The sequence below is a fragment of the Bubalus bubalis genome, chromosome 1, assembly GCF_019923935.1.
Source record: "Bubalus bubalis isolate 160015118507 breed Murrah chromosome 1, NDDB_SH_1, whole genome shotgun sequence".
Lineage (NCBI taxonomy): Eukaryota > Metazoa > Chordata > Mammalia > Artiodactyla > Bovidae > Bubalus > Bubalus bubalis.
Window position 1 is genome coordinate 130621372 of NC_059157.1, and position 288358 is coordinate 130909729.

The following is a 288358-nucleotide window of genomic DNA, read 5'->3' on the forward strand; positions in this document are numbered from 1 at the left end:
ACCTCCATGGAACTGCCTGGGTTAAAACCTGGACAGGAGAAATGGCTTTTTTTTTTATTTTCCTTTTGGCTGTGCCAATTGGCTTGCAGGTTCTTAGTTCCCCAACTAGGGGGGTTGAACCCAGGCCTCAGCACTGCAAGTACCAAGTCCTAAGCACTGGACCACCAGGGAATTTCATATATATATATATATATATATATATATATATACACACATACACATATACATGGTGACTGCAGCCATGAAATTAAAAGACGCTTACTCCTTGGAAGGAAAGTTATGACCAACCTAGATAGCATATTCAAAAGCAGAGACATTACTTTGCCAACAAAGGTTCATCTAGTCAAGGCTATGGTTTTTCCTGTGGTCATGTATGGATGTGAGAGTTGGACTGTGAAGAAGGCTGAGCGCCAAAGAATTGATGCTTTTGAACTGTGGTGTTGGAGAAGACTCTTGAGAGTCCCTTGGACTGCAAGGAGATCCAACCGGTCCATTCTGAAGATCAGCCCTAGGATTTCTTTGGAAGGAATGATGCTAAAGCTGAAACTCCAGTACCTTGGCCACCTCATGCGAAGAGTTGACTCATTGGAAAAGACTCTGATGCTGGGAGGGATTGGGGGCAGGAGGAGAAGGGGACGACAGAGGATGAGATGGCTGGATGGCATCACTGACTCGACGGACGTGAGTCTGAGTAAACTCCGGGAGTTGGTGATGGACAGGGAGGCCTGGCATGCTGAGATTCATGGGGTCGCAAAGAGTCGGACTCAACTGAGTGACTGATCTGATCTGATCTGATATATAGAAAACTAAGAAAAACATAAGAACATATGCTTCGCTAGTTTTATTTTTCACCTGATTTGTTGTTGTTCAGTTGCTAAGTCATGTCCAACTCTTTATGACTCCAAGGACTGCAGCACTCCAGGCTTCCCTGTCCTTCACAATCTCCCAGAGTTTGCTCAAAATCTTCTCCATTGAATCAGTGATACTATCTAACTATCCCATCCTCTGCTGACCCCTTCTCTTTTTGGTTTCAATCTTTTCCTGATTTCACCTGATTACAAAGGCTATGTCAGGTGAGTGTATGCTCCTCGGTTCTGTCTCATCACAACAAAGATTTGGAGTGACGGACATTAAAGCCCTCGGCGCATCTCTTGGGTCTTGGACAAACTGTGTTACAGCTCTTAGACAAATCAGTGCTACAGCTCTATTTTATTTAGAAGATAGCAGGAGAATCCACCCTCGAAGCATGAGGGCATGCCAATCCAAAGACGTGAAAAGAGAGTGGAGGAGCGTGCCAGCATGCAGGAGAGAAAGAGAGCTCACACACTGGGTTGGGGATGGGGCAGGGGGAGAGAAAGAGCGTTCGCACACGGGAGAGAGAGAGATAAAGCACTTTGGCTCCTCCTTTTATATGTTTTTTTTCCTCCCCCTGGGCCTGCCCTATGCAAATTGGGCTTAGCCAGGAGTGCTGTTTGTTCTACCTGAGGTCTTCACTCCAGTCCTCGGACCTTCCTTTGTTCTATTTTTGCAGGCTTTTCCCTTCCTTGTCTTTTAGCCACCGCCATTTTGGACTTCTTTTCCCTATTCTAACTACCTAACAGGTAATACATGCAATGAATAATTGAAGCAGTTTAACAGAGACTACATCTTTCATAACCCCACCTGCAACTGTGGTATATATCACCTCCAAATTAGACAACTAGATAGGAAATAGATAGGCAGACAGATAACATTAATCCACATATATATAAATAAATAAGCAGTATATGCTGTTTTGCATATTTTGTGGCATTTTCTTTCTTTCTTTATTGAAGTATAGTTGGTAAACAATATTAAAGTAGTTTCAGGTGTATCAACATAGCATTTCAACATTTAAATATGTTATGAAATGACCACAATGATAAATTTAGCAACACTCTGTCACCAATTATTATAATATTATTGACTTTTATGGGGAAACAGTGGAAACAGTGGCTGACTTTATTTTTGGGGGCTCCAAAATCACTGCAGATGGTGATTGCAGCCATGAAATTAAAAGACGCTTACTTTTGGAAGGAACGTTATGACCAACCTAGACAGCATATTAAAAAGCAGAGACATTGCTTTGTCAACAAAGGTCCATCTAGTCAAGGCTATGGTTTTTCCAGTAGTCATGTATGGATGTGAGAGTTGGAGTAAAAAGAAAAATGAGTGCTGAAGAATTGATGCTTTTGAACTGTGGTGTTGGAGAAAACTCTTGAGAGTCCCTTGGACTGCAAGGAGATCCAACCAGTCCATTCTAAAGGAGATCAGTCCTGGGTGTTCATTGGAAGGACTGATGTTGAAGCTGAAACTCCAGTCCTTTGGCCACATGATGCGAAGAGCTGACCCATTGGAAAAGACCCTGATGCTGGGAAAGATTGAGGGCAGGAGGAGAAGGGGATGACAGAGGATGAGATGGTTGGATGGCATCACTGACTCAATGGACATGAATTTGGGTAAAGTCTGGGAGTTGGTGAAGGACAGGGAGGCCTGGCGTGCTGTGGTTCATGGGGTTGCAAAGAGTCGGACACAACTGAGCGACTGAACTGAACTGAACTGAACTGATGTTGTATATGAACATCCCAGTGGCACATCACTGCTTGATCTTTTTGTCTCTCAGGAAAAATAAAGACAGAAACAACTGTATCATTTACAGTGCATAGTTTCAGAATGTGGAAATATTAGTCAGATCCAGGCATCTGGATTGGTAAAGGACTTTAGTTTTAGGCAGGAGATTGAAGAAGCAAGAGACCTTGATGGGTGGAGAAATGCTTTTCTATAGCAAGTGACAATGTTCTAGTTTGGAAAGATTAATTTGGAAATCTCTAGTGTTCAGCTGGAAATTTTACAGTGTTTTAAAAACTTATCTTGGGGGCCACTACATAGAATACATTGTTATCAGACAAAATAAGTACTTTTGTGGTTAGGTAAGGCAGTGCTAGAAACTCTGAAGGGCAGCTTTTCTCTGGGAAATCACACTTTCTTCAAACACGAGAGCTGGTGGCTTTGTGCCACCAACACTCCACAGTCACATGGACACTCCTGCACCTAGAGGCCCCAAAAGAGCAGAGAGGAGAGTGCAACACGTTGGTCAATCAAGTGGAAAAGCCTATGACTTGGGTGACAGCTCAGATACTGGCTGACTGCGCAACCCTGGACAAGCCACTTCACTTAGCAAAACGTCTGTCCCCTTCCTTATAAAGCGAAGGCATTTGTAGGATGCTTTCCAAGGTATTTTTTAGCTCTGTAAACTGCCAGATTGTAGGTAAGCTAAAAGTTACTAATTGTCAGAGCTGGTGTGTATCAGATTGGCCTGGAGAGCCAGTAAAGAGCACTGAGGGTAGTACCTGGCCCTGCGATTTTTGTAAAGTTCCTGGGGGATTTTCATGCTCACCAAGTTAGAGAACCACTGAGTTAGGGAAAGGGTGAGAGCAGAGTTTTTTGGAAATATGTAGCTATTGTGAGAATTAGTGGAGTGATACAGTAAGATGTTAAGTGATGTTAAAATATTTTTTATCCTAGGGGCCCTATTCATTGAACGACTTTACTTCTGGGAAGGATAAATTTTATTTTTTTTATTTTTTAATTTTATTTTTAAACTTTACATAATTGTATTAGTTTTGCCAAATATCAAAATGAATCCGCCACAGGTATACATGTGTTCCCCATCCTGAACCCTCCTCCCTCCTCCCTCCCCATACCATCCCTCTGGGTTGTCCCAGGAGTATTACTCAGCCATTAAAAAGGATAAATTTTAACTTGTGGTCAGGTCTTTGTTAACTGGTAAAGGTGTCTCCTGCATTGGGTAAACCCATACCAGTAGACGGTTTGCCCATCTGGCCCTTAGTCATCACTCTTAGGTGCTATCATTTCCTTACTTCACTTGTGTTTATAGGTCTCTCCATTGCTGAAAATACTAATATCAACTCTTCCAACGTTTATCTTACTTTGAAGCTTTCAAAGCACTTGCAGATTCATTTTATTTGATTTCACACAAATCCAGTGAGGTAGCAGGACAAGTATTATTATACCCATTTGGGCATGCTAATTTCCCAGGGCTCCCAAATGCCTTTTAGAGACACTGAAAGACATGCCCATAGAGAATAGAGGAGGATATCTTGTTCACTGTTGTATTCTAATCAGCTGGAATAGATACACTCACATATACCTACTCACAAAAGAGTAGATATTCATAAGAATCAAATATAAATACTAATTTTTGCTACTCTTATTTCCCAAAGATGCTATATTTTGATCTCAGCTAAGACTATCTCTTATTAATCTCGACCAGAACTTAACTCTGAGAAGGCGAAGGCAGAGATTTTTGTCTGGTTTGTTGATTTCTATATCCCAAATGTCTAGAACACTGTCTGGCACATGCTAGACACTCAGTAATTTTTTTTTTTAATAAACAAATACATTTTATCTGTGATGCCTAACTTACTGCTTAGACCAGATATAAGCTTACTAAGTATGTGATGAATAAAATACTATAAGAGGAAAAAATCTTAAATATTAAAGCCAAAAAGATAAAATTTTTTCATCTATAATTATTAAGTATTAGGGTTATTATTAAGTAAATAACCACTGCTGCTGCTGCTGCTGCTAAGTCACTTCTGTCGTGTCCAACTCTGTGTGACCCCATAGACGGCAGCCCAACCAGGCTCCCCCGTCCCTGGGATTCTCCAGGCAAGAACACTGGAGTGGGTTCCCATTTCCCTCTCCAATGCATGAAAGTGAAAAATGAAAGGGAAGTCACTTAGTCGTGTTCGACTCTTCGCGACCCCATGGACTGCAGCCTACCAGGCTCCTCTGTCCATGGGATTTGCCAGGCAAGAATACTGGAGTGGGGTGCCATTGCCTTCTCCGCTAGGGACTACTAAAACATCAATAAAATGATTATGTGCTGTTTAATTTTTAAACATATATACTTATTTCTTTCAGTGTTAGTCACTCAGTTGTGTCTGACTCTTTGCGACCCCATGGACTGTAGTCTGCCAGGCTCCTCTGTCCATGGGATTCTCTAGGCAAAAATACTGGAGTGGGTAACCATTCTTTTCTCCAGGGGATCTTCCCAACCCAGGGATCAAACCCAGGTCTCCTGCATTGCTGACAGATTCTTTACCATCTGAGCCACCAGGGAAGCACCTCCAAAAAAACAAAAAAATACTCAGTGGAGGAACTAATTCTGAAGCTGAAGCTCCAATACTTTGACTACCTGATGCAAAGAGCTGACTCGTTGGAAAAGACGCTGATGCTGGGAAAGATTGAGGGCAGGAGGAGAAGGAGACGATAGAGGATGAGAGGGTTGGATAGCATCACCAATTCAATGGGCATGAGTCTGAGATAGTGAAGGACAGGGAAGCCTAGCATGCTGCAGTCCATGGGATTGCAAAGAATCAGATATGACCTACCAACTGAACAACAACAATGTATTTCTTTGATTAAAAAAATAAATTTAAAAATAATATGCTTGTTTTTTTTGCAAGGTAAGTGAAAAGGCAGCTTTACAATATGATTAGAACTAAGTAAAATACATAAATGTTAAAAAAGACTGGGAAGTTTATGTCAAGATAAATGAGTTAGTGGCTAATTTTTATGTTATTTTCTTATCCATATTTTTTTAATTATATATACTACACATGCACTGTTTTATTAATAAGAAGAGAAAGGAGAAAACAAAAGAAGAGATGGCAGAAAATGTATTAAAATTCTAACAATGGTTTCATATAGCAGTGAAAAATGGGTTATACTTTTAAAAATTATTTTCTCTTTCTTTAAACATTTTTGAATTTTTCAACATAATCAAAATTATTACCAGAAACTTGCAAGAACCTGATTTGCTGTGCAGTCTGAGACATACTCTGCAAAATCAAATATTTGTCAGTAACTTGAAGCACACACTGAGTGTCAAGTTTGGAAAAAGGAAACTTTTACAGGTTATCAGTAAAAACCATAGTTGTGGCTTCCCAGAAAATCCTAGGAACTTTTAGCTATGGGCACCAAAATATGCCCAGAGTGCTGCTGGTAGGGTGGGGAGTGGAGGTGGGGCCAGGTTGGGGAGGATCTGTGGAATCCTTAATATTCCCATAGACCTTCTATGGCAGGAATGATTGATGGATGATATATAATTAATTTCACTTGACAAGCATAAAAGAAAAATTTTCCTGAACCACTGTAACCTGAGCTAATGAAACCCTATTTAACCAAGGGTGTGTATTTAGACTGGATCTTACCTTAGTGACTTAGCCATTAGTAGGAATTCACTGTTTACCTTTAGGATTCTTATCAGGACTTAGACTCTGTTTGCATGTGATTTTCACCTGATTGCTCAACTTGCTCAGCGTTATATGATTTGGGAAGAAATGAGAACTTTGCAAGATCACAAAAAGCTAATTTCAACTATCTAATCTACTTAAAACTTTATGATTTTCTCATCTCTTTCAGGATGCACTATGACTTTCTCTGAAAAGATTCTATGAACAAACAAGACACCTGTTTCAGGTTTTGTAAAATACCAAATCCTTCCAATTCCTTTAAGGCTTTTGGAGACAAGGGCCATGTCATGACACATAAACACCCCGCCCCAGTTCCTTTTCCAATCTTACTGGGGCAATTTCTTTCAAGAATCTCCCCTGGGGTCTGCTATCCATAAGATCCCTTCTATAGAAGGTTCCAAAAAAAAAAAAAAAAAAAAAAGATGAATGAGCTCTAAGAGTTTCTAAGGAACTTTTGGGGAACCCAAAACTGGTAAACCCCAGACAAGGAACCCAGCACACCTGGATTCTGGTTGTACTTTACCCTGTCTGTATGACATTGGATGAGTTGCCCAGCTTTTAGAACCTCCATTTCCTAATTGTGCAAGGACAGGATTGAAGTAGATAACTTATTAAGTCTGTTTCAGTTCTAAAATTCTGTGACTCAGAAGAAATTGCCCTTGATGGTCAGTGGCAGGAAGACCCAAGGTGGACTGATGGGCCCTACCTCACAGTAAGAGAGATGGGACCTTAACACAGGCTCTAAGTCTCGGGGGAATATGAGGTATTCCCATGCAGCTCTACTCTTGGAAAACTGGGAAGTAAGAGTGTTAGATTCAACTCTCCTTAAGGCTCCTTGGAATAAAAAATCTGGATGCATCAGGTGAGTTGGCATTTGTCTTTCTCCTGGATGGCTAGAGCTGTGTTTTTATTTCCATGGCAAAGAAACAAGATCATAGCTGTGCCACGCAGAAGTGTTCATGAATAATTAGGGGGCAGTGACAGCAGAACACCAAAAGGATTGTTCTGTGAGCCCTTGGATTTGGGCAGCCTTGAGAACCCTCCACATGAAGACCTAGTCCAGAGTTGCTGTAAAGTCATCCAGCGCCTGGGGCCAGCTACAAGCCCCGGCATTGCCTTGGCTTAACCCCACCCAAACCTCAGTCCTCTGCCAGGTGTGTTCACAGCGGGTGGCACAGATCTGTGGCAGGGGAGGAGGGAGCCCTGCTGGAGCAGCTTTCTCCCCCAACTCCCTGCCCAGGAACCACTTGACGGCCTGCCTTGGTCTCCAGGCTGAAGATGGCTTTTGGAGGACTGCTTAGCCCTCATCTCTACCCATCCCACCTTTGGTGGGATGAAGGAGGGCCTGCATCCCTCCCTCAGCCTTTCTTGGAAGCCTTTACTCCCTGCCTTCTGCAATCTGCAGGTCCCTCAGAACTGAGGGAAACCCTGGAGTCTGGCCCTGTTTCCCTTCCCCCTCCCCCCCATCTGGTCTCACCTCCACAATACTGAGTCAGTCAGCCCAAAGCATCACATGATATCACTTGCCAGTTCAAAAATCCAGTATCACCTATTTCCTAGCAAATGAATCCAGATGTCTTAATCCAACCTTCAATGTTATATTACGAAATTCTATCATATGCCAGGCATTCCAACTCAAATGGAAAATCCCCCCAAAGCAGCCCAGACTTCTGCACGTTTTGCCCAGTCTACACACACCCCTTTACAGAGCTCATTCATCCTGCTAAGTCTAGCTTAAATGATTCTTCTTTAGGGAAGCCTACCTACCATCTCTCTGCCTAAAATCTTCTTAACTCCCTTAACTCTGATTCACACATGTTTGGAGACATTCAGCATTTTCTAGTTAAAATCACAGTATGCTTTTTAAGGAACAAAGAATTGCTAACAATTACAACCTTTTAATCCTTGTATATCTGTAGCAGAATACATGCTACATTGGGGGTTCTCAGTGAATGCTCAATGAATCAAGAGGCCACCCAGATACTGCAGGTAGTTATTACACACCTCAGGGAGGTGAAAGATTAAGCTGAAAAGCAGATGTGAGTACCAGAAACTGGAATCCATAAGTTGGAAATACAGTAGCCTGCCTCCCCACACACCCTGCAATCCTTATCCACAGGGGATATGTCCCCAAACCTCCAAAGGATGCCTGAAACTGCAGATAGAACTGAATCCTGCATACGCTATGTTTTTCTATAAACACATACCTGTGATAAAGTTTAATTTATAAATTAGGCACAGAACGAGATTAATAACTAATAATGAATTAGAATAAGTATAACAATATACTGTAATGAAAATTATATATATTATATATGTAATCATACATAAAATTCTTTCTCAAAATACCTTATTGAACAAATATAATGTCTGTTCCATCTTAACTAAGCACTTACCACACACTGTGAACTGTAAGTTTTGCAATTTGAGGCGCAACAGAAAAACAATCATAAATTCCTTTTTCCTTTTTCATAATTTCACAGGTAGAAGATTTGTTTTTACTGTAGATCTTAGCAATTTCAACATACAATTTCTTTCTTTCCTTATTAAGTCAAGAACTTTCACCTACAGAAAATATTTTATGACTTCTCTGGCCAATTGCCAGCATCACAACTCTCTCACTTATGGGCCACCAGTAAGTAAAATAAGGGTAACATGAACACAAGCACTGGGATAACTCAATCTGATAGCCCTGTGATAGTCAATCTGGTAACCAAGATGGCTACTAAGAGACTAACCGGCAGCATACACTGAGCAAAGGAACAATTCATGTCCTAGGTGAGACAGAGCAGGCTAGTAAGAAATTTCATCATGCTACTCAGAACAGTGCACAATTTAAAACCTAGGAATCGTGAATTTTTGGAATTTTCCACCTAATATTTTGGACTGCAGATGCTCACAGGTAATGGAAACAGGAATGGCAAACTGCTGCTAAGGGAGACTACTATACGTGCTCTTTCTGTTAAAGAATACACTTCTTTCCAGTGGAAGATGAAGTCTTCTTCACAAATCAAGATGCTGTATCTCAGTCACTTTTTTCTGTCACAGATTCTTACAAAATCTAAGGAAACTGATGGACCTTCTCCCCATGAAAAGGTACATGTACACTTCCAGACAAATATCCATGTACAATTTATTTTTTGGTGATCATTTCAAAAAGATAATTCATAAAAAGTTGAGAAAAATAAATGTGTTATAGAAATATCCATATATTCTTTACCCAACCTCCCCAACTTGTTTTATCATTTGATTCATCCAGCTCATTCATTCCTGCTCTGTGTATATGTGTATACAAGTACAATTTTTTGTAAACAACTTATGTAATCACAGTAGTTTCCACTTTATAAATTTGTATGTTTTTATCTAATTCACCCTCCCTGTTTTGATTGTGCACTAACACTATCATTTATAGCATTGTTTTTCCCTCCATGACAAGATCCAGTCTAGGGCCATGTACTGCATTTAATTGCCATGTCTGATTAGCCTCTTTTATCTAGATTTCCATAGCTTTTGTCTTTTTTTGATATTAACATTATTGAAGAATAAAGATCCCTCATCTTATTTTTTTTTTAATTAAATAGAATATTCTTCATTTTGCATTCATTTGAAGTTTCTTCCTGGTTAGATTGAGGCTCTGCATTCTTGGTTGGCAAACTATCTAGGGGATGCTGTGCCTTTCACCGTCCATCCATTCCTCATCAGTAAGGTTCATTCTGACCATCCAGAAAAGGTCAGTTCCTCCACTGTATATTTGCTGTGCTTTTTTCTCTCTTGCACCTATAACAGACAATCTGTGAGGGCACACTTTAAGACAATGCAAAGATTCTGCTCTCCATCAAATGTACTTTCAGAATAGCTTGAAGGCATCCCTCTCTGAGGGCCATCTGTGCATTCTGAGTTAAGAACACAAGTGATGTGTTTACTGTTTTTCTCTAGCAGGGGCAGTGGGTTTGCATAAGGTGAATCACACATATGTTCCTAGCACTAGGTGGACACTGAAATAAGAAAAACTCCACCTCTTGCCAGCTCTAACTTTTCGCCCAGGTTGCTGGTGAGCATTAAATGAGATCAGAACAGAGAGCTCCTCCCTGAGTCCCTGACATATGGTCTGTATTTAATCAATGCTAGTCCCCTTTCCCTCCTGATGAATAATTTAAGGCTACTGAGATAGAATAATCTGTGCCCAAGGATCCAAAGGAAAACTTTGTCCTGTGAGAGGCACTCAGCCACAGTCTTTGTTGCAATGAGAATGTGTGGGACCTTGGGCAGACTTCTTAACCTCTTAACCTCTCTGGACATCAGTCTCTGCATCTGTTAACAGGGTTGACAACATCACCTAACCTGTGGTGTTGTGAGGGTTAAATGAATTAATACATGAGAGTACATGGCACAGAGCAGGCACTGTATAAATGTTAACTCTTACAAATAAAATATAAGCTCCATGAGGATAAAGATTTTGCTCCCTGACATACAACTGCCTAGAAGAGAGTCCTGCACATAGGAAACAATGATACTCCCAAGAAACGACTCAGAAATGCTAAGAAATCAGAACAGGCCTTGGACTCTCCAGCTGATGTACCGTTTTCCTGTTTGGCTTGCCATTGCCTGTAGCTGGCTGAGACCCTGGGTAGGACAAATCTCTTTAAAGAATACTTTGCTCCTACCAACTCCTGGTAGGCAGTTCCTCAGTTGGAAGCTTTGTGCTCTTATCACAGGACAGGAAAGCAAAGGCCAGAAGCAGGTGCAGCCAACCAGGGCAGGCTCAACAGTAACTGGAGGAGAAGCTCCCCCCAGGCCTCACCTCCAGCAGAAAGAGGGAGATAACCACACAGTAGCCCTGCCTCATGTGCTGCCTCCTTCCAAAACACTTTGACCTCTGGATTAAGCAACTTAACTGCCAAGTAGGGATTTCCAAGTAGGCTACTTTAGGAGGTTGTAGTTAACAATTGCATATTGAAAATAACAGTTGCATAAACGGTGAGTCTTTTAAAGATGAGCTCCATCTTCAGAACTTGAAGGCAGAAATTAGGATTTCTGACAGAACAGTTTCCCATCAGTCATCAAAACTGCTGAAAATGCAGATTCCAGGGCCTCACTTCAGAACAGCTAAATCAGCATTGGTGGGGGAGGGGAAGCTGGAAGTGGTGATGGGGGTGAAATGGAGATGGGGGGAGGTGGAGAGGTGTAGCTGAGCAGGAATCCGCATTTTTAAAATTAATTAATGAACTTTATTTTTTTAGACCAGTTGAGGGTTCACAGCAAAATTGAGCAGAAAGTATAGAGTTCGCAGATACTCTCTGTCCCCCACACACTCACAACCTCTCCCACTATCAACATCCCCCACCACAGTAGTCCATTTGTTACAATTAATGACCCTACCTTGACACGTCAATATCACCCAGCGTCCATAGTTTACTTTAGGGTTCACTCTTGGTACCATGCGTTCTATGAGTTTGGACAAATATGTAATGATGTCCACCATCATAGTATCATATAGAATAGTTTCACTGCCTTAAAAGTCCTCTGGGCCCCACCTATTCATCCCTCCCTCCCCACTAACCTCCAAGAACCAGTGATACTTCTATATCATAGTCTCCATAGTTCTGCTTTCTCCAGAATGTCATATAGTTGGAATCATACAGTATGTAGTCTTTTCAGATTGACCTCTTCCACTTACTAATATGCATTTAAGATTCCTCCATGTCTTTCCATGGCTTGATAGCTCACTTCTTTTAGTACTGAAGAGTGTACCATTGTCTGGATATACCACAGCTTGTTTATCCATTCACCTACTGAAGAGTATCTTGGTCACTTCCAGGTTTTGGCAATAATAAAGCCACTATAAACACCTCTGAGTAGGTATTTGTGTGAACATAAGTTTTCAACTCATTTAGGTAAATACCAAGGAGCATGATTGCTAGATTGTGTGGTAGAAGTATGTTAAGCTTTGTTAAAAAAAACAAAAACAAAAAACTGCCAAGTTGTCTTCCAAAGTAGCTGTACCATTTTGCATTCCTACCAGTGGTGAATGAGAGTTCTGTTGCTCCTTGCCAACATTTAGTGGTGTTAGTGTTTTGGATTTTGGCCATTCTAATATGTATATAGAGGTATCTCATTGTTTTAATTTGCAGTTCTCTAATAGCATATGATGTGGAGCACCTTTTCATAAGCTTACTTACCATCTGTTTATTTTCTTTGATGAGGTGTCTGTCCAGGTCTTTTGCCTACTTTTTAACTTAGTTTTCCATTTTCTTATTGTTGACTTTTAAGAGTTTTTTGTATATTTTTGGATAACAGTCCTTTAACAGATGTATCTTTTGTGAGCATTTTCTTTCTCCAGTTTGTGGCTTGCCCTCTCTTTTTATTTGCTATATGCAATAAAGTTCGTGCTTGTGCTTTCTGCTCAAACTAAAGAGTGAAGAAATCTCTCCTTCAGTCACCAAAGTGTAGCAATGCACTTTAATTTTGTTTTTAAGCACAATCCTATAAATACTCAAAGTTATAAGTGTATAATGAATATAATTCAAATGTACACTTGTGAACATGCCCAAAAGTATCTTTAATCTTTTTAATCCAGTTTTATGAATATGGACAAAGCATTAGAAAAAGTCAAGAGATCCGGGTTCTAAAAAAAACCTGCTTGCTAATTAGCTTTGTGACCTTGCACAAGTCTCTGTCCATCTCTAGATCTTTTTCCTCAAGTGTAAAATGAACAGAGTGAATTATATGAGCTTTAAATTTCCCTCTGGCCCTGTGGTTCTAGGTTTTTCATCAAAGCCAAAGCAAGGTGCATATTATTACCAATGAAACTTCTGAGTAAACATAGGTGGGTACATATTAATAAGAAATGCTTTTGACTTGGCATCCCCTAGACTGTGGGTAACAGTCTTCAAAGTCAGGACTTAACACAGATTTGTCTAATGCATAGATGAAGCAAGGTTAGTGTCCCCACAAAAGTGCCACTGTGGTCGGTAAAACAAACCCAGATTGATAATGGCTAAATTTAAATGAGAAACTGTGTGTGTACATATACACAATTACATATAGGGCAGAACATAGGAAATTTCAGACTCAACAGAGTTTGTGACTGCAAAGAGAAACAAAAATAGAAACCATCAAATAGCCAGATGGCTGAGCTTTCTATTTTTACATATATCATGAGTTCTGTGGGAGTATGTCAATGAGCAGCACTAAGAAAAATGTGGTAACCTTGAAGGCTTCTATTTTTTAAACAAAACAATATCACACAGGGTGTCAGATAGCAAAGAAATTATATAATGAAATGAAAGCAGTGAATGCTTTTAAGTTTGCGAAGCCCAGCCTTTAATATTACATCGTGATTCAAAGCACTAATCAAACATGCTTCATGCTTGAAGCTACAAGTTATTTACAGTGACTGTAAAATTTCCAAGGAACACCTAAATTAGTAGGTGAAGTTACCTTTTTTTTCCTGCTCTCAAATTTCTACACTCGACTTCTTTTCAAATGTCCTAATATAGTCGTGGCGTAGCCACCAAACGTGACAGAATAAACACATCCGCGGGTCATCGATGAGCCTAACTCTGTGAAACATCTAAGAAAATGTGTTTGGAAAAGGTCTGCACAGTTTAGAAGGATTTTAGAGTAACTCACGAATCAGCTAACCCAGTCAAAAGATTACTCACTTAAGAATGATATAATTACTTTCAGTTTGCTTAAAGCCAGGGAAGAGTTGACACAGCGATTAAAGGAAAATGGGTGAAAAAAATAGAGTTACATTATACCGACTAAATTCAGGCTGTTCCAAGGAGTAGGCCCAAGGCTTATTTGAGGAAAGATTATCTTGACAAATTGGATAAACATTTTCTGCATGACGGGACGCTGATGGAGAGTCTGTTCAGCAAGCACACCTGGCGGTGGTTTGCTTCGTGTTTGACCAAGGTGTTCAGCTCGCCCGAGTTCTCCCAGGGGCTTTGTTTACCGTTTGGCAGGTAGAGGCAGAGCCGAGGTAGGCCTTGGTAACGGTTGTTGGGCTCTGCAGATGTCTTACCCCACCCCAGCCCCACCCCCATCTCCCCATTTGGGCTAAAACAACTCTTGGCTAGACCAGTCCACAAAAGCCAACGCCAGACTTTAGCAAACAGTCCATGCTTAAGGAGACCTGCAGTCTAATGTCCCTGAGGCAAATAAAAATGGCAAATGCAAATAAATGCACTGGCACCATCCCCCCTCCCTTCTTTGGTTTCCCTCCATAGTCTGGGATGGCGAGATCAGGTCCCATACAGGGCATTGCTATGGATGTGAATTTCCAGCACACAAATCATCCCAGTATCAGGATGGAGAAGGTGTGAATTCCACTCAAGGCCATGCTTACCTGAGCCCAAATGACCATAGAATATGAGAGGTTGGTGGCCTCTTCTAAGGCCTTTGGGAAGACTTTCATGCTCTCAAGTTACCTAAAGATCTGTAGGCAGGCCTCCAAGTGTCTTTGCTATGACTTGGCATCCTTGAGAAGCCTTCACTTTCTGGAGGCAGTAATTTGCAGAATGGCTTCCGACAGTTGTCTTTCAGTACTTTTTAGTGCTGCTTATCATTCAGGGAAGCACTAATCTGGGGAGCAGCATAACCAGAGATGTCATTAGACAGTGTAATGTCTAATTAGACTAAAGGGAAAAGAACAAGCAAACCCACTTCCAGGATGAGTTGGCATTTTCCTAGGTCAATTTGGTTCATCCAGAATTGCTCTGTGTCAACTAATTTATGTCAGTTTGTAGCCCATTCAGCTGTTCCAAGCATAAAGGCCTCATGTTACCATGTAAGATACGTTGGTTAGAAATTTCATTAGAGGTAACAGTGGTTTTAATTTGTTGAGTCTATAAATCCTTGGGAAGTCAATCCCAGTGCCAGGACATGAAGCACCATTGAACTTCACCCTTGAGCAGCATCCACTTTGCTGTCCTAAAGCTAAAACTTTGGTTTTATAGACTATAAACCATAATCCACCTGATAATGTGAAAGTACCTCGTTTCTTTCCCATCTTCATCTCTCTACCCATCTTCTTAACTTTTTTTTTTTTAAACAAGTAAACAAACCAAATTAAGTAAAATAAAACCCTGGGGGAAAGCCAGAACAATGAAAGTGTTTGATTCAAAATTAAACATTTAATATGTGTCTACATTCCCTATTTTGTATAATCCTCACCTTGGAGTAGGTATTATCTACCTGTGCCTTAAAGATGTGAGATCTCAAGTCTAGAAAATATTATATGACAAGTCCAGGTTCATACAGCTAGAATGTCCAGAAACCAGGAGTGAATTTCATCAACTTTCTGCCTGATTCAGTCTTAGGGCTCATTTTACAAGACTCCAACTCCTATGTCTTTCAAAGATGGATCAAATCAAAGCCAATGATTTTTCTCTGCTAGTAACTTAGGACACAAAAACGAAAAAAATATCTTTAATGTTGTATGTTAATTGTACCTTATTTTCTAAGCCTAACATTTGAAAAAATTTTACAGTGTATTTTTCTAGTAGATTTTTTTTTGTTTTTTTTTTATATTTTTTCCTAATGAGAGATGTTTTATTGTGATTTGGATCTGACTTGAAATTCTGGTTATAACTCTGATGAATTCATGAATTCATCACTTAACCTCTGGTGGCCTCATTTACTGAATTTATAAACTGGGAATAAAGATACTTACCTCCAAAGAGTGTTAATATTACATATTACTTCTTCTGCTCTTTCTCCTTAGACATTATCTGTCTCTCTGTAGACTAGGAACTCATCTTAAACATGAACTTTGTCCTCATTATCTATGTATCTTCCATTCATTTCATTAGATTGTGCATATATTATTTGTGGAGTCAATAAATGATTTATGTGAGGGTACTTGTCACATAGTAGGACCTCAGGAATTGTTCATTTTTCTTTTGGCCTTGTTTCTTATTGAGAACTGAAAATCTGTCTATTGTAGAAGACAGGAAATTGTTCAAATAAATAACTGTAGGCACTGTAGGCAAAAATAGGAGAGATATGCAATTGACTCCTTTGTCATGGAGCAAAGGATTTTCTCCAGGTGACCCACAGTAACAGAGGTACAAAAGAAGCCAAAACAACATGATTTAAGGTAAAATTTCTGTACACATTTTACACATGAGTAATATAGGGAACCCCGTTCCTTGTTGATATCAGCCTGGGTCTGAAAGCAAATCTGATTTCAGAACTTGCTAAAGCCTTTGATGCAACCTTGAATTGTTTGCGTAGAAGATGCTGAGAGGAGACATACAATTTGGGGAAAGAATACTAATCTTTTTGTGGTATCTAGTTCCTCCACCAAGAATCAAACCTTACCCCTGGTAGTGAAATCACTAAGTTCTAATCATTGGACCACCAGGGAATTTCCAGAATACTTATCTTGAGGGAACAAAATGTCAGTAATCACATGATTATACCAATGGATATGGAAAAATTTGACAAAATTCAACACTCATTTTTTTATTTAAAAAAAAAAAAACAAAAAACTTTCAGAAGAAGATTAGAGGAGAGCATCCTCCACTTGAGGAAGAACATCTACAAAGGTAATGTTACACTTACTGGAGAAAGACTAAATGCTTTTCTTCTGAGATGGGGAACAAGAGAAGGATGCTTACTCTCACCACTCTTATTAAACATAGTGCTAGAAGTTTTAGCCAGAGTAAAGAGTCAAGAAATGTAAATAAAAGGTATACCTATAAGAAAGGAAAAGGTAAAACCATTTCTATTTGAAGAGAGCCAACCTTCTTCATTGAAAATACAAAAAAAAAAAAAAACCCATCCCCAAAACCCTCCTAGAACTAATAACTGAGTTCAGCAAGATCACAGGATATAAGATAAACTACAAAAATGGTATTTTTAAATTCTAGCAACGGACACTAAAAAAAAATGTATATGTCAATCTAACAAAATATGTATAAGACTTTTATAATGAGGATTACAAAACACTGATAAAACAAACTGAAGATGCTCTAAATAAAGAGACATATGGTGCTGATGAAGTGAAAAGACTCAACACAGTAAAGATATTCATTCTCCTCAAATTGATTTACAGGCTTAACACAATTCCTATCAAAATCCCAGCAAGATATTTTTATAAATGTTATCAAAATTGCTCTAGAATTGATAAGGAGAGGTAATTTGTTGACAGTTACTGTGTGCCATACACTGTGTTAGACAGTCTATTAATGCATGCTGTCAGGGCTTCCCCTTGTTAATATAAATCTCCCCCACCCAAAAAAAAGGACAAAAATATTTACTCACTCTGACTCCCTGTGACTTCTGTACATACCAAGTGGCAGAAGTCTATCACCCCTGCCCCTAACTGTAAGAGGGGTCAGCATCAGTAAGAGCACTAGAGCTTGCATTAGAAGGGACTTCCCAGGTGGCACCAGTGGCGAAGAACCCACCTGACAATGCAGGAGACATAAGAGATGCAGGAGAGGGAAATGGACACTCCAGTATTCTTGCCTGGAGAATCCCACAGACAGAGGAGCTGGCAGGCTAGAGTCCATGGAGTTGCAAAGAGTTGGACATGACTGAAGTGACCGTGTTGAATACTCAGCCAACTAGCTGAGGGCAAATCATTCAATCTGTTTCCTCATCTCTAAAATGAGGAAAGTGACATTAGAAGTATTGTAAAGCTCAAATGAGATAATAAAGGGAAAAGTACTGCTTAAAATGTATATAATTGTTATTTGTTATTAATAAATAAAAAATAACAAAACGGAATAATTAAAGGCTCTGGTGATGTCTAAGTTTGTTAAGGGCACAAGACTCCTTGGAATCTCATTCTGTTGGCATTTCTTCTCTCTCGCTCAGGCACACACACACACACTACACTCAACACACATTAGGTTCACTGCTACTGCTTCCCTTCTTTACCATCAGTTCTTACAAAAAAAGAAAAAATGATCTTTTAGTATATGAAAACAAGCCTAAGTTTTCTTGGCTCATGTTGTTCTGTCACTAAGTTGTATCTGATTCTTTGTGACCCCATGGACTGACCCCATGGACTGCAGCATGCCAGGCTTACCTGTCCTTCCCTAGCACCCAGAATTTGTTCAGATTCATGTCAATTGATTTGGTGATGTTATCCAACCACTTGGTTCATACACAGGGATAAATGTAAAATAAGGAAACAAGGAAAAACTGAGGGATGTATACTCCCTTCGCTTCAGTGAATACTAATTGCGTGCCTAGTGGGTATTTATACAATGCTCTAAGAGGGCTTCCCAGGTGGTGCAGTGGTAACGAATCTGCCTGTCAGTGCAGGAGACCTAAGAGATGTGGGTTTGATCCCTGGGTTGGGAAGATCCCCTGGAGTAGGAAACAGCAACACACTCCAGTATTCTTAACCAAAAGATTCCATAGGCAGAGGAGCTTGGTGGTCTACAGTCGATGGGGTCGCAAAGAGTCAAACGCACACAATGCTCTAAGAATGCACAGCTGAAGAAAACACAATCCCTGCCCTGAAGGACTTCACAGCATAGGAGAGGAGACAGAACAGTGTAAAAATAATCTATAAAATGTTATAGAGGGGAAATTACCTGGCAGTCCAGTGTTAGTGGGCTTCCCCAGAGGCTCAGCAGTAAAGAATCCACCTGCAATGCAGAAGACACAGGAGACAAGAGTTCAATCTCTGGGTCAGGATGATCCCTTGGAGGAGGACATGGCAACCCACTCCAGTGTTCTTGCCTGGAAAATCCCATAGACAGAAGAACCTGGCAGGCTACACAGTCCACAGGGTCACCAAGAGTAGGACATGACTGAAGCTACTGAGCACACAGCACACTGGGTTCAATCCCTGGTTGGGGAACTAAGATCCTACAAGTTGCTCAGCAAAAAAAAAAAAAGTGATAGAGAAACACAAAAATCCCTCAGCAATTCCTTGGTATGTCAAGAAGGACACCTGAGCTGAGCACAGTGAGAAGGGACCAGCAAATGAGCAGGGTGCATAGGTGATTTCAGGTCCCCTATGTCACTAAGTATCAGCAAATATTCTCTTAAAGAGAAGACCCTATGGAGGTGGATAGAAAACAGGTCAAAGAAAGGTGTGTTTACCATGCTGAAAGCATGGATTTTACTCTCTTAACCATGAGAAGCCACTGAAGAGCTTTTAACCCCAAGAGCAACATGGACAGAGTTGGTGCTCTAGATAGATTTCCTAGTGACAGTGAAAATAAAAGACCTGAGGGGGATAAGAATAGAGGTAGTAGGAGAGGGCTGTGGGTTAGGAGGTGGGCAGGAAGTGTAGGGAGGAAAGAATCAGGCAGTGGCAGTCAAAAATATAGGAAGGATAAAACTGATAAGACCGTGATTGATTGAACATGGGGATGGAGGCAGAAATGAAGAAAAAGGAAGTAGTCCATCAGTTCAGTTCAGTTCAGTCACTCAGTCGTGTCCGACTCTTTGTGACCCCATGAATTGCAGCACGCCAGGCCTCCCTGTCCATCACCAACTCCCGGAGTTCACCAAACTCACGTCCATCAAGTCAGTAATGCCATCCAGCCATCTCATCCTCTGTCGTCCCCTTCTCCTCCTGCCCCCAATACCTCCCAGCATCAGTCTTTTCCAATGAGTCAACTCTTCGCATGAGGTGGCCAAAGTATTGGAGTTTCAGCCTTAGCATCATTCCTTGCAAAGAACATCCAGGACTCATCTCCTTTAGGATGGACTGGTTGGATCTCCTTGCAGTCCAAGGGACTCTCAAGAGTCTTCTCCAGCACCACAGTTCAAAAGCATGAATTCTTCAGCACTCAGCTTTCTTCACAGTCCAACCCTCACATCCATACATGACCACAGGAAAAACCATAGCCTTGACTAGATGGACCTTTGTTGGCAAAGTAATGTCTCTACTTTTTAATATGCTATCTAGGTTGGTCATAACTTTCCTTCCAAGGAGTAGGGGTCTTTTATTTTCATGGCTGCAATCACCATCTGCAGAAGTAGTCCATAGTGTCCCCTAAGTTTCTGTCTTGGATAATCAGGTAGGTAAGGTGAGGGTAGAAGTGGGGGGTTCATTTGAGAGCACTTGCATTTGGAGGAGTAGAATGGGACAGGTAAATGGCTATGATGCATCCATTCGGGTGAGCCTGGGATGGTAAAGGAGACAAGTAAACAAGAGGAGTCCCTTGGAGGTTTCTTCCTATCAGAATAGCTGGTGAATGACAGCTAGCTTGGGTTTATACAAGAAATGCTCAAATACTAGAATTCACAGAGACAGTGATGATAAATACCAAGAAAGTCAAAATCTCCATGCTTGCCCCCAGAATACTATCATTCCATCATCCAAACACATAAACATTTAAGAGACCAGCAAAAACAAAACTGTGACGATTCCATCTTAAAATGGCCCAAAGCAGAATAAGGACACCAGTGTGGTTGGTGTGCTCGCATCAAACATCTACTCCTCACAGAGCCCAGAGCAGCTACACACAGGCCACTGCCTTCCTACTTTACCATCTGAATAAGGAACAAGGAAATGCCACATATATGATATGACAGGGTGCCAGCTGAGAAGCCTCAGAGTCACTTGTGTAAAATAAACACAACCCAGTACTACAGAGTCCACGTGGTCTCAAAGCCCTTGTGACTTTCTGCCCCCTAACTTCTCCCTCCTCCCACACCCTCCATCTCCCTTAGATCACTGAACCTTATTCCTCTTGTCGCAACTCTGTCACCAACTGGGTTGTTTATTGTGTTTCTGTTTGAGGATTACAGAAGCAAAACTCCCTTTAAAAAAAAAAATCTGTTCCTCTTACTGCAGGTGCCCCTTACCTATCAAATAACTCATTTGCCCCCATGCACCAAGCAGCTCTGTGCTTTCCCTCTGCTGTTTGCAGTCTTAGTCACAGCTCCATGGAAGGATTAGGTGCAAATGTCACTCTGCTGTTTCCTTCAGTAGATTGTGCAAGTGTAAGTTGGATTGTGTAAGTGAATATTAGCTCTTTCCCCTCCAATGTTAATACTGCAAGCAGTGTTTGAGGTTTTTTTTTTTTTTTTTTTTCCTTCCTTGCAGAGGAATAGAATGAGCAAGCAAAGAGTCATGCCTTTCTTTCCCTTGGCAGGCAGGAGTAGTGAACTGAGAAGCCTGCCAAACTGCCAGCCCACGTATGGAACGTGTCCAATGACCCAGGAACTGAAATTCAGAATGGCTACTAACTGTTCCGACGGGTTTACTGGAAATGATTTCTTTAGGAGGAAAATCCTTTTGGGGGAGGAGGGAAGGGCAGTGGCGTGGCACTTTCAGTGAAGTTGTGACAGTAAGACCTCCCTTGCACTAGAGGGAGCACTGCAAAGAACACTTTTACTAGAGAACAGTAATTGGCAAACTGGACAAGTGGTATCTTTCTCTACGGTACCCCAGCAGATCTCATCTCAACTTTGATTCGTCTCATCACTCTTGCAAACTCAGATCCCACTGCTCCTTCAGATCTGTGTGGACCAGAGAGCTCAAATTTGCTCTGGGGACAAGTGCTTATATGCCATCTGATTGATCTGTGGGTTAGCCATAAGTATAAAAATTGGGAGTAAGTCTTTAGAAACATTTATAGCAGTTCAACAGGGTAGTTTACCTAGATCCAGATGGTTATTTACCTGCCTGCCAATGCAGGAGACAAAGGAGATGCAGGTTCGACCTCTGGGATGGGACGATCCCCTGGAGAAGGAAATGGCAACCCACACCAGTATTCTTGCCTGGAAAATTCCATGGACAGAGGAGGCTGGTGGGCTACAGACCATGGAGTTATGTCTGACAAAAAGTCAGACACAACTGAAGCTACTTATCTAAAGGATAGTTTGGTGCCTAATAACTTAAAAATTAGGTTTGTCCTTTTAAATATCATTTTTCTAAGAATTCACTTTTATTTTATAAAAGTATAAATCAGCCAAGGTTTAGAAAAAAATTTTAAGAAGATATGGATTCCCACAGATTGATAGAGAAGTACTGATAAATAAAGAGCACCAGACAGAATTCAGGTGTCCTGGGCTCCATGCTTTGCTCCTTCATCAACTACGTTGTTATTGTTGTTCAGTTGCCAAGTCGTATCTGATTCTTTGCAACCCCATGGACTGAAGCACGCCAGACCTCTCTGTCCCTCACCATCTCCCAGAGTTTGTCCAAGTCCATGTCCATTGCATTGACGATGCCATCCAAACATCTCATCCTCTGACACCCTCTTTTCCTCCTGCCTTCATTCTTTCATCAGCCATGTGAATAGACAATTCACTTTGTCCCAAGAGGGTAAAAACTCATATCTATAAAGGCCAGGGGAGATGAAGAAGCTCTATACAGTCAGTAAAAACAAGACCAGGACCTGACTGTGGCTCAGATCATGAGCTCCTTATTGCCAAATTCAGGCTGAAATTGAAGAAAGTAGGGAAAACCACTAGACCATTCAGGTATGACCAAAATCAAATCACTTATGATTATACAGTGGAAGTGAGAAATAGATTTAAGGGACTAGATCTGATACAAGGAGTGCCTGATGAACTATGGACTGAGGTTCATGACATTGTACAGGAGACAGGGATCAAGACCATCCCCATGGAAAAGAAATGCAAAAAAGCAAAATGGCTGTCTGGGGAGGCCTTACAAATAGCTGTGAAAAGAAGAGAAGTGAAAAGCAAAGAAGAAAAGGAAAGATATAAGCATCTGAATGCAGAGTTCCAAAGAATAGCAAGAAGAGATAAGAAAGGCTTCTTCAGTGATTAATGCAAAGAAATAGAGGAAAACAACAGAATGGGAAAGACTAGAGATCTCTTCAAGAAAATTAGAGATACCACTGGAACATTTCATGCAAAGATGGGCTTGATAAAGGACAGAAATGGTATGGACCTAACAGAAGCAGAAGATATTAAGAAGAGGTGGCAAGAATACACAGAAGAACTGTACAAAAAAGATCTTCACTACCCAGATAATCACGATGGTGTGATCACTCACCTAGAACCAGATACCCTGGAATGTGAAGTCAAGTGGGCCTTAGAAAGCATCACTACAAACAAAGCTAGTGGAGGTGATGGAATTCCAGTTGAGCTATTCCAAATCCTGAAAGATGATGCTGTGAAAGTGCTGCACTCAATATGCCAGCAAATTTGGAAAACTCAGCAGTGGCCACAGGACTGGAAAAGGTCAGTTTTCATTCCAATCCCAAAGAAAGGCAATGCCAAAGAATGCTCAAACTACCCCACAATTGCACTCATCTCACCCGCTAGTAAAGTAATGCTCAAAATTCTCCAAGCCAGGCTTCAGGAATACGTGAACCGTGAACTTCCTGATGTTCAAGCTGGTTTTAGAAAAGGCAGAGGAACCAGAGATCAAATTGCCAACATCTGCTGGATCATGGAAAAAGCAAGAGAGTTCCAGAAAAACATCTATTTCTGCTTTATTGACTATGCCAAAGCCTTTGACTGTGTGGATCACAATCAACTGTGGAAAATTCTGAAAGAGATGGGAATACCAGACCACCTGACCTGCCTCTTGAGAAATCTGTATGCAGGTCAGGGAGCAACAGTTAGAACTGGACATGGAACAACAGACTGGTTCCAAATAGGAAAAGGAGTACATCAAGGCTGTATATTGTCACCCTGCTTATTTAACTTCTATGCAGAGTACATCATGAGAAACTCTGGGCTGGAAGAAGCACAAGCTGGAATCAAGATTGCTGGGAGAATTATCAATAACCTCAGATATGCAAATGACACCACCCTTATGGCAGAAAGTGAAGAGGAACTAAAAAGCCTCTTGATGAAAGTGAAAGAGGAGAGTGAAAAAGTTGGCTTAAAGCTCAACATTCAGAAAACGAAGATATGGCAACTGGTCCCATCATTTCATGGGAAATAGATGGGGAAACAGTGTCAGACTTTATTTTTTGGGGGGCTCCAAAATCACTGCAGATGGTGATTGCAGCCATGAAATTAAAAGCCGCTTACTCCTTGGAAGAAAAGTTATGACCAACCTGGATAGCATATTGAAAAGCAGAGACATTACTTTGCCAACAAAGGTCCGTTTAGTCAAGGCTATGGTTTTTCCTGTGGTCATGTATGGATGTGAGAGTTGGACTGTGAAGAAAGGTGAGCGCCAAAGAATTGAAGCTTTTGAACTGTGGTGTTGGAGAAGACTCGTGAGAGTCCCTTGGCCTGCAAGGCGATCCAACCAGTTCATTCTGAAGGAGATCAGCCCTGGGATCTCTTTGGAAGGAATGATGCTAAGGCTGAAACTCCAGTACTTTGGCCACCTCATGCAAAGAGTTGACTCATTGGAAAAGACTCTGATGCTGGGAGGGATTCGGGGCAGGGGGAGAAGGGGACAACAGAGGATGAGATGGCTGGATGGCATCACTGACTCGATGGATATGAGTTTGGGTAAACTCCGGGAGTTGGTGATGGACAGGGAGGCCTGGCGTGTTGCGATTCATCGGTCGCAAAGAGTCGGACATGACTGAATGACTGAACTGAACTGAACCTTCTTGCCTAACAACACCACTGTCTACCCTGGCTAAAATGTACAGATAGTTCTTTAGTTTTTTTCCCCTTTAAACATATCCAACTGGCCAATGTCCTGTGGATTTTATCCCTGAAATGCACCTCACACCTCCTCAGCCTGCCTTCAGCCACATTAGAAACTGAAAATGAATTAGCTCAATCGTGTCTGACTCTTTGCAACACCATGGACTGTAGCCTACCAGGCTTCTCCGTCCATGGAATTCTCCAGGCAAGAATACTGGAGTGGGTTGCCATTTCCTTCTCCACATTAGGTCTCCTCCAAATTGAGCCTCCTGTCTCCAGGTTTGGTTCACATCATATTGTTGTTAGAGGGACCTTAATGAAATAAGATGCGTTACTCTGCTTACAGGGCTTCCCAGGTGGCACTAGTGGTAAATAACCTGCTTGCCAATGCAGGTTAGATGTAACAGACACAGGTTCGATCCTTGGGTCAGGAAGATCCCCTGGAGGAGGGCGTGGCAACCCACTCCAGTATTCTCACCTGGAGAATCCCATGGACAGAGGAGCCTGGCAGGCTGCATTCCGTAGGTTCGCACAGAGTTGGATATGACTGAAGCAGCTTAACATGCACCTCTGCTTACAGAGGAGTGCCTTGTTGCCATATACAACACATTCCAAACTGTGCTGAATCTCCAAAGCTGTCGTTAACTGACTCCAGACTACACTTCTGGCCTCATCTCCAAATACCCTCCTAAACCACCCTAAGCCCCAACCACTCCAGGCTCCTTCCTATTCCTCAGAACCCTTGTTACACCTCACCTCCATGCCTTGGTTCACACTGTCCCCTCTTCTTCCTCTTCCGTGTCCATCTGTCACTTTCATCCTTCAAAGCTCAGCTCACATCACTATCTCTATGGATTTTCTCTAGCATTGCTCTTCTTCTACCAGATATTATTACTTCTATATGTAAATCTTTCTTCTCACTTTATATTTATATTTATGTAAATATTTCATATAGCTATTAGTTTACCTGTTTTGTTTCTACTTTCCTTTTCAAAACAAAGATGCCTTATGAATTTTTTTTCTTTTTTTTTTTTTTGCCGTGCCATATGGCATGCAGAATCTTAGTTCCTCTGACCAGGGATCAAACCCATGCCCCCTGAGTAAGTGTGAAATCCTTACCACTGGAGTGCCAGTCCAGTCCCACAATTTCCTTATGAATCTTAATTATGCCAGCAACTAGTATAGTACCCCACCTACAGGAGACAGTTGTTTATGTCCTTATTATAGGTTGAGACACTTCTTTATTCATTCATTGTGGACCATCATGTGCCAAGCTGTCAAGATTTAATGATGACTAAGATAGACAAGGTCACAGCCATCATGGAGCTTACATTACAATGTAGGAGACAGAAAACCAACAAATAGGATGATAAACAAAAACAAATAAGCAAGATAATTAGAAAGGATCACTGAGATCATTGCTATGAAGAATCTAAACAGATTGATGAGATAGAGCCTGCCTGGGGAGGCACATCAGGAACAGCCTCTTTGAGAAAATAACCCTTGAACTGAGATCTGAAGACAAGAAGAGCAGAGAGGGAAAGGGCCCAGCCTGTTCAAGGAACAAAGAGAAGGCTGACTTTTTACATAACGAGCATGGTTGAGTCATATGAAATGAAGTTGGAAAAATGGGCCCCAGTATGTAGGACCTCACGAGGGTGTAGTAAGGAGTGTAGATTTTACTCTGGGCTAAAAGTCTTTGAAGATTTTTAAGCATGGGGGTTACCTTGGAAAGAATGAAATCTTAAGAAACTTACTCTATAAAGATTGCATTAAAGAGGAGCAGGGACTTCCCATGTGGTTCTGTTCAGTTCAGTTCAGTTGCTCAGTCATATCCGACTCTTTGCAACCTCATGACTGCAGTACGTCAGGCCTCCTTGTCCATCACTAACTCCCGGAGCTTACTCAAATTCATGTTCATCAAGTCAGTAATGCTATCCAACCATCTCATCCTCTATCGTCTCCTTCTCCTCCTGCCTTCAATCTTTCCCAGCATTGGGGTCTTTTCAAATGAGTCAGTTCTTTGCATCAAAAGGCCAAAGTATTGGAGCTTCAGCTTCAGCATCCATCCTTCCAATAAATATTCAGGACTGATTTCCTTTAGGATTGACTTGTTTGATCTCCTTGCAGTCCAAGGGACTCTCAAGAGTCTTCTCCAACAGCACAGTTCAAAAGCATCAGTTCTTCAGCGCTCAGCTTTCTTTATGGTCTAGTTCTCACATCCATACATCCCAGGTGGTGCTAGTGGTAAAGAATCCACCTGACAATGCAGGAGACATAAGAGACATGGGTTCGATCCCTGGGTCAGGAAGATCCCCTGGAGAAGGGAATGGCAACCCATTCCAGTATTATTGCCTAGAGAATTCCATGGATGGAGGAGCCTTGCTAGCTATGGTCCATTGGGTCACAAAGAGTAGGACACAACCAAGTAACTGAGCACGAAAAGAGGAGAAAGAGATCAGGAAACAGACGAAGAGGTGATCCCAGGGCAGAGGTGATGCTTGCTTAGACTGGGTAAGACGGCAAAGGTTGGGGGTGGGGGGAAATGGGCCTATCAGAGATGTCATTTGGAGTTCAAATTAGAAGAGTTGGTGAGAAATTGAATATGTGTGGGGCTAGAGGGAACTAGTGGGAATGTGGTAATCAAGGATGACCCTGAGGTTTTGGCTTGAGTGTCAAGGAAGAAATTGGTGGTGTGGACTGAATTGTATTGGACTGAATTTATTCAACTGAATTGAATTGGTGAGGAAGTTTAGGGATTGGGTTCTGTTCAGTGGGCTGTGGGAGAGACTAGGAATTAAGAGTTCTGCTTTGGTAGGAGGTGTGTATTAGACAACCAAGAGGAGCTGTCAAGAATTAAGAAACAATTGATATAAAAGGAAACTGAGGCTGAAAAATGGGTATACAGGTGCCAAGTGTTAGAACTCCACTAAGCTAAGCAACCTCTTCACTATACATGCTTGCTAAGTCATGTCAGTCATGTCCAACTCTTTGGACTGTAGTCTGCCAGGCTCCTCTGTCCATGGGATTCTCCAGACAAGAATACTGAAGTGGGTTGCCGTGCCCTCCTCCAGGGGATCTTCCCAACCTAGGGATCAAACTTGAATCTCTTATGTCTCCTGCTTTGGCACGTGGGTTCTTTATCACTAGTGCCGCCTGGGAAGCTGTCTCCACTATATGGAAAAATTATCAATTATTTCTTCCAGCCATGATTAGAATATACGTACAAAAGATTTCGGAAGAGAAAGGTCAAACAAATGGCCAAAGAACAGTTTTTGTTAAATTTGGGGAGAGGAGACTGTTTTTTCCCAGCCTAATCTTTAGAAAAAGAAAGATGAGTGAAACAAAACTTCTCTCATGGGGTCTAGTTCAGAACATGCACTCTGCAGCAGCTTGGATTCAGATACAATCTCTACCAGTTATCCCTATGTGACCTTGAAAAAGTTTCCTCAAGACTTTACTCCTCGGTTCTTGACATATGTGCTTCCTCTCTCAGTTGTGTTGGACTCTTTGGAATCCCATGGACTGTAGCTCCTCTATCCTTGGGGATTCTTCAGGCAAGAGTACTGGAATGTGTTGTCATGCCCTCCTCTAGGGGATCTTCCTGACTCAGGGATCTAACCAAGCTCTCTGGCATTGCAGGTGGATTCTTTACCTTCTGAGCCACCAGGGAAGCACTTGGTATAAAACATTTTAAAATGGGACCTACCTCCAAATGTTATCATGAGGATTTACAAGTGCTTCTGGCACTGCCTGACACACAAGAGGTCGCAGACCCTTAACTCTAATCTTAGCTTCTGCAAGAAGCCCCAGCAATGCCAAACAATTACCAGTCATCAGACAAGCAAAGCTTTCTCTCCACTGGGTCTTCCCCCAATTAGACAGGTGTCCTTAAAAACCACCATGCTCTGAAAAAATGTGCAATAAAAGCCACAAGGCTTACAGGAAGATATCTTCTGTGACACATTTTTAATGTTTGTACCTCAAAGAGCACTATCAAAAGAGTGAAAAAAGAACCCACAGAACGGAAGAAATTATTTGCAAATCATATACCTGATAAGGGTCCGGTATCCAGAGTAGATAGAGAAAATTTACAACTCAACAACAGAAAGACAAACAATCCAATTTAAAAACAGGCAGAGGACTTAAGTAGACATTTCTCCAAAGAAGAGATACAAATGGTCAACAGGAATATTAAAAGAAGCTCACTCTCATTAGTCATTCAGATCAGATCAGATCACTTGCTCAGTTGTGTCCGACTCTTTGCGACCCCATGAATCGCAGCACACCAGGCCTCCCCGTCCATCACCAACTCCCAGAGTTCACTCAGACTCACGTCCATCGAGTCAGTGATGCCATCCAGCCATCTCATCCTCTGTCATCCCCTTCTCCTCTTGCCCCCAATCCCTCCCAGCATCAGAGTCTTTTCCAATGAGTCAACTCTTCGCATGAGGTGGCCAAAGTACTGGAGTTTCAGCCTTAGCATCATTCCTTCCAAAGAGATCCCAGGGCTGATCTCCTTCAGAATGAACTGGTTGGATCGCCTTGCAGGCCAAGGGACTCTCACGAGTCTTCTCCAACACCACAGTTCAAAAGCTTCAATTCTTTGGTGCTCAGCCTTCTTCACAGTCCAACTCTCACATCCATACATGACCACAGGAAAAACCATAGCCTTGACTAGACGAACCTTTGTTGGCAAAGTAATGTCTCTGCTTTTGAATATGCTATCTAGGTTGGTCATAACCCTCCTTCCAAGGAGTAAGCGTCTTTTAATTTCATGGCTGCAATCACCATCTGCAGTGATTTTGGAGACCCCCAAAATAAAAGTCTGACACTGTTTCCACTGTTTCCCCATCTATTTCCCATGAAGTGGTGGGACCAGATGCCTTGATCTTAGCTTTCTGAATGTTGAGCTTTAAGCCAACTTTTTAAGTCTCCTCTTTCACTTTAATCAAGAGGCTTTCAGTTTCTCTTCACTTTCTGCTATAAGGGTGGTGTCATCAGCATATCTGAGGTTATTGATATTTCTCCCAGCAATCTTGATTCCAGCTTGTGCTTCTTCCAGCCCAGAGTTTCTCATGATGTACTCTGCATAGAAGTTAAATAAGCAGGGTGACAATATACAGCCTTGACATACTCCTTTTCCTGTTTGGAACCAGTCTGTTGTTCCATGTCCAGTTCTAACTGTTGCTTCCTGACCTGCATATAGGTTTCTCATGAGGCAGGTCACATGGTCTGGTATTCCCATCTCTTTCAGAATTTTCCACAGTTGATTGTGATCCACACAGTCAAAGGCTTTGGAATAGTCAATAAAGTAGAAATAGATGTTTTTCTGGAACTCTCTTGCTTTTTTGATGATCCAGCGAATGTTGGCAATTTGAACTCTAAATCTTCTGCCTTTTCTAAAATTAGCTTGAACATCTGGAAGTTCACGGTTCATGTATTGCTTGGAGAATTTTGAGCATTACTTTACTAGTGTGTGATATGAGTACAATTGTGAGGTAGTTTGAGCATTCTTTGGCATTGCCTTTTTTGGGGATTGGAATGAAAACTGACCTTTTCCATTCTCGTGGCCACTGCTGAGTTTTCCAAATTTGCTGGCATATTGAGTGCAGCACTTTCACAGCATCATCTTTCAGGATTTGAAATAGCTCAACTGGAATTCCATCACCTCCACTAGCTTTGTTCGTAGTGATGCTTTCTAAGGTCCACTTGACTTCACATTCCAGGATGTCTGGCTCTAGGTCAGTGATCACACCATCGTGATTATCTGGGTAGTGAAGATCTTTTTTGTACAGTTCTTCTGTGTATTCTTGCCACCTCTTCTTAATATCTTCTGCTTCTGTTAGCTCCATACCATTTCTGTCCTTTATCGAGCTCATCTTTGCATGAAATATTCCGGTGGTATCTCTGATTTTCTTGAAGAGATCTCTAGTCTTTCCCATTCTGTTGTTTTCCTCTATTTCTTTGCATTGATCACTGAGGAAGGCTTTCTTATCTCTTCTTGCTATTCTTTGGAACTCTGCATTCAGATGCTTATATCTTTCCTTTTCTCCTTTGCTTTTCACTTCTCTTCTTTTCACAGTTATTTGGAAGGCCTCCTCAGGCAGCCATTTTGCTTTTTTGCATTTCTTTTCCATGGGGATGGTCTTGATCCCTGTCTCCTGTACAATGTCAGGAACCTCCGTCCATAGTTCATCAGGCGCTCTGTTTCTCAGATCTAGTCCCTTAAATCTATTTCTCACTTCCACTGTATAATCATAAGTGATTTGATTTAGGTCATACCTGAATGGTCTAGTGGTTTTCCTTACTTTCTTCAATTTAAGTCAAATTCACTTACTTCCTAGTATCCTTGAATAGTTTACTTAATTTCTCTGAGGTTGTTTTCCTTATCAGTAAAACAGAGATAGGAGTAATTATCTCATCGGGTTTTTAAGAGGATTAAATGAGACCTTGCTGAATCATAAATCCAGTAGAAGCCTGATTTACTGCTTGAAGGCCCCAAGGGCTCTCCTGTGCCTTTCTGGTAAAATCCAATCCCTTTGGGAAGCCTGGTCAGCCCAATTCACCCAGGCTCTCCCATTTGCCAGTTACAGAAGCCTACTTCTGGAGAGCCTTCAATCCTTCATTCGCTCAGTACATTTTTTCTTTTCTTTCTTTCTTTCTTTTTTTTTTTTTTTTTTTTCTTTTTTTGAGTCCCTGCTGTGAGTGAGGCCCTGGATTAAATGTTGGTAATACAACTATGGAACCAAACCTGAGGTCTGGTGAGGGCTCAAGGGGCTTCCCAGGTGGCACTAGTGGTAAAGAACCTGCCTGCCAATGTAAGAGACATAAGAGATGTGGGTTCAATCCCTGGGTCGGAAAGATCAGCTGGAGGTACAAATGACAACCCATTCCAGTAGTCTTGCCTGGGAAATCCATGGACAGAGGAGCCTGGTGGGCTACAGTTTATGGGGTTGCAAAGAGTTGGACTGAAGTAACTTAGCACATTTGCACAAAGAAACAAAAACATTACTCACTACTCAGCAATCCACACTAAAATAATTGATTTACTGAAAAATCATAAATGGACGCTAACATTATTAGGTGAAAAATTGGGAAATGGGATGCTCAAAAATCCCTTAAAATGGAAAAATGTAATGATCATCACTTAACCCAAATGATCAAACTCAGAGCTTTCCTCTGACCATTTGACAAGATTCTTCTCCCATATCTTTGATATTTCATTTAAAACTTTATTCTCTCTTCTTTTGCCTATTTCTCAATATATGTGTCTCTAGAGTTTAGTCTTCTGCCCTCTTTCCTTTTTCCTTTTAAATGTTCTTCCAGGGAGACTTCAGCCACTCCCAAGATCCTCTGAACCTGTTTCCATCCCACATCTCTTTCCACCTCTCTAAAGTCTTAGTCTAACTGTCTGCTAGCCTTCCTCATTGGGACTTCCTCAAGTGCAACTTTCTTAGTACTTAACTTCTCCCCTTTTTCTGGCCCTATTCAATAATATTCCTCATCTTGCATTCCTTCGCTTAATTAATGGCCTCATGATCTATCGGTTATCCAAACCAAAATTCTGGTGGTCTTTATTCATATTGTCAGCCAAGATTGATTTATTTTCTACTAATGGCTGGGTGTTGTGTTTATTGTGGGCAAACCAATTTCAACACATACTTACCTGGAGAAATAAACATTGATTAGGCAATCATACAAATATATGCATAATTATAAACCGCAACAAGTGTTTTGAGAAAAAGGAATCAAAAGCTAAGGAAATAAAACAGAGAACCTACGCTAGATGAGGGGTGGAGTGGGAAAGCGGACAAGGAAATCAATTTTAGAACATTTTCCTCTGAGAAAATATTTGCATTCAGATAAGAATTTGGAATTAACTAAGCAGGGGAGGGAAGAGGTGGGTGGATAAAGAGGTGGTGGTCTCCAGGAAGAGAAAAGAACACATGCAAAAACCTTGAGGCAGCAATTTTGAAGATGATATGAATGGAACAAGTAGAGTTCAAGATTGAACTGAAGCAATCACTGGGACCAAAACTTGCTGAGTATTGAAAACTATATACAATGTTTTGAATATCATCTTAAAAATCAATGGGAAGGTGTGGACCAGTTTTAAACAGTGTCTGGTGGAAATGATGGTGTCTTTTATAACAGGCAAAAATGGAAATAATCCAAAATGTTTATCAATTGATGAATGGGTAAATGTAATGTGATATATCCATACAATGCAGTATTTTCATCTAGAGAAAAGCAATCAGAACTGATATATGCTATAGCATTGATAAACTTTGAAAACACTATGTTCATGGAAAGAAACCAGTCTTAAATATATATATACATTATGATTTTATAACTATAAAATATCCAGAATAGATAGAACTATAGACAGAAAGTGAGGTTAGTATTTGCCTGGTCTGAGGAAGTGAGTGGGGAATGGCCAATGACTGCTAACAGGTAAATGGTTTCTTTTGGAGATTAGAAAAAGATGTAAAAATTAAATTATGGTGATAGTGGTACAGCTTTGTGAATATATTACAAATCATTGAAACCCTTGATGTTTACAATTTTGTACACTTCATTAAACTATTTTATTTTATTTATATTGTTTTTGCCCACACACTGCTGGGCTTGTAGGATCTCATTGCCCTGACCAGGGATTAAACCCAAGCCATGGCAGGGAAAGCACCACATCCTAACCACTAAACCACCAGGGAACTCCCTGAGACATATATTTTAAATGGATGAAATGTATGGTATATGAATTTACCTCAGTAAACCTGTTTTCAAAAAGGAAAAAAAAGAAACAGAGATTTAGTCCAGATAACAATAAGCTATTTTTAAATAGATGTAATTCCTATTCATTGATTCCAAGGTCCTCTTATTCAAGATATCAAGATAGCTTGGAAACTGGCCATCAGAAGTTTGTGTGATACAGAGAGAATCAAAACAAAAGGAATTTAATGATTTTGAGTGAGGTCTCTCAAATCAGCTAAAAACAACTTAATCAACTAGTGACAGATGTATTTATACATTTAGCATCCTGAGAATGCTGTAGATACTATGACAAAACTCTGAGGATTCAAATCATTCATTCATTCATCTGTTTACTGAGAACCTGTATGTGGTACTTAATAATACATGCTTTAAACAGTAGTCACCTTTTTAAAAGTATTAAATCAATTACCCTGAGGGATGGGATGGGGGTTCAGGATGGGGAGCACATGTACATTCCATGGCTGATTCATGTCAATATATGGCAAAAACCACTACAATATTGTAAAGTAATTAGCCTCCAATTAAAATAAATTAATTAATTTAAAAAATCTACTGAAACTTGAAAAAAAAAGTAGTCACCTTTTAAAAAATATGAAATCGAGACTCACAGTCTGACAACAGTACTGAATATTGAATAGAAATGGAGACTATTCTTTAAATATGACTATAAGCTCTCCTAGTGCATGATTCAATTCTGGATAGCGGGAAGCTGGAAGCAGAAAACTGACATTTATGGATGCCTACAATTTTGTCAAGTACTGTGAATTAATTCAAAAGTATGTTCTGATTTAATCCTCACAATAACACTGAGGTGAGTATTATCATCAGATGAGTAAATTATTCAAAGAGGTTATGTAACTTACAGAAAGTCACACCACCTGTAAGCTAGAGAGAAGATATCTGAAACGAGGTCTTCAGATTCTAAAAGCAGTGTTTTGCTTTGTTTTTGGTTTGTTTTGTCTCTGCTGGTTCCCAAGAAAACGTTTATGAATTAATTAATTTATTCACCAGAGGTTTATATACCATTACCATATGCCAAGTACTGTGCGGGAGACTCTACAAATGTGGAAAACAATCACTAACCTTGTAGTGCTCACAGTCTAATTAGGAAGATGAATCTTTTAACAAAGACAGCTTTAATCTTCAACATACTGTAAGATTCAGCTCCCTTGATTGAATTTCACTGTTTCCGGAGCCGTGCTATGTGCTTCGGCATCCAGTAAGATGCCAGCCCCAGCTCTCCTTCCCAACAGCATCTCCTGCCACTTCATCCATGACCCTCTGTGCCAGACACCCTAACCCCTCCCAGCGATGCCCTAGACCACTGCTCTTCCTTTTCACATTCACTCCCCCTCTACTTTTGTATCTGCTTCCCCTTCTGCTGTTTCCTACCTCTTAGAAAAAATGTTAGCAGACTTCAAAATTTCAAGACAGGGAAGGATCTTGCGTTCATTCTGAATTAGCCTCTTCTTGGTAGCGCAGTGGAAGGTTGCCTGGTCTAACCCAGCTTCAGGGCCCCATCTACAAATTGAGAAAGATAATAACCACCTCACCGGATATCTGTGAAAATAAGAATGATAAACAAGCAGAGTGTTGGTGCAAAGTCTTTTCAAAAATGATTCTTGAATATAGGAATGAGGATGAGAAATGCTATGCATTAATAAAGGAAGAAATACTTGAGAGTCAGGGATGCTTCATGAAGAAGGTAAGACTTAAATTACTCCTTGAAACATGAGTAGATTCTGAATAGTCACAATTGTAGGAGAGAGGCTGGATAGAGACTTGCTCTTTTTCTGTGTTTTAAATATTCTCTTACAAGATACACTGTAGAGCAGCACCAGGAACTGGCGGTAATAAGAAGGTTAAGCCTCCTTTCTTGAATAGTTAGTGCACTGTATTTGTAAGAATGTGGAGATTCTTCCACCCTTTTTACTCTCCTGACCCAAAAACGGCTTAAGAACATCTCTAATTATGCCATCCACCAACTCAGCTTCTGAGCCTGACTGCAGATGCCTCCTCCACACATCTTCTTACCACAAGCTCACAATCATTCACTGATTCTTTTTAACAATTATTTATTAAGACATATTAAAATCTTAATTTTTGTTTGAACCTTGACTCAACAGTTACATTATTAGGGATTTATTCCAGGGAAATAGTTATAGTTGAATACGAATACCCAACTATAATATAAGAATGTTTACCATAAAGAAAAAAGCCAGAGATGACCTAGGTGTTCAGCAAGGGGGCTTAGTTATGTAAATCCTTGAAAATTCATGAAAGATAATACCATGCAGCCATTAAGGATGATGTATAAAAGAACACAGTATACATGTGAAAATATCAATGTGATTTCATATCAGTATGTTAAGAATAACAACGATTGCATCTGGAGTGGTCTTATAAGCATTTTATTTTTCTCTTCTATAGTGAATACCTATTTCCTGTATTAAGAAAAATATGAGTATTGTTTTGTTTTGCCCACTCCTCACAGCTTGTGGGATCTCAGTTCCCCAGCCAGGGACTGAACCCAGGCCATGGCAGTGAAAGCCCAGGATTCTAACCATTAGGCCAGTAGGGAACTCCTTAGGTTTTTTTTTTTTTGTTTTTTTTTTAAGTCTATTGGGTCTGGTCTTTAGAATGCCATATTAAAAGAAAAAGGCAGAAAATTATGGCAAGAGGCCAAAAAGATACATATGAAGTGCCATAACTGGTGTTTTTTTTTCTGTAAGGTTTTTTAAAATAAGAAAGTGATGAAAGATTAGTTCTCTTTATAAAGATAATTACCTCTTTTCATCTTTCTCATTTCTATCTTATAAATGCTCAATAAATATTAGTAGTATTTTAGCAGAAAAAGTAAAATGTTACACAAATATGATATAGTGGCAGAATTATCACAGTTTTCATCTGAATTGAAAAGTTACTAATATTGAAGTAATTTTAAAGTCCTTTTTACGCCTTTGAAAAGCATGTTTCTTCAAACCAGCAAAGGTAGACTTGAATGAAAAACAGTTTTCTTTTTCCTCTCTCTTTTTATCTTTTTGTTGAAAGCTCTTGGAACACTTGTTATTTTAACAATTAATAAAAATTTTTAAATAAAATCATATGAAAACAGAATCAAAGTCATAAAGTAAAAGTTAAAAGATTTTTCTGCTTTTCCTTGCTAGGTGATCCATAGTAACTTTATATTTCTTTAAAAAAAATTTTTTTTTTCAAACACAAATGGGATTACATTAACTATGCTGCTCCATAATTTATTATCTTACCATATTTTGATATTATATATAGAATTTATTCATTTTTTGTCTCATATATACATAATTTTAATGGACTTTTTCATATTCAAGAAATCAATGTTCCATCCAATTAATTAAACTAAAAACAGTATCAGCAATAACTTTAAAACTGAGAAAAGAGCACTTTCAGCATTTTGGAAAATCATTTTGTTATATCATTTCTGATTTCTTTCTATGCCAATACATACTAGTATTAGAAAAACAACTACCATTTATTAAATACTACATATGTACTAAGTGCTTTACATATGCTATTCAACATAAGATAAAAATATTAGCTTTCCATTTTAGCAATGAGGAAAACAAACTTCAAAGAAGTGAGAGACTTGTCCAAAGTTACATAATGATATGTGACACAGCCTGAATTCAAACCCAGATCAGTCCCCAAAGACCATGTTCTCAAACACATGCATGTATTAATACATATATGAAAAGGGAACCGTATTATACATATTATTTGGTAACCTTTTTTTCACTTGAAAATACAGACTTATTTTTATCACAATAAATTACAACATTTTCATCATTATTTCTTTTTTTGGTCATATTACACAGCTTGAGGAATCTTAGTTCCCAAGCCAAGGATCAAACTGGGGTCATGGCAGTGAAAATGCCAACTCCTATCCACTGGACATCCAAGGAATTCCTTTGTTATCATTTCTAATGACTGCCTTGGCCATCATTATATATAGAGGATCATAAAATATTGATGCCAATTTGTCATTGTTAGATACAGGATTGATTCCAATATTTTACTATTATAGTAATAACTGACATAAATATTTTTATTTGCAGCACATTTTAAAGCAGTCTCTCATATAGAAAATGTCTTTATTATTGCCTACTTCATGCAATAATTTCTTGTAGAACTTCAAAGAAGCCTGCATTAAAATGAATGCAAACTTCTCGAGAATTAATACATGTAATAAAGCAAAAGTAGTTCCTTTTTGTTCTAAAGTTTTACTTGGTTGACAACACTTTGTTTTAAGGGGAAACTGGAAACAATCTAAGAGACTAGCAAACGATTTTAATATAAAGTAGAAATCTGTACTGTCAAATATGGCAACCACCAGCCACACGTGACTATTTGAATTTAAACTAAATAAAATTCAATTTCAGCACCTCAGTTTCACTAGCCATAATTTAAGTGCTCGGATGCCATGTGGAACTAATGATGACCATATTGGATAGGGCAGATACAGAATATCTCCATCAACACAGAAAACTCTATTAAATGGTGCTGATATAGAACACTCATACTATGAAATACTATACAGTATTTCAAAAGAATTCAGAAGACCTATATATATTGACATGAGAAGATACAATTTTTTTAAATTTGTTTTTAACTTTTTATGTAAGTGATATTGACTCATAGGGCCTTGAGATTTTTATAATTTTACAAGAATGTAGTCATATCTCATGTAAATTTTTGTAAAGAACCAATTAAAAAATTTTTTCCAATGAAAATTAAACGTATAGAGTAGTGAAGGGACACAGTGAAGAGATGAAGTCACTTTGATTTAATTTATTGGAGAAAGTTCTCATAGAAGAGGCAACCCTGAGCTGTCTCAAATGTTAGCAAGTAAAGGGATATAAGACAGAGAAAAAAATGAAATTTACTAAGGGGTTGAACAGAAGACTAAAGCCACAGATGAGGGTTTAAAATCCAAAGCACTTTGACCAGTTTTAAATTTCAGGAGTGTCATGAGAATTAAGTAACATAATATATATGAAAACACTTTGTAATCTATAAAGTACTATCTAAATTAAAAAGATTGTTGTAGGAATCAAAAACCCTAATCTATATACTTTGAAAATTTGTGTACTTTGAAAACAAACTACATGTAAGATAACATTCTTTATATGAAAATAAATGAAATTATTGGTAAACACAATCACAAAAATAATGAATGCCTAGATAGCATTACATATGCATTAAGATTGAATTAATAGAATATTTACTTGTTTCATACACCTAAAGAGTCACTATTACAAATTATTTTCTTATAATTATGTTAAAAAAGAAACAGAAAAGCAAAAACATCTACCCAGAAATATCATTCTACCTCACGATGACTTCGTTTTTCTTTTGCATAAGCCTGTGTCTTTCAAATAATCCACAAGCAAATAGCTCCATTCTGTAGATGAGAAATTATAAAAGACCATGTAATCAGCTGACAAAGGAACTGAAAACAAGCCCAGAGGAAATGCATGGCTGTTCTTACAAAGTCACAATGTACTGTTCTGTTTGCCTCCCACTCTCAAAGTGTATATTCCTGACATTTCTTGTCTTATAATTGGACTTTATGAATGAGAGCTGTAGGATGCTGTCTGGTGAATGATCTGAAAAGGATATACTGAAACACAGTGGAGGTGCTGCAAACACTGAATGCTAGGTTTTGTGTGGGAACTTAAATAAGAGGCATGAATTAGAAATTCAGAACCCCAAATTTTATTCTGTATAAAATAAGGGCTATTTTCTCAGTCCTTAATGGAGACTTTGAGTAGGTTTAGGTGACATATAATGTGGAAACCAAATACATAGGCTTGGATTTCAGGATAGTCTGGAGTCCCATGGCTTCCCAGAGCTTACCCTTTACAAATGCTCTGGTGAAAAAGAGCTCAATAATGTTTCCTCTTCTTTAACTTCATTTCTTCATCCTAACTGCTGAGCAACTATTAAAACACATGCCTATTAACGTTTCTATAGCATGTTCTTTCTAACGCGCATTCAATTTCATCTCACATGGTCCAGCTGATGTATATACCACTGGTTACTCAAGAATTAGTTCACGGGGATTCTGGAAATAATCAGCCATATTGGTAAATGTGCCCTGTGTGCCTACTATGTGCCACATGAGAACCAACAGCTGGACAGTTTTATTCACATTCAGACAGGGCACAACAAGGATTCTCTTTTGTTGGCAAAACTACTAGGGAAAGCGTTTCTGAAGCAGGGGCAGGCAGGAATCAAAAAAGTAGGCTTGAAGAAATTCTCCAAGGAAACAGGCCATTATGTTAATGGTCTGTTTGTCTCTGGGTGGTAACATTGTGGGTTTTTTTCCCTTCATTATGCTTTTTTTATACTTTCTAATTTTTTCCACAATAGGCATATATAACGTATAAACAGAAAATAATAAAGTAAAATCTTAAAAGAAAAGGAGTGTCCAAAAGACTATACAAAACAAGGAAGAGATTCAAATGTAAATAAGTCCATTGATTGGTATAGTTGACTGCCAATCATATTGATGGACAGCATGACTCCAGCTACTTAATGAATTGTTTTTTCTAAATCAAGCATTGGGCCTCAGCCTTTGGTAAGAAGGAAGTATACCATTCACCTTTTGAAGGTATTAACTCTTCCTGGACTCTAGGACTTTGCTCTACTGAAAGAAGAATTCATGCACCACCTCTTCCCCAGAAGCCCTAAAATAACTTGAAGTTTTCATCTGTTTTTATCAAGGAAAATCATGAGATCCCTGAGGAGAATAATATTGCACTATGGGTTAATATAATACAGGTTAAAAACAACCACCAAATCAACAACAAAAAGTAGGAAATTCAGTCATTGCCTTTTGTTTTTACATTTGTGTGAACCTTTCTGCCACTAGAAATGTCTAGGCCCAGCTAAGTTCTGGCTAGTAAGAAAATCAGAGGGAGCCCCCACCCCAAGTATGAAAGAGTCATTCATCGAGAGCTGGGCATGAAAGTCCTCCGTCCATAGTGTGTTTTATCCTGAACACATACCCTCCAAGTACAGAAGGCTCCTCAGGGCAGAAATTAAAGATGAAGAGAGAAATGGCTCTCCAACAGAACACAGTACGTTAATTCACTTAGAAGGCACAAGGGTGTGTCTGCTTTACTGACTTTTCCGAAGGCAAAGAATTTGGCCCTATTTCTAGTTATAGTTAATATGTTTACTCCTTAAAATGTGCCTCTAAATTTCCCCCAAATGAAAGCCATGGCTTATCACCAAATTCTAAAAGAGCTGCTCTCTGGCTTGAAAACACTTGAGGCCACTTGGGTCTCAGAGTCACTGGAGGCCCAGACGTCACCTTTGTCTTCACCCTCCCCTCAAAGCTCCCAAGAGCCGGCGAGGCCTTTCACTCATGAGTTCTGGCAGTTGGCTGAGGTCTCCCTGCGGAAAAAAGAAAAGGGGGAAAACTGTGCTGGGTGAGGTTGGCCTCTCCTAACGCTTATTAATAGAGAACATGTGGGCTGAGGCAAAGGCGGGGGCTGGGGTTGCTGAGTAAACAGGATGGGATGAGAAAGAGAATGATGCTTTTATATTCTTGTCTATTATAGATCCAGCGAGGCTCTTTAATGGAGATAAAAGGGAGAGACAGATTTAAAGGAAGTCGCTTCCAAAGCTAAACGTGCCGACCACTGATGTCTACTGTCTCATTTCCCAGGAAAGAGAGCTGTGTGGTCCATCAGCACTGCTAACCAATCTGCTAATCAGATTCCACCAAGATTTTCTTGATCTCTGGCTCTGTTGTACCTCTATCATTTGAGAATTCTATTTTAAACCGTCATTTATTTATTCATTCGGCTAATGTTAATTGAACACTACTATTGCCAGGCACTGTTTGGGGCACTGTGAACACAGCAGTCAACAAAAGAGCTTTCATGGACAGTCTAGAGAGAAAGGCCAGCAAAGAAGAATTAACAGGAGTGCAGACTGCAACACCAACCAGACGTAGGTGCCAGGAAACCAGGGGAGGAAGTACTGACCCCAGCTTTGTCTGGAGAAGGGTGGTCAGGGAGGGCACCCTGAGAAGGAGTCCATGACACCTGAATTGGGCCTGGAGTTAGCCAGCTGGAGAAGGGAAGAGAGGGCTTAAGGCTTGATAGGACAAGAACATTCCAAATGGGGGAAATGCCGCCACTGCTTAGAAAAGTCCCGTTCCTCTTAGGGATGGGGGAGAAGGCAGAGGTATCCCAAGGACTTTAAGGAAAATACTATAGAAACTACACAAAAAGGATGCTGGTGTTTCAGAGAACATCCAGGTGAGATGCCACACTTAGAGGAAGAATGAGAAACAGTGCTGTTTGCATTTGAAACTTTCTTTCCACACGTTGACCTATTTTTGATTCAAGCCCATAAATGCCTTTTTATAGAAAGGGAATTAAAGACTATGAGGCAGGCAGATATGGAAGGGAGTTTTTTTCTTTCCTTATTGAAAAATGCTGGTATTTCTACAAATATACAAAGTGTTTAAAGTGTTTTAAGTGTGTTTGTCCCTATAGTCTTAGACACAGTGTGTTGCTAAGATACATAAACCATCACATTTTAAATTTTTTGTTGATATCTGAATATTAGGAAGGTTTCTTATTAAAATTTAATTTTTAATACTATATATATATCAAATATACTGAGTATTCAGGAGATTGCTATATAAATTTGAATCTTCCCCCAAATTTAGAAAAAACACACAAGACAGTATCTAAGATCAAGTTTTAACCATGAAAAAACATAGCTAGTATTAGAGAACTTAGCTGTTACAGTTTTTTTTTCATTTATCAATTTTATTTCAGACAATATAAAAGAATGAGAACTTTGTCAGTATTAAAAAAAAAACTTTATTCACGCCATTATTTCTTTTCAGTCTGCTAGCTAAAAACATGTCCATATCAAGCTTTTGTTTCCTGATCCTTATTATAGTCTCCATAAAAATCATTAGAAATATACTGTCTCAAAAAGAGAAGCTGATTCCTCTCCTGTCCAAATTGTTAGTTTTCTGATTGACTTTGAAAACCAAAACTTTACTCTCTTTGAGGGAAAATAATCTATTTTTCTAGAGAATTTCAGTCTGTCAGTCACTCTGATAGACGCGTAGCTCCTACTGTATTATTTTTTGCTTCAGCTAACCTGTGTTAAAGCAAAATCATTTTAAAAGCTGAAGACAATTCAACATTTCTGATTAGCTCCAAAAGTTCTGCAGTCAGCTGGTGACTGCCAAGTTTTCCCAATGTAAGCCATTATCCTGACTCATTTTCTTCAAGGATCAGACAAGCGTGTGTGCGATCTGCCCTACAAATAAAGTTGCATCTAAACAGTCTGTCTGAGCAAAGAAATTAGAACTGCTAAATTTTTAATGCATATACTTTTCAATTTTAAACTCATAGAAAGATACTTTAGCTCCAAGACATGAGATGATTTGTAGTTGTTGTTCAGTTGCTCAGTCGTGTCTGACTCTGCAACCCTGTGGACTACCTAAGCATGCCAGGCTTCCCTGTCCTTCACCATCTTCTGAAGCTTGCTCAAACTCATATACATTGAGTCAGTGATGCCATCCAACCATCTAGTCCTTTGTCATCCCCTTTTTCCTGCCTTCAATCTTTCCCAGTTCGGGGTCTTTTCAAATGAGTCAGCTATTCACATGAGGTGGCCAAGTATTGGAGCTTCAACTTCACCATCAGAAAAAAAGTTCAGAAAGTCTTCACCCTTCATCATTTTTAGTCAATGATCCACTTGTATGTTGGCCAAAAAGTACTGTTACAATAAATTACAATATGCAGGCAGAGGCCACAATCTTCATTGATATTTCCTCTTGGGGACCAGAGAAGTCAGTGCTTTGGTCAAAAGTACAGATTGAGTTTAGGTAGTTGGGATATTTTTCAACAATTCTTTTTCAGCGAAGTACAGCTATGAAAAATTGTTATTGTGCACACTAGCTGTTATATAAGTCAGTCATCCCAAAGAACCAGAACATCCGAAAACATGGCCAAGGTCACTAAGTTGCTATCCTGAAGGGAGAAACCTGATTAAAATGTTAAGTCAGTGGAATAAAATGAGGAAACTAGCTCACTTGCTAGTTTTTACTTCCTCCCTCCCTCCTTTCCCCCTCCTTTCTCTCTTTTCCTTTTTTTTAAATCCAGATATCTTTAGCCTGAAGCCTGTTTGTTACATGTTTTTACAACTCAGACTCATCAGCATTAAACCACACTTCTGTCAGCCAGAATAATATAGCATACCAATTATTTAAATTGTCAGAACCCTCAGGTTAAAATTCTTCAGGTGCCAAAAAGCAGCAAGTCTCTTCAGCCTGTGGAGAAGTTGTTTCTCCCCAGGGTTGAGAGCTGGGCTTTCCTCTGAATCCGAGGGACAAACACACTTAGACGTTGAGCGGGAGCTTCTTCCCTGCCGCCTGGAAATGGATGTTCTGAAAGACAGCAATGTCACTGACCCACCTCTCCATGGAGGTGAGCCAGGGGTTCAGAGAGACTACATGAGAGGAAAAGGCAGACACTCTGATTCTCAAAAGTAGCTGCTCAGCAGAGCTACCTGGAAAGTATTAAAAACTATTCCGATGCCTGGATTCTATATAATTGGCCTAGGTATTTTTAAAAGCAGCAAAGCATGAGGATAACTGTTTTGAAGTATGCACATTTCACATTTAGGCCTTAGATAAGCTAAGGTTAAAAAAAAAAAAACTGCCCCTCATCTAAGCCGGAAAATGTATCCAAGAAAAAGAGAGAAAACAGTTCTTACTACAGTGTTCCTCACGATTATTCTGTTGTCCTGGCCATCTATAAATCCATGAAGATTGTTAATCAGTTTACTTAGCCCCTCTTCAGAAGCTCTATGTCAGAAACTTTACATCTAAGCAACTGCAAACAGCTGTCAGTACAAACATCCTGCCTCTTTGCTTCTCAGGCCTTCTGCGAGAGAGGAATAGAGAACTAGGTTTCTAGGTACAATACTGGTGAGCTGTCCTTTTCATAGGGTTGCCCTTAGCCAGGGCCAGCAATTGTTGTCTGGCCAGAATGTGGGCCCAGGGTCTCCAGATCATCCCATTTTTCAAAAGAACCCAGAAATCTTTGCATTTATGTGAACTCTTCCAATTTCTAAATGTTGGCAAATAATTAAATTGTGAATAATCAAAACACATCTGCTAACCAAAATCAAACTGCCAGTTTGCAACCTCCTATCTGGAAGGCTCTTCTTCATCTCACCATCTCAACTTTGTGTGGCTAGTTCATATCAGCTTTCAATACTCTCTTCTGGCGATAGTTCTTTCAAAATGCTCCCACCCCTACCTCTCCTTTACCACCAGTCTAGGGCTACAATTCTGGGCATTCAAACACACCTCCAAAGTTTGTCTCCTTACATTGCTTATTTCCCTCCCCTAGTAACTATCCACCCTGAGGGCAGAGATAGTGCCTTAGTCTTTATTTTAGGAGTTAACTTTAATATGTTAATCCCAAATTAGATTCTGATTCAGCAAACAAATGCTTATTAAATGTTTACAATGTGTATATATAAAAATTTAACCAATTCAAATTATGGTCCCCTCGAAATATAAGCAAAGAAAATACACACTAGGAAAAAAATACATGTTTCTCCAAATTCATATCTTTAACTTTTTGATTTGCATTTCCTCCCAGATCTAATTCCCTTGTGAGCTTACTGGAAACATCTCCATACGGCACTTTTATCCTTAGTATTGCTTAGTAGTTGGCCTTGGAAGCCAATATGAGTTCAACTTTGGGCTCTACCACCTGGGTGACTTGGGTAAGTTACTTGACCTTCTTATTCCAAGTTTTCTTACAGTATTTAAACTGGGGGTAATAATAGAACCTGCCTTAAAGGCTTGTCATGAGGATTAATTATGCCAAGAACTACCTACTGTGCTGGGCCATTACTATTAGTAATGATTGAAGAGAGTGGCCTCCAAGAACCCTTAAAGGTAAGCATTATTATCCCCATCTGATAGATGAGGGACCAATGAGACTCTGATGTCAACTGCCCAAGGTCTCTCTGCTAGTACATCACAAGAAGTGGGACGTGAACACGAATCTGCCACCAAGCCCATTGCTTTTCCAATTATCCTAGGGAAAATTCAACCCAGTCTTCCCAAATGTTTGCCAGATTACCAATACTTAAAATCTGCTTCACATATTAAGTGAGCCCTATTCACCTTAACAAGTCTCCAACTGCAAGTAAATTTCTTTTATCATTATCCAATATTAATAAAAATAAAAGCTAGCACTACTGAGCTCTCTGTTGTGCTAAACACAAGTCTTTCATTGTCTTCTTTAACCTCTGTGGGCTTCCCTGATGGCTCAGTTGGTAAAAAATCCTGCCTGCAATGCAGGATTCCCAGGTTCAATCCTTGGGTGGGGAAGATCCCCTAGAGAAGGAAACAGCAACCCACTCCAGTAATTCTTGCCTGGAGAATCCCATGGACAGAGAAGCCTGGCGGGCTACAGTCCATGGGGTTGAAGAGAGTCAGACATGACCTAGCAACTAAACCACTGATCTCTGTGAAGCAGTGATTATTATTTTCAGATGAGAAAACCAAAACCCAGAAAGTTAAATCACTTGCCCAAGGATACAAAATAGCAGTTAAGCCTAGACGTCAAACCTCTCTGCCAGGCATTGGAATTTCTCAGACAGATACAATTTCATAAAATAATAATAATAAAATTATGAACCAACTTACCAACTCTTTATTTCAATTCCATTAACTAACAAAAGAAAGAACATTCTAATACAACATGGAAAGTTCATAATCACAGAATAAAATCATTAAATACATTTAACCTTATGAAAAGTTCCTGACATTGTTTTAACTTTTCTGTGTGAACTGGTGGAAGCTGTGTACCATTGCCTTCCTGCCACTGTATCCCTCATTCTTCCCCTTCTGGTCACCTGCAGCCCTTTTACTTCACATCCTCCTACTTCTTCCTTCCTTCAGAGCCAAGATAATTGCCCACACTTAGGCTTGGAATCTCCCACGGGAGGAGGAAACTCAAATGCCAGGGTAAGAAGGTGGTTGACCCAACCGAGACATGGGAAAATGGCCTAGCAGCCAGGATGTAAACGGTCCTCCGTGCATGGAGCGAGTGGTCGCTGAGGGAGGCCATGGTGTGCCGCCATATGCAATGCACAGTCCAGGAAAAGGGAGCAGGACAGGGGGCAGTTCCACCTTCTTAACCCCAAGATGGAGACAGGGCTGAGCCTGTGGCAAGAAAAAGGCCCAGTGACAAAGAATGTTTGAATGCCCTGCCAACCAGCCCACCGGACCTCCTAAGTGCGTTCCTCCCACAGAATCACCCAGATAGGTAGTTGTGCTTCATGTGACTAACACCCAAGAGGACAGTTAACCTGCAGTGTCTGTTTTAGTTCTTCTTACTGACATATTACCAGGAGAAGGTTTTGTTCTTTTGAAGATGTGCAGGGTTGGGGGAAAGGGGTAAGGGAAAGAAGAGGGCTTCACCAAATCAGAAAAGAAGTCAAGGGCTTCTCTGGTGGTCCAGTGGTTAGGAGTCGTCCTGCCAATGCAGGAGACGTGGGCTCCATCCCAAGTCCAGGAAGAGTCCACATGCCCCAGAGAAACTAAGCCCACGCTTTAGAGGCCCTGCCCAGAAACTACAGAGTAACTTCCACTTTGGGCAACTATAAAAACCTTGTGCAGCAACACAAGACCCAGTGGCAGCCATAAATAAATAATTTTTTTTTTTTTTTTAAAGAAGTCAAAGCTGTCAGCCCCATCCCTTGTATCAGGAAATGTGCACTTCTTTTATACCCAATCTGTTCTGAACCCGTTTGACTTTAGGTCAGTGCATGTGACCTGCCGAAGTTAATTCTACAGAACAATGGAATTGAGTTAGCCAGGCTTCATCCTATTACCTTTTGATAACAATTTTTTTTTCCCCCTCTCACAGTGAGTTCCTGACACTTTCAACTATTGGTGTTGCCAGTGAAAAGGCCTGAGTTAAAAGATGTAACCAAGTGTATTTCCTAAAACTCTTTGGTGGGTTTAAGGACATCTTACTTCTTTTCATTGAACATTGTCCTTTTCTCACTAACTTAAAAGGATAAAATGTGTACATGGGGATGTGGGCAGGATTTGACCTCTAAATTCAGGGGCTGGCTTACAAATTCAGTCATGTTTGCTATTAGATTCCAAGAGGTATTTGCCAACAGAAAGCTGATCAAGTTCTTTAAAAGCCATTCCTGAAACATCGCCTATGATATATTCATAAGTAGAAAACAATTAGAAATATTCATTTTATCACCAGAATTTTGCTTGAAAAAATAAAACAAGCAAACACAAGTAAATGCACATACAAGTAAAAAGATTAGGAGGAAATATACAAAAAAGTTAGCAGTGGTTAGCTTTGGATGTTGAGTTTTATTTTCTTCTTTGTTGCCGGAGTCTCCTTTACAATTTTTCTGCTTGTTATAAATATTTGTCTTTTATTAGGAAAAAGAGTGTTTAAAAAAATTTAAAGCTATTTTGTTTATCCTAGAGACCTCCAGATTCATTCCTGCACCCTGCATAGCTGGGTGATAACTCCTCACCATCCTTGCTAAAGATTTATTCTCTGAGAGTAAAACAGAGGGTCCCTGGGCTGGGGAGACCAGGTACAGCTGAAGACAGGAGTGCTGTAGTGAGTCAAAGGGTGAAGATCTGGAGACACCCCACAGGCACACCACACCAACACACATCTGGCCAGTACTCTTTCTATACTCAGCTCCTGTCACACCTTCACCCACTAACCAAAAGATGGAAGCATTTCCTCTGGCCACCCCAAAGGAAAAAATCTAAAGACACTCATCCTAGAGTTTCCCCAGCTGGAAGGTTTAATGACATGGCTTCCCAGTGAACCTCAATCTACAAGCCCCCAACAGCTTAGATATGAGCAGGTGGGCAAGACTGACAGACTGCTCAGAAAAGCCTCTAATGTTAAAATAATGTAAAACAAATGGGTGGAAAAGAGAAGTATGAATCAAACAATGATTATACAATGAGGAGAAAGCTAAAAAAATAAAAATTAATACTATCAGATAAAACATTGCAGTTATGAAACAGGATAAGATTTTTTTCACAAACATTCAGAAAACAAACAAAGAATTACTGGAAATCAAAAATCTGAAAGACACAAAGGTAGGTTGGAAGCTAAGGCTATTCCAGAAAATAAAGCAAAAAGACCTAAAGATAAAATGAATAGAAAATATAAAAGATAGAGATACAATATCCAAAGAATAGGAGTTCCAGAAAGAACAGATGAAATATTAATAGAAGGTAGGAACTTACAGTAAAATAATTTTTAACTTTTTTTCTAGTAGAGAGAACATGAGTTTTCAGATTCAAAAGGGCCTACTGACTATCCAGCAAAAAGGATGAAAACAATCCCCCACTAAAGCTATTTTTCCCTGTAATTTTTGGCCTCCCCATGTGGCATGCAGGATCCTAGTTCTCCAACTAGGGATGGAACCCAGGCCCTCTGCAGTGGAAGCACCATGTCTTAACCAATGGACCGCCAGGGAAGTTCCCAACACTAAAGCACGTTAGAGAAAAGTGGAATAGCACTGGGGTAAAAAAAAAAAAAAAAAAAATCTTACAAGATTCTAAAAAGAAAAAAAAAAACATGTCACAATAAAAGAGCTTCAGATTTCTTGATAGCAACATTGGAAACTAGAAAGCAATGGAGAAAAGTCTTCAAAATTCTAAAGGAAAATGATTATTACTGTGGAATTTTATATCTAACCAAACCTTTACCATGTATGATAGTAGAAAAAACAATACTTTCAGAATTACAAGTTTTCAAAATAGTTACCTCTCCTCCATACTTTCTCAGGAAGCTAGAGTTTGGTCAGTAAACCAAAGAGAGGAAGCCATGGATACAGGAAGCAGTATTTCACCCAGGGGAGTTGTGACAGGAATGAGCAGGGTGCCCATGATGGGAATCTATGAGGACAGCCAGTCCAAGTTGGTGCAAATCATAACGCCCCTGGGGAGAATCTGCAGGGAGATCAAATTGGTAGAACATGTGATGTCTGCGCATCTTGAGGGAAGACAAATACCAAAGATGAATTAATTAAAAGAAAACAACAGTTAAGAAGCAAGAGAACTGCACATGGAACAACAGACTGGTTCCAAATCAGTAAAGAAGTACATCAAGGTTGTATATTGTCACCCTGCTTATTTAACTTATATGCAGAGTATATCATGGAAAATGCCAGGCTGGATGAAGCACAAGCTGGAATCAAGATTGCCAGGAGAAATATCAATAACCTCAGACACACAGATGACACAATCCTTATGACCAGAAGCAAAGAACTAAAGAGCCTCTTGATGAAAGTGAAAGAGCAGAGTGAAAAAGTTGGCTTAAAACTCAACATGGCATCTGGCCTCATCACTTCATGGCAAATAGATGGGAAAACAGTGACAGACTTTATTTTTTATGGCTCCAAAATCACTGCAGATGGTGACTGTAGCCATGAAATTAAAAGATGCTTGCTCCTTGGAAGAAAAGCTATGACCAACCTAGACAGCATATTAAAAAAGCAATTTCCAGTAGTCATGTATGGATGTGAGAGTTGGACTATAAAGAAAACTGAGGGCCAATGCTTTTGAACTCTTGAATGCTTTCAAGAGAAGACTCTTGAGAGTCCTTTGGACTGCAAGAAGATCAAACCAGTCCATCCTAAAGGAAATCAGCCCTGAATATTAATTGGAAGGACTGATGTTGAAGTGAAACTCCAACACTTTGGCCACCTGATGTGAAGAACTGGCTCATTGGAAAAGACTCTGATGCTGGGAAAGATTGAAGGTGGGAGGAGAAGGGGATGACAGAGGATGAGGTGGTTGGACGGCATCACCGACTCGACAGACATGAGTTTGAGTAAGCTCTGGGAGTTGGTGATGGACTGGACGGGGAGGCCTGGCATGCTGCAGTCCATGGGGTCGCAAGGAGTCAGACATGAGTGACTAACTGAACTGAACTGAAAAGAAAACAAAGCAAAACACATAGGAAGATAAAGCAAATGGGAAGATAAGATAATTATCAGGGAAAACAAAAGTTACACAAGAAAAAAAAAATCATGGTTTATGAGATGACTCAGCTGTGAAAAGTCATTGTAGTATAAACCCTAGTGCTGACCAAACAAAAATTAGAACATAATTAAATCGGGAGAAGAGGGAGATGAGAAGGGTGGTATGTGAGTGAGTGGAGTGGGGGCAAAGAGAGACAAAGCTTAACCTCATCTTCTACTAGAGTGAAAAGTTGTTAGTTGGCACCTACAAACGAAAAAGCAAGAAGCTAGCAATTAAGCATGTTATATGGAAACATGGAGGTAAATATAAACAGCAACAGCTGATACATGAAAGTGGTTCTCTCCAGGGAGAGGGAAGTAAGGGTCTAGGAGGTAGAAAACTATTGCTTTTCCTTATAAACCATATGGAACCATTCTATTCTTTAAGCTATGGGCATGTATAAGCTTGATACAAGAATAAAAACAAAAAACTGAAAATTTAAATAGGAAAGGTAGAACTGGCTTTTATAGCTCTACGTTAAATCTTGGGTTGTAGCACTTCTCTACATCTAACCATGCTTAAATTCCTTAACCTCTCTGAGCCAGTTTGTTTCGTCTGTAAAATCAGGACACTGGTGGTTGTGAAGATTTAGTGAGGTTTTAAGGCCCTTTGCCTACACGGGACAGTTCATGTCAGCTCCCGGTCAAATGGCCAAGGCTCCCACCCTTCATGTGGTCATTGTAGGAGCCTAGCAGCCGGAGTCTTTCTGCCCTTTAAAGTAGAGTTCTAATCACACCAGTGCCCAGTTGTTTCAAGAAAAACTTTAGATCCATGTTAGTTTCAATGGTGGTTCAGTGGTTAGGACACCACACTCTCACTGCGGAAGTCCTCAGCTGAGGAACTAAGATCCTACATTCCCCACAGCCCAAACAAACAAACAAAAAAGTAGATCTAGCATTGATTTAGATTATTTTTATTTATTTTTTAGACTATTTTTATTATAATGTTATTTAAATATTGTTTGGGCATTTAACTCTGTCTATACATAGAACTTAAGCACCAATAAAGTAAAAATAAATTTAAATGAAAGCCAAATCACAAAACCAATAGAATCCAAATAAATATTAACATAATGTGACACAGGTGATGTGCTGAAACCAAATCACAGCTCTTTGAAAGAACATGCTATCGAAGGGTCTTATTGGTCTTCATGACCAGGCTACTGGATGCTAGGTGGTGACCCAAATTCTCCCTCCTTTTCTGTGACTCCTTCCCTAGCTGTCTGGGGAACTCTTCAGTCTTAGCTTGGTACTAGTGTAGTTCTTATGTGATCTTTTCTTATTAGTCAGGTACAATGAAACTTAACACAATTTGGCACCAATTTAATCATAAACGGAAACCCGGGTTCAAAAAATTGAGGAAAACCCTAAGTTTAAAATCATCATGGAATTCCCTGGCAGTCCAGTGGTTAGGACTCCACGCTGTCACTGCTGAGGACCAGGGATCAATCCCTGATCCAGGAAGTAAGATTGCACGAGCCATGTGGCAAAGCAATGTGAGAAATTCTAAGACTGATATATGATATGCTGTGGGAACACAGGAAGGAGCCCCTCAACTTACTGGGATTGACTTTGAGTTGGTCTTCAGGCTGCATTAGAGTTCTTCAGCTTTTAACAAGAGTGGGTGGGGGAAGGAGTCTAGGCAGAGAATATTGCATGAGACATAATAAAGCTCAGAGCATGCAGGGATGAGTAAGTAGGTCTGAGGTTACATAATGTATAGTAGATAAAAGTAACCAGAAAAGACATCCTGGAGTAGATGATTACATTTGGATTTTTCCTATTGGTTTTCATTTGATGTGTGTGCATTTCTATGTGTCATTCATATAGATAGATAGACAAGATATATATAAGACAATATTTCTGTAAATAAAGCATTGTTCTAGATTTGGGGGATAGAGAGAGAAATTTTTGCAGTACTTCTTGAAAGAGGGATACACAGAGCAAACAATAACTCATAGGAAGTAATTCTATAGGAACCACAGTAGCACTGGCCAAGTGATGCTTATGGTTTTTCAATGAATAAAATCTAGAATAGCGAGAATGGATAGACTGCATGTCCTTCAAGCAGTTTCTTCATACATAACATTTCTATCAAGTGGGATAGAAATGGGCAAAAAGTGGTTGATTTCAAAATCTTTGTAAAATCTTAAGTCTGGAGTTGGTTTTCATGGCAACTGGTAGCCATTCAAGAGTTGTAATCAGTAAGCTGATAGGTTAATATATATAAATTTTAGGGGGTGGGGTGTGGAAAGAAAAGCCAGGAGATGGATGAGGGGTCTATGTCATTGTCTAAGATGAAAAAAAAAAAAACAAGACAAAAATGAATTAGGTAGTAAGAATTAGGTAGTAATGGCAGACATGCAGGAATGTACAGATATTAAAGTGGTAAAATTGATAAGCTTTATGACCAATTAGTGCTAGGGAGTGAGAAGTGAGAGGAGTCAGATTTCTGGCTTGAGTATCTGAGTGAGCTTCAGTTCCCTTTACTAGAATAGTATGAAACATATTGAGAGAGATGGGTTATGATGATGAGTTCTGGTAAAATTTGATATTAAGACATGAAGACAGATTGGATATAATTCATTTTTTTTTGATACAAGAAGACATACTGAGATAGTGAGGGGACTGTACATTGCTACAGCCACATTATGAGGCAATTTGGCAGTATCTCATATAATATTAAAATGCACACACTGCATGACCCAACAATTGCATTTCTCAGTATCAGCCTCACTAGGAAGACTGTGCCTTGTAGTATTGTAATATAAAAGATTCAAGTTACTTAAATAGCCTTTGATAGGGAAACAGAAAAATAAACCATAATAATGTTTCCAGACTTGCCAAGTAATAAAATCACCTGGGATATTGATTGAAAATCATTTCTCCAACCCCCTTTCCAGTCCTCCTATGGCAATACACTCTCTTGGGGAGGGTCCTGAATATTTCTGGGGTATATTATTTTGCCACAAGGAAAGTTTACAAAAGAGTTATGAAAAAAAAAAAAGAGTTATGAAAAGTATTTTCAAAACTGTATCTTGAAATAAACAAATGCTAGGCAGGATTTAAAAAGAATGAGGGTAGCTCTCTGTGAAATACCTCACAACGAGCTCCAGGATATATTGAGTGATAAATGCAAGGTATAGAACACACAGTATGATACGATTATGCAACCATAGACCCACACACAGAACAATATGTTTCTAGAAGTAAATATGGGTTTGAGTGTGGTGATTTCAAAGGGAATGTCTGTAATGCTTGGACTTTTTTATGATAAAAAAAAGTATGTGTGGGGACTTCCCTGGTAGTCCAGTGGCTAAGACTCTACATTCCCTAACGTGGGGGCCCCAGGATTGATCCCTTGTCAGGAAACTAGATCCCACATGTTGCAACTAAAGATCTGGCTCAACCAAATTTAAAAAAAGTATTTGTGTATTAATTCTGTAATTAGAAGCACGTATTTATCTACTGCTGGTGTGACTAAGGTGACGAAGATAGCCTATGCAAAATACGGTTTGTCTTAGACCATACACCCTGAAGCATATTCTGAGTATATTATATCATCAAATATTTGAAGTTTTTCTCTACATATATTGAGCTGGTTCAGTGCTTGGAGGAGCCAGGGCAAGGGAGGTGGCAAAGATGGGGAAGAAGTACCCAGAAATTCCCTGCTACTTCCACATCTGCCTATCTTGAGATTCAACTCATATACTGTCTCTAGGTCTCACCAACCTGAATTCATCTCTTCTCTTCTAAACCCCACCCCAGTTCTTTCCTCTACTGATATATACATGTACTCCAAATTTCCCCAAGCCCAGCAGTGGCCTGCATACCTAGCTCTCAGTACTTCATGATTATTGAAGGAGATGCTCCCAGCTCCTTCCTGGAGGTCTGAGAATGGTCTTCTACTCACCGCTGTAACTACTGCTCCCTAGAAGTCACTCAGTCGTCTCTCCTCACACATTCTCACCCCAACTCTTCCCTCCTTCTCACTGCTGTCTACAATCCTTGCAATAGGAAACATATGCTTTCATTATATAATTAAAGCTGAGTTTCAAAATTCAGCTCCCCTGGGGAGAGCTGTAAAAGTTAAATGGTTGCATCCCATCCTTCCCGGAGCACCGGATGGGCAGGAGTGGGTGGAGAGAGAGTAGATGGTTCCTACAGACCTGGGAAAAGGTGAGGGGCAGGGGTGGGGAATATAAACTCTGTTGATTCTTTACAAAGGAAAAACAGATCAAGATGGGGAGGGGGGAACTCTCTTCATAAGTCTGCTACATCAGTTACCCACCACCACTCCCACCTTATTTTTTTCTTTTTCTGCCACTACACACGGCTTGTGGGATCCCAGTTCCCCAATCAACTGAATCCACACCCTCGGCAGTGAGAACGTGGAGTCCTAACCACTGGACTGCCAGAGAATTCCCAACAACCACTCCCACTTATGATCCCCTTAGCTATCCTAATAAGAAAAATCTTGACATGAGACAGCTTATTTCAAGGCTTTACTTTTGAAGTCAGTCCATCTATTGAGATGGGGAACATCTTTGGATAGTGTCACCCTTCAAGCCTGCTGTGAGTGGCTCATTTGGAGGCAAGGCTGAGGACACTCTCCAAGAAGTCATCCCATGTCTCCAAGTGGTTCCAGACTAGCAACCCCAACAAAACGGACAAACCATTTTTCTTTTTACAGATCGTATGCTCTGGAATCTCATGTCTTTTTGGGATTAGTGCCATCAGCTCGCTGCTCTAACCCTCTCTGACAGACACATTGATTGTATTACTTCTTCAAGATATGTATCAGTCAAGGGGCTGGCAGGAAACATTTGGTAGCTCAAATTGGGTAATTCAGGGAAAGTTCATGAAAGGACTATATACACAGTAAGAGATGGTTTCCATACCTCAGCACTTTCATCACGGGAAAGGAAGGGCACACGGATCTCTGTGAGAAAGTCACCCAACAGGTGCTGGATCTTCCATCAAGGCAATAAATACTCCAATAAAGACCCAATCTTAGTCTTCTTTCATTTCTTCCCCATGTCTCCTTGGCTGAAGCCTACTGGAAGCTGGAGGGCAAGGAAGCCAGTTGATGGGTCCACAGTCTGTCAGCCCCTGCATCATGAGCAGATGGAAGTGAGTGGAGGGTGACTCTAGAGGGGCTGATGAAGGGTGTCCAGCACAACTTCCATATCAAACCTGCCTCTTGTTCAAGACACTAAGACCCAAGGCTTTTGGGTGGTCTCCCACCTGGAGCAGTTCAGCCCTCTCTCTCCCCATCTCCCATCATTCTTAGCCACGTGGCAGCAGTAGGTTCAAGACACGGAACGACATCCCTGCCCAAGTCTCAAACTGTGCGCCCTTATGGTTGCCTTGTGCTTCTCTGCCTGGACTGCTCTGCTTCACTTTCCTCTCCGAGAATTTCTACACGTCTTTCATGGTGAGGATCCTACGTTTCTCTTTGAAGCCCCACCTCTTCACATCGGCTTCATTGCTCACATACCTTCCTAACACTGAGGCACTGTGTGTGTTAGTCACTTAGTCGGGTCTGACTCCTTGTGACCCCATGGACTATATAACCCACCAGGCTGCTCGGTCCATGGGATTCTCCAGGCAAGAATACTGGAATGGGTTGCCATTCCCTTCTCCAGGGGATCTTCCCAACACAGGGATCTAACCCGTGTCTCTTATGTCTCCTGCATTAGCAGGCAGGTTCTTTACCACTAGCGCCAGCTGGGAAGCCCACTTTTATTCAGGACTTTATTCACATACATTTTCCCTGCTGCTATGCTGAGCATGCCTCAAAGATGAAGCCTGCATCTCGTCATTACCAGCAACAACCACTATCATCATTTTCTGAGGACCTATTAAGTGCCTGGCCCAGGCACTTTAATTCATGTTCTCAGCTCATTCTTTTGTCTAAAAAGCACTGGTATCCGAGATACCAGTGTAAACACTGATTTTCAGCAGATTGGTCAGCCAGTAAGCTGTTGTCACTTGGACTGCTAAACTGAGATTCAAACCCATCTACCTCCCACTCCCAACCTGGAAATTAAAACTGAAAATAATCACAGTGAACATTGCCCCTCAGCTTTGCATCCCTAGAGATGGCCCGGGTCTGGATGATACACGATTAGTGTCCAAGATATGTTTTTGAATAAACGACCAGAAGCGTGATGTGCTGACAGAAATCTTTTGACTGTGTGTATTGTTTTCTCCTGACACGAGCTGGCCCACACTCTTGAATTTCTTTTGTCTTTCTCTAGGCTGATGGTTTACAGTCAAGTCCCCTGTTGCTGGTCAACACTGTCTTGACTATGTTTAAGTGGCTTTTCAGAACAGAATCACCAGCAAACTGAATCCCTTAGAAGACTAAGGTATTGGTTTTTCTCCTGGACTGAGTTAGAAAATTTTCCCAAGAACTGGAACAGCTATGTATCAGGAACTTCTAAGCAACATCTCCTTATATTTTTTACATATGAACTATGAGAGTAGGGGGCTTCCCAGGTGGTGCTAGTGGTAAAGAACCTGCCTGCCAATGCAAGAAATGGAAGAGACATGGGTTCAATCCCTGGGTTTGGAAGATCCTCCAGAGGAGGACAAAGCAACTCACTCCAGTATTCTTGTCTGGAGAATTTCATGGACAGAGGAGTCTGGCAGTCTACAGTCCATGGCATGGCAAAGAGTTGGACATGAGTAAAGCAACTCAGCACATACACATGTGAGAGTGGGAGCTGAAGGAGAATGTTTTTTTAAAATCGACCCTGTTATGCCACCATGGGTTGGATACTTATTGTGTGACCAATTCAATGCTTGTTGCTTTACATACATTATTCCTAATTTTTTAGCAGCCCTGCAATGTAGGTCTTACTATTCCCATTTTACAGGACAGAAAACTGAGGCTCAGTGAGCCTAAGTAACTTGTCCAAGGTGTTCCAAACACACATGGTATCATACTTCCTCATCTCTCCACTGTTGCCTTTTTTCCTTACTATTTTCACTGACCGCACAACTTTTTTTTGCTGCTCCATGCTGCTTGTGGGATTTTATTTCTCCAACCAGGGATCAAACCCAGGCCCTCCTCTGCAATGAGAACATGGAGTCCTAACAACTGGACCACCAGGGAATTCCCAGTTGCACAGATATTATAACAAGAATATGGAAAACAATTAGAAGAAAGTTGTTCATAATTTCAGTACCCCAACATATCAATTATTTTTAGGTTTCTGTTATTGTCTGTGCATGTGTGCTCAGTCATCAGACTCTTTGCAACCCCATAGACTGTAGCCCACCAGGCTCCTCTGTCCATGGAATTTCCAGGTGAGAATACAGAATGGGTTGCCATTTCCTCCTCTAGGGGATCTTCAGGACCCAGGGATCGAACCCACATCTCCTGCATTGGTGGGTGGATTCTTGATCACTGAGCCACCTGTCCTTATCCAAATATTACCAAAAAAGCACATGCACACACGCACACACACACAAATAATTAAGCCCCTCTAGGAGACTTGGTTGGAAAAGGCAATGGCACCCCACTCCAGTACTCTCGCCTGGAAAATCCCATGGATGGAGGAGCCTGGTGGGCTTCAGTCCACGGGGTCGCAAAGAGTAGGACAGAACTGAGTGACTTCACTTTCAGTTTTCACTTTCATGCATTGGAGAAGGAAATGGCAACCCACTCCAGTGTTCTTGCCTGGAGAATCCCAGGGACAGGGGAGCCTGATGGGCTGCCGTCTATGGGGTCGCACAGAGTCGGACATGACTGAAGAGACTTAGCAGCAGCAGCAGCAGGAGACTTGATGATGATTGAAAGTTGGTGGTCACAAGCTCCTGATTCACAGAATCCAGACAGAGCCTTGCACATAGTTTCCTCTGAGATAGCATGAATCTTGATATCACAAGCCAGAGAGCTAGAACATTTTGCTCTTGGAGCAAAAGACTTACTCAAAGTTAGTGACCATTCATCTAAAGATTTTTAAAAGAGCCATCACTACCATATCCAAATTCTGATTATGACAATTATTTCTCAGTCAGAAGGACCTTCCTGGTCCTTTGAATGTTATCTTAATCAGAGTGATATTGACCAAAATGTTAACAGCGGTTATTTCTGGGCAGTGAGATTACAGTGATGTTTATTTTCTTTTTGATTCTCTTTTACATTTTCTGAATTTTCTGCAATGAACATGTATTATGTTTTTAGTAAGATTAAAATGAATACCAATGTTGAATAAAATATGAAGTTGATCTAAAGAAAAAAGTCTAGAAAAATTAGAGTCAAGGATATAGATCATATAGTCCCTACAACTGGAGTGCCTACAACCAGTGCCTCCCTCAGATCAGAGAGCCTAGAACCTACTAGAACCCAGGAATTATGTAGGATTTCTAGTCCAACTCTCTTTCTAAGATCTGCTGACAAGCCTGTTTTTTGTTGTTGTTGGTTTTTGGTTTGGGTTTGTTGTTGTTTTTGTTTGTTTTTGTTCCTAAACCATTTGTCAACAGAGAAGATTTGATTCTGAGAATATGTTATGGATTTTCTGTAGCAATGGTCCAATATCATTTAGTAGACAATAACAGGCCTAGAAATGTGTGGGAGCCTTGCTGTCAAGTCCCGTAGTGTTTTAATAAAGGAACATGTCATTTTTCTTCAGCTAAATTTCAGCTAGGAAAAATACTAGATGAGGTTTCCTTGCCATTCATTCCATAGCCTTTCTGCAGTTTGGACACCTTAATGATTTCATGCAAAATTCACTGTCTAAAGAGTCTTGGTAGCTTCTGTCTGATCCTGGTTTTTCCTTTTGATGCAGATTACTTACGTGCATCCATCATGGTAAAAACAGCAGAGTTTGGGCAAACACTGCTCTCTCAGACCCCTGCTCCCTTTTAGGCCTGGAGATCCTTCATCTAACCCAGTTCCATTCTTGTGCCTCTTCCCGCTGGCTTCCCCAGTGCCATTTTTATTAAAGCTCCAGCTCATCCTACATTCAGCCGCATGACTTCTTACAGGCTTCAGAATAAATCACCACATTGCTCCGATCTTGGCTTCTCTGCCCTCAGCTTTCAATTAAATTTAGAATTGACTTTAAAGGTACAACCTCAATGTACATGGTTGAAAATGACCTTGTTTCCCCTTTCCCACCACCTGCGACTTCCTGCGCGGGGCTCTTATACTCCAGCTCCTGGTTCAAAAAGTAGAAACAGGAATTTGCTACATGCTCCTGTGGCAAACTATAAGTCTCAAGCTGTTTAAAGTCTTTAAAGTCCCATCCAAAAGGTAAAGTACACTCTGCAGAGAGAAATCTGGGGCCTGAATCTCTGGCTGCCTGTGTTCAGGAAGAGACACAGAAGGAGGAGGAGAAGAAGAAGAGAGAGTGAGACAGAGGGGGAAAAAAAAAAACCTTTGAGCTAAACACTTAATTTGTTTAATTTCTACAGTTTGCATTCAGGATGATTAGTCTATTTATAATACACATCACTATTAAAGTAATTATGTTAAGTTAATATAAATGATCTATGACAAGATCACAAGGACACGGAAGCTGACTTGAACATCAAAACTGACTTTCATCTTCTGTCTTGTCATTTGTCTTTCTACTCTTAGCAAGGAATAGAGAATAGTAAGCAGTAGATTTGGGCTATTTAGAGTTGGGCGTGCTCCTGACAATTTCTTCCTCCTTCCTTTGGAAGTGTTCTCCAATCAGAATGACTGAACTAGAAAACCGTTCTTCCTATGTAAAATACTAACACTCCATTAGTATTTTAAGGCACTTCAGTTATATCTAAAAGCTATAAGGTCCCTCCCAGTTCAAAAGAGAAGGGAAGAATTATTTGATTTCCTGAAAAAAGAATAAAACAAGATCCAGTATGTGAACAGGATGTATAAGTTGAAAGAACTCTACAAGTGTAATGGGTCAATTTATTCATTTGACTATCACTTAGTTATTGAGTATTTACTATGCATCGGGTTCCATGGAGGCTGTACAGTGTTTAAGAGCTTGAGCCTTAGTTTTCTCACTCTAAAATGGAAACAGAAACCCTTCATTTCAGGGTGTGTGATAATCAAGTGAAAGAATTAATATAAATTACTGGAAAACAGTTCTTAGCACATAACAAATGTTGAATGAATAGCCATATATATAAAAATATGAGAGAGGTAGTCCCAAATGCTAAGCAATTTACAGCCAAATGAATTATTATTCAAAACTTCAATTATTATTCAAAAGTTTTTTGCCTTTGACCCTAAAATTTGCAAAACTTTGAAGATTTAGCCATGTAAATCTCAGAACAAAATACTTTCCTACTGACTGCCCTTTAGAAAGATATATTAAAAATTGTGGGTGCTTTACCAAATAAGGAAGAAAGGAAAATGAATTTACACTTACCCACTAAATGTGAGATCTCAATGATTTTTTATCTTTTTTAATTGAAATCTTATTAGATCTTAATTAATAGATAGGGATGAATAGTCTCATGTCCTAGATGGGGATACTAAAGAGAATCAGTAACCTCCCCATGGTCACAGAGCTAGGAGGGAGAAGATTAAATTCAAACTAGGTAATGGAATTTCATAGCAAACACCCTCTTCCAACAACACAAGAGACAACTCTACACATGGACATCACCAGATGTCAAGACCAAAATCAGATTGATTATATTCTTTGCAGCCAAAGATGGAGAAGCTCTATACAGTCAGCAAAAACAAGACCGGGAGCTGATGGTAGCTCAGATCAGGAACCCCTTTTTGCAAAATTCAGACTTAAATTGAAGAAAGTAGGGAAAACCACTAGATCATTCAGATATTACCTAAATCAAATCCCTTGCAATTATACAGGGGAAATGACAAGTAGATTCAAGGGATTAGATATGATAGAGTGCCTGAAAAACTATGGACGGAGGTTCGTGACATTATACAGGAGGCGATGACCAAACCATCCCCAAGAAAAAGAAATACAAAGAGGTAAAATGGTTGTCAGAGGAGGCCTTAAAAATAGCTGAGGAAAGAAGAGAAGCTAAAGGCAAAGGAGGAAAGGAAAGATATATCCATCTGAATGCAGAGTTCCAAAGGATAGCAAGGAGAGATAAGAAAGCTTTCCTAAGTGATCAAAGCAAAGAAATAGAGGAAGACAATAGAATGTGAAAGATTAGAGATCTCTTCAAGAAAAGTGAAGATATCAAGGGAACATTTCATGAAAAGATGGGCACAATAAAGGACAGAAATGGTATGGACCTAACAGAAGTAGAAGTTAATAAGAGGAGTGGACAAGAACACACAGAAGAACTATACAAAAAAGATCTTCATGACCCAGATAACCACAATAGTGTGATCACCCACCGAAAGCCAGACATCCCGGAGTGTGAAGTCAAGTGGGCCTTAGGAAGCATCACTATGAACAAAGCTAGTAGAGGTGATGAGATTCCAGTTAAACTATTTCAAATCCTAAAAGATGATGCTGTTAAAGTGTTGTGCTCAACATGCCAACAAATTTGGAAAACTCAGCAGTGGCCACAGGACTGGAAAAGATTGGTTTTCATTCCAGTCTCAAAGAAAGACAATGTCAAAGAATATTCATACTACCACACAAATGTACTCAGTGGAAACAGTGACAGACTTTCTTTTCTTGAGCTCCAAAATTACTGCAGATGGTGACTGCAGCCATGAAATTAAAAGATGCTTGCTCCTTGGAAGAAAAGTTATGACAAACTAGACAGCATATTAAAAAGCAGAGAAATTACTTTGCTGACAAAGGTCCATATAGTCAAAGCTGTGGTTTTTCCAGTAGTCATGTATGGATGTGAGAGTTCGACCATAAAGAAAGCTGAGTGCCAAAGAATTGATGCTTTTGAACAGTGGTGTTGGAGAAGATTCTTGAGAGTCCCTTGGAACCAGTCAATCTTAAAGGAAATCAGTCCTGAATATTCATTGAAAGGATTGATGCTGAAGCTGAAGCTCCAATACTTTGGCCACCTGATGTGAAGTGACTCATTAGAGAAGACCCTGATGCTGGGAAAGATTGAAGGCAGGATGAAAATGGGGATGATAGAGGATCAAATGGTTGGATGACATCACCAAGTCAATAGACATGAGTTTGAACAAGCTCCGGGAGTTGGTAATCGACAAAAAAGCCTGGCGTGCAGTCCATAGGGTTGCAAAGAGTCAGATATGACTGAGTGACTGAACTGAACTGATGGAATTTCAGAGCCCATGCTCTTGGTCAAATTACCAGCTGCCCTCATCCACCATAGGTCCTGGGGGAAAGACTTTGAGTCCTTATCTGAAAACACTAGAGATATTTGGGATCTGCTTAAAGTAGAAGGGGAAATATCAAAGAAGAAAAATACTGCAATAATTAATTTCCTGCTCAAGCTTCTGAACAGTAGTATTATAATGAGAGTCCTTCCCTTCCATTTAAACTCTTCAAGGTAGAAACTTCCTTTTTCAGTTCTAAAAGATTACTGTTGACAGGCACATGTTTGAAGACTTTGATTCTCCTTTCCTTTCTTTCAGTAACACTTAACGCTTTTCTGGGGAAGGAAACCATACAAAAGTTTAAAACTATGAATGGAAAAGTTAGGGAAGAAGGTTATACCATACTGACCCTGTTTTGAAAGACTACAGCCACCCCTAGGTTAACTGATCTTTCCACACTAGCTCTGTATCCACTCTTCCTAAATGAACTTTTCAAGCTCTCAGTCAGCCTTCCTCCATGGACTGCAGAAACAACAGTGATTGCCTGTACCAAGTTCAACCCAGGAGGACAAGTGCCTACAGACGCTAAAGACTCCTCTGCTAGTCAGGCCTCAGTAGACAGCTCCTTGGGATTTTAAAGGTGTTAAGGAGTTGGGTTCTTATATTTTGTGCCAACCCCCAACTATAGCACAGCTAGACCACACTTGGTCACAACCAGCTAATTAAACTAAGTCACCCCACAGAAGGTCAAATGGCCATACATAAATAGAAATTTCTCTTTCTTACCTGCCCTGCAGTCTTCCTTCCTTTCCTTCTCTGTCTCTTTTTTTAGTTTCCAGAAATAATTGTTCTTTTTCTAGTGCCCAAAAAGAAGGCACCCCACAGTTCATCTTACTTGGCAGTAGCCTAAACAGCTTCTTATCCTCTCAATATAGTCTTTAAAGTACAAGGATGAAAAAGGCTGAAGGGCGAAAATACCATTTAACTAAGAGAGTTTACAATTATTTATCACTCCAACAGTTGTGCGTGTTTGTGTGTGTGTTTTAATATTCCAAACCTCAGAAATCGAACCCATAATTTTGTTAATAACCAAATAGATACATACTTACAGTAAATTTCTGGGAACTTAATCATTTCTTTTATGTGTACATCATTTTCCTTTTCAAAGCACTTACACATGTACCTAAGCTGGAATTAAATTATAACACCCATTCTTCAGATCAGGAGACTTGACTCAGATGGACTAAGGGACATGCCAGGGTCACAGAGCTAATTAGTTGCAGCATCAGTATTGGAATTCTGGCTTTCTTTACTGTATTGTTATATATATATACACACACAAAGTTTATAGCATAGCCTTTGAGATTTCCTCCTGGGAAAAAGAAAGTACTGTTCCACAGTTTGTGCCTTGGAGCTTCTGTCAGGAGCTGACTTTTATGTACATTCTACTGACTTTTATGTAGAATGTACTATTGGCATACCCTACTAGTATGACTTATGGCTCCAAGGCATTGAAAGACAGTTTGTAGAGAAAAGACCTGAAATCACCATTTGATACAATATAACTATGGAAAAGTTCTTTTACCTCTGAGTCAGTTTCTTTACCTGCAAAATGGCAACACTGCCAATCTCATAGAACTGGTATAAGGCTTAAATAAATGACATTTGTAAAGCACTCAGGCAGTAGATTGTGGTGGTAGAATTCTTTCTCTTGAAAAAGTGCTGTTAGAATAACAGAGTGAGGAGAATACAGAGTATGGTTAAGAAAAGCTGATGTTGGACTTCCCTAGTGGTCCAATGGTTAAGATTCTTTACTTTCAGTGCAGGGGCACGGGTCCTATCCCATGGTTGGGGAACTAAGATCCCATAAACTGTACGACCAAACAAATTAAAAGAAGAAAAAAAAAAGAAAGAAAAGTTGATGTCCCTCACCCTCCTCAAGGACACTCCACTTGCAGACCACCTCTCCCTCCCAAACTGTAAAACTTAGATAGGAGGAAGGATAGATAGGTAAAGGCCAGATCATGTGATGCCCTGAAGGCCTCAGTACAGAATCAGGAATGAAAGTGAAAGTGTTAGTCACTCAGTCTTGTCCACTTTTTTGTGACCCCCATGGACTATATAGCCCACCAGACTCCACTGTCCATGGAATTCTCCAAGCAAGATTACAGGAGTGGGTAGCCATTCCCTTCTCCAGGGCATCTTCCTGACCCAGGGATCGAACCCAGGTCTCCTACATTGCAGATTCTTTACTGTCTGAGCCACCAGGGAAGAATTCATGGAGTTGGGATGCAAAAACAGGTTGAGGCTCTTCTTTCTGTTCCTCTAAGTCACCAAGCTTGTGCCTGCTTCACAGCCTTTGCACTTTCTGTTTCCTCATTTGAACTTAAGATGCTCATTCCCTCACTGCATTCAATGCCATCCTTCAAGGAGGGTATCTCCATCAGAGTTTATTAAAATACTGTCTTCCTATCCTGGTGGCTCAGATGGTAAAGAATTTGCCTGCAATGCAGGAGACCTGGGTTCAATCCCTGGTTTGAGAGGACCCCCTGGAGGAGGGCATGGCAACCCACTCCAGTATTCTTGCCTAGAGAATCCCCATGGACTGAGGAGCCTAGCAGGCTACAGTCCATGGGATCGCAACAAGTCTAACATGACTGAGCGACTAAGCACAGTCTTCCCACCTGCCCTCAACCCCTTATCTTGACTGAATTTTTCCTCAACACTTACCAATACCTGAAATTATATTGCATGTTTGTTTAATTGTTGTCTATTTCTTCTGCTGGAAAAGTGTGAAAGTGTTAGTCACGCAGTCATGTCCAACTCTTTGTGAAGCCTGCCAAGTTCCTCTGTCCGTGGAATTCTCCAGGCAAGAATACTGGAGTAGCAATTCCCTTCTCCAGAGGATCTTTCCAACTCAGGGACTGAACTCGGTCTTCTGCATTGAGGACAGATTGAACTCAGGTCTTCTGCTTTGTGGGCAGATTCTTTACCATCTGAGCTACCAGGGAAATCCTTCTGCTAGAAAGTAAGCTCCATAAAGACAGGGACCTCATTCACTCTGCTTCCCCAGTACCTAGAGGAGAAAATGATTAGTCTCAGATGTGTAATAAATAACGAGCAGATGAATGAATGAAATATATATATATGAAATAATGATACTAGGACCACAGTTATTAACACTGTGGATTCCTTAGACTGCCATCCTTATATTGATTTTAACCACTAAGAACAGTTTCAGCATTAAGTTAGGATTCTTATTAAGATTAAAGCTAAATGACATATTCAAAGAAACTGTAGAAACGTGAACCATTCTTTAAAATTTCACTTAGAATAACTTTCCAAGACTGCTGAGAAAACTTTAAAATGTAAACCTGATCTTGTCACCAGTCAGCCCTAATCTTCAATAGCTGCCATTGCCCCAGGTGATACTTAAAACAGTTCTACTCTGAAGGCCCTCAGAATCTCTTCAGAGCTCTTGCTTAAACCTCATGTCCTGTTCCCCATATAATGATTCATCATACCTCCTTTCACTCTCCAAAGTGTCCTGGTTTAAGTAATGATATATATGCTCATCCTACCTACATACTCCTTTTCTGCAGGGGCTCCACTCCAATCAGGCTTTCCTGGTGGCTCAGATGGTAAAGAATCTGCCTGCAGTGCCCAAGACCTGGGTTCAACCCCTAAGTCAGGAAAATCCTCTGGAAAAGAAAATGGCTACCCACTCCAATATTCTTGCCTGGAGAATTCCACAGACAGAGGAGCCTGGCAGGCTACAGTCTATGGGGTCACAAAGGATTGAACACAATTGAGCAACTAACACTCACTCCAACCAGACCCATCTACCAGCAGGTATCCAAATGGCAGAGACTCTTTCATATTTTCCTTTGAGCAATTTTCCCTCAGCCTAGGATATCCTTCATTCTTCCAGATACCAGCTGTAAGTAATATCAGCTCTTCCAGAAAGGCTTTCCCAGATTTTTCCTCCAGCCCAATAAAGATTAGGCAACCCACAGAGCCAGAGCTACTTTGGAATTGCCTGAGGAGCTTTTGGAAATACAGATTTCTAGATCACCTAATGCCAGGAGGGGTGGGGCCCAGAAAGTCAGTTTGCCCCGCCTAAGTGTTCCCACCACATCTTCTGCTTATTTCCACAGGTATCCCTGTTATCACCAGTTTACCTACCTGTTTTCTTCACTATAAATTCCTCGAGGGCAGGACCTATGACCCTCACCTCTAGTGTGTCTCCATTGCCTGGACTGGGCACTCGATGAAGGATACATCAACACGTGAATAATAGTGGCAAATGTTTGCAGAGCCCCTGCTATGGACCAGGTGCTATTCTATGTGTTTTTTGTGTGTTAACTCATTATTTCAGAAAAATATTTAACCCTTAGCATTATAATAGCCTGAATGACAAAGGGTATTAGGGACATTACGGTACTAAGAATTAACTCTGGAAAGTGCAGAGTGTGACATCCAAATTAATTTTTTTCAGTAAACATTTAAAGACAGAATACCTCGGAAAGTCTTCTGTAGACCTGTGCACACTGAAGAGTGTTGATCATTTCCTAGGTGAACATCCAATGTAGCTTGAGGGGGACTTCGTAAGGATGGCAAGGAAATACCTACACCCTCACCCCTACTTCCTGACTGCTTTGTGCTTGATCAGCAGATGCACCTTCAAGGGTTTTATCTTCTATTTCTGACCTCTTCGACAGAAACAGCTTCCACAGTGCTGGGGAAGAGAACAAGGATGGAACTTCTTCATTCTTTCAGTCTACATCTTTCAGCTTCAAAATTTAGCCTTCTCTGTGCATATCCTATAAAAATTAAGGGGAGCTTAAGAAGGACCTCTAACCCACAAAGAGCTTAATGTGTTTTAAATGTACAACTCTGATAACAGTATCAGATTATGGATTTCCAAATGGCAGCCACAATCATGATTTAGAACAGATGGTCAAACGACAGGCAACAGAATCAACAGAATTTTCTGTCATTCCCAAGAGGCTAACAGAATCCAAGAGAAGTATCTGACATCACTTAAATTGGTAAACAGCTCAAAACAATCTTAATTAACAGTTTGCTGGAGCACTTAATGACAGAGAGCATGCCTCAGTAGAAATTGGTATTCTTAGGCAGCGATCGTATGTTATTAACCACATAGGAAGGTAGTCTAAAGCTCTGGGAAAAACAATCAAAATTAGGAATTAAGAAATCTTAGTTTGGGCTCTGACACTGGGTGACCTTGGGTAGTAATTTGAACTTTTTGAACCTATTTCCTTGTCTGTAAAATGACATCTGAGTTGCCTTCTCTTAGCTTTAAATATGAACCCAAACCAATCAGGGAATAGGAAGGACTTAAACCATGAAAGAGCAAAACAGGAATCACAAAAACATTTTAGATTACAATGAAGTAAAATCCATCTCTCAACATACAAAGAGACTACAGTAGGTGAAAGTTTACAGTTATTGTTTATTTTGCTTACCATAGTTACTATGGCAGAGGATATTATTTTACTAGAAATATTAATGCTTGCAGCAGAGCAAATCAGACTGTCTCTGGGTAAGGAGCCTTTCTTAAATCAACAAAATCATGTAACATTGTCAGTTAAGAAATGTTGAACTATTTTTTATATAAATCATCTTCGGTTCTCCATGTTGTCAGTCTTCTGGAATTGGCTTTGAAAAGAATGGGTAATCTTTTCAGCATTGCTTGTTATCCAGTGCAAGAAACTCAGATAAGGAAAGACTTCACAATGAGCCTCAGCAAGTAAGCAAAAAAAGTTTCAGCCTGAAATAACCCAGAACTAGTTAGGTCTAGATGCCAATAGGCAAATTTACTCTGTTTTTTTTGTTTTTTTGTTTTTTTGGTTTTTTTTTTTGCACCCTATCTATGTTTCTTTGACAAAAAAAAAAAAAAAAGTTTAAGGACTGTATTCAACTTCTCATGGAAAATTATATTAGTCATGTATTTTGTGAAATGATGGAAGAAGAGAGGAGAGAGGTTGAAGAGAAGGGACAGAGTAGTAGGGGAAGGGGACAGAATTAAGCTGCTGGGAAGGGAGCCCACTGCTTCTCAAGTTACCATTTGTAAACCCTTTACCCAGTTCTGTTTGGGCTATTGTCCTGGGTAAATCATCCATTGAAAATCAAGCTCCTCAGCTCATTATATATTCTTCATTTGAGGTGACCAGAACTATTTCCTGAAACCTGGTTTGGGTGCTAATTACCTGCCCAAATACCTTGCAAATATCTCCGTGGATTTGTCATAGGAAAATTACACTTTTTAAAATTTCACTTATTCCAAGCTCCCCTTTCAACTTCCTAGTCATGACACTACAACCGCCTAAACAGAAGAGACCTCTGCTACTCTGGTTACTGTGAAGGGACCCTCCCGCCTCCTCAGTTACCCTAAGGCATAGCTTGCAGCTCTGACTCAACTGTGGAGAAATGTTTACCAAAGTCAGCCATGTATTTCTATACAGAGAAGTAAACTGCTTTTCCCTCCTCAGGCTTCTCTCCCTCCCTCTGCAAGGAGGCAAGAGCCCCCTCCTGCAAATAACCAAAGAACACTGTACAAAATAGACTTGCCCTCACAGATGGTTCTTTCTCTTTAGATTTTAAAATAACTCTTTCTGTCAGCCTACCTCCTCTCCTAACCCTCAGAGGGGGAAAAAAAAGCACCTCAAACTCATAGCATTTGTCTTGCCATTATGATAGGATAACATTTCTATCAATTTTGAAACTGAATAAAAAAATTTTATTTTATTGGGGTAAACGTTCATTTACGTATCTCTAATTGAGTCAATACAAAATGGTGTTGCCTTTTCTTTCCCTTCCACATCTAAATAAATTTATGTCCAAAAGCATGAATGTACGTGTCATCTTCAAGAAAAATAATCACGTAAAGCCAGAAAAACATGGAACATAACCAAACCAATAAAACCAGTATAAGTCAATATTCTAAATACACGTACTTCAATCCTTGGAAAAGAACTGGAAGATAGGAAACACTGCATCCTGACTACACAAGATTTTTTTTTTTCTTCCCGTTTTCCTTAAGAAAGCTGAAGGTGAGGACTGTCTCTATGTGGCACTGTGGTATAAGTGACCGCTGTTGTGGAGGAGAAAAGCCCATGAAGCTTAAAAATTTTGCAAGGAGAAAACAATCCTCCTGCAGACCACAGTAAATAAAATAACAGCAGTGGGGTGATTTGCAACCATGTAACGGGGCTTTTGTCTGGGTCTATTTCTCTAGGCCTTGAGGGTTTCTGTGTTCCTTCTCCGCAGGATCTCAGTGTTGCGCCCCTCCATCACAAAGGCCCAGGGCTTGAGCCCCTCCTCCAGCTGTTCACCCCCAATCTTGCCCATGCTGAGGCTTACTTACAGCAGACTGAAGAGTTTCAGTGGGGTGCAGGGCACTGCAATTTAGGATTTCTGCAGTACAGGGTGAATTTTCAAGAGTGTATCAGAGAGGGGAGCCAGACTTAAAAATAGCCTTTACTCATCCTATTAACCATTTCATTGCTGAACTAATTTCTAAGGCCAGACCAGCAGGGTTGGGTTTTTTTTTTTTTTTTCTCTCTCTCTAGCAAACACCAAAATTGCTACAGCTGCCTCTAGTCATTTGTATAAAGGCAACACTTCACCATGTCTTGGATAACAGCTGAATAGATGTTTTGAGTCGTTACAGAAAAAACTATTAAAAAACCATTGTATTGTATATGACATGTTTGAAGGTGGGAAAGAAGGGAAGGGATTAGAGAAGTAGAGGGAAGATGGAGAGTGAAAGAAAGGAGAAGGAAAAGAGAAATCTTGGTGAATAGAGGAGTGAAGCCTCTTGTTCTGGTTTGTATTGATCTTATTAAGTATGGGGAGAACTGATGAGTCTGTGATTATTTAAATGACCATGAAACCTGTGCATTCAAAGAGATAAATGAAGCTATGTAATGACCTTCTACGTAAAATCAAAGGACCATAAAAGGACAAGGAGGAGGGGCGTCATTGTAGAATAATATTTACATCATACAGTTTACCACAGGCAAAGGTAAACTGGGGGTTGAAGAATTTCCAGGGAAACAAGAGCCTAAGTTCAATACTTTACAGGCCTGATCCATCTAAGTTATTGAAGCAATAACATTTTCTATTTTGTATGTTAGCAAGGAAAAGGTTGATTTTTTTCTTTTTTTTTTTATGGTGGCGGGGAGCAGTTGTGAGTAGTTTGTACAGCAAGTAAAACTTCAGAAAGGCAACAACACAGAATATACCATCAATGGGCAAACTGAGTCATAGGATGAGAACTAGGTAAGGGTTATTAGGACAATATGCTCTAAATTTTATATAATAATAAAACATACTTGGTTCAAACAAAAGACAAACTTCTGATTATTTTAAATATTATGACATTCTTTTAATGTGACGTTATAAAATTATGGCTGCTTGTCTAAGGGAAGATGCTAAAATCTTCCCTTAGACACTGACACTACCCTTGCAATTAGCAAGAAAAAGGCAAATACACACACACAGAGATGAGTAGCAATATGATGTTTTTGGTGGTGGTATAGTCGCTAAGTCCTGTCCGACCCTTTTGCGACCTCATGGACTTGTAGCCCGACAGCTCCTCTGTCCATGGGATTTTCCAGACAAGAATACTGGAGTGGGTTGCCATTTCCTTCTTCAGGGTATCTTCCCCACCCAGGAATCGAACCCATGACTCCTAAATTGCAGGTGAATTTACCACTGAGCCACCAGGGAAACCTGTGATGTTGTTTAATGAGTTCTAATTAGCTGATTCCATCATTTGTAACTTTAGTGAACGTTCACATTTAATAAGCTATTGCAGCTAAGAGGAGAAGTATCAACTATGGACTCTGACAAACCTGGTTTTCAATCCTAGTTCTCCCACTTATTAGCTGTCTAGCTCAAGAAAAATTGTCTCTGGGCCTTGGTTTTCTAATCTGTAAAATGGGCACAACACCATCTGCCTCCTCAGATTGCTGTGAAGATTAAATAAGACAATAAATGGAAGGCACCTGGTTGTATTTGGGCAGGTGCCCAATCAAAGTAGCTATTATCATTCATCCCATTACTCTAAAAAGGTAACAGAAAGTCTTAAGGAAATTAGGAACCCCAGAAAAAATAAACCTAATTTTAAAAAAAGAAAAACCTAAATTCTTCAAACCATAAAGTTTCTGATCATTAATTTATCATTAATCAATCTCTGCTACAAATACCATTGACAGATTTTTTTAAAAGACACCACTTAAATTTTAATATCAGATGAACAACAAATATTTTTAGTATTGTAAGATGTCCCATGCAATATTGTACCTAAAAAATTATTTGTTGCTCATCTAAAATTCAAATTCAACTGAGTGTCCTCTTTTTTATTCACCACATCAGACCACCTAACTGCAAACAGTAGAGACCTGAGTTTATTTAATTCCTACTTCCTTTAGCCCAGGTCCCTACTGTGCTAACAGGAAAGAAATCTTTATTTCAAAAAGTTTAAAATAAATCAATAGATTAATAAATTAACATTATTAAAACTTTTCAAATATCCAGAACTTTAGCTTTTCAATATAAGAAGAAAAAACAACTGCCTTTTTTTTTCTTCTTTTTCATTTTATAGTGTAGCCATTGGCTTTTGGTTTTTAATCATCTCTCACACAAACCATGGCAATGTGCAGTTTCCAGGCTCCCTTGGCCAGTTCTGAATTTTGTTTTGTTTTGCCTTTCCTCTTTCTCCAGTGCAGGGCTCCATGGAAACTTGATTATGCAGACAGACCTGTGGAACTGAGAGGAAACTGACAAATAAGACCCAAATTGAGATGCTCTGTCAAAAAGAACGGTCCTCTCCAGTAAAGTGGTATTGTGTAGTAAGGCAGGATGTATGTCCAGGAGAGGTTCAGGTCAACCAAGCAAGTGTAAAGGGGTGCAGTGAACATGTTGATGACATTTTGCGTTTGCTTGATTAACTCTTGGTATTCCTTTGTTGGTTTATATTTTCCAAACAGGGTGACAGGGTGATAGCCTCCCCCAGTTTATTGAAATCAGAAACTTACATTAACAATAAAGTTAATACTTGAAGCTTGAGCTTTGAGCTCTTAATTTTGTGAGATACTACCTATGTATGGAGAAGATTAATAAGAATATCTGATTTAACTTTGTCAACAAAAGACACCATACTAAAATTTGCTTTCACACATATGTACTTGGCTTTGTGGTAACATGGTTGATAAGATGCATACTTACATACAAATTCAGGTATATTGTTCACTAACATGTAAAAGGAAAAATGGTTTCAAGAGTAATTTTATTTTACTGTTTAAAAATGTTAAGAAGTTCAAAAGTGGCAGTTTTTACCTCTGTTAAGTTCCCTTATCCACCACTGACACAGACATGTTCTCTTAATTTTTATAATAATTTTATGATATCCCAATATTTATTTAAAATGTGCAAATCTCTTTAACAACTTCTAAGTAAATGGTAAGAACTGGTTGGCTTTAAAAACTCTTTGTAGATATTATTATCCCATCAAAATCCATAGTTCATCTTAATTTAGAATTTAAAACAATGAAACAAAAAAAGAAAAAGAATTGCGAAAGCAAACAAAAAGCCAAAAGAGCATTAGAACTCTGCATTTTCCTTTGAAGGGCAGAGAAAAATCACGGGTAATTCGGGCGAGCTGATTTCTAGAGGACTCCAGCCATCAGAATGACTTTGTTGGGAGCAGCCGCCCAACGGTCCTGGCCATTACATGTCAATCTGTCAAACCAACAAACAAAAACACCACAGGCTTTAGCACAAATGGCATATGACAAATGCAGATGTGCCTCTGAAAAGAATCCTTTGCTTTTTAAACACCTGCAAGAATTCCAAAACAACTGGCAAGCCTTCCACTCTGCTAGAGCCACTTTCCTGACCCTGAGTTCGGAGTGGTAAAGACAAAAATGCCTAGAATGTACAGTCTTCCATTCCTATTTGGAAGAGCAGTGGGGGGCTGATGAGGAGCTAGTACAGTGTTGATATCACAATGCTGTGCACCTGCTTTGGATGTAAAAAGAAAGGGTTTATTACAGAAACTGCAGCATTTTTCATCTTCTCATTAAGTAGTCGTGAGCAAATTCAAGTGTGTCTCTGTTTTATTAGGTTAACCCATCCTGAATTAAAAGGGCTTCTTGAGAATTTTTTCCCTTTTCTTCCCCAACAAGTGTATTGTCCTCCTTTCACAATTAAATTGCCTCCTACATTTTGGTTTAGGCCGATGAGTCATTTGTAGTACTGTTGCAAAAGAGAATTTCTTAGACACTTAACAACCAAAACATAAAATTTAGTTTTACATTTTTATAGATTTTTCTTTAACTTTAAAGACAAGCATCCTCCAAACATTTCTCTATTCAATGAACACTTTTATGTCTAAAAACTATGTTACCAAAGAAACTCATTCCCAGAGAGTATTCCTTCTGTGTGTTTCAGTTGGTGTCTTGTGAAATGGCATCCTTATGAAACCAGTACTGTGAAACCGTGGCTAATAGAAATGTCTTTAAGGTTATCAGCTGGTAGAGGAAAATGTCCCTTGACCCAGTAATTTTGTTTACCAGAGGCAACTTGATAGTATTTTTCATTTCTTCCTTAATAACAGTCTGTTATAATATGTATACCTAGTTACCAAATAGATCTCTCGGGTTAGTAGTCCAGCTATAAATAAAGAGAGGGCAGTACTCTGTTATCAGAAAGAATGTCAGCGAGAGCAGGCTGCCCAGTAGCGAATTACAAAGTTTTGGCTCCCAAGAATGAGATGCGTTGTTTCTCTTGCACACTGCAGCTGCCTCCCCACCCCACCCCCCTTTTTGGTGGTTTATTACACACAAGCTACTCATGAATGGGAGCCGCTGTTTTACAGTACACCACACTTACAGGACTTATCTCTAGGCCTACCACAGATTTGACTGATCAACAGCAGGGCACCGCCATCATAATTCTTCCTAGAAACAGGAGTATAAAAAGGGGTTTGTTGGAGGTTGGCTGGATCTGCAGAGAATCCTGCCCGCAGGGCCTGCCGATGCCATCACTAGCTGTTATGGTCTTTGGCCTAATAAGGTACAGAAACAAAGATTGTTCACTTATTCAAGAAGACTAAAGCACTAGAATGATGGAAAGTAGAGGCAGCAGGGCACACATCCAAGTGGGATTAAGGCCACAAGTGCAGCTTGATAGGCCTGTCTGGGTGGCAGAAGAAGGATCTGCAGCTGAAAATCCAGTTCAAACATAATTTATTATATGTCATTCATAGTTAGAGGTGGCTGTCATTAGTGGTTAAATTGTTGCCTTGTATCCTACTGAGTTTGATAAGTATTTTTGTAAGCTGCTTATACCTTATCATAATTCAGAAACAGAGGCAGAAGGTAAACAACAGATGGATAAATAAACATACTTCATGCTAAGAAATCTATCTGGAAAAGGCCACGGTGCTTCGTTTTTTACCCATTCTCTACTATAAGTCACACTATGTCCTTCACATTTCTAAATGTTGGCATTGCAGTAAAAGGTCACGTTTGGCATCTCCGAGGCTTTCTCAAACTTTCAGATAAACACCAAGAAGATGAATTCACCTATTTCCCAACAAAATAAACACACAAACCATGTTTTATATAGGAGGAAAACTTCAACTTGGAGAAGTCATTGTCCCAGACCTAAAGACAGTGAATGACCTAGTCGAGAATAAAATTCTGAAGTTAAATACTGCTGGAATTAGAAATGTGGCTTATTAGAAGGGTATTTCCACAATGAGCTCTATACACTTTGAAGTCATTGTACAATAGTTTCTTGTCTGAGAGAGGAATATACTTGGCTAATGCTTCATTGTATTATAAATGGACTGTATGTTCTAAGAGAACAATAATTTAAAGTCAGTTTCATATTTGTAATTAATGAAGGTTTGATTATCTTATTATTTAAGAAGAGTGTGATAGGTTATAGATTTTGGGTATGGGAGGTATTAAGTATTAATATCAGTCATACTAATGCCAGATCAGAGTTAATTAAATGTGTCCCATCTCAGAAGACGAGAGGTCAATATGGCTGTTTTTTAAATAATATTTTTCCAAATAGTCAAATAGCAAGCCATCCTTTATATTCCCTCTCCCACCACTATGTTTTATCTATCCTGATTTCAAACCATTTAAGCTTTTAAGATTGAACTCATAAATTCAGTATTATCTGTAGTACTTAGGACCTCACCAGGTTTACTATTTCATTCAGTCTTTTAGTTCATTCTCTTATATCTCTCTGTTCATGCCCACTTTGGCAGCACATTAACTTATGCCTTGTGCTTATTCCAGAAAGCAGAAATGTCTTATTGTGACATAAGGACCACAATGTCTGTGAAACTATTTTAATTCAAATGGGAAGATTTGAGATACAACAGTGTGAAACTGTGTTAAACTAGTTCTCTGAACTCTGTTACTTATTAGCTGTTTGATCTTATGCAGTTGACTAAATTTCTTTGAGCCTCATTTTGATCATGTATAAAATGGGAATGCCTATATGCCTGCCCCTTCTGCATCTCTTGTTTTATACTCAAGGACAAGATATGAGTAGTGGCTTTGAAGCAGAAATACCAGGAAACAACCTAAATGACCATCAATAGGACAATGGTGAAAGAAATTCTGATTCAACCCTCCTGTGGGATATTAGGCAGCAGTTACAAAGAGTGAACTAGATTGACCTGAATTATAAGAATGTTTTCCCTGACATATTATGAAGTGAGAAAAACATCATGAAGTCTCATTTGTTTTTAAAAAATTAGTATATATGTAGTCATAATAAGAAGAGTAGTTAACTTCACATAAAACGGTTACTGTGTGCCAAGCACTGCTCTAAGCAGTTCATACATAAACTCACTTAGTCCTTGCAATAACCCAATGCAATTGTACTGTTGTGATCTTCACTTTAATAGATGAGAAAACTCAGGTGAGATCATACATGGGGTAAGTAGTAGAGTTTGAACCAAAACCTTGACTCTTTAGATCCAGAATCTATGTTCTTCATTCTCTGTTTGCCTATCAATCTATCAACTCCCCATCATCTGTCTGCCTATCTTTCCGTCCACCATTCACCCATCCAGCTATCATCTATCTATCTGAGATCCGGAAGGTTATATACTTTTGGAGAAGTGACAAGGGACACTTTCACTTTTTATCCTACACAACACTTTCACTTCTATAAACCTGTGTATTGTTTGCCATTCCACAGTCAAGTTTAGAAGTACAGTACTGGGGAGATCTGATATACAGCTGCAGTGATTATAAAGCAAAAGCTTTAAAGCAAGTGGTCCTTAAGTGGGCACTGAAAGCAATGTCAATAATTTACTTCGGGTGGGGCCTTAAATATGAATATTGTTTGTATCTTTGAGATGGGGGGGTGGGTATGACACTTTTCCTTTTAATTGCAACACCTTTTTATTTCAATAGCACCTACATAATGCATTGTCCCCTATGAGCACTCAGTTTCTTGACCAAAAGGAGACTATATGTGAAGGATTTCTGTTAGAGCAGGACTATAATTTGGGGGTATGTAGAAGGGCAAAGTTAAATTGAAATTAAATAAATGATTCTGGACAATTAACCAGTGCTTTATACAACTTGATTAAACAGCCACAGATAAGAATAAAGGTTTCTTTTGCCCTCACTGGCTTCCCTGGTGGCTCAGCTGGTAAAGAATCTGCCTGCAATGCGGAAGACCTGGGTTCCATCCCTGGGTTGGGGAAATCTCCTGCAGAAGGGAATGGCTACCCACTCCAGTATTCTGGCCTGGAGAATTCCATGGACTATATAGTCTATGGAATCACCAAGAATCAGACATGACTGAATGACTTTCACTTTGCCCTCACAAACTCTCACACCAATCCTCATTATTTACCTCATATTTTACTCGAGTTTGGTGTTTACATTTTCTTCTTAAAATATTTCTTGGACCTGGATTTCTAAGCTTTGGAGCTAAGATTTAATTTCCACTTGACTTGAGGTTTCATGTTAGGAAGATTGCCACAACAAACATTCCATTCTTGGACTCTTGTGCATTACATCACCAAAAACATTTGTATTAGTTTATTATTTTGATTATTGCAGGATGAGTATGAGGTTGCTAGAATGTATTCAGTGAGCTTTTATTCCTTGCTTCTGTGCCTTTTAGTATCTTTTTATCAGAGACTTTGAGTTTGTTTATACAACTGGCTGATACTTCCTGATTGCAAGATATCTCAGTAGCCTTTTAAACATATTTAAATGTATTTCTAAACTTTCATTCACTTACATAAGCATGAATGTAGAACTTCGGAATGGAGAATTTAAAAAATGATTTTTTTCCTCTCAAGCTGAAGATTTACTAACTTAAAAAATAATATATCTGGGGACTTCCCTGGTGGTCCAGTGGCTAAGACTCCAAGCTCCCAGTGCAGGGGCCTGGGTTTGATGCCTGGTCAGGGAACTAGATCCCACATGCTGCAACTAAATATCCCAAAAGCCACAACTAAGACCTGGTGTGGCCAAATAAATAAATAAATATAAAAAAATAATAATAATACATTTTAAGATGCAGTATTTATTTGTAATCCTATATTGGAACTCTGAGTACAAGTGGCACATAGGGAGTGACCCACAAAATATCTTTGAAAAAGTATAATTGATTTTTCATAAAGATCTTCAATTTAATAATTGATATGTTATTTCACAAATATGAGAAAGAGATATCCAGATGGAGATACTGAGGATCACAGAGGCACCCAGATCCAGGAATAAAACAATACGAAAAGCACTAGATTTCTCACACTCAATTCTCATCACTGAATTTTAACTTCCTTTAAGATAAATGCTTTTATTATTAATAAAATGTTTAATGACAGTATTTACTAAATAAAGTATAGGATGACCCATTAAAACAGAATATTCAGCCTCACATTGTGTTATTCTAGAAGCAATTTAAATCCATTAAATCATTTTCTATGGTACACTGTATAATCTCACTTCCTTACCTTCCCCTTCCATATAGAATATGGTCCCATGTCTGTCTACCAGAGCCCTACCTACACTTTAAGGCCTATGTTCTCTATCAAACTTGTCCAGGCTACTCCATATTTTCAGTCATTTGTTCAGACCTTTACCAAAAACTTATTCTGAAGAGACTTCTATACATGCTCATTTCTCTTTCCCAGATAGCTGGACCCAAATCCTGAGCTTTTTAAATATTTTTTAATTCTAATACTTACTTCCACAAAATTCCATGATGGCAGGGATCTATACTTTTCATCTTTGAATAACTTAAAGGAATACCTTATACTTACTTGCTGCTACTGCTGCTAAGTTGCTTCAGTCGTGTCCGACTCTGTGCGACCCCATAGATGGCAGCCTACCAGGCCCTGCCATCCCTGGGATTCTCCAGGCAAGAACACTGGAGTGGGTTGCCATCTCCTTCTCCAATGCATGAAAGTAATAAGTGAAAGTGAAGTCGCTCAGTCGTATCTGACTCTTAGTGACCCCATGGACTGCAACCTATCAGGCTCCTCTGTCCATGATTTTTCAGGCAAGAGTACTGGAGTGGGGTGCCATTTTAGAGGTAGTCGGTTATGCTTACCCAATGGATATTAGGCACCCAACAATACTCACCATAAACAGGTTACTCTAGCAAATTAAGTTCCATAATCAGAAACTGCATCTATCAGCAATTATATAAGATATATTCACAATATTGAGAGAGAGAAAAAAATCTGATATTATAGAAATGAATACACAAATAATTGACTGAATTTGCACTATATACTGTGATCTTCTACTACATAGATAAATAATATTCCTTTCAGAAGAATATAAAACATTTTTATGCCTGGTTGACTTGCTTAAAAACCTCATTGGGGAAAATGTTTGTATCACTGAAAAGAAAATCCTATTGATAACAGCTTCAGGAGAGAAAGAGGAGGGGTATAGAAAGAGAAGGAAAGAAAGAAAACATATCTTTGATACCTCAGTATATTGAGCAGGAGTAACTTAAAAGAAAAATGAGAAACCTTTATTTATGCTTCCCAACGTTAGGGTGGTGCTTCTATGTACTTATATGCAAGTTTTATGTAGCAATTGACAATATTGCTTTTTGGATTCCTAAAATAATTATCCTCCTCCTCCTTCTTCATTATCTTCTTTTGCAACATGAGAAGTTTACATGAAAACTAACCAATAACTTAGTTGACTTAGAAATACTATGAAGACAGCAAGAGGGAGGGACATTGCTAGACTCTTTAACATTAAAAGTTTACCCCAAGGAGTAGAGTTTGGCTGTCAGAAAATTCTTGGTATTGTACTTAGCTTCTCTGACTTGTAGGTTCAGCTGCAGTGAGTGTTGTGTTGTGCTGAATATTTGTCTGGCATAAGGCATTGCCTTAGATAAGCCTCTTAACTCAAGCTGGGTTTAAAACAAAACTACTTAAAAACTGATGAGTAACGTAAGAAGGAGGAAGAGAGGAAAAGAGAGAAGGGAAGGAGGAAAGAGAAGACAAGAAAGAAAGAAGGAAAGGAAAGCAGGAAGGGAGGAAGTGGGGAAGGAAGGGAGGAAGACAGGGGGAAAAAAGCCTGTTTAGGACAATAGTAGCTGTTAAAGGCAGATATGAATAAAATTAGTGAGACTGGTAATGTACAAAACAAAAACGGCATCTAAGCAAACATATCAATGTGAATATGAGAGTCTTTATTTTTACATTTCTTAATTTGCAAATTCTAGAGAAGACATTAGAAGTTTGAACTTGGGGGCTTTAACATCTACTTAGAAATCACAATAAACAATTCTCAGTCTAATGTCATGTTTTAATTGAAAAACCTTGGCCCAAGAAAGCTTATAATATATGTATGTCATTATTGATACACATTCAACCAGAACACTTGTTTTCCCTTTTCCAGACACCTTTTCATTTTTTCCTAATCCTAAAAACTTTGACTGGATTTGTCTAGCTGCTAGCAAAATTCAGGAGCAAAAACCTTGATTTAAGTATATATAAAGTGACTAATTTGAGTATATAAATTTTAAGAAATAAAAAAAGGATTTTTTCATATTATCAATAACATTCACACATCTATATTACATAATTAAAACAATATAATCAAAAGCCTAATTAGAATCACATGTTGTAATCCTTGCATATTTTTTGATTTCTGTGTTTAGATAGGTTACATCAACATCAGGTGAACTAAACCTTTTATTTATCATTCATAAAGTAGTTTGAAAACTTTTTTTTACACACATAGAGTAAAAAAATCCAAGAGAAACAGGAAGTAGCCCTTCACAACTTTGTTTATCCAAACTTGATAAGATGTTAAAAGTACCAGTTTATAAACACTAGACGGCAGAGCTGGAGAGTGAGGGAATTAGAGGTTAATAAAAGGGTACAAACTTTCAGCTATAAGATGAATAAAGGTCTGAAAATTTAATGTGTAACATGGTGACTATAGTTTATAAGACTGTATTGAATAACTGAAATTTGTTAATAGAGTAGAACTCAATGGAATTTCCCTGGAGGTCCAGTGGTTGGGACTCCAAGCTTCCACTGTGGGGGGCATAGGTTTGATTCCTGGTTCAGGGAACTGGGGTCCTGCATGCCACTTGGCATGGCCAAAAGAGAGACAGTAGAACTTAAATATTTTCCTCAAAAAATATATAAATAAATGCATAGGTGATGGATGTATTAATTGACTGGAGGAATCCCCTCACCGAGTATGCCTGTATCAAATCATCATGATGTGCATTTTAAATATCTAACAATTTTATTTGTCATTTATATCTCAACAGAGCTAAAAAAACAAAAACAAAAAACACTAGACAAGAAACCTCACCTATAGTATTATCGATGGTTTTCATGTTCATTTAAAAAATTCCAGGTAGTTATTTAATTTATGTAGGGCTGCCCATGTTTGACTTCTAGAGATTAACTGAAAGACCATTGATACATAGATAGATATACACAAAAGAAAATAATAATTAGTAAAATTCATTTCTAAATGAAAAAAAGTTTTTAAATTGTGTCATAACTTTTTTGTGAAATATAAAAACTTTGCTCCTTAATACAAAATCTTGGTTTTGGGGGATATAGAACATAAAAACAATTAAAAAGCCTATTGCTATAGGTTAATCACTTGAAGCAGAAGCTATAAAATCTGAGTTGGCATCCGAGGTGTCCCATTTATCAGCTGGATCAGTGTGCCAATGACTCAGCTGCCTCCTTGGTAAAATGGGATTAATGATATTATTTCATGACATTATTCTAAGGATCAAACAAAATTATGAACTGAGAAGTACTTTGTAAGTTACAGGGCATTAAAACAAATTTAAGATGTTTTTAAGTAATAATTTTATCTAGTTGAGAAATTATTATTTATGCAACATATCTTTCCTAACAGTTAGTTTGATATCTAGGCATGGGTACCACTGTGAAATCATACATTTACCAATAGGAAGTAGAATGTCTTTCTGGCCACCTCTCAGACAGATTAACAAACTGTAAGAAAAGGATCCACAGTTTGAGCCATGCTATATTAGGTGGACAGTGTAATCACTAGGACAACTCTGAATACAAAGAAAGTGGAAACATGAGTCTGAAGAGGGGAACTATCAAAGCTACTCTTTATCAAGAGTGAAACTTTGAAATCCATCTATTTAAGATTAATCACTATTCTTTTAGTTAAGCTGTTGTCATCTCTAACTTTCCCTAAGTAGAAAATAATCTACACTTCCAACTAAGTTATTCATGGTCCAATTTGTTCTCAGAATACTATAATAGGCTTTGTGAAGATAAGTTTTATAATAGGGATTTAACATAGTGAGACACCAAGACACAGAGGCCTTCAAACACAAAGAGTATATATGTGTATAAACTGCTCAGTCCCCTCCCCCTCTGCTTCCACTCTTCCTGGTTTATTCTCCGGAAAGGACATTCACCCCTACTTAAAATCTAATTTTTACAAAGGATTCAGATGAAATGGCATCTGAGTTTAGCTACCGTAGAGTTGCTCTGGAGCCATTTCAACATCACTGGACAATGGGGGAAACTTTAAACAAAGTACCACTGGAAGAAGGAATATTCCTAGGATAAAATCTTCTCTCTTGGCAGTTTTGTCTTGCTTGATAACCACATTTATATAATGAGTTCACAGGCTAGAACTCTCAAAGAGTACTCCACTTTCTTGGAGAAAATAAAATATTCAGGGTGGCATCTGGGAGAAAAAATAAAAAAATGAAGGAGGAGAAGAAAAAGAAGGAAAAAGAATCATTGATGATTTACACATTTTATATTTATTTCCCAAGCTTCTGATATCTTAAACTATTGAAAATACATAAAATTAATTCTAAGACACTATACATTTATAAATTTGTTCTTTTTTCCCTCTTTGACTCTAAAGATCTAACTTTCCCTATTTATAATTTTTACCTCATTTGTATCCAAATGAGTATATCAGCTAGTTGTTTTACAAAGTACCAAGGCACTTGAAGTGAAAAACAAGCTTATCTTCTTTCAGATGGTGGTTGTTTCTTTTTAAGGTTCCATATTTTCACATTTTAAACATTTCAAGACACAAGCTCATGAAGTGTAATATTTAAAATACTTGAGAAAATAAGATAAAATACCTGAAACTCTTTATCTATTTATGTATTTTAATAACTAGCTTTTCTTTTCCCTAGTTTTACATCCCTGCTACTTATTTTGTTGTAAGTGAGGCTATCTTATTTGTATATTTGTAATAAAGTTCATAAAAGGATGAAGATGTGTGGTTCATTGAGTATTTATATTCAAATTTTTTTGATTAAAAAATCTTAAAAATCACGTAAGAATTACACAACCAATAAACATTTTAAACTTTTTTAAGCTAAGAAAAAAGTTTAATTGTTTTTTTAATGTGTTTTTAATGATTTCTAGCACTCACACCTCCTTACTTGCTTTCCAAACTGTTTATACTGTCCCCAATAACACTCAGTGGAAAGCTGTCATTCCTGGCTAAATCCTTACTTAGGGTGGATGCTATGCCTCCGTGAGACAGGGTCAGGGGGTCAAAATCGATTTTGGAGGCCACCTGGAGAGTCCAGGCCATGAACTGACTCAAAAAATTTATATCAGAGCCGGAATAGTCCACCTCCCAGGGTCAGATCTGGCCTGACACTCCAACCGCAGGCTGGGGCATGCTAGACCGAGCTCAGAGAGAGGCTAGAGTTGTTGACCCTGCTAGCTGACCTCTTCAAACTTCAGGAGAATTTTTTTGGCAGTTACCACGGTGACTGGGTACTCTAAAAGCTTATCCTTCTTACTGAAAGAAGGAAAAAAAAATAGGAAAAAAATATGTTAAAACCTACCTTGCAGAGATGCCTATCACAAGTTTTTTTTTTTTTTCCCCAAAGGGAAAAAACTGAAGGAGTTCTAAATTGTCTATGACTTTAATTTCCACTGTTGTCCTAAAGAAATTGGAACTTGTAAGGTCTTTCAAAACCAAATTTCACATTTGTAACAGATACTGTTTTTTTTTTAACCCAATAACTGAAAACAATTTGAATAATGTATTAAAATACTTTTTAAACAACATAATTTACTTGGAAATTCTATTATCTCTCTGCTTTTCTTTGAGACTAATCAGCTTTTAAATAAGATCCGCCATAAATGCTAATTTAGTCGGGGAAAAACACTGTAACTAAATATTCATTTTTGTGTCAAAAACACACTCAATTTTTTCTGAGAGAAAAATGTCCATTTTTGCTTGACTTGAAATAGTAAAATTAAGAGGAAAGCAAATGACCATTATTCTATATTTTAAAAAATTTTTAACTAATGACTTAATAAAATAATGTTTACATTAAAAACAATGTCATGAAAATACTCTAATATAACACAAGAACACTAGGAGGAAAAATTCAAAGTGTACTTTCTTTTAGATGAATTTGAAACTAAAAAAAAAAAAAAGCTATAGAATATTCTTCTATGTTAATACCAAATGCTATCTTGTCCTAAATTTCTACAGTGATAGAAAGACTTATAAATTAAAATTTAATTCCCATTGGGTAAACCTACACACATTATAAAACTCTGCTAGTTGATTTTTGGTGACAGATTATAATACAAAATACTTTTAAACGGCTCCTATATACATCTTGAAATTAGATGAGAATCATAATACGTTAGAAGTATATTATTTAATTATAATAATACTTGCTTTTTAAAAATGCCTGTGTGGTATATAAGGACTTTTTGTAAAGTGAAATCATGGACTCGTAGTGTTGCTACTGTTCTGGCCTCCTTCTGGTCCTCCTCTAATTTTCTCATCTGCCTCTTACATGACCCAGGTCCTGGAAGTCTTGAAAGGTTTTTCTCCAGCGTGTGTGTGTGTGTGTGTGTGTGTGAACATAAGCACACACAAACGATTAAGCATTGGTGAGGGGAGGGTGGTTTTGCATTTTAAAAAGCACTGGCTATGTAACAAAACAATGTCTTTGGTCTCGATATCATTTCTCATCTTGACTGTAAGCCAAAAAAGAAAAAAAATGATGAATTACAGAAATGTAGTAACTGACACTCCAAAAATGAATACTGAAATTTCAGAGGAATGCTTTAACCTAATCTGGAATGTTCATTTTGCTGTGACCTATTTTCACTGCTTTGTAATCACCACTAAATACCTAAAACGGAATGGACATAAAACCAAGTATCTGTTAATTAATCTCAATTAAAAACAAAAAAATATATAATTCAGAATATAATTTCCTTTGGGTTCAAAACATCCAGTGAAAGGAAAGATTGGAGACATATTTTGAGAAGATTTTGCCATGTGATCCAATTGCACTTTGTTAAAACACAGGTCTTTCAATTAGATGGTGTGGTTCTTGCCATTGCAAAGTGGGCAATGAGGCTGGTGAGTCACGACAAGTGTGGTGCCAGCTCATTCTCTATGATGAACTCAGGCTGGCCTTCCCAGCCGGGAACTCTTGGCAAGCTTCGTTAAAGACCCGGAGGCTGGCAAAGCATGAAGAACTATCAAACAGGAAATGAGGTCCTCCTCAGGTTTTGAAAAGAGATGATAGAAGTCTTAAAGTGAGGCAGGCCAGACCAGAATCTCCTAAACCACAAGCCTTATCTTGAGTGAAACATTATTTCTAAGCTGGATCTGAAAAGGAAAAGAAGTTAAAGTATGAGACAATGGTTCATTTGTACGTAGGAAAACAGTGCCAAGTCTCTTAGTTTGGTTTCCTCAAGTTAAAGTTAGGACCTCTCCCAGGGAAAAAACAAAAATCACTTATCAGTTTTCTGCATAAATTTCTACTAAAAAGACAATGAAATAAATAGATATTTAGAAGATTCATAAACATGGGTCTTCTCTTATGTTGAAAATTGGTTGGTTCTAGAACTACAGAATTCAGGGACTGGGAGGGATTTAAGAGATCATCTGGTCCTATCTCTTTACTTAGATCCTGCTCAGCACTTCTAGCTTAGTGGATTCTCCACTATAATGTGTGATCGCTTCACTGGGTAGAAAGGGTGTTAAAACCCCATACCTGTAGACCTATTCAGAGCCTTGGTGACAGAGTTATTCTGGAACCATGGTATAAAATGATTGTAAAACTCCTTCAAGTTATACTTCCAGGAAACAACTTTAATTCCATAAAATCAGGTAGGAAATAATACAATAATGTGTGCTGTAGGAAGCTTAAAATTTTTCAGGAACTTAGATAACAAGGGTAGGCTGTTAATATTATTTCTTCAGCTAATTGTTTTTATTGATTTGTTATGGCTAACAGGCACTGATTGATTTTCTTTTAATCAGTATGGAGTCTTCACTCTGCCAGGTTTATAATTAAATACTGAGAAGAAGGGCTCTTGGTGTTAGTCTCAGTTTCCAGTGGTATGAAGGTCTGTCCAAATAACCATGAGCTATGTAAGATTTGATGGCTGCCAGTGTAGAAAGGGCTTAATGTGGTTTTTCTTTAATATTTCTCTAATTAGCTTTAGCTTTAACTTGTTTCTATTAGGATCAGTGGATCCTAAAAATGAAGCAAAAGGAAGCCCCTAGAAAAATATGGAATTCATTGCTCATACCCCAAACTGCCATTTGTCAACTGCATTCAACTATAACATTTATTTTCTATATCATGTATTTTCAGTGCAATCATCAAAGTTCCCTTTTAACTTGTCATGGTGTTTGGGAGAAGACCATGATTGAATCCTGAGAATCTGGTTCAAGGCTCCAGAGGGGAAAAAAGAGTAAAGGATAAGAATTTGAGGGGAGGAGGAAAAGTACTAGGTATGCTGAGGGATTTTAATATGGAAAGAGGCTGGTGTTTAGGAAGATGCTGCTGCTGCTGCTGCTGCTAAGTCGCTTCAGTCGTGTCCGACTCTGTGCAACCCCATAGATGGCAGCCCACCAGGCTGCACAGTCCCTGGGATTGTCCAGGCAAGAACACTGGAGTGGGTTGCCATTTCCTTCTCCAATGCATGAAAGTGAAAAGGGAAAGTGAAGTTGCTCAGTCGTGTTCGACTCTTAGTGACCTCATGGACTGCAGCCCACCAGGCTCCTCCGTCCATGGGATTTTCCAGGCAAGAGTACTGGAGTGGGGTGCCATTGCCTTCTCCGGTTTAGGAAGATAGGTATGTGTGATTAAGAGGTGAAGGCAGCAAGAGTCAGGTAGTCCCTTAACTGCCATCTAGAATTTCAAAGAAATGCTATATCTTTTCCATAGATTCTAATGGGTGTTGGTTAAGGGAGGAATTTGGGGTACTAATTACTTGTTAAAGTTTTGGAGGTGGTGGTGGTTGGGGGACGGGAATGAAAAACAACTCTGAGGTTGAGGGTCAGAAGAATGTTTGCTTGGCTACTCAAGGCTCCTAATGAAGTTCAGCTACCTATCCTACAGTTATGTGTGTGAGTCTATCTATCGTTCTATTTCTCAAAAACACTTCAGTCGTCTCCCCTTTTCCCAGAAGTAGACTTCACCCAGAGGAGAAAGAGCTGTTAAGGGAAACTCCTGTGCAGAAGGAAACTTTTCTATATACACACATTTTTTTCTTTTTGGAATCAAGGATGAGAAGCCAGCCAAGAAAGTCAGTGGGGAATTGTGAGATTAAAGAGTGAGAACTTCCCACCTGGTTCTGAGCTCTAGCCCCAGGATCAGCCAGGCTGTGCTCCAGAAACAATGTGGACGATGCAAGAGCTGATTGCCTTCCCCAGCTTCTTGACCTGTCTTGAGACTTTGCCAGGGCTGTTCCCTCAGTCCAGGTGGGCACAGCGCTCCTGTCTAAAACATCATGGAAAGGATATAGCACTTCTTTGAAATTCTAGATGGCATTTAAGGACTACATGACCCATTGCCTTCACCTCTTAATCGCACATAACTGTCTTCCCAAACACCAGCCTCCTTTCCTATAACAATCCACTGCACTGCTCCTAGAATGGCACAGTCTAGGGCTGCTGCTACTGCTAAGTCACTTCAGTCATGTCCAACTCTGTGCGACCCCATAGACGGCAGCCCACCAGGCTCCCCCGTCCCTGGGATTCTCCAGGCAAGAACACTGGAGTGGGTTGCCATTTCCTTCTCCAATGCATGAAAGTGAAAAGGGAAAGTGAAGTCGCTCAGTCATGTCCGATTCTTCGTGACCCCATGGACTGCAGCCTACCAGGCTCCTCCGCCCAGGGGATTTTCCAGGCAAGAGTACTGGAGTGGGGTGCCATTGCTTTCTCCACAGTCTAGGGCAGGGGTCCCCAACCTCTAGGATCTAATTAAATGCCTGATGATTTGAGGTGGAGCTGATGTAATAATAATAGAAATAATGTGCACGATAAATGTGTTTGAATCATCCTGAAACATCCCCACCCCCATCAACCCCAACTGACCAGGTCCATGGAAAAACTGTCTTTCACGGAAGTCGGTCCCTGGTGGCAAAAAGGTTGGGGAGTGCTAGCTAAGGCAACTTGGCCAGTGCCTTCCTTCTGCTGAGACAGGACCACTAGAAAAGGGGCTCACTCTTTTGGCATCCTTCAAAGGCTCCTTAGGAAATTGTTGAAGACAGAAATTTTGAAATTGAATTGTAAAGACTGAGAAAAGAGGGGTGAGGCACTGGCAGCTGCTCCCAAGCAGCTGCCCCAGCTGCTCCCGCCTTGAGAAAGGCCAGCCTCTTGGGCACCACACCCACTAGTCCCAGAAGGAGGCAAGAAGAGGGGCATGAATTGAAGGGGTCAAGTTTAGAGAGAGGGCCCTGGCCCTGAGTGTTGGAGAGACATCCATAGCCACAAACGCCAAGGAAAAGGTGAGCAAAACAAATAAACAGCTATCACTCAGTCCCAGGTTGCTGAAATGACTTGTAGGCCCAAGAACACACATTGTGTGCGTGTGTGTGTGTGTGTGTGTGAGAGAGAGAGAGAGAGAGAGAGAGAGACAGAGAGAGAGAGAGACAGAGAGAGAGAGAGAGAGACAGAGAGAGAGAGAGAGAGAGACAGAGAGAGAGAGAGATGAGGCCCTTTTGTGAGGGACCGGGGGGAAAAGGGAGAGTTCTGTAGGAGAAGGAACCAGTTTTTTCTCCTGGATCCGCATGACTTGTATGCTGGAGTGACTGTGGTCACATTAACGCTCATTTCCCTTCTTCTGCCTGCCCGGAGCCACGTCGAAATGAGAGGCAGCACACACGACAATGCCCTCCCACCACCAGCTTTCTCATCCCCAAACTCAAATGCCTGCAAGTGAAACGTCACCAAAAGTTATTGCCAGCGACAAATTGGGGCTGACAAATTGTCGATAATCGCGCCTTCAACGTGCAAGATGACTTGCAGGCAATAAAAAAGCAGACGCACCAAGAGGTGGGCAGGGGGCGCGCGGGTCGCAGCCGGGTCCGCGGTTCCCAGGTGGCGCCCTGCCCCAGCCCGGCGCCACCCCAGCCCCTCAGCCTGGGACCGCGCGCGGTGCAGGACCGCCGGGCTCCCACTCGCCCGCTGGAGCTCTGGTTCTCTTTCAGCAGTCTGAATCAACACAGACCGCAGGAGGAGCCTCTCTCCACCCTCTCCGCCGATTAACCCTTTTGGGTGCGCGTGTCTATGGTCTCAAGCGCCCTTGATTTACAGTCACGTTACCCGAGTTTTCTTTTGTTTGAAATCCTGGGCCCGCAAGACTTTGGCATGTGTTGGACGTCTAGTTACTTCTGCATGCCTGTCTGTATCCTGCGACAGAGAAAATGATTAGGAATTGAGGCTCAAGAGAAATAATATTTTTACCTGTGGATGCATTGGAAGGTGTGCAAGTTAAATCGTTTCAGAATTTAAGATAAATCTGAAAAAGCTCTTTCAAAGTGTTTGCAAGTTAGTGCCTCCACCCACCCACACACACACATCATCACACGTTCTCCCACCCCCACCCACACAAACACACATACACACACACACATACACACACACTCATACACACACACACACACCAGATTCACTAGAGTGCCCTTTGATTTGTTTTTTACATTTTGGATTCACTTGTGTTTCAAATTTAAGCATACACATTCAAATTCAAACATACACATCGATCTAAACAGAATTCTCTATGTAAGATATGATTTCTTATGTGATTTATCTGTAAACTTAAGGCTTCGGTTTCCATTATCAATCACAGCCCACCTAGGTGGCTGATTTAGCTATTAAAGTTTGAGTTCACAGTTGAAGCCACTCTTCCACTTTCTCCAAGTTGAATTCTGATTTCTGCAAGTAAATACCACACAGCATTTGAATTTAGGGTCTTGTTAAACTGAAGGCGTTTCCCATTTCCTTGAGCTCTATAAATGAACTGCATTATCACATAATCGATAGGAAAAACTCAGTTGTCACAGATCCTAAGCAATTCCTTGCCACAGAAATAACACGATCTGGCATTTGTGAGTTTGAAAAATATGCTGTTTGGATGACATGAGACCAGAACTACCTAGACGGTTTAAATGTCGTGGTCACTATGATTGGCTATGGATGGACCTGCTGAGATATTTCAAATAGGCTTCTCTCCTGGTTAGAGACCAGGTGCTCCTTTTTTTCTTCTGTTATCCAGTAGTATAAAAACATTGGGATCTGGGATTCAAAGCTATTTCTAACCTCATCTAAGTTTGTCTGCTCTCATAGAGTTTATGAGAGAATTTTAAATCAGGCATTTTCCTCCCTGAGCCAATGAGCAATTCAGATGTGGATTTTGGAGTCGAAATCTGAAACTAAATGTTCAACAACTTCAACACCCATCCTTTGAAGTCCTACATCATTCCATCAATGTGATCAGGATTTCTGCAGTATATAAATCTTTCAGCTCAAAAGTAACTGAATGGCATCTGATCATAAGTAGCAGGAACCCATAATCTCTCTTTTTCTGCCTCAAAGTTGCTGTCTCTAGTTGCATTTTTGGCTTTCTCTCTACAATCTGCCATGTACAAATGCTGCCATATCATATGAGAACATGAAGAAGATGTAATCTTTATCTATATTTTCTCCTCTTTTATCTTAGATAAAGTACTTTCAACTCAATGACTTCTTTCACCACTGGCAGTATTTTTAAAGTGGTACTGGGTGGACCTACTGTGGAATCTATGCCACTCAATAGATTAAATTATGTGATTAAAAGGTTAATTTATCTCACAAGAACCTTGCTAAAAAGCCTCATGACCTTGACATACTATTTGCATACCATTCTGTACTTGGAATCCTTTACACACCAAAGGTGAAAGGTAATTTCATTCATAGATTTGCTCTGTCAATGAAATGATGTATTAAATAGTACAGCTACACTTAGCCTACCTAGACCCACTTCTACAAAGCAAAGTACTAGATCAGACAGTAGCAAGCTAGGTTAGACAAATTCAGTTTATAAATTCAAAGCATAAAGGCATAAAATTTGTCTTTTCTAAAACTAAAGCTATTGGAATCTGCATTTCCCACATCTACCACGGCTAAGATCTTTGCGGTAAACTAAGAAACACCACCTCTAATTAGTTCATTTGTCATCAGAGAACCACTGCATCAAGCCAGGTATTTTGCTCCTATTCAACTCTAGAAGAAAATGGGACAACGTGGGCTATTATAAAAAGCTCAGCATTCAGTGCCAAAATTTCAAATTGGCTTCATTTTACAAGTTCTCAGAAACCCCCAACTCATTCAGACTATGTCTTGGCAAACTTGCTCCAGCCCCAAACAGGACTGTTAACACAGTAGAGTTTATCCATTATCATAGTTCACAGGCTTCTCCATAGCTGCAAGTTGACATTTGGAACCTGTGACATGCAGACGGGATGAAAATCCATCCAGTAACCAAGTCCCTTATTTCCGAAGTAACTGCCACGGGTAAGTGGGGGCAAGACCAGAGCAGGGCGGGGAGCAGGGAAGAAATAGGCACAAAATAACCAGGCTGGGAGTAACTGAGTTCTGATCAAGGACATTCAGGTAACTGATGAAACAAGATCTCTTCTTGGATTCTTGCTCAGTATGTGAATTTATCTTCTTCACGATTATGAGAAATGACTGATCCCATCCCAGACTATTTAGAAATGTGGTGCATTAAATCATTAAATCATCTTGTCCTTGATTCTTGAGACATAAATCACATGAGGTCAATATCACAAATTTGAGAATTTGCCTGAATTCTTTAATCACACAGTGCACAGATATGACACACTGGATACAGATGTACTGGACAACATCAGTGTATATATGGCTCTGAAATTTTTAAGTTGTTCATTTTTCTCTCTATAATTTCATACACACCCCCTCCACCCCCACCACCACACAGAAAATATTTCTTTCCTTTACTGTCTACAATCTAAATTTAAGAGCACACAAATCATGAGCTGGAGGTAACATCTATTTATGAAATACTTCTCTTTTCCTACCCAGGCAATCACCCCAAGGGACTGAGTGATGCATGGTGCTACTCAACTAGGTCTGAGAGAAAAGGTGGGGGTTGAAGAGCATCTTCACCATTGCAGTACTCTGGCTGCATCTGTTTTCTCAGGCAGTTCCCTGAACTCACTCTAAGCTCAATTTTACACACTATCTGGGTCTCCACTTATCTGTTAAAATGGTTCAGGGTGTGTGCCAGGAGTATTGTGCCACCATAGCTGGCACATTCATCTCTTCTGTCTAATGTCTGTCATTACACAAAGCATTCTAAAAAGCTCATTTTCAACTCGGAAAAATATACTCTTACTACAGAAGTCATTACATTAGCATAACAAGCACAAAATTCCAAGTGGTAATTTGGTTATAGATCTCAAATCCTTCCTCTTCCATCAGATTGGTGTTGAGGTATGAGGTTACCCTGTGGCCACTAGGATCTGAGTCAGTGGATCTCCTGATGGAGGGAGGTTCTTCTGACCTGAACCGTTTGTCCTGAGGAACTCAAAGTGAAGTAAAAGTTTCAAGTGTCAGCTGCCCTGGTTGGGACATTTCTTACAGATGCCTCAATCTCTTTTTACCTTCCTCTTTCCATACACTTCTTTCCTTGACCACCAAAAAAATGTCTTAAATGATATTCTTCCGCAGGTGTCTCACTGGACATGGACAGATACCGGTCCTGCTCTCACAAGCAATACGAGCACTATTTCGTCCTTTTGTTGGGGGTGGGGTTTGGGAAACCTGACCTCAGTCTGCCCTGCCAATTGTGGCCTTGTAGATTAGCTGAGACTCTGCTGAGGCCCGGATGGCAGCGGTGGTGGCAAGGGTCAGCAAGGTTGAGATGTATTCAGATGTTAATTTACACCTGAAAAGGCTGAATGCAGTTACCCACATGGGGGGTGACTGGAGTTTCTCATGAATGCTGGCCTTAAGTGCTTCCTTGGGAAACGTGAAAGTTGAAATGGAGGGGAAAGTCATCCAGAAGTTATGGGAGCAGGGAGAAGGGTGGGGAGTAGGGACAGTCTTGATGAATTAAAGGTAATTTATTTAGCCACCAGGCAATGGCACCCCACTCCAGTACTCTTGTCTGGAAAATCCCATGGATGGAGGAGCCTGGTAGGCTGCAGTCCATGGGGTCGCCAAGAGTTGGACATGACTGAGCAACTTCACTTTCACTTTTCACTTTCATGCATTGGAGAAGGAAATGGCAACCCACTCCAGTGTTCTTGCCTGGAGACTCCCAGGGACGGCAGAGCCTGGTGGGCTGCCGTCTACGGGGTCGCACAGACTCGGACACGACTGAAGCGACTTAGCAGCAGTATAACTCTATGTTCAACTTTTCCTTTTTAGCATAGTTTTAAGGTACAAGGGGGCAGGTGGTAATTTCCTGTTTACTAAATATTTGGAGATTGTCTATCAAATCCAGAAACACTGATATGGAAGGAAGGATGAGAGAGTAGCCTTGTCTCTCTTCTGTCATCAGGATGGGTGTCCTTGTTTTGCTGTCTTTCTGTTTAACAACTGCTACCTACCTTTCTTAGTGGAATTCCAAAGTACTTCATGAGTACTTTGAAAAAAGAAAAACCAACTACATTCCAATACTGCCTTTAACCTCAAACATAGTAAAGGGTTCATTCAGACCCCAGGACCACACTGAAGCATTAATTAGGCTGATGAAATCCATCGAAATGTATGAATTCAGCATAATCAAGTTTCTACCGCAGACTATCGTTAAGGAATACGTGAGCAGCTGGGAGAATAGAAAGTACTGTTAGAGTTAAGTCATGCATGTAATTGAGTATATTTAACATAACCATTTTAATGATCAGTGATTAAAAGTGCATCTTACTTAAATGGTATATCCTCTGCAATTTGTTCATATCAACTTGATAGTATTCTCAAAAGGAAAAAATAGGGATACACATTTCTAAACAAGATCTTTTTTGAGTTTGGGGGGGAAGCAGGAAAGTGAACTGGAAAAAAAAATGGGTTTTGCATGCAAACAGAGACACGGGTGTGATATAAATTAATCACTGTTTTGGGTATCTTCTGTGCTCAGTTCAAAGTATTAGGAATATATTCAGGTAAGTTTTTTCATCCCTCCAGAAGAATGTAATTTCTTCTTTCTCTGTCTGACAAGATTTTTTTTAAGAGCCAGAGAAAGGGGTCTGCTCAAATCCTGATGATTTTAAAAGCTTTTCTTAGGAACCTGAGAAGTTTACCTTTCCAATCCCACTTCCCACCTGTGGGGTTGGCTGATCTTAGTGGAACTCACCTCCGTGAAGATGGCATTGGGAAGGAGAGAGATGACCCTGGATATGGTCATCTAGGGCCACAGACAGGAGAAGCTCTCAGGGAAATGAGCTGTTCAAATCAGCTAGTGGCCTGAGTCTAAACTCCGTGTGCTTGGAGGCAGACTCTGCTCTGCTCTGGTCACTCAGACCTGGCCAGATAAATGAAGTCATTGCGGAGTCACTCGCAAGCCAGCCCAACTCTTTTTGTTGTAGTTTCTCAGCTTTTGCTCTCAAAACACGCAAATCACTGATTACCTGGGAAAAAAAGAGCTGGATCTAAATCTACAGCTAGAAGTGGGCACATCCCACAACATCTACACATCTACGAAGGCACTATAAAAGTGAGGGTTTAAGAGAGTGGATGCAGTTGTCCCAGCTCCCAAAAGTTGCCTCACAGGACTTTTTTCCTCCCTTCACCCCTGCCCCCACTCCCATAAAGAGGTCAGTCTATTCTCCCACTCAAAATAGGGTTTGAAGAGTGGCACATCTTGAATGTCTAGGAGTTGTACCTCGACTTTTTACAAACCTGAACCAGGAGAAAGGGAGACACAGGCACATAAAACTATGCTGGGGCAAACGATCTGCTTGCTATAAACAAACCAAAAATATATTAAGGGGAAATTTATTTGAAATCCTTTCACCCAGTAGCATGTCTTCCTTGGCTTGGAGGGACAGCTTTTGAGAAATCAGGGCTCTCAGGGAGCTCTCTCGCACCCAATGTATAGTCTATAAATATCGTGGAAGAGTCATGCCAGGGGTAGTCCGTGCAAGAGAATCTGGAGTCTTGAAAGCATCTTTTTCTTCTGGCTATGGTGGCACTTAAATGATAATGCGGGCAATGGAGCTAGGAGATTTATATCTTTTGGAAAGTAGGGCGAGCCAGATGGTAATAGCGTCATTAACACACAAACTTGGGATGTGCAAGTGAAGCTTGAAATTGGGAAAGAGATCGGGAGAACAAAGGGGGCTGCTGTTGAAAGGCTACCCCTCTTCTGCCGGCCAAAGCTAAGAGCCTCATGGTACTGGGGTCTGCTCCTGCCCAGAGCTGATAATAAACGACAGCTTTCCTCCTCCCCTGTTGTGACTTAGAAAGCACCGAGAAAACTTTTGCAATAGGCAAATGTGGCACTTATTTATGTGTAACCCTTTGTAGTCTGAAATGGCAGGAATGGGCCTTTAATTCAACTGCAACTCCCACCCTCCACCCCCTACCCTAGTTTGATAAGCTCTTGCAACTGTTGACATTTATTTTATGGAATCAAAGTGCCGCTTGTTGCACGTTTCAGACAAAAGTTCATTTTCCTCCCCTTATATAAACACTCAAAGTAAATATTAAAGGCTGAACAGGCACTACCTTTTTCATTTTGGTGATGGGGGATGGTGTGAAGGTGTTGGTGGCAGGTTAAACTACAGTTTTACTTTTGGAAAGCTTTAATGTTTAAGCTAAACTCCCACTTGCTCAAAGAGATATAACTCAGAGAGAATACAGAGAACATACTAAGACAAGATTAACAATGCCATTAATAATAATAATGCATGTCTATAATAAACACCCACAGGAACATCTGTAAACAGGCAGGGCAGTTTGTAACAAAATTAATGACTTCGTTAACATATATATATTATATATATATACAGTATACATATAAAAGCAGCAAAGGTAACGGCCATTAAGTATTGAATAGCTTGAGTGATGCCTGTTAGCGACTCAAAGTTGACAACGTCTAAACCAAAATCGAACGTCTTTCTTTTTTTTTTTTTTTCTTCTTAAAAAAAAAAATACTGGAGCTCTTTAAAAGCCCGAAGGACTTACCCTCAAGGCATTATTCCGAGAAAAACTGAGACTGGCCGTTCGTCACAGGCAATTGTGAAGGGTTTCAAAGGGCCGATCAAACGATCGCCAGAGTAATCTACATTCAAGTCCGGATGGTGGTGTTACGGCACACACCTGCGGGGTGTTTGCTGTCCGTGCCCCTCGCCGAGCTACAAATCATCATTAAAGCGAGCTGCTTAAGCTTCTTCCCAGCTTCTAGACAAGAGTTACTTGGGACAGTTCACTTTGATATTGCTACAGCTCGCAATTGACAAGCACGCTATTTTGGAGCTCAAACCCGAGCCCACACCCTAGTTAGCGCGCGGCAAAGTAAGGAGGGTGATGCGGTGCGGGTAAGGGGGTGTGTGTGTGTGTGTGAGCACATTGTAAAAGTCTGTTTCTCCAATTTCCTGAGCAGGCTTGCCACAAAAATGTATAGGAAAGCAGGTGAGAAGCGCCTGAAACCTGCCTCGAGTTTTCGACTGAGGGTCTTCCAAAACTTCACTATCTTTGCCACAACTTTTAACCGACTCAGAGAAGAGACAAAACCACAACCTCAGTTTCTCTCCTTTCCTCTCTGACATACACACGACTCGGGCCAGCACACTCTCTTGAGTGAAAGATAACATTATTTTTCTCGATCAGGACCGGGGATCTACTTTGAAACTTTCACTTTTGATTCATTCGTTTGGGATTATATCCTCCCTTTCTTTGCGACCCTGCCCTCTCTTGCCATCACCTTGAGGGAGAGAGAGAGAGAGAAAAAAAAAAAATTCTAGAGTTGGGTAAAAAGAAAGGGACGTGGGGGTCGGACAGTTGGAGCACGGGAAAAAGCAGGAAGGTCGGTTTCTGTCTGCTGCCTGCCTGGCTTTCTGCGAGCTCTGCAATCCGTGTGCGCACCATTTGGGGCGTGGGGAATAACCGGTTGCCGGTGATGCCAAAAAATCAACCAAGACTCGGAGCGAATGTATCAATAGACCAATTTTCTGCTCCCACCGCGAGCTTTTTCATTTCAACCCTGAGAGGAGGCGTCTGCGCTGCGCAAGACGCAACAGCACGGTAGCGTCGCGAAAAAGAGGGCGCTAGACACGGGAGGCGCAAATATGGAAATTAACTCATTAGGAAGGGGTGTGGTTACTGCGAAGCCCCCTCCTCCATCCCTTCCTTTTCTCCCTTGCTGCCACCGTCCCGGCTTGCTAAATATGAGATTACAAACAAACAAATAAAGCAGAAGCTGACTACGCAGTCCCAGATCAAACACGCTCCAGATAATGCGCTTCATTCAGCGCTGCGGCCAGAACTACGGCGCAGCGCGGGCCCCTAACGCCCTCGCGGGGCTTCTGCGCCCGCTCCGCGCCAGCCAGGCGTCCCCGGCTCTGAAAGCCAGGGCCCGCGGCGGCGTTTCGAAGGCACAGCACGTGGCCTTGGCGCCCCGTTTGGTATAATTTTTAAAACATCAGACAAACGCTTGCACCAATATGGTAACCCTTCAAGGGCTTCTGCTGATCTCAGCGGTCCTGCCCTGATGCTGCATAGGGGGGAGTGTGGTGGTGTTCTCTTTGGGAGAAAAAAGACCCCAAACTAGAAAGTAGCATCCCAGAGTACATGGTCATGGGGGCTTCCCTTGTGGCCCGGCACCCCGAGCGGGGAGGCTTGAGGTAGAAGGGGGGAGGGGGGAGTCGGCGTTGAGAAAGGCTGGGTCCAGGCTTGGGCGTCGGGTCGATTCGAGCGTTAAAGACCCGGGTTGAGATATTAACCAGAGACCAGGTCCCCAAGAGTGAAGGCGAGGGGTTTGGAAACGCTAGGCTGCACAATTCTGTGTCGAAGTAAAATGTTTGGGACGGGGTGGGGGCAGAATAAGAAAGAAACAAAATGCAAAACCTCTTACATCCCCCTCCCCAGCCGCCCTTCCCCCACGTCCTCAAAGCCGACTTCTGTGGAGGGCTGGGGAGTTTGGGGGGGTGGAGGGGGTGGGGGAGGAAACTTGTGTTTTTATGGTTTTTCTTTCTGCGCGGCCCGCCTCCCCGGCCCTGTTCCCTGCCCGGCGCTCCCCCAGCTGCGGGCCCCTTGGAGGAAGGCCGCCCAGTCCCCTCGTCTCCCGCTGCCTGCAGGCCACCGAGCCTCAAAGCGGGCATTGTCCAGCGGGGGCGGGGAGGCCAGCGGGCCCCTGGAGAAGAATAACACTGCGCCCAAGTCCTGTTAGGGAAAGTTTCCTAATGCACTCCTTGTGGTAAAATATACTTTTAACAGGGCGGGGTGGGGTGGGGTGGGGGAATAACTTTTGAAAAATCCATGTCCTTCTCTCACTTTCTCAACTCTTCTTTGTCACTTTTTCGGTTCTCAGAAAGGGGGAGAGTGGACCGGAAAAAATTGGAAGAGGGGCCGAAAATGTGAACATGACTCTAGAACCGTCGATGTGACGGTTTTAAAATGAGGGTGGGAAGAGAGGGTGGGGTGTCTCCACTCAGGTCTGGGAGGAGGACAGCTGCACAGTCCGTACGCCGGGGGAAAGGGGAGAGGGGCCCCGAGGGCGCGTGTGCGGGCGAAGCATTTCGCACCTCTTGTTTATCTTAGAAGCGAGGCGGGTGGGCAGGAGGGGGGCGAATTGTTCTTCCTCCCGACCAGCAGTAGAAGTTGAATAAAATGGAGAGGCGGGCACACGCAAAAAACCAAAACTTGCTGTAGACTCGGAGTCTCTCTCCTTGACCGGAATTGCAAATGGTGAGGGTTCCCCATTTGCAAAAAACTCCAAAGTCTTAAGACCCCCAGAGACAGCGGTCCTCCTGAGTCTGCAAGAGCCGCGACAGAGAACCGTTAGAATTGGGGCTTTGGGGGAAAATGTGACTCATCTCTCATTCGGGCCACGAGGGCCCATCCTTCCAAGCGTTGCCATCTGCATTTGAGGGGTCTCTGGCTTTCATCTGCTCTTGCAGGCATTAGCAAAATAATGACTCGTGCCTCTTGTAAAACTCTACCTGAAAAAGTATATTCCAAGACACTGCGTTGGTGAATCCGTTTTAAAAATCAAATCAAAACAAAATAAGACTTTTTAAAAGCCCCGAGTCCGTGCTCTCCGTGTCCAACAACCAAAATAACCGAAGGGGCGCCATTAGTGGTTGTGGCTCTTGGGGAGTTCCGCTAATTTGGTATGTGGACTCAATGCCTTAATGCTAAATCGGCAACATAAAGGGCTGAAGAGCAAGCCCGATAAAAGCTCTAATTGCTACTGGAAGATTTGGGTGGTTGCTAGGATCTGAGGACCACCACCACCACAAAAAACCTCCAATAGAGTGTTTGGGCTGAGTACATTGGGGGTGGGGTGGGGGTAGAGTATCTACGGCAGTAGTGCCCGCATCTGCTGGAACTTCCATATCTAAGCTGTTCATTTACGGGAGCCAACTTATGAAATCTCCACAATTAGATCTTCATTGTTCTTCCTCCACAACACTGTCTAGAAAGAAAAGGTCTTCTCGGTCGGGGCCAATCCAACGAAGCGTTTGACGTTATTAAATAATAAAGCGATTGTGATTTACATTGTTGTTCAGAAAAAAAGGCCAATTATCCACTGTTATGTTGCCATAAAGATCATATTAACTCGAATTAGTAATCAAACAATATGCGAGCGTTTAAAAAAGTACAGCCGAACTGGGTGACAGCTACCGCGACGTCTTCACTTTCACCAGCGAACCCACCCGCGCCTGCAGCCGGAGCGATAGAGGCAGTCGCCGCAGGCCCGAAAGGAGGGAGAGAGCAGCAAAGTGGTGATTAACGGTCTCCAGTGTTAATTATTCTCCATTAATCCCAAACAGTGCAGACCTTCCCTGGTTCTCTGGGAGTTCCCTGGTTTGGGATGCTCTGAAAATGTCCTCCTTTCTGGGAGGGGTTTATAAGAAATCTGGAAGAGGCAATCTCAGGGCAAGTGTACCTGTGAGCGATGAAGGTGTGTGTACGGAGGTTGCGCGCCGTGTGTGCGCGGGAGGTTCGCTGTCTTTCCCAGAGCCTAGAGTGCAACCGGAGGCGGGGGCCTCGAGCGGGCAAGGCCCGCAGCATCCTCACACTCCTAGTGGATCTTTGCGTCTTCTCTACTCAAATCACTCTCTCTCGCCCTCTGTTATTAGGTTTATAACTCTTTGCCCACTTAAATTTGTGCAGCCAACCAAGAAAATCTAAATAGGTTTGAGTCGCCCCTTGGGTACAGAATGGAGGCTTTAATAAGAAAGATTAATTGTGGGTGTGTACCTGCCGGAAGACGCGGCAGTTATCAAGTGGTGGCGGGCAGCGGGTCGAGGGGAGGGAGACGCCTCTCCTCCGAGGCCCAGACTTTAGTAGGCGCCGTAGGCATACTTATCGCAGGTCATCGGCAACTCGTTGCAGTCCCAAGCAAAGGGCGCCACGGAGATGGTAAGATACATCTCTTCTGTGTTATTTGAGGTTTTTAGAGAACTTGGTCCTTATTTACCCTGCTCACCATATCCTCGAACTCCCGACTCTTTGCCTCCACGCCGTAGGCGAGTGTTGGGTAAGGCTGTGACTTCGGCCCTGGGAGGTCTGCCTATTCCCGCCCCCACCCCACTGAACAATGTTCAGGCGAATGATAAAGGTTTTGCTCCAAGGGCTAGAAAGTTGATATTTTTGTTGCCGCGATTAAAAATATATACGGTTACATGGTTTTTAAATAAGCAAACAGGGGAGCAATTTTCCTCGGCGCGATGCTTCAGCAAGTCCGGGCACAGAGGGAAATCAGCCAGTGGCAGGGCCATGGAATCTGGCCCCGCGCGGCGGCGGCGCTGGGGGAACCTTCCTGGTCCGCACAGTCCTTTTCTTGCCCCTCCCTCTTTCCACCAAAAGCTCAGATTAAGCAGTGCGGGGCGGGTGCGGGGGTAGAGGTTGGGGGCGGAGAAGAGTAGGAACCGCGTGGGGGTGGTGGCAAGAAGGGATGGACGAGAAGAATTTCTCTAGTAGCGAACCCTCCTTGAATAATTCCATTTAAAACTTGAGGCACCGAGGCCTGAGTTTAAACAAATGTAAAAATGAAATCTTCAGAAGGTCCGGCCCTTCAGCTGCGGGGCAGCCAAAGGGTGGTCGCATCTTTGTCGAGAGTTTTGGAACAGTTGCTGCCTTTCCTAACCCCCTTCTCTATCTCCCAGTAAAACCAATTCAAAAGGGGACAGACTCCACTCCACCAGATTAATGTCCGTTCATTTGCAGGATTAACCCTCTTACGAAGCATAATAAAATACTAGAGGTTCTTTTAAATTTAAATAAACACCCCAAATTCGTGCCTTCTCTCCCTTCCTGTTTGGTTTCTCTCTCCAGACATCAGAAAACAGCGTCTTGGAACCTAGTGAATCTTAGAAGAACTTTAAACTCAGAGTTTTCAGATCATCTGGGGGCGGAGGGGCGGGGGTGGCTGTTGTGGGCATGGGTATTGGGAGAGAGTGGAGAGACCAGCTTAACTTTAAAAACCTATGGCTATACGTTTTGATTTGGAACTCTCGATTAAAAATCTATTTGTTCCTCCCAGGGCTCAGCAGATTTCAATGTTGGTCATGGAGCCACAAAAATGTTCATTAAAGAAACCTAACCAAGGCTACTGTATGGCCACTTTGTGAACTCAGAACTATGGATGGGGGGAAAAGTATGAAAGTGTGAGTTGATGTCACGCTGGCTGTCAGTGTGTGGTCTATTGTGGAGAATGGTGCTTTTTGACTGAACAGAGGGAGCCCCCCTCTCCCCCTTCCCCAGCTCTACTGCACCTGCACTGGATGAGGGAGTCTCTGCCATTCAGCCCATCGCAGATTGTTCAAACAGAAGACATCTCTGACAGCACTCAATTCATTACATTTCTTCCTGCTTTTCAAACCAACACACACACACAAAATGAGTATTGCCAGCCAGTGACAGCCAAAAAAATCTTAAAATACTTTATATGCAGCTAATTTGGAAGCTCACACAACTAACCATGAAATATTTTGTATCCTTAACGTGTAAGGCTTCTTGAGAAAAGATTACCTGATTTTTCCTATTGAAAACATACCTTCATATTTTACACCGGCATAGTAAGTTTGCAAAAAGACACTGCAGCATGGCTCACGGAGAAGTTTTAATGGGAACGAAAGTAGAAATTTGCAAAAGAGAAAAGCCCCTGATTTATCTTACAGAACGGTGGCTGGAAATGCATTCATAATTTATGCTGGTGAACCAACTTGCTAATAGAGGTGAGGTACCCAAGAGCCAAGGGTGGGCAGTGAGCAAAGTGAGAGAGGGTAGTAAGGGAGGCAACCAGGCTGAAGTGTGAGTTAAACATTTAAATCAATTTTCTAACAATAAAGTCTTCCTCCCATATGCTCAGGTTTATTTTGCCATCTTAGACTCCAAGATGTTTTTGCACCATTTTACAAAGCTGATGAGAGAGTGTTTAGAAAGCTGATGAGAGAGTGTTAGTCTAGTTTAACAGAAGTTGGAGTAAACAAACTCTCACAAGGCAAACTTGAGTTTATGAGATTTTCCTTGGAGGTAGGAGTAAGGGGGGAAACAAAGAAAGGGAAGAGGACTTTAAGCAGAAGGAAACACAACTTTGCCAGTTAGTATTTCAGACTGATTAAACTGTAATATTATGCAATAACCCAGAATTGAGTTACATGTGATAGTCAAATCAACCTGGATGTAAGTTGATACTAAACTGACTGTATGTGAAATATTGGCTCATTCTCAGCAAATCATTAGTCTAGCCAATATAAGGCCCTACAATCCTTCCTGTTGCAAGGGCATTCAATGAATTACATTGGGTCGTAAATAAAACTTGAGAAATGCAGAGGTGTTTCACCTAACACATAATTTTATCCATTTCATATGGAGTGCACAGACCAAATGTCATTCTTATCTACAGTTTAAATCACTGTTCCAAGGAGTTCTCTCAGCAATACTTTTTTGATTCTAAAAAAAGATTATTACAAGCTACACAAATTATTAGGGATGGAGAAGGAAAGAGAAAATCGAAATGGCATAGCAATGGCAAGCCAGAAGCAACTGTCCTAATCACCTCTCCATATCGGAACCGGAGAACTTTTGGGAGTCCAGTTCTCCAACCACCAGTGAAACTTATGCGGCACGAAATAAAATAAGGATGTGGTGTACTTTGTAAAGGCGTTTATCATCTCAAAACACACGTTAAATCAAAATCAACTCATTCAGACTTCACAACAAACTCTAGTTAGCAAATCAAAAAACTATAAATATTGTTCTTTACATATATGTAAATGGATAAATATATAAATATATAGAGTGCCAAGGTGATAGAGATGGTTGTCCTGTGGCTAACTGTATGTGTAGTGAAGACTCTTGCTATCGCTGTGTTTGGTTGTGTTGAGGCGGAGAGCCTCTGAGACTTCAAAAGCTGGAGCTGGGTGTTGGGGAAGGGGGCCAGCTCCCCTGGCCTCGTCCTGCAAGTGTTTGCATGGTCCTTTCTGGGACGCTCAAACGAATCATCTCATCCCGGAGGCCCTGCAGACCCTGACGTCACGAGGTGGGGGTGGGGGCGCAGTCCTGTTACTGGTCTGGCCGCCAGCGATAAGAACCCTTGGGAAGAATTTGCTGCTCCTTTTAATACAGTAATTATTTTTTCTGCCTTTTATGGGTGGGGGCGGCTCCTGCCAGGAATATCTGTATCCCTCCCTTCGGAAAGATGCCCAGGGGTGGCAAGTTTGCAGGATAACTTCCTAGGCGAACCCTAAAGCCAGGAAGGGCACTGGAAAAGGGAGCAGGGTGGTCCAAACAAGGCTAATTTCATGGCCAAAGACCAGCAAGCAGAGGAGGAACCCAAATGTCGGTATTGAACTCTGGAGTCCAAATGAGACTCTTTTGCCTTCCCTATCACCTTCCCTATTACCATTGGGCAGTAAGAAAAGTAATAGCTGTTAATCCTGTTTAGTGTCAGTGACTTTGTACTCATCTTCTGCGGGGTAATTATATATTATCCCTATTTTATAAACGGAAAAGAGAGATCTGCATCCTCCCATCCCCACCTACTCTGATCCTAGAGGGGGAGCAATATTCCCGGGAGCCCACATAGCTCCTGTAGCATCCCACAGCCATGTCTATCCGCAACCTCTGGCACTGGGAAGGACTAAGATCAAGATAACTCATGCTGAGCCTCGGCGCCAAACAAGGACAAACAACCCCTTAAAAATAAGGGTCTGGGTTAAGAGGCAAAAGGAAGGCAGAACTTGAGTCAGTGAGCCTCTGATTTGGGAAGTCTAGAGTCTAGAGCTGTCTTTGGCGTCACGATGTCAACGTGGAGAGGGCTGGGGTACAAGAGCTAGAGCACTCTGGAGGGGCGAGAGCTCTCAACAACTCGGCAGACTGCAAACTTGCCCGACGCGGGCACGGCCCAGGGCCTAGAAAGGAAATCGGGCAGTTTGGGCAGGGTCCGCGCGGAGAGAACTCGAGCCCCACGCAGCACCTTCTCAGGGAGCCCGATGGGGGCCGTGGCCACGGCCGCGGTGACGTCAGGGCCCCGGCCCAGCGCTTGGCCGCCTCAGCTTCCATCTGCCCGCGCATCCGCTCCCAGCGCTGGGCGCGGCGCGCTCCCTGGGGCAGACGGTGGGAGGCCCGCGCGCTCATAGCCCTGAGTCGCGCCCCGCACAGAAGCACGGGGAGGGAGGCAGAAGATAGTTCAAAGCGCTGAAATCTTTACTAATACTGCACGTTTCATCTGTACATAAAGGCAGACGAGGGTAATGAAACGAGTGACTCCTGGGAGCTTTTACATCACCTGGCACTTCTTTGCAAAGTAGAGCAAGCCTCTCAAGTCCAAAATCCCAAAAGTAACAAATATCTTTGGATCCTGAAAAGAGAGGACGTCCTATTTGCTTTTAACAGAAACTAAGTGCATCGCTCAAGGAATAAGAAATACGACCGTTACACCAAATATAAAATAAAATCCCTTGAACTCGCATACAGAAAGAGAGCTGTCTACCATGGGAAATCTTGGCTTGTCTTAGGAGCCCACTCTCCCAAAGAGAAGTCTCTTAGTTAAAATAATAAGAGAGTCAAATCTATAATTTCCTAAAGGCCACATAAGCAAAACAGAAAAAATTGAAAACAAAAATTGTAAAACTGGACAGCATCGTCAGAAGGGAGTAATGTTACAACGTCTCTCTGGGTGATATTAGAGGTCATATTTCCAGGAAAGTTTTTAAATAGAAAATAACTATGAAAGACACTAAACCAGTTCTCTGGTTTGGGCAATTTCCTAATCTCTGGAAAGCTCTTTCCACATTTGCTTACTCTAGAACTCTGGAAGCCGTGTCCCTTTGGACTTTAATCCATATTTTCATAGTAAAGGTCAAGAGTTTCTCCCTCTTCTCCTGTCTTAAAGGGATTCACCTCATCGAGGAGGTCCCCAAGGAAATCCATCCAGCCATCTTCCAAATTCGGTCAAAAAAAAAAAAAAAGCAACGAAAATAAATCAATCAACCCTACCCCCAATCTCACTTGTAGTTGTCCTGAAAACAGCCTTTGCTCTGAGAGCAAGGAAAGGCAGTATAAAAAACAGTGAGATGCAAATTATTTTAAGGCAATATTGGGGGTGGTGGTGGAAAGGAAGTTCAGGAAAATGTTAACTCAGGCCTCTGCTAAAGCTCATGGCAAAGGAAATTCCTTCCACAAAGCAAAATATAAGAACCTGTTTTGCAAAATCCTCCAAAAGCAAGAAATAAAAGCAGGGGGGAAGGATATTTTAAAATCTTTTAATTACAACAAATAAATTAATTAACAATGCCAGATATCAGGCAATCAAACCACAATCAAACTTCAATCTCAGGGCATTTAGCTATAAACTGTTAGCAGTTGAAAAGTAAACCTTGTGCACACAAAGGCACTGTTTAATTTTCTTCTTGTAAGGGTTCTAAATGAAGACCCCATCACTATGCAGTTAAACGGTATTTCTTGTCCTCCTGAGGTGCTGATCAGTTCTTTATAACGTGAGAAAAGTGTCAGCTCAAAACCCATCAATGGAGCGCCCACAACAAAAGTTCTGAAAAGCTGAATGAATTGGGTTTGTAATTACTGCATCCCGTTCCCCGTTTCCCCACCCCTTGCAGCTTATCTCTTATTCATTCACCTTATATTATTGTCAAAGAATCTTACTCTCAAAATCATTCTCTTCCCATTTTACCTGGGGTCTCAGAGGAACTTATGACAAGGCAGAAATGGAACATTCACCCACCCCATTATACCTGGAAATGTTCACACCCAATAGGTAGGGAGGGGAGGAGGGATTATCTTGTACCCTAATTTACTGTGAGACTACTAGAACTCAGTACTCAATCTACAGAGTCTTCCATTTTAAAACCTGAATTTTACTGGCAAATGGGAATCTGTATCCTTTCTAAATTCCGAGCCTGCTTGAGTTTCTGAAATTCTGTGACATCTCCACTTAGAAAAGGCAAAGGTTATAAATAAATCTCCTCCCCTCTCTCTCCAAATTGCAAGGCCCTGAAAGACTATGCCAGACATGATGCAGAAATTAAGACAACTTATTATGTTCTTGTTTTCTTCCTTTGAAACCTAAAACCAGTAAATAAAATAGAAAAAGAGACTATAACCCCCCTCCCCCTTAATACACATACACATACTCCCAGTCCAGGAAAAGATTTTATGAAAAAGTCAGCCAGGGCTCTGTGTGTATTTCAATTCAAGGCACTGCTGATGGAGAAGATTCTCCTGAGATTTCCTACTGTAAGAATGTGTCGGTTCTAGAAATAAGTACAGCTATTACAACCAAATCTACTAGCAGACTAAATAATTAATTGAAGCGTTGCTCTTTGACCCTTGAAAAGTCCAGTAGGGACACGTTTATAGTAATAATACCTCCGAATGAGCCCTTGTCAAATATTCATTTAGTAGTTAATGTGAGCCATTTTCCCCTGGGACCATCTGTAATACCGGCTTCCCAGCATTGGCAAGAAACCTTGCTAATCTACTACAGCTCAGCAAAATATTTTAACACTCTTTATTTAAAGTATGGGAGGGGATGCAGGGAGAGAAAAAAATTGCAGAGGGAACAAATAATCTCATCCTTCTGCCCATTTCTATCCTGTGTATAAGGTTAGCAAAACATTAAATTCACCTCTTTCACTGCAAATTGAATAGTTTTAGTGAGCAGGATAATATCCCAAGGAAGGAATTGAACACTCAACAACTTTAGCACTGGGAGATAATCATCTCTAGGCAAGCTTATGGGTTTACCCCCTTCTTGGAAATCATGTTATAATTAAAATATCATATGTTCAGTATCGATCTAGCCATGAAACTACACATCTTGGGGAACCAACCCAATCCAATGAGTGATGAAATATGCATCATTTTCCTCAAACGCAGTTTATCAAAAGCATTTATATTTGCAAACAAAATGTTTTTCCATTCATTGGTTAGGACCTATGAAGGGTTAGGAGGGAGAATGCAAGTACTCTCCTTTCAGCAGACAGTAACAGTCATTCAAAACTAGTTCAACTTCCCACAATATCACTCTTGCAAAATATTTGAATCTGAGCATTTTGCCAGTAAGTTTTTTTCTTTTTCAGTCTGATCCTGTGGGGCTTTTTAAACAGGAGGTTAGTGCAGTGCAATTACTCCAAACCCCAATACATATTTCTAATATATCTTTTTTTTTTTTTCAAATATATACACTCTATATAGTTGATTGGCTCAAATTCCGGGAATATTCTGCCCACCCCCCAGCAAGATCATTTGGATCTTTATTCAAAGTTTCTTTTATTCGTATGTGTGAGCAAGAACTGGCGAATGTGCTCATTACCACGTGAATAATCTGTATATGCATTACAATGGCTGGCCAGGCCAGGGGAAATTCTTTTAGAGTCTCTGCATTAATTAGGGGGAGAAATGCCTCACTTAGAATTGGGAACTGGCATAATAATTGTCTTTCTCAGTACAATATTACCCTAAAAATGAGGATGAAAAAAGGGAATAAAATAAAAAACCAACACATAAAGCAATCCATATGAAATAAAAAGAGAAAATATGAGGATATCCTCAGCTGAGCCCAGAACTAATATAACAACACCACGAGAGAGAAATACTTTCTTGGAAAACAAGAAGATGCAAACCAACGGGATGAACTAATTTAGTGGCTGCAGCCTATACTTTACTCAAGGGTGAAAGGCGCAGCTGGATTCCAACTTCTCCAAAGTTGTGGCAAGTTCACACAACAAGCCCTTGAAATTGTAGGAAGGAAACCCACGCTCCTAAGGCAGGACTCTAGGTTCCTGGTCCCCTTCGGTAGGGGAAGATGAACGACGTAAGTAGTGAATAAAAGAAAGTCCCCGAGTCGGTCTTACAGATTCTCTGCGCCAGAGCGCGCGGGTTCGCTGCGAAGCTGAAACATCGCTAATTGAGAGACCGTGGCGATTCCCTAACTTTTCCGCTCCCACTGAGGATAACTACAGTCTTTCTTTACCTTTCCTAGGGCAAAAGAAAACAACAAATCCAATCTTGTTTCTCCACCCCTTTTCCCCTCCCCCTACTTCTCTACTACTCTAGTAAAACATGGTTAACAGATCAAAAGCACAATCATCTCTAAATGTGATTAGACCGGACAAAGTAAAATATCTACCTCAGAGTTGATTGTTTTCTTCTTTAATATGGCTGTTGCCTGGCTTCTCTTTTGCTTGTTATCAGCTGCAGAGATTATCCGATTTGGGGCTACAGGCTTGGACCCACGCTGTCAATTTAAGAAATGGAATTCGTGGAGGGAGAGAGAGGAAAAAAGAAAATAAATAATAATAATAAATAGCTGTGATAAGTCGGGGAGTTTTTGCAAGCCGCTCTCTGCTTTCCCTCGTCCCTAAACAGGAAAAGGTAGAGAAGAAAGTTTATGAAGTGATGGAACAAAGAAGCAAACCACTTGTTTCTTCTCAGACAATAGCAGGGCCAGAGTAATCTAAACATCCACCCAGCAGATGAGCACTTTGCTTGTCTAGTTTGCAATTATTCCTATACAAGAAGCATCATTTCCCCCTATAACCACGTTTCCAAAGGGCCATTGTGCTGTGAAGAAAACGAAAACAAAACCAGCCAACCTGGTTCTGATTTGGCTCAATACCCCATCTGCTAAGCTACATGAAATTTTTCAGAATTGACTCCTTTCTGGCAACAAGTGGCATAAATCAGTTTAAGTCCCCATCATGCTTATTCATGCTGCTTAGAAAAGGAGGGGGTGGGTTTACAATATATGTCCCTAGTTTCTATTTTGGAAATGACATAAGCATTTCCATTTTTTCGAGAATACTTATTCAATTAATCATCCAGCCATTTATTTGTTGCAGTTAACATTAGCACATGCTACTGGACTAGAATACCAAGGTTTTAGGTACTCTGCGTTCTTGGCTGAGCACAGTATATTCCCCGAGGAGCTAGGTTATAATCACAATGTTATCCAAATAAATGAAAGACTCAAGCATAATTTCAGTGTCCATATTTCAAAAATTTATTTATCTCAAACTGTGCATAATGGAGTAAAAACTTAAGTTGAAAATGTACCTGTTATAAGGATGGTATTAGTTCAAATATATACATGGATTCTCGGCAGACTGATTCAATAATACAGAGCCGAATCTTTAAAATACAACTACGGAAACTAAAAGTGGGAAAACCTTAAAATATCACAATAAATTTACAGAAATATTACAAACCATAAGAAAATATTTCAAACACAGTAATTTCATGTTGGTTTTTTATCTGAACAAAATGGAAAGTTGGGAAACAAAAAAGCTATTATAAATTACCAACGATGTCAACCTGCATGGCCATTTTTGCTTTTAACAGTTAAAAAAATTTAGTACAATCTAAAACTTTTGCCCCTTTAGAGACCACGGAGATGGTTTTGCCAGTACTTAATTCTAATTTTTTCCTTTTGTACAATTTTTAAACAATTAAAATGCCCAATCTGATTAATTTTCTTCTTTGCACGTTTGCAACTGTCTTAAATTTCAGCTGCAGAATCAAAATTCAGCAAGAAGCCTCTCCTTGAAAAATATTGGCAAATTCTCAGCTTATAAACAATGGACATTTTGATTGCCATGTTTATCTCGATAAATACTGTACAAAAGTTGCTTGCAAATATTAAAACATTTTTTTCGTCGCTTGGAGACTAGCTCTAAATATTATTGGTAAAGACTTTTGCAAACTTTCTGCAAAGCTCCTACCGTATCACTAGAACTTTTAAAAAGTTTTGCGTAGTTTTCTTTCCTCCAGATCTATACAAGGTCCATTCCCTCGCCCTCCCCACCTGCCCACCCCAGGTTTTCTCTGTACAAAAATAGTCCCCCCGAAAGAAGTCCAAGATCTCTCATAAAAGTTTTCTTGCCGGCATCGCGGTTTTTGCGTGAGTGTGGATGGGATTGGCGTTTTCTTTTGCAGCTGTCATTTGTTGTGGATGATTTTTTTTTTTTTTTTTTTTTGAGCGTACCGGGTTTTTCGCCATGCTGTTTCTTGCTGTCCTCCATTTCCCTCTTTTTCTTTGAAAATGTCTCCCCCGCCCCCTCCAGTTCACCGTCCGGCCCTCACATGTGCGAGAGGGGCAGTGTGCCGTTAATGGCCGTGCCGGGCACCGGGCCGCTCTGGTAGTGCTGGGACATGTGAAGTCTGCTGGGGGCGGCGGGCTCCGGCACCTCGGCGCCGGGGAGGTACATGCTGATCATGTCCCGGAGGTCCCCGGCTTGGCAGGGCGCCCTGGAGTGGGAAGAAGAGGTAACCACGGGGGGGCTGGAGCTGGCCTCGGACTTCACCACCGAGCCCATGGAGCCAAGCGCCATGCCAGGGGTGCCCTGCTGAGAATAGGACATGCTGTAGGTGGGCGAGCCGTTCATGTAGGTCTGCGAGCTGGTCATAGAGTTGTACTGCAGGGCGCTCACGTCGTAGCGGTGCATGGGCTGCATCTGAGCGGCGCCGTGCGCGTTGAGGCCCGGGTGTTGCGGGTAGCCCAGCTGGTCCTGCATCATGCTGTAGCTGCCGTTGCTCCAGCCGTTCATGTGCGCGTAGCTGTCCATGCGCTGGTTCACGCCCGCGCCGAGGCCGGCGCCCACCCCGACCCCGCTCGCCATGCTGTTGCCGCCCGGGGCGAGCAGCCCTCCCGGCAGTGTGTACTTATCCTTCTTCATGAGCGTCTTGGTTTTCCGCCGGGGCCGGTATTTATAATCCGGGTGCTCCTTCATGTGCAGCGCTCGCAGCCGCTTGGCCTCGTCGATGAACGGCCGCTTCTCCGTCTCGGACAAAAGTTTCCACTCGGCGCCCAAGCGCTTGCTGATCTCCGAGTTGTGCATCTTAGGGTTCTCTTGGGCCATCTTGCGCCGCTGCCCGCGGGACCACACCATGAAGGCGTTCATGGGCCGCTTGACTCGGTCCGGGCTGTTCTTCTGGTTGCCGCCCGCCGCCGCCGCGGTGGAGTTGCCGCCGCCGCCGCCGCCGCCGCCCCCCGAAGTTTGCTGCGGGCCCGGCGGCTTCAGCTCCGTCTCCATCATGTTGTACATGCGGGCGCTGTGCGCGGGCCCGGCCCGCCGGCGGCCGCCGACCCTCGGCCCGGCCGGGACTTTGGGGGGCCCGCGGGCGGGGGGGAGAGGAGGAGGGGAGGCGGGCGGGGGTGTCGGGAGCGCAGGGCTCCGCGAGGAAAATCAGGCGAAGAATAATTTGGGGGAAGAAAAGAAAGAGAGAGGCAAACTGGAATCAGGATCAAAAAAGCGCTTCCCTCCTCTTCTGGCCGATCCAGCCGCCGCCGATGATTGTTATTATTATTTTTTGGAAAGGCTTAAGCCTGGGGCTCAAACTTCTCTCCCTTTCTTTCTCTCTCTTCTTCTTTCTCTCAGTCCTAGTCTTAAAGAGGCAGCAAACTACTTTCCCCCTTTTGCAAACACTCTCTTCTCTGCCTTGACAACTCCTGATACTTTTTTGAACAAGTTAATAGACAACCATCCATGTGACGGGGGCTGTCAGGGAATAAATGGGTTTTCAGCGACCAATCAGCGCGCGGCGGCTCCTCCACTCGAGCCCAGCCTTGCCGGCGGGTTTTGCATGAAAGGGGGCGGGGCCTGCCGCGCCGCCAGCCGAGCGGGGGAGGCGGGGGGAAGGCGCGGGAGGGGGGAGGGAGGGGGAGGCGGCTCCCACAGCCTGCCTGCCAGCCACTGAGAAACCTTTGTATCCCCTCTCGCAGCAACAGGTCACACCACACGCCTTTTCGGAGGAAGTGGGTAAACAGCCCTAAGACTACGGTATTTTCTTCTTTAAACTTAATCTTGAATTTACTCTTTTGGTGCGGACTGCTGAAATGAGGAGGGGGGCGCGAGAAGCTGAGGTGGGGGGGGCAGGGCAGAGAAGGTGGCTCAGTGAGACTGTCCCACTAATATTTCTGGAAACCAGCCGTGCTGGAGTTGGTGTGTCATTGTTCTCCCGCTCCTCCGCACACTTCCCCCAACTCCAGCCGATCCAGCGCTTCTCCCTAAGCTGGCTTCTCCGCTCGCCCGGCTCGCTCCACGGGCACCGACACTCGTTCGCCCCCTTCTCACACTGTCCCGACAAGAAGTTCTGTCCTCAAAACCTTCTTGCTTCCACGTAATGTACTCTTGTTTTTTTTTCCCCAATAAATCCTGCTCCGACTGTGCGGTTGCCTCCAGAGCTGAGGTCAGACCAGGCCTGTGTGAGCAGCCGAATCCACCCTCTTCCCGGCCCAGCTCAGCCCGCGGGGCAGGAAACCACAGCTTGGTCCTCACCCTAGCCACAGCTCCCACCCATCTTCCTCCACTCAGTCCGTGCAAAATGGGACGTTCGTCCTCTCTCCCCATTCTCCTGAGCTCCCCGCCCCAAGGAGGGATCTCAGTGGAGCGGGGTTCCAAAGGCGGGCTGGGGGAAGAAAAAGATCAACCGAAGGGCCCTGAGAAGTGCAGGCTATGGGGGAGGGTAGTCTCAACTTCCTGGCATCTCCGGGCACTGCTTGGAGGTGGCTTTTGAGCCGCACTCACAAACTCCCTCCCACGCAGAGTTCCCAGGACTCCAGCAGAACCAGCCCTGGCATTTCCCCCACTGACTTCTACCGCGGTGGCCGCATCGCCCGGGCAGCCTGGGTCTGGGCTGCCCTCGAAGGGGGTTCCGGGCCTGGGAGGCGGGGGTGGTGCTCTCCAGGCACAGGTGCAGGCCAGGCAAGGCAAGAGGAAGGCGACCTGGGCTGGAGAAGGGAGCGAACCCGGCCAGGCCCGGGCTGGAGGAGGATGGGATGGGGGCGGGAGTAGGGGCTCAGGAATCCTGCCCTCCCAGGACCCAAGAGGGTAATTTTAGCCGCTCTCCCATTGTCCCGACGTAAAGATTTCAATAGGTAGGCGCTCAATGCGCAGAGCAATGGCAGCACGTCCGTTACAAATAGGTAGTTTTGTTTCTCTTGTTGTCGCTACACGGAGTCAAACAAAGCCCCGTCTAAGTTTCCTTCCACTCTCTTGTTGGGATCTTTGTGGCTAAAATGCACTTGACTACAAAGCGGGGGGGTGGGGCGGGGGGGACGGGAGGAGATGGGAAAAAAAAACAACAAAACAACCTGATGCCATTTCTTTTTTATAAAGGGCTTAAACCATCAGGGTTACTTATTTTCTTTCTTCTATAACACTCTCTCCGCCTCCCTCCTCCCCTGATCTACCCTTACTCACCCAGAGAAAATGTACTGAATAGTATCTGTCGGCCACGTTCCATTTATTATCTTTACAAAACTGTGCATTGTTTTGTTCCTTACTAACCTTCTTCCCATAACCTACCCCCTACCCCCACCCCCCAGCTCCAGCTTCCCGATCCCTGCCTTCCCAGGCTTTTCTGTTCTAGTCAAACTCAAGTCTGCTCCCTGGAAACCCAGAAAAGTTGCAGACTTTTCTTAATAAATTATTATTTCCAATCAGCCTCTCCTACCCCTGCAGTTTCTCTTATTAGCACTTAAGTTATGGTTAGTTGTAGTTATCAGGAATCCGGGAAAGATGATGCTAGTTCGAAAACTTACACACTTACTCTTCAAAATAAAGCAGAATCTTCTGTTTTAAAGTCTTTAAAGTTTTCAGTTTATTCGAGGTGTAATATTAAGCTAAACAGAGACCTGGAGTTAGGAAAGAGAAAAGGTTGAGAGGATCTGGGTAACAGAAGGCGGCCACCGGCTTTTCAGCGCGTCTGGTTTCAGGGATGTGGCTGGTGCGCCCCCTACTGGTGGATTCACTTTTCCAAGACTATTGCTTTTAACCTTTAAAATAAGGTGTTTGGAAATAATTAAAGAAAAAAAAAAAAAATGAGGGGGATGGGAGTGAGACCAAACTAATTGCACGTAATCTAAACAAAAGAAAAGTTAACATGTATAAGCTATGAAACCAAATCACAAGAATCGGATTTAATTTGCTTAGCTTAGAAATGTACATATAACCTAGAGATAAGTGGGAGGTTAAACCATGGGAAAAAATAGGTACAAATTATGAGATTCAACATATGAATGAATTGTGATTGTCCAGACGCCATGAAGGGCAGACCAAACGTTCACTTTATGATTGTGTATGCATTGGTCTGCGCTTAATAGCATTATCGGAAAACTAAAAAAAAAAAGGTTATGGATAATTAAGTTTGAAGAAAAAAAATACAAGGGGTTGATGTGGATAATGGTGTATATGTATTAAAATAAATACTAATAATGGATGGTTATAGAAGCAAATGTTATTAATCTCTCTCAAGGGTAGTAGTAAGAGGCACAAATTTTTCCTTGGTATGATATATAAAAGCTTTTATACATTCTCAGATGCATGTGTTTGTGCCTGAACTCTATAATAATGCATTTAAGAGGTTAAAGGGGCTGGCTAGGTCTTTTGTTAATTGCTTTTATCATATAAATAAGCTATGGAAATACATTACAATTGTGTTATCATTGGTTGCATTTATTTACAGCTTTATTTTAATTAAGCCTGCTGTACTTATCAAGGCAATAAACTAACTGTGGCTGGCGTTTATGCATAATAATGTGCTATGAAAATAAGATTAAAGAAGATGGTGATAGCAGAAACAATTTTCTCATTAGATTTTTTAGAACATATGCATTAAAAAAATCAGATCACCGGCCACTCTATTTCAATCCAGCACCATCACTGGGCCCTAAATATAATAATAACTATAACAATCATAATAGATGACAGAAGCAGCCCGGCTTTAGGCTTCTAACAGACGGCTACAGTACTAATAACAATACACCATTGACTACTGAGGAATCAAAATAAGACTTGGAAGAGGGTGCTTCATCCTCTGAGAATTTAAAATGTTGCCACTGGCACAGTTTATGAAAATGTGAAAGTGCTTAATCTAAAGATAGTGTAACATTTCCCTTCCTTGGGCAGCAAAAAGCTGCACACTTTCAGAGTAAGCTTAGAAATTAAGAATCCTTAATGCCCAGGATATTTTGATTCGATTTTGTTTTATTATAGGCCCCAACTCCAAATCCTTAACTGATTAAGTGTAACTCAGTTTTTTAAAAAAATCTTTTGCATTCATATTTCCCTCCTGAACTCCTGCATCCCTCCTCAAGTGTTATATCTGAAGCCAACTAACAATTTTGTGGAGATGGGGGACTGTAGACTTATTTTTTCTCCTTAGTGGCAAATAGAGGTTTAACTTGCAGTAATTAGGTGAGAACTAGCCAGGCATCTTACTATTATGATGCTTGTTAAAAAACGCTTCTTTTCTGCATCTGCATTTGAGTGTGTTCCCCTCCTCTCTTAATCTTCTTATGGAAATGAAGGCAAACGGCAGGGAACCTGCAGAGTCTTGGAGAATGTCCTTGTTAACTGGAATTTCTCAGCATTGCTAATTAGCAGAGTTTGACGACCACCAGTATTGGGGGGAAAGCTCTGTTTAACCACTCACAAACCATTCCGAGGAAGAGCAGACTAATTTTATTTTGTAATTAAAATCTGAAAAGGGTCCTATTTGACAGTTAGGGCTATGAGAGTTTTATCTCCCCGTGAAATAATTACTGCCTTGATAACTCAATTTTCTGAAAAATGTCAACTGTGGGTTCCAAAAGTTTTAATTTCATTACGTAAGGAAAAAAAGAGAGAAAAATAGAAGAAAATGTACAGAAAGGATTTCTAATTCTGGAACTGGTTAAGTATATTAGGAGTTGGATTTGGCCAAATGAAGGGTTTTTTTTTCTTCTTCTTCTTCTTCCTCTTTTAAATCATATTTCCTTCGAATCCTAACCTTCCAACCAGCTCCAGGGAAAGTGACCATAGCAGTGATCATACTGGAGTGAAAGAGATCACACCAGCAGTATGGGAAGTAAGAAGCGAATACAACTAAAAAGAGAAGTACGGCAACCCAAGGAAAGTTCCTGACTTTAAAAGCCAAAAATAAAGGAAGATTTTCAGTGTTTGGGACAACGTTGGTGCAATCTGGTAAGATGAGATTTTATTGACATTTAGCTCCCAACGCAAGAAAAAAGAAAACTGAGAATTATAAAGAAAGGAAACTGGTATAAGTCAATTTTTAAAATGCTTCCTTCCCCCTTCTAAACTGCAAAAAACCTCAGTCACTCCAAACTGGATCATGCCACAAGACTTTCAAAATGATCAACACTTGATTCTCCAAGATTTATCAAACAAACATAGAGGATTTTTTTCCTTAAAAAAAGCACCATATATTTCCCCAGAACATCAATACAAAATAGTCTGGAAAAAGTTAGAATACTGAAAGGAAGAGCAAAAATTAGAATAGAATTGTCCTGTTACCAAACTTCATTTGCTTTAGGTTGTGAAGGGTCCCTCACAGGAAGGAAATCCAAGAGGGGGATACTTCAATTTTTATAAAGCAATTTTCAAAATGATAGAAACTTTCACTTGTATTTCTCCCATTTTCTTCATATTGGCAAACTTGTCAGGTTTTGGAAGTGTGGAGGATTACTGACAGCAACAGAAACAATAAATGTTTCTAGCTGATACAAAGGACTAGCATATACCTCTATCCCTTTTTATTTACTAAGGCATAGACATGCATGTGGATGCATGATAGAGTGACAATTTTAAATTGCTTAATCATATTTTTTTCTTCTTGTCTGTCCCTTCAGCACCTTGCATTTAATTTTCAGAAGTGGTATTACACATAACAAATGAATAAGGGGATAACAAATGCTATTTCAGTCCAGACCCAATTTCACCAAATAATTTCACTCAAGAGCTGTAAGGACCCTTGAAACCTAAGGAATGCAGGGCTACTCTGCATTCAGTTCCTTTTTTATACTCATTTCTTTCATCTAATTCCCACTGATGAAATAAATACATTTTAAAAAGAACTCAATAGTTATAAAACTAAATATATTTCTCCTTTCAAATTACGGCAACAGAGTTATATATAATCACTTGTGTATGTCTTTAGGGTTGTATATAAGAATCATATTGCTTATAGTATGTATGTGTGTATATATATATATATATATACACACACACACACACACACACACATCCCTGTATATTCCAGCTTAAATATTTTCTGGAAAATATTTAACACAATTTCACAATTTCATTTCTATTCCTGAATTATCAAGCAATTTTAACATAGGATTCAGTCTCTGTACTGCAGCTATTGTCCAGGGAAAATTCAGTGTGGCCATTAAATAATCTAATTATTAAAACAGAAATTCTCTTTTTAAAAAGATAAACTGAAAATTTAAAGGCTGCCATTCTGGGGGAGAATGGATACAGGTATGTGTGTGGCTGAATCCCTTTGCTGTCCACCTGACACTGTTACAACATTGTAAATCAGCTATATTCCAATACAACATAAAAAATTTAATTAAAAATGAGTAAATAGCTGCCACCAGTGGTTTTCATTTGCACTGAAAAAAAAAAGATCCTCTGATTTTGATATTAAATTTAGGAGAAGCAAATGAAAAATAAAAATCAGCATATAGATCACCAAGAACTGCAAATGGCCCAAAAAACACATGGGCCTTTTCCCACCTCTAAATCATTGCTTGTGAGTCTAAATACGTACCTCCCTGATTGACCATACTATCTCATGCAACTAATCATACCAAAGGAACAGGGTTTCCTTAGAATCCTAATTTGCCAGCCACTAGGATTGTTGCCCCCATTTTGGGAAAAAGACGATTGTCTCAAATTCTCCAAATGTGATTATTTCAGTTGACTATGACCACAGCTTTTATGTGAAAAACAAATCTAAGTCCTCCTTAAAGTTTCTCTAGACCATATTAAATGACAGATAAGTAACACCAAAGTGTGGGCTGGGCTCCTCACAGCCTGCACCGGCAGCCCACCAAGCAGAGAGAACATCTTTCCCTTAGCCTGGTCCCTTCCAAGCTACAGTAGTGGGGTTTAATGTCCTTCCTTTTGGAGATCTCATGGTGCACACTGCTCCTGTGTTACCTGCAAAATCCCCTTTCCAGAAGTACAGTCAGGCATAATACAAATTCCCCAAGAGTGACAACTCAACAACCTCACAAGGCAGAGGTATCTGACACCCCAAAAAGCAAGTTGGGGGAAGAAAGATCTGCTTAATTAAGGTATGTGTGAGGGACAGGAGTACTATCAAAGGAAAAGGAATTAAGACTTTCACCTGTTTCCATGAAAATACACTGAAAGAAAACCATTAGAACCAACAAATAAACACCGTACAATCACTATCAGCTCTAAACAAAACTGTTACCCACTTTTGCTCCAAGATTTGCAGCAACATCTAGCCCTGGAAAGCACTGTAAATGAAAGTGCACACCCATACTGGATGGACTGGCATCTTTAAGGCCTCCCCTCTACATCTGGAGTACTCTCCCCAAAGCTCTTCTGCTCTCAAAAGAAATGTCTGAAGAGTCTGCCTTCCCAGGGGCCCACTTCTGCTCAAGCCCGAGCGCCCCTGCTTCCAGACCTGGCTCAGGCTCACATGAAGTTGGGCTTCCAAATCCATCCCAACGGAATTCTCAGATCGCTAGCCTGATAATCTTTAAAGGCTCCTTGGGAGCTGGGGCTCTGACTTTTATCTCCCCTCCCACACTTCTTTCCTTTTTGCAGGCTCTCCTTACTCCTTTTGCCTCCCGCCCCACCCCTCTCCTTAATTTGAAGATCATTGACACGATAGGCTGTAATGAGTCCTTCAGAAACTGTTATGATCTACGGTGACAATCTCTGCACCTAATTCACAGATTATTGACAAGCACTGTGGGCTCAGTGGTGTCAAGTTGTACTTGTAGTTTCAACACCCTTCAGCAACCCACATAGCAGCTGGGCCTTGGATTAGGACCCACAGTCTGGCAGCACTTATCTGCCCACTGAGTGGTGGAGAGGTGAGTATCTGTCTATACCCCAGCTCCTGCCCAAGCTGCACTGTACTTTCTCCCTGGTTCCCTGTCTGTCTCAGGGTTGGATCAAATGAACTTAAAGATCTTCAAAGTTTAAAGACAAAGTAAAAGAGCAAACAATAATAAATGAAGGTTCATCCTTATAATCTTGGTTTTAATAATCATTTTCTACACTCCCAAATAGCTACCAAACTCCGAGCCTCATATACTGGCTTTCAGAAGGAGGGTTTGTATTCACCAGGAAAGGTGTGAGAGATGGAGGGGAGAGGGGTCTGAGGACTTGGCACCCAGTGGGCCCAAAGCTAGGCTAGCCCATCCTCCTGGATCGCCCTCAGAAACGGACAAGATTGACTACTTACAAAGCAGGGGGCTCAGTCAACAGACGTGGGTACTGGCCTGGACACTGGGACAAGAGACCAAAAATGCCCGCCCCGCCCCAAAGGGCACTTGGCTCCTGCAGAGAAAACGCAGCGGGTTGCCAGTGTTGCGGCTTTTCCTGCTTCTACGGAGTCAGTCGCTGCCTCCTCCCCAGGCCCCAAAGATGCGAGGCTGCTTTCCTGCTTGCCAGCGTGGGGCGTGAGATTCCTGCAGGGGCTGAGGCCGCCTGAAACCACAGCAATGACACTGTGCTGGGAGAGCTGGGTGGTATTTCCAGGCCTAGGCCACCCACTTGTTCAGTTCTTTTTCCTAAACTTGGGGCTGTGCTTTCTCCCTGGGTCCTGGGAATCTGGGGGCTTATTGCTTGCCCTCTCACAGCCAGGTGCAGCTCCTTCCCTAGACTTCTCCCAGTAGGTTGGGACCCCCGCGGGGCAGAAGTGGGTGGGTGGGTGGGGGGGCAACGCGCGCGAGTGTGTGTTAAATCTCGGCCTCTGCTTTTGCAAATTCTACATCACTTCCGAACAGCAAGCATATATCTAGCCCCTTTAGCTGGTCACCTCCAAGATTCTGCTGGTTTTGGCCTCCCTACGCCTTAGGCAGCCTTGGACCGCGGCTGTCAGAGCTCAGTTTGTCACCTTAACGAGGTTGGCATGAAAGTTTGCCCAGACTTAATATTTCTGTAATGGGGACTAGACTTTCAGTGAAGCAAAGGGGGGGGGGGGAGGGGAAAGGCTGCTTGCCTGTCTTTTCCATAGAATTCCAGGTAAAAACTGAATAAAAGCCTTGAATCTCTTTCTGCCACTGTTTCTGAACTCACGTATTGAGAAACAGAAACCAAGATTTGATTCTGGAATCAGGGAGAGAAAACATCTCTCCTCTCACCCAACAGCAATTTCCCCGAAAACAATCTCAGATCTGATGACTGTGGGAGGTGAGAACAAAGGTAAGATCAACGTTAAAAACAACTTGTGTAGCCACAGTATTAAATATTTTAAAAAGTAATTCTATTATGAAAATTAAGCTAGTTTCCTTCAAAAGGCAAACTTAAAGCAAGCAAGCAAGCCTTAAACTTCTTAAGGTTTTTATCTACAAGTTAGAATTGTTAGTACAGTCCTCAAGAACCATATCACTAAACACCTTGCTGAGATCATGTGTGTTCATTTAGCACACACATCGTTTCAGTTTGAGCTTAAACACCTAAACAAATCCATGTTTCCCCACTGTTTTAAATTCAGAGACTGTGTCATTTTTATAGTTATCTTTCTGAACGATTTCAAAGTGTACCTTTGCCCTCACTCCCAAACCAAAGAAAAAGTCAAAGCTCTTTCTTATGTAGACAGGTAGTTTTTGAAAGTGTAAAAAAAAAATACTCCTTTTCCCCTAGGATGATTTGGATTCCTAGTCAACGAAAATGCTGAATTTCAAAAGAAAATACTCTTTACCGCCGGCACAGCTTTCCTGGAATCCTACAGCTCCGGGTGGGGGTGGGGGGTGGTGAAGAGAGAGGGAGAGGTATCAGGAACCTGTTTCTTAGAGAATACCTGGAATTTAAGCGCTAGCCGGAAAAGGAAAAGTTTGATCAAGATTGGTCTGGGGGAATGGAAACATTCAAATAAGAGATTGGCCTTTTAATTACACTCTGAAAATAAATTTTTAAAGGAGCAAGTTATTTCGTTTAGTCAGAGACTCTGTTACTACATGTGAAGGACCTCTTAGGGCAACAAGATGCTGTGGACAACATCAATACAGCACGCAACAGCATCTTCGTTTGTTTGTTTTTAATGTGTACAGAACGGGAGAGGTAACTTTTGGTTGGTTCTCCACTGCTACAGAGGAAAATCCTCTTTCTCTCTCTTTCTTTTTAAAATCATGCTTCTGTACCTGTTTTACTCTCGCTGAATCTTTAAAGAGAGTACCAAACCCAAACGGGGGCAGGATGTGGCTGCAGGATGTGAGGAGGGAGAATAGATTCGTCTTTATTTTTATTGAATTAAAATTGTGTTATCTCCTTTTAGTTTTGTTGAATTAAACTTATATTATCTTTCAAAGATACAAGAACTTGTTTCCTGGTCCCGTCTCCTTTTTGGACGGTAATAAAGCGTGTTATCTTTAACCCCAGAGCAAGGTTCTAGCGATTTCCAGGACTGGCGCTGCGCAGCTCCGACTGTGTCCAACAGGGGGCGCTGGGCTCGAACCTGCGCGGCGGCTCAGCGCCGCTTCACATCTGAGCCGGGTTCTAGCCCCTGAAGGCGAGAGCCGCTCACGGGGTCGAGTACAGAGCTTTAGTCTTCGTGGATAAAAAGAGATTAAAGGCTAAATTCTTTTTTGGGGTGTGTGTGCGCGCGTGTGCGTGTGTGTGTGTGTGTGTATGTGTGTGTGTGTGGCGGGGGTTTATCAGTTTTAACCAACTACGAAAATGTAGAGCTTTTTATCCTTTGATGTTCTATATAAAGAGACTCCTATCGGTGGGGGAATTACATGGTTTCTGAGCCAACACTGCAGCTACAGTGTGAGGGAAATTATTTAATTAAAAATATATTTTTCCATCTGTTCACATGATCTTTTTAGAAGTACTTAAAAAGCTGACACTGATCTCTTTGGCCTGTTCACCCTGCCCCAAGTTTCAAATACTTTAGCTATTTCGAAGGCCCTTCTATTAATTTGAAGGGGGAAAAAAGAGACCCAAATATTTAAATCCCCCAAAACAGTTACTCCTCTGCATCCTTTTTTACCCATTTTCTTTCTTTAAATAGGGACTTTTATGTGATTGACACACTTCACGTTGCCTATTCTGCAAAGCCAGGTATAAATGACAAGAAGCGACTCTAAAAAAATTTTTTTTGATGTTGGACTACATAACACCCAAGTGTAAGATGAAATCTAAATAAAATTGTAATCCACCCACCCCCACCCTAACTTAAAAAAAAAAAAAACCTTCACCTGTATTTAAATAGCGTGTCTTTAATTACAGCAGTTGGGGATGCATGAGGCTGAAATGAAATTAGCAGTCATTACCAGTCCTTTAACTCTGTGGTGCTTTTGATCAGCACTAAATTAGCTTTCCAGTCCTAACAAAGACTCTACAGCAAGCAGTGGGCTGTAAATAAGACAGCGCGACCTGCCCTCAACACCTTTTCTCTTGTCAATCATAGTTCTATCATTCAGCCCAAGATTAACCTTTATCTACCAAATTTAGAAAAAAAAAAAAAAAGGAAAAGGAAAAAAGCAAAGAAAGAAAGAAGAAAAAGAAAAAGGAGGCGGGAAGGAAAGCCCTCTTACCACCTCATGTCGAAATAACAGAGGTTCCTAAGAGACCCCTTAAAATTGTATTATAATGAACCTATGTCAGAATCTGCAATTTCCAAATCTTCCCTCCTCACCCCAGCCCGCTGCATTTCTCGAGTGCAGTAAGAGAGTCAGAATGTTGTTCAGGTGGGAAAGAAATCTTTTCCCCCGAATTACTAATTGGGCATGGGCCACCCTCCATAAGTCAGTTTGCCATTAGCCTCTCCTTTTCTATTACTCTTAACAAAATTTTGGAAGAGGACGAATGTTTGAGGAAAATATACTGATAATTTTAAGGCACGTACATAAGTTTCCAGGATGAAAACAATTAATTTACACAAGTAGTCTACAGTTTCTAAGTCTGCGGGGAGTTGGGGGGGGGGGGAGCCCACCAACGGTAACGACAAAACCCAGCTGCTTTTCTGTGTAGAATTGAGAAAGTAAAACGTTGGTTTAAATTGCCATTAGAGGGCACCAGAGAGCAAGCCCTATCACCCCTTCGCACAACTTCCCACAGAAGCCCTCCTAGCTTCCAGCTTCGCCATGCTCTGTAATTCCTTCTCTCAGGTAATATTTCCGGCTTATCCTGCCCTCTTGCTTTTCTAGCCTCCTCAGTGTCAATCTCTCATAAAGAACAAGGTGTCGCCATGTCCCTTTCCTTCTCTTTTCACACCCTTCCCCTCAGCCACCACCAAAATAGTAAGATGCCAGATAAAACAGCAGCAGCCCCTTAATGATATATACCTTTTGACGCAAATCACTCTTTCTACTCTGTGTAATCTAGGTATGGAGAAGATTCTTTGTAGAGATGAAATGTTAGAATTTAATATTTTTGAAATGGAAGCCTGAATTGTTCATTTCTGCATTTCTCTCTGGGGGCTCACAGATTTCTTCATTTTCATAGAAAAGGAAACACACACCAGGGAAGGCAACTGATTATGTTCAGTGCTAAAACTGCTCAGAAGAGAATAAAATAATGTCATTTCATTTCTGCATTTGTTAAAGAAATCAAAATTAGTGTTTAATTCCAAAAGTTAACGCCTTCAGACTTAAATCTGTGTAAAATGACTGCCACACAGAGTGTATTTCCAGATCTCTTAAAGGTCAAAAAAAAAAAAAAAAAAATAGAATGAGAGGAAGAGTGAGTTGGGGGGGGTGGGCGGAGAGGAGTGAGCTAGCAGTGAATGTCAAAGTTGGGTTGCAAGCTACTTACATGTCCATGCCAGATCAGGGTGTTGTCTTGTAGCAGTTTGATTGGCAGGTAAAAAAGCAAAAGAACGTGAGGGCTCCCTGAGCCTCTTGTCAGCCCAAGCTTGATCACTTCTCACCGGACAGAACGAGTTGAAGGAGCTTGCTATTCTCCTCTCGTCCTCCATCCAAGGCACCATGAATCCATTTCGGCTTTTCTTCCCCCCAGTCTCTCCATCAGCCTCCTGCCTTCACCCGCTTCGCCTTACACCAGCCTCCAAGACCTAGCCTAGCTTTGCCACTGCAATCCCCTGCAACAAGAAAAATCGTTTATGGCTTAAAACCCCAAATGGCTGATTTTTTAAAAGAGAGAGAGAGAGAGGGAGAGGGAGAGAGAGAGGAGAGAGAGGGTGAGGGGGAGAGAGAGGGGGAGCGAGAAGAATGCACCCAGAGAACAACAAAAAAGTCAGTTATCCTAACACTGCTCTATCCCCCCACCGTACAGAAGAAGAATAAAAAAAAAAGCTTTATGTTTTTTCAGTGGGTATTCAAAGATAATTTGATGCCATTGTTTCTGCTACAGATGGTTCTTTTAAATACAATAACACGGCTCTTTGTGCAGGCTACCCACAATAAAAATCGAAAGCGTTCCCCTGAATAACCATTTTGTTCTCTCTTGTATGGGGCCAACAAAAGATGCCGTGAGGTAATGGGTTCTGTTTATTGAAGCCATAGAATAGGGGTTTGATAAAGATTTTTTTAAAGCAGAAGACCTTGCAAGGTCGGGCTGATCTCTTCATATTTTTTATTAAAATATTTGTCCAATAGATTATTCCTTGGTGCAGCTGCAGGTTTCCTCCTCGATTCTTAATCAGCCCAAACATCTGTCTCTTTGAGGAAGCTTTAAAAAAAATCTGCAATTGTATCAATGGTGCAGTAACCTTATCAAATCCTGAGTTTTTAGGCTCAATGCAGGCAAAGGCAATGGAGTTTCAATCTGTTTCGTTCTGATGGGGTGAGGTGGAGGGTTGGGGGAAGAGGAAACACACCAGCCCCAGACAGAGTAACTGTGGGGGGTGGGGGGGAAACAGGCTTTCCTCCCTGCCAACCCCCACCCCCTGTTGGCCATGCATAACTGCACAAGCCAGACACATAGATCACTGAGGACTTGAGATGTGTCTGCTGATCTCTGCAAGCTCCACCCGTGCGTGCATGTTGGACAGGGGTTAGGCATGTTTTCCTACTATGCTTCCCTTCTTCTCTAGGTAGATCTCCAATCACAGAAAACCTAGGATGGGATCCCAGGGGGAGGACTAGAACAAACTAGAGGTTAGTCTTTAGTACCCAAAGGGTCCTACTCTTGGCTCTCTTTCATTTACTATTAGTTAGCTTTGACTCATGGATTGCTATCCTGCAAGGGGACTGTTGGCCACAGCCCTGCTGCTACAGTGCCCCATGCCCTCAGGGTTCTTATAACCACCCTGCTTCCCCCTTGGTTCCACAGAGAACATCTGCTTCCCCTCACAGGGGGAGCCCTGACACCTAGACTCAGCTGAGGTCTGTATCAACTTTGAGCCCTGAACCCTAAGGCAATGAGGGTGCCGCAGGAGAAGTGCAGGAGAAGATGGCTAAATTCCTCTACCTTTCTACAGGAATTAATGCCAGGGCTCTCTGGGCCTCCAATAGTCCAAAGTGACAGTAATCCACTTTCATGACTTCTGTTCTGTGTATTGTCACTTGTGGAAAGACAATAGTCTGGGGAAATGGCTTTAGTCTTAAAAACAAGTTTTCATTGGGTTCTCTTGCCCCCTTCATCATTCAGTCCTCCCTTTCTTCCTACAAACCATTCGAAATAAAAGATGAATACTCAAATGAATGTCTTGACAGAACTGATCTTAGCTTCTACTTTCCCTTTTGGAAACTGTAATGTTATTTGTTTACAACTGGTCTGAAATAATCTAATAAGGAATTCTTGGGGACTATTACTTAGACACTAATTAAAGCCTTTCCTGCAAAACTTGAAAAACACAAACAATAAAACAGAAAATTAAACAGTATTCCACATGGCTGTTTCTCAAAAATTCATTTTATGTCTCAGGATGAACACCTTAATATCAGTTTGAAAGGAATGAAAGTTAAGGCAATACTAAAAAGTTATGTACCTCTCTGCATGCTCTGGATCAAGAAAAATGTGCCTGTATAAGTGTATTTTGGTGAAGCAAGCAAGTGGAGAGTGTAAATCAAGAGCAACCTTTAATAGAATAGGCTGAGGAGTGTTACTTTCCTCACCAGGGGAAAGGTGTGTGTGTGTGGGGGGCATTATGCAAAACTGAAAGTCAATAGTAGAAACACCTCCTCCAACTAAGGTGGAGTGGGAGAGGGCAAATGTAAAATGTTTATTCCAGGGTTTCATAACTTTGCACTACAAAAGTAATCCACTGAAATAAAGGAATGATCTCTTCCTGCTTCCCTTGTCCTATTTTTTTGAATGTCAAAATTTATAAAGGAGGTCCCAACCTGCTGAAAGCTATTTTCCTTTTCATAATGAACTGAAAGAAGATTCTGAACTGCTTGTCCTTTTTCCACCAAGGGAGGGGTTTGGGACTGAATGTGTCTGTAAGCTAGGAAGGCATCAGTGAGTACCCTGAGGTGTCTAAAGGGTGAGTAAACCTTACATATTTTATCAACTGAATCTATTCAATCCCAGTCAAAAGGAAGTTTAAAATCTCTCAGGTGGCCTCACTCTCTCTCTGGTTAAGGATAGGAGGACAGTTTTGTAGGTAAGCCTCCAAAATTTGTCTAAAAAGCTGTAATGCAATTCATTCTATCTGACATGTGAGGAGACTTCAGCCTATGACTAAAATGTGGAGTGGGTGATGATGAAGGGAAAGTGACTAACTGCCTTAGTAGGTGAGGGAATCAAGAACCAGCTGCCTTCAATTGGAAAACTGCTTAAAAAAAAAAAAACAAAAAGCAAAATAACCTTTCTGTATCCACAAACTAATTTGACTGGTCAGCTCCCCTCTCGTTGGAGCAAGCACACACCACAAAAACGACTCTAAGTTACAGGGCCGGCTTTCTGACGGGGGGAGGGGGTGGGGAATACGTGTGCACTATTTAGGGGCGTTTATAGGTGCCTCTGAATCGGAAACTTCACTATTCAAAAGTGCTTTGGGGCCAAATGAGCTCTCCAACTCTACAAGCAGAAAGCCCTACTGGGGAGATGTTGAGGGGGGATATTCCTCCCCCACCACCAGACTAGGCTGCATTCAGCAAAAACGACTCAGATTGAGGGAGGTAGGGAGGAAAGGAAAGAAGAAAAAAAAGGAAGGAAGGGAAGGAAGAAAGGAGGAAAGAGAAGAGATTTTTAAAAAGAGAGGATTTAATTGGACTTAGTGGCAGAGGGGATTAGCAAGAGGGGCACTCGGGACCTGGTTTTAAATTGGCGAGTGCATTTTAGAAGGAAACACTACGCACGATCAGGGTCTGGGTGTTCCAGCGAACTGATGACCATACAAATCACGAGTTTCACAGGGATGGCATAGTGTCATGCTTTAGCCATCAGCTATCGTGGAAACTAGCCTCCCTCTCGTAGGCAATCCATCATTCACTAACTGGCCGCTCTACCATTCCACACGGAAAGAAGTCGGACTCGGAGCCTCCGGCGCGGGCTGGGTCTGGGAACCCTCTGCGGGCGCGGGCGCGCGGGCGGGCGACCGAGTGCCGGCCAAGCGGGGCTCGGATGGGAGCGGCCCGCGCCAGATCCGAGGGCGATTGCCTCCCCAGCCTGCGGAGGGTACGGCCGCGAGTGCCTCCAAATCACTAGGGGACTCTGAACGTGTTGCTCCCGTCAACTCGCCCGACATGATTCATTTATTCACTTAGATAAACCACCACTGCCACACCAACCTGCCACTTGATGCGCACTTAAAAGGACAGGGGAGCGCGGCCAGGCAGACCCTCCGCCGGACACGACTCGGGGAGAAACGTGTTTTAAAATCCAAGCTCTTGAGCTTCTAACCCGGGAGCGCGCGCGAGTGTGTGAAGAGGCTGGGAACGTCGGTTTTCAGAGACTCTAGAATAAACTTCTCGCCCCCCTCTCCTCCCGAGGACAGCCGGGAATGTGGGTGATCGAGTCTCATTGGGTCGGGTCGGCCTTCTAAGTTGGCGGGGCCCTGCGGGACCAGTCTGCCTGACCCGACCGCGCTCGCATTGGAGAGCCGAGGCTCGATCGGTCTGCCGGGCTGCATAACCCCCGCCCCGCAGCAGCAGCGTCCCTCGCGCGCCGCCGCGTTTCCCGCGCTCTCGGCCCGTACTTCCCGGCGCGGCCTACAAGGCCCCGCGCGGCCCCGCCTCCGGGTCCGCTCGGTCTCCGGCTGCGAGCGGGAAGGCGGAGGTTATCCGCCGAGGGACAAGCGGCGCGGACCGAGTAAGTGGAAGCTTGAGTCCCGGGTCGCCTGCAGGCCTGCTTTCCAGGCCACCCTTTCCCACGCTGGTCGCCCCGAGGCGCGGACGTGCGCGCCTGCCTCCCGGACTCTAGACTCAAGCGTGTTGGGACTCGCTCGTATACTCGAGTGCACTGTATGGGGGGTTTGGTTCTATTCCCACTACGCCGCGTGTGGAGGCCGAGCCCGGCACAGCCCAGGAAGAGTGGAGAGCGTGGTGTCCTCCCCGGGGCTGGGTTGTGGGCATCTCGACGGCTCGAGGGATTCAGGGACGTTTAGTCGGGAGCGGAGGGCAGACCCTCCCAGGGGAGGAGGCTCGCGGGTCCGCGGCCACGACTTGGGAGGCCCAGGTGAGAAGCCGAGGCTGCAGGCTCCAAGGCGGCCTCCTTCCTCGCTGGTCACATGCCAGGCGTGGTCTTCCTCCCCACTAGTGTTCAAACTTCTGGAACTCTCTGAGGATCCCCCAGTCTTTGTTTTACGTTAAGAAGGGACTAAGAAGGATGTGTTTTTGTAATTAAGAGGCAAGTTGGAGGTAGGAGTAAGGCCTGTGAGTAGCATTCATCAATGGCCTCCTTAAACTTTCTTGAGATACATGAAATTCATGCAATCGTATGTTCTGTGTTTATGTGTTAGCACTTAAAAGTGTTGAACATTTAAGATATGCCACACATCTGTGACTTTTGAAAAAACTTTATCAGTTTTAGAGTTTCAGTAAATGGAAATGTCTCTGGTCTTTCAACCTCTGAGGGTAGTGGAATATTTGTTTTGTGTCCCTTTGGCATAGTCAACTAGTACTATGCTCCCAAGATAAAGTAATTTGCGTTTTAGTTCAAATAGTGTCACCATCTACTGGACTTCAAGAATGACATAAACTGAGGATATTCTCCACACATATACCTTATTCTGTGATGTAACTACCAGTACGCAGTTGGATTTGATAGGCTTGTAACTGAACTGAAATGGTGGAGTGCGGCTCCATAACACCCTTAAAGACCCAGTGCAAAAGCTGTATGTACGTAAATATTTAAAAAGGTACCTCAGAATGTGGTGATTATTCTTTGCTTCTCTATTTCAAAGGCCCAAGGATGGGCAGTTGGTATGGGTAGATTACTGATACATTCTTCTTTTTATGTATATATATATATATTTTTTTTAATGGGCTCATTTACAGTGGTGTGTTTCTGATATACAGTAAATTAATTCCATTATATATAGTAATAAACTTTTTCACATTCCTTTCCATTATAGTTAATTGAATATAGTTCTTTGTGCTCTACAGTAGGTCCTTGTTTATTTTATATATAGTAGTGCATATCTGCTAAACCCAAACTCCTAATTTAAACCCCCTTCCCTTTCCCTTTGGTAACCATAAGTTTGTTTTCTGTCTGTGAGTCTGTTTCAGTTTTATAAATAAGTTCATTTGCTGACACATTCTTAGAGTAAAAATTGTGAATTTTGGGAGAAAAGGACCATCCCATTTGAAGTTTTGCCTGTGGAAAGTAGTTAAATGATCCAAGGAAACTGATTCTAGGGAGAATTCCTACTTATATCTTCCCTTCCAATCCATTTTTCCAACATTCTTTCTTCACTGTTGAAAAAAGAGCAACATTCTATTTGTTTGAGGGTAACAAGAGGAAAGGACCTAACCTTTAATGGACATCTATTATGTACCAGAAACTTTCTCATATTTAATTTTCATAATCTTATAAAATGGAATTATCCTCTTTAAAAAAGTAAGGGAAAGATCCAGCTGGTTTAAATATCTGTGGTCACACAGGTGGCAATAGTTAATCTAGGTTTGAAATCTAGCTCTATAATTCTAAGATCCAGCTCAGTGTTTAGAATCTGGTTAACTGAGTCTAAATAGACTCAAGCAAGCACCATTGGTTACTGATTATTGCAGGTTCAGGTGGAAACTGTGAACAGTATGTCATTTTATCTTTTTTTTGTTTGTTTTTCTCTCCTTTTTCTAGAAGGCAAGGTCTTAATTCTGGCTCTCCTTAGGATCTTTTGGCTATGAAGAGACTGATTTGAAGCAGGGATATAAAATTCTGTGTCTTTTTCCTGTGCCATACCAAAATTGAACCTACAGTTTAAATGCAAGTTTTCTGTATTTAGGTCTCAATTGGCATCAGGCTACCCATAGGCTGGCTTGGTCAAGGTATGATTTCGTGAGGATAGACTCAGGTCAAACTAAGTATCACTCTTAAAACTCCAGCCTCAGAAATGAAAAGGGTGGGAGGGAAATATAGTAATAACAGAACGCATGATTGCTAATTAACCTTATTAACAACTGCAAGCCAGTGAACATTTATATTTTTATTTTCTCAAAGGCAATTAATTTTTTTTGCCTTCTATTAACTACCTTTCCCCCCCGATAATCACCTATATCAAAACCACCCTTTAAAAGGTCAGTAGAAATTATTTTAAGACATTCAAATATAAAAAAGTATTGTTATTTTAATAGGCACTGTGGATAGTTTAATTTGTATCTTGTATTAAATTAAACATATGGTGAACAGGGTATAATAGATTTTCTATAATTTAGCTGCCAATGTGGCAACAGCAGCCAGTTACTCTCACCAGCAGACTTGTCAGTGGTTTGTTTACTAGCTTATTTGAATTAAAATAAAGCTTCGCTTCTGCTGACTGCACATCATTATCTATGAGACCATAATCCTGCTAGCAAATCCTATATCTTCCAGAACTGGCTCTTTTGTTTGGGATTACTGAGAGCTTAGCCTATAACAAAGAGGAATAAGGCATCCCTCTCATCCTCATAATTAAGTGTGGGGACTAATTTAGAAACAAACCCAGAAAGATGTACTATTTGGAGTTATATTTCGATACAGAATGGGAGAGAAACAGGATAGGCCAAACACCTGATTGTTAACAGAATGTTTAAACTATTAAGCAAGTGTACTACAGGAATCCAGCTTGTTAAAATTAAGAGAAACAGCAAATAAGGCATTGATGGCCTTTGCACGGGGCAGTAATTCTGTATGAAGGATCTGAAGGTATGTTTGGGAAGAGGAAGTATTAGATTGTCAGGCAGGGGAAGATGTGCTGTTTGCTTTGTGAATGCCATTTATTTTATTCTTTCATTATCCTAACAGGCTGTGCAATTAATAGTTATTGTTATGAGCAGAGTTATTAAAATACTGAAATAAAACACTTTTATTCACTAGAAAAAATAAAACTGTCTTTGGAAATAGTTAACATTTTACTTTCATGGTGCATGAAATTTAGCAAAAAGAAAAGAATAGGTGATTTCCTGGCTCTTTCCATCCACTCAGCTCAAAACAGAGCTTCATGAATTCTGGTAGCCCAATAAAATCTATGTTAAGGAAAGAACTTAACAACTAGGATGTATATAAAAACAGCTTTTACAATCCACAGTCCATATATAAACGGATGCCTGTTTATTAAAGAAGAGGGAAGACACACGGGTTGATTTGTCAATGTCTTTAAAACTAATTGTCACAGATGGGAATTCTGAGGACCTGTGTGAAACCAAACCAGACTCTGGTGAATTATAAAGCAGGTCCTTAGACTTTAAAAACATTTAGGCAAAGTGACAGTTCAGAACATCTGTTAGCCTTCTGTCTGAGTATAAACTAGATGTCATGGAGTGCACAGCTGTAGGCATTTTAGGCTTTTTTTGCCAACATCTGTCACAGCAGTACAATAATATAGGTAATTATCAACACCTTATATAAACTGTTTGCCATTTTAATTTTTAGAAAGAGTAAAATTAGTGTTACAGTCCTTGGCAAAAATAATTGAGATGAATATAGTCATTTTTATCAGATGAATAAGTGATCTGATCATTCTTTGAAAAACACACATTTTAAATATTTTCTGCAGCCAATATTGGTATTATGCCATTTTGAAAAGAAAAATTCTAAGTGCTTTTTTGTAAAAAGATTAAGTTAGAAAAAGAAAAGTACAAGTTAAATAAGAGGGAGGGCAGAAAGAGGCCAGTAATTTGCTGTTCAGAGCAACCAAAGGTGTTATATGTCTTATGATAAAAAGATAGATTTTAATACCACATAATTGTGATATTGATTCCATAGTCATAAAGATTAATAATTTGTTTTATAATGTCAGTATAGCGAAATCTGTATTGATGAATTATAAAAATTGCCTTTCTCCACTCTCCTTGCCATAGAACTTCTCTGTCCTAGAATTTTGCAGAGAAATGGCATATAAAACTAAAATTCACATCTTGCCATCTTGGTAACTAAAGTTAATTTGAAAGGGTTGGCACATCATATAAATTCAAGGACTGTTCATTCTTTTAATGCCAGCTGGGTATGGATCATCTAGAGTGTTCATCCTAAGATACTGGGAATTATTGTCTCATATCTGATTCCCTTGACCTGTGCAGTTGTTGTGTTTCAGTCTAAAGAACTCGAAGCAGCAAGACTGTATTCCGAATCACCTGTTCTGGGGAAGATGCCAGTCAATAATGTCTTATTGAAAGACCAGGCCCAGCTAGAGAAAATGAAGGAATTGAGCTGCAGTTGGATTTCATCATCTAAACATGCAATGTGATCTTAACCAATTCATTACACACTCCTTTTGTTTCCACTACAAAAGGGATGTTGCCTCTGTCAGAGGTTGTAATTCCAGTATGTTCAAGCAAAGACAAGGGAGAAATTGAAAAAGTGCTATCAATTCTACCCACAGCCAGGAAGAACTGTAGGGTCAGAAGGTCATTATCACTGTCCTATGTACAGTTCACACTAGACCATGGATAGCTAAAGTTTCCACATGGCAATAGAAAGGTATAATAAAGGAGACACAGAGAAAATATTGAAAAGGAACAGAAGTAGGAAGTCATATTCTTAAATATGTTTGATTTAGCACATGAAGAATCAAATGAAGTGAATCTCTATTTGGACAGTAGTTGTGGATGCTTAAAATTATGCTTGCTTAGAACAGTCTTGTGGAGGAGGGAAATTTTATTCATGAAAGGCTGCCTTGGCAAAAAATGAGTCACAAATGTCAGCGTTTATAATCTAAAGGTCTGAAAAGGGTCAAATGAGAAAAGAAGGGAAAATAAATATAGATATAAAAGGCAGACAACTTGGCCCAAAAGGAAGGATTAAAAATAAAAGACCATGAAAAGAAAAATGTGATACTGATGAAGAATAAGGCTTATGGGGTTTCTGGGAAGAGTAAAAGAGGATATTGATTACCAAATAGAGTATTAGGGACCAAATGAAAATTTAGGGCCTTGTGAGTGTCAGCACTTCCTAAAGAGAGTTATCAGCTGTAAGAACTTAGTCTTGGAGAGACAAACATTTAGAAACAATTGCTTAGTAGTATTGTTTTGAGGTCTCTTAAGGTGAATTTTCTTGACACTTCTTGATGCCGTATTTCTTTATCATTGAGTAAAAGTCAATATAGTTTGATGCCTGGAATGAGAGAGGGAGAGAAAGTAACCCATTTCCCCAAAAACTTGGAAAATACTTTATTTTTAATGATGAATTCCACTCCTTAAGGATATTACTTTTTTTCCCGTCCTGTTTTGAACATTTGGGACAGAATAGTAGAACAAGGATATCTGCAACATCAGATATCAGAATGAGCTTCAAAATGGTTGGATTAAAAGAGTCTTCACTACAGTGGTGGTTTAAATGAAATACACATGATTTCAGAGTTTATATTGTGAATATAAACGTACACTTGTGTTTAAATATCCCTCCTTAATTACTTGGTGCTCCTTAAATGATAGGAATAATACATTTTCAGGGTCCATTTTATATGTTGAAAATTATTTGCTCAAAGCCACAGCTAACTCTGATCAATCCTCTGAAATAGAGAGTACGCTGTCAGCATGCTCTCATCTTCCCTCTTTTGTTGCTATCACTTCCTCTGTTTGTACCCACTGCCCTCATCTTCCTTCATTAAGTATCTTAATCCTGGCTGATCTTTCCTAGGTAATGTCCCAGCTTTACCCTACCATTCCGCTTTTCAAAATCTGAAACAAATGGCCAATAGATTCAACCTAATATACTAATGACTGGTAATAACATTGTGTTCTTTCTTCAAAGTTGCTGTTACTGAAGGAGAAGGTGGGCAGAGATCTTAGTGTCATTTTTGTATCTCTGTATCACTCATTAACGTCTTCCCCATAATAAATATACTATACATTAAATCCTAAATGAATATTTGTTGCTTTGTGTTTTTGTCCCCACATCTAGTTGTATATAATTGAGACTAATCTTATGTTTTTTATTTTTAAATTTTATGTATTTATTTTTTAGGCTCCAACGGTTAGGTATAGCAATCAAGCAGAACTGGTCTTTAAAAGTGATATTAATTTTTCCTTACTGATATTTATTAAAAACACATTAAAGAGAAAGTTTAAAAGGAAACTGTCCTCTATAATACAACCAACCTAACAATGTAAATAACTTAAATTTTCTGTATTCCTTTCTGATCTTTGGCCCATAGATAATTAAAAATTACATTTGTAGTACACATAGTTTTTATTTTTATGTTTGCTTAATTTTTTGTTTTTGAAATTGAATCTGTCATTTAGGGAAGGGACAATGACTTCCCTAAATATTAAAATCTCTAATGATAAAATTTTATACCTTCACAAAAAAAGGAATGTATTTTTGGATTGGGGAGACTTTCAGGTCTCAGTAAGGGCAGCGTATCTGAAAGCAGCTAATCTTTTATGGTATAAATCATAGGATTTTTGTTTTAGAAGAAGAAATTAGAAACATACGATTATAGGGACATAAAGTAGGTTTTGGGGAAAGAGAAGATCCAAAATGAGATTTAATAGTAGGTATCAACTTCTGAATGTTGATAACTAAAGGTATTTACCTGTCCTTCCCAGAGTCTATCTAGAAAAAAGCCTGAGCTTGCTGAGTTTTTCTATCCTTATTCCAAAAGCAGAGTTTGGTCAAAAGGGTTTGGATTGGTAGGCCATATTCACCAGTGTAAAGCGTAATTAATTCTTTAATTATCAATCTGATCAGGCACAATCACTTTTTTAGATACCCCAGAAGGAAACAGTGGAATGTTTTGTTAAGCAAGGCATCAGATTGAACACTTTAATGTGTTATGTAATTAGTGTGTGTGTATATATATATGTGTGTGTGTATTTTACCACTATCAGTCAAAAAGATTTAGAAGAACTGCCGCAGTGTGGAGTTTAGCCTTGAATGTCCATTACCAGCAAATGAATGATAAGAAGAATATTAGAAAGTAGTACATTAGAAAGATACACTTTAATGCAGTCCATTTCTTTCCTTTTTACCTACTTTGTTATGACCTTATTATTTGTTGTGATGTTTACATATTCATTGCAAGTAGTGATCCCCTTTCTTACACGTGTTGTGTGTGTATGTGTGGGCTGCCCCATGACTCCCAATTGCAGGGAATGATTCATTGTGCTATGCAGTTTAATCCACCATTTCTTATTTAAGTAGGATGGCAGCTAGAGTATTTTCCTTCCTAATATAAAACTAAAATCTTACAACGTGTAATATTATCAGTCTAAACATAGGAGATTGCTTCCTTTCTAAAGTAAGTTAGAGTTCATAAGATCATAGAACAAAGCCCTCTGGAATTCTCCCCTTTATAACTCAGCTTGTTCTGAAGGGGCCAGAAAATCAGGCCACAGCCCAGACAGAGAAAATTGTGCTACATGGAAAATGCAGAGCTGATTCTCATCTCACACCTGCAGAATCTTCTGTCAGCTGTTCAATTCTAAGTTCTGTGGCTTTTCTCCATTCCTGCCTGTTTGGCTGGCTAATTTGTTAACTCCTTGTTATCTGCTGCAAAGACCGCATAGGGAAATATTTACGGATCAAGAAAACCACAAGAATGAAAGGGTGATTGAACCGGCTGACTGAATTTTGTGTTTACTTCACTAAGCCATTGCTGACAGTGGTCTTGACAGCTGCACACAGTCCATAGTGGCATCTCAAAATTAGGCCTTGACTCCCTAGCCTAGCTTCCATTCATTCCACCTTCAGCAGCCATCTAGCTATTCTGTACACCATCCTCATTTTATGTTGCAGGCAAAAAGCCAACAAAAATATAGTCACATTTAAAAGCCTTTTAAGCAGTGAGCACCTCCCTCCTTTCCCAATTGTTCCCTGCTTTTTCACATTCCTAGTTAATAGGTTTTTAAAGCAGTTTCCCCAACTCTTTTCCTGCCACATACTGTCTTGCCTGGCATCTATGCAGCAAAAGGCTGTTCTTCAAGAGGCTTTTAAATCCATTCTACCTCTTTGTGCCTTTCAACTGCTAACTCTTCAGGTATGGGCTGTGTTTCTTGCTTAGCATATTTTGCATTTTCCAAGCCATTCATGGCAGCTACAGCAAAAGTGAGGATAAAAATATAAATAATAAATACAATCATTTTAAGTGAAGTTTAGGGCCATGTATGCCATTTTCTATTTGCTCAAGGTGTCTCAGTTACCTAGCAAGAGGAACATCTTCAGGAAGCGTACAGTTTTGAGTTGAAATATAAATAGATTTCTTTTCTCCCTCCCTCCAATCCTTCCTTTCTCCTTTTTAATTTTTTTTTTTTTTTTTTGAGAATTAAAGTCCCTGGGTCAGGATAGTCCCCTGGAGGAGGAAATGGCAACCTACTCCAATATTCTTGCCTGGAAAATCCCATGGACAGGGGAGCCTGGAGGGCTGTAGTCCATGGGGTTGCAAAGAGTTGGACACAGCTTAGCTACTGAGGGCACACACAGTAATTCTTGGGGCTTTAGTTTGTTGGATCACCAGTAAACCACAAATTAGACTGTTTAGAAATATCCCCCTTGTTTTTATCAGTAGAAGAATAAAAAGAAGTATGCAAACGATGAGCATTAAAAACTTTAATATTGCGAGCTGGAAAGGATCTAAAATTCTGTATTTACATTTTTCATTTATAAGTATTTATTGCCTGTTAAGTGCCAGGAATTGTGCTTGGGCCCTAGATATAAAGATGAATAGGAAATAGTCTTTGTCCTAGAAGAAGCTCACGGTTTAGAGAGGAAAAAGCCCAGTAAATAAGCAGTTAATTAAATACATATTTTGAGAAATAATGCTTTGTGACTTTGCTTGAAATTAAAATGATTTGCTTAGCTCAGAGATAAGAAATCTCAGGCAGGTAAGCATTCTGTTAAAATATGAAGTAAACAGGCCTTTTTCCTCTTGACTACAGAAAATAATTATGACTAGGCCCCCCCCACCTTTTTAATGGTAAAAGTACAATTATTAAACAAATTTTTCTTGGCATCTAGTTGATTTACAGGGATTCCCAGATGGCTCAGTGATAAAGAATCCGCCTGCCAGTGCAGGAGACATGGGAGAGACGGGTTTGATTCCTGAGTTTGAAAGATTCCCCGGAGGAGGATTGTTTGTATTCTTGCTGGGGAAAATCCCATAAACAGAGAAGCCTGGCGGGCTACTGTCCATGGGAGTCGCAAAAGAGTTGGACATGACTGAGCATGTGCGCAAGATTGATTTTTTTTTTTTTTTTAGCGTTTTGTTAGTTTTAGGTGTACAACAAAGTGAATCAGTTATACATATATCCCCTCTTTTTAAGGTTCTTTTCTCATATAGACCATTACAGAGTAGAATTACCTGTGCTGTAAGTTGATTCTTATTAGTTAGCCATCACTTTTAAATACTTGCAATTGTATGTTGTTTTTAGGCCCTACAATGCTATATGCTGCTGCTGCTAAGTCGCTTCAGTCGTGTCCGACTCTGTGCGGCCCCATAGGGCAGCCCACCAGCTCCCCCGTCCCTGGGATTCTCCAGGCAAGAACATTAGAGTGGGTTGCCATTTCTTTCTCCAATGCGTGAAAGTGAAGTCGCTCAGTCCTGTCTGACTCTTAGCGACCTCATGGACTGCAGCCCACCAGGCTCCTCTGTCAATGGGATTTTCCAGGCAAGAGTACTGGAATCAGTTGCCATTGCCTTCTCCTACAATGCTATATGCTTTTCTTCAATTTTAAGATCAGTGATCTCATCATTTGCCTAAATGAACTGAAGTTTTCTGAGTAATATAGCCATTATTCAAATATTTAAGTCTTGTAAAATATTCTTTTTTCTTGGTTTTGTCTGGTGAATGATCTTGTATAGTAATTTATAGAAAAACTAGCAAAGGCTCTAAAGGATAAAACTGTTAACAGTTTTTTTTCTTTTTCTGTGTTGCTGCTATACCTGGCACAAACTTTACATTTAGATTATTTTCTCATCATTTGTTTCTAATTGTGTCTCTCTCTTAAAGAAGGGCTCATGTCTTTATCCTACTGGATACCCTTAGTGCCTACCATAATGATCAGCATGTAGGATGAATTTAGGAAGGAAGGAAGGAATGAAGGCAGGAAAATGTTCAATCTTTTCTTCACCCGGAAGTAATAAACAGATTTTTCAGCCACCTGTGCCATTCCATCTTTGAAGCTACAAGTTATTCTTTTATGTATATACTATATAACACTTCATAATGTAGCTTTTAAGCTGAGCTGTTCACTCAACACATTGAATTTCTGACAGCCACAAGTACCATATTTATTTTTTGTTTGCACTGGTTATCTACAAAAATACAATTAGAATAATTCCATTCAAGTAGGTTTGGACGGTAGTGTCACTAAAGAGGAAGTAACCACATAGTCTTTCAGTTAAAGGCCCAGAGTTCTTATTCTACTCTTTCTTTAAAGAAAGATTGACTTGTGCCAAAGTCACACTTATTTTTGGTTAGAGACCATGCAACAGTTTTGGGCTTCCCTGGTGGCTCAGATGGTAAAGAATCCACCTGCAATGCAGGAGACCTGGGTTCAGTTTCTGGGCTGGGAAGATCCCCTGAAGGAGGGCCTGGCAAACCACTCCAGTATTCTAGCCTGGAGAATCCCCATGGACAGAGGAGCCTCGAGGGCTACAGTCCATGGGGTCGCAAAGACTGAGTGACTGAACACAAAAACACATGGATCATGTTGTGATCAGCCATACCTTATGTTGGATTTCATTTCTTGTATGTAGTTTATAGAATTTACAATCTTTTAAGAATTCAGAATAGACAACTTACAGAGTATAGGTATGTATGCATTTGAAAAGAAAAACTATTGGACTTCCCTGGTGGCTCAGTGGTAAAGAAACTGTCTGCCAATGTGAGAGACATGGGTTCAATTCCTCATCTGAGATGATCTCACATGCTGTGGAGCAACTAAGCTGGTGCTGCACAACTATTGAACCTGTGCTCCAGAGCCCAGGAAACTCAGTTACTGAGCTCTTGCGTTCTAGAGCCCATGCTCCACAATAAGAGAAGCCACTGCAGTGAGAAGCCAGAGTACCACAATTAGAGAGTAGCCCCTGTGCACCGTGATGAGATAAAAGCCCATGCAGCAATGAAGACCCAGCACAGCCAAAAATAAATAAAATTTAAAAAGAAAAACTATTAAAAACAGCAACCAAAAAACCAAAAAGCAGGTGGTTTCTAAATATTCATTAAAGGAAAGAAAACTTAGTTTCTGATGATTTGGTTTCATTGATTTAACATAAGAATTGCTATTTATTGACCGCCAATACTGTAAAGGGGTTATACAGGTGCTATGAGGGAAACAAAAATGATTAAGAAGTAGCCCCTGTTCTCAGGGAACTTTTAATCTGGTGAACAAGAAGACAATACACATGCAGTGTGAAGCAGAATACAATTAATATGATTCATGTTCCAAGGGGGGCACATTAGGGAAGTAATGTTTGAGCTGGACTTTGAAGGATTTAAAACAGCAGAGGATATGAGGAAGAGAAAAGAGCATATTAAAGCTCCATGATAGGAGTATAGGGGAAGTGTTGAAATGAAGGCTTGTATCAGTTTAAGGTCATATAGTAGAGATACTTGAATATAAACTATGAAATACTTAAATTTGGGGAATACTGGGCAGTTATTTTTTAATTTAGAAAATAGAAATGTTCTGTTTTTTTTTTTTTTTTAAGGAGGATTAGGTTGTCAGTCTTTTGGAAGGCTAGGTATGAGGGAAGGAAAAACTATCAGTGGGTAGCTAAGTTGGAAGTCTGTGATAAGATTCCAGGATAAGAGGCTCATACTGGAATTTGGCTGTCGTGACTGTAAACAAGGAGATTAATATTGGATGAATAGTGTGGCTGTAGGAGCTGCTAAAATTTGTCAAAGTAGAAGTGATGGAAAGCAATAAAAAAGAACCAAGTATGTCACCAAATTTTGGGCTGGGATGACAAGGAGAATGATGGTATTAGGAGTAGAAAGAGGAAAATCAGGTGGAGAAACTGAATTAGTGGAAAAGATGTGATTTTAGTTTTGATCCTGTTGTATCGGCATTGTTAGTTTCCTCAGGTTGAATGAAGATAGCTATCAGAGAGTGATGAAAATGGAGGGACTTGGGAGGGAAATCAGGACTAGAGACAGAGATCTAGGAATCATTTGTCTTGTAATTATAGTTGAAGCTTTGTGGGGAATACAGTCTCAGAGAGAGAAGATGGTGAGAGAAGAGTTGTTCAGTCACTCAGTTGTGTTCGATTCTGCGATGCAATGGCCTGCAGCATACCAGGCTTCCCTGACCTTCACCATCTCCCAGAGCTTGCACAAACTCATGTCCTTTGAGCCAGCGATGCTGTTCAACCATCTCATCCTCTGTCACCCCCTTCTCCTCCCATCTTCAATCTTTCCCACCATCAGGGTCTTTTCTAATGAGTCAGCTCTTCACATCAGGTGGCCCAAGTATTGCAGCTTCAGCATCAGTCCTTCCAATTAATATTTAAGGTTGATTTCCTTTAGGATTAACTGGTTTTATCTCCTTGCAGTCCAAGGGACTCTCAAGAGTCTTCTCCAACACCACAGTTCAAAAGCATCAGTTCTTTTGTGCTCAGCCTTCTTTATGATCCTACAGTCACATCCATACATGACTACCAGAAAAACCATAGCTTTGACTACACGGACCCTTGTTGGCAAAGTAATGTCTCTGCTTTTTATTTTTTTTGACTGTATAATTCCTTTTATATGAAGTGTCTAGAATAGGCCAATTCATAGGAACACAGTGTGGTTGCCCGAGGTTTGGGGAAGTGGTAATTCGGAGCGACTGCAAATGGGTAGGGCTGTCTTCTGGGGGTGATGGAAACAGCTGGAGTCAGTGGCGACACCTGTACAATCTTAGGAATATGCTGCTGCTGCTGTGTCACTCAGTCATGTCCAATTCTTTGCAACCCCATGGACTATAGCCCACCAGGCTCCTCTGTCCATGGGATTTCCCAGGCAAGAATACCAGAGTGGGTTGCCATTTCCTTCTCCTGTCTCTGCTTTTTAATGCACTGTCCAGGTTTGTTGTAGCTTTTCTTCCATGGAGCAAGCGTCTTTTAATTTCATGGCTGCAGTCACCATCTGCAATGATTTTGGAGCCCAAGAAAACACAGTCTGTCACTGTTTCCATTGTTTCCTCCTCTATTTGCCATGAAGTGATGGGACTGGATATCATAATCTTTGTTTTTTGAATGTTGTGTTTTAAGCCAGCTTTTTCACTCTCCTCTTTCACTTTCATCAAGAGGCTCTTTAGTTCCTCTTTGCTTTCTGCTATGAGAGTGGTGTCATCTGCATATCTGAGGTTATTGATATTTCTCCGAGCAATCTTGATTCCGCCTTGTGCTTCATCTAGCCAGGCATTTCACTTGATGTACTCTGCATGTAAGTTAAATGAGCAGGGTGACAATATACAGCCTAGACGTACTCCTTTCCCAATTTGAAACTGGTCTGTTGTTCCATGTCCGGTTCTAACTGTTGCTTCTTGACCTGCATAGGGGTTTCACAGAGGGCACGTCAGGTGGTGTGGTATTCCCATCTCTTGAAGAATATTCCACAGTTTGTTGTGATCCACACAGTCAAAGGCTTTGGCATAGTTAATGAAGCAGAGGTAGATGTTTTTCTGGAATTCTCTTGCTTTTTCTGTGATCCAGTGGATGTTGGCAATTTGATCTCTGATTCTTCTGCTTTTTCTAAATCCAGCTTGAAGATCTGGAAGTTCTTGGTTCACGTACTGTTGAAACCTTGCTTGGAGAATTTTGAGCATTACTTTGCTAGCGTGTGAGTGAGTGAAGTCGCTCAGTCGTGTCCAACTCTTTGAGACCCGGTGGACTGTAGCCTACCAGGCTCCTCTGTCCATGGGATTCTCCAGGCAAGAATATTGGAGTAGGTTGCCATTTCCTTCTCCAGGGGGTCTTCCCGACCCAGGGATTGAACCCAGGTCTCCCGCTTTGGAGGCAGACATTTTAACCTCTGAGCCATCAGGGAAGCCCTGGTGGGCTAGCGTGTGAGATGAGTGCAATTGTGCAGTAGTTTGAACATTCTTTTGCATTGTCTTTCTTTGGGATTGGAATGAAAACTGACCTTTTCCAGTCCTGTGGCCTGGAGTTGAGTTTTCCAAATTTGCTGGCACATAGAGTGCAGCACTTTCACAGCAGCATCTTTTAGGATTTGAAATAGCTCAACTGGAATTCCATAACTCCACTAGCTTTGTTTGTAGTGATGCTTCTAAGGCCCAATTGACTTTGCATTCCAAGATGTCAGGCTCTAGGTGAGTGATCATACCATCATGGTTATCTAGGTCATTAAGATCTTTTTTGTATGGTTCTTCTGTGTATTCTTGCCACCTCTTCTTAATATCTTTTGCTTCTGTTAGTCCATACCATTTTTGTCCTTTATTGTGCCCATCTTTGCATGAAATGTTCCCTTGGTATCTCTGATATTCTTGAGATCTGCTGTCTTGCCCATTCTGTTGTTTTCTTCTATTTCTTTGCATTGTTCAGTTAGGAAGACTTTCTTATTTCTCCTTGAAATTCTTTGGAACTCTGCATTCAGACAAAATCCAAACACTTAAATGGAAGATTTTGTTGTTTAGCCACTCAGTCGTATCTCTTTTTCAACGCCAGGCTCCTCTGTCCATGGGATTTCCCAGGCAAGAATACTGGAGTGGGTTGTCATTTCCTTTTCCAGGGGATCTTTTTGACCCTGGGATCAAACCCATGTCTCCTGCATTGCAGTTGGGTTCTTTACTACTTATCCACTAGGGAAGATAAGCCCATAGGGGAAACAGGTAGAGTTGTCAAACAGATTAAACAAATATTAGAATTGTGAAACATTATAGGGACCAAGAAAGGAAAGAGTTTAAAAAAATGAGACGAGATCAATAGCAACCAGAAATGTTCACGTTTCCAAACAAGTTCTCATTGTCTGTGTTTTATCTGCATGCTTTTGGTGTAATATATGTCACAAGTATGTTCTGTGTTTGGAAGGATATACACCAAACTGTTAATAATTGTTAATCTGTTGGAGTTGGAGTTGGATTTTCTCTTTTCATGTCCATATCAGGGTCTTGGGAGAAAACAGATGGTACTTTCAAATTAGGATAATCAAAACAGTTACTAAAGAGACTGTTTACAAACATGTGGATGAGGTGTTGGGAAACCACAAAAATTAGTGTAGTATCCCAGACCTAGCAGCAGCAGGGACTGTTAACACCTTGAGGCCCAAAAGAATGAAGAGAAGGAGCAATTTCTGGAATTCAGAGACAAAGAGTGGAGGAGGGACAGCTACCTTGGGAAGGGCTGTGACTTTGGTCACAAGCCCTTTGGGCAACAAGCCCAACAGGGGCATGAATGCTCTCCTCCCTCTCTTGGATTTCTCACTGCAGATTGCCTAATAGTCAGGGAGCTAGAATCTAGGCAACATGTCTATACGGGGCAGCCTCCTGAGGCAGAGCAGGATGGGAAAGGGTCTGGATGGGCAAATGGAAGATATTCGGCACAGACTGCATTGTATGAATTTAAAAACATGATGGTGTCTTACTTCTCTGTTTTTTTAAAAGGTGTGTGTATAATTTTCTGTATAACTTACACATTCACATAATACAAGGTTTATAAAGTATGTGAGTGTATATATAATGATTAAAAGAAAAAGAAATTATAACCTCTCTACCAAAATAGGCTCCCTCACTTAGATGGTTTTCCAATGGAATTTTACAAAACTTTCAAGGGACAAATAGTATTTATTTTATATATGTTGCTTCAGAAAATGAAAAAAAAAAAAAAAAGAGCAAGAGAAGAGCTGCCCAGTTGCCCAGCTCATTTTATACAAAGCTTTATAATCTTGATTATCAAGTCAAGGAAAATGGAGATAAAAGACAGATAAGGAAGATACAAGATAAGAAAAGCATATATCTGTTTCATTATGGATGTTGGTGCATTAATTCTAAATACAATATTTGCTAGCCAAATCCAATAGTATGTTTTAAAAAGTACTTTTTTTATTTGGCTGGTTCCCTGATCAGGGATTGAACCTGGGCCCTGCCAGTGAAACCACTGACTCCTGGCCACTGGACTGCCAGGGAATTCCCTAAAAAGTACATATTGATTAAGTAGTATTTATGCCAAGAATGAAAGGATAGTTCAGTGTCAGAAAAATTGTATCTATGTATTTCATTTTAGTATTAGATCAAAGAAGAAATATATGATGATTTCATGAGACACATAAAAAGCATCTTATCTATGATAAAAGTTGCAGAATAAAGTATTAATACTTATTTATGAAATATTAACACTGAAACCATACTCACAGAAAACTAGTCAATCTAATCACACTAGGACCACAGCCTTGTCTAACTCAATGAAACTAAGCCATGCCCGTGGGGCAACCCAAGACGGGCGGGTCATGGTGGAGAGATCTGACAGAATGTGGTCCACTGGAGAAGGGAATGGCAAACCACTTCAGTATTCTTGCCTTGAGAACCCCATGAACAGTATGAAAAGGCAAAATGATAGGATACTGACAGAGAAACTCCCCAGGTCAGTAGGTGCCCAATATGCTACTGGAGATCAGTGGAGAAATAACTCCAGAAAGAATGAAGGGATGGAGCCAAAGCAAAAAGAATACCCAGCTATGGATGTGACTGGTGATAGAAGCAAGGTCCGATGCTGTAAAGAGCAATATTGCATAGGAACCTGGAATGTCAGGTCCATGAATCAAGGCAAATTGGAAGTGGTCCAACAGGAGATGGCAAGAGTGAATGTCGACATTCTAGGAATCAGTGAACTGAAATGGACTGGAATGGGTGAATTTAACTCAGATGACCATTATATCTACTACTGCGGGCAGGAATCCCTCAGAAGAAATGGAGTGGCCATCATGGTCTACAAAAGAGTCCGAAATGCAGTACTTAGATGCAGTCTCAAAAATGACAGAATGATCTCTGTTCGTTTCCAAGGCAACCATTCAATATCACGGTAATCCAAGTCTATGCCCCAACCAGTAACACTGAAGAAACTGAAGTTGAACGGTTCTATGAAGACCTACAAGACCTTTTAGAACTAACACCCAAAAAAGATGTCCTTTTCATTATAGGGGACTGGAATGCAAAAGTAGGAAGTCAAGAAACACCTGGAGTAACAGGCAAATTTGGCCTTGGAATATGGAATGAAGCAGGGCAAAGACTAATAGAGTTTGCCAAGAAAATGCACTGGTCATAACAAACACCCTCTTCCAGCAACACAAGAGAAGACTCTATACATGGACATCACCAGATGGTCAACACCAAAATCAGATTGATTATATTCTTTGCAGCCAAAGATGGAGAAGCTCTATACAGTCAGCAAAAACAAGACCAGGAGCTGACTGTGGCTCAGACCATGAACTCCTTATTGCCAAATTCAGACTTAAATTGAAGAAAGTAGGGAAAACCACTAAACCATTCAGGTATGACCTAAATCAAATCCCTTATGATTATACAGTGGAAGTGAGAAATAGATTTAAAGGCCTAGATCTGATAGATAGAGTGCCTGATGAACTATGGAATGAGGTTTGTGACATTGTACAGGAGACAGGGATCAAGACCATCCCCATGGAAAAGAAATGCAAAAAAGCAAAATGGCTGTCTGGGGAGGCCTTACAGATAGCTGTGAAAAGAAGAGAAGCGAAAAGCAAAGGAGAAAAGGAAAGATATAAACATCTGAATGCAGAGTTCCAAAGAATAGCAAGGAGAGATAAGAAAGCCTTCCTCAGTGATCAATGCAAAGAAATAGATGCAAAAGAAATCAATGCAAAGAAAACAACAGAATGGGAAAGACTAGGGATCTCTTCAAGAAAATCAGAGATACCAAAGGAACATTTCATGCAAAGATGGGCTCGATAATGGACAGAAATGGTATGGACCTAACAGAAGCAGAAGATATTGAGAAGAGATGGCAAGAATACACAGAAGAACTGTACAATAAAGATCTTCATGACCCAGATAATCACGATGGTGTGATCACTGACCTAGAGCCAGACATCCTGGAATGTGAAGTCAAGTGGGCCTTAGAAAGCATCACTACGAACAAAGCTAGTGGAGGTGATGGAATTCTAGTTGAGCTATTCCAAATCCTGAAAGATGATGCTGTGAAAGTGCTGCAGTCAATATGCCAGCAAATTTGGAAAACTCAGCCAGGGGCCACAGGACTGGAAAAGGTCAGTTTTCATTCCAATCCCAAAGAAAGGCAATGCCAAAGAATGCTCAAACTACCGCACAATTGCACTCATCTCACACGCTAGTAAAGTAATGCTCAAAATTCTCCAAGCCAGGCTTCAGCAATATGTGAACTGTGAACTTCCAGATGTTCAAGCTGGTTTTAGAAAAGGCAGAGGAACCAGAGATCAAATTGCCAACATGTGCTGGATCGTGGAAAAAGCAAGAGAGTTCCAGAAAAGCATCTATATCTGCTTTATTGACTATGCCAAAGCCTTTGACTGTGTGGATCACAATAAACTGTGGAAAATTCTGAAAGAGATGGGAATACCAGACCACTTGATCTGCCTCTTGAGAAATTTGTATGCAGGTCAGGAAGCAACAGTTAGAACTGGACATGGAACAACAGACTGGTTCCAAATAGGAAAAGGAGTTCGTCAAGGCTGTATATTGTCACCCTGTTCATTTAACTTATATGCAGAGTACATCATGAGAAACGCTGGACTGGAAGAAACACAAGCTGGAATCAAGATTGCTGGGAGAAATATCAATGACCTCAGATATGCAGATGACATCACCCTTATGGCAGAAAGTGAAGAGGAACTCAAAAGCCTCTTGATGAAAGTGAAAGTGGAGAGTGAAAAAGTTGGCTTAAAGCTCAACATTCAGAAAACGAAGATCATGGCATCCTGTCCCATCACTTCATGGGAAATAGATGGGGAAACAGTGGAAACAGTGTCAGACTTTATTTTTGGGGGCTCCAAAATCACTACAGATGGTGACTGCAGCCATGAAATTAAAAGACGCTTACTCCTTGGAAGCAAAGTTATGACCAACCTAGATAGCATATTCAAAAGCAGAGACATTACTTTGCCAACAAAGGTTCGTCTAGTCAAGGCTATGGTTTTTCCTGTGGTCATGTATGGATGTGAGAGTTGGACTGTGAAGAAGGCTGAGCGCCAAAGAATTGATGCTTTTGAACTGTGGTGTTGGAGAAGACTCTTGAGAGTCCCTTGGACTGCAAGGAGATCCAACCAGTCCATTCTGAAGGAGATCAGCCCTGGGATTTCTTTGGAAGGAATGATGCTAAAGCTGAAACTCCAGTACTTTGGCCACCTCATGCAAAGAGTTGACTCATTGGAAAAGACTCTGATGCTGGGAGGGATTGGGGGCAAGAGGAGAAGGGGACGACAGAGGATGAGATGGCTGGATGGCATCACTGACTCGATGGATGTGAGTCTCTGTGAACTCCGGGAGTTGGTGATGGACAGGGAGGCCTGTCATGCTGCGATTCATGGGGTTGCAAAGAGTCGGACATGACTGAGCGACTGATCTGATCTGATCTGAACAGAATATTAGGAATATCAGAGGACTTCTCCGACAATTTACAGAAAACTCACTGGAATAAATTAGAAGCATTTCCATTGAAACAAAGAGCAAGAGAAAGATGTTTACAATTTTCCCTATCACTTAAACATAATATTACAGGTCCCACCTGTCTTTTAAGGCAGGATGACTGAGCGACTTCACTTTTACTTTTCACTTTCATGCATTGGAGAAGGAAATGGCAACCCACTCCAGTGTTCTTGCCTGGAGAATCCCAGGGACGGGGGAGCCTGGTGGGCTGCCGTCTATGTGGTCGCACAGAGTCGGACATGACTGAAGTGACTTAGCATCAAAGGTATGTTAGGATTGGAAGAGCAGATATGATTATCTATGTAGAAAGTTCAACTGAATGAACATACTGTGAGTAGTAACAAAAGTTTAATAAGATGAATAGAATTTGTGTATTTCTGTATTTGTTTATCAACTGAAAAAAATACTCCTTTTAAGACAAATTATTATTATAATAAAAATGTATTATTTTAAGACACATAATTTTTTTGTTTCCTTTAGTAGAAAAATAGAAAAGTACATAAGATTTTAATAAATGGGAAGAGATACTGTGTGCACTGTTGTATTATTTAACCTAATAAAGTTACTAATTCTTTCCAGGTATACATGCAAAGTGAGTGAAATTCTAGTCAAAATTCTTGAGGATATTTTAGGAACCCAACAAATTCTAAAATATATATGGATGGCTGATGGTTCCAACATTTCTAAAACTGTGCATAGAAAAAGTGGGAGAGGGAGAGGGTGGGAAGATTTTGGAGAATGGCATTGAAACATGTAAAATATCATGTATGAAATGAGTTGCCAGTCCAGGTTCAATGCACGATACTGGATGCTTGGGGCTAGTGCACTGGTATGATCCAGAGAGATGGTATGGGGAGGGAGAAGGGAAGAGGGTTCAGGATGGGGAACACATGTATACCTGTGGCGGATTCATTTTGATATTTGGCAAAACTAATACAATTTTTTAAAGTTTAAAAATAAAATTAAATAAATAAATAAATAAATCAGGTCACTATATCTTGCCTAAAAAAGAAAAAAAAAAGAAAAAGATAAGCCAAATTGATAGTCACCCTTAGTCATCGGATAATATATGTTGTAAATGGAGATGGTGATGATGCTGCTGTTGTTCAACAATGTATAAATAAAACAGAAGTGAGAGCTCAAAAATAGATCTAGGTATATATAAAGACTTGTATGATAAATGTTTGTATCACAAAACAGTTGAAAAAAGACAAATCATTTAGTAGATGATGTGAGGATAACTATCTCATTATATAGAGAAAAATATAAACCTCTAACATATAAAGATTGGCCCCTAATAAAGTGATAGATAAAGGTATAATGCTAGTAGAGGATAGTAGAAGAAAATGTGAAATAAAATCTTTGTGGCCAAAGGATAGGAAAAATATTTTAATTTTATTGCAGTATAGTTGATTTACAATGTTTATTAGTATTAGGTGTACAGCACAGTGATTCAGTGATGTGTATATATACTTTTTCAGATTCTTTTTCCTTATAAATCATTACATATACATATACACATATGTGTGTGTATACATATTCTTTTTCAGGTTCTTTTTCCTTATAAGTTATTATAAAATATTAATATCCCTGTGCTATGCAGTAGTTACTTCTTGATTATCTATTTTATATATGGTAGCATGTATATATTAATCCCAGCCTCCTAATTTATCCCTTTCTGGCCCTAGAAAAGACTTTTTCTTAGAAGCTCCAACTGAAAGTCAAAAAAGAGTGGTTGGATTTGGTTACACCACAGTTGAGGATTTTGTTCAGTGCAGTATTCCATAGATGAAGTTGATGAATAGATGTTAGATTGGGAAAGGATATTTGCTGTATTTAAAACCAGCAAGGGATAATATCCCCAAAGTGGAGGAACCTCTTAAATCAACATGAAAAATATGGAGAACCCAAGCAAAAAACTCGAACAGAATGAACAGGTAAATCAGAGATGTCTGAGTAAATAGCAGATGTATGAAGAGCTGCTACAGTTCCTGTCTAAGGAGGTGAAGTGCAAATTAAAGCAATGATAAAATACCACTTTACAAGTATTGACATTTGAATGGCAGCAGTTAGAAAGGTGAAAGAAAAGTGAAAGTGAAGTCACTCAGTCATGTCCGACTCTTTGTGACCCTGTGGACTGATAGCCTACCACACTTCTTCATCCATGGGATTTTCCAGGTGAGAGTACTGGAGTGGGCTGCCATTTCCTTCTTCAGGGGATCTTCCCAACCCAGGGATCAAACCCAGGTCTCCTGCACTGCAGACAGACGCTTTACCATGTGAGCCACCAGGGAAGCCTTAGAAAGGTAGATAATACCAAGTATTGGAGAGGATATGGATAGGGGAGATTTTTGCACTGCTGATGAGGTTTCCCTGGTGGCTCAGATGGTAAAGAATCTGCCTGCAGTGCAGGAGACCTGGGTTTGATCCCTCGGTTCAAAGATCCCCTGGAGAAGGGATTGGCTACCCACTCCAGTATTCTTGCCTGTAGAGTTCCATGGACTGAGAAGCCTGGAAGGCTACAGCCTATGGGGTTGCAGAGAGTCAGACACAACTGAACACAGCAGTGAGTGATGGGGATATAAACTGCACAATCATATGCATAGCAGTGCTACGCATGGGTCTATTTTTCCAGAGAACTAGCAAAAGTTTTAGTGAGGACGTGTTCATGGATATTATATTCCTGCAAATGGAGGTAGAGAGTTAGATGCATCTGAGATTATATGCATGGATGTTATAATATCACTAGTGTTGGTAGAGAGATGCATCCAATAAATAATTTTAATAAGTAAAATAGAGTGGATGCATACTATGAAGTGCTATGCAGCAGTAAGAAGCAATGAACTCATTGATCATGGAAGAATTTTAAAAACATAATGAAAGAAAAATAGAAAACATAATGAGTTATAGCACGAATGCTATTTATTTAAACAGAACACACAATTCTTTACAGAACAACTATATCTGTTTTATAATGCTACACATATTTATTTAAAGATATATCTATTTTTATAATGCTACACATATTAAAGATATATCATTTTATAATGCTACATGTATTTATAAAGATATATCTATTTTATAATATTTTATAGTAGTATTTTATACTACTACACATAATTAAAGATACATGCTAATCTCTTTAAAATGGGTTAATACTCAGAGGAGGGAATTGAGGTGCAAATTGAATAAAGAGTGAAAAGTAAAGATCAAAGTGAAGAAAGAATAAAGCAAAGGAAAGGGATCTGGCATGGACTAGTGACGACAACATGTTGAGAAATTAAGGCCACAATTAGATGCTGTCTGTGTGTCTGAAGTTCAAAATCTAACAACAGATCAAACAGGTGGTTTTTAGTCTTTTGCAACAGTGGCTATCTTTATCATACATTACTTTGTAATTTAAAAATGAAATTTTTTCTTGCACTGTGCATTTCTTAGATGTCTTCTGTAGTCCTGTTCTTTTCTGAAGTACTTTAGGCAGAAGTAAAATCATAGTTATGTGCCTGGCAAGCATCAAGGGTATTCACATGAACTGCTTGACTGATCCTGAGAGAAAAACACTAAGCAACTTTCAAAGATTTTGATGGGATCAAAATCTTGGTCTTGGGATCTTGGGATCTTGAGATCTTGGTCTTGGGATCTCTATATTCTTATTATTGAGGATCCTAAGAGCCCTTGTTATTTACCACATTAGAAATAAAAATGTTAAATATTTAATAATTTTAAAATAATAATCATAAAACATAAAATGTTAACATAATTTTAAATTAAAAATAATATTTTGCAGTGCAAACATTTAGTGAGAAGAGTGGCATCATTTTACATGTGTACAAATCTCTAATGTTTGACTTAATAGAAGACAGCTGGATTCTCATATTTGTTCTGTATTCATCTCTTGTAAAATGTTGTTTTGATTTAAATATATCTAGAAAATCCAGTATCACAGATATGTAGTTAGAAAAATGAGGGGTATCTTAACAGCCTTTTCAGTTAATTGTGGATATTTGTCTTTGATATTGCACCAAAGCTCGACAAGTGGTAGTTTCTTCAAGGTGATTTTCAATCACCTTCTGAGATCTGAAACTATTATCAATGAACATTATGTAGTTCGTTATACTAAATTTACTGGTGTATCTTATATTTTGATGAATCTTTAACCATGCATGATTTTATAATTTCATGCATTGGTCAGTTGGAAAATTCTGCTTTGCTGAGTTATGTGTATCACTATTGTTTAGTTACTCAGTCGTGTCCAACTCTTGAGACTCAATGGACTGTAGCCCACCAAACTCCTCTGCTATAGGATTTTCCAGTAAACAATATATAGAGTGGGTTGCCATTTCCTTCTCCAGGGGATATTTCTGACCCACGGATTGAACCCAAATCTCCGTATTGGCAGGTGGATTCTTTACCAATGAGACATGAGGGACCATATACAATTAAAAAAAATGACATTTGTTAGTTATAACACTGATCTCATCAGAAAAGTGCTTAAGTAGTGGGAAACTTTGAAGTTCCCAGCAGTTGCATACAGGTTTTCCAAAATTTTAGTTTTCATTGCAAGTTATCATTGGCAACTGTCAATTTTTCCTCTTCAGGTTATAGACTCACTCTACTTCTGAGAAAATACCAAATACCCAAGTCTGAATAAACCATAGTTTGTTTGCAATCTCTTCTTTCAGATAAAAATGGTGTTCCATGAAAAAAGATACTAGTAGTTCAGCTTGCAACTCAGGTACAACACACAGTATCATGAGATATACATAGGCCTTTCTTCGGGGTGCAGCAGAAGTGTTTTGTGTATACTTCCCATTTTATAACAGAATAGTAAAAAGGCTTGTACGGAAGGGTTGAGATTTAATAAAACTAATGATTTCTGCTGACTCATGGAGGACATTCTTAAATGAATCTGTCTTTCCTCCTAGCATGGTGCTGAATGACAATGATAGAATGGTTTTGTGCCACTATCTTTTTTTTTTTTTAATATATCATTATGATGTGGATTACATTATTTTATTTATTAAACTATACTTGATTTCCAATTTGTGTTAGTTTCAGGTGTACAGCTTCAGATTCTTTTCCATCATAGGTTATTACGAGATAATTGAATATAGTTCTGTGTGCTATACAGTAAATCCTTATTTATTTTATATATAGTGCTGTAGATTTATTAATCTCCTACTCTTAATTTATATCTACCCCTCCTCTTTCCCCTTTGATAATAAGTTTATTTTCTATGTCTGTGGATTTGTTTTTGTTTTATTACTAAGTTGATTTGTGTTATTTTTTTAGATTCCATGTATGAGTGGTATAATATGGTATTTGTCTTTCTCTTTCTGACTTACTTCACTTAGTTTGATAATCTCTATCAGAATCAATGTTTCTGCAGATGGCAATATTTCATTCTTTTTTTATGACTGAGTAATATCCACTGTATAAATGTACCACATCTTCTTTATCCGTTTGGCTGTTGATGGACATTCCAGGTGATTCCATGTCTTGGCTGTTGTGAACAGTGCTGCTGTGAACACTGGTGTGCAGCTGTCTTTTCAAATTATTTTTTGAGTTTTATTCTTTTCTGATATTTGCCCAGAAATGGGATTGCTGGATCATATGGTAACTCTAAAGTTTTTAAAGGAACCTCCAGGTGGTTTTCTGTGGTGGCTGCAACCAATTTATGTTTCTCACCAACAGTGTAGGAAGGTTACCTTTTCTCCACACCCTCTCCAGCGTTTATCATTTGCAGAATATTTGATGATGGCCATTCTGACAGGTTTGAGGTGATAGATACCTCATTGTAGTTTTGATTTGCATTTCTTTAATAATTGGCAATGTGGAGCATCTTTTCACGTGCCTGTTGATCAACTGTTTGTCGTCTTTGTGGAAATGTCTGTTTAGGTCTTCTGCCCATATTTTGATTGGGTTGTTTGTTTTCCTGTTATTGAGTTGCATGAGCTGTCTGTTTATTTTGGAAATTAATCCCTTCTTGGTCACATCATTTGCAAATATTTTCTCCTAGTCATACATTGTCTGTGTATCTATCACCATATATTTTGTTTTGAAAAAAACTGAACATGTTACCCATTACATTTAACAGATTTTTTAAAATGGTTTATACTACCTGGCAGGTACTAAATTTCTCTCTATGGTTGCAAAGATAGAAAATGGGAAGAAAAAGAATCCATATATTTTCTGATACGTGAAATTGAAATTATGTACTAGTATTTTCAGTAGTCACTTAATACATATTGAATTAATGAATGAAAAAAATGGACAGTGACATTGCAGTGCTATTAGTTATGATAATGTTACACATGAGATAAAACTCACTTTTAGTTCCATGGTCTTTCTTCCTTGGGACAGTATCTTATTTCCTACACCTCCTTTCTCTCTCTCTCTCTTTGTTTTTATAAACATGAGCTTCCAGTCATGCTCCACTTCCCAGACCTGAATAAAAATATGTTTGAGCAAAGACTACTCCATGTGAATGGACAAATGTCTATATAAAAGCTGGTGGTTCTGACTTATGCCCCCCCCCTTTTTTTTTAAACAAACAGTAAAGCAGGGTCCATATTATACCAAATAAACTGATTTAAATTGAAAAATTTATTTACCTTTTTGTGTACAGGTAGACAGAAACCAGATTGTTGAGTTCTGGGACTAGTCACAGAGCTTGAAATTTTATAATTGATCCATTGATTCCTGAATTTTCATACTTTTATTACATCAGTCAATTACTTGGTCAAATAGAACATATCCCATAAGAACTGAAAATCCAGTAAATCAAAGGTATAAATTTATATTTATAACTTTATAAATTTATAAATGTAATATAATATATACTTAATGTAAGTGAATAATAACATAATAACCTCTTACTGTTTCCTCAAACTCATGAATCATACATAATACAAATTATTATTGTAAGCTCCTTGTGCATATACTGTAAGTGCCATAAGTTTTCTCTCACTATTTTTTTTTTCTTTTACTCTGGCCAACAGAATACACTTACATGGTATCAAATTCCTGACATATAATTGGAAAACAGAGGAAAGGTGCAATTCAGTTTGTTTGAAGCATTTACAGTTTTACATGTCTTTATGGACAGACACATATGTTGATACAAAATAATCCACTTACCACTTTTTAAAAAGCTTTCATTAACGAAAAATGCATATTTATAACTGACATAATTGTAGCATTCATTTTTGATATAGCACCTTCATCATTAAATTATTCATTATTTTTCCGAGTAATAATTATTTTCTAACAGACTCAACTTTAATAACTAACAAAATTAAGGTCAAAATTTTCTTAAATTTGTTCTACATGAGATCAAACTATATCATTTTTAATTCAAATTAAGTTTTATTTTTGGAAAAATAGATAAATATTTATGTTTAGAAGAAAAATCAGAAATTACTCAAATGAGGGCTGAATCAATTTTTTAATCTTTTTCTGTGTTGCACAGAAATTTCTGGGGATGGCATCATTTCCAGCTTGGAGGCATCACTGTTCTATTTTCACATGTGGTTGGAATGAGAATTTCCTTGCAGAAACTGCCTCCCCTTCCCACATGGGAAGAGCAAGAATACAGCTATGGAATAGTCTGTCAAAGATTTTTCTCATTATTAGCAGACAAGTTATATTGTCTGCCTGCCTGAGAATGTTTATGGAAACTAATGATTTCTGCATCTGGAATTCATTTCTGAGAGTGCATGCAAATCAAACTATTGAACAGGTAACAGATATTTTGCTCCCCTACAGATACAACTTGCGGGCTTATGTACAACTACAACACATCTTCAAAGTTCTCCAGCATGGTTTGAAAACTCCAAGATGGTTTATCCTGAGAACTCTTGGAAACTCTTAGAAATTGCTTTTTTTAAATAGGGTAGATTCTCTCATTTCTAAAATGGTTTTATTAAAATCTCACCTAGAAGTAGAGATAGGATTTTTTTTTTTTTTTTTTTTGGTCTTAAAAACTTAGTTGTTTTGGTCAGTGAAGACTAATGATAATTTATCTAAAATTTAAAATTAGGGCAGCCAGATTTTTACAAATACTTTTCAAATACAATTCTTAAAATAATTGATAGGTCTAGACTTGGCATAATCTATATTATTAGTTCCTAAGTAGTGATTCATGATTAAATTTACACCTGTCTGTGGTAAAATAGAAATATTAGAAGAACATAGTAAGTTTTTCATCATTAAATTTAAGTTTATATTAGGACTGTCCTTTACACTGAGATTATGTTATTTCCTACTTTAAAATTTTTTTAATTTATTTTTGGCTATTCTGGACTCTCACTGCTGCCCAGGCTTCCCCCTAGTTGTGGTGCAGGTTTCTCATTGTGGAGGCTTCTCTTGTTGATGACCGTGGGCTCTAGGGTGTGCAGAGGGCTTCAGTAGTTGTGGTACTTGGGCTCAGTAGTTTCGACTCCAAGGGATCTAGAGCACAGGCTCAGTAGTTGAAGTGCAGAGTCTTAGTTGCTCTGTGGCATGTGGGAACTCAAGCCTGTGTCTCCTGCGTTGGCTGGTGGATTCTTTACTTTTGAACCACTAGGAAAGTGTGAAAGTGAAAGTGTTAACTTGCTCAGTCGTGTCTGACTCTTCGTGACTCCAGGGACTGTAGTAAAAAGGCTCCTCTGTCTATGGAATTCTCCAGGCAAGAATACTGGAGTGGGCTGCCATTCCTTTCTCCAGGGGATGGAGATTTGGCTTAAAGAAATGGGATTTTAAATGTAGTTAGGTAAATCTAGATTAAAGAGGAGAATTATCACTTTTGTAACTTTGGATTAAGAATGATATAAGCAGTTGGTGATTAATGAAGGCTCAAAGGTAATTAAACCTGGAGTACAAAATCTTTGCCTGTCTTAGTTGCTGCTCTGTTACTGGTTCCTAGTGGGCTTGCCAGGTGGCACAGTGGTGAAGAATCCACCTTCCAATGCGAGAGATGCAGGTTCAGTCCATGGGTCAGAAAGATCCCCCGGAGGAGGAAATGGCAGCTCACTCCAGTATTCTTGCCTGGAAAATTCCATGGACAGAGGAGCCTGGTGGGCTGAGTCCATGGGGTTACAAAGAGTTTGACATGGCTGAGCGACTGAGCAGGCACACACTGGTACCTAGTAGATGTTCCATAAATATATGGTGAATGAAGAACATGAAAGAAGAAAGAGAAGGCGGCTGCTGGGGAAGTAGCAGTAGAGAACTGTGAAGAACACCAGGAAGGTGAATTTTAAGAGTAGCTAAGACATTTCAGAGTTTTTTGAAGGTCTCTTTTAACCCAGGCAACATAATCTTATTGTCAATTGCTCTGCTCTACTAACCGAAAGTGTGGATGGCAAAAAGATTTTGTATTGATTATCAGCTACTGTTGTTGTTCAGTCACTCAGTCGTGTCCGACTCTTTGTGACCCCATGGACTGCAGCATACCAGGTTTCCCCGTCCTTCACTATCGCCAGGAGTTTGTTCAAACTCATGTTCATTGAGTTGGTGATGCCATCCAACTATCTCATCCTCTGTCATCCCTTCTCCTCCTGCCCTCAATCTTTACCAGCATCAGTCTTTTCCAGTGAGTTGACTCTCTGCATCATGTGGCCAAAGTATTGGAGCTTTAGCATCAGTTCTTCCAATGAGTATTCAGGACTGATTTTCTTTAGGATTACTGGTTTGATCTCTTTGCTCTCCAGGGGACTCTGAAGAATCTTCTCCAGCACCACAGTTCGAAAGCATCAGTTCTTTGGTGCTCAGCTTTCTTTATGATCCAACTCACATCCTTACATGAGTACTGGAAAAACTGTTGTTTTGACTGTATGGACCTTTGTTGACGAAGTGATGCCTTTGCTTTTCTTTTTTTTACTTTAAAAAAAATTTATTTTTAACTGATTGATGATTGGCTTATATTATTGGTTTGATTTCTGTCATACATCAACATGAAATAACCATAGGTGTATCTGTGGTTGAATCTCCCTCCCACCTCATGCCTATTCCCACCCCTCTAGGTTATTACAGACTCCTGTTTGAGTTCCCTGAGTCATGCAGCAAATTCCCATTGGCTGTCTATTTACATACGTTAGTGTATGTCTTTGCTTTTTAATACACTGTCTAAGTTTGCCATAGCTTTTCTTCCAAGGAGCAAGTGTCTTTTAATTTCATGGCTGCAGTCACCATCTGCAGTGACTTTGGAGCCCAAGAAAACACAGTCTGTCACTGTTTCCATTGTTTCCTCATCTATTTGCCATGAAGTGATGGGACTGGGACTGGGTGTCATGATCTTTGTTTTTTGAGTGTTGCATATTAAGACAGCTTTTTCACTCTCCTCTTTCACTTTCATCAAGAGGCTCTTTAGTTCCTCATTGCTTTCGCCATTAGGGTGGTGTCATCTGCGTCTGAGGTTATTGATATTTCTCCCAGCAATCTTGATTCCAGCTTGTGCTTCATCCAGCCTGGCATTTCGCTTGATGTACTCTGCATATAAGTTAAATAAGCAACCTTTATGTGCCCCTTTCCCAATTTTGAACCAGTCTGTTGTTCCATGTCTAGTTCTAACTGTTGCTTTTTGACCTGCATACAGGTTTCACAGGAGGCAGGTAAGGTGGTCTGGTATTCCCATCTGTTTAAGATCAGCTACTACTACTGGAATTTACATGATAGCTAGAAGATAACAGAATCTATGGTTTCAGTTCAGTTCAGTTCAGTCGCTCAGTTGTGTCCGACTCTTTTCGACCTCATGAATCGCAGCACACCAGGCCTTCCTGTCCATCACCAACTCCCGGAGTTCACTCAAACTCATGTCCATCGAGTTGGTGATGCCATCCAGCCATCTCATCCTCTGTCGTCCCCTTTTCCTCCTGCCCCCAATCCCTCAGAGTCTTTTCCAATGAGTCAACTCTTCGCATGAGGTGGCCAAAGTATTGGAGTTTCAGCTTTAGCATCAGTCCTTCCAATGAACACACAGGACTGATCTCCTTTAGAATGGACTGGTTGGATCTCCTTGCAGTCCAAGGGACTCTCAAGAGTCTTCTCCAACACCACAGTTCAAAAGCATCAATTCTTGGGCACTCAGCCTTCTTCACAGTCCAACTCTCACATCCATACGTGACCACTGGAAAAACCATAGCTAAGATGGTCCTAAATCCATTAGTAATCCTAAAACTTTAGTGAACTTTAAGCAAAGAACTTCACTTCTAGTTACATATTTATGGGCCTAAAATCATTATCAACTCTTAAAATTACCAAGTAATAGCATTGGAAAATGATTCCAGAGATTATTTCTATCATCTTTCCTGAAAAACTAATTTTCAGAGATCTTATTGATATTCTGTACCATATTGAATCAGGCCTACTTTAAATTTATTTTTGAAAAAAAATTTAATTCAACATCTGTATACATGACAAAGTGATCACCACAAGTCTAGTTACCACCCATTACCATACAGTTAACTCTGTTCACCCATCCCCAATCCCTTTTCCCCTCTGTTATCCACTAATCTGGTCTTTTTCTCAGTGTTTTTGTTTTGTTTATTCATTTGTTTTTTGCTGTACCACATGGTATGTGGAATCTTGGTTTCCTGACCAGGAATTGAACCCATGCTCTCTGCAGTGGAAGTGCAGAGCTCTAACCATTGGGCCATGAGGGAATTCCCTATTCATTTCTTTTGTTTTTTTAGATTCCATAGACTTCCCTGGTGGTTCAGACGGTAAAGCGTCTGCCTACGATGTGGGAGACCTGGGTTCGATCCCTGGGTCGGGAAGACTCCCTGGAGAAGGAAATGGCAACCCACTCCAGTACTCTTGCCTGGAAAATCCCATGGAGAGAGGAGCCTGGTAGGCTACAGTCCGTGGGGTCACAAAGAGTTGGACACAACTGAGCGACTAAATTTTAAACTTATGAATGAAATCATACAGTATTTGTCCTTATGTGACTTATTTCACTTATTGCTAGCATAATACCTTCAAAATCGTTCATGTTGTCATAGGATGATAATAGGATTTCATTCTTTTTTATGACTGAGTACTAGTTTGTTATGTATTTGTATACCGTATCTTTATCCATTCAGTGATCCATGGAGACCTAGATAGTTTCTGTATCTTGGCTATTGTAAATAATGCTGCAGTAAACAGGGATGCCTGTATCTTTTGAATTAATGTTTTTGTGTTCTTTGGATAAATACTCAGAAGTGAAATAGCTGAGTCATTCCCTTGTGACTCAGCTGGTAAAGAATACGCGTGCATTGCAGGAGACCTGGGTTTGATCCCTGGGCTGGGAAGATCCCCTGGAGAAGGGAAAGGCTACCCACTGCAGTATTCTGGACTAGAGAATTCGTGGACTGTATAGTCCATGGGGTCGCAAAGAATTGGACACCACTGAGCAGGGGAAAAAAAGGTAGTTCTATTCTTAATGTTTTGAAGAATCTCAATACTGCTGTCCATAATGACTGCACCGACTTTCAGTCCCACCAACACTGTATGAAAGTTCTCTTTTCTTCACATTCTTTTCGGTATTTATTATTATTATTATTTGATAATAGCCATTCTAACAGGTGCAGGGTGGTATCTCATTATGGTTTTGACTTTTGCTTCTCTAATAATTAGTGATGTTCAGCATCTTTTTTTGTGCCTATTGGCCATCTGTATGTCTTCTTTGTAAAAAATGTCTTTTGAGAGCCTCTGCCCATTAGAAATTTGTTGTTGTTGCTGAATTGTATGAGTTCTTTATGTACTTTGGATATTAGCCTTTTATGTGATATACCATTGCAAAGTCTTCTTCCCTTAGTAGTTTGACTTTTCATTTGGATGATGATTTCCTTTGCTGTGCAGAAACTTTTTAGTTTGATGTAGTCCCATTTGTTAATTTTTGCTTTTGTTGCTCTTGTTTTTGGACTCAGGTCCACAGAAACATCACTAAGCCCATGTCATTAAAGTTACTGCCAATGTTTTTCCTAGGAATTTTATGGTTTCAGGTCTTATATTCAAATCTTTAATTCGTTTTGAGTTAATTTTTGTATCTGGTATAAGATAGTAGTCTAGTTTCATTCTTTTGCCTGTGGCTGTCCAGTTTTCCAACAAACTGCTTATAGTTTTTTCTTATAAGTTATTTGGCCAAACAGTCAAAATTTGGTAAGGAATAAGTATGAATGAGATTCATGAAAATTCATCTTTTTTTCCAAATAACTTTTTGAAGTATGATTAAAGATAAGATCTGTGTTTCCTTTCTCTTCATTTTACAGTACTTCATTTCTGCGTAAACCGAAAGGGATACCACTGTAGGCTATTGTTATAAGAAAATTGAATCTTGGTAGATTAATTTTCAAATATATAGAAGTCCATATAGCTGTAATAAATAAAATTTCGGTGTCCTATATATGTAATAAGTAGACAACAGAGGACTATTTCTGTGAGATATTACAATTTTCAACAGTAGATTTGCTCTCACTGGTTCATCTCATGTTAGCATATTTATGTTCCTTTTCCTAACTCCTCCCCCAACCCTGTCTCAACACATGAGGTATAGCACTCACTGATTATTGTGTGTGTTAGACATTTGACAGTGTGTGGTCTTGCAAAACTGTGAGGCATATTGAAGTTTTTTATAGCATAAAGTTAGAGACATGTAGTTGCTTTAAATCATATCCACTCTTCTGGTAGCCAAAAGAAATGCAATGATGTATTAAAAGTTTCCTTGTTTATGAATAATTAAAGGTTCTCCCAAAACATTTCTAATTATTATTAGAAAATAATTTCTCTCATTTAGCAGAACTTGGGTTTGCAAAGTGCATATTGTTTTCCTGAAGGCTATTGCTTGTGAAACGTGTCATTTACCTGCATAAGAGCGTATGTGTGTTAATTGTTAAAAACAATCATGGAAGCAAAGACAGAAATTCACTTCATCAGATTAGCAGTGTTGAGATCAGTTTATTGAGCATCTTCCCGATCTTCTATTGTGACTGTAGTATTTGTCCATCTTTGCAGCCCAGGTATTCCCCAGGAAGTAGGCCTCAACAGTGTCTCCTCCCTGTGGTCTACTCAGGCTTGAATGGAATATGCCTTAACAGCCATTCATGTTTTCTGTCTGTTTTCTCATCTGGGGACTGCTCTTTGCCCCAGACTCTGGTTGTCTCAGGAGGGAGAGCATCTTATTTCTGAAGTACGATTAATGTCTGTCACGTGTGAAGGAAGCACTCAGGGATGAAGTTACTCTCACCTCATTGCCCTTATTCTCCTCTCACTGCTGTTGCTTTTGGAAAACCATCCCCTTCATCACCTTTCACCAAAGTATGCTTTGCTAGTTTGGGGAGGTTTATGATTGTATATCTCAACTCAAATGAAGAGAGTATGCAAGTGAATTCTAATAGGGACCGTCCAATAATTTTTCCACAGGTTTTAAGCAATGTGTTTTCCAGACTTTCTAAAAAGAGAGTAAATATAACACAACAGTTTATACCTAGGAAACTATCATTTAGTCCAACCATAACTTATGGAACCTTATATTAAAAGCACTCCTGTATTTTCTTCTTTGTGGGCCAACAAAAGTGTGCATGTATAGGAAGAAGATAGAGACATGAGGAAGAGGGGAGTCTTTTCCAACTCTCCTTGCACACTGAGCCTTCTGAACTCATATGAGTGTGGAGAGAATAAGTAATATATGTCTGAGGATTTTTTAATTTAAGGTTAAATTGTATCCATCTGCTCCAGCTGTTTTTGTTTCACATTTGAATATTTACAGTTTTACTGAAAGTGGAAAGCAGCTATTGAGTGTTGCATAGAACCTTTTCTGTCCTTAATAGATAGAGTATCAGAATTGTACAAGAGGTTAGAGACCAAGGCTATCTTATTCAACACTGAGTTTCCAGAGGCCAACCTGGTACTTGATATCTTATAGGTGCTCAATATATATTTAAGAGAATGAGGAATGATTATTGTTGTCCTGGTTGATAAAATACATAATGATGCCTACATTAAAAGTTTATAACTTTGTGAAAGTCAAAAGATTAAATTGCCTTTCATTATGTTTGCATAGGTACAGGTATTATAAACTGTATAATTAAAGCCTTTTTATAAAAATAAAATTAATTTTGTTTTTGGCTGTGCTGAGTCTTTGGAGCTTCATGTGGGCCTTCTCTGGAGAAGGCAATGACACCCCACTCCAGTACTCTTGCCTGGAAAATCCCATGGATGGAGGAGCCTGGGAGGCTGCAGTCCATGGGGTCGCTAAGAGTCGGACAGGACTGAGCGAGTTCACTTTTCACTTTTCCCTTTCATGCATTGGAGAAGGAAACGGCAACCCACTCCAGTGTTCTTGCCTGGAGAATCCCAGGGATGGGGGAGCCTGGTGGGCTGCCGTCTATGGGGTCGCACAGAGTCGGACACGACTGAAGCGACTTAGCAGCAGCAGTGGGCCTTCTCTAGTTGCAGCTTGCTGGCTGTAGAGCACAGGTTGTGGCACATGGGCTTAGTTGCCCCTCAGCATGTGGAATCTTCCTGAACCCGGGATTGAATCCATTTCCCTTCATTGGCAAGTGGATTCTTAACCCCTGTACCACCAGGCAAGTCCCCATTTAATTGTTGATTTGCTTATTATTATTTGCTTTCCCTGGTGGCTCAGCGGTCGAGAATCTGCTAATTCTGGAGATGTGGGTTTGATCCCTCAATCAGGAAGACCCCCTGGAGGAGGAAATGGCAGCACACTTCGGTATTCTTGCCTGGTAAATCCCATGTACAGAGGAGCCAGGCAGGCTACCGTCCATGAGGGTGCAAAGTAGGATATGACTTTGCAAATAAACAATAACAACAAGCATTAGTATTTGTTTTTTTAAACTAAATTTTAAAATGTTGTAATCTGAGAAAATTTATAAGAGGAATATTTACAGCAGTATTTTCCTGTTTCAGGGCAGTTTGAAACATACATGAGTTATCATGTTTTATTTTTTGAGGCCTTGTCAGTATCAGTTGTTTTGACCTAACTAACCACTATTTCCTCTATAGTTGACTCTTGACCCCTGTGGGGTTAGGGATACTAACCTCCTCATGCAGTCATGACTTCGTAATGACTTCGTAAAAGTCATTCTTTACACAGGTTTTCATTAGAATAAATTCCTAGATGTAAAATTGTATTAAAGTATATGTATTTATAATTTTGATAAATATTTTCCAAATTGCTTAGAGGATAGGTTTCAGTGATTTTTTTTCTTAACAATTTGCTTGACTCAAACTATTCTACCAGCTGATTTTCTAATATTCTGTAATCACACCACATAAAATTGAATCCCATAGTCCTTAGGTGAAATAAGCAATCGTGTTGATGGTGTGATTTAAGGAGCATTGAGTGTCCTACAGTCCAAGTATCTGTAAGTCAGCAGTGTGTCATGTCATTTGAGGCCATCTGTAGATCTGTATGATAATCATACCCAATAATTTTTTTGGTAATAATTATTTATATTCATATCTTGATAAACTATAAAATGTATCTCCAAAACTTCTGTTTTTTTTGTGTGTGTATATTTACAGCTTATTTACTGAAAGTAAATGACAGACCATGGCCTTTTTACTATAATAACCTCTGAAGTATCCAAGTTACACAGAATATTGATATTACTGTGAGGGGTGGCAGGGAGCACGGGAGGAAAGAAAGAGAAATTTAATTCTTCAAGCTTTTTTCCCCCCTTGGTTAAAATGCCTTGGAAAGTTCTAGATTTTGATGGAGATTGCATTGTACATCTGCACAGTCATTGTTTATGAACTTGTTTCTGCTGATGGAGTTAATTTTGCCTGGGCAGATGAATGTCATTCTGGAAAAAGAGTGCTGTAATCTGTGGACACTTACTGATCCCCCACCTCAAAACACTGAACATTAACAGGAGAGGGGAACCCTGGCCCCGGTAAGAGTTGAAGGTTGGTAGCTTCGGGAGCTTCCCTGCGGTCCAGGGGTTAGAACTTTGCCTTCCAGTGCAGGGGATGTGGGTTTGATCCCTGGTCAGGGAGCTAAGATCCCACATGCCTCATGGCTAAAAAACCAAAACATAAAAAAGAAACAATATTGTAACAAATTCAATAAAGACTTTAAAAATGATCTACATCAAAAAAATCTTAAAAAAAAAACATTTTAGGTTAACTTAAAATTCGTAATTTCTGTTTAGACTAAATAGTATGGTTGTAAATTGTAGTCATCTAGGAAGGAATTTTTTTCCCCTAAGATTTACAGTATTTGCTTGTTCTTTTTCTTTCTCTTTGGAGGTTAGTAATACCCCAGGAAAACCACCTCAGGAGGGTATCAGTGGGATGGAATGAAGGGTACAAGAAAAGTAAGCCAAGAGCAGGTGAAGCAGAAGGGGATCTCTATATAACAATGTTAGGTACAGTTTTTAAGTCATTCTTGTGTTATAAATGAGAAATTTAGCATCATGGAAAACTGGAGAACATGAGCAAATAAAAAAGGCTTTGGATCGAAAGAGATTATTAACAGAAGACTACTTTTCAGTGCTAATTTCTATCACTAAAATCTAGTAAATCAGTGAAAAACATTTTCTTCTTGATGGTCTGTGTATGTTGTCAAACGTGAAAAAGAAAATAACTGTGATAGAAAAGAGAGAAGCTTTGGAGATCTGTGGTTTTGGTTTATGTAAAGCTGCTCTACAAGCAGTTTCTTGTTGAGTCAACAAGCCTTGTGTGTTTTGGCATAGAACTGACAATGCTAATGCCTAATCCTTTTAGAATAACCCTTTCAGGGATGTTGAGATATCCAGGCAACAAATTGATGGCAATAGAGGAGGATGAAATGTTAGGAGAACTATATCATCCATTAGGAAAAGTTGCAAAAACTGAATTTGCTGGTTTGTAGACTTGCAGTTTTCTATCTAGATGATTATTGGAATTTCTGTTACAACTTTCAGAGAATAACTTTCTCTTGGGGTAACAACGAATACTTATATCAACAAGGCAGCATAGTATAAAGGAAAGAATGGAACTTGGGAACCAGGTAAATCTGAGATTGAGTCCCATCTCTGCCACTTTTTAGCTGTGTTAATTTAGACAAATTACTTTACATTGCCAAACCTCAGTTTCCTCACTGGTAATATGGAGGACAATAGTTGTAACTTGAAGTCTTCATAAGGACTAAATAGGATATTTTACGTTAACCAGCTTCCACAATGCCTAAAGTATAATAGGACTCCTTAAGTAATGGGACTCTAAGTGATAGTCTTCCCTCAGCTATCTTCTTCCTGACTCCAGAGATGCAGACAGTTGAAGTTTTAATAAATATATATGTATGATATGTCTTTAGAAAGTATTTAAGGTGGTTATAATTTGGTGATTGGACCTAATGATTTCCTAATAAAATTTGAGAATGAAGAAGTTATTTTTCCTTTTTCTTGAGAGACATTTTAAGGTTAATAACCTTTACCTTTTTTTCCTTCCATTCTGTGCATTATATTTGACGATTTTTAGGATAAGTAGTCTGGCAACATATTGGCAAATCGCACAACAGTGTACTGGATGTCAGTAGTGGGAAATTTTATGTGTGTTGTATCACAGTTAAAAAAAAGAGGAAATAGAACAATAGAAATAGTTCTAACTTAAAAAATATTGGCAAAGCCAGTGGTTCCAGATAAATAGCATCTGTTCATCCACTGCTTTATAGCTGAAGCGTACAGCTGAAACAAGTTTTTAAAAAATGGCTGAAGATTTTGGATTGTGAAGAATATCTTTAAAAACTCATTCATTGCAAAGATGTTTATCACATAATTGTTTATAATAATGAAAAGATTGAAAGCAATCTAAATGACTTATGTTTGATTAAAATGAGTAGCAACAGTAATAATTAAAATTTATTAAACACTTACTGTGTACCAGACACTTCTAAGTTCGTACCAGATACTTTAAGTATTAAGGCTTCCCTCGTGGCTCACTCAGTAAAGAGTGCCTACAGTGCAGGATACCCAGGTTCTATCCCTGGTTTGGGAAGATCTCCTGGAGAAGGAAATGGCAACCCACTCTGGTATTCTTGCCTGGAGACTTCCATGGACAGAGGAGCCTTGTGGGCTCCAGTCCATGGGGTCACAAAGAGTCGGACATGACTGAGTGACTAACACTTTCCTTTTTCCTGTACCAGACACTTTAAGTATTTTATATGTATTAACTCATTTAATCCTAATAATAAAACTATGAAGTAGGTAGTACTGTTATTCACATTTTTACAGAGGAGGCCCAGAGGTGTTAGTAAATGGCCCAAATTCACACTGCTGGTAAATGGCAGAGCAGGACTCCTACCTAGGCATGTGAATTTGTGCCCAAATTTGAGGTATTCAGATAATGTAATATTTTGCAATGTTAAAATACTGCCTAAAACTTTTTTTTTTATGACACAAAAATGATTATGGTATAACAAAGCAAAAATAAAAGTAGGATAAAAATTGAATGTGTGGTGACTGCTGGGCTCCAAACTGGGCACCAGGCCAGGTACCCATCCTCCTTCTGTGCTCTTGGACCCAGAGCCATCTGCAAATCCCTAATTGGGGCCACAGGTTCTTTCAGGTCTACGTGTCTATTGTTCCCAGAGCTCTGTAGGGCTAGAGAAAGAGGAGGAACCTATCCAGAATCTCCACAGAACAGGAAAAGGAGAGGACAGTCAACAAGGAAAAACTCTGCAGTGAAAATGAAGGAAAGCCTGAGAACCAAGGCAAGATGGAAAACAGAGAAGAGCCACTGGATGTGGCAAAGCCAGGAGTAGCGTGTACTGTGGAAGACAAGGAAAAGTTAGAAGACGGGAAGGACAGATCACAAGGGAAAGATGGAAGATGAGGAAATTCTAAAGGATAAGGAAAGGTCTGAGAGTGAGACAAAGCTAAAAGAAGGAAACCCAGAGAGCCAGGGAATGCCAGTGAGTGAGGAAAAGCGAAAGAAAGAAAAGCAGAAAGCAAGGGAAAACTAAAAGAAGACAAGCCAGCCAGCGAACCAAGTGCCACCAGAAAGCACTCAGCTGGGGAGGATGTACCCAGGAAGGCCCAAAGAAAAACCAACAAAAGGGCTGGCTCTAAGTGTCTTAAGGAAATGAGGAGGCTGTACACGATATGCAATTGAGCAGTGAAGAGAAGAGAATTGGACGAGATGGCCAGGGTGGAGGATGAGGTGAAGAAAACCAGACAGAAATTGAAGGGATTTATGTGGATGCAAACAAGTTTATAGGACCCCTTCTACCTGAGGGGCCCAGGGGAACTCAGGGGTGGCTGCAGGGCCCCACAAAGGGGCCTTGGAAGACATTCCTTTTGTGTAGTGCATCTGGCAGGTGTTTACCAGGCCTTGTGCTTTATTTAACCTTATGCTAATCCTGTGCTTTAGGTGTCACTCTTGTTAGCCAACTGCAGCCCTCTGTGTTTCAGTGGCAGATTTCCATTCATTGGATGGAAAAATGTTTATCATGCATTGTAAATTAAAAACGAAAGCAGTTTTCAGAACCATAAAAATTGTATGAGCAGTAAATTCTCAACTTTGGAAAAAATTCTGCGGAAGAAAGACTGAAAGAAAATGTTTATGATGGTCATCTGTGGAAGGGTAGAATTAAGATTATTTTCTCTTGTGTTGGGGTTGGCCAAAAAGTTGTTACATAAGATGTTACAGAAAAACCCAAATGAATTTTTTGGCCAGCCCAACATATGTGTTTTGGTAGTATATTAATCTTTTCAGTTGATATACATTCTCTTTATATTCAGAAAAAAATAAACTATTTACAATAGCATCTCACTTAGCATTTTTATGAATCTCTAATAAAGAAAGCTGAGTGCTGAAGAATTGATGCTTTTGAACTGTGGTGTTGGAGAAGACTCTTGAGAGTCCCTTGGACTGCAAGGAGATCAAACTAGTCAATCCTAAAGGAAATCAGTCCTGAATATTCATTGGAAGGACTGATGCTAAAGCTGAAACTTCAGTTCTTTGGCCACCTGATGTGAAGAACTGACTCATTTGAAAAGACCCTGATGCTGGGAAGGATTGAAGGCAGGAGAAGAGGACGACAGAGGATGAGATAGTTGGATGGCATCACTGACTTGATGGACATGAATTTGAGCAAGCTCCAGGAATTGGTGATGGACAGGCAGGCCTGGTGTGCTGCAGTCTGTGGGGTCGCAAAGAGTCGGACATGACTGAGTGACTGAACTGAGAGTATTCTACATAAATAAAATATTGTTTTAGTTTTGTAAAGGATCATCTTGAGGTGATTTGTCTTCCAGCCAATGCTTAAATCCATTCAACAAAACCCATACCAAGAAACTTTTAAAGTTAAATTTGAATACTCATTTGTTGATGGAAAATTCACTACTTTTCAAGGCAGTACAATTCATTTATAAAGATCTTTTTATTCTGAGAACTTCCAAAGCTTATGTAATCTTCCTACTCTGGAGATGATGCTAATGCTGATAATGTTTAGAGAGATTAAATAATTAACCCAAGATCACGAAGTTAGGGAATGGGAGAGTTCGGACTGTATCCTAGGTCTTTCCATTGTTAGTGTTCTTTCAGTGTCACTATACTGCTTCTGTTCTTAAATGACAACTCTTTTCTTGACTCAGGATCATAATGATGAACATCAGTTATTGTACTATGCTGTTGCAGCAATGGCAACTGTAGAGGCTGTAGGTTTATAGGTCATAGAAACTTTGCTTTGGGAGTTTTCTATCCTCTAACAATGAAGCTGTCAGGTCCCATGCTGCTTATGAGTGTGCCAGGCCCATTATATTTTCTGATACACAACTTTTTATGTCTGGCATTAGTTAAATGAATATCTTAATGGATTGCATTTCATGGAAGATTCAGTAAACTTTGAGGGAAGGTTTGAGGGGCTTCTCTTTTGTTTCTTCGTAGGCACATGAATGTTAATGGGTGTGGCTTTGCCACTCAAACTCAGTTCTGGGCTAGTCCGTGTGGCTGAGCTTGCTGACTAAGTCAGATGAAGTATGTTTTTAACTACTTTACCAAAGTCCTATCAATCTGTAGCCCCATGGACAGATTTTATAAATATACTTATCAAATGCAGAAAAAAAAAATTTGTCCATATCTCCTTACCTACTGCTGCTTAGTTGCTCAGTCGTGTCCAAGTCTTTGCAACCCCATGGACTGTAGCCTGCCAGGCTTCTCTGTTCATGGGGTTTTCCAGGCAAGAATATTGGAGTGGACTGCCATTCCCTTCTCCAGGGGATCTTCCCAGCCCAGGGATCGAACCCATGGCTCCTGCATTGTAGGCAGATTCTTTACCGTTTGAGCCATCGGGGAAGCCCTACCTACCATTACCTCTGCTCCAAATCTTGTCCTTTCCTTTCTTGCATTTAGGTAGGGTGCCTATACATCTGTTTCCCGGGACTATCCTGGTTTAATAATTTTTATAATTATATAAATATTATTAATAGCACGTCTTTAATTATTAAAAGAGTTAGAAGTGATAAGGTGTATGATCACCCTATCTTCATGGCTATGCTGACTGTGTGGCACTCCTTCTGTGTGGGTCTTTTCTTTGGAAAGCCAGACACTGAGCTTTAACATCTTGATATTCAAGAGTAATTGTCAAGACTTTTTTCTTGCCCTTTTGTTTCTTAGAATCTGTTGGGCTACTCCAGCGGTGTCACATTCAAGCAGCTCCTGCCATGTTTCTGAGATCAAAGGAGACAGAGTACCTCTCACAAAGAATCTCAGCAACAGGAGTAGCAGCAATAGCATCACTGTTGAGTGCCTGCTGTGTGACAGGTGCTGTTCTAGGAGCTGTGCGCTCACTCTCACTAAGCCTCTTAACAATCCTGAAATATAGTATTATGTTCTTTCGAGGATGAGGAAATTAGCTTCAAAGAGTTAGGTAATATTCCCAAGATCACCTGGCTGGGGTTGAACTCAGGCCTCTGTTTCCAAAGATGCTCTTTCTACTGTAGTTGGCCATGCATTGCTAAGACAATAAACTTCTTATTTTCATACTTCAGTCAAGTTTTCAAATTGAATGACTCATTTATCCTCTTCTACCCTAGGAGACAGTACTCTCTGCCCTCTCTGAATGCCAGTATTCTTAGACCACTCAGAAGACTCTTAACCATATCCTGCTTGGCACTGTAGCTATTGGCACCCACTGTCCATCTCCCTTGTTAGCTATACTATGTTCCTAAAAGAGTCATTTTCATCTTTGTATTTCCATACCACCCATCCTTGCACATGGGTTTCCCAGGTGGCGCTAGTGGTAAAGAATCCACCTGCCAATGCAGGAGATGTGAGACCTGGGTTCAGTCCCTGGGTGGGGAAGATCTGCTGAAGAAGGGAATGGCTCCCCACTGCAGTATTCTTGCCTGGAGAATCCCATGGACAGAGGAGCCCACAAAGAGTCAGACATTACTGAAGTAACTTAGCAAGCACAATCAAGCACGCATCCTTGCACACAGTAGTTACTACTCAAGAAACACTTGCTGAATAATGAGTGAATGAGTGTCACATAGTGTTAATAGTGAGATACACTTACTTCAAAGCCTGTCTGAGCACGATTAAGAGTAGCAACTGGCTCCCTAGCAGTTTACTCCTCAGATGTTAACTGTATATGCATCACTTTGGAATTGTGTTAAAATACAGATTCTGGTTCATTAGGTCTGGAGTAGGGCCCCAGATTCTACAGTTCTAACAAGATGACAGGTGATGCCCATGCTGCTAACCTGCTGTTCACACTTTGGGTAGTAAGGCCCTAGAATGAGGAAAGTGAAGAAAACACTGTGGTACTTAGTTTTTTTTTTTTTTTTTTTTTCTGTTGACACCAAAGGGAACTCTCAGCAAATAAAGGGAGTGTTTACTTCAGAGGCAGGTTGCAGTGGTATGTGTTCAAAAATGGTGCATGCAAGTGTAAGCAGTGGAAGGTGATGAGTTTGTAAACAATAACTAGATAATAAAACGCCAGACATTGTTCTAAGAAAAAAGTATGGGAAAAGGGTTAGAAATTTGGGAGAATTTAGAAGTCAGCTCTTTCAGTCAACAAGCATTTAGTAAGTGCCTACTCTATGTAAGTCACACGAGGCACCATCAAACATGTTTTTCCCAGGTTGCAGTGGACTGGGACTATTGCTAACTAGCTGTGTGTTCCCCATGAGCATGGGTTCACAAATACTTATGTGCACTAGAGTCACCTGGAAAGCTTGCTAAAATGCTCTTTCCTGGGCTCGTTTCTCAGAGGTTTATATGGAGCAGGTGGGAGTGGGGCGCATGATTTTGCATTTCTAACCATCTCACAGGTGAAGCCAAAACTGCTGTTGTGAGGTCTACACTTTGAGAATCACTGCTCCAGGGCAGTGAACTCACTCCCTGAGGTTCCTTTCAGTGCAAAACCTGAAATTGATGTTTACCCTGAACATATTAATAAATACAAAACTTTAGGTTAGCTGGCCAGAGACCTGGGTCAGTTAACACAGTCACCTGTGCTTTGCAGGCAGTGGGAGCACCTGAAGGTGTCTACTAATACAAACAGCAAGCTCAGCTTTAATGAGACAGTTGGTTAAAAGATACACGGTTAGAAGGAGCTACAATGAATGTCAGCTTTGGTCACTTATGGATGATTGTTTCATATTTTTATGTACATTATACATTTTAAATAATGGATAGAAAAGTTTTCCAAGTAGAAAACAAACTTTTGTTTTTAAGCCAAGGTCCAGGGTCCCTGCTATGACCTTCACGTATACTTTTTCTATAAAAACATCCTTCAACTAAATGATACATGAATCACATAATTATCAACTATACTTTGATATAAAATAAAAAGTTTTAAAACCCACAAAAGAGGTAAAATTATTATATAAATGGAATAAATAGGTTAAGTAGTTAAAAAAAGTAACACATGAACCAAAGTTACCTTTTTTCAAACATATCTATTCACACCAAAGAAGGGCTATCGTTTTGATTGCTTTTAGCAATAATGTATTTGGAAGGCAGCTCTAACTGAAATAGAGACACATTTTAATTAAGTATTCTACAGCAAATCTTTCATCTAGGAGCAACTTATGTATACTTCTAAAGTACACTTCAGTCAGTATGTATTAAATATGCATGTGAATAGATACGTGTGCATGTGTGTGTTTGTGCATGTGTGTATGTTTAAGTCAGAAGGATGTACTGTGAAGTGATCAAGTTTACCTTCAGAGTTCTCACTGGCTTTTCTATCCATCTGTCTCCTCAAGAACTCAGAGTTGAACCCTGGCCATGCAAGTCCTTTGACTCCCAGTCCCTAGCCCAGTACATACACACACACACCTGCTCTGAATCATTCTTTCAGCAAAGCTTCTATTCCAGTCAGACGAGTATCTTTTCTTTTATTGAAGTATAGTTGATTTACAATGTTGTGTTAGTTTCTGCTGTACAGCAGAGTGACTCAGTTATAGATATATATTCTTTTTCATGTTTTTCTGTCATGGTTGATTACAGAATATTGAATATGTTCCCTGTGCTGTATGGTAAGACCTTGTTTATTTCTGTCACCCCCAGCGAACACTAAACTGAAGGCCTTTGAGGACAGGTCATTTCTATCTATTGTTCATCCACCAAAGGCACCCGCACAGGGCTTGGTTAATGTTTTTGAATGAATGTCACTAGCTTCTGTCACCCCCAAACAGACACTTGCTGTCACTCTTCCCAGCAAGTATTTTCCCCTCTCCTTTATAAGATCTTTTGAGGCTGCTTCAGTCTTCTCCGGAGCAGGCCTTTCCCTGAACCACTAATGCACTGAAATCTCCACCCTGTAGGTTAACATATGTACTCTAATATTTTTGCACGCAAAGATTTCGACCTTCCACAGGATTACAAGTTCTGGCAAGATTTTGCTTGCCAGATTTTTTTTTTCTTCCACAGGATTACAAATTCTGGCAAGACCGTTTCACACAGTTTTAGAGCATGAATGTAATTCTGAGATTAATTCCTCTCCCCTTTTTGTTTCCTGGAACAAATTCTTCATAAGTGTTAACGACTGTTGATCACCTGATGCATTCTTTTCTCCACTATGATACATAAGCATCAATATAATATGTTCTATATCACCTTCTCCCCACCCTTCCTTGCTAGCTTAACCCTCTTCAGCTTCTCCTCCTCAGGATGAAGTGGGCCCTTCGTGCTCAGCTTGTGTTCACTTTCTGTCTTTGTCTCTTACACTTCCTTCCAGCTCTGGGCCCCATGCCTACGCCTGCCACCTGATAAGTCTCACCTCACTTTGTTGCAGCTTGCCTTCAGGTCTCCTGAGTGCTTGACACTCATCCTAACCCTGTGCTAACACATCGTTTTCTACTTAAATTATCTTATTTCTGCTCTCGTTCCCATCTAGATTTTAAATGCCTTTAGGATAGAGCCCAGTTATTATTCATTTGTCACTTTTTAAGGAGGGAAGCATAAAGAACATGTGTTGGGCACATAGATTCTTAGTAGATATTTCTTCAGCATTGAGTATGTAAATAATTCTTTGTCCCAAAGGAATGACTCTTTAATGTGGATGTGTCAAGTACTTCAGCAAGTCCCTAGAGGACCTGTTTTAGAGGTGGGAGGACTGTTTTTCTCAGATCATACTAGAAGGTGGTTATAGATATCTTTCAACCAAATTGCAGACTAAAGGAAGAGAGAAAACAGCTGTTGCTCTTTTCTCTCCGAGTCCTTGGCTTCTCACAAATGGATGTGAACATTCCTTCAGTTCAGTTCAGGTCAGTCGCTCAGTCGTGTCTTACTCTTTGCGACCCCATGAATATTCCTTAGGATGTGGTATTTTGGAATCTAGAGCTTTGGAACTGTTGGCTCATCATTCTCAGGAAATTATGGTAAAAGGAAAAGTGGCTCTGATTGCTGGTGTTCAAACGTACATGTCTACAGTCAGCCCACATCCCAGAATCTTACCCTTCTTCACCTCTGCCTGACTCTGTCCCTAAGGCAAAAACTGTGTTTCATTATACACCAGCCCACTCAGACTATATATTACACAGAGTTGTCCAGTCAAAGAATTCTGTGCCATGAAGGAGACCTGGGTTGTGATTCTAGCTTTAGGAAGAAGGGGCTAATTTATATTTTGGGTCTCACTTGGTACATCTTCCAGTTGAGAAAGTAGAACTGCATTGTCTTGCTACATTGTCTTCAGTTTTCCCTCTGATACTCATTTTAACCTGATGTCATTAAAAAAGGAATGAGATAATAAGAGAAAAGAAAAGTGGTAGGGGTGTTTGACAAGATCATGGTTTGGTTGAGGGTTCACATTTGGTGGCGATTTTGTCTCCAGAACTACATCCCTGGATGTGACAAGTGTAGATTCCATCTTATTGATCGGGCAGGCTCATCCCAATGGATTAGGGATCCTCTAGATCAGTACACTGCCTGGAAAAAGCACAGCTAATCTTAGAGGATGCTTTTTGAAAAGTGGAGATAGTAGGTTTAAAGTAACTTGCTTTTTTCATCCTTTCTGTCAAAAACCCCAATTCATATTATTAATTGCTTGCTCAAAAGCTGTTATTCCAGTCTGCTTTAAAAGAGTTCCTGAGCTTCTAGGTAATTAGAAAAAGATCAGTTTTATCTCTCCAATGATATCAGTTTTTGATTATTGGAAAAGCCAGCTGAATTTTCATACTCTAACTTACACAGCATTTACTTACACATGGAAATGTGTTTTCTAGGCAAAACCATCGAACTTCTTAAAAATCTTTATTTAAATAATTACATTTGCTAGAATAATAATCTTTCCTGCTCTGAAACACTATTGTTTTTTTATCTTAGAATTGCTTAGTTTATTTTAAAAAGTGCAGTATGTGTTCCTTGCTGGAAAAAAATAAGAAAATATAATCAAGTAAAAAGAAAGTAGAAAAGATCCATCCATATAGAGACCACTTTAACATGTTTCTCTCTCCCTGTCAGACTTTTACATTTATGTATATAAATGTGACTGCACTATACATACTACTCTTCAGTTTCCTTTTTTTTCATATTAGTATTTTGCCAATATCCTCCTATGTCTGTGTACACGTGGATCTTCAAAGAGCTCCAGATTCAGAGTGAGACAGTGGTATGTTTTTGGGCTGCTTAACCTAAGTCTCAGCCCTGTCATCTTTAAAATGACAATTCTTACTACAGCTGCTTCAAAACATTGTTGAAAGGATTGAATGAGATACTGCATTTAATTCAGAGTTTGGTCAGTGGAACTTGACAAAGTTAATACTATTCATCTTAATGACTTTATAGTATTCCATTATATGGAAGCACCATGATCTATTGAACCATTTACTTACTGATGGACATTTAGTGTCCCCCCTTTTATGTGCAGTAATAAATACAAAATGCCATGCTGAACATCCTTTTACACACATAATTGACAATATATACAATTATTTCCTTGGCATAAAATCTTGTAATTGGGAAGGGATTGCTGGGATATAGGGTATCTGCATTTTAAATGTGCATATTAATGGATTTCTCCCTAAGAGATGCTGTACCGTCTGAACTCCTCTGACAGTTTTTCTTTCAGTTTTTCTTAGTGCTGTTTGTTATACAGAAGTTTGTTGCTGTTGTTTTCTTTTATACCTTCTGGCTTTTATTTAACCATAATAAGGTTAAATAAATAGTTTCGTATAATTCCTTTTAGTAACTAACTTTATAGCTTAAAGTCACAGCTAAGGTAATACATAAGTATATTTTTGTATATGATTTGAGGTAGATAAGGATTAATGAAAATCTATGTCATTTTTTTTTCACAGTGATTGGTGCACTATACATGTATATATACCTCAAGCATAAAATACTTTATGTAATAATATTCTGAAGCTTGTTTTTTCTCACTCAGTGATATGTTTTAGGAATCTCTTTTGTGCCAGTATAGAGGGATTGATCTCACCCTTTCCTACTTATGTATTATATTCATAGTATTTGGCCAATCCCCTGTGGTCGTTTGTAGTTTCCGATTTTTCACTGCTCAGCTGGTGCTGTGACCTTGTTACTTGTGCACATGTGCCAGTGTTTGTCATGGAAAAGTGGAATTGCTGGGTCTTGGGCTATGCATGTCTTTCATCTTAACAGATACTGCAAAAATTGGCTTCTAAATTGGCTTACCAATTTTACATTCATACCAGTAGTGTCTGAGAGCAGCCCTCTCTATTTAAAATGTTGTTTTTACCGCTACCAAATTCCCAGGTTCTGTTTATTGTACTGCTTTTTCTGTTTCACTAACATCTCGCTTTTTTGGCAGAATTTGGGAGATCCATGAACTAGAGCCAGGCCTAAAAGCCATAGATAGTTTCTACTTTTTCAAATCATATATGACAACTTTTCCCTATAATCAGCACCAAGAATGCTTGAGTGGGCTTAGGTATAAGATTGTCTTCCCTTCTTTCCTACAAAGGTGTTAGAGTTTTAAAGTAACTATTTGGGGGAACATTCCCCTGGAGAAGGGAATGGTAACCTACTCCAGTATTCGTGCCTGGAGAATTCCATGGACAGAGGCTATAGTCCATGGGGTCAAGAAAGAGTCAGACATGACTGAGCGAGTACCACTTTCAGTTTCACTGTAAAACTATTTAAAGATATAGCTGTTAATACTATATAACTTTGACTAATGCAAGGAGACAGGAATTAGAGAGAGTGTAAAATATTTCTCTGTGTGCCCTTTTAAAATTCTACCTCTCTGTGAGATGAGAAAATAGACAGAGGAACAAGGTTTTCCAGTTCTTACGGGCTTCTGTGATAGCTGCCACCTCCCCCTTCACCTTCTGCTAGGGCTCAAACCTTAGGAATATTGATAGGAAGAAAAGGTCTCACCATTGCTGCTACTGTTTTGCCTGTTTTCTCCCCTTTGGGTTTGGAGAGTGATTTAGACTATATGACATTATAATTTAATAATGAACATCATCATAACTGGGGGCCCAGGAGATACAAATTATCTACTCAGGAGATACAAACAGAACACACACTGTTTAATTACTGAAGCTTTACAGAATGCTTTGCTACCTGGTAGAACAAATCGTTTCTCCTATTTCTTTCTTAACATTTTTTAGACTGTCATCACACATTTATTCTTCCAAATAGAGTTTAGAATTAGTCTCTAAGGTTAAAAATGGCATTAGGGCTTTTATTTTGTTTATATTACATCTGTACACTTAGTTGGAAAGAATTAATCTGTTTATCGTTGAGTCTTCTCAGTCAGAAAAATGGTATATCTTTCCACTTTTCAAAATCTTCTTTTGTATTCTTTAGTAGAGTTTGAGTTGTTTTTATAGATATATTTTTTCCTAATTTTACTTTGTCCCCATTTAAAAAAGGTTTGATTGCAATATTAACTATAATAGATATTCCCAGAGTCAAATGGTTTTACACACACACACACACACATGCAAACACGGTTGTTATACTAAGTAGGACTAGCAGGAGTCGTTAGAACTTTATCTCATAGTCATTAGAGAAAAGCTGTTTCTAAATTCTTTGATCATTGGAGTAGAGTTCAAAATTCTGTGTCCCATGGGAAAATAGATACTGTTTAATATCTTGGCTATCTTTAACATTCATTTATGTGAAAATATTGGTCACTTGGAAGTAACAGATCTTCTCTTAATGATGTTTCTTTTATCAGAGGAGTTTTGGAATAAGGTTATTAGTGTGTAATTAGCCACATTAAAATATTCCCATTAGACCAATTGATTAATCTCAATATTTCATTGTATTACATATATATTATAGAAAAGCTACAGATGCTATTTGTGGGTTATGGCATTTTGTATGTGATTTCATTTTCTTTTTTATAAAATTAACTATTTTCTAAAATATTTCAAAAAGATTTCAAAATACCACCTGAACATAAAATCCCCTTTATTCCACATTTTATCCTTCTTCCCAAGGCATTTGTGGATGGAATGAGGCCCTACTACCAACAGATCTCAAGATGGTTCTGTTTTTTGACGTTGCTATTGCTTCTCATCATGATGAGTAAAATTACAAAGTCTATATTCTTTCTGGAGGCCCACTGTGGAACTGAGGTCACCCTAGATGCAATAAATTCTTATTCAAGAATATGTACAGACTAGGTTATATTTCTGTCCAAAGTCCAGGACCTGGATATTCAGAGTTGACTGGAATAACCTCATAGTATTTTTCTTACCAGGGACTGAATTGGGTTCTCTTTCAACTAGAGTTGTTTGGAGCCTCATAGATAGTATTTAGCTAGGAGAGGCTGCCCTTGGAATACCATGGACTCCTTGATCCTGGTGGCTTCAGATACTTTATTTAAATGGGATTAGAATTCACAATAGTGTATAATTCACTGTTAGTGTTAGTTGTTCAGTTGTGTCCAATTCTTTGTGACTCCATGAACTATACTCCACCAGTCTCCTCTGTCCATGAAGAATTCTCCAGGCAAGAATACTGGAGTGGGTACCCATTCCCTGCTCCAGGGGATCTTTCCAACCCAGGAATCGATTCCATGTCTCCTTCATTGCAGACACCAGGGAAGCCCTGCAAATTGAAATCACTGCAAACTGAGGCCAAACTAAAACAAGTTGAAAACCCAAAAGAAGAGTCAACAGAAAGGTCATTGTTTGGAACTTCTAGCAACTCTCAAAGGTTCCACTTGGCTCCCATTTACTGATTCATGGACCCTCCTGGGAAGTCTTTAAGAATTAACATGGTTTTAAAGAAGTGGAAAAGTAAGATTAAAATGTTAGTAAGAGAAGCAAAACAAAGTGAGGAGAATTAGGAATCAAACTTGATTTTTTTTTTTTTTTTTGGTCTATCATCATGAACTTAAAATTGGGAGTTACTATTTAGTTAATTTCAAGAATATTTCAAGTATTAGGGATTTGAAGAAGATACAGTTTCTTTTGCTTTGCTATTGAGTTCAATTTAAGTTCTGTTAAATCTCTAAAAATCAATATTAAGTATATGTATTATGTGACAGTTCCATCTAAAGTATCTCGTATAGAATATAGGGCAGATACAATGGAGCGGCCAAGCACATGTAATTTACCCCACAAATCTAAAGCACTTCTACATTGATTTTTTTTTTTTTTGCAGTTTTCTAGCCCCCAGTCACTGAACAGAGAAAAGATGGCTTACTTTCAGAGCATGGTGATACTTAACAGCTACAAAATGTTCATCTGTCGTGCCCTCTAATTCAGGACTGTCTTTTTGTTACCTTTCTTGATAGGCTTTTTTAGGTCATTTAAAAAATTCTTGTCTTCTCTAAAATGTTATGACAAGAAAATCAAATGGTTTTTAAAATGTTCTGATTTGTTGATTAATTTTGCCTCTAAAATTATATTATACTAGTGTTGTTTTTAACGCTTTAACTATTTCCAAATGTAATTATCTTGAAATAACTATGAATAGAAAATTGTGTATAACTGAAAAGACAGGCTTTTATAATGTATTAAAGTACCTAATTTAGTAACTAAGAATAAAAAGGACACACAGAAACCATTTTTGAGACTGTAATTATAAGTTAAGTCGCTATTAAAATGACATGTATATATATTTCCAGTTTAAAATAATTAAAGCTTTTTTCCCCCAAATGCTTTCACTCACAAGAGTAGACAGTTGTGAACTTATGAGTTCATATATACACAAAAATATTGCATGGCTTCATGTACCATACATAACAAAAAAAGGATCTATCTGTATTGTTCAGAGCAGTGTAAACAAGTGATATTTGATTCTGTCCACCTCACCACCTTCACTAAATGCACATTTGCTTACATTTTAACCAGTGTAGCCCACTGTGAAATACGGTCAGATTAATATTTGAAAACCTGAATAATAGTAGAGTGACAATACTTAAACATAACCAAGCCTTAGGGATGTTGTATGTCTCTAGCTGTAGCTGCCCTCTCCCATTTTATTTACTCATAAGTATCATTAATACCAAAGATATATAACCTTTGGTGCCAATGCGTCACTTTCTCTCTTCAAGTCTTTAGTAGTTGCATGCTTATCTATTTCAGTCAAATGTATTTCTTATCAAAAAAAGAGTGAGAGAGCTGACAATACAGTGTTATCGAATTTTTTCAGCTGAGACCCACATGTCATTCAGCATTCAGACATGCTTGCGCTTGATTGATGGATGGGTTTGTGACAAATAAAACTAGGATCAACAGCTTTGCACCTTTTCCCCCATCAGAGACCAGAGTAAAGCATAACTCTGTAACAATAGTGGGATTAGGGATGCATTAGCTCTCCATCGACCAAAACCATCCATTCCCATCAATACTTCACACGTAATAACCTGAAGCTATGATAAGGAAACAAAAGAAGGAGAAAAGGGACAGGAGAAAACAAATCAATAATAGAAGGGAATGTCTGGAAGATGCACTGTCCAAATGAAGATTTTTTTTTCCCACACTGCTGGACTAATGTCCCTGAATGTGGAGACAATACCTCACCCAGAATTTTGGTGGGGGAGCAGATTGGTACTTGGTTTAAACACAGGTTTGATATCTGAGGATTGATATTTAGACTAGGTGTTTTTTTTTTTTTTTTTCTTCAGGGCAAAAAAAGCATCACAGAATTTACTGTTAACCTGTGTCCCTAAAACTGCTCTTAAAGAAAAGGGATATTTTCACCTGAATGATTCAGACTGTGTGGCCGCTTCAGGGATAATTGGAACTCTCCTGTGTGGATACGGTTTTAATGTCCAGATGCTTAGCCTCGTCACAAATAGTCCCTTAAATATGGGTTAGTATGAAGAATCTTAATTAACCAGTTTACTGAGATTTACATAAAGCATATATTTTCCCTTACCAGACACAGACTGATGCTCCCTTTATGAAAACTAATACCTGTCCTAGAAGAGTCTTACTTTTTTAGATAGATTTTTTTTTTGTAAAATCTTTCCACATAAAAATGTATCTTCATTCTCAATTCATAGAATATTTTGATGATAATTTCATCATTTTCCCCACAAACAATGGACCGTTAAGCTTATTTATTCAGGTTTTTTGTTCCTTTTCTTTTGAGAGCTTTTGATTTTTGTATTACCTATCATATTTATCCTAATTTACAATTTATTCTAATTGGCCATTGAGTGGGCCAGTATGGTTTTCTCCTGGTGAGGATGAACATTAGTGATATTTGTTCAGAAGAAGAGGTGTGAAGGGAGGAAAAGCCCAAGTTCTAATTGTGGAGCCACTGATCTTGGGAAAGGCACTTCATCATTTTACTTATAAGAAGAGAATGATATTGTCTAATTCATCATCATCATCAATGTCACCATCATTATTAATATTATCATTATTCTGCATTGACATGCTGTAGGGCTTCATTTTCTTAAAGTTTGCCAAGTGTTGAGAAGAAAAAAGCCCTTTAGTTCCATTCTCTTTTTCTAGTTCTGTGGGAAGATGGATGTCCGTTCTCTTTATTTTAGAGAAAGTAGAAGGAAAAGAGAGAAACCATTCCGTATCCAAACAACTGTGTACAAAATCCTTAGGATAGTTGACAGTTTTTTCCAAACTATAGGCTGGGGAATCCAAGAGATTAAAAGAATTTCTAGAATAAAAAACTTTTAAGGATTTTCTACTATCTTATTCATAGAATAAATTCTAGTTGCATTCCTTGAGCTCAAATCTTATTTCAGGCAGTAAAAGTCAATTATATGTGGTTATGAGATCATCTGTATGTGTAAAGGCAGATTTTGGCTTATGTTAATGAAGGTCATGGGTATAGTAGTCAGGAAATGTAGTGGCGTTTATAATTATAAAGAGACTAACTGCATTTTAATTATGATTTTAGAAGTTTTCTTTGGACCTGAAATAGTTAAAATTGTTAAAGCCACATATATCTGACATTTCAGGTCATATAGCAATTATATAAATATATATATCATCATAGCTGACACTTTCTCTGAAAATTTCTGTCTGAACTGAAAACCTTTTAGGTAACAAGCTTGATTAAAGGCATATGGTCCACTTTTTTTGGACCCCAAATTTGACCTATTTTATAATTGGTACGATCCAGTGGGTATTTTCTTTAAGATCCTAATACAAGGCCAATCTTGGGGGCACTCCAAGTAAGTGATTTTGTGGGGCACTTCTGCTGAAGATGAATGAGCCCCAACATGCAATTCTGATACCTGTGACCAGGTTTGTTTCATCTTCAATGAGACCACTCACTGCTTCCACATACGTTCCCTTAACATTTAAAGCTGATGCTGGCCTCTGATTCTAGCCACCTTTATAACCATATGGAGGAAGAGTTCCAGGGTTTTTCAGAGGCCCAGCATTTTAATATAAAAGATCGTTAATAAGCCCAGTCTGTGTTTTAATGTAAATGGGATCATGACCTATGCTACTATTACAAAATATGTAGTATGTGGCTGACTGATAGCTTTTCTTTCCTACATAGTGACATTTCAAGCTTTCTGTAAAAGCTTTTTAAAACACTTCCATCTATGACACTATACAGAACTCTGTAATTTGGTTCCATTTAAGGATCTGTAAGTGAAGAAACAAGGTTCACATATATATGTATGTGTAGGAACTCAGACAGGACAAAGCAGTACCCCTGCATGCCAGGAATACATGTAACCTTTGGTTGATGTTTTAATATATGTTACTATACTGTATTATCTATTTGCTTTGTGTATATCTTTCAGTTCAGTTCAGTCCCTCAGGCTCTTTGCAACCCCACGGCTGCAGCACACCAGGCTTCCCTGTCCATCACCAACTGCTGTAGCCTACTCAAACTCATGTCCATCGACTTGGTGATACCATCCAACCATCTCACCCTCTGTCGTCGTCTTCTCCTCCCACCTTCAATCTTTCCCAGCATCAGGGTCTTTTCAAATGAGTCCGTTCTTTGCATTAGGTGGCTAAAGTATTGAAGTTTCAGTTTTAACATCAGTCCTTCCAATGAGTATTCAGGACTGATTTCCTTTAGGATGGACTGGTTGGATCTCCTTGCAGTCCAAGGGACTCTCAAGAGTCTTCTCCAACACCGCAGTTCAAAAGCATCAATTCTTCGGCATTCAGCTTTCTTTACAGTCCAACTCTCACATCCATACATGACTACTGGAAAAACCATAGCTTTGATTAGATGGACCTTTGTTGGTAAAGTAATGTCTGCTTTTTAATATGCTGTCTAGGTTGGTCATAGCTTTTCTTCCAAGGAGCAAGCATCTTTTAATTTCATGACTGCAGTCACCATCTGCAGTGATTTGGAGCCCAAGAAAACAAAGTCAGTCACTATTTCAATTGTTTCCCCATAGATTTGCCATGAAGTGATGGGACCAGATGCCATGATCCTAATTTCCTGGATGTTGAGTTTTAAGCCAACTTTTTCACTCTCCTCTTAAACTTTCATCAAGAGGCTCTTTAGTTCTTCCCTTTCTGCCATACGTGTGGTGTCATTTGCATATCTGAGGTTATTGATATTTCTCCCTGCTATCTTGATTCTAGCTTGTGTTTCATCGAGCCTGGCATTTTGCATGATGTACTCTTTATATAAGTTAAATAAGTAGGGTGACAATATACAGCCTTGATGTACTCCTTTTCCGATTTGGAAGCAGTCTGTTATTCCACGTCCAGTTCTAACTGTTGCTTCTTGACCTGCATGCAGATTTCTCAGGAGGCAGGTTAGGTGGTCTGGTATTCCCATCTCTTGAAGAATTTTCCACAGATTGTTGGGATCCACACAGTCAAAGGCTTTGTCATAGTCAATAAAGCAGAAGTAGATGTTTTTCTGAAACTCTCTTGCTTTTTCAGTGACCCAACGGATGTTGGCAATTTGATTTTTGATTCTTCTGCTTTTTCTAAATCCTAAATCCAGCTTGAACATCTGGAAGTTCAGGATTCACATACTGCTGAAGCCTTGCTTGCAGAATTTTAAGCATTACTTTGCTAGCGTGTGAGATGAGTGCAATTGTGTGGTAGTTTGAACATTCTTTGGCATTGCCTTTCCTTGGGGTTGGAATGAAAACTAACCTTTTCCAGTCCTGTGGCCACTGCTCAGTTTTCCAAATTTGCTGGCATATTGAGTGCAGCACTTCCACAGCATCATCTTTTCGGATTTGAAACAGCTCAAATGGAATTCCATCACCTCCACTAGCTTTGTTCGTAGTGACGCTTTCTAAGGCCCACTTGACTTCACATTCCAGGATGTCTGGCTCTGAGTGAGTGATCACATCATTGTGGTTATCTGGGTCATGAAGATCTTTTTTGTATAGTTGTGTGTATTCTTGCCACCTCTTCTTATATCTTCTGCTTCTGTTAGGTCCATATCATTTCTGTCCTTTATTGTGCCCATCTTTGCTTGAAATGTTGCCTTGGTATCTCTGATTTTCTTGAAGAGATCTCTAGTCTTTCCCATTCTATTGTTTTCCTCTATTTCTTTTCATTGATCACTGAGGAAGGCTTTCTTATCTCTCCTTGCTATTCTTTGGAACTCTGCATTCAAATGGCTATAGCTTTCCTTTTCTCTTTTGCTTTTTCCTTCTCTTCTTTTCACAGCTATTTGTAAGGCCTCCCCAGACAGCCATTTTGCTTTTTTGCATTTCTTTTTCTTAGGGATGGTCTTGATCACTGCTTCCTGTACAGTGTCACGAACCTCCGTCCATAGCTCTTCAGGCACTCTGTCAGATCTAATCCCTTGGATCTGTTTGTCACTCCCACTGTATAATCATAAGGGATTTGATTTAGGTCATACCCAAATGATCTAGTGGTTTTCCCTACTTTCTTCAATTTAAGTCTGAATTTGGCAATAAAGAGTTCATGATCTGAGCCACAGTCAGCTCCCAGTCTTGTTTTTGCTGACTGTATAGAGAGAGCTTCTCCATCTTTGGCTGCAAAGAATATAATCAATCTGATTTCGGTATTGACCATCTGGTCCTGCTTCATTTTGTACTCCAAGGCCAAATTCCAGGACAGAGTAAATCCCTGGAAGCAATGTTTGTGTCTTGTCCAGGACTCTGTACACAATGAAATATAGTGCATGTGGGCATTCTAGAAATGGTAATCATATTGAGAGGATTATACAAATATATTCATGAGGATAAATATATACACATTTCCTATGGGATTGGGAATCATAAATAATTATAATGTTTTTGGACAAATTATACTGAAAACAAAACATGCAGCATAATATTAAATGGAAAGGTCTATTTTTTGTCATTTTGGAACTGAACTGAGAGTCGTCTTCATAAAATTTGTATCAGTTTGCTTAATTGAAACTATGTATACTAACTCAGGTTCTATCTGAATACAAACATAAAATATTAAGTCTAATGTAAAACACTGTGACTAGAATCTAAAATATAAAGTAGATTTTCTCCAAGCTTGAGAAGTTTTTTCTTCTCTTTTCCTGCGAAGTGCCAAATCTCTTCCTGGTTTCTCTCATATTCAGAAAGGATCAGAAATGCTTTAAGACTAGGCTCATCTAACTATTGCCTGCCTGCCTGCTGCCTGTTTTCCTAAGTGAAACTTCTTTATAACACAGCTATACCCATTTTTAAACTGAATTTTCTGTGACTGATTTTGTATTACAAGAGCTGAGTTGAGTAGTTGGGACAGATACTCTATGTTATAGGTTGAAATGTGCGCTTCCCTCCCCACCAGCTCCATTTGTTGAAGTCCTGACCCCAGTATTTCTGAATATGATCTTATTTGGGGAAATAGGGTTATTGCATATTTAATCAGTTAGGTTAGGATGAAGTCATATTGGCGGAGAATGTGACCTTGATCCAATATGTCTGGTATCCTTATAAAAATGAGAAATTTGGACACAAGCATGTACACAGGAAAAGCACCATGTGAAGCTGACAGCAGAGATGAGGGTGATGCAGCCAAGGAATGCTAAGGATTGCCCGCAAACCACCAGAGTTAGGTAAGACGTGAGACAGTTGGCTTGCAGCCATCAGAAGGAACCGGCCCTGCCGACACCTTCATCTTAACTTCTAACCTCCACAATTGTGAGGCAATACTTTCCTGTTGTTTAAGCCTCCCAGTGTGGAGTCCTTTGTTACAGTTGCTCTCGCAAACTAATATACTGTATAACTCACAAAGCCTGTAGTATTTAGTAATGGCTTTTTACAGAAAAAGTTTGCCAACTCTGCTGTAGGGCTCTGGCTTAATCTTGGTGGAATTAGAAGTAAGAACTAGTCATAAGTGACTTAATGGTTGGGTTGCCCTGGTGGCTCAGCAGTAAAGAAAACTCCTGCCAATGCAGGAGATGTAGGTTTGATCCCTGAGTCGGGAAGATACCCTGGAGAAGGAAACAGCAACCCACTCCAGTATCCTTTCCTGGGAAACCCCATGGACAGAGTAGCCTGGCAGGCTACAATCCATGGGGTCACAAAGAGTCAGTCACAGCTGAGCTCGAGCATGATTTGATGGTGGGTTATGGATCATTTTTCCTGAGGTCTTTTTTCTGGCTTCAGAAAAGTTTAGACACGGTGCTTGTTGATTTTGCTTGCAGGCATGTTTTAAAATACATATATACTCACAAGTTCAAGTCTCTGCATACTGTAGCTTTCTATGAAGAAGTGTGAATAGATAATAGTGAAAAAAAATGGCTAAATGATTAAAAATTAATTTAATCTGAATCTGTGAGGTCAAAAACGGCAAGGTCAAAACAGTCATTTAACTGGATTTAGGCTTTTCAGATCTGAATGCTGTTCAATTTAGCTCTTTGCCAAGGCCCAACTTTGGTCTTAGCAAAACAGTGTCTAGTAGTTTGAAGCTCCTAAACAATCAGAACTCTTTTTATGAGAAATGTCAATCTTTATGTATTAGTGGAACACAAACATGTGGCTTACATTTCCCTTCAAATGCGTGTGAGGTTAGAATTAAAGAACTGGTTACTTGGCGAAGGTCACCATTTGGCAAGAGAATGCTTAGTTTTGCTAATCCCATCCCTATTTGGAAAACAGATGGAGACATTTTTGCCTACCTCAAAAAAGGTCTCATTCTTTTAGTTTATAATTGATGAGCAGAAGAGAGAAACCAGTTTTGGATCTCAAGGGTAAAAAAATCATCACATGCTTAAGGATTAAAAATATTTTATGTAATTCAAGATATAGTATCTGTGCCATTTTCCTCTGAATCAATACTTATTTTCCAACATTTTATTGATCCATGACCAAAGTGACAAAAGAGACTGAGTTAAAGGAAGATCCCTGGAGAATTTTCTTGTTCTGGAGAAAGAGCCTTTGTGGCAGTTAGAATAGGTGTTCTCTTGACACTGGTTTCCTGCAAGTGAGCTCTGCAGACCAGCAGCATCAGTGCCACCTGGAAGCCAGTTAGAAATGCAGAATCTTAACTTGCACCTTGGACCTAACAGGTCCTCATTTTAACAAGATCTCCAGGTGATTCATTAGCACATTAAAATTTCAGAAGCACTGGCCTTTGTTTCTGAACTGTTGAGACATGGACCAGTGAGACAAATTTTAGCCACTTTATGCTGGCTTGTCTCCATTCTTTTGCATGACATAAAAGTATTTAGAGCTTGAATCTTCTCTTTGCCAGCTTCTTTCCGTCATCCTTGAGGGCCTTGTTAGAGAATTTGGATTTTACTTTGTGTCTGTAACTTTTCTAATTGTTTTACATATATTATTTAATCCTTGAAACAAACTTATGAAGTAGCACTATTAATCTCTAGATTTGACAGATGAGGAAACTGAGGCACACAGGAAAATCTTGCCCAAACTTGGACAGCTTGTACATGACGAAACCTGTACAAACCTGTACAAACAGAACCACTAACCACTACACTGAATTGCATCTCAGTACAATGTATATTATGGAAACCCTGTTCTGAGTGTTATAGTATCCATGAGAAGTAATAGTAAGGAAGATACCATTTCATAGAAATGACAGAGGAGTCCCAAAATATACTGCAAGTAAGAGAGGCATCTTGGGTCATGAACTATTTCTTTTTTTGAACTTAAAATATAGTTATTTTTAGTATTTTTGTCCTGCTCTATGGATTTTTTCCCTTTTATTATTATTTTTTTAATTAAAGTTGATTTACAGTGTTACGGCACCCCACTCCAGTACTCTTGCCTGGAAAATCCCAGGGACGGAGGAGCCTGGTGGGCTGCAGTCCATGGGGTCACACAGAATTGGACACGACTGAAGTGACTTAGCAGCAGCAGCAGCATGCCAATTTTTGCTGTACAGCAGTGAGTCAGTTATACATATATATGTATACATTCTTCTTTTAATATTCTTTTCCATTATGGTTTATCATAGGATATTGAATATAGTTCTCTGTGCTTGTTTATCTATTCTGTATATAATGGCTTATATTTGCTAGCCTCAACCTCCCACTCCATCCTTCCCTGAACCCCTCCCCCTTGGCAACCATCAGTCTGTTCCCTATGTCTGTGACCGTGTTTCTGTTTAATAGATATGTTCCTTTGTGCCATATTTTAGATTTCACATTTAAGTGATATCAGATGGTATTTTTCTTTTTCTGACTTACTTCACTTAGTATAATAATCTCTAGCTGCATCCATGTTGCTGCAAAGGACATTCCTTTTTTCTTTTTTTATGGCTGAGTAGCATTCCATTGAATATCTGTACCACTGCTTCTTTATCCATTCATCTGTTGATGAACGTTAGGTTGTTTCCATGCCTTGACTATCGTGAATAGTGCTGCTATGAACATAGGGGGTGCATGTACTTTTTTGAATTATAGTTTTGTCTGGATATATGCCAGGGAGTAGCATTGCTGGATCACATGGTAATTCTTATTTCAGTTTTCTGAGGAACCTCCATAACTGTTTTCCACAGTGGCTACACCAACTTACATTCCCACCAACAGAGTAGGAGGGGGTCCTTTTTCTCCACACACTCTCTAGCATTTATTTGTAGGCTTTTAATGATGGCCATTCTGACGGCATGAGTTAGTAAGTCACTGTAGTTTTGATTTGCATTTCTCTAATCTTAGCGATGCTGAGCATCTTATGTACTCTTTCTTATACTTGCCCAAATGAGTAGGTAGAATCTTAGCATGTGTTAAAAATAGAGGCAGAGGCTAGAACTTTTAGAGTTTATGCTGCTCACAATTCCAAGTAAATTTGATAGATTGGAAAAACCTGGTCTTATATTCATTTCAGTTCTGCTGCTGCAAATATATTCTGCCTTTATATTGTTCCTGTAAGATGCCAAGCCCCAAATCCCTTGGTTTTTCTGAATATGTTTGGATACCCTGAGGGCACTTCATGGCATGGTACTCAGGGTTCATTCTGTGAGACTGTTCTATGGGATTAATTCCCACCATATTTTAGACTTACATGGCTACAGAGGACTCAGAAGTTCTTCTGAACCATTTTCTGGTGAAAATGGAGCTGTGGCCTTGGTTTAATCCATATTCTCCATCCAAAGCCTTGCTCTGTTCATAAAATGATTCCACCTTCCATGTGCCCCCACAAAAGAAATGATATCACATACATGTTAATGGAAACCCATCCACACACTAATTACCTCTCTCAGTGAAATAAATTTCAGATACTAGCAAGCAGATAGGGATATATTTGTATGTCTTTGGCAGGGTCTACTGTTGTACTCCAGGCTATTTTGGTTATGTGAGAAGTAGGGGTAGAGGGGATTACTTGAGGAGGTTAATGGATCTACTTCCTGCTCCACTGAGCAGGACAAACTTCCTGTCTACTTTCTGAGATCTACTGGTCCTCAGCACAATTTAGCATCACTGGGAGATGTAAAGTGGTGGTGTAGTACAAAGAGCACTACATTAGGATTTTGAAGACTCAATCCCAACTTACTAGCTATGTAAACTTGGGTGAGTTACTTTGACCATACTGGAAACAGGGGTTTGTGATTCTTAACCTAAGGATCTTCGTGAGAATTAAATGAGGTCACTTGTGTGAAGGTCCCAGCATGATGCCTGCTACGTTGTAAGTATTCAGTACGTGTTCATTTTTTTTCCCCCTTTCTTGTAGCTGCCATCTTGGGACTTGGGGTCCACTTTGTGTTTTTTGTTGTTATAATTTTATTGAAGTATAATTGATTTACAATGTTGTATTTCATTTCTGCTATACAGCAAAGGGACACAGTTTTATATATATATTCTTTCTCATATTCTTTTCTATTATGGTTTATCAAAGGATATTGAATATAGTTCACTGTGTATACAGTAAGATCTTGTTGTTTATCCATCGTATATATAATAGATTGCATCTATTAATCCCAAACTCCTAGTCCTTCCCTCCCCCATCTGTCTTGACAGAAACTAATTTTTTCTTATGTAACTGAAACTTTTTGTTTTAAATTGGAGTAAGATGGCACAGTGGTAAAGAATCCTCCTGCCAATGCAGGAGACACATGAGACTCTGGTTCAATCCCTGGGATGAAAGATCCCCTGGAGGAGGAAAGGGCAACCCCCTCCAGTATTTTTGCCTGGAAAATTCCATGGACAGAAGAGCCTGGCGGGCTACAGTCCATAGAGCTGCAAAGAATCAGACATGACTGAGGACACACACACACACACACAGTTGCTTTACAATGTTGTGTTAGTGTCTGCTGTACAGCAAAGTGAATCAGCTATACATATTGGGGTCAACTTTGAGCATAAGTTCACACAACTGGTGAGTTCTGCTGTCTGTCCTCTACCCCTTTAATTCGTCCCCATAAAGTCTTCCCCTCCAAGACTCCTGGGGAATATACAGCCATTTTCAGTATCCTGCCCTGGCTTTGGTTTCTCCTTAGTCTTGCTCCTGTAGTATGACCCTTATAACTGATATCAGCCCCATGGCCAAGAGTCTCAGCTATCTTGAGTGCTGCACTCCCGGCAGGCTGGGCGGGAGCTAGAGGCTCAGTAGAGAGCTAAACTGGTGAGGACCAAAGCACTTGGGTTTCTAGTGGCTTTGGTTCTATGCATGTATGTGTTTTAGGGAGAAACTATTGTTAGTACTAAAACATAACAGTTTTATAGATTACTTATCATATGCCACATGCTTTATGTTCCTTTCCTCACTTATCCTCATAGCAGCTTTGCAAGATAGATATTATTACTGCCACTTTGCCAATGAAAAAATAGGCTCTGAGAATTTAAGTAACTTGCTTAAAGTAATACAGTTTGTAAGTGGCTGTGGTAGAGAAAAGGCTATTTCTGCATGCTCAGTCATGTCTGACTCTTTGTGACCCCATGGACTGTAGCCCGCCAGGGTCCTCTGTCCATGGGATTTTACCAGCAAGAATACTGAAGTAGGTTGCCATTTCATCCTCCAGGGAATCTTCCCAACCCAGGGATCGAAACCACGTGTCCTACATTGGCACTCAAGTTCTTTACCGCTGAGCCACCAGGGAACCACACTATTTTTTCTAACTGGGCAAGTAGTATTTACCAGGCTGTCTTGTAATTCAGTTCGGGTTGTGTGATTGTTTTTTAGCTGATGCATCTGGATGGAAGTGACATAAGTCATTTCCAGGACTGATTGTCTCTAGGTTCTGCTTTCCCTACCAGGATAGCAGAGGTACAGGATAAAGGAATTATCATCTCTTATCAGACTTATGACATGAACAAGAATAAATCTTATTGAAGATTTTGGGGCTTAGTTGAGTGACAGACTGGGTTTTAGAGCAAGTTGTTGGGACCCCAACATTCTAACACTGTGCTGTAGTGTCTTGATATTGACACTAATGACAGACATTAGAGAGTGAACAAAATTTGAATAAAGAGAAAGATAAAAGCTAAAAATGTGCTTTGCTTTTGAAAAAATAATATTGATTACAATTATTTGAGTGAATTAACACATAATTACCACTCAAAAAATGACTATTGGTAAGCATTATTTCATTTCAGAGTTGATTCTCTATATTTAAAGGTGCGAACAGTAAGTTACAAGCCATGCCCAGTCTCAGTGCTTAGAGATACACATTTGATGGCCATAATTGTTCTAGGCATAATAGTCATGTTCACAACTGTAAAAAGTTAGAATAATATGGGTTACAAGTGAACAAATGTTGGAAGAAGGCCATCCATTTTAAAATTCTTAAACATAGTGGTTACAGGCTGACCTGAATCTTAGTGAATTTTAAGCCACAACAAGATATTATACAGATACTCCAGAGGCTGTTGGAAGAACCTCAAACTTTTTTTATTTTTTTTTTAGTCATGTATTTACTGATAAGTAGATTAGTTTTATCAGTTGGGCCACATAATTAAAAATACCTCAAAAGCACTGTTTGTGTATTATAGGTTTTATGTAACATATAAACATATATACAAACCTCTAATAGAATTATAACAGTTACTTTCTTGAACAGTAAATTGATTAGAATATTCCCTTTTAGTATCAGAAAACTCAGACCTGAGAGTTCCCTGCTGGTCCAGTGGGTAAGAATCTGCCTGCCAGTGCAGGAGACAGGGGTTTGATTCCTGGTCCCAGAAGATCCCATGTGCCACGGGTCAACTAAGCCCCTACGCCACAACTGCTGTGTCCACACGCCGCAACTACTGAAGCCCTGGTGCTAGAGCCTGTGCTCCGCAGCAAGAGAATCCTGTGTACTGCAGCAAAAAGCAGCCCATGCTCACTCTAACTAGAGAAAGCCTGCACACAACAGGGAAGATCCAGCACAGCCCCCCTGGCTCCAAAAAAAAAAAAAATAGATTTTTTTTTTTTTAAAGAAAGAAAACTCAGACCTTTTTAAAAGGAACTTAAACACAGAAGGGTGTATTTTCAATAATAGCAAACTTACAAAGCATCCTCTCTAGACATAGACAGCTCTCATTTAATTTTCACAATAACCCCAGGAAGAAATGGAGGCCAGAGAGAGGTTGAGTAACTTCTCCAATGTTGCACAGCTTGTAAAGGGAAGAGCCAAGATTTGAACTCGGCCAGTCCAGTTCAGAATCTGTGGTCCTTCACCACGCTATGCACACTGCTGCCTCTCAACAACACTGTGGTAATGCTACCTATGGGCTGGGCACTGGTGAGGCATGCTCACTGTTTACTCCTCTCTTTGTCTGCAGAGAGCTTAATCTGACAAATCAGTGTGGACTTGTCCAAACCTTTATTTTGATCATGTTTCAGACTTATGCCCTTAGGGTCAATATCTTGCTGCCAGAGAAATTAGAGGAAATTTAATGAACAATTCAGTAGGTAGACTATTCCAGCACAAGGATTTTGAAAAGAACTTCCAGTTTTGGCAGACAAAAATTATGATTAAAAGGACAGGGTAATGCCAGAGTTTATGAAAAACCATACTGAACAACATTAATAGATATTACTTAGAGTTTTCTATCATTATTTTACTTCTATCTCAGAACAACTCCATAAAGTATATATTATTTAACCAAATCTCACATGTCATAGATTGTAAATTCCACAATTTATTTACTAGTAAGAAAAAAGCTTTACTATTTAAACCAAGACATATCATCAGTTCTAAGATGCATTCTTATATCAGAGATGTTAAAATGTGAAAGAATATGCACCTTAACTCTGAGGACTATGATATACTCCCCACACTACAGAAGAGGAGATAGACTTAATGAGGTTAAGTTGTCAGAGATCACATGGTTAGCCAGCAGTAGACCCAGGGCTCACATTCAGGTGGGTCTAAATTGAAGCCCATGCTCTTAACTGTTTGATGGAGTGTGTCTCAGTTTGTCATCCTTTTAGCTTATAATGAAAAAAGAACATTTTTTCATATAAGATTTTACTTTATGAAGCCATTGCTTGGCCTGCTGTTCAGTTCACAAACAAAGTACAGTTTTCTCTACTTTTAATAACTCAAGATGTTTCATAACTATGTCGTGGTTTGAGATTTGAGAACAAGCAAACAAGACCACACGAAGCTTAAAGAAGCGCAGAACAACTTCATAAAAATATTTTTAGCAATAAAGACCCACAGGACAGAAAAACAGAAAATGCATACGTACTCGACTCAGAGTCCCAGTTTTCTTTTTTTTTTTTTCCAGGAGGCGACAGCAGCTTTAAACATTGCCTTCCTCCTCCGTAGGACTATACATGCACAGTGCACAACTGCAGTTCTTGTCCTAAAAGCACTGTGAGCCATTGTTTTGTGAGTGTCTCTTGAGGCCGAGGGAAAATGTTATTGGTGGTCTGAAAGAATAGGTTTTAATATAGACATTTAATTTTCTTTCCATATACTCCATGATTAAAACAAGGTTTGCCCCATGTTCTTTTTTTTTTTTTTTAAGCCATCTTTACTCCCATTAACAAAACAGCATACTGACTGTGGCCGTGACTTTGGCTTTGACTGTCTTAAATTGATTATTTTTAAAATTTATTTTATCTAGGTATAGTTGATTTTTAGTATTGTTTAATTTCTGCTGTACAGCAAGTGACTCAGTTATACGTATATGCATTCTTTTTTTCCACTATGGTTTATCATAAGATACTGAATAGTTGCCTGTACTATACAGTGAGACCTTGCTGTTTATCCATTCTCCATGTAATAGTTTGCATCTACTAGTCCCAAACTCCCAATTCATCCCTCTCTGGCCTTTAAGAACTACAGATCTGTCCTCTATATGTCTGTGAGTCTATTTGTTTGACTGCCTTCAAGTTTAGATCGAACTTGATTTCTGCCTCTCATATTATATCCAGGTATTGAATGAAATCTGGTTGCACTGACAAAATGTAATATTATTTGTCCTCCCCCAAATCCTAAACTGAATGGTGATATAGTTTATTGATAGATTTAATTGTTTTTAAAATTAGTTTATAAGATTATGAAAAGAATGTACTACTCCTTAGCAATTACTGAAATAAGTAAAACATTTAAATTCACAAAGGCCCTGAAGAGTGAAGCAAAAAAAAAAAAAAAAAAATATATATATATATATACACACACACACACACACACACATATGTAAAAATATAAGTATAAATGTAATTTACAAAAGTGAGGTTTGGAACATTCAAAGTTATTGCTGTCACTCATGGTAATATTATTATTGTATCTAGGCTATAGAAATAATATGCTTTTTATTTTAAAAATCTGAAAATATAGACAAATACAAAGAAGAAAGTGAAAACATCCTAGATCCAACTTCTGAGATTGTTATAGATCTGAGAGATTAGAAAGTTGGAAGAGTAGCAGTTTAGATTCAAACTCAGGTTTAACTAGAAACCATATGCTTTTTTTTAACTATACAGTGTTACCTTCTAATATCATTTTAAACTATACTCACTGGGTGCTAGATCAACAAATGTAGTTTCATTCGAAGAAGGCTGAATATGGAACATTCTGAGAAGACTTAACACTTACATAAACATAGCCAGAAAAGAAAATGTTAAAATGTTCACACAGATTGGAAGCCTGGGCTTGGGTCCAGTTGTTCATACGCTAGGATAAATGTCTGAGTTCTGTTGGGATTACATGGTCAGTTCTAATCTATTCAGTTTCACTGACATGAGCTCTTATTATGTGCTGGATACTGTGTGAGGTATTTTATCCATACAGCATTTCTCCCCCGTAACTGCAAGTTTGGTAATTATTGGCACATACTTTAAATATGAGAGAAAAAAAAATAAAGATGAGAAAAATGGAGCTAAGACAGGTTAGGAGACTTATTCTGGTAAATGGTGGCGCCTCATGAGATATGCACCCAGCTCTGTGCACCCCAAAGTTATGTTCCTTGATGTCTGGACAATACTGGATCCCATCCTCAAGGAACTCAGAGTCTAATAGGATATGATATAATTGTAGAAATAACTAAGACATAAGAAAGGATACAAAACCAACCAACCAAGATATAAACAGAGTGTTAGGAGAATTCAGATCCAGACATGCCTATCTAGCTCTGTGTGGGAATTAGCAGTGAGAGGAGATGGAGAGCAGGAAAGCACTCCCATTAAGAGCCTGGATGGGAAAAGGGACTAAAAGGAAGAATGAAAGAGATGTGATGAAGGCTGAGTGGAACAAAATTGAATCAAGAAGAAAAAATAGAAATCTAATGTGTTGGTGACATACAAGGTGTGAGTAAGAAGTAAGGAGGGATAAAATTAGAAAGGCAGCTTTGGCTATAATATTTTTGAAGGTTTGAGCCTCAAGGGGAGAAGTTTGTATGTAATTCACCAGGCGGTGAGGCTCCCTGGGAAGTGTCTGAGTAGAGGGAGACCTTAGGAAGATTGATCAGGTGGTAGTATGGAGAGGAAGCAGGCCAGTTCATTGAAAGTCAGTTCCCTTGGCTTTCAGCAGGATACATATTACTATCCTCATTTAAGGATGAAGAAATTGAGGGTCAGAGGGACTAAGTAGCTTGCCCCAGATTATAGTAAATAGAAAAGCCAGGACTTGAATCAAGTCCCTCCAACTCCAGAGCCTCACTCTGTCACTAGCCTAACTACTTCAAGTGAGGTCCGTGGACTGAAGTCTTGGTCCCCAGGCCACCTGACAACTCATTAGAAATGCAGACCTACTGAGTCAGAATATGCGTTTTCACATGATATACGCCCCCTAAACTACTAGGCGACATTTTTTCCCCTTAGAGTGATCTGTATAATTACTGGAAAAATCATTTAGTTGGCTGCAAATCCAATTTCCTCACATAAAGAACTATCTAAGGAAAGGGGCCTTCAGGATTTTGTACTCACTGGCAGACAAATCAGGAATTTAAAACCCCAAGTTCTAACTAGCTGTGTGGCCTTGAGCAAGTCACTTCACCTCTTTGAATTTTAGTTTCCTTATCTGCATAATAGCCTGTAGGAATTAAATAAGGTGATACCTGTGAAAAGAGCTCATACACTGGAAAATCATCATAAACATACAAAGTGCTGTTACTAGGAGATAGAGCAATGAAATACCTTATTTAAAAAAAATAGGAAAGAAAAGGAGGGAGGTCAGGGAAAGAGACGAAGGAAAAAAGGGTAAAAAGAAAAGAGAGGCAAGGACAATATTTTAAAAAAGAAACAGAAGGAAAACCAGTCACTGCTGCAGGGGTTTGAAGAATTTATGGGTAGAAGAAGGTAAAGGAATCTGGGAAATCTAATTTCTGTTCCACATAGGTGTTGATGAAGATACCGAGACCACACTGCACATGGAATTGGGAAGAGTGCTAACAAGGGCCTGTGTGGTCTTGGCCCAAAGTAACAAACTCGAGGCCGGTAAAGTCATAAAAAATTAGTTATATAGTAATTAAAGGAATGAGAAACAGTTCATCTGAGGAAGAATTACTATAGATTTTTAATCTTGAGCAAAGACGCTTACATACTGAATTAATAATGGAACATTTGTTATCCATTTACTGTAGTTACCACATAAAACCAAGATACACTAATTGATTTCAAGCAGGAGACTCTTTAGCTCAGACAGTGAGGGAGGTTAGACAACGAACACATTAAAAGGAGATTATGGACTCCTCATTCCTAATTCTTTTGGTATGTATTTATTGAAGGCCTACTATTTGCCAGGCATTGTGCTAAGTGTTAGGGCTAAAAAATGCATAAAACACAGTTTCTTCCTCAATTAAGTAACAATTCAGCAGAAAAAAAGATACAAGTTATTATAATGCACCATAAAAAGTGGAAAACTTCATAAAATGGTTATAAATAAGAGGATAGGAAAATTTAGAGGCAAGAAAGTATTAACTTCAGATGTAGAAAGTATCAAGAAAGGCATACTACCTTTTATAAAATTTTATTCTTTGGTCTTCTAAGAATCGAAGACCTGAACTAACCATCTGCTGAGATTCTTTCTTACTTTGTAATACTGTGACTGTTCTTATCATGTTATCAAATAATCGATTAAGTTTGAATACATTTGGAACTGTGGGAAAACTAAGGGAGCAGTAACCCTGGCATCACTTGACTATGGAAAACCACGTCTATACAATATTTCAAAAGTAAGAAAAAACTGAGGGAAAAAAAGCCTCAAGTTTTAATTCCACCAAACAACCAGTCAGTTTATTGAGACATTAATGTCAATTCATTCTGTTGATTTGTTGGTCCCATGGTGACACAAACCTATAAAGAGAATATAAATGTATAAAAAAACTAATCAGTCACTGATCACCCCCCTTCCCTCCTAAATCCATTTAAATTAAAATATTTCTGAGGTAAGGAAGGGGAAGTAATGGTTATAGTATGTACTGTGAAGGTAGTTTGTATAGATGAACAAGTTAAATTTTTTTATATTGGTCACCAGGAAAAATCTGGGAAAAACTGCCTTTCTGCATGTTGTAAAGTTTTGACATAATAAAAATCAAGTGGAATATATTTAAAGAGTTCTAGTATACTGAATCTGCTAATCAGTTATCTGAGCTTTTATCAGTTAAAAGCTTATAAAGAAGAAAATGCTGCAAACCAGAAAATATTTTTTTTCTATTTTTGTAATCGCTGTAAGGCTAAGTAATACATTGAGATAATTTTAGAAGAATTTAGACAGGTTAAAGATATCTGGATGGGGGCAAAAACATGTTAGAATTTATCAACAGAATGGAATAGAATGTTAGTCAAAAAATTTTTTAATGTAGTTTCACATATATAATAGATTAACTGAATATTTTTTGGATGACTATTGATAAATGCATAAGCTCTGGGTTTGCTGAACTTCTGAAGGACATGTGCCTGTAATTGGCCTTTCTCATTTCTGTCTTGTTAACAAGTATATAAATAAGAGAAGGCTTCAGTAATTGGCTCAGAGTTACTAATGAATTAATTAACTTCAGTCTATTTTACCTAACCTTTAATAAAAAGAGTCTTTTTATTTTTTTGGTTCAGCAATAGGTCTGACAGACTGAAAAAACAGACATGCAGCAAAGCTCTTGAAAATTAATGAGAAACGAGGAAAGAATCAATGTACATTCTGCTTGCAGAGAACTGACACAAAAAAGACACAATAAACCATGAACAAACACAGTCAGTTTAAAAAATAGGTTAGAAAAAGTGGGCAAATTCAATTATAGAAGTAATTAGAAGATATAGGGCAAGGCTGCCTTTTGGGACTGTGCCAGAAAACATGAATTAATATGAGTGAATAGAAAGAACCCATGTAGTAATTAAGAAGCAATCACCTATGGCAATGAGTACCTGAAAACAGGCTGCAAACTATTAATTCAGTGATCAAAAATATTTTTAGATGATTAATATGGCAAATTTATTTTAAAAGACTAATTTCTGGAAAGATATCAAGACAATAGCACACTATTTGTTCCTCTGGCATTTATATAGCTAATTAAATTTTATAATTTGCAACAACAGTCATTATTATCTGAAAACAGTAAAAGCAATATTTCGCCTCCTTTTTAAAAAACAGTGGTTCCAAAATCATTGTTAAATCCAACTCCTGCTGTCCTCCTATAAGTGCCTAAGCTTTGACTGTTACATCCTTTCAATGTACATTTTCCTTATAAGTCTGTGTTTGAGTAACATTAAAAATTTGAATTAATGTACACATTCTCAAAGGTTTTGTAAGTTCCCATACTTGGGCAGGGATTCCACAAACTGTTTAATTTCAACAATAACAAATAAAAGCAGTTTAATGTACTATTTGTGTATCAAAGACTTTCTTACTTGGTCAACAGAGGTCTGTTACTTCAGTACACACCATTCCTCCCCCTAGAATACAAAGGCGTAGACACGTTACAGTGAAGAGTGCTTAACAACACACAGAAGGCTAATGGCTTCTGAAATAGGTGATTATCAGAGACCCGTAGAGCAAGATGAGGGTCTGGCTGGTAATAAATAACCTTGCAATATGAAGTATTCTATTTCTACAGCTTTAAAAAAAATGTACATTTCATTTGTTGATCAGAAAAGTCTGGAAAATACTGTTTCTTTGGAAATAACAGGAATCTACTAAAACGAATCAGTGTCTCTGTGGGGAGTTATTGAACACCTACTAAGGGCCTAAGGCATGAAAGTCAATCCTGAAATGCTAACCTTGTAACAGATATTTATATGTGTATGCATGTATGATTTCCTTTTGGAAGTCAATGAACAGAAACCTTTGTATGCCATGCTTTCGAGATGCTAGATTTTTAGTTACTAAATTCGTTCATGGAGTATTACTGTTTTTGAGGTTAAGATATTAAATTCATTACCTACAAAACAAGATCAAGCTAGAAACTCACTGAGTGTCACTGTTGCAGACGGCATGGAGGTACAGAGTATAGGTATTTGAGAAGAATAAACATGAGAGGTTTTAACAAGATAACAAATTAAGCCGATATTAGACCTATCCAGTTCTTTCATTATTTGTATTTCTCTTATTTTCTTAAACTAGGTGCTTTTGAAAAAAACATATGAGAGAAAATAGCCTCTAACAGAGGTCTCTCAGTCTCCAAGTTTGCTTCATGGTGTTCAGTATCATAACTTAGGTGTGACAACAGCAGAGCCAGCTAGATGATGCTGATGACAGAGAGCCTCCCAAGAGGCGGGCAATTGGGAACTAGTGAAGTGAGTACAGCTTAGAGGTGTGGGGCTGAGGGGCTGCCAGCTGAACAGGGCCCACTCACCATGAAATGTTAATGTGTCAATGAAGGCGGAAAGCATGAATGAACTACAAAGAAACTGAAAATGACTCAGCTGGTTGGAAATGGAATTTGGGCTCTTTGCCAAAGTAAGGTGTTTAAGGGCACACGCCCTAACACCTCGGGAATAAAAGGCTGCCCCTGACTTTGAAAAGACAAAATATTTTGAAGAAAGACAAATGGCTTTTTTCATCAGAAATAAACTTCCGTTTTTTCTTTTTTCTTCCTTTCCATACAACATTTTCTGAGTTCCTACTTTTTGCCAGATTCTGGGTTAGGGATGAAGAACAGAGGGAGGGAGAACAGAATATAAAGGTAAATGAGACCCAGTGCCTCTTTCAAAGCTGCTGTCCTAGAGGAAGGACAGATGTAAGCAACTGCAATAAAAGATTTTAATAAAATAATTGCAAAAGGGGGGAAGAGGTAACTTGTGGTGATAGTGCAGAGGAAGGAGGCAATTAGTTAGGGGGCTATATAGTAGATCAAAAAAGGTTTTCATAGAAGAGGTGGCAATTATGCCAGTCTTTGAAGAATAATGGTGCTTCCCAGTGGCTCAGTTGGTAAAGAATCTGCGTGCAATGCAGGAGGCCCCAGTTTGATTCCTGGGTCAGGAAGATCCACTGGAGAAGGAATAGGCTACCCACTCCAGTATTCTGGCTTGGAGAATTCATGGACTATAGTCCATGGAGTCACAAAGAGTTGGACATGACTGAGCAACTTTTACTTTCACATTTTCTTGAAGAATAATAGGCAGAACTGGAAGAGGAGAATTTTAGCTGGAGGAAACTTTCTTTTATCCTGCTATCATCTCTGACTTCCTCTTTTGCAGATCAAAGTTATTTTAGGAAGAGAAGATAGACAAGACAACCATGATGTGTGTACCTGAGGATGGCGATTGTGCGTGTTGGGGTGGATAGGGAGGAGGATGGGTGTGAGAAGAAAGATTGGGTGGTATGAGGATTTCTTTAGAGTTTATAATATATTCTCCTCATTTACCAAATTTTGCCTCCTCCAGGTTAGTATTTTTTTTTTCAGACACACTCTTTTTTAATATTTGAATGATGTTTTGATTCTATTTTGATTCCATGTGACTCTCCAATAGCTTTTATTTTTTTATGTTTGATGGCTTAGTCATTTTGGGCAATGATAAGTTTCTTATTCTAATTTATAACTTGATTCCTGTGGATTGTACTATATTTATACTTGTACCTAGTTATTCCTTTATTAATATATCTTTTCTTTTTCTCATTAAATAAATATTTAAGTATTTACTACTTGATAAGTATCTTGCTAGGCATAGTTTATTCTTCCCTTGCTTCTAGCTTGGAATATGAAACATGGAAGTTATTTAAAATGCAGTATCTAAAAGATCAGACTTATGCATATGGTTCGGAGAAGGCAGTGGCACCCCACTCCAGTACTTTGCCTGGAAAATCCCATGGATGGAGGAGCCTGGTAGGCTGCAGTCCATGGGGTTGCTAAGAGTCGGACATAACTGAGTGACTTCACTTGCACTTTTCACTTTCCTGCATTGGAGAAGGAAATGGCAACCCACTCCAGTGTTCTTGCCTGGAGAATCTTAGGGATGGGGGAGCCTGGTGGCTGCCGTCTATGGAGTTGCACAGAGTCGGACATGACTGAAGTGACTTAGCAGCAGCAGCAGCAGCATGCATATGGTTGAATCTTATTCAGTGTTGAACATCAAAACTAATCGTGTTCTTGACTGATCTATTAGTCAGTGGGGCCATGTATACTGGTCTACTTAGTTCTTAAGATGTTTTCAAAGGAAGACTATAGAGCAACAGCCTTGTTAAGATAATCACAGCAGACTTATCTTTAAATTTCAGGCTGGTATGAGTCAAAAATTGCCTATGTACAAAACGAGACTTATTTACTAAATAGTTCAGTTCATTTCACAGTCCCTCAGTCGTGTCTGACTCTTTGAGACCCCATGGACTGCAGCACGCCAGGCTTCCATGTCCATTTACTAGATATATAAAATCTAAACCTCCGTGTCTGTCTAGAGGCTAAGAAAAGTATCATACGTGAGCATTAATTCATTCAGTGGATTTTTAAAGTAGTACTCTGCTAGAAACTAGGGATATAAAAATGATTAAAAATGAGCTTTGCCCTTAAGGAACTTACTCCCACAAGAAATAGATGAGTCAGATAAGTAAATCAGTTATAACTGATGAGGTATTAAAGTACAGCATTCTGTGAAAGCACAAAAAAGGGAGATCTTGATTGGGACAGTAAGGTAAGAAGATAAAATACCAGAGGTTAAAGTTTAGGAACAAGAATTTAATTAGCTGAAGAAGGGCACCAAGGGCCAAGGAAAGGTGATGTATAAAATAGCATGATGAGCTTGGAAATGTCTTTTTGCAAACTTACAAAGAATTGGCTCCGTATTAAAAGAAGGGTGGGTGGAATGGTTAAAATATCCCTTATATAGATCAGACTCTCTCTGAGGTCTTCAGGGCCTTGTCTCATTTCCTTTTTCCTAATTCCTTTTCTTTTGCCCAAGGTTTTTGGATAGAACCGTATCGAAAGTCTGGTCTGTGGTAATTTTAGAATTTGAGCTGCTGGCCTGCTGATGGGGTAAGTCAAATGGGCGTTCATGCTAATAACCTAGGTGAGAGCACAGAAGAGCAGTCATGGATGGGATCCCAGTATACTTGTGTGTGCCTCAGGAAGTTGTTGACTGTATGGAAATGATTTCTTTTTCTATGCCAGTGTTTCCTTTTGTCTGAATTCAGAGCCTTGAATAGGCTAACTTGTTGCAAAGGTCTCAAAAGTTTTACTTCATGAACAACATCAAGAAAAGGAGTTGAGACAGTTCTCAGGATTAGCTCTCGTGTATCACATGGTAAAGGTACTTACTAGAAATGTCTACTCTACCCACTTAATTCCTTTCCTAATTCCTTATCTTTCAGGAATCAGCTTGAATGACTTTTTTTTTTCTGAGAAGCTTTGTCTCATCTTCTGTATTAGATCATATCCCTCTGTTATATGCTTTCTTAGCACCCTGCAATTTTCCTTTGTAGCGCTGAATATGACTCCAGTTAAATACTAAATTATGTAATTAATGCTTTCACACCAGACTCTTTAAGTAGAATATTAGCTTTATGAGGGCAGGAGCTAGATTTTATGCTGCTGTATCTGCAATGCCTAGCAGCATTCCTGGCTCATAGCAGATGCTCAGTATGGATTTTTTGAAAATAATTCAGTTACTTGTTATCCCAGTTCCATTCAACAAATTGAAAAGTAGCAGAGCTTCTAAGTAAAACCAGATCTGTAGATCCTAGAGCTAACGGGAACTCCCAGGAATCTCTCAAAACTGATACAGGCTTCTAGGAGAGTTCAAATGATGGCTCTGGGTTATCTCCTCTTATTATTCTACCTGGCCTCTCCTGATGGTATTTTGGCTCAAAACTAACCCAGCACCTTCTCGTTCATTCATGTCAGCAACTTGTTATTGTAACTTGCTTGCCCCAGGCCAGAGCTTCCTTCATTATTGAGTGCCAGATATGTTTGTCACTGTGCCAAGTACTTGGGATAAAAACTTGGAAAGGCATGGACTTGACCTCAGGAGAGCCATAGGCTGCCATGAAGTGACAAGATCAGAGCAAGCTTCATCAATCTCCAGGGAACCATTGCTTGGAATTATAAGACCATTGCCCTTTTAGCATAAAGAATTTGATCACTGTGAAAATGCACATCACCTTGGAAATCATAATTATTGTTAGCTGTTATCAAGTACTTTTGCCTTCATATAAATGAAAAATCGAGGAGCAGATTTGGGCTCTGAGGAAGGACAGAGAAAAGGCCTTTGGGAGTGTGAGAAGAAGAGGGACAGGAGAGCTAGTAAGTTGGGAAAGGGGTAAAAATGAAATAGCTAGAGCAACAGTGCCTAGCACATAGTAGACACAATTTACTCAAGGCAGTGCTTGAGTAAAGGGCAAGTTTTACCTTAGGCTGTTTCTTTAGGTAGCTAGTGATTTCTGGTTGAGTAAAAGTTTACAAAATAGGAAACAGATGGCTCCAGCTGTTTGGGGTTGACGCCAAATCCCAGTTATGCTCACAAAGTAGGACTTCACAGGGAGACCGTACAAGATGTATTTTTTTTTTTTTTTCTCTTCTAGCACTGTGAATTCAAGATTTCCATTTACTCTGGGGTGGTGGGGCGATAAATTGGGAGATTGGAATTAACATGTATGTTCAGTTCAGTTCAGTCCCTCAGTTGTGTCCGACTCTTTGCGACCCCATGAATCGAAGCATGCCAGGCCTCCCTGTCCATCACCAACTCCCAGAGTTCACTCAGACTCACGTCCATCGAGTCAGTGCCACTGATCTCCAGTAGCATATTGGGTGCCTACTGTACTACTATATATAAAATAGTTAACTAATAAGGACCTTCGGTATAGCGCAGGGAACTCTACTCTGTAATGGCCTATATGGGAAAAGAATCTTAAAAAACAGTGGATATATGTATATGTATATCTGATTCACTTTGGTGTACACCTGAAACTAACACAACATTGTAAGTTAGCTATACCCCAATAAAAATTCAACAGTTCAGTATCAAAAAAAGTTAGCATGATGGTAAAGAATCCACCTGCCAATGCAGGAGAGACAAGAGACTCGGGTTCGATCCCTGGGTCAGGAAGATCCCCTTGGAAGAGGAAATGGCAACTGACTCCAGTATTCTTACTTGGAAAATCCTATGGACAGAGGAGCCTGTCAAGCTACAGTCCGTGGTGTTGCAGAGTCAAACATGACTGAGCGACTAAGCACAAATCAAAAAAAAAAAAAAAAAAAAGTTATATAAAGGAGTCATACACTGTTTTCAAAGGTTCCATGTAAGCTTGAGCTTAGATGCATATGCTGGGTTCTCTTAGCTATTTCAAGCATTTTTTTAATCAAAGAAACTCCAATAGACTTAAATTGGTTATGAGAACTAGTGATGATGTTTCAAAAGAGGACAAATATACCATAGTGGTGTCTGAATACTAAGATTTTTTTCTATGTCTGTGAGTATAATGCTTGCTTACACATACTAGCAAAGAACACAATTAGCATACTAATTTGATTCTCTACCTAAAGAATGAAGAATTGCTTTGATACAGACAGCTGTCCATGAATGGCTGGGGTGACCTTTGGTCAGTTTTCCATCTGTCTTAGAGTAGTAAAAAGTCCAGATTTAGACACGTTTTAGCTGTATGACCTTGAGCAGCCTTCTTATGTTGCTTTTTCTCAGTATCTTCACCTGTAAAATGGAGGCACATCTAATACCTGACTCATGAGGTGGTAGTACGGGTTAAGTTAGCACCTTGCTTGCAATAGATATACCATATATATATATATATTTTTTTTCACTCTAGTCTGAATCTGTGTATTCTGAGGAGGTCTGTAGTAGGTATAGGACTATCTACTTCTACCTGCCTCTAAAGAGAAAGAAGTAGAGAAAGATTTTAATGAATCTATTTTAAGAGAATTCTGCGGCTATGCAGAAGTCAGCACTTCCTTTTTGCCCTGGCTCCCAGGGATACGAGGCTCCAAGGATAGAGGCACAGGGAGACAGCAAATGATTGCCATCGGGGAACATCTTAGGCCCATCTCTCCAGTGTCATTGGCAGCTCTAAGAATATCAGGTTGATAAATCTAAATAACACCAATTATAATTGCATGACCACAGTTTTCTCAATATTGCCCTGTACTAACTTCCCTCTCCTGCCCTTTTCCCCTCCTTAGACCAGTGGATCTTAATCTTGGTTACACCTTGGAATCATCTGTGGAGCTTTGAAAACTATCGATGACTTGGTCCCATTCTCAGAGAGTCTGATTTTATTTGTCTTTTTAAAAGCTCTCCAGAAAGTCATTGCACTTTTGAGCACTGAAAATTTCAAAATTAATTTTGTTTTTCAACGTAAAGTCCAAGTTAACCCATACCAAAAATGCAGTTAATAAAAAGAAATTGAGTCACAGGGCATAGAATTAATTTCATACTATTAAGAATATTTTGGTACCTTAAGGTTATTTGCTGTAAAAGTAAATGGCAACCCACTCCAGTATTCTTGCCTGGAGAATTCTATGGACAGAGGAGCCTAGTGAGCTACTGTCCATGGGATCGCAAAGAAGAGTCAGACACGACTGAGCAACTAATACACACACACACACACACACACACACACACACACAGTTATTTAAAATCTAGTTTAATGTAAACACCCTCTGTCCTGCCCTGCCTCATAAAATTAAGGCTGTTGAGCCAACTTGGTATGAAAGGTACCAGGCTGGAAGGAGCAGAGCAGTAGGATTTGATCCTATCATTTACTGAAAGATTCTTAAGAGGCAGTGGTAGTTCAGAGTGCTCTCTTGCATCTCTGGTTAGCTCTAGGGATCAAAGGATCTCCTCATTTATTAGCTCTTGTTTGGCTGTTAGTTGTGCTAAATGTATATCTTCAACCCCACTGTCCACAAGACTTTGGTGTGTGTGTCATGATCTGCTGTGATTGAGATATGTTACAAGAAATGTGAAATGATAAGCTTTCGGGTTTAAGAATTAATTCCAGAAAACTCAAGGTTATCCTTGTAACAGCGTTGTTTTCACTCACTTGCACACCAGAACACTGTCCTGAATGGGAGAACATGGTGGAGTTACAATTACTATGGGGGACTGTCATTTGACATGTGTCCCTGTGGAACAAAGATTGGGGTTTTGCAAAAAATCCAATCTCCTAAGTCAAAAGCGTTCCTCACTGGGCCTCATTTGCAGCAGTGCATATTAATGGGGGTGGTGGAGGGAGCTGGACAAAGGGGCCTCTCTGGGTTCCGGTGCCCAGTCTTGTTTTTGGGGACAGAGAGGATCTTGTTTTCTTACATTGAGGAAGGAAGCTGGTGTACAAGGTCACACCTTAAGGCATCTTTGAACTGAAAATGGAAAAAACATCTTAAGTAACTCTACCAGGCTTTATCATCACAAAAATCAGTATATAAACACATCAAATGTAAACGAAATATTTTTAGGAAAAATAAGGACAAAAGTATTACATACTTAGGGGGTTCCTCTGATAATTTGAGTAATTGTGATCTGACCAGTAATTTTAATATTTTCTGCTGAACATGAAGGAATGGGGTACTCCGTTCAGCTTTTTCATTTGTTAGCTAAACTTGCTAGTTGAATAAAAAGAGAAATTGTCAGTTAGGTAATTTAGATCAACACTTTGTTGTTGTTGTTGTTGTTGTTTTGTTTTTGCTTTTTTTTTTGCTTCTCAGGGTTCCTGAGCAGAAGGGAAAATGAGCTTAAACATGAGGCTTGGAGGAGAAAGAAGGGCTGGGGAGAAATATGGTAAGCACTCAATAAGTGGCTGTAGGTGGTTGTCATGGTGGTGATGATAATATTAATAAATCTCTCCTGAGAAAGTTTTCAAATCACAGGGAACTTTGATTTTTATGAGTACTTTGATTTTTATGAGTACTGAGCTATTTTAAGTATTATTTATAACTTTTGTGCTTAATTTTTTTTCTAGTAAGGACTTTGAATGCAAGATAAAGAGGGATTTTTGAAAAGCTTAGCATTCTCAAATTGAAATCACTTGAATCATGTTTTTAATTTTCCTTTTTGTAACAAATGACTTAATTATACTTTGGCATCTTAATTTTCAGCTTCTCAACTTATTAGTGAGTAATATTATGTGGAGTCCTTTGAGTTAAATGGACACAATGTCAAATAAATTTGATTTTATTTTACAATGCAATCGATTAAATTGGGCAAGTAACATAAAATATATGTTGAAGATTTGATTCCTTGTGGCAGTATGGCAAATGAAGTGAAGGACTTTCAAAAAGTGTGATAGATTGCTGTTACCATCTTATTACTACTAATACTATTCGCAACAAAAAGTTTCAGAAAATTCATGGATACAGCTCAAGAAAAACTTGCTTATGGAGAGAAAATCAGGAATGTTTGGGGGGTACTTCCCTAATCTTTCAAAGCAGACACTATCCTGACTTCCCACAATATATTTGACTGGGTTGCTTCCTGAGACAGAAATCTGCAAGGCCTGGTCTGACACACGGCATTTATTGCACTGCCACCATTGAAACATGATATTTTCCTTTCCTTCCAGCTCTTAGTCTTTATTTTACACTGCTCTTTATTCCACATTGCTTTTTATTTTACACTGACCCTAGGCTATTGGTGGCACTGTATGAAATCTCAGTTTTCTAGTCTGCAGATCTGTCACTGTTTACTGAGCTTTTATTGTCACTAGAGACAGCTTTGCATTTTAATACAGTTTCCAGTCCTCTAGGACCCTCTCCCCTGAAACAACTCCAGCTCCCCAGGGCTGCTGCAGAGTGGAGCAGAGAGAGGAGACGCTTTTGTGGACAGTGATGCTGATGGTAGATAACTCCAGCTGTCATTACAAGATCATCCAGATAAGGGGGGGACAATCAAGTAGGGCTTACAGTCCACTTGAGTTTTTCTGATTGTAAAACCAGCCATTTTTCAATTTAAATAATTTAAGGATTCCTGCTTCTCTATACTCTAAGGCTCATTTAGCCTCTTATTAGCTAACTGTTTCTCCAGTTCAAGAGGTAGAAGGGAGGAGTGCAGATTTTTTGTTATTGTTAATTCACAGCAGTGGGTAGTGGTGTGTAAATAAAAAATAAGCCAAACAAATTTGATGAGAAGAGAGAATAGAAATCCATGCAAGTAATCATAATTGATTTTTAAAAGTTAATTAAAAGGAATAACACAGGACAAATAGTGCAGTGGCCCAGTGGCCTAGCATGTTATCAACAGGCAAATGACAGAGAGGAGAATGAATTAGAAAATTGATTCCCAGCTAACTAGAACAAGAAACCAGACTAACACAGCTCTTAATTTTAAACTTGAAAATCCCAAATTCTTTACTAAGTCCTTTCCTCATAGTATTCTGACAATGATATTATCTCACACTATTTCCATTGAAGGAATTGCTGGGAGGAGTTGGAGGGAAAGAACAAAATGAAGTTGTGATTTCCTAGAGAATGCAGCTCAGAACCAATTTACAGAATCACCTGTGGCACATCAGTGATGGCAAATGTAGCCAATAAACCATAGGTCTTCCTTTTTTCTCTCTTAGTTGTAAGCTTTTTTATTTTTCTCTTATAAATTTTGCAGCCTTTCCTTCTTCCTAAATTTCTATGATCAAAGACCAGTAATCTACAATATTTACTTTCAAGTAGCATATACAGGAGCTACCCCTCAGGTCATTGACTTCTACTCAAGAAAACAGGACCTGAGGAAACCGTCCAGTAAGAAGGCAAGGCTCTTCCTAAACCTTTCAAGAACATCTTTTGGTAGGACTATGTCTAACATTTTTGTGTAGGCATTCTTGGGCTGGGATAGTTCTAGAGAGTCATGTACTAGCTGAACCCACGGGCCTGTCTTTTCCTTTGCTTAGGAGACATCTGCTCAGATGAAGACACAGATTCCCCAGTATAGAGGTCAGAGCCTGAGCTAGTAGGTTGGTTAGTTAATTAAAGAAAATATTTCCTAACAGAAGTAGGGCTTGAATCTGATGGAGGGATATTCTTGAATTATTAGAAAGACAGTGATGACATGCAGCCTGTTGTTGAACAAGCAAGGTCTTTAGCTTACACTTGAAAAAGAATTATCTTGTATAGAAGGTAACATTAATAACTAAGCAGTTACAATAGGAGGAAAGAGCAGAAAACACTGTGTTGCATTTTCTTTCTCCCCCCATCCTCTTCCCTCTCTTCCTTTCGGCGGTTCTTCCCTCCTTCCTCCTTTGCTTTCTCTTTCTTTCCATTCCTACCCATCTCCCTCGTTATAAACAATGGAAGCCCATCTTTGGATTATTAGAGAATTACCATAGATCTAATTGATGCATAAGTAGACCTCAGGAGAATATGGCATATCTCTATTCAAAGAACAGATTGTAAACAGATTGATATTCTGCTTTTCTTTTTTCCTTTCCCTCTTCTCTCATTTTAGAATTAGGGAAAACAAAAATAACCAGATGTGAGTGCCAGAGAGAGCTAAAATTGCTTGTGCTTCTTCTATTTCCTTTTCTCTCTTTTTTAGACACTAGAGCACTTGTGGTGATTTTTTTCCTGAAGCTCTGTAAGATCATGGGCCCTGATTGATTTCCTCAGTACTATACTCCTGGCATTTAGTGTTGTGATTAAATATTTGTTGAGTGATTGAATTAATGGGATGTCTATTAATATCCTGTCCAAAAAATTGAGGATAAAGGATGGGTAAATACAGAACCAGTTAACATAAATAACATAAACATTACCTTGTAGGTCTTTTTCTTTAATCTGCAAAAGTTCTACTAGAGAATTTCCCAAAACGTATTTAACAAAACATTAGCTCTGAAGAATAGATAGATTTTTAAAATGCAAAATAGGTGAGGAAAGTCTATGAAAAAAATTGTTTAGGATACTCTATATTATACAAAGTTCAAAGAGATCTTTACAATATGATTTCTCAGAATTTTTCAGGTCCAAATTGTCACTGTAAATTTCTTAGAGCAGGATATAACATGCTATATTTTAAAGATTATTTGACTATGTTCCTCTTTTACTTGGCACATCTTATAGAAAGACTATTCCATAAAACACAGTTTGGGAAAAGTAGCATCTTCATTCAGCTTTACTTTCTTTAATTCTCTTTTGAATTTAAGTTCTAATTTCTTTCACTGTACATGATACCCTTAAGCACAAAATGAATACAATTAACAGTACTGAATTTTACACATAAAAATAGTTAAGATGGTTAATTTTATGTTCTGTTTTTTTAAATCACAATTAAAAGTTTAAAAATACTCCCCAAATATTACTTTACTAAAAATAGATGAATCAGTATTTTACCTAAGGGCTATAATAATGAACCAAAAATTTAATGTTATTGCCAAATAAAGGGCATGATTTGGGGCTACCACCTTTACTCAGTTGTATTACATACCTGGATGCTGTATTCTCAGTAAGTATCTTGGTTTTGAACATTGACTTATGGATCTCTTAGTGTGTGTTTTTAGTAATATTGTTTAGGATGACTATGCAAAAAGATCTATAGATGTGTAGGGAAAGTTTATTGTGGTTTAGTAGAGTGAGTTTAAGACTAAGGCACAAGAAATTGCACCAAAAAATTGACATTGTTACTGACTCAGAGTGGTACATTAAGTAAACCCTGGTTATCTTATGGATAACGTTTCTTTATCCATAAGATATTTACTTCTTCCTTCCAGCATGGTTATCCCATCTTACATGGAACTCTAACAGTCACAGCAGATAAAGGCAAGAGGTAAGAGGCTACTTGGCCTCCCTTCCTCCATGGCCCTAAGTATCCCCGGAGAGCCCAAGAGCCTAAGGGAACATAGTTTGAAAATCATGACGTTAGATAATCTTTAGTTTTACCCAAGCCTTATTCCTACCACTTGAAGTAAGACTGAAGCAGAAAAGAATATTTGTGTCCATATTAAAGCCTGTGAACCCCTGTAATGTTATACAGACTCACACAGCATTTAGCTATTACAGAATGTAGAATACTGCCATACCACATGTGGCAAGCACCTTTTGAATTTCAACATATATTTTAGATCAAAATATAAGAAAAATATTACCAGAATGTATCCTTCCCTCAGTCATTTTATAGATACATTTCAAGATACCAGCATGATGGTGGATTAAATTTGAATGCAAATATTGTCACTGGAAGTTGCCCATTTGTACGGTTTCTAAGACTCTCTTATTTTTAATGAGCAAGGTTTTACTAAAAACAAAAAGTGTTAATTACATAAATATGCGTATTCTTTTCAAAGCATACACTATATTATGGTTAAAAAAATAGAAAAATGAATGCAAAACTATTTCAACAGAAGTACTGCTGCTTGAACAGCCTTTAAAATTATGACATGTTTACTGGGAAAATACATTACTTGTGACAGGGGTTACAAAAGCAATATTAACCTTCTTGAAATTTAATAGCAAAGCCAGACATGTAAAAATCAGTACCAGACGTGGTCACATAACTACTTTTGTTAAGATTGTATGTAGGATAAAACAGATATTTAAAACTACATTAAGATGTGGGTAAGTAAATGGGCCTTTAGAAGATTCACAGCACACATGTATGATGAATAAAATCCTGATGCAGATTGTGCTAAGGATAGCATTCTTGGAAATGAAAAGCCTTGTTTTTTTCTTTTGCTTCTGTTATATTAGGGACTGTTGCTTTTGCAGTTTTGTACAAGGTGTCAGACATTAAATTTGCCCTTAAATATACAAATGTCTTATCTTTTGAAAGCAGGCATTTGTTTACACTGACAAGCTACCAAACACTTTTGCTGCATTTAATATGTGACTAATGAGTTTTTCTCATTTATAATCAAAGAGGATGTTTGCTTCTGCAAAAAAATATATGATTTACCTAAACATAGCATTGATATTAAGCCAAGAACTCCATGGTAGTAGTTTAAAGATGTGATGAAATATAGATTATAAAATTTTACTTACCATCAAATACAAGTTTGTTTTACAAAATAATTTTTTTCTGAAATTTATTGTGTCACTATAATTTTATCATATGTTATTTGTTTGTCATGTAACATTGATATTTAAAAGAGATTCATGTTTTAAATTATTTCATTGTTTTTATAACCCTAAAATATTTCATTTAAATCTCTGAAAGCGTTTTTACTTATTTTAGAGAGTGCTCTAGCTTGACACATATTAAAAAAATAAAGGTCAAAAGTCATAAAGGATAATAGCTGATGGTTTTGATAATGCTAATTATATATTACTGAGAATAAAAGTAGAAAAGGAAATATGAATACTAAAGAAAGATAAACATCCCAATGCTGGATTTAAAAAAAATAATGAAAAAACTCTTAAAATGTCTTTGTACTTCACTGTCATAATTCAAAGACATAATGAAGCCTGAATTAAAAATGTCAGTTTCTGTGAGTGTTGATAACTTGGTTCTTTGTTGGGCAAGTCAAAATGTGTCTGTTTGATAGGCAAAAATGACAGACTAAAAATGGGAGAAGTTGGATCTAAAAAAAGAAACACACACACATACACAGACACACGACTTTAAAAAAGGTCCATAATGTACTTAAAGGAGAAGACCTGTAGGGTAGGAGGCAGTATCTTTAGGAAGTCACCGAGCAGCACTAAAAGGCAATGTCCACGGCCAATCAAAATGATTTCTGTGACTGCTGGGGCTCTTGCATCCCCGTCTTTACACTAGACTGGAAACCCTTTGTACTAATTACCAGACTGTACCAGATTTTCTGGTTCAGTTCAATCCTATAATTGACTGACAGTGATGGGCAAGGAAGGGGAAAAATTCAGGCTCAACACTGCAAGCAGAGGGTCAGAAATGGTTTCACAGAGAGCTGGTCACAGCCTGGCACTAAAAGCAGGGTTAAGCAAGCATCATCAGCACTTTCTTCTAATTCTCAGGTTAAAAAGGAAATGAGGAAGAAAAAACAACAGTCCAGGCTGTTCTCCTCTTACAGACCAGTTCTTAGCGTGCAACCATTTTGCAAAAAATAGAGAATAGCTTCATGTGTAAATGGTAATTTTAGATGTCATTAATTTTTATTTTGCTTTTTGGAAATAGAGGTTTTTCTCCAAGAACTCAAATAGGGTCATTTTGCTAAAGTTCAACAGTCTTTTGTTTATTTACAGAAACTCGATCCTCTCCTACTTGGATAACTGTGGTAATTCTAGGAAAAACAATGCTGCTATTTAATTCCTAGGGCTAAAAAAATCATTAAAGTGCAAGTCTTATTTAGAGAGCCTGTGATAGGTTACATAATCAAACTTAAGGATTTGAAAACGTCATTATTTTCACCTCTTTTGCTTGTTTGTAATTCATTGATTTGGATTTACTGTATGTCTTTAGTAATAAAATGGTTGCCCATGAACCCATACTTTTTAAAACAAAAGTTTGAATAATAATTTACATGACTTGCAGTTAATTCATTAAAGAAATAGAACACATTGAGCACTGGATTAAAGACTTAATCGGCTGACCATCATTTGTTATTTGCTTAGAACTGTTCTCCTCCCACTTTATTTGTAACCAAAAGAGCAACCTCTAGCTTTAGCTACACCAAACATTAAAAAAGCAGGTGCCAGAATCAGGGTCAAAATGAGACTCAGGCCATTCAGTAGGCAAGTGAGAATTATGTACTATCTTGTTGAGGTCAATTGACTTGAAATTTAATCACAGGTTAAGCCCCTTTTCTTTCCAGGCTAAAGAGTAAGCAACACCTGTGCCAGCAGCAGCTCACATTGCAGTTGACATAGCAGCCAGTTCAATTTTTAGTTACAAGTCAATTACTTACAGGAATAGAAAGGGAACATTTCATTCATTCCATGGATGGTCACTTTCCCGGAGAAACCTGTCAGGCTTTCTTTCTCCAAAAGAAGAAAAGAGAAGAAAAAAGTAAAAGTTAAAAATAAGTGATATGCTGCAAAAGTTCTAGAGCTAGGCCAGCACACTACAGCAGAGAAGTTGCGCAAATGGCTTACCTTCCAAATACTGAACAGAGCTGTCTTGGCAATGAGGCCTATCCCTGCTGATAAGTCCTGGGACTTGCCTCATCAGAGAATCAAAACAGGTGAAATGATAATAGGTGATCTACACCTGAGAAGAGGGCCAGCTGACTGTATGAAAGGAGAGAGCAAATGAGTAAACTGTCTTTCCCCAGCTACAGTCAGCCCTTGTGCAAGGGGAGTTTCAAATGCACTGGCTATAGACTTTTGTCCAAAGCTGTGGTTCTTTTTTTTTCCCTCTTTTTTCTTCTTTCTTTCTTTTCTTTTCTTTCTTTCTTTTTTTTTTCTTCCTTAGTGAAGCTAGATTAGTTCATACAAAACTCAACAATACAGCACTGAAACCCATTGTTGATATTCAACATTTTTCACATAGCGGAACAGAATAGACAATACGGTATCTAGGAAACCATGGGCTGGATTACAAACTGATGATATCTCATCCTTCTGGGGGCCTGTAATCCTTTTTATTACCTACCACAGTAAAAAAAAAAAAATCACTGTGTGTGTGGGGGAAGCTCTTTCAGAATAAATCAGTAACATTGCTATTCTTAGGTAAATAGGATAAATTAAAATGAAGTCTTGCTTGTAACACTAAATCCCAAAGTGCCACTTGCTTTTTATGCAAGTTAATGATTTTTAAATCTATCTTAACCTTTATATGAGCTTCCATAGGTTTAAAACATTAAAATATTTGTAGAAATTTGCTTAATAACAGTGTTTAAAATTAACTTGGACTTTCAATTTCTTATGATAAATACCTGGAAAGTTCATTTCAAAGAACCCATATTGATGCTAAGGGCTGAGTACAAAATAATTTTCATTAATTTGTATTAAAATACTTGTGTTGGATTATTAATATACTATATTTATTTCCTCCATTAAGAACACACTGAACTCCAAAATTTGGGGGCTTACTTTCCTGATATCTAGTTTAATACATTTTTTAAACTTTTTTGACCCCATGTCATTTAAATTGTTCATTGTTTTTAAATGCATTTCCTGATCATGTTTAACTGCAAAGCCATTCTATGCGAGGAAGTTATGCCTATTAACCTTTTAGAAATCTGGTCCAATCCCTTTTTAAGACGCAATCCAGTTCCCATACTTTTCTTAAGCCTGCAAATGGTCTAGGTAGCCACAGAAGTGATTGTTCCTACCAGTTTCTTTTCATCACTTCTGCAATTGACCAATTGACAACTGATTGATGGTTATCTTTTCACTTCAACAATGAAAGAAATTACCATCACTATAGCTATGTACAGTAAATGCCTCCAGAGTAAATTACATGATTCTAAAATTCTCCTTAGCTCACTTAGTAAAACATCAACACAAAAAAGTTTCTTTTTGCGCCTCCTTTCCTGTACCACAGATTTGGCCTTTTCTGTCAGCTGCAAAAAAAGAACTTGACAGCTTCTTTAAAAAGAGGAGTATAAAGGAACTTGAATAAAGGATGGCACTGGGCCTGTCTCAAGCAAGTGGCCATTCTTTGCACTGGGAAAAAAATTAGGCATGTGAGCACAGATAAGCCCTATAAGAATACTCTAACGATCATTCCCAGTGACCTTGAGATTCTCTTTCCTTCTGTAACCATTCCTGAACATCAGACTGACAACATAGGTTCTGAACATGAATCTCCAACTTATTTTGAGTAGGTGTTGTTTCTCATTGAAAAGAAAACATCCTTAAAAATTTAAACTCCTTTACTGCACTGCAAAGATTCCCCCTGCTCCTTGTAAAAGTGCTCAAACAAGTGCTATTACGCTAGTGTCACGTTCGTTATGATATGTTGATGGCCATGAGGTTTAAGTTCCACCACCAAATCTAAACTTACTGTAAATGTGTATTTTTTTTTCCTCACATCAAAGTCCTGAATCTTGTCAAAGAAGGATATTCAAACATTTTTTCTATCCCTGTACAATTAAAGTCATTATTATTATTTTTGGTGATGTAAATATGCTATGAAAGATTGAACTGATTTCCTCTCTTATTCCACTCCCATCCCTCTATAAGATCTTGTTTAAAAGTGAAAAAACACACCCAAACAGATAAGAAACATGACTTCTCACTATTTCACCTTGATGTCCTAAATCCATAGAATTTGTTTTATTGAATGTCACAATGTAAACTGAACTACAGTTTTATCGTCTAGAATGACTTGACAGTGTTTGCAGCTTTTTCTCTCTCAATGTTAGCCTCTTCTGTCCATAGTATTTTCCAGGCAAGAATACTGGAGAGGGTTGCCATTTCCTTTTCCAGGGGATCTTCCTGACCCAGAGACTGAACTCTTGTTTCTTGTGTCTCCTGCATTGGCAGGTGAATTCTTTACCATTGCGCCACCTAGGAGCCCCACATATTCTATAAATATATGTATGTGACAGCATGTGATACCGTCACACGATACTGGCATGCTGACAGCACTAAATAAGTTTTGTTTACTCAAACAAGTTACTGTCTTCCCTGTTACCTTTGCTATACTTGCTATAGCAGTGATATTATTATTCAAAATATACCAGATAAAATTCATGAAACATCACTTTTATATCCTTACACTTGCTCTCCAAAGACCTATGTACTAGTCTAGATCTATAGCAGGTCATACAAGCATTAATAAAACTGCTTTCAAGATGATCTGATCTTCCATCTTAACCCACAACATCACTGTTGGAATAACCTCTCTCTGACTCTGCTTTTGCCATACTACAAACACCTTGGTTTTAAAATCTATGATACTTCTCTCTCTTTCTCTTTGTGTGTATATGTGTGTGTGTGTATATATATATATATATGAATATATAGTGAATCAAGAAAAGTAGAATTATATGATACAACATAGGTTTGGTGGTTAAAGAATCTGCCTGCAATACAGGAGACCTGGGTTTGATCCCTGGGTCAGGAAGATCCTCTGGAGAAGGGAATGGCTACCCATTCCAGTGTTCCTGCCTGGAGAATTCCATGGACATAGGAGCCTGGTGGCCTACAGTCCATGGGGTCAAAAAGAGTTGGACAGGACTGAGCGACTAACTCTTTCCTTTCTTCTCTTTGGTTCCTGGGCATCATTTGTAGTGTAAGGGAAACAGGGACCTTGGTTAACAGAGGTGATCCTCTGCTTGCTGACAGGTACTGAGTGGTGCCACACCACCAGCAAGGAGCAGCCTTCCTGTATCCTGCTTACACTGGGTGAACCTCTGGAGGGTCATACTTATTTCTGGGTCCTAAGTTTTGAGAAGGATACTTCAAATCAGTGGTTGACAAGTAATATTAACTCAGGTGGGTTGGACTCTGGAAAACACGTGAGTGATGGTTGAAAGAATTGGGCTGCTGCTGCTAAGTCGCTTCAGTCGTGTCTGACTCTCTGCTGCTAAGTCACTTCAGTCAAAAGAATTGGGCATTCAGAGTTTTTGAAAAGCTATCCTAGTGATTCTAAAGTGAAGCCAAGTTTTGAGAATCATTGTTCTAAACTAGTGATTCTCAAAGTATTGCCCTCGATGAGCTGCATCCTCTGTCTTCAGCCTACTGTCTTCACTTTTAATTCACAGATGGCTTGAGAGAGATGGGAGTACCAACGTAATCTTTCTGTCAGGACAGGAGATACGGGCTTGAGAGCCACTGGAATAGAAATGGCAGTGGAAACTAGCAGAATAGATGAATGGTCTGAAGGAACATTGCATGTACAGTGAGGAAATAACTACAAGGTTTGCAACTCAGGGAACACCCACAATTTGAGTTAGGAGGAGGAAGAAACACTGCTAGAGGAGAGACCTGGCACAGAGGCAGGACGAGACCATGGACACCCCAGTGGCTTCGAAGACAGGCTGACCAATCAGCAATGTCAGATGAGGCAGGCAATTGATTAGGCTGATCTAAGAAAAGGACAAAAGAGTTGGCTGGAAGAAAGTCATTGCTAACCTTTGACCAAGGAATTTAATATTGGGGTGGAGGAAAAAGTCAGACTATGGAGATTCAGAAGAGAATGGGAGGAGAAGAATGAGGTGCAGTAGGTATAAAAAATATTTTTTCAATACTGGTTGGGAAAGGAAGAAAGAGGGCAGTTAATGGGAGCAGCAGCCTCCAAGAAGCCAGTGTTAGGGAAGAAGTTTTCATATTTTAAGAACTAAAGGAAGAAGCCTTCAGTTCAGTTCAGTCGCTCAGTCGTCGTGTCTGACTCTCTGCGACCCCATGAACCGCAGCATGCCAGGCCTCCCTGTCCATCACCAACTCCCGGAGTCCACCCACACCCATGTCCATCGAGTCGGTGGTGCCATCCAACCATTTCATCCTCTGTTGTCCCCTTCTCCTCCTGCCCTCAATCTTTTGCAGCATCAGGGTCTATTCAAATGAGCCAGCTCTCCACATCAGGTGGCCAAAGTATTGGAGTTTCAGCTTCAACATCAGTCCTTCCATTGAACACCCAGGACTGATCTCCTTTTGGATGGACTGGTTGGACCTCCTTGCAGTCCAAGGGATTCTCAAGAGTCTTCTCCAACACCATAGTTTAAAAGCATCAATTCTTCGGCACTCAGCTTTGTTTATAGTCCAACTCTCACATCCATACATGACCACTGGAAAAACCATAGCCTTGACTAGACAGACCTTTGTTGGCAAAGTAATGTCTCTGCTTTTTAATATGCTGTCTAGGTTGGTCATAACTTTCCTTCCAAGGAGTAAGCGTCTTTTAATTTCATGGCTGCACTCACCATCTGCAGTGATTTTGGAGCCCAGAAAAATAAAGAAGCCTTCAGGAGACTGTATTTGTTGAAGTGGGAAGAAGACCTATCATGAGAACACAGAATAAAGTGAGGAGTAGAAAAGAAGTAAGAGGACTCAGAGTTGCCTTAGGAGTGGAAAAAGAAAAGAAACATAGAAGGATTTATATGGAAAAATGGTTTGTGAAGGTAAAGAGTGTAATAAATAGGTCATACTGGATGGCACCAAGCTTCTTTTTGAAGCAGGAGTAAAATCATTCACTAAGGCTTTAATTTCTTTTTTTTCTTTTTTGAATAAGAGACAGCAGAGGGTAAAGGTGCACAGAGATTTAGAAGAGGAAAAAAAGGATTGAGGAAAAAATGCATTTCTCAGAGGCTTAGCACTGGCTTTCACCTTACTTCCACATTTCTAGTTTGCATACTTCTATAATGTTAACTCTTGCCTGCTTGACTTAGAGTAACTTGACTTTTCAGTAGCTCTTTCCCCACACTCTCCATAATGGTCCATGGTCTTCAGAATTGGCCCTTAATCATCTTCTCAACTCAGTCTGCACTTTCTCCTTGCCTATCACTCCCATGGCTTTATCAAATTGGTTATCAAATTCAAAGGCAGCCCTAGTCTTTCTCTTGAATTCTAGATCTGTATTTAGCTGTCCACTGAACATTCAGTACCTCAGCTGCATAGTATTTTAAATCAATCTGATTCTTTATTTGCTTAACTGTGAACCAATGAAAACATGTTCCCCTGTCTTCAACACCCTGTCTGTCTTTACCACACTTACTTATGGTGGATTCCAAAGCAGGAAGCTATCAATGATCTCTTATTTCTCAATTCTGATAACTGATAATTGTCTAATTTTTAAAATTTTACTTTTCAAATATTGCATCTTTTCTAATTCTTAATTTGAAGTTCAGCCCTCCATTGTGCCTTACAATAAGCTTCTAATAGATCTCTCGGGTTCTAATAATATATTCCCTCTTTAAGTAGTCTCCATTTTATGACCAGAGATGTTATTATAAAATACAGATCCGTTTGTGTCTCTCACCTTTAATGACTATCCATTTCCTATTACTATGGTTTTCATAGTGTTTTCTGGAACCAAGGGTTCCATGGAGAGTTTTTTAAGAACTCCAAAATCAAATTATAAATATGATCTTGTATCACTGATGAAAATCTATTACTGTAGCATACATGGTACAGATGCACATGTTTGTGGTGAAACGTGTTCTAAATGTACTATTAGATCTCTGGAGAATCCAGAGAAAAATCCAAGAATATGCACCCATTATGTTTGAAGAATAATAAGTATGAAAACTGATATGGCGAGGAAACTTTCCAAACCAAAAGGGCAAAGTGTAAATATTGCCATTTTCTTTATTTTGCATGTCTTTGCATGCAATAAGAAAGGTTTATTACAAATAAACTACATAACACATGCATAACAGGAGGAAGTGCATACTTCTGAAACATCAAATAAAATGAGAAGAATGTGGAAAGATGTATTTGTACTTCTTGAATAAAAGTGATAGTAGCAAAAATACAGGAGTAGTGATATTTTTATAAAAGTGACTACTGAAAATATGTTTGAGGAATCATCCAAGTTGCACAGATAAGTATTAACTCTTAAGAAAATGTTTTCTTTTCAAAGCAGTTTTAGTTTATTATATTCAAATCACCAATTTTTATTTTATTTGGATGCAGAGAAATTGAATCCATCATATTATTTTTATTGAGGTCTATTTGATTTATAATGTTTCAGGTGTACAGTAAAGTGATTCAGATATATATACGTGTATTTACTTTTTCATATTCTTTTCCATTATAGGTTATTCAGTCAGTCAGTTCAGTCACTCAGTCGTATCCAACTCTTTGTGACCCCATGGACTGCAGCACACCAGGCTTTCCTGTCCATCACCAACTCTTGGAGCTTGCTCAAACTCATGTGCATCGAGTTGCTGATGCCATCACTTTATTGGTTATTACAAGATATTGAATACAGTTCCCTGTGCCATGCAGTAAATCCTTGTTTTTTATCTATTTTATATATAGTTGTGTGTATCTGCTAATCCCAAATTCCTAATTTATCCCTCCCCCTTTCTCCCCTTTGGTAAACCATAAACTTGTTTTCTGTATCTGTGAGTCTATTTCTGTTTTGTATGCAAGTTCATTTGTATCATCTTTTTAGATTCCACATGTAAGTGATATAATGTTTGTCTTTGACTTCATGAAGTATGATAATCTGTATGTCCATCTATGTTGGTGTAAATGATGTTATTTCATTCTTTTTTATGGCTGGATAATAATCCACATATATATCACATCTTCTTTATCCATTCATCTATTGATGGACATCTAGGTTGCTTCCAGCTATTGGCTATTGTAAATCATGGTGCTCTGAACACAGGGTGCATGTATCTTTTTGAATGAGAGTTTTCATCTTTTCTGGATTTACACTGAGAAATGAGATTGATGAATACTATGGTAACTCTATTTTTAGTTTGTAAAGGAACCTCTATACTGTTCTCCATAGTGGCTACACTGGTTTACATTCCCACCACCGTGTAGGAATGTTTTTTTTCTCTGTACCCTCTCTAGCACTTATTATTTGTACACTTCACGATGATGGCCATTCTGACCAGTGTGAAGTGATACCTCATTTTAATTTGCATTTCTCTAATAATTGGTGATGTGAAGTGTCATTTCATGTGCCTGATAACCATCTGTATGTCTTCTTTGGGTAAATGTTTATTGAGGTCTTCTGGTCATTTTTCTGTTGGGTTGTTTTTGTTTTAGGTTTTTTTTTTAATATCAAGCTGTATAAGCTGTTTGTGTTTTTGGAAATTAATCCCTCATCTGTCACATAATTTGCAAATATTTTCTCCCATTCCATAGATTTTTGTTTTGTTTATGGTTTCCTTTGCTGTGCAAAAGCTAAGTTTAATTAGGTCCCATTCATTTATTTTTGCTTTTGTTTTTATTACTGTAGGCGATGGATGCAAAAAAAATACTACAGCAATTTATGTCAGAGTGTTCTGCCTATGATTTCCTCTAGGGGTTTTATAATATCTGGTCTTACGTTTGGGTCTTTAATACATCTTGAGTTTATTTTTGTATATAGTGTTAGAGAATGTTCTAATTTAATTCTTTTACATGTAGCTGTCTAGTTCTCCCAATGTGACTTATTGAAGACAGAATCTTTTCTGCATTGTGTGTTCTTGCCTTCTTTGTCATAGGTTAATTGACTGTAAATGTATGGGTTTATTTCTGAGCTTTCTTTTTTTAAATTAATTTTAATTGGAATATAGTTGCTTTACAATGCTGTGTTAGTTTCTGAAAAGTGAAAGTGTTAGTTGCCCAGTCGTGTCCAACTCTTTGCAACCCCATGGTCTGTAGCTTGCCAGGCTCCTCTGTCCATGGGATTCTCCAGGCAAGAATACTGGAGTGGGTAGCCATTTCCTACTCCAGGGGATCTTCCTGACCCAGGGGTCAAGCCCTGGTCTCCTGCATTGCAGGCAGATTCTTTACCATCTGAGCCACCGGGGAAGCCCATGTTCATTTCTATCGTATAGCAAAATGAATCAGCCATACTTATATGTATATACCCTCCCTTTTGGACTTCCTTTCTATTCAGGTCACCAAGCTGCATTAAGTAGAGTTCCCTGTACTATACAGTATTTCTCATTAGTTATCTGTTATATACACAGTATCAATAGTGTATATGTGTCAATCCCAGTCTCCAGTTCCTCTTGCTCCCTTTCCCCCTTGGTATCCATACATTTGTTCTCTATGTCTGTGTCTCTGTTTCAACTTTGCACACAGTATCATCTGACCTTTTTTTTTTATATTCCACCTATCTGTATTAATATACAATATTTGTTTTTCTCTTTCTGACTTATTTCACTCTGTATGACACTCTCTAGATCCATCCACATCTCTACAAATGATACAATTTTGTTCCTTTTTATGGTTGAGTAATATTCCTTTGGGCTTCCCTGGTGGCTCAGATGGTGAAGAATCTGCCTGCAATGCAGGATACCTGGATTTGGTCCCTGGGTCAGGAAGATCCCCTGGAGAAGAGAATGGCTGCTCACTCCGGTGTTCTTGTCTGGAAAATTCCATGGTCAGAGGAGCATGGCAGGCTATATAGTCCATGGGGTCACAAAGAGTTGGACACCACTGAGTGACTCACATGCATATCACAATGTTCCCGTGTATATACGTACCACACCTTCATTATCTGTTCTCTGTTGATGGACATTTAGGTAGGTTCCATGTCCTGGCTATAAATAGTGCTGTAAATAGTGCTGCTGTGAACTTTGCAGTTGCATGTATCTTTTTAAATTATGGTTTTAGGCTGGGTATAGGCTCAGTATTGGGATTGCTGGGTCATATAGTAGTTCTATTTTTAGTTTTAAGAAACTAAAATCATGCTATTTTCCATAGTGGCTGTATTAGTTTATAGTCCCACCTATTTCTGAGCTTTCTATTCTGTTCCATTGATCTAGTGTCTCTTTTTGTTTCAGGATCTTACTGTTTTGATTACTGTAGATTGTAGTATTGTTTGAAGTCAGGGAGCTTGATTCTCCCAGCTCTAATCTTTCTCAGAATTGTTTTGGCTACTGGGGGTCTTTTGTGTTTCTATGCAAATTAAAAAAATTTTGTTCCAGTTCTGTGAAAAATGTCATTGGTAACTTGATAGGGATTGCTTTGAATCTGTAGATTGCTATGGGTAGTATGATCATTTTAAAATATTGATTCCTCCAGTCCCAGGATGAGTGGTATATCTTTCCATCTGTTTGTGTCATCTTTAATTTCTTTCATTAGCATCTAATAGTTTTTGGAATACAGTTCTTTTGCTTTCTTGGGTAGGTTTATTCCTAGGTATTTTCTTCTTTTTGATGTAACGGTATGTGGATTGTTTCCATAATTTCTTTTTCTTATAGTGCATTATTAATATATAGACATTAAACAGACTTTTGTAAATTGACTTTGTATCCTGCCTCTTTACTGAATTCACTGATGAGCTCTAATAGTTTTCTGATAGCAATGTTAGATTTTCTATGTATAGTGTCATGTCATCTGCACACAATGACAGTTTTACTTCTTCCTTTCCAATTTGGATTCCTTTTATTTTCTTATTTCCTTTTCTTCTCTGATTGCTGTGGCTAGGACTTCCAAAACCATGTAGAATAAAAGTAGCCAGAGTGGATATCTTTGTTTTGTTCCTGATCTTAGAAGGAAGGCTTTCAGCTTTTCACTGTTGAGTATGATGTTAGTTGTAGATTTGTCATGTATGAACTGCTTCCCTCCTTGAAGTGGTCATAGCAGGAATGGAATTAGGAGTAGAGCTTGAAGGGGAGACATGATCCACCAAGGGAGAAGGAGCAAATGGTGAAGAGAACATGTCCTGCCATGTGCATTCTGTATGGCTTTTCACAGATTACTTAATCCCTTTTAATCTGATTTCATTAGCTGTAAAATGAGGTTAATAAAAACACAATTTGGCCTGTTCTTTTTCAGGGGGAAAAAAAAAAAGCCTCTAGGAAGGCTTCTAACCCAGTTCCTGGCACTTACTAGGAGCAACAGTTTACTCTCCTGACAGCCAGAGCATTTGCATTTCTTTCTTTTCCCTTCCTTGCTCTGCCTGGACATTAGTTGATGCCACTTCCTTAGGCTGCTCACATTGCATCTCCATGCAAAGCTGTCAGGGACTCACTGCAACTGAATTGTTTCCCCCTCATCAGGGTGGGCACCTCTACTGAAAGCAAACTCTGTTTCTTGGTAGAATGAAAAAGAAACTGGCCACATCATCATCGTTATTACTTTTTGAAGCACGAATTTAGAAGGTCTTGTAGACTCCCTGAAAAAGGCATCATCTTTTTACTCACTGTTTTCATTATTTTATTCCTCAAGCAAACATTTTAGACAATTAAAACAAGTTGGTTTCAAGCTTTTCAGTGTTTCAATTAAGATTTTTATGTTCAGTATTCAGTGGTATGTAATTTTGGAAGTATGATGCCAATTTTAATTAATTTTCATAGGTTTGCTAATTAAAACAATTAAGATGTAGGCCTTATGCTTTGGAAAAATAATTGGAGGAACTCTTGAACATTATCCTTGAGGTTTCACACAAGCATGAAATGGTGTAAATTTGTTTTAAAAATAGCTGGAAACCCAAAAGAAGTAATTATAACATCAAAGTTGTGTCTGCATCTATCTTTTAAAAAAATTATAGTAGATAAAATTTTCCTTGAGTTTCTGGAAGCTGATTCTGCCTCTGTGTTCATGGTGGTAATAATAATTAGGAGTAACACTAAACAAATTTTCAATAACAGCATGACACGGAAACTTTAAACTTTGGAGATAAATGTCAACAAGACAAAGTACTGAGAGATGAAAAAATGAGAGAACAAATACAGAAAGCCCAAAGGAATGGAAGGAGGAATATGTAATGTAAATTAATAATCCTATTGCCAACAGGATACAGTCCTTGAGATAAATGGGTTTCCAACTTTTTTGAAGTCACAGATCTTTAGAGTCAAAGCACACTTCCTAGAAGGTTCACACAGAACATAATTCTTAATAGTAGTAGTAATATGATAGTGTATATGAAAAGAAAAATGAACAAGAAGCAGGAATACTCAAACTGTTTAGCAAAGTGGTTAAATGCAAGAACTCTGGTGTCACAGTATCTAGGTTTTAATCTTTGCTCTGCCTCTAAAATAGGTGTAGTAAAACCTATCCCAAAGGGTCATTGTAGGGACTAAATGAGTTATTATATGTAAATCACTTAGAACAATATTCTATCCAAAATAAAGATTAGTTATATTTATAAATATCCTCACAAATATTTAAAATATGAAAAATTAGTAATTTCTGCAAGCAATCTCCCCATTGTTTAGTTTCTCCATATGTTGTTATACAATCTTGGCAGAGGCCCAGAGTTTTGGCAAACAATGATTTAAAATCTCAGTATAGTTTTGCCAAACATCAAAACGAATCCGCCACAGGTATACATACGCTCCCCATCCTGAACCCTCCTCCCTCCCCACACCATCTGTTTCAGGTTTAAAAATAAAATTAAATTAAAAGAAAAAAAAAATAAAATCTCAGTATATTTATCAGGGGTCATAAAAATGTTGATACCCTTTGATTCAATAATTTTGCCTTAAGGAACCTAGTTGAAGGAAATAATAAAAATGAAAAAAGTATTAACAAAATTATTCACCACAGCATTATGTAGGAATAAAAATTAAAATTAAATGTCAGAAAATAGGGGAATAAATAAGGATTCTTTACATAGATGATGACATATTTAAAAGGTACAATATATACTAGCTTAAAAAATGTTGGCCTCTGGCTATCTTTCATAATGAATGTTAATTACATGCACAAATGCTGATGGTATAGTGGTGAGAGAGCTCAGCAAAATATATAGTTGTATTTATAGTCTGATCCTCACTTTAGAAATATGTCTAGAACATACCTTTGAAAATGTAGTTAATAACATTGTTTCAGAGGGTTAGAACAAAGGTCATCAAACCTTTTCTGTAAAGTGCTGGCTGATGTAAACATTTTAGGTTTTGTAGACCGTAGAGTTTCTGTCATAACTACCAGACTGCTGTGGTGGTGTGGAAAGCAGCCGTAATTAACAGTCAACAGATGGGGGGGCGGGGCGGGGTGCTGTGTTCCAATAAAACTTAATTTACAAAAAATAGGCTTGCTGGCCATAATTTGTCAACCTCTAGGTTAGATTTGCAGATGCATTTATCCTTTTTAAATATTTTTCTCAATTTTCCAAAGTGAGAAAAGGATAAATTACTTTCACACTAAAAAATTAAAACAATGTGTTATAAAAAGCAAAATATCCTCTGCTATAAAGAATAAGAGATACCATCAGTTCAGTTCAGTCACTCAGTCATGTCTGACTCTGCGACTCCATGGACTGCAGCATGCCAGGCCTCGGTCCATCACCAACTTCTGGAGCCTAATCAAACTCCCGTACATTGAGTCAGTAATGCCATCCAACCGTCTTATCCTCTGTTGTCCCCTTCGCCTCCCACCTTCAATCTTTCCCAGCATCAGGATCTTTTCAAATGAGTTAGTTCTTCACATCAGGTGGCCAAAGTATTGGAGTTGCAGCTTCAGCATCAGTCCTTCCAGTGAATATTCAGGACTGATTTCATTTAGATTGAACTGATGTGATCTCCTTGCAGTCCAAGAGACTCTCAAGAGTCTTCTCCAGCACCACAGTTCAAAAGCATCAATTCTTCGGAACTCAGCTTTCTCTATAGTTCAACTCTCACATCCATACATGACTACTGGAAAAACCATACCTTTGACTAGACGGGCTTTTGTTGGCAAAGTAATGTCTCTGCTTTTTAATATACTGTCTAGGTTTGTCATAGCTTTTCTTCCAAGGAGCAAGCATCTTTTAACTTCATGGCTGCAATCACCATCTGCAGTGATTTGGGAGGGGAGCCCCCCAAAAATAAAGTTAGCTGCTATTTCCATTGTTTCCCCATCTATTTGCCATGAAGTGATGGGACCAGATGCCATGATCTTAATTTTCTGAATATTGAGTTTAAGCCAACTTTTTCACTCTCCTCTTTTACTTTCATCAAGAGGCTTTTTAGTTCCTCTTCACTTTCTGCCATAAGAGTGGTGTCATCTGCATATCTGAGGTTACCGATATGTCCCCTTGCAATCTTGATTCCAGCTTGTGCTTCATCCAGTCCAGCATTTCTCATGATGTACTCTGCATGTAAGTTAAATAAGCAGGGTGACAATATACAGCCTTGATGTACTCCTTTTCCTATATGGAACCAGTCTGTTGTTCCATGTCCAGTTCTAACTGTTGCTTCTTGACCTGAATGCAGATTTCTCAGGAAGCAGGTTAGGTGGTCTGGTATTCCCATCTCTCTCAGAATTTTCAACAGTTTATTGTGATCCACACATTCAAAGGCTTTGGCATAGTCAATAAAGCAGAAGTAGATGCTTTCCTGGAACTCTTTTGCTTTTTTGATGATTCAGCGGATATTGGCAATTTGATCTCTGGTTCCTCTGCTCTTTCTAAATACAGCTTGAACATCTGGAAGTTCTTGGTTCACGTACTGTTGAAGCCTTGCTTGCAGAATTTTGAGCATTGCTTTGCTAGCGTGTGAGACGAGTGCAATTGTGCAGTAGTTTGAACATTCCTTGGCATTGACTTTCTTTGGGATTGGAATGGAAACTCACCTTTTCCAGTCTTGTGGCCACTGCTGAGTTTTCCAAATTTGCTGGCATATTGAGTGTAGCACTTTCACAACATCATCTTTTAGGAATTGAAATAGCTCAGCTGGAATTCCATCCCTCCACTAGCTTTGTTCATAGTGATGCTTCCTAAGGCCCACTTGACTTCGCCTTCAGGATGTCTGGCTCTAGGTGAGTGATCACACCATTGTGATTATCTGGGTCATGAAGATATTTTTGTATAGTTGTTCTGTGTATTCTTGCCACCCTTAATATCTTCAGCTTCTTTTAGGTCCATATCATTTCTGTCTTTTATTGTGCCCATCTTTGCATGAAATGTTCCTTTGGTATCTCTAATTTTCTTGAAGAGATCTCTAGTCTTTCCCATTCTATTGTTTTCCTCTATTTCTTTGCATTGATCACTGAGGAAGGCTTTCTTAATCTCTCCTTGCTATTCTTTGGAACTCTGCATTCAAATGGATGTATCTTTCCTTTTCTCTTTTGCCTTTCACTTCTCTTCTTTTCACAGTTATTTGTAAGGCCTCCTCAGATAGCCATTTTGCCTTTTTGCATTTCTTTTTCTTAGGGATGGTCTTGATCACTGCCTCCTGTACAGTGTCATGAACCTCTAGCCATAGTTCTTCAGGCACTCTATCAGATCTAATCCCTTGAATCTCTTTGTCACTTCCATTGTATAATTGTAAGGGATTTGATTTAGGTCATATCTGAATGGTCTAGTGGTTTTCCTTACTTTCTTCAATTTAAGTTTGAATCTGGCAATAAGGTGTTCATGATCTGAGCCACAGTCAGCTCTCAGTCTTGTTTTTGCTGAGTGTATAGAGCTTCTCCAACTTTGGCTGCAAAGAATATAATCAATCTGATTTCGGTATTGACCATCTGGCGATGTCCATGTGTAGAGTCTTCTCTTGTGTTGTTGGAAGAGGGTGTTTGCTATGACCAGTGTGTTCTCTTGGCAAAACTCTTATTAGCCTCTTCCCTGCTTCATTCTGTACTCCAAGGCCAAATTTGCCTTTTACTCTAGGTATTTCTTGACCGTACTTTTGCATTCCAGTGCCCTATAATGAAGAGGACATCTTTTTTGGGTGTTTGTTCTGGAAGGTCTTGTAGATCTTCATAGAACCATTCAACTTCAGCTTCTTCAGCATTACTGGTTGGGGCATAGACTTGGATTACTGTGTTATTGAATGGTTTGCCTTACAAACAAATAGAGATCATTCTGTTGGTTTTGAGATTGAATCCAAGTACTTCATTTTGGACTCTTTTGTTGACTATGATGGCTACTCCATTTCCTCTAAGGTATTCTTGCCTACAGTAGTAGACATAATGGTCATCTGAGTTAAATCCACCCATTTCAGTCCATTTTAGTTCGCTGATTCCTAAAATGTCATTGTTCACTCTTGCCATTTCCTGTTTGACCACTTCCAATTTGCCTTGATTCATGGACCTTACATTCCAGGTTCCTATGCAATATTGCTCTTTACAGCATTGGACTTTACTTCCATCACCAGCCATATCCACAGCTGGGTGGTGGTGTTGCTTTGGCTCCCTCTCTTCATTCTTTCTGGAGTTATTTCTCCACTGATCTCCAGTAGCATATTGGGCACCAACCGGCCTGGGGAGTTCATCTTTCAGTGTCCTGTCTTTTTGCCATTTCATAATGTTCATGGGGTTCTCAAGGCAAAAATACTGAAATGGTTTGCCATTCCCTTCTGCAGTGGACCACGTTTTGTCAGAACTGTCCACCATGACCCTTCTGTTTTGGGTGACCCTACATGGCATGGCTCATATATATTGTTAGAAAATGGCTATTATAGACTTCTGTGATTTAAAAATTCATATCAGATCAACCTCAGAAATGACATGCTTAAAAATAAAAGCCTCCAATCATTGCATGGTAAACTTAAAGTCCAAATATTTTATGTAGGCTCTAAGGCCCCAAAAGACCTGACCTCTGGCTCTATCTCCCAGTTCATGTCTTACCACTCTCTCCCTTGGTCACTTGCTCCAGTAATGCTTGCGTTGATATGGGGCCCTGGGATTTAGCATTTAATGCAGACTTGAATAAACAGACTGTTATCATTGTAAGAAGACTCTGCGTACAAATCCAAGAGCCCTGGAAATGACTGAAAAAAATTACTCAGGCTTCTAAATTCTTTTTAAAAACCTGGTATTTTTATTGCATACACAAAATAGTCTAATATTTTATTGGTTTTCTTTATTTTTCATCCAGTCCACACAAATTTAAAGGATTCAACTAAAATACCAGCTAGCCTCAGATTTTATTTTTGAACTTAGAAAAACTAAAATTTTATAAAGCACAATAGATAATTTAAAAAAATTAATTAATTTAGGCTGCACTATGTCCTCCTTGCTGCATGTGTGCCTTCTCTAGTTGCAGTGATTGGGGCTTCTCTTGGTGTGGAACACTGGGCTCTGGAGCGTGTGGGCTCAGTGGTTGCTGTTTGCTGTCTCTAGAGCACGGGCTCGCTAATTCTGGTGCAGAGGCTTAGATTCATATACATATATACATATGTCATCAGAGAAGGCAATGGCACCCCACTCCAGTACTTTTGCCTGGAAAATCCCATGGATGGAGGAGCCGGGTAGGCTGTAGTCCATGGGGTCGCTAGAGTCGGACACGACTGAGTGACTTCACGTTCACTTTTCACTTTCATGCATTGGAGAAGGAAATGGCAACCCACTCCAGTGTTCTTGCCTGGAGAATCCCAGGGACGGCAGAGCCTGGTGGGCTGCCGTCTATAGGGTCGCACAGAGTCGGACACGACTGACGCGACTTAGCAGCAGCAGCAGCATACATGTGTCATATATCTATATGAATATATACTTATATCTATCAAACTTTTAAAATTCTCACGAAGCAGGTAAAAGGAATGTCTGGTTTTATGTTGTATTTCTTGTATTATGAGAAATTTAAGTACATTCAAGTATGTTTAAAAGCCATTTATGTTTACTAGTTTCATGACCTTAGATTTTCTGTTATCCTTTAGTTGTCTTTTTGTGTGTGTGTGTATTGTAAGACTTTTACTATGTTATGGAAATTAGCTTTTGTCTGTCATATGCTGCAAATAAGTTTTCTATTTTGGTTTTTGATTTTATTTATTATTTACTTACTTTGCAATGGAGAAATTAAAAAAAAAAAAGGTCAAATTCTTAGATCTTTGAAGTATTCTGAAATTTAAATCATGCTTTGAAAGATCTGTTCTGCTCCAAGATTATTGTTGTTCAGACACTAAGTTGTGTCTGACTCTTTGTGACCCCATGAACTGCAATATGCCAGGCTTCCCTGTCCTTGACTATCTCCCAGAGTTGACTCAAACTCGTGTCCATTGAGTTGGTGATATCCAACCATCTCATCCTGTGTTGCCCCCTTCTGTCATTTTTTTCCCCTTAGATCTTTGCTTTATTTGGGATTTATTTTATAGTGAGGAGTGATAGAAAATTACATACCACATTCTTCTGCTAATTTAGTCAGGCAAGAGTCTCTGATTACCGAATGATACAACCTGGTTTCTTTAAACTATCAGGTATTTACCACTCAAAATACTCTGTAAAACCATACAACAAAATAACTTAATATTAACATGTAACAAGATGCTTTCAATGAGTTATTTAGAGTAGTTATTTTCTGAACTTCTTTCAAATACTACCTCTGTAACTTTTAAAAAATTTTTATTTATTTTTGGCTGTGCTGGGTGTTCATGGCTGTGCAGGCTTTTCTCTAGTTGAAGCAAGCAGGGACTACGCTCTAGTTGTGATACGTGGACCTCTCATTTTGGTGCTTCACTTGGTGCAGAGCATAGGCTCTCAGATGCGCAGGCTTTTGCAGCTGTGACACGTGGGCTCGCTAGTTGTGGCTCCTGGGGCTCTAGAACCACGGGCTCAGTAGCTGTGGTACATGGGCTCAGTGCTCCACCAGATATGGGATCCTCCTGGACCAGGGATCAAAACCATGTCTCCTGCACGGACAGATGGATTCTTTACTACTGAGCCACCAGGAAAGCCCTACCTCTGTAATATTTGACATTTCCACATTAAATCCTATAATAATATTTCCTTAATACTTTAAATTACCTCTTTTTATGTTAGTAATTTTATTGAAAAAGGAAATTTTATATTATAATTTAGTATTTTAAATTTCTGAAAGCATACTAAAATAAATAAATACTGAAATACATTTTTAGCTATATACACTGATGTCTCCACACTGGAAAATGGTGATCTAGTTAAATATAGAAGTTAGGAGCTCCGTAAAATGAAATATTGGGATGAATGACAGAAATTTTGAGTTTTTAAAAATGATTTTATTTATTTATTTAATTTTGGCTGTACTGGGTCTTCACTGCTGTGCAGGCTTTTCTCTAGTTGTGGTAAGCAGGGGGCTACTCTCTAATTTTATTGTGTCTTCCCTTGTTGTAGAGCATGGTCTCCAGGGCACACGGGCTTCAGTAGTCGTAGCTCCCCAGCTCTAGAGCACAGGCTCAATAGTTGTGGCACGTGGGCATAATTGCTCCATGGCATTTGGGATCTTCCCAGACCAGGGATCAAAATTATGTCTCCTGCATTGGCAGGTAGATTCTTTACCACTGAGCCACCAGGAAAGCCCCTTAATTCTTATACTTGAAGTGTAACTGGTCAGGCAAATACTGTACACATACACTCACATATATACACAGTAAGTTTAGTAAGTTTTTCTAAAACTTACTAAAACAAAAGTAAATAGAAAAGCTAAGTCTGCGTCTCTGGATGAAACAGTCTCTATAACAGTAAAGAAGCACATCCCACTGTTTAAGTTTAGCTCTCTGCAGATTAAAACATGTACCACTATATCAAAAATAATGCAGTAAGATGACCATAGAATATTTCATTTTGCCTAGTTTTTGAAAATGGATAGCTTCCACATTAATTCCAGGTAGTACAGGCTTTTTAAGAATGGGCTTTCCTTGTGGCTCATCTGGTTAAGAATCCGCCTGCAATGCGGGAGACCTGGGTTTGATCTCTGGCTTGGGAAGATCCCCTGGAGAAGAATACCTACTCCAGTATTCTGGCCTAGAGAATTCTATGGACTGTATAGTCCATGGGGTTGCAAAGAGTGAGATGTGACTGAGCAACTTTCACTCACAGGCTTGAGAATGATAATAATAACCCTACTTGATTCCAGCTGAGTCCCTAGACATATAGAATAAATATATTATATATATATATATATAAATATAAAAATTTATCTGGTGAAGATAAATCCTTTTGACCATATACTTATGTTTTATATTACTCTATATCAACAAGTAGATGATTATTTGACAACTTATATTCAAACAATAGGATTTAAGTAATTAGTGAGATAATCTGAGGACTATAGTACTATATAGATTCCTGGAGAAGAGGGTTACTGAAGAAGAGGATGTTAGTTTTGAGTCAGACTATATGTACAGCCACTAAGTGAACAAGGAGTTCTGCTGGGTTGTTCAGTGATAACTACAGTTTAGGAAAAAAAAAAAAAAAAAAGGGCTTTAAGTGGCAATTAATCCTGTAAAATCTCCCAGATATCTAATAGTGTGTATTCAGGGCATGATACTATTTTGTGTTCTTGCCTCCTCAAAAATGAAAACAAAAGTTGCTAATATTTAGTAAATGATATGCTTACTATGTACCAGGTGTCTTAAAAATTGCATCTCATTTAATGCTCATGATATTTCCTCTATATTAGAGATGAGAAACTGGAGTCTCTGGGAAGTAATCTTGCCCAAGTTAAACAATTAGAAAGTAGAAAAACTTTGAGTAAAACTCAGGCTTCCCTGGTTGCTCAGCTGGCAAAGAATTCTGCAATGCAGGAGACCCCAGTTTGATTGCTGACAGGGTAAGATTCCCTGGAGAAGGGATAGGCTACTCACTCCAGTATTCTTGGGCTTCCCAAGTGACTCAGATGGTAAGGAATCTACCTGCAATGCAGGAGACCTGGGTTCAATCCCTGGGTTGGGAAGATTCTCTGGAGAGGGGAACAGCTACCCACTCCAGTATTCTGGCCTGGAGAATTCCATGGATCTGGTCTCTTCAGATTCATTAAAGTGGCTCAGATGGTAAAGAATCTGCCTGCAATGCCGGAGACCCGGATTTGATCCCTGGATCAGGAAGATCCCCTGGAGAAGGGAATGGCAGCCCACTCCAGTATTCTTGCCTGAAGCATTCCATGGACAGAGGAGTGTGGTAGGCTACAGTCCATGGGGTCGAAAAGAGTTGAACACAACTGAGCAACTACACATTCACTTTCAGGCCCTTAAAAGATCAAGTGTTAACCATGACAGCATGGTTCTTTCCCTATCAGTCTAGCTCCTTCCAAATCCTGAGACTAACCCTTCTTCTGTCTCAGAAGGTAAACCTGGTCAGAATAAAGCACCTGGATCTCACATGCAGTCCCTCTCCTGGCAGGAGGAAGGAGAGCAGTTCAAGGAGCCGAGTCTGGCTTTTACTTAGGAAGGATGGTGATGATAATTGGGGTAAATTGTTTTTTTGTTTTTGTTTTTTTTAAACAAATCTGCAGGAGTTACATAAAACCAGTATCTCAAAATAAAAAGTTTTAGACTTTTGTAATAAGTAGTCTGTCATTCAGACCATAAGTATTTATTTATCATCCATGGGGGTGCAGAGCTCTGTATTAGCTTCCTGTACCCCTTCACCCATCCTCCCCACCCCCATTTAGTTCAAATAATTCATGCAGTCTGGGCTGAAAAGAAACAAACAACATATGCAGGATTTCATTTCATAAATCCCCCTGTGGGGCGTTGACTGGCAGCTCACTTCCCTGGGGTGTATAGAACACTTACACTAATGTAAAATATGAGAATATCAAATGAAATGTTTATGGAGAAGTTTCTAAGCTGCTACAGAAATTCTTCGTAGAAATTTGTTGCCAGGATTCCCCAAAATTAAAGAGAAATATCCTAATTAGAGTCAGCAAAAGAAAAAAAAATTTGTTAGCATTTCCCAGAAGATCACAATGTGCTATTCTAAAGGTGATTCTCAGATAATTCTGAGAAATAAGTTATCTGGTTCTATAAAACAGTAGTCAGTCAAAGGTAGTTACTCAGTGAGGACGTGGAAAAAAGGGAACCCTTGTGTACTGTTGGTAGAAATGTAAGTTGGTACCGCCACTTTCCATACAGTGGAAAACTGTATGGAGGTTTTTCAAAAAATTAAAAATATGATCCAACAATTCCACTTTTGACTGTTTATCCAAATAAAACAAAAACACTAACTGGAAAAGGTATATGCACTCCTATGTTCATTGCAACATTATTTACAACCCAAATGTGGAAACAACCTAAGTGTCCATCAGTGGATGAATGGATAAAGAAGATGTGGCATATATATGTGTATATATATACACACAATGCAATATTATGAGCTATAAAAAAGAACTCCGACTCTCTGTGATCCCATGGACTGTACCCTGCCAGACTCCTCTGTCCGTGGAGTTTTCCAGGCAAGAATATTGGAGTGAGTTGCCATTTCTTTCTCCAGGGGATCTTCTTGAGCCAGGGATCAAAGCTGGGTCTCCTGCATTGCAGGCAAATTCTTTACTGTTTGAGTAGGGAAGCCCATAAAAAAGAACTGAATCTTGCCACTTGCAACAACATAGATGGAACTTGAGGGCATTATGCTAAGTGAGTAAGTCAGAGAAAGACAATTACCATATGATTTCACTTACACATGAAATCTAAAAAACAAGAGAACCAGCAAAACAAAGCAGAAACAGATTCATAGATACAGAAACAAACTGGTAGTTGCCAGAGGAGAGGGAGTTGGGGGTGCAAAAAAGGGGACTAAAAGATACAGAATTGCATTTATAAAATAAGTCATGGGGATGTAAAGTACAGAATAGGAAAAAATAAGATTGCAACAATCTTGTACCGTGACAGGTTGTTACTGGACTTACTGTGATGATCATTTCAAAATGTATATAAATGTTACAATGGAATATTTCTTGGCCATAAAAATGGGCTCATTTGTAGTGATGTGGGTGGACCTAGGGTCTGTCATACAGAGTGAAGTAAGTCAGAAAAACAAATGTCTTATATTAACGCATATATATGGAGTCTAGAAAAATGGTAAAGATGAATCAATGTGCAGGGCAGAAATAGAGACATAGATGCAGAGAAGAGATGTGGACATCGCAGAGGGAGAGAAGGGTGGGATGAACTGGGAGAGTAGGATTGACATGTATACACTACCACGTGTAAAATGGATAGCTAGTGGGAAGCTGCTATGAAACACAGGGCGTTCAACTGAGTACTCTGTGATGATACATGGGTGAGGTAAGTGGGAGGGAGGGCCAGGAGGGAGGGGACATATGACATGTATACATATAGCTGGTTCCCTTTGTTGTACAGCAGAAACTAACACAGCATTGTAAAGCAATTACATTTCAATTAAAAAAGAAAAAATGTATAAATATTGAATTACTATGAGGTGCACCTAAAATTAGTATGATATCGTACATCAATTATACTTCAATTTAAAAAGCAGTTTCGTAAACGTTTTACAGTATATGGAGAATAGGCTTGAGAGATCTAGGTTCTAAACTCTGATCCATCCCTTATTAATTGACTAATCATGTCAAATAAAGAAGTCTCTGAGAAACAATGTCCACATTTGTTAAAGTAGGGATAATATCTATCTCAGGGGAACAGTTATGGGGATTAAATGAAGTAATGACCAATGTAAAACACATAGCAGACTCTCTGGCACTTAGAAAGTGCTCAACAAATATTAATTCCTTTCCCCTTTTGCATCCCTCATAGTTAAAACATACTGATCACTTACCTATTTACTTGATTTCTATTTCACAAGCAAAAGTTACAGGGGAAAGCCAAATCTTAAAGACATCAAGGTAGTCATATATTTCTTATAGTGAAATTTGCATTATAGACATCTTTGATACAGGGTTGAAGTTTCTTTGCAGAACACATTAGGATGTCATGTAATCTAGTCTGTAGAAAAATAAAGGACATTTCAAGAGTGGCTCCATTGTATAATTTTTATGAGTATTATCATCAAAGTGATCTTTGATCATATACAAATTTTCATTTCATTATGTTCATAATTAATTTTTTATATTCATAGAGGTACCACAAATGTTTTGTTAATTTACTTTTTAAAAGCTATTGTAAGGTATAGTGTATAACAATCATGGAATAATAATCATAGAACAATAATTATAAATAATATATTATCTAAAATACAGCACTTATCACATACAGGTATCTGATATGTGCATTTAACTGCTTTACCTCATTTAATACAACAACCCAGAGAGAAGGTATTATTATTATCCTGTTTGACAGATGAGAAACAGACACAGAGTGACTAAGTACCTGAGAACTAAAGTAGATATGTATAGTAGGAAACAAAGGAGGGGAGAAGAAAATCTGTTGCTTATTATAAAATTTAGCCTTTCTAAATTCACAACTAAAATTAGAGGCTATTTGGTGTTTTTGTTAGTTCCTTGAACTATTTGAACTGTTGCCCTATCAAGGACCTTCTTCCTGTGATAGTTTGGATTTGTTTTCTTTGTCACAGACTGTTTATAATAAATATTCGGATGAAATCTAAAGAAAACTGAATAAAAATATTTTTGTATGCAGTACAAATACTTACATTTTTAAAGAAGTACTCCAATGATTGAACAATTTTTTTTAAAAGTTATTTCCCAGATCCTTGGGTTTGTATGCAGAGTCTTTATATGAGAAGAAGTTAGTGGTACCACTGTTAGGTCATATGTGGATCTGGAGTTGTGGACTGTAAAGGTTAATAAGACATAATCCTGCCTGCAGTGAATGGGGTACTTAGGTTAGCAATATCAGTTATTTGATTTCCTGAAACATTCTGCTAGATAACATGGTTATATCCGTACTATTTGGAAAATGACCTGTTCATAGGTTCCAAATATTCCTTAATAGCAACTGCCAGTGAGTGTCAGATCTGGCTTAAACACACTATAATTTCAATTAAGTGGCACACCATTTAAATATGCACATAAGTAAGTTGCATAGAAAAATTATAGAAGGAGAGCAGAATGTGCTAACATAATGCATGTCAAACTTACAGTAAACATCTATCATGAAAAATTTCCATGACATTCTTCTCTCTAGTGAAAATATATACAGTAATATTTCTATTAACGATGCTTTAATGGTAAACTTTGATGTCAGAAGCCTGGCTGTGAGAAGGAGGAGGAGAAATAAAGAGAGCTTTGGGGGGATTCTTGTCTTGCTCCAGTTTAACGTGACACTGAACTCAAGTGTTAAGTCTATATTTCTGTGGATTTTGGTCTTATGGGCTACCTGGGAGATTCTGTCCACTCTTAGGACAGATCTTAGGAGGCCAAAGGGCAGGGGGCATTTTTGCCAGTTTTAAGCCCCTTCAATCCAGAAATAAGGTTATTTACAGTGAGGGCTCTTCCTGGTTTGCCTTGGGAAAGTTCGTGTATGAGATGGTGTCCTTCTCTTCCACCACAGTGGTGGCCATGAACCCAGACCTGAGGACATGAGATCTAGTCCAATCTCCATCCCAGTTAAGTCTCCCTGAGTCCAAGTCAAGTGTGTGACTGTGGACATATGACAGTCCCTTCATGCCTCAATTTCCTTATCTGTAAATTTAGGATGGGCTTTCCAGGTAGCTCAGATGGTAAAGAATCTGCCTGCCAAAGCAGTGAATGGAAGAGATGCAGATTTGATCCCTGGAGAAGAGAATGGCAACCCACTCCAGTATTCTTGCCTGGAGAATCCCATGGACAGAGGACCCTGGTGGGCTACAGGGTCGCAAAGAGTTGGATATGACTGAAGGGACTTTGCAGAGCACAATAGAATGTATCTTAAAGGGTGGTTGTAAGGATTGCTATTACCTGTGATTGTATGGGGGAACAGATCTGTGTTCAAATACTTTTCTTGCTATATACTACTCCTCTGACCTTGGGCAAAATACTGACTCTCTCTGAGCCACACTTTCTGTATACTGCAATGAGAAACAGTCACCTATCTTTCAGGGTGGCTGTGAGGAAAATAATGTATGAAAATTACCTAGCCCATGGTAAGTATATTTATGTTAGTAATTTTAAATAAAGCCCTGGTTTGTGTGTCTGTTGTGTACAAGTCCCTATGATACTTACTCTAAGGAACATGTGGATTTACAGTGTAGCTGGTAAATATTTCAGATTATTAAGAAGGCTATTTCTGCTTTATTGACCATGCCAAAGCCTTTGACTATGTGGATCACAACAAACTGTGGGAAATTCTGAAAGAGATGGGAATACCAAACCACCTGACCTACCTCTTGAGGAATCTGTATACAGGTCAGGAAGCAACAGTTAGAACTGGACATGGAGCAACAGACTGGTTCCAAATAGGAAAAGGAGTACATTGAGAATGTATATTGTCTACCTTGCCTATTTAACTTACACGCAGAGTACATCATGAGAAATGTTTGGCTGGATGAAGCACAAGCTGGAATCAAGATTGCTGGGAGAAATATCAATAACCTCAGATATGCAGATGACACCACCCTTATGGCAGAAAGTGAAGAAGAACTAAAGAGCCTATTGATGAAAGTAAAAGAGGAGAGTGAAAAAGTTGGCTTAAAGCTCAGTATTCTGAAAACAAAGATCACGGCATCTGGTCCCATGACTTCATAGCAAATAGATGGAGAAACAGTGGAAACAGTGTCAGACTTTATTTTTTTGGGCTCCCAAATCACTGCAGATGGTGATTGCAGCCATAACATAAAAAGACACTTATTCCTTGGAAGAAAAGTTATGACCAACCTCGACAACATATTAAAAAGCAGAGACATTACTTTGTCAACAAAGGTCCATCTAGTCAAGGCTGTGGTTTTTCCGGTAGTCATGTATGGATATGAGAGCTGACTATAAAGAAGGCTGAGTACTGAAGAATTGATATTTTTGAACTGTGGTGCTGGAGAAGACTCTTGAGAGTCCCTTGGACTGCAAGGAGATCCAACCAGTCTATCCTAAAGGAAATCAGTCCTGAATGTTCATTGGAAGGACTGATGTTGGAGCTGAAACTCCCAATACTTTGGCCGCCTGATGCAAAGAACTGGCTCATTTGAAAAGCCCCTGATGCTGGGAAAGATTGAAGGCAGGAGGAGAAGGGGATGACAGAGGATGAGATGGTTAGATGGCATCACCAACTCAATGGACATGAGTTTGAGTAAACTCCGGGAGTTGGTGATGGACAGGGAGGCCTGGTGTGCTGAAGTCCATGGGGTTGCAAAGAGTCGGACACGACTGAGCGACTAAACTGAACTGAAGAAGGCTATTGTATTAGCCATTATTTTCTCATATTCTTACCTTGTGGTACTAAGAGTTGTCACAAATAAATAACACCCCTGAAGTGATTTGAGGATAAAAAGCTTAATTGCATATAAGCATTTGTTAGTTTTTGTCAGTTATCAAATGGCTTATTCTGACACTGTCCCCATCTGTTATATATGGACCCCCAAATTATTTTCTCTCAGATAAATTTCTATCTGATTGATATGTAAATTTTATTTTGGACTTTTCCACAGATAGGTATAATACCTGTAAATCACATATAGGTTCAGTTCAGTCGTTCAGTCGTGTCAGCCACTGTTTCCCCATCTATTTCCCATGAAGTGATGGGACCGGATGCCATGATCTTAGTTTTCTGAATGTTGAGTTTTAAGCCAACTTTTTCACTTTCCTCTTCCACTTTCATCAAGAGGCTCTTTAGTTCCTCTTCACTTTCTGCCATAAGGGTGGTATCATCTGTATATCTGAGGTTATTGATATTTCTCCCAGCAATCTTGATTCTAGCTTGTGCTTCCTCCATCCCAGTGTTTCTCATGATGTACTCTGCATGTAAGTTAAATAAGCAGGGTGACAATATATAGCCTTGACGTACTCCTTTTCCTGTTTGGAACCAGTCTGTTGTTGCATGTCCAGTTCTAACTGTTGCTTCCTGACGTGCATACAGGTTTCTCAAGAGGCAGGTCAGGTGGTCTGGTATTCCCATTAGCTACTTGTAATTATGTTTTTTAAAACATGAAGCTCCTTATTTTATACATACAAACAGGAAATTCATATTGTTCTGTATGCATAAATGATATATATAATAATAATTTTAAAAACCCATGTACCCTCTACTTAAAAAATGGAAGTGTCCTTCCTTAGAAAAGAGTAACCATTCTTCTGAGTTTTGTGTTTCTCATTCTTTTCTATTTATCCTAGTGTTGTCACATTTGTATGTATGTCTATATATACCTCACCAACTTGCAAATTATTTGATGAAAATGTTCTGTCTCTGTTGTACAGCTTCTGCTGCTCCTGCTGCTGCTAAGTCGCTTCAGTCGTGTCCGACTCTGTGCGACCCCATAGATGGCAGCCCACCAGGCTCCCCCGTCCCTGGGATTCTCCAGGCAAGAACACTGGAGTGGGTTGCCATTTCCTTCTCCAATGCATGAAAGTGAAAAGTGAACATGAAGTCGCTCAGTCGTGTCTGACTCCTAGAACACACCAAATATAACCAAAAGAACACATCCTTCACACATCTTGGTATTTATCAGCTTAAGAAAGTCAGCTTGTCTGAAAGTCAGTTTCTCAACTTGAAACGGAAATAAAACTATTGTGTGAGGAATATTTTAAGCAGTTACTGAATTCATGTGATCAAAGTCTTCTTCAAAGTGCTTGTTTATTGTAGCTGTTCCTCAAACGTCAGGCCCATATTTTCTCACTACCAGAACACTCCAAAGATCCCTATCACACAAGTATGTTAAATTGGGGTGTCCAATTTCTGCTGTTGTATTCATTCAGTTCAGTTGCTCAGTCATGTCCGACTCTTTGAGACCCCATGGGATGCAGCACACCAGGCTTCCCTGTCCATCACCAACTCCCGGAGCTTGTTCAAACTCATGTCCATTGAGTCAGTGATGCCATCCAACCATCTCATCCTCTGTCATCCCCTTCTCCTCCTGCCTTCAGTCTTTCCCAGCATCAGGGTCTTTTCCAATGAGTCAGTTCTTCGCGTCAGGTGGCCAAAGTACTGGAGCTTCAGTTTCAGCATCAGTCCTTCTGATGAGTATTCAGGACTGATTTCCTTTAGGATGGACTGGTTGGATCTCCTTGCAGTCCAAGGGACTCTCAAGAGTCTTCTCCAACACCACAGTTCAGAAGCATCAATTCTTCAGTGCTCAGCTTTCTTTATAGTCCAACTCTCACATCCATACATGACTACTGGAAAAACTATACCTTTGACTGTATGGACCTTTGTTGGTGCAGTAGTGTCTCTGCTTTTTAATATGCTGTCTAGGTTGGCCATAGCTTTTCTTCCAAGGAGCAAGTGTCTTTTAATTTCATGACTGCAGTCACCATCTGCAGTGATTTTGGAGCCCAAGAAAATAGTCTGTCACTGTTTCCATTGTTTCCCCATCTATTTCCCATGAAGTGATGGGACCAGATGCCATGATCTTTGTTTTTTGAACGTTGAGTTTTAAGCCAAACTTTTCACTCTCCTCTTTCCTTTTCATCAAGAGGCTCTTTATTTCCTCTGCTTTCTGCCATAAGGGTGGTGTCATCTGCATATCTGAGGTTATTGATATTTCTCTCAGCAATCTTGATACCAGCTCGTGCTTCATCCAGTCCAGCATTTTGCATGATATGCTCTGCATATAAGTTAAATAAGCAGGGTGACAATATACAGCCTAGACATATTCCACTGCTAATTTTGAACCAGTTTGTTTTTCCATGTGCAGTTCTAAGTGTTACTTCTTGACCTGCATAGTGTTGTATTCATAATACCTATTTTTTTCCAGATGGGTAGGATGAATATCAACATGTTTTTCTAATTTGCTGCTTCCATAGTATTCTCAGGAAAGGTCTTTACTGAATATCATTGGTATTATAAACTATCTTAAATTGAGATAGATTTTGGTCTTTCAATCTCTTTTTAATGGCCAAACTATTCTCATTATTCAGCCTTATATGATACTTTCTGTTGAAATTATTGTTGGATGAATATATTTTGCATATATCTTACAGTTCCTCTATAACAACACACACCAAGGAAACTTCTAATTGGTGATATTGCTCATATGGATGGTCACAACTTAGAAATTAATTTTAGACATAAATCCTAGATTATTGTGAAAATGGCCATGTCTTTATTCTATCCTTGTCTTTCGGTATCTAATGTCATCCTAAATATTCTTTTTTTTTTTCCTAAATATTCTTTATGCAGGATGAGTTGATATCCCATCTCTGAGAAAGGCAAACCACAACCCACATAATGCCAATGTGCATATTAGCTGGCATATCCTGATTGTCACTTTGAAAAACTTTCATGTCAGAGGCTAAGATTATGCCTATTTTTCAGAGAGAAAGGAGAGATAAAATAATTTGTTCTAATTTAGCAGGGGGGTGTTTGTCATAATATGTATCTATGTAAGTCTTTCATAGTGCTACCTCTTGATTTTAGATTTTCTTTTAAAAAGAATGCTTGAATGCTTACAAAATTTTTACACAGAAAAAGAAATCCATTCTTACAGATCATTCGTTTGCTCAGTTTTTGGATTGCACATGATAAATTCCTTTAAAAATTAACCATCAATATTTATTTTAAAATACCCATTTATTCCTTAAATAATTTTCAAAATATAACATAGGAAAATGTTATTTAACTCATTTCAGAAAGAAGACCAGGAATTATATTATCTTATTTGGGCAGTCTACCTCTGCTCTGAGGGAGAAGAAATGTAAGATTCAGCAATCATGCAAATAACTGTAGACTGGAAAGATCTTCATGGATGATAATCTGCATTGGCTGAAACTCTGGCACTTTTTCAGAAGATCCCTATATGCCATTCATAAAAAAAGAACAGTGTTGGATAGGCTGCTGAAGAAACATTCCTGCAGCAAGATAGATGATGTCTGTGATCCAAAGGCCTTGGAAAGAAAATAGTTTAAACCTTTGACCTCATCAGGAAGAGATCAAAGTATATATTAATGTGTATATATATATATTTTATATATGTATTTTCACTTCCTGACCATCCATCCATCCATCCATCTATCCATCTATGTACCATATCTGTCAGTCTGTCACTTTATCCCCAAATCACCAGCTTTATTTTAATTTTTTAATTTTATTTTATATTGGAGTAGATTAACAATGTTGTGTTAGTTTCAGGTGTACAGCAAAGCGATTCAGTTATACAAATACATGTATCTATTCTTTTTCAAATTCTTTTCCCATTTAGGTTATGACAGAGTACTGAGCAGAGTTCCCTGTGCTATACAGTAGGTCCTTGTTGATCATTTGTTTTAAATATAGCAATCAGTCCCAAACTCCCAGTCTACTTCTCCCGATCATCCTTTCCGCCCTCACCCCAGTAACTGGAAGTTCGTTGCCTAAGTCTGTGAGTCTGTTCCTGCCCAAATCACCAGCTTTAATAGAGTACTGTAGGCACTGCAGTGCCCAGCAAAATAGACTGTATGAGAGCAAGTGGCCCCTGCAAGATACAGTAGTACATATGATCAGGTCTTTTTCCGTAAGTGTCTTTGGATATTCAAAGTAATACATGAGCATCCATTAAGAATTATATTCAACTTCACTAAGCAGTCATAGGTTCATGAACCTAGAAGGGAACTTGTGCAACCATATAGAAGGAGGAAGAAAAGAAAGCAACTTTCATTCAAGCAGGGAAAAAACCCCACAGTTATTTAGATTTAAGGTTTCTAAAAGAACAGGAAACTGACGTGAAGAAATAACACAGCCTATAAAGGACTGAGGACTGCACTTTAAGCACAACTGACTAACATGTCCAGACAAGATAGAGATGCCTTTGTCATAAATAATAAAATTTAACTCAGACACTGCTTGCTATTTGGTAATGTTGCCTCTGAACTTTCAGGTCAATAATACATATTAAGATTTCTTTTAGGTACAAAATTCTATCAAAATACCATGAAATTATATCATGCAAAAAAATCAACAACAAGGAGCACACTGGGGGAAAGAGCAATATTTAAATAAAATACCTTCAATTTTCCCTGAACTCTAGTAATAGCTTCTATTTTATCATATTTTTACAGTTTCCCTGATAGAAAAGTCACACCAGTAGCAAGGCTTTTATTTTAGAATGTGTGGTCACTGGACAGTATTTTTCTCTTGAGATAAGGTTATCTCCTGACTTTTGAAAGATTATTTTGACCATCATCTTGCTGTTCTTATATAAATCTTTTATCCTGAAATGAGACCAATTCCAGCATGGAGACCTCCACTACAAATTATCCATGACCAAAATCATTATACTGGGAAAATGAAGTCCAGACTAGTATGTTTGGATTATGGTGTGAAGACAGTCATTGAAGGGCCCCACTTTTCAGGTTTCTAGTATCTTAAAGTTGGGTATACCCAACTGCTCTATTCCTGGAAAACATGTTATGATCCAAAATCTATAGGTACAAGGTTGTTTTTAGTTTAGCTATTGTTTTCATCTTATTTTGCTTGGAAAGTACAGTCCAAGTATAATAGATACAACTATGTGTGTATACGGAGAAGGCAATGGCACCCCACTCCAGTACTCTTGCCTGGAAAATCCCATGGATGGAGGAGCCTGGAAGGCTGTAGTCCATGGGGTCGCTGAGGGTCGGACACGACTGAGCAACTTCACTTTCACTTTTGACTTTCATGCATTGGAGAAGGAAATGGCAACCCACTCCAGTGTTCTTGCCTGGAGAATCCCAGGGATGGGGGAGCCTGGTGGGCTGCCGTCTATGGGTTCGCACAGAGTTGGACACGACTGAAGTGACTTAGCATAGCATAGCATAGCATATGTGTGTATAAAGATAAAAAGATGTATCAAAATGTACTCTCTTTAGAGGAAAAAAAATACCTTTAAAAGGTGAATGTAGTCAAATATTTTTAAATAACAGAGTTGAATGAGTAAATGAATGAATAAATCTATCAACCACCTATCAAAAATACGTTGTACAGTTAGAGTGTGAAAAGCTCAGTGCTAGTTGTGAGGAGGACAAATATGCATACATTGCAAAAACCATTGGTAATTAAAATCAAATGAATACACTCTGGATAAATGACTAGTATCTAGAATCTTCCCACTGCCAAATTACAAAATTCCCGTAGTAACTTTTTCCTTTCATTTTGTCTCAAAACATGCACATTTTATTTGTGTGTGGAGTATGTAATATGAAGTGGCCACCTTAATTGGCAATAATTGGCAATTTTCCAAGTCCTGCGTTCAATTCCCACTCCTGTTTACTGCATAATCCTTTCCTTTTTCATTAGTTATAATAAACACTGTTTTTCATATATTACATTGTTATATATAGTAGAAAGTAAATGGAGTGGAAATTAAGATATGTAATACATATGTGGGTATTATATACATAAATGCAAATATTTTATAGTATATCTACAAAATGGAAATTATACACTACAAAAATGGAAACTGTCTTCCAATATTTATAATTCACATTTTTATTAAAAATTTAATCACACAGTTGAGAAAGTCGTAATACTCTAGCAGATTTATTGAGGCTTATGTTTCAACGGAAACAGATGTTTTGAATTGTTGTTATAGGTGAGCTGAGTTCTGATTTTGTTTTCTTCTCTGAACCTGTCAAACTTGCTTTATTCTTCTCACTAAATACATGTCTAACTTGTTTTCTCAAAAGATCATTATTTTCCTCTTTATTGTATGTATTTTTCAGTCTATAGCCAGTATTATAACCAACATTTTACTCTTGCAGAAAACCCATTTATTCATTCTCAAAATTTATTCATTCTTAGAGGTAAAACATTTGTAAAACAGGGAAATTGTTTTTCTGAATTTTCTTGTTGTCTTTAACTTGAATTTTGTATTTTTTCAAAGTCATAATATATGGCAAAACATTTAAATAATTTTTCAGTGAAATAACTGTCTTTTTTTTTTTTCTGATAGTCTATATTTGCGGAGAAGGCAATGGCAACCCACTCCAGTACTCTTGCCTGGAAAATCCCATGGATGGAGGAGCCTTGTAGGCTGCAGTCCATGGGGTCACTAAGAGTTGGACACGACTGAGCGACTTCACTTTCACTCTTCACTTTCATGCATTGGAGAAGGAAATGGCAACCCACTCTAGTGTTCTTGCCTGGAGAATCCCAGGGACAGGGGAGCCTGGTGGCCTGTCGTCTGTGTGGTTGCACAGAGTTGGACATGACTGAAGTGACTTGGCAGCAGCAGCAGTTTATATTTGAGCATGATAGTTTTTCTTGGGTGCTGATTAATAACTAATACTATGGTAATAAGCTGGAAAAAATGCTGAAGGAATAGAAGAAATGCCCCTAGATTAAAAATATACGACAGGGACAAGCATGGAACCAGGAATCACCAGGCTTTATTGAAGAGGACCTTGAAGAATGAGTAGCATTTAAGAAGGAAGATAGGAGGTATGTGAGGTGTTGACATACCGGGAAAGGGATATCTAAAAGCCCAAAAGTGGGCCACTGGTTAGCACTGCCTTACTAGAGAAATGGCAGGTGCTCCACTCTATGCTCACTTGTACTACTCCTATGATAAATATTTCAGTTTTATTTTTACTCTAAATAAAGTTATTTAAAATGTTACATCATGAATGAAAATTTGGTAAAAGTCCTCTATTGTGTCTTACTACTAGATTACAACCAGAAAAAGTAAGAAAAAATAAAATAAACTAGTTACATATTCAGAGTCTAAAATGACTCTAAGATAAAGGGTTCATAGATCACAAGGTGTCTTATGGTTCAGCATCAATCCTTCTTGTTTAAGAACTTGTATGAACTGATTTGGACAATAGAGTTAAATAAACATGAAATTTGTTACACACCATGGATTTATAAACTCATAGGATTAAGTCTTTAACCCTTATTCATAAAGGATTAATTGGAATAAATTTTTAAATTTATTTTAAGGAGGTATTTTCAGAATTAAGTAGTTTACAATGGCCCAGAGTAAAAGAATTCCTCTGAAGTTTAGTTTAGCATCTTTTACCCATGATAACTGACCTTTAAAAACATGTATTATTTCATCCTTGAACTCATTACAGAAAAGATCTAATATGTACAATCTATATATCTTCAACCCACTCCAGTACTCTTGCCTGGAAAATCCCATGGATGGAGGGGCCTGGTAGGCTGCAGTCCATGGGGTCACTAGGAGTCGGATACGACTGAGCGACTTCACTTTCACTTTTCACTTTCATGCATTGGAGAAGGAAATGGCAACCCACTCCAGTGTTCTTGCCTGGAGAATCCCAGGGACTGGGGAGCCTGGTGGGCTGCTGTCTATGGGGTCGCACAGAGTCGGATACGACTGAAGCGACTTAGCAGCAGCAGCATGTATCTTCAATTATATCATAATATATTCATAATCTGTTCAAATTAGGAAACAGAGTTCTCACTTTGGGAGGTACAGATAAATTAGTAAATTAATGTAGAGGTTGATTAGTGAGAGAGATACCCTATTGACTGAATAACTTTACCTGTGGAGCAGTTTACACATAGTAAATAATTTATATGCTGGGAAAATATTATTACTTGTTTATTCTGTCTTTCTCCTAATATGTTCAAAAAAACCTTTCCAGACAGTGTAATAACTTGTAGACATTGACTGACACCATAATAATATAGACAAGCAGTTACCAAGAAATGAATTTAGTGTTTTACAGTATGTGAAGAGGCCAAATTTTAGTTGTTGTGATACAACAGGAAGACCCAAGAATCAAAGGAATAAAAAAATTTCTGTATGCATCCTTTCCATCCCATTTTAATTCCTCTGCCAGAATTGCCCAGGGAAGATTGAAGATTTGGTTGGCAAAGGAGAGTATAACCTTAAATCAATGGTTTTGAAAGTGTAGTCTTTAGACCCTTGTTTGAGAGTCTTTCAAGGAGTCCGTGAAATCAAAACTATTTTTATGATGCTACTGTGTGTGTGTGTGCACGCACATACTCACACACGTGCGTGCTCAGCCATCTTCAACTTCTTGTATCTCCATTGACTGTAGCCCAACAGACTCCTCTGTCCATGGAATTTTCCAGGCAAGAATAGTGGAGTGGGTTGCCATTTCCTATTCCAGGGATCTTCCTGTCCCAGGGATTGAACCCACGTTTTCTGCATCTCCTGAATTGCAGGTGTATTCTTTATCATTGAGCCACCTGGGAAGCCCATGATACTACTAAGATGTTACTTATTTTCTCGCTGTGTTGGTATTTTGCACTGATTGTACACAAATTATGATGGATAAACTGCTGATGATATAAGGCAGTGGTACTAAACTCGAATAGTCAATATATTCTTCACCTCCACACTTACAATAAAAAGCCAGTTGCACTTAAGAATTTCCTTGATTCAACAATAAAAGTTTTTAATTTTATTAAATGCTGTCCCTTGAGTACACGTCTTTTTTAATAGTCTGTGTAACTAAATGGGAAATACACATAAAGCATTTCTGCTGTGTACTGAAGTAACATAGTTGTCTCAAGGATAGCACTATCATGATTGAGATGCAAGGTGACTCTTTGATAAAATTAGTGGTAATTTTAATTAATATGGCTTGATTTTAAATATTACATAATGAAATATATTGACATGTAGAATATTTGAAGTAGACGGATATTTTCCAAAGGACTAATATAATATTTCAAAACTACTGTGTATGTGGATGCTCAGTCATGTCCGACTCTTTGTGACCCCATGGACTGCAGCCCTCCAGGCTCCTCTGTGTATGGAATTTTCCAGGCAAGAATACTGGAGTGGGTTGCCGTTTCCTACTACAGGGGATCTTCTTGACCCAGGGATGGAACCCATGTCTCCTGGGTCTCCTGCACTGGCAGACAGATTCTTTACCACTGAACCACCTGGAAGCCTGATTTCAAAGCCAGGCACTAGAAATAAGCCAATATAACAGAGTACAGAAAGTTCACTGATGTTTCAGATTCCATATTGAAACTAACCATTAAAGAAACCATGTTCATCAAGTTTTGGTGTTGCATAAAAGGATGATACTCATAACTATAAAGGCTATTTAGACACTCCTCCCCTTTCTAACTGCACATTTGTAAGAGATCAGAATTTCTCGATATACTTCAAAATCACAGAAGATTGAGTGAAGAAACAGATCTGAGCATTTAGCTGTCTTCTTTTTTAAGTTTTTCAATCGATTTTGAAAATTGAATCAATTTTCAAAATTGATTTACAATGTTGTTAATTTCTTTTGTTTTTCCTGGTTTGGCTACATCATGTGGCTTGTAGGATCTCAGTTCCTGACCAGAGATTGAACCTGGACCATGGCAGAGAAAGCCTGGAATCCTAACCACTAGGCTACCAGAGAACTCCCCACACTGTTGTGTTAATTTCTGATGTGCAGCAAAGCGATTCAGTTATACACATATATATTCCTTTTTAAAAATATTCTTTTCTGTTATGGTTTATCATAGGATATTGAATATAGTTCTCTGTGCTATACAGTAGGACCTTCTTGTTTATCCATTCTCTATATAAAAACTTACGTCTGCTAATCCCAGTGTCCCACTCCATACATCCCTATTGGCAACCACCAGTCTGTTTTTTATGTCCATGATTCTGTTTGTTTCATAGATAGGTTCATTTGTGTCATATTTTAGATTCCACATATAAGTGATGTCATATGATATTTGTCTTTCTGGCTTAGTTCACTTAGTGTAATAATTTCTAATTGTATCCATGTTGCTGTAGATGGTATTATTTCATTCTTTTTTTATAGTTGACTGATACACCATTGTGTGTATGCACCACATCTTCTGTATTCATTCAGCTGTCAGTGGACCTTTAGGTTGTTTCTGTGTCTTGGCTATTGTGAATAGTGTTGCTGTGAGCATGGGGGTGCATGTGTCTTTTTGAATTATAGTTTTATCTGGATATATGCCCAGGAGTGAGATTGCTGGATCATATGGTAATTCTATTTTTAGTTTTCTGAGGAACTTCCATACTGTTTTCCACAGTGGCTACACCAACTTACATACCCACCAACAGTGAAGAAAGGTTCCCTTTTCTCTACACCCTCTCTGGCATTTGTTATTTATAGACTTTTTAATGATGGCTGTTCTGACTGTTGTGAGCTGGTACATCGTTGTAGTTTTGATTTGCGTTTCTCGTCTCCCGCGTTGCAGGCAGACGCTTTACCATCTTGAGCCACCAGAGCTGCCCAATAATTAGTGATGTTGAGCACCTTTTCATGTGCCTATTGGCCATCTATGTTTCTTATTTGGAGAAATGTCTAGTTAGGTCTTCTGTCCATTTTTCAATTGAGTTGTTTTTTGTTGTTGTGTGACCTCTCGTATATTTTGTAAAGCCCTTGTTGGTCACATCATATATAAATATTTTCTCTCATTCTGCAGGTTATGTTTATGGCTTCCTTTGCTATGCAAAAGCTTTCAAGTTTAATTAGGTCCCATTTCTTTCTTTTATTTTTTTTATTTCTGTTGCCTTGGGAGACTGACCTAAGAAAACATTGGTACAGTTTATGCCAGAGAATGTTTTGCCAGTGTCTCTTCTAGGACTTTTATGGTGTCATGTCTTCTTCTTAAGTCTTTAAGCCATTTTAAGTTCATTTTTGTGTATGGTATGAGGGTGTGTTCTAACTTCATTGACTTATATGCGGCTGTCCAACTTTCCCAGTACCACTTGCTGAAGAAACTGTCTTTTTCCCATTGTAAAGCCTTGCCTCCTTTGTTGAGGTTAATTGACCACAGGTGTGTGGGCTTATTTCTGGGCTCTCTATTCCATTGACTTACATGTCTGTTTTTGTGCCAGTACCATGCTGTTTGGATTATTATAGCTTTGTAGCTACCCTGTCTGAAGTCTCGCAGTGTTATGCCTCCTGCTCTGTTCCTTTTCTTCAGGATTACTTTGGCAATTTTTGGGCTTCCCTTGTGACTCAGCTGGTAAAGAATCCGCCTGCAATGCAGGAGACCTGGGTTCGATCCCTGGGTTGGGAAGATCCCCTGGAGAAGGGAAAGGCTACCCTTTTCAGTATTCTGGCCTGGAGAATTCCATGGGCTGTATAGTCGCAAAGAGTCAGACATGACTGAGTGACTTTCACTTGGCAATTCTGGGTCCTTTATGGTTCGCTAAGAATTTTAGGATTATTTGTTCTAATTCTGTGAAAAAATGTTATGGATAATTTGATAGTGATTGCATTACATCTGTAGGTTGTTTTGGGTCTGCTTTGGCCATTTTAACAATATTAATTCTTCCAATGCAAGACCATGGAATATGTTTCAGTTTCTTTGAATCATCTTCAGTTTTCCTATTAATGTTGTATAGTTCTCAGCATATAAGTCTTTCACCTCCTTGGTTAGGTTTACTCCTAAGTATTTTATTTTGGGGGGTGCAATTTTAAAATATATCATTTTTTTTACATTCCTTTTCTGACATTTCATTGTTGGTTTGAAGAAATACAGCAGATATCTATACATTAATCTTGTATCCTGCTACTTTCCTGAATTAGTTTATCAGTTGTAGTAGTTTTTGTGTGGAGTCTTTAGGGTTTTCTGTATATAGTATCATATCACCTGCATATAATGACCTCTGTATATAATTTTAGCTCTTTGCTCCCAATTTGGATACCTTTTATTTCTGTTTCTTATCTGATTGCTGTGGCTAGGACATTCAATACTATTTTGAAAAGAAGAGGTGATAGTGGAAGTCTGTGTCTTGTTCCAGATTTTAGTGGGAAGGATTTCAGCTTTTCACCATTGAGAATTATATTAGCTGTGGATTTGTCATAAATAGCTTTTATTATATTGAGATATGTTCCCCTCTATACCCACCTTTGTAAGACTTTATCATGAATGGATGTTGAATTTTGTCAAATGCCTTTTCTGCGTCTGTGAAGATGATCATGTGGTTTTTGTCTTGTCTTTGTGTGGTATATCACAGTGATTGACTTGTGTATGTTGAATCATCCTTGAGAACTTGGGATGAATCCTACTTGGTTGTAATGTATGATCTTTTTTATATATTGTTGGATTCAGTTTGCTAATGTTTTGTTGAGAATTTCTGCATCTATATTCAATGAAGACATTGACCTGTAATTTTATTTTTTTGGTGGTGTGTTTCATTTTGGTATCAGTGATGGTGGATTCATACAGAGTGTTTGAGAGCGTTCCTTCCTCTTCAATTTTTTTTGGAAGAGTTTGGAAAGGATTAGTTTAAGTTCTTCTTTATATGTTGGGTGTAATTCACCTTTGAAACCATCTGGTCTTGGATTTTTGTTGGAAGTTTTTTATTTCAAATTCTTCAGCTGTCTTCTATTCAGCCTGATAGTATAGGATTTGAAAAAAATGTCAAGTAATGCCACTTTTTTGATGAAATAACTCTAGTTATATTTCGTGTGTTAGTTATGCTCACATGTAATGAATTCTTTGTTATTTTTAAATAAATTGTTAAGTGTTTTTAAAGTTGCTCAGTTTTAATTTCTAATATAATATTCTTAGATCTAGATTACATAAACAAAAGCTTTTTGGGGTCTTCAATAATTTTTAAGAATGTAAAGGATATCTGCTGCTGCTAAGTCACTTTAGTTGTGTCTGACTCTGTGTGACCCCATAGACAGCAGCCCACCAGGCTCCCCCGTCCCTGGGATTCTCCAGGCAAGAACACTGGAGTGGGTTGCCTATCTGAGGCCAACAAAATTTGTAAACCACAGTAAATGAATGCTATGAATGCTTACATATTTAAAATTAGATTTGTTATTGGCTGAGAGACAAAAGATAATGAAATAGTTATATAATTTTATTTTTTTAAAGAATAAAAAGACTGCTATTCTTTTAAAGCTTATGTCCAAATGAATATAGTTTTCTGTAGATCATTTGGAATTTCAGTCCTACCACTTAAAAACTATATAGCCTTCACCAGATTGCTTATTATCTCCATGACCATGCTTCTCATCTATGAATGATAATGGTAATACCTACTTCAGTAGTGGTGTGAGGATTAAATGAGATAATCCGTGTTAAGTACTTGACCACAATGCTTGTCACTGGTATTTCTTCTGTTATTGTTTTGAGGATAGGATAGCTCTTTGATTCCATAGTAGCAAATGTGAATAATACCTTGTATATCTTTTTTAGTTTTCAAACATCTGTATAAACATCCTTGTGACTATAATCTGATTATTCTTCTATTATTGCCTCATGGAATTGTAGGAAAAATATTTAAGGGGAAATTGGTGTTGGCCTTTTCTTTTTTGAAAATGTTTATTGGGGGTATAATTGATTTACAGTGTTGTGTTAGTTTCAGGTGTACAGCAAGGTGAGTATGTTTTATGCAAATACATATATCCACACTTTTTTAGATTCTTTCCCCGTATAGGCCATAAGAGTACTGAGTAATTTTCTGTGCTATACAGTAGGTCCTTATTAGTTGCCTTAGTCACCTGTTTTACATATAATAATGTGTATGTGTCAATCCCAGTCTCTCAATTTGCCCAAGTCCCCCATTGGCTTTTAGTAAGGTAGGCAAAGAATCTTTTTTTTTTTGTCTTTGGGAAAGATTGTGTTGTCTGAATGTTGTCAATGTCAGCCTTAATGATTTAGGATTTTTTGTGTTGTGCTGAATCCCTTTTAATGAATCAGCCCAGCAAGAAAAATTAGTATCTGCTGATGCATTGGTTTATGCTTCAGTGTAGTTGAAAAGAGGTTAATTTAAGACATTGAATAACCTGTCTTTGTACACAAGTCAATCAATAAGGATTTCAATACTAATCAAAGAGAAGGGAATTAGCTTTTATGGGGAGCAGACTGTTACAGGAGGTCCTATGCAGTTACTTGTAGTAATCTCTAATCTTCATAACAAATCTGAGAGGTGGGCATAATTATTTCCACTTTACAGGTGAGGAAACTGAGTCTCAGAGAGCCGTAACTTTCCTAAGATGGTGAGGGAAATGAAACAACAAAGGATTAAGCCTTTTTTGACTGAGAGAAGAGAGAGCAAATTTCCAACATAATAGATAAGGAACATTGCAGGGGTGGAAAGTAGGATGTTCATTTGCTCTCTGTTAACTATAAAGTTAGAAAGAAAATGATGGGTTTAAAATGCCATATAGAATGAATAAGAGGAAGGTTGCTGCTCGATTGTTAAAACACTACAGCTGCACCTATGAAATTCCAACACAACTGCCAGTTAAGCATCTCAATGGAAAAAACCTAAGTGTTAATTTGATATAATGGAGATAAAAAATCACTTCAGTTCAGTCACTCAGTCGTGTCCGACTCTTTGCGACCCCATGAATCGCAGCACGCCAGGCCTCCCTGTCCATCACCAACTCCCGGAGTTCACTCAGACTCACGTCCATCAAATCAGTGATGCCATCCAGCCATCTCATCCTCTGTCGTCCCCTTCTCCTCCTGCCCTCAATCCCTCCCAGCATCAGAGTCTTTTCCAATGAGTCAGCTCTTCGCATGAGGTGGCCAAAGTACTGGAGTTGAGCAATAATTTGACTTTTCACTTTGGTGGGTACTAATGTAGGTAAATAATGTAGGTACTAATAACACTTGGATACTAAGAATTGGCTTAATCTAGCTTCATGTATTTTCTTCTTATATCCTCCAGAAGAGTTTATTAAAATACTTTTGGTAGATATGAAAGTTGAGCCATGTAAGGTGCCATTTTTATAATCCTAGCTTTATACAGTATATGTGAGGTTTAGAAAATTTGTCATAAATTTCTGAATAATCACAAATCAGAATTCTGAGAAATAGTTGAACAGAAAGTTGAGAATCTATTCCTTTTCCACATTCAAAACATGGTCTTATAAATGTAAATATGCAGCTTTTATAGTAAATGTTTAAATAGTATAGGGCTTCCCTTCAGCTGGCAAAGAATCCATCTGCAATGCAGGAGACATGGATTTGATCCCTGGGTTGGGAAGATCCCCTGGAGAAGGGAAAGGCTACCTACCCACTCCAGTATTCTGGCCTGGAGAATTCCATGGACTGTCTAGTCCATGGGGTCTCAAAGAGTCGGACACAACTGAGCGACTTTCACTTTTCAAATAGTATAAGTGAGATATGCTATCAAATTCCCCTCTTTTCCAGCATTTTTTATATTTTTATTGAGAAAAAAAGAAACAAAAATTAAGCCTTTTTATCTGTAAAGAAGTTATATAAGCCATAACAGCAGCTTTAGGTAAGATTCTTCAGTGATTGCTTTCTGGCATTAAGAAAATTAAACAGCTTTTTTTACTGATTCTTTTCTGTGGCAAGTCTCCAGTTTACTGGAAAGGTACAGAAGAAGTTTGATGAGCTCAAATTTTAAAACCTTAAACCTGTGTTCTAAATGTGCAAGCTATCCTGCTTTTTCAGTTCAGTTCAGTTTAGTTGCTCAGTCTGACTCTCTGACCCCATGTACTGCAGCACGCCAGGCTTCCCTCTCCATCACCACCTGCTTTATAATCATCAGTAATAAATACGTAAAAGCCTCTATAAGAGAAGGCATCTAAAGGAAAGCTTTCTGTGTTTTGAATATCAAAATCTACCAAATCTGAAAAAGATGCAGTCAGAAAAGTAAAGGAAAATGAATTCAGAATATCCCACATTTAAAGCATACTGTACATACCTTGAAAGAAAAATGAACTAACAGAAATAACTTCAGTGCTCAAATTTGGGTCATAAGACTCAAGGCTCTCTTTATATTTCATACCAAAGCAGAGTCCAAACAGTGGTGCATACATTTTTGAGTCAAAAGATCACCAATTTTATACACTTTTTCAAGTAAGGATGGTGTTTTTAAAAGTCCATGGTTCATACAGCCTACATTAACCAATACTTTAAGACTTTTATATTGCTTAACAGTCCCGCCAAAAGCTAATTTTATATGTTGAAATTTATAATGGGACAGTACATATCTTCAAAATGTTGCTTAACAGTCCCCCCAAAAGCTAATTTTATATGTTAAAATTTATAATGGGACAGTACATATCTTATTTTTAAAATGGTTTTAATCATTTTTTATTTTTGTGGAATTTTTAGTTCAAAAATTTCTTTCTGTGAAAATTTAATCTGATTGAAAGTTCAACACTAAAACTTATTCTAAGTTTCCAGACCACATATATTGGCATTACTATGAAATATGTCATAAGACTTTAGTTTTGGCTTTATATTTAACTTTAGTTGGTTTGACTACATTAATTGTTAAAAATGAAACTTAATTCATTTCAGGTGAGCTAGGGACTACACCTGAGACCTGTTAGGACCTGATGTTGCATGGGTTTATTTCAGCAAGGAAAGGAAAAGCTTTCTGGGCTTCCTTGGTGGCTCAGATGGTAAAAGAATCTGCCTGCACTGTGGGAGACCTGGGTTCAATCCCTGGGTTGGGAATATCCCCTGGAGGAGGGCATGGCAACCCACTCCAGTATTCTTGCCTGGGGAATTCCATGGACAGAGGAGCCTGGTGGGCTACAGTCCGTGGGGTCTAAAAGATTCGGACATGACAGTGACTAAGCACATGATTCAGAAATGACTCTGAATTCAATTGTTCAGTAGCACTTGGACCTTCTCCAAAAATCAGTTATTATAAATCTTTCTGCATCTTGCCCTCCAATTTGAAACAAGCAAAATGTGTTTTTATCAGTCTCTAAGTATTTCATTTTACATATAACACTCAAAAGCATTTTGTTTTGCATTTGCAAACTTCAGCTTCATTTTTTTTTTCCAAATAATGTGTCTTCTTATGAAGAATACTTGGAGAACATTTTGTTAATAGTCATATAAATTATTTATTGGCTTTTTTCAGGTCTCTGGAAAACACTAAGGGTACTCTCACAATTTGTTTGGCTTGTCTGGCTTTGGCACAACTGGATTTGGAAAATCATGTTGGAATGTGAATCCAAAGCATCAAATTTTATGAAAGCAAAGTGTTATCCCAAAAGTGTCAAGCAGCCAAGTGGTACCAGTTTCAACAATAGTGCCAGAATGTTTTTCAGAAAGACAGTTTTTGTTTAAATCTCAGCTTTTTGTCTGGCATCTATAGTTAGTCTGTCTGTCCCGGAGAAAGACAAAGAGCCAGCAGCACCTGAAGCTTTTATCTTTTACTTCCTTTGGAAAGTTATTTGACATTCCTGCTGTGATTTCATTATTTTATTTATTATTCTTTTACTAAATCACTTAGTGATAAGACATAGAAGGAAGATTCACATTTTGTAAAATATTACATGCATTTTAGATGAATAATATAATTCCTTTTATATTTATGTATAAACACAAATCTAAAAGATCAGAGACTATATTTAGGTTGAATATTATTTATTATTCATTCATGTATATTTTTATTAAGTATATAAAAGGCAGTTGCTAAGTTTTGTAAAGGAATATAAAGATGAATTAGACACAAATCTCATTTCCCTCTATTAAAATTATATAAAATACAATATACAGATAACTAAATAAAAGAGGGAAGAAGGAGGAAGAGAGGGTTATGTGTGTGAGAAAAAGAGTGAGCATTGAAGTGATAAAAACAAATACAGCAAAATGTTAACGACTGGTAAATTTTGGATGATAAGTATAATGGAGTTCTTTGTACTATTCTTATAACTTTTCTTAGGTATTATTTTAAAATAAATTATCATGTGTATGCTCTGAAAAAAAAAAGGTAGCTGAAATATCTAAGAGACAGAGGGTTTTTGATGTCTAGAGTCCTTGATTGTAGAAATTGCATCTTAAGTCTCTCTTACCTTTCTATTACTTCTGGAATCATTCTTTAAACTTGCGTGTGAGGCACTCAGTAAATGTATAAATACTGACTGCTTATTTTTTCTTTGGAATCCTAATTTTCAGGCCGAATTCCTCAGATCAGACCATAAAACTAGTGTAAACTGTATATACAATTCACAAGAGAAAAAATTCAAGAGACAATTTTGCAAATGACTGTGTATCAGCTTCATGAACTAAAAGGCAATAAATTTGGACTGATCTCTTGATCTCACTTGCCAACTACTATTAATTAAAACTCTATCCATTTTCACATTCAAACTGTAGGCAAGTTGTAAGCTGAAGTGTTTTCTTTCTCATCTTTATACATCTAGCAGAGACCCTTGATGTAGTAAGTACTCAGTTCTTATTGGCTGTGTAAATTAATGAATACAGATTCAAACATTTTTGTGCAAAAGATCTTCAAATTGATGTGCTTATTTTGTTTCTCACACCAAGATTACACTGATCATGAAGCCGAGTTAGCCCAGAGTGTGACACTTGATCCATATGATTCTTTATGATAGTGTTTTTAATTAGAACTGTAATGTGCAAATTAAATTTAAGAAAAAGTATATGAGGAGTTTGTAAAAAAAGAAAAGGTGATTTCAAAGCTGGAGAATATTAGTGTCATCCAATATATTTAGCATGTGGTTAACTACTTAATATGTTTTATTGTGTCTTTTTAAAGTCAGAATTCCTATATTATGTATATATTTTTCAAATGACATTTGAATAAAATTGTAAAAGGCATCAAAAGTGAGGAAGGGCACTTCTGGACTTGGAGAAACCTCTCAGGTTTGATAATAACATTTTGAGTCATCTAAATTCATACCTATTATCACTTAAGTGAACATTGATGCTGCTTCTGGATCTTATACAAATATTCAGATTTTTGTTTTCCTCATCATTCTGAAGGTTATCTCCCTGGTCGCTCTGAAAATCAGGTGACAGCCATTTCCCATGATGCTTTAAGTGCTGTCAAACTGTCCATCAAGCTGTCACCTGACCAATCGTTCCCATGGTTCTTTTAGACTTCCAGTATGATAAATTGAAAAGCACTATTATCTGTCTGTTGTGAAGAGGAACTGTTTGGGCTTTGATAAGATATCACTACTCCCAGGTGAGAGGTGGCTGACAGCACATCAAAGCAAAAACAACACGTAGAAACACTGAACAGGGGAGCACAGGTTTACAAACATCTGTTGTCGTTTTTATTACTTTTCTATGGGTTTAAGTTTCCTACTCATCCTTAGATAATTCATGAACAGATATTTTGCTTTCTAGATTGCAAATAACAATTGCTGTTCTTTTCATCTTGGGAGAAGAATCTTAAAATTGAAACACATCTGTCTACCTTTTTGATTCATGGCACACAGGCTTTTCATTTTGTAACCAACAAGTTCTGCATTCCTGCTAGTGTCATCATTTAATTTTTTTTAAAGAAAAACTATCAGTAGAAATATATTTCACTGTAACAAATAATTGTACTTGGGGCTTGATGATAAAATTATTTACTTGCCTTATATGTCATTATTAGTGTACCAGTACTCAAAAAATATGAATTGATTTGTGTTAGCACATATTCAGTTCAGTTCAGTTGCTCAGTCATGTCCGACTCTTTGTGGACACATATTAGCTAGCATATAGCTCTCTATATATTAGTTAACTTATATTTTAGTATTGATAATGTTAATGAGTCCAGTATTTCATGAGAAATAAGATTGTGACTTACTATTTATCAGCTTCACTTTTTAATTGCTCTGAATTATGCTAATATAAATCTAAGAACTTCAGTTTCTTCACAAGAAACATGAATAGAGAGTACGACATTGCTCTTCATTAATCACCATTGTAGTTAGGCTTGGGATAAGGAAAGTAAGGAAGTAAAAGTGTCAGTTGTTCAGTTGTGTCTGACTGTGACCCCATGAACTACAGCCTAACAGGCTCCTCTGTTCATGGAATTCTCCAGGCAAGAATACTGGAGTGGGTTGCCATTTCCTTCTCCAGGGTGTCTTTCCCATCCAGGGATTGAACCTGGGTCTCCTGCATTGCAGGCAGATTCTTTACCATTTGAGTCACCAGGATAAGGAAACTTGTTTACAAAGGCCAGGGAGAGTGGTAAGGCAGAGGCTTTCTAAAGAAACCTTTCTGGGAAGTGGGAATATTTTGCTAGAGCTAGTTTTAGAAACAACTTTACATTTTGGATTTAATCTTCGGACTTAAATATCCAAATACGTGTTGTAGAGACGTAAGTGTTAAAAGCTGAATACTTGAATCATTACTACATTCAATATAATCTTATTCCTTAGAAGTTACTCTGTGTGTGTGTGTGTGATTTGTCCTTTTTCTCTTTCTTCCCTGCGACTTCTGTAAGATGTGATGACGAATTTCTTACGTGCTTTGTGCCCTTGTATGCTGTCACTGTATGAATACCTAAACATACCCTTTGGAGATCACTCAGGGAAAATAATTTATTGTTATTTATTGTGGTTTTTAGCACAATAAAAGTACTGTAGTTGGTTGCTAACATCACCACCTTGTGTACAAATATTTTTTTGCATGCAGTTCCTTAATGTCATTAAGCAGTATTGTAATTTCATTACGTAGTAATGTAGCACTTCGATTATACACAACATTTAAATAATTTTGTAATTCAAAATCTGAAAAAGTAAACTATGGTTTATTTTTAGTCCTTTGCAATTATTTAACTAAGTAACACTTCTCTACACTCAAATAAGAAGCAAAAATGCCCTAGAGCCTTCAAGAACTGAGAATCTGTCAAAAAACTCTCTAAAATGGCCAAGGAATTCCAAGCAAAAAGGAAAAGAAAGAATTAAATTTCCTGAACATTTATAATAATACCAACAGTACATGCTCCCAGTGCCTACAGTATCTGATTGGTGAATCTCTTAATAGTTTTTTTTTCACTAAGTGTTTTTAGCTCACCCAATAGGCTAGCTATTATTGGAAATTATTGCTTACTTTGAAGTATCACTTTGGTCTCCATCCCAAGATGAGGAGAACCTCTGAGTTACCAAATTTCTTTTTCTAGTGGTTTCTGGCATGTCAGAATACCATAGCAAGTTTTGTAATTTTCAATAGTCCTTGGAGGTCAGTGAAGTTAGGTTGATTAGACTCTGCATTACTTTTCTGAAAGGACATACCTTGTGACTAGAGGGGAAAAGACCAAAATATTCGATAAATTCAGTGTTGGTCCCAGAGGAAACAAACATGTTCCCTGTTACTCCCTCTCTCACAATAAAAAATTCCAACCCACTCCTAGAAAGAAACAATTTCACATTTGGATTTTTGTGTTGCTGCTTAACATCTTTTCTCTCTCTCTCCCTCTCCCTCCCTCCCTCTCTGTAAAATGACCTTCTATTAAAACTTATTACCTCATATGGTAGCTGTTATTAAATAAGAACTATTACAAGTTGTTGAAAGTAGCATTACAATGTTTCTTTGATTTATAGAGTTTTCCTACATAAAGTTTGATTATATGGTAAAAACTTCAGAATGTTCCTAAGGATACAAGGCAAAGAATAGCCGTCTAAATCTGTTGTGTGTGTGTGTGTGTGCTCATATCTGTCTGTGATAATTTGACTATTTTCAAATGGAAATTTTGCTTGACAAGTCTAAGAGATCTTTCTATATTGGCCAGTTATTAGTTTTCTTTAGTCATGACCTTAATATGTTCTAAAAGAGATTAAGAAAATTTTGAAAATGAACTTGGAGGGTATTTTTTCTTTTTTTAGCATTTAATGAATTTTAATAAATAATCTGGATTCAAGTTTACCTCTGTGGCATTGTTTGTGCTCACTCTTATTCTGTATTATTTCATCTGTGTGTAAGATAAACATCTATCTGGGCTGTGTGCCCTATCAGTTGTGTCTAACTCTTTGCGACCCCATGAGCTGTAGTCCGCCAGGCTCCTCTGTCCTGGGATTTTCCAGGCAAGAATACTGGAGTGGGTTGCTATTTCCTCTTCCAGGGGATTTTCCCAAACCAGGGATTGAACCCACATCTCCTGCATTGCAGATGGATTCTTCTACCACTGAGCCCCTGGGGAACCCCCAAGGGGATATTTTTTTCAATGAGAATTTCTCTGGTAAATTTAGCAGCAAAAGCACAAAGTAAAGCTAGATTTCAGTTCTTCTTACTACAAAAACTTCTTGTCAAGTCTTTTAGCTCTGACTTCTGACTAACACACATGGGAAGATTATTAAAAGGAGATGGATTTTCTCAATATTATTTCTCATGATTTTTCTGTGCTGTAATAATGTTAACAGTATATTCATAGATTATCTCTTGGTCTCTAAAGTACAAAAATGATTTCTTTTGTGTTAACAGCAATACCATCAAGTTAGTAGGAAAGGCTCCCAGTTTCATTGATGAGCAAATTGAGGATCAGAGGCATGACAGAAATGCTCATTATCATATAGATGTTGATAGAAAAGTGAATAAAGAACTCAGGTGGTTTTTTTTTTTTTTTTTTTTTGGTGTGTGTGTGTCTGTGTGTAGTTCAGTGTTATGCCTTCCACTCTCATGCTGCTTGTGTCTTTGGGACAAGCATAGCACTTTTTAAATGTAGATATTAGGAGTTAAGGCCATTTTGGTATGTTTTCCCTATTCTTAGTGAAAGTCTATGCATGCAGAAGTCTGCTAGGAGGCCAGACTCAGAAGTCAGGTTTACCATTTACTTACTCTTTACGTTCTTAACTTAGAATCAAGCAGAACATTATGGGAGGCTATATTTATTATTTGACTCTGACAGCAAACAAATGTGTGCACATTAATGTACATAATAAATGTGAGATATTTAATTTTTCAAAAAAACATAAAACTTTTTTGAATCCAGTACCTAAATGGAATAAAAATCCATAGATACTTTTTTATGGGGGCATCAGACTTCCTTCCCCTCTAGTATTATTTATTTTATACGTGTTTCAAGTGTTTGATATTTTAAAGTGGCCAACCACTAATGATATTTAAAGGGAGAAAATGAACTTGGAAAGGCTTCAGAATGTTTGGATCTTTTCTCTTTATGTTGTATTTACTTATGGTAAGCAGTGTTTATGAAGTGAATAAAGTCTAAAACCGAGATTCATTAAAATGTTCACCTTTTTAAAAATTGTTCAATTGTATTTGTAAAAGAGACAGTGGAAGTGAAAAACAATGTTGCCATAAAAAATACAGGTGATTTTTTGAGGCTACAAAAATAGAATAAAATATGTATTTTTAAAATCCCATTTTAATTTTTAATTTATACAGGAGAGTAAATACTACTTGGTGGAAATTGCTTAACAATTTCTTACTTTTCCCCAAAGATTCAGAGAATGAAACAGATATCTGTAGGACGGAATGCAGCTAAATGTTCTCCTTGGCTAATATTTGAACTTCTAAGCCTGAGACATTAAGAAACTGTCACTTGAATAAAGATGAAACTGAACAAACCTATCACTACCTAGAAAAAAAAAACAGTCTAAGCCAACTTTATTTCCTAAACTCAAAACCATAACAATAAAGTTCTTTATATGAGCAACTTTGTGAACTGAAAGCAGGGACAGTCTAATTTCTTTCTATGTTTCAAGTCAGAGAAGTGAAGGGAGAAAACCATTCTTCCCTGTTGGCCTCCTGTGTAAAATTTCTTTCCTTATCATCCCATCTAGTCATATCTTTCTGCAGTTTGAATTACCCTCTTTTCCTCAGACTGGTAAGTCAGTGAAAGGATGTTTGTTCTGCTAATTAACTTTATTACCCTGATAACTCCCTGCAGCCTTTGACGAAAACAATTACCGTTACTCCTTTTTTCCCCCCACTGGCAAAAAAAAAAAAAAAAAAAGGAAAAGGAAAAAAAAAAAAAAAGACTATTAATTAGAAACGAGGCCCAGGTCCCTGCCATGTTATCCTGCCACGTTCCCAGGCCCTCGAGCAGGATAGCATTACATTGTCAGTAGTAATTTAGCTCTCATCTGTCTCTGCTAATTATTGTCACATTCATCAAATTCATCAACAAAAGTGCTCTCAGAAGGATTGCATATTTGCAGTTAATACAGCATAAACTGGTATTACCCATCACCACATTTGTGATGATGAGAGGGACACAACTTATTCATCCCTAATTAGAGCAAGCTGGGTAATTAATTATGCATTCCGCCTTATTACTTCTGAGTTCCCAGATATTGTTTGTCTAAAAAGGGGGAGAAAGCAGGAGAGAGAAGCCTGAAAATGCAAAAAAAAAAAAAAAAAGGGTGATGTGTTTTGTCACATGCGCTATGCCATAATTCCCACCTGACAAACTAGCTGAATCAGTGGAAAATTGCAAGTTGTCAGCAGCAGAATAAACTGCTGTAATAGCTGATTAATGATCAGCACCTGTGACAGGTGCTGTACGGGACTGTAAACTTGGTTTGATTAACAGTCACTGGACGAATAAATATTAGTGACAGTCAGCGGAGAGCAACTTTGCTTGTTTTCTTCCCTGTTAACAAATCGTACGCATTAAAGTTATTGATATTTCTGTCTGAGACACTATTTTTTTGTAGTTATCTGGCAACACTGGCAGTGAGTTGTAATAGATTGTGTTTGTTTCTGTTCTGTAATTTTATTTCAGAGCTGAAATTGTATTTTGACAAGATGACCTGTAGGGGTTTAAATCTATCAGGTGTGGAAGAAAAGACTAAAAAAAATAAAAGGATGCATACTTGGTTTAATTTATGCTCACCTGCTAGTAATCTGTGTATGTGTACATATACACTATGCATACATAGACATACTCATTATATCCATTTACATGTATGTACAGTAACTATTAAGGAATAGTTTTAAGGAATAGTTATGCTTTACACAGACACAAACTTAGGGTGTGTGATGGTCATTTAAAAAAATTTTTGGTTGATTTTTTTTTTCCAGAGTTGGATATTTTCTCTGAAAACAATTGCAGTCTGAGTTCTCTCAATCCTGTTTCAATCCCAAACTGAAGGAACCATCTTCTTGAAGCAGCTATTCAAAACTGCTGCCAGCCTGATTGCTTCTATTGAATTGAACAGTTAGAAACAGATTGGTCAGGAGGTGATTAACCTGTTTGAGCTGATTAATTATTAACCAAGAGTCAAGTTTTGTGCAGAGGAAAGCAAAGTGTGAGAGAAGGGACCCAGTCTGTCTTTTTTTTTTTAAGGTCATTTACTATGATAAGTAGTAGTTTTGAATTGTGTGTTTGAATATTGTATAGTTTTGAATTGTATACAGAGTGGTTAGGATTGTGGGTTTTGGAATCCTAAAGACCTAGTTTCAAATTTTGATCCTGCTAACTAGTTGTATGAGTTTGGGTAAATTATGTAATCTTGCTGATTTTTTTCAGCTTCTCAGCTGTAAAATGGGAGCGTTTTCAACCTATGTTATAGTGTTACTGTGAGGATTAAGTGATACAATATGTGCATCTTAGCACAGTACCTAGAATAGAAAGCACTTAAAAAGTAACATTTAATTATTTTTAGCACAACTGTTTGTAATCAGAATAATCAAATTACTTCCATTTCCATTTCATATGATGAAAATTTTAAGAATAACTAATTCTTTTTTCCCTCCATATGCCCAAAATAATAAGAAAAAAATTAAAAAAAACAAGTGTATGCTCACTTATCCCTGAAGGAAAATTGAGGAAAGATTACTAATACCCCTGGGGAGTAGATATCCCAAGGTGCTACTTTGATTTATTGAGATGTTTCTCAGAGGCACAAAAGTTGGAATTGATGAGATGGCACATAGGCTAGAATGTCTGCAGAAACTTCTAGGGTGATGGTAGAGACAAATCTGAGTAATGTTTATTTATCACAATCCCATATCCTGGTGGAATTGAGATAGTAAGAAAACCAAACATGAACAATAAAAATAACATCTAGGTATGTTCATTTTGATAATTTACTATATATCTACTTTAATATTAACCATCTAACAGAGAATGAAAATTATGAAAGTACCCAGAGAAGCAACTATACTGCAATTATAGTTTTGAAACTATGTTGAGCAGTAATAAAACTACCATATTTCTAGGACATTAGGGAATATGTACCTACTGGGTTATAGTTAATCAGCATTTGAAACCGGTTTATCTAGATAAAAAGACAAAAATAAAGGAGGTGTATAGCTTCACTTGTATTGATACTGATCCTGAGAACATTCTGGAAGTCATTTTCATGAAGAATCCTAATTTTTTAAAATAGTGTTTGAGTTTTTATAATTGTAACAAAAGGTGACTTACAAAACTTTCAGAAAAAAATGGTGATATTTAATAATTTTTGGAATCACAAAAGCAGTGGTTCCAGTTACCATATATTAGAATAACCGGGGAGTTTTTTTTTTTTTATTAATGAATATCTCGGGACCCACCACTAGGAGCCCCATGGGCACTGGCATGTTTAAAAATGTCCCTAGATGATTCATATGCGTGTGTGTGTGTGTGTGTGTGTGTGTGTGTGTGTCTTCAAGCTTTAGAATGGGGAATAAATATATAAAATTAGAAAATTCACATTACAGAATATTATGGTGAAATGGATGTCAGGAAACTTAAGCACATCACCATGGGAGCTATAGAGTTATTTGAAGTTTCCACTTCAAGTATTATGATGGAAATACCTTTTTTTTTCTTAGTTAATCCAATTAGAGAAATAGCTAATAATTCAACAGTAAAATTGATATTCCTAATTCAGCAACTCATTGCATGTCACTAATTGGAATTGTAGGGTCAATTGCCTTATCTCATTGGGGAAAAATAAAACCACTGGAGATGGCCAGACCATTTCTGTGGTTGACAGATGAACTAGATGGTGTCAGGGCTGATGGGTGCTTATGGCACACCTCCAAATAGATAGCCTGCTGCACAAATGCTAGAAGAAAATCAAGACACCAGAATGTTGTCATTTGGCCTTTGTTATAAACAGGGATTGAAAATCAGGTAATAGGTACTCCATGTCTGCTTCTGTCTGCACTTACACTAAGTAAGCTTTGATGATTCTTGTTGCGTGTGAGTGCATGGTTGTAGTAAGGCTAATGGTCTATCACTTCCTCATTGCTTCTCAGTCAGTTCAGGAAACCATATGAAATAAGTTGGAAATGGTATGTTTGGCTTAAGTACTGATATTTCAGATTACAGTGCTCTTCCACTAGGAAGGGAGCTCTTTCTCTGTTAGCTTCTGCATCTGTGTTCTAGAATCCTTGAGTTCCTATAAGATCTTAATTTGAAATGTTAATTATCAAAACAAAAAATGTAATCCAACTCTGGAAGTGTAAAGAGGAAGAGTCTCACTTGGCACATGGGGTTTAATGCCTCACTTGAAAGAATAACTATCCTATTGACTTTTCCATGGTCTAGATTGGGGGTGAGCAAACTATCTTGGCCTGCCACTTACTATTGTAAGTCTTTGAAAGCTAAGACTGGTTTTCACATTTTTAAATGGTTAACAATCTTTATAATGTTTTGTGACATGTGAAAGTCATATGAAATTCAAATTTCAGTGTCCATACATAAAGTCCTTTGGAACATAACTATGCTTTTTTGTTTCCATTGTCTAAGGCTTCTTTTGGTCTAAAATGGCAGAGATTAGAAGTACAACAAAGATCATATATCTTACAAAACCTAAAATTTTGACTATTTAGTCCTTTCTGGAAGAAGTTTGCTTCTCTTTGCTCTAGAATAGTATTTCACAAAGTCTTAATTTGCATACAAATCTGGAATCTTTAAAATACAGATCTGATTCAGTAGGTCTAGAGTGGGGCCTGAGGTTTGAGTCTGCATTTTTAACAGGCCCGTAGTAATGCTGCTGCTACTAGTTTGAGGACCGCATTTTGAGAAACAAGCCTCTAGATTTTGGTCCTCAACACTTAGGCTTCCAAGACTGATAAGTCCGATTAGGAGATCTTTTAGGAATAGAGTCATAGTAAACTAAGATCATGCCATCTGGTCCCATCACTTCATGGGAAATAGATGGGGAAACAGTGTCAGACTTTATTTTGGGGGGGCTCCAAAATCACTGCAGATGGTGACCGCAGCCATGAAATTAAAAGATGCTTACTCCTTGGAAGGAAAGTTATGACCAACCTAGACAGCATATTCAAAAGCAGAGACCAGAGACATTACTTTGCCAACAAAGGTCCATCTAGTCAAGGCTATGTTTTTTCTAATGGTCATATATGGCTGTGAGAGTTGGACTGTGAAGAAGGCTGAGTGCCAAAGAATTGATGCTTTTGAACTGTGCTGTTGGAGAAGACTCTTGAGAGTCCTTTGGACTGCAGGGAGATCCAACCAGTCCATTCTGAAGGAGATCCGTCCTGGGTGTTCATTGGAAGGACTGATGCTAAAGCTGAAACTCCAGTACTTTGGCCACCTCATGTGAAGAGTTGACTCATTGGAAAAGACCCTGATGCTGGGAGGGATTTGGAGCAGGAGGAGAAGGGGATGACAGAGGATGAGATGGCTGGATGGCATCAATGACTCGATGCACATGAGTTTGGGTGAACTCCGGGAGTTGGTGATGGACAGGGAGGCCTGGTGTGCTGCAATTCATGGGGTCGCAGAGTTGGACACAACTGAGTGACTGAGGTGAACTGAACCAGGCTTACAAGACTGATGTAAATACCTAGAAATCTAATTTGTTATTGCTCATATTATAAATATCTACTTAATATGTTAAATTAAGAAAATGGTAGGGACTGATCCAGAATCTTCTGTTCCTAAGACATGCCACCTGAGATGCCAGATTAGAGCACAGGATTGGAATGGACTGGAAACAGTGAAAGGTATTTGTCTGTCTAGATTGTTCAGAGTCTTCAGGCTAAGAGAGATTTGTGAGCTCATTGTCACTGCATCAGAATGGTGGTTTTAAAATGTATAGGGGAAAACTATTAAAAAATCCAACATATGGAGGCTGAACAACACGCTGCTGAATAACCAACAAATCACAGAAGAAATCAAAAAAGAAAGCAAAATTTGCATAGAAACGAATGAAAATGAAAACACAACAACCCAAAACCTGTGGGACACCGTAAAAGCAGTCCTAAGGGGAAAGTTCATAGCAATACAGGCACACCTCAAGAAACAAGAAAAAAGTCAAATAAATAACCTAACTCTACACCTAAAGCAACTAGAAAAGGAAGAAATGAAGAACCCCAGGGTTAGTAGAAGGAAAGAAATCTTAAAAATTAGAGCAGAAATAAATGCAAAAGAAACAAAAGAGACCATAGCAAAAATCAACAAAACCAAAAGCTGGTTCTTTGAAAGGATAAATAAAATTGACAAACCATTAGCCAGACTCATCAAGAAACAAAGGGAGAAAAATCAAATCAATAAAATTAGAAATGAAAATGGAGAGATCACAACAGACAACACAGAAATACAAAGGATCATAAGAGACTACTATCAACAATTATATGCCAATAAAATGGACAACGTGGAAGAAATGGACAAATTCTTAGAAAAGTACAACTTTCCAAAACTCGATCAGGAAGAAATAGAAAATCTTAACAGACCCATCACAAGCACGGAAATTGAAACTGTAATCAAAAATCTTCCAGCAAACAAAAGCCCAGGTCCAGACGGCTTCACAGCTGAATTCTACCAAAAATTTAGAGAAGAGCTAACACCTATCCTGCTCAAACTCTTCCAGAAAATTGCAGAGGATGGTAAACTTCCAAACTCATTCTATGAGGCCACCATCACCCTAATACCAAAACCTGACAAAGATCCCACAAAAAAAGAAAACTACAGGCCAATATCACTGATGAACATAGATGCAAAAATCCTTAACAAAATTCTAGCAATCAGAATCCAACAACACATTAAAAAGATCATACACCATGACCAAGTGGGCTTTATCCCAGGGATGCAAGGATTCTTCAATATCCGCAAATCAATCAATGTAATACACCACATTAACAAATTGAAAAATAAAAACCATATGATTATCTCAATAGATGCAGAGAAAGCCTTTGACAAAATTCAACATCCATTTATGATCAAAACTCTCCAGAAAGCAGGAATAGAAGGAACCTACCTCAACATAATCAAAGCTATATATGACAAACCCACAGCAAACATTATCCTCAATGGTGAAAAATTGAAAGCATTTCCTCTAAAGTCAGGAACAAGACAAGGGTGCCCACTTTCACCATTACTATTCAACATAGTTTTGGAAGTTTTGGCCACAGCAATCAGAGCAGAAAAAGAAATAAAAGGAATCCAAATTGGAAAAGAAGAAGTAAAGCTCTCACTGTTTGCAGATGACATGATCCTCTACATAGAAAACCCTACAGACTCCACCAGAAAATTACTAGAACTAATCAATGACTATAGTAAAGTTGCAGGATATAAAATCAACACACAGAAATCCCTTGCATTCCTATACACTAATAATGAGAAAACAGAAAGAGAAATTAAGGAAACAATTCCATTCACCATTGCAACGGAAAGAATAAAATACTTAGGAATATATCTACCTAAAGAATCTAAAGACCTATATATAGAAAACTATAAAACACTGGTGAAAGAAATCAAAGAGGACACTAACAGATGGAGAAATATACCATGTTCATGGATTGGAAGAATCAATGTAGTGAAAATGAGTATACTACCCAAAGCAATCTATAGATTCAATGCAATCCCTATCAAGCTACCAACAGCATTCTTCACAGAGCTAGAACAAATAATTTCACAATTTGTATGGAAAAACAAAAAACCTCGAATAGCCAAAGCGATCTTGAGAAAGAAGAATGGAACTGGAGGAATCAACCTACCTGACTTCAGGCTCTACTACAAAGCCACAGTTATCAAGACAGTATGGTACTGGCACAAAGACAGAAATATAGATCAATGGAACAAAATAGAAAGCCCAGAGATAAATCCACGCACATATGGACACCTTATCTTCGACAAAGGAGGCAAGAATATACAATGGATTAAAGACAATCTCTTTAACAAGTGGTGCTGGGAACTCTGGTCAACCACTTGTAAAAGAATGAAACTAGAACACTTTCTAACACCATACACAAAAATAAACTCAAAATGGATTAAAGATCTAAACGTAAGACCAGAAACTATAAAACTCCTAGAGGAGAACATAGGCAAAACACTCTCTGACATACATCACAGCAGGATCCTCTATGACCCACCTCCCAGAATATTGGAAATAAAAGCAAAAATAAACAAATGGGACCTAATTAACCTTAAAAGCTTCTGCACATCAAAGGAAACTATTAGCAAGGTGAAAAGACAGCCTTCAGAATGGGAGAAGATAATAGCAAATGAAGCAACTGACAAACAACTAATCTCGAGAATATACAAGCAACTCCTACAGCTCAACTCCAGAAAAATAAATGACCCAATCAAAAAATGGGCCAAAGAACTAAATAGACATTTCTCCAAAGAAGACATAAAGATGGCTAACAAACACATGAAAAGATGCTCAACATCACTCATTATCAGAGAAATGCAAATCAAAACCACTATGAGGTACCATTTCACACCAGTCAGAATGGCTGCAATCCAAAAGTCTACAAGTAATAAATGCTGGAGAGGGTGTGGAGAAAAGGGAACCCTCTTACACTGTTGGTGGGAATGCAAACTAGTGCAGCCACTATGGAGAACAGTGTGGAGATTCCTTAAAAAACTGGAAATAGACATGCCTTATGATCCAGCAATCCCACTGCTGGGCATACACACTGAGGAAACCAGAAGGGAAAGAGACACGAGTACCCCAATGTTCATCGCAGCACTGTTTATAATAGCCAGGACATGGAAGCAACCTAGATGTCCATCAGCAGATGAATGGATAAGAAAGCTGTGGTACATATACACAATGGAGTATTATTCAGCCATTAAAAAGAATACATTTGAATCAGTTCTAATGAGGTGGATGAAACTGGAGCCTATTATACAGAGTGAAGTAAGCCAGAAAGAAAAACACCAATACAGTATACTAACGCATATATATGGAATTTAGAAAGATGGTAACAATAACCCTGTGTACGAGACAGCAAAAGAGACACTGATGTATAGAACAGTCTTATGGACTCTGTGGGAGAGGGAGAGGGTGGGAAGATTTGGGAGAATGGCATTGAAACATGTAAATATCATGTATGAAATGAGTTGCCAGTCCAGGTTCGATGCACGAAACTGGATGCTTGGGGCTGGTGCACTGGGACGACCCAGAGGGATGGAATGGGGAGGGAGGAGGGAGGAGGGTTCAGGATGGGGAACACATGTATACCTGTGGCGGATTCATTTTGATATTTGGCAAATCTAATACAGTTATGTAAAGTTTAAAAATAAAATAAAATTAAAAAAAAAAAAAAAAAAAGAATGAATGGAATCCAATAAATCAGGTTTACATGTAATGAAAGTTAAAAAAAAAAAAAATAAAAATAAAATGTATAGGGGATTTGTTTTAATCAGGTATGGTTAGTGATACGTAGTCATACAGACATGGAAATGACTTATATGAGGGAAGAAGTTTTATATGCACAAATGCCTAGAAATAAGAGACACACTATATACCTTTACAGGGAGGCACCAGGGTAGCTCAGGAGGAAGGAGCAAGGTGAAAACATGGGGAAGAGCCTTTATTCTGAGAGAAGAAGTAGGTGAGGCAGGATGAGCAGGTTTAGGATGGGCTTGTTTGAATAGTTTTAGCAGGCTCAGGGGTTAGGGACTGTCTCTCTTTGTCTAGTACCTGATCCTGGGGTGATTAGGGCTCGTGGATAATGGGCCCAGAGTGTAAAAACTAGATAAAGAAGGGAGTTGAGGGTATGGGCTTTGAGTATTGGGTGGTTTACTTGTGAAAGTGTAGTCATTTTAAGTTGTTTGCTCTCTCTTGGAATTAGCACTAGGAAGGGAGGTCTCTCCAGTTTCCTCAAGGCCCTAGATGTCAAAATACTAGAAAATACAGAAAATAAAAAGGCATGATTAATATAGGTGGGTCCTTGCCCAGGGCACTCTTGCCTAGGATGGTTATAGGATGGACACTGCCCATACACACATTTTCGTTTTTTTTCTGTGTTTCTTTGTAGTTGATTAACTTCCCATCTAAGTGCTGTATTCCTCCTTCAGATTTGCTAATTCTTTTAGGTTATGAAGAGGTCCTTCTAGTCTAGGCATCCTTCAGCCTCTTTAAGTTGGTTTTGTATATTGATTATCAGTTCAGCAGGGCTCCAGTCCATCAAGTACTGATTACCTAGTTTAATTCAGAAAACAATCTTATTTTGCTCAGACCAAGTTGGATAAGAGCTTTTCTCGGTAGTGTTCAATACAGACTACACTGTATTTACTGTGTACGGTAACTTCAGCTTAATACAGTAAGACTGTTTAAACACGTGAACACCCTGTTTCAAACCATGGAGCCCTCAGTCTTTTTCAGAGGGCTGCTGATGAGTGACACTTAAGTAGTATATCCGAGGGGGAGCCATTTTTTATGACACTGTGGTCACTAAGAGGCTTCCCTGGTGGCTCAGTGGTAAAGAATCCACCTGCCAACGCATGAGACATGGGTTGGATCCCTGGGTTGAGAAGATCCCTTGGAGAAGGGAAGGGCAACCCGCTCCAGTATTCTTACCTGGAGAATCCCATGGACAGAGGAGCCTGGCAGGCTACAGTCTATGGAGTCACAAAAGAGTTGGACATGTTTTAGCAACTAAAAAATAACAACATGGTCCCTAAGAGGATGGAGGTAACATCGTAGTTGTCTACAAGCTTCTGGACACACCTCCTTTCTCCACAGAGATGTCTACAAGCCATAGGGAGAGAAAAGTTGTGGCAGATGCCTCTTTCATTATCAATTGCAACATCTATAGGCTGGCACTGAGTGATATTTCTGGGGTTCTGTCCCAACACTCTAGCCAAAGAGGATTGCTTGTAATTGTAGTAACTCCATCCCACCTCTCATTTACGTCGCACAGTAATGACCTATTCTTGGTTCATTGTTTATTATTATCTTGGAAATTTAGCCATGATATTTTAAAGGATTTCTATGCAAACTTCCTTTAAGTATGCCCTAACCCTCAAATCATGAGGAGTAGCATTGAGAGAGAACTGGATTTGAGTCCTCATACTTATTACTCTGTGACTGTGACCAAATCACTTCTTATTTATTTGGCTGTGTCGAGTTGTGGTATGTGGGATCTTTCATTTGGGTGCTCAGGCTTCTCCCTAGTTGCGGTGCTTGGGCTTAGTTGCCCTGCTAGCATGTGGGGTCCTAGTTCACCAACCAGGGATTGAACCCACATCCCCTGGATTGAAAGGCAAATTCTTAATCATTGGTATGTGTGTGCTCAGTCGTGTCTAACTCTTTGCAACCTTGTGGACTGTTGCCCTCCAGGCTTCTCTGTCCTTGAAATTTTTCAGGCAAGAATATTGAAGTGGGTTGCCATTTCCTACTCCAGGGGATCTTCCTGACCCAGGGATTGAACGGGCATCTCCTGCATTGGCAGGCAGATCCTTTACCATTGAGCCACCTGGGAAGCCCTTAGCCACCGGACCACCACGTTATCCCCCAGATTACTTCTCTTTGACTATCAGTTTCCTCATCAAAAGTATAGAAGAATAGTTTTGGATTACATGATTTCCACAGACCCTTCTAGCTTTAAAGCACTAAGCTCAACTGAAATGTTTCACATAAAAATGGGGTTCATTTCTTTATTGTCCTATTCCTGGAATATGCTATATGGTACTTTGGACCTCCACTGAGCTTTTACTTTTTTTGTCCTGGTGCTCTTGCTACTTGTTTAAAAGTCTGTTCCAACTTTCTTCATTAAAAAGAAGATATAAACGTTTAGGGGTAGATATCTCTATATCCCCTATCATTTTGTATAAAGGGGCTATTTGATAGATATTGATTGAATTAGTGTGAGAGTGAGTGACCTTGAAACAAGTAATTTGGGGGTAACAGATTCTTAAAAGGTTGAGAAGTTGAAGCCCTGCAAAACAGGACTTTGACAAGCTCGTTGATTGGATGTGTGGCAGTTCCTGTGGTTATATTGCAGGAACTACATTTATAAAATTATAAAATGATTTTGTTTCTCTAGAACATTGAAAGAGTAACTTGACTTTAAATTTCTTTATGGTCCATTATACTTTTGACGATGAAAGTAACTTCTGATAGTTTTATAGTTAGGTTCTATCTAAATCTTGTGAATATCAAGGATATTTTTGCTTTTTGTTTGGGAATTAACACATTATTAGAGGTTTGAGAAAGGAAGATAGACCATCTAGAATAATGTCAGTGCCATACCTATACATGTTTTATTGAATTTAAGAAAAAAAATCTCAAGAAATTTATTTTTAATGCATTTCCATTTATGTGCAGTGTTTTTCATCTAAAACTAAAATGAAACTATGGGTGAGGAAGGGGGGAGCTGAATATAGAATTGGTGCCAACAGATGTAAAAATGCCATGGAAATCTTTGGCCCAGAAATAAAAGCTTACCAAAATACATACACACAGTTGTTGGACTCCTGAACAGATACACAGCCGTCTGTATAGACAACAGTGCTTTGGCCAAGAGTCCCGGAGGCAAGCCAACCTCCCATCCAGATGCCGCTGCCAGTGAGGAACCATTTGGCTTCTAGTTCTCTGGCTGCCAACCTTCTTTCCCACTCTTTGGCATGGGTTTATACTGGGTTTGCTCAAGTAAATTAAGACTCTGAAGAGTTCTGTATTAACATGCTGCAACAATGGTGTACTATTTGAATGCCTTTTTTTTTTTTAACTGTAGTATAGTTAGCTTACAATATTATGTTAGTTTCAGGTTTATAGTATAGTGATTCATTATTTTCTTAGATTATGTACCATATAAAGTTATTTCAATATTATTGACTGTGTCCCAGATTATTGACAATATATAGTGCTATGCGTTATATTCATATAACTTACTTATTTTATAACTTGTAATTTGTACCTTTTAATTCCCTTCACCTAATTTGCCTATCTTCCCACTTCCCTCCCCTCTGGCAACCACTAGTAGTTTTCTACTTATGAGTGTTTCTGTTCTGTTATGTATGTTCTTTCATTTTTTAGATTTCACACATAAGTGAAAGGGCTTCCCTTGTGGCTTAGCTGGTAAAGAATCTGCCTGTGATGCGGGAGACCTGGGTTTGATCCCTGGGTTGGGAAGATCCCCTGGAGAAGGGAAAGACTACCCACTCCAGTATTCTGGCCTGGAAAATTCCATGGACTGTATAGTCCATGGGGCCTCAAACAGTTGGACACGACTAAGCGACTTTCACTTTCAAATGAAATTGCTTTGAAAATTAAGAAGATATATTTTTATTTCTGTATGGATGCAACTTTACTCAAGCTAGAAACACCCTGAGAGCTTTAAAGTTCTGGCAGCTCCAAACATACAAGCAAAAAAAGAAAAAATATACTGAACTTTTTGGGAGAGGGAAATTGTTCGTGTGCAAAGTGCATGCTTCAAAAATCTCCCTGCTGATCAAAAAAATTCAATAAGCACATTTTTTCCTATGAAAATTGAATAGTTGTCAGTATTCTTCCCTGATAGTTTGCATGTAAGGCTAGTTTACCAGAAGGAAAAAAAATCAACATGAGCACTCTCTCTTCACCTTGTAATCTCATTGCATTACAATTTCTTAAAAAATTTTAAAATATTATATTGGAGTATAATTGATTTATAATGTGTTACTTTCAGATGTACAGCAAAGTGACTCTGTAATATATACAGATATATCTCTTCTTTTCAAATGCTTTTCCCATTTAGGTTATTATAGAATATAGAGTTCCCTGTGTTATCCAGGAGGTCCTTGTTAGTTATCTATTTTAAATATAATAGTGAATATATGTTAATCCAGACTCTGAATTTATCATTCCCCCCAACCTTTCCCCTTTGGAAACTGTAAGTTTGTTTTCTAAGTCTTGGAATCTGTTTCTGCTTTGTAAATAAGTTCATTTCTATCATTTTTTAAGATTCCACATATAGGTGATAGTATATGATATTTGTCTCTGACTTACTTCAATTAGTATGATAATCTACAAGTCCATCCATGTTGCTGCAGATGGCATTATTTCAGTCTTTTTTATGGTTGAATAATATTCCATTGTATGTATGTATCACATCTTCATTTATCCATTCCTCTGTTGATGGACATTTAGGTTGCCTCCATATCTTGGCTATTGTAAATGGTGCTGCTATCAACACTGGGGTGCATGTATCTTTTTAAATTATGGGTTTCTCCAGATATATGGTTGGATCATATGGTAGCTCTATTTTTAGTTTTTTAAGGAACTCCTCCATACTGTTCTCAATAATGGTTGTAGCAATTTACCTTCCGACCAACAGCATAGAAGGGTTCCCTTTTCTCCATGCTCTCTCCAACAGTTATTGTTTGTAGACTTTTTGATAATGGCCATAAACATCTGAATGCAGAGTTCCAAAGAATAGCAAGAAGAGATAAGAAAGCCTTCTTCAGCAATCAATGCAAAGAAATATAGGAAAACAACAGAATGGGAAAGACTAGGGATCTCTTCAAGAAAATCAGAGATACCAAAGGAACATTTCATGCAAAGATGAGCTCGATAAAGGACAGAAATGGCATGGACCTAACAGAAGCAGAAGATATTAAGAAGAGGTGGCAAGAATACACAGAACTGTACAAAAAAGATCTTCATGACCCAGATAATCACAATGGTGTGATCACTGACCTAGAGCCAGACATCCTGGAATGTGAAGTCCAGTGGGCCTTAGAAAGCATCTCTACTAACAAAGCTAGTGGAGGTGATGGAATTCCAGTTGAACTATTCCAAATTCTGAAAGATGATACTGTGAAAGTGCTGCACTCAATATGCCAGCAAATTTGGAAAACTCAGCCGTGGCCACAGGACTGGAAAAGGTCAGTTTTCATTCCAATCCCAAAGAAAGGCAATGCCAAAGAATGCTCAAACTACCGCACAATTGCACTCATCTCACACGCTAATAAAGTAATGCTCAAAATTCTCCAAGCCAGGCTTCAGCAATATGTGAACCGTGAACTTCCTGATGTTCAAGCTGGTTTTAGAAAAGGCAGAGGTACCAGAGATCAAATTGCCAACATGCGCTGGATCATGGAAAAAGCGAGAGAGTTCCAGAAAAACATCTGTTTCTGCTTTATTGACTATGCCAAAGCCTTTGACTGTGTGGATCACAATCAACTGTGGAAAATTCTGAAAGAGATGGGAATACCAGACCATCTGATCTGCCTCTTGAGAAATTTGTATGCAGGTCAGGAAGCAACAGTTGGAACTGGACATGGAACAATAGACTGGTTCCAAATAGGAAAAGGAGTTCGTCAAGGCTGTATATTGTCACCCTGTTCATTTAACTTCTATGCAGAGTACATTATGAGAAACGCTGGACTGGAAGAAACACAAACTGGAATCAAGATTGCCAGGAGAAATCTCAATAACCTCAGATATGCAGATGACACCACCCTTATGGCAGAAAGTGAAGAGGAACTCAAAAGCCTCTTGATGAAAGTGAAAGTGGAGAGTGAAAAAGTTGGCTTAAAGCCCAACATTCAGAAAACGAAGATCATGGCATGTGGTCCCACCACTTCATGGGAAATAGATGGGGAAACAGTGGAAACAGTGTCAGACTTTATTTTTCTGGGCTCCAAAATCACTACAGATGGTGGCTGCAGCCATGAAATTAAAAGACGCTTACTCCTTGGAAGGAAAGTTATGACCAACCTAGATAACATATTCAAAAGCAGAGACATTACTTTGCCAACAAAGATTCGTCTAGTCCAGGCTATGGTTTTTCCTGTGGTCATGTATGGATGTGAGAGTTGGACTGTGAAGAAGGCTGAGTGCTGAAGAATTGATGCTTTTGAACTGTGGTGTTGGAGAAGACTCTTGAGAGTCCCTTGGACTGCAAGGAGATCCAACCAGTCCATTCCGAAGGAGATCAGCCCTGGGATTTCTTTGGAAGGAATGGTGCTAAAGCTGAAACTCCAGTACTTTGGCCACCTCATGGGAAGAGTTGACTCATTGGAAAAGACTCTGATGCTGGGAGGGATTGGGGGCAGGAGGAGAAGGGGACGACAGAGGATGAGATGGCTGGGTGGCATCACTAACTCGATGGACGTGAGTCTCAGTGAACTCCAGGAATTAGTGATGGACAGGGAGGCCTGGCGTGCTGCGATTCATGAGGTCGCAAAGAGTCGGACACGATTGAGCGACTGATCTGATCTGATTCTGATTGGTATTAGGTGGTGCCTCATTGTAGTTTTGATTTGCATTTCTCGTTAGTGATGTTGAACATCTTTTCAGGTGCCTCTTGGCCATCTGTGTGTCTTCCTCGGAGAAATGTCTGTTTAGGTCCTCTGCCCATTTTGATTGGGTTGTTTGTTTTTCTGGATATTGAGCTGCATGAGCTGTTTGTATATTTTGGAGATTAATCTCTTGTCAGTCACATCATTTGCAAATATTTTTTCTCATTCTGTGAGTTGTCTTTTTGCTTTTTTTTTTAATGGTAGTCTTTGTGCAAAAGCGTTTAAGTTTAATTAGGTCTCATTTGTTTTTTGTTTTCATTTATTTTTATTGCTTTTATTATGTCTCTATGAGACAGATTTAAAAAAACATTGCTGCAATTTATGTCAAAGAGCGTTCTTCCTATGTTTTTCTCTGAGTTTTATAGTATCCAGTCCGACATTTAGATCCTTAATCCATTTTGAGTTTATTTTTGTGTAAGGTGTTTAAGAATGTTGTAATTTTATTCTTTTACACATAGTTGTCCAGTTTTCCTAGCACTGCTTATTGAAGAGACTGTCTTTTCTCCATTGTATATTCTTGTCTCCTTTGTTATAGATTAATTGATCATAGGTGCATGGGTTTATTTCTGGACTTTTTGTGCTGTTCCATTGATCTATATTTCTGTTTTTGTGCCACTATGGTACTGTTTTGATTACTGTAGCTTTGTAGTATTGTCTGAAGTCAGGGAGCCTAACTCCTCTAGCTCCATTTTTCTTTATCAAGATTGTTTTGGCTATTCAGGGTTTTTTGTGTTTCCATTATAAATTTAAAATTTTTGTTGTTCTGCTTCTGTGGAATATGTCATTGGTAATTTAATAGGGATCGCATCGAATCTGTAGCTTGCCTTGGGTAGTATAAAATTTTGACAATATTGATTCTTCCAATTCAAAAATACTGCCTATCTCTTTGTCATTTTCAGTTTCTTTTATTTTTTCCAGTTTTTTGAGATATAATTAACAAATACATATATATTTAAGATATACAATGTGATGATTTAATATATGGACAAACTGGAAATGATTTCTAAAATTAAGCTAATGAACTACTCTTAGCACACTCAAAGTATAAAACACCATATTGTTAACTATAGTCACCATGCTGTACATTAGATTCCCAGAACTTGTTCATCATATAACTGAAAGTTTATACCCCTTGACCAATATTTTCCCATTTTCCCATTCCTGGCCTCTGACAGCCATCCCTCCATTCTTTGTTTCTATGATGGCTTTTTTAGATTCCACACATAAGTTAGCACATGCAGTATATGTCTTTTTATTTCTCATTTAATTTGCTTAGCATAATATCCTCCAGGTTTCTTCATGTTGTTGCAGATGACAGATTTCAGATGTTGCAGATTTCATATTTACTGGCAGTGTTACATACACCATCTCTTTTTTATCTGTTTATCCACTGGTAGACACTTAGGTTGTTTCTATATCTTGACTATTGCACATATGTTGAAACAAATATGGGAATGCATACATTTCTTTCAGGTGCTGATTTCATTTCCTTTGTAGATATATACCCAGAAGTGAAATTGCTGGATCATATGGTTGTTCTATTTTTTATATTTTGAGGAATCTTTATACTGTTTTCCATAATGGCTAACCCATTTACTGTTCTCATCAACTGTGTATAAGGATTCTCCTTTTTCCACATCCTTGCTAATACTTATTATTTTTTGTCTTTTTAAATTTTAGTTTTATTGGAGTATCAATGAATTACAATGTTGTTAGTTTCTAGTGTATAGCAATGTGATTCAGTTATACAGATACATATCTTCACTCTTTTTTAGATTCTTTTCTCATATAGGTTATCACAGAATACTGAGTAGAGTTTCCTGTAATAAATAGTAAGTCCTTGTTGGTTATCTCTTTTATGTAGTAGTGTGTGTATGTTTATCCCAAGTTCCTGACTTATCCCTCCCCCTCAACGTTTCCACTTTGGTAAACATAAGTTTGTTTTCCACATCTGTAAGTCCTTCTGTTTTGTAAATAAGTTCATTTATACCTTTTTAAAAATTAGGTTCCACATATGAGTGATAGCATATAATATTTTTCTATCTGTGTCTAATTTTCTATCTGTGTCTAATTAGTGTGATAATCTTTCGGTCTATCCATGTTGCTGCAAATGACATTATTTCATTCTTTTTTATGGCTCATATTCCTTTGTATATACGTATTGCATTTCTTGCCTGGAGAATCCCAGGGATGGGGGAGCCTGGTGGCTGCCGTCTATGGGGTCACACAGAGTCGGACACGACTGAAGTGACTTAGTAGCAGCATTGCATCTTTATCCTTTCCTCTGTCGATTGACATTTTAGGTTGCTTCCGTGTGTTGGCTGTTGTAAATGGTGCTGTAATGAGCACTGAGGTGTGTCTTTACAGATTATGGTTTTCTCCAGATATATGTCCAGGAGTGGGATTTCAGGATCATATGCAAGCTCTATTTTTAGTTTTTTAATTAATATCCACACCGTTCTCCATAGTGGTTGTACCAATTTACATTCCCAGCAACAGTGTAGGAGGGTTCCCTTTTCTCCAAATCCTCTCCAGCATTTATTGTTTGTATACTTTAAAAAGAAGTATTTATTAGGGTATATTTTATTTACAGTGTGTTTCAGATGTACAGAAAGGGAATCAGTTATACATATACCTATATCCACTCTGTTTTACATTTTTTTTCCCACATCAGTTTTGCATAGTATTGAGACACTTCCTGTGTTATACAGTAGGTCCTTATTAGTTATATATAGTTTTGTGTATATTGTCAGCCCCAATCTCTGCATTTATCCCTCTCTACCCTGCCCTTGGCTTTCCCCCTTGGTAACCACAACTTGTTTTTTACATCTGTGACTCTATTTCTATTTTGTAAATAAGTTCTTTGTACCATTTTTTTAGATTCCACATATAAGTGATATATTTGTCTTTCTCTGTCTGCCCAGGAATGGGATTGAAGGATCATATGGTAGCTCTAGTTTTAGATTTTAAAGGAACTTGCATACTGTTCTCCGTAATTGGCTGTACCAATTTGCATTCTCACCAACAGTGTGAGAGGGTTCCCTTTTCTCCATGTCCTCCTCTTTAATATTTATTGTTGGTAGGTTTTTCTGATGACAACCATTCTAAGCAGTGTGAGGTGATATATCATTGTAGTTTTGATTTGCATTTCTCTAATAATCAGTGATGGTGAGCATCTTTGCATGTGCTCTTTTGGCCATCTGTATGTCCTCTTTGGAAAAATATCTATGTAGATCTTCTGTCCTTTTTTTTTTTTGATTGGGAGGTTTGTTTTTTTCATATTGAGTTGCATGAGCTGTTTGTGTATTTTGGAGATTAATCACTGTTGATTACTTCATTTGAAAAAAAATTTTTAATGATTTCCTTTGCTGGGCAGAAGCTTTTTCATTTAATTATGTTTGTTTATTTTATTTTTGTTTTTATTTTCATTATTGTAAGAGGTGGATCAAAATAGATATTGCCGCAATTTATACCGAAGGAGGTTCTGCCTTTTTTCCCTATGTTTTATAGTGTTTGGCCTTATATTTAGGTCTGTGATACGTTTTGAGTTTATCTTTGCATATGGTATTAGAGAATGTTCTGTGTTCTAATTTCATTCTTTCACATGTACTTGTCTGTTTTTCCCAGCACCACTTATTGCAAAGATTGTATTTTCTCCATTGTGTATTCTTCCCTCCTCTTTCATAGATTAGTTGATCATGTTGCTGTTTAGTTGCTAAGTTGTGTCTGACTCTTTGAGACCCCATGAACTGTAGCCCACCGGGCTCATCTGTCTATGGATTTCCCAGGCAACAGTACTGGAGTGGTTTGCCATTTTCTTCTCCAGAGGATCTTCCAAACTCAGAGATCGAACCCAAGTCTCTTGCATCTCCTGCACTGCAAGTGGATTCTTTAACACTGAGCCACCTGTGATATTGTCTTGAGAAACAACTGGCCTAGTGTTCAACCAACATAATGCTACTGAAAAACCTGAAAGTCTTATTTAGCATTTCCATCTCAGACTAGATCAAAGAAATGGTTCTCTTTGAGCTACAATTTCATGATTGTATAGAAAAATCACTGATCCTTCAGACAATAAATTCATACTATACTATTTTAAAGTGATTTTTACCTCTTTGTAAAGAAGGGGTCAAAATAATAATCAGGATTTTTAAAAATGAAAAAATGAGATCACTCAAAGTTAATAAAATGAATCATGACCCAAACTCTATTTACTTTCAAAATACTTAATTCTACCCGGGCTGCTAGGATAAACAAATGAATGAAAAAATTAAAGCTTATGTACAGGAAGTTATTTTTGCAACTATAGACATCAAAAACCAAAAAGAGCTTTAGATATGTAGTATTTCCCTAGAGCATTTCTTGAAACTGTTTACCACAGTTACTACATATGCAAAGTAAGAATTGCAGGAAAAAACAACCTAAAAATTGGTATTAAATTTGTTTAATATCACATCTTTAAAAAAAATGTCAGCCGTACGATTGAAGCTATAATACAAATGTTTAATTATTGGCACTATCCTAAAAAGCACAGTGGAGAACATCTGATTTAAATAAAATGAGGATAATATTTCACTGGGTATATATCCAACAGATTTTTATCTCCCCACACCTATGTGTTTTATAGGCAAAATTTAAACAAACACAAATTTTTAAAAATAATGAAAGCCATATTTTGCTCAGGAATACTATTACACATATACCATATAGGTTATTTTATAGCAGATACTAGTCTGACAAATTTCAGATGGCAGAATGCTAAGCAGTAACTTTGTAATTGCCCAGCTAGTTGTTTCTCGTCAT

At 39.1% G+C, this 288358-nt stretch overlaps 1 protein-coding gene and 4 long non-coding RNA genes across 6 annotated transcripts; 1 reads left to right on the top strand and 4 right to left on the bottom strand.

Annotated features, from left to right (window-relative positions):
- Positions 1 to 51824: 51824 nt before the first annotated feature.
- On the bottom strand, positions 51825 to 72209 carry LOC123333983. The gene is made up of 4 exons (XR_006551656.1): positions 70298 to 72209; positions 67428 to 67645; positions 65638 to 65983; positions 51825 to 55838 (listed from the first exon to the last, which is right to left on the bottom strand). It is a non-coding gene; the product is annotated as an uncharacterized LOC123333983 (long non-coding RNA).
- An 8416-nt stretch (positions 72210 to 80625) lies between these two features.
- Positions 80626 to 125711, bottom strand: LOC102397183. Its single transcript, XR_003109970.3, has 5 exons — positions 125186 to 125711; positions 109564 to 109671; positions 90045 to 90131; positions 88067 to 88218; positions 80626 to 86093 (listed from the first exon to the last, which is right to left on the bottom strand). It is a non-coding gene; the product is annotated as an uncharacterized LOC102397183 (long non-coding RNA).
- Positions 110413 to 112967, bottom strand: SOX2 (SRY-box transcription factor 2). Its single transcript, XM_006056235.4, has one exon. It carries the CDS (start codon positions 112475 to 112477, stop codon positions 111512 to 111514), a length of 966 nt encoding a protein of 321 aa, XP_006056297.2. The 5' UTR covers positions 112478 to 112967; the 3' UTR covers positions 110413 to 111511.
- A 2538-nt stretch (positions 125712 to 128249) lies between the features above and the next one.
- On the top strand, positions 128250 to 224069 carry LOC102397510. The gene is made up of 4 exons (XR_003109989.3): positions 128250 to 129589; positions 205425 to 205498; positions 210176 to 210248; positions 224010 to 224069. It is a non-coding gene; the product is annotated as an uncharacterized LOC102397510 (long non-coding RNA).
- LOC123465890 lies at positions 195170 to 218128 on the bottom strand. 2 transcript variants are annotated; one of them, XR_006641184.1, is made up of 3 exons: positions 217457 to 218128; positions 217270 to 217338; positions 195170 to 196526 (listed from the first exon to the last, which is right to left on the bottom strand). It is a non-coding gene; the product is annotated as an uncharacterized LOC123465890 (long non-coding RNA). The 2 variants fall into 2 exon arrangements; XR_006641185.1 differs by lacking the exon at positions 195170 to 196526 and adding an exon at positions 209100 to 209830 and having other exon boundaries at positions 217457 to 218127.
- Positions 224070 to 288358: the final 64289 nt, after the last annotated feature.

What these genes read in the sequence shown, in the direction of transcription:
- SOX2 (XM_006056235.4), bottom strand. Translation starts at nt 112,477, where the DNA reads ATGTACAACATGATGGAGACGGAGCTGAAGCCGCCGGGCCCGCAGCAA.